The sequence below is a fragment of the Oncorhynchus masou genome, chromosome 2, assembly GCF_036934945.1.
Source record: "Oncorhynchus masou masou isolate Uvic2021 chromosome 2, UVic_Omas_1.1, whole genome shotgun sequence".
Classification (NCBI taxonomy): domain Eukaryota; kingdom Metazoa; phylum Chordata; class Actinopteri; order Salmoniformes; family Salmonidae; genus Oncorhynchus; species Oncorhynchus masou.
Genome location: NC_088213.1, coordinates 45,765,462 through 46,053,819, shown reverse-complemented (window position 1 = coordinate 46,053,819; position 288,358 = coordinate 45,765,462). Strand labels below are relative to the sequence as shown.

The following is a 288,358-nucleotide window of genomic DNA, read 5'->3' as shown; positions in this document are numbered from 1 at the left end:
TACCAAGGTTTTGCAGCACACACCTTTGACCTACTACAGTAGCTATGTTGGTCTATGCACTTACAACAATGTGTAGGCAGGTTTGTTAGTATTCAAACCTTCTCAACCAGCCTAATTCATACTCTGAGAGGAGTTGCTCCTACAATAATGTGATTTTTACTGCATACAAGGTCATGTATTGCATTCTTCCCACCCCACACTAAGACACTATCCCATTCCACAAACTTGTCAAGCTTTTTCTTAACTTCTTGAAACTCCCCATCCCGGATCCGGGATCGTGACTAAAGCCTCAGGCTCATTAGCATAACGCAACGTTAACGATTTCTGAAAATCGCAAATAAAATGAAAATAATGCGCCTACTCTCAAGCTTAGCCTTTTCTTAACAACACTGTCATCTCAGATTTTCAAAATATGCTTTTGAACCATAGCAATTCACTAATTTGTGTAAGAGTATGCTAAGCTAGCTTAGCATTTTGAGTAGCATTTAGCACGCAACATTTTCACAAAAACCAGATAACCAAATAAATAAAATCATTTAACTTTGAAGAGCTTCGAATGTTTTCAATGAGGAGACTCTCAGTTACATAGCAAATGTGCAGTTTTTCAAAAAAATATTATTTGTGTAGGACAAATCGCTCCGTTTTGTTCACGTTTGGCTATGAAAAAAACCTGTATACAGTTATAGCCTGAAGCTCATTAGCATAATGTAACGTTAACGATTTCTGAAAATCGCAAATAAAATGAAAATAATGCGCCTACTCTCAAGCTTAGCCTTTTCTTAACAACACTGTCATCTCAGATTTTCAAAATATGCTTTTGAACCATAGAAATGGACTAATTTGTGTAAGAGTATGCAAAGCTAGCAATGCATTTTGAGTAGCATGTAGCACGCAACATTTTCACAAAAACCAGATAAATAATAATAAATAATAAATAATAATAAAATAATTTACCTTTGAAGAGCTTCTGATGTTTTCAATGAGGAGACTCTCAGTTACATACCAAATGCGCAGTGTTTCCTGAAAGCGTCTGTGTGTAGGAGAAATCGTTCCGTTTTCCACATTGCGTCTGGCTACCGAAACGAACCGAAAATTCAGTCACATACAACGTAAAACTTTTTCCGGATTAACTACATAATATCGACCGAAACATGGCAAACGTTGTTTGGAATCAGTCCTCAAGTTGTTTTTTCACATATCTCTTCATTGACATGCAGTTCGTGGAAGCTTGCTTTCCTCTCTGTATCCCAAGGAAAAATACTGGCAGGTGACTTTTGCGCACCAATTTCGGCGCAGGACACCGGGCGGACACGTGGTAAATGTGGTCTCTTATGGTCAATCTTCCAATGATCTGCCTACAAATACGTCACAATGCTGCAGACACCTTGGGGAAACGACAGAAAGGGCATTCTCATGCCTCTCGCATTCACAGCCATATAAGGAGACAAGGGAAAACAGAGCCTCAAAAATCCTGTTCATTTCCTGGATGCCGTCTCATCTTGGTTTTGCCTGAAGCTCACGTTCTAGGGCACGCACAGAAAATATCTTTGTATTTCTGGACACGTCAGAGTGTTTTCTTTCGAATCGTAGCAATTATATGCATAGTCGAGCATCTTTTTGTGACAAAATATCTTGTTTAAAACGGGAACGTTTTTCATCCAAAAATGAAATTGCGCCCCTAGAGTTTCAACAGGTTAACTACATGAAAGCAAGCTTTGATTTTATACTTACAAGACTGTCAGGCTTGATTGAGTGAGCTGTTTTGTCTTGTAGTAATGTGCTGATGTCACGCCTTTTTTATGTCTCTATTTTGGTTTGGTCAGGGCGTGAGTTGGGGTGGGCATTCTATGTTTTGTGTTCTATGTTTTATATTTCTGTGTGTTTGGCCAGGTGTGGTTCTCAATCAGAGGCAGCTGTCTATCGTTGTCTCTGATTGAGAACCATACTTAGGTAGCCTTTTCCCACCTGTGGTTTGTGTGTAGTTGTTTTCTGTTTTTGTGTCTGCACCAGACAGAACTGTTTTGTTCGTTCGCTTTGTTGTTTTTTGTTATTCAGTGTTCAGTTCTATTAATAAATCATGAACACTTACCACGCTGCACCTCGTGGCCAGCAGGAGCAGGGATCCTGGACCCGGGAGAAGAGAGAATGGAGGACATCGTGGATGGGGAGATTGGAGATTGGAGGAGAGAGTAATGAGCGCGTCCTCCGGTCCGGAGCAGCCAGAGTCGCCATCCTGTCCGGAGCTGCCAGAGTCGCCCTCCTGTCCGGAGCTGCCAGAGTCGCCCTCCTGTCCGGAGCTGCCAGAGTCGCCCTCCTGTCCGGGGCTGCCAGAGTCGCCCTCCTGTCCGGAGCTGCCAGAGTCGCCCTCCTGTCCGGAGCTGCCAGAGTCGCCCTCCTGTCCGGGGCTGCCAGAGTCACCCTCCTGTCCGGGGCTGCCAGAGTCGCCCTCCTGTCCGGAGCTGCCAGAGTCGCCCTCCTGTCCGGGGCTGCCAGAGTCACCCTCCTGTCCGGGGCTGCCAGAGTCGCCCTCCTGTCCGGAGCTGCCAGAGTCGCCCTCCTGTCCGGAGCAGCCAGAGTCGCCCTCCTGTCCGGGGCTGCCAGAGTCGCCCTCCTGTCCGGGGCTGCCAGAGTCGCCCTCCTGTCCGGGGCTGCCGGAGTCGCCCTCCTGTCCGGGGCTGCCGGAGTCGCCCTCCTGTCCGGGGCTGCCGGAGTCGCCCTCCTGTCCGGGGCTGCCAGAGTCGCCCTCCTGTCCGGGGCTGCCAGAGTCGCCCTCCTGTCCCGGGGCTGCCAGAGTCGCCCTCCTGTCCGGGGCTGCCAGAGTCGCCCTCCTGTCCGGGGCTGCCAGAGTCGCCCTCCTGTCCGGGGCTGCCAGAGTCTCTGTTGCTAAGAACCTTAGTGATATCTGTTCTTCCGCACTTTATCTAACCTGACCTCTACCCCAAAGTGCTCACTCCTCCCCAACTCAAGGAGGTCATGGTTATTGATACCAGACTGTCTCTTCTCTTCCCAGAGTTTCCCTGATGGCTAACAATAACATATCCTGACATAATATAAAGTTATACATTACCCTCTCTCCCTCAGTGACATTGCGAGTTTCCAAGATGTCTCCCCTTCTCAATGCCTGCCAGATGTAATCACTTTCCTACACTCAGCACATTCCAAGCTTAGTTGCACACACTATATACCTTCCTCCTATAACCCTTAACCTCTGGTCTAGACCCTCTAAACCTTAGCACTCCATCAGTGACGTGAATAAGTATATTTTCAGAACCCAACATTATCTATAGGCTATGTTTCAACTTGTCAATTTCCAAATTATTGTCTAACAAGTTGTACTTTCTAACAACCGTTTGAATTGTGGTGTGTTCCGCCTCATCATTAATTCACATAGAAGTAGACAATTTCAGCATTGTGGACAATTTATGTTGGAGGCTTTATTGAGCTGGAAAAATGTATCTCTTTGAGGACAGCCCACACACTTCACCAATGTTTCCTCAGATCAAGTATGCAGACATTTGCGCAGTCTTGCACAATTTCCCACATTTTCTGTCTGGCGCTCGCATTACCTTCCTTGTTGTTTTCCTTACAAATAATACCTTTGTATATGTGTGCAAACAGACCAAACTTATTGCAAAACATGCAAATATAACTTGTCTGTGTATAGCCTGGGGTGGTTAATTTCTGTATTTTCAAATGAGGAGAGAAACTTATCCCACAAGTCAGAGTTATGCTTAAACTAAATCTTTATTCACTTATAAGGAGAGCATGTCACACCACACCCACAAGTGAGTGATGTGAGTGCGCTACAATAACGATGGCTGGTCAACAAATCACTCGTAGATGATTTGTTGAGAGCCCCGACACAAAGAATACAACACCTTTTTATAGCTAAGATACACCCCCTTAATGTTCATGACAAACAACAGATGTATGGAATGGGTCACAAGGTTTAGAATTCATATGAAAGATACACATAATTCACAGCAGACAGTAACTTCTGTAAAGGCTGTTCTCATTGTGTAGAAACCAGGGTCTTGCCCCCAAAACAAGGTTCCTCTCATAATTATCCGTACTGGAGCCTTCTCCACCCTGGTACCTCAGTACGGAAACACCAACTCATGCTATGGAATGCGGTCTTGTTAGGTTTATCACCCAAGGCATCGTAAATCTTCTGTCAGCATTAAGCCCCCAGGGCCCATTCTCAGTAGAACACACACAGATGAGAGCGTTCTAAGAACCCCCTATTCTGCTGCATAAAACAACCATTTGATGCAATTATAGTATTTGCACATAATCTTGCAATTTTGCTTTCACAAGCCGTATATAAAGACACCTGCTGGATTTGCCCAGGCAGAACTTCTGACAGACATTCACTATGGTGCATTAATTTTGTTGAAACCTCTTCAGTGCACAGACAAAGAAACAATGATTAATTTAAGATTGACTTTGAGTGTCCCTGTGTAAGAATTTCCACAACAGTGTGTTCCAATCAAAGTGTCTTATTTTCTATATATCTTGTTGTCGTTTCTACTGTAGCATACAGTATGTATGTATGTATGTATGTATGTATGTATGTATGTATGTATGTATGTATGTATGTATGTATGTATGTATGTGTATGTGTGTGTGTGTGTGTGTGTGTGTGTGTGTGTGTGTGTGTGTGTGTGTGTGTGTGTGTGTGTGTGTGTGTGTGTGTGTGTGTGTGTGTGTGTGTGTGTGTGTGTGTGTGTATGTATGTATGTATGTATGTATGTATGTATGTATGTATGGCGCATAATGTATTTACAGTTTTATTAACATGTTTTCAAGTACTGATGACGAATAATGTATTCTGATTATTGCATAGATTGTAATGGACACCTATGATGTGTGTAAAATACGTTTTTTTTTATTATAATGAGCTAAAGCTAAGCTATTTGTTGACATTATACAATGCATTCTGGGTGTCACGTAAACGTCTGTCAGACCAAAGACATTATAATGAGGGAATGGTTCACTCATCTTTCGGGTAAACTTCCAGAAGTGAATGATCATAGATGACACACCTCCTTCAACATGCATACAGCAAACAGACGAAACTCATCTTGTCTCCTCTTATTATCTTTGGTTGACGAGACATGGCGGTGCGCACCACCTACCCATCATTCAATTACTTTCTATTTCTAGAAAGTATTTTACTCAATTATTTTGATCAATGTTGAACTCACCCGTTATGTAATTATTTATAAATAGTAATTCTGTCAGCTGCCGAGAGTTATCTAAATATGAACGCTTGTGTTATGTCAATATTTCCTCAGTTAGCGCTAGAACAAATTTTCCAGTTTGGTTGATTGTGTATGCTGTTGCTACTTCTGTGAATGTCAGAACATTGCATCCCAAAATTAAACTTGTCACATTCAGGACATAACTTTGTAAGGACTGTTTTTGTGCAAAATGTTTCTGTGAAAATACAGTGTGGCTAGCTGAAATGCTGACTGTTGCTTCAATCGAAACTGGATGTTCTAAATAAGCGTTCTAATCAAACCGGTTTGAGAGTACGCTCCAGGGACCACTGTAGAATGATCACACCCATTTGTTGGTACATGTGAAAAGGTTAAGTGTCTATTGACGCACCTGTGCATCAATCTAAGTAACATAATAAAAAAATCCCCATCAAAATGTGTCAGTTTAAACTAGAGATATGTTTTTTTTTGCATGGGCCGTCTCAATCCACCACCTCCGCATATGTCAGCCCTCCCCATCTGCGGTGGAAGGTTGCCGAGCTACAGGGATGTTTGTCAGATCATGAGGCATCCCGAATATCGGCTCCTCATGAAAACATCTGTAGTGTTCTGAACCGTTTAAGACAAAAAATAATATGACCACACTGTGGAAAGATGAGACTCATGTTTTGCTCTCCACTTTTTGCTCTACGACCCCCGCAAGTATCACGGGACTCGTCTGAAGGTAACCCATACAAATGAATGGGAGTATGGAGGTAGTTTTGTTCCAACAAAACTAAGGGGTTAAAAATGTGTCCAAAAAAACACTAATATTTTCTGAGCTTTCTTATATCTCCTAGATATAGGACAGACACTTCAAAACCATATTCTTTTTTGCCATTAATGAATGTGTTATTCTATGTGTTTCTAACAGCTTAGACTTTTAGAGGTTAATAGCAGGACACTGTAAAGTCCACTGCAAAATTATCGGGCAGATTTGTCTTGGTAAAGGACGCATCACCAAATATTGACTTCTGAACTCTTCCATAGTTAAAAAAGTTGTATTGTGTTGTTTATATAGGGCGCGTTCTCAGAGCATGTGCAGACCAGCTGGTAAGTGTTTTCACAAACATTTTCAACCTCTCCTTATCTCAGTCTGTGATCCCAACATGTTTCAAGCAGACCACCATTGTCCCTGATCCCAAGGAGGTAACCTGCCCAAATGACTATTGTACCATAGCACTCACATCTGTAACCATGAAATGCTTGAAAGGCTGGTCATAGCACACATCAACACCATCACCCCAGACACCATAGACCCACTGCAATTTGTATACCACTCAACAGATCCACCGATAACACAATATCTAGTGCACTCCGCACTGCTGTCTCCCATTTGGACAAGAGGAATACCTATGTGAGAATGATGTTCATTGACTATAGCTCAGCATTCAACACCCTAGTCCTCTCCAAGCTCGGGACCCTGGGACTGAACACCTCCCTCTGCAACTGAATCCTGGACTGCCTAACGTGCCATCCCTAGGAGGTGAGGGTAGGCAACAACACATCCACCACACTGACCCTAAACACGGGGAACCCTCAGGTGTGTGTGCTTAGTCCCCTCCTGTACTCCCTATTAACCCATGACAGCATAGCCACGCACGACTCCAACACCATCATCAAGCTTGCTTACGACACAATGCTGGTAGGCCTGATCACAGATGATGATGAGACAGCCTACAGGGAGGTGGTCAGAAGGCCCGAAAAATGGTCAGACTCTGGCCAACCAAGCCTTGGTTCTCTCTGCTAACGCATGGGAAGCAGTACCGGAGTGCCAAGTCTGGGACCAAGAGGGTCCTGAAAAGCTTCTACTCTGAAGCCATAAGACTGCTAAATAGTTAATCAAATGGCTACCCCGACTATTTGCATTTGTCAGGATTTGGCCAGGGTTGTTCCGGGTTTTGGTCACTAGATGCCCCCATTGTGCTTTTTGACCTTATGTTTTTTCCCTTGTTCCCCATTATTATTTGCACCTGTGCCTCGTTTTCCCTGATTGTATTTAAACCCTTAGTTTCCCTCAGTTCTGTGCTCTGTGTTTGTATGTTAGCACCCAGCCCTAGTGTTCTGTGTATTCTTGTCGTTTCCGGTGGATGCTCTTGTGGAATTCTGTTTTTGTTTTGAGTATCTCTTGAGGCTTTTTTGTGCTATACCTACCACTTTTTGGATTTGCCATTTTGTATTGAAGGACTTCTCCTTTTTTACTTTATTAAATACACCGTCTTAAGTACTGCTGTGTCTGCCTCATCTTCTGGGTTCTGCTGACTATTCGTGGCTCAGTTGGTTAAGTGACTGTTTCTCACTCCGGAGACCCAGGTTCGTAACCGGGTCCTGACAGCATTAATCATTTTTTTTGCACTGACTCTATGCACACTCACTGGACTCTACCCATACACTCACACACCAACACAGACATACAGTACATTACCAAAAGTGTGTCGACACCTGCTTGTCGAACAGCTCATTCCAAAATCATGATAATTAATATGGCATTGGTCTCCTTTTTGCTGCTCTAACAGCCTCCACTCTTCTGGGAAGGCTTTCCACTAGATGTCTGAACATTGCTGCAGGGACTTGCTTCCATTCAGCTACAAGAGCATGAGGTCGGGCACTGATGTTGGGAATTTAGGCCTGGCTTGCAGTCAGCTTACCAATTAATCCCAAAGGTGTTCGATGGGGTTGAGGTCAGGACTCTGTGCAGGCCAGTCAAGTTCTTCCACACCCATCTCAACAAACAATTTCTGTATGGACCTCGCTTTCTGCACGCGGACATTGTCATGCTGAAACAGGACAGGGCCTTCCCCAAACTGTTACCATGAAGTTGGAGGCACAAAATCATCTAGAATGCCATTGTATGCTGGAGCGTTATGCTTTCCCTTCATTGGAACTAAGGGGCCTAGCCCGAACCATGAAGAACAGCCCCAGACCATTATTCCTCCTCCACCAAACTTAACAGTTGGCACTATGCATTGAGGCAGGTAGCATTCTCCTGGCATCTGCCAAACCCAGATTCGTCCATCGGCTTGACTGCTCCAGAGTCCAATGGTGGCAAGCTTTACACCACTCCAGCCAACGTTTGGCATTGTGCATGGTGATCTTAGGCATGTGTGCAGCTGCTCTGCCATTTCATGAAGCTATGATGGTGCCACGTTGAAAGTCACTGAGCTTTTCCGTAAGGCCATTATACTGTCAACAATTGTCTATGGAGATTGCATTGCTCTGTGCTCAAGTTTATACACCTGTCAGCAACGGGTCTGGCTGAAATAGCCGAATCCACTAATTTGTCCATATACTTTTGTATATATAGTGTACACACACACCTCTGTTTATTATCTATCCTGATTGACTAGTCACTTTACCCCTACCTACATGTACACATCTACCTCAACTACCTTGTACCCCTGCACATTGACTAGGTACTGGTACTCCCTGTATATATATTTACATTACATTTTAATAATTTAGCAGACACTTTTATTCAGAGAAACTTACAGGAGCAATTAGGGTTAAGTGCCTTGATCAAGGGCACATCGACAGATTTTGAAACTACTCGGCTCTGGGATTCAAACCAGCAACCTTTTGGTTACTGGTCCAACACTCCTAACTGCTAGGCTATCTGCTGTTAGTGTAATTATGTTACTAATTTTCTATTTTGATTTCTTACTTTTTAACTCTCTGTCATTGGGCAAGGGTTTGCAAGTAAGCATTTCACGTTAAAGTCTACAATTGTTGTATTTGGTACATGTGAAAAATAACATATGATTTGATTTTGAGAGTTTGAGAGCTGGTCTCTCCACTGTTCTCTCCTCCGCTGTAGCATGACGAGCGCAGAACCGGGTACACAGCACACTCCCTGTCCCTTGCCACTCAATGATGTTCAACAAACGATAGTCTCTAAATTAAGATAATCAGACACCGTGCATGCGTGTGCACAATGGTGTGTGTGTGTGTGTGTGTGTCAAAACTACACATGAAAGAGAACTGTCAAAAACATGCCTGGCAGTCTGTTCCTAGCAGTGGCATTGATTGGTCAATGCCAACAAGACCCGCCGTACCAAACCAGCCATACCAACAGCGTCTGTGCCGATCAAGCTGACTGCACTACTGCCTACCCCTGAAGCCAAGGCACTTGATTCATCATTCTCTCACTCCTTTCTCATTTTCTCCCCCCTCCCCCCGGGGGCTTATGGTGCCATCTGGACAATGACCACCGCCAGACACTTTCAGTCCTCTCTTTTGTCGGATACAGAGAAAACGATAAAAAGAACAATACAAAATGTACCTCTTCTGTGGCTGCCGTCATTGTCAACCTAAAAGTAGGTAGGTAGACACATTTATTTCCCCGGACCCCACCCCCACATACCCTGTATCTCACCACTGATAAGATAGAAAAGCCAGTATCTCAACCGTCACCCGCCTGCTCTGACAATCGAGCTGCGACAAAAGCAAGAGGTCACTGATAAACAAAATGTCACACGCCGTCTCCCGTTCTTGCCACCTGCAAAGTCTTCTAAGAAACATCTTCACAGCGAGCAAACCATCAATTTCTCGGGTTTGCCTCAGAAGTAACAAAGGGTGTCAAACCTGCCTATTGTGCATTTTAGAGGAAAATAACACTGGTAGATTTCTGAGTGTTGATACACACCACAGCCTCTGAATGGTTTCCCCACTGAGCTCTCATTCTGCGGGTTGTGATGAAGAGCAAAAGGGTGAGAGCTTCTCAAATGAGTATAATCATCACCCCTTATCTCCAAAATGGCTGTTTTGTTGTGTATAATTTCCCCTGGAGATCTATTATGTCAGGGAGAGCAGGGAGAGCATTCACACATATTACCTGAGGGATATTGAAAAATGTAAATATCCTCAATGAACACAATCCATTGTCAGAGTGGTAATAAGAAAACAGAGATAATTTGTTACCATTGTATTAATATGAGGCCTCAAGCAATAATTACCAAGTGTGGGGGATGTCGGATGTGTGTCAAATTGAAAATATACCATTTGTTAATGAGGAAGGCGCCTTCTGATTGCAGTCACACTTCAAGCTATTCCACATACGCGGTTTTGCTATAATTAGCTGAGCGACTCAATTAGTAAATTGCTAATGAATGATGCAGAAAGTTGTTAGTAAACAATCCCTGTCAACATACTTTAAAATTCAAATCTTAAGGAATATTAAATGAAGCTATTTAATTTAACCATCCTATCTTTGACAGAGTAACAATTGCAGAGTGAAACAGTGCAGAGTTGTGTGGGGATTCCTGAACTTGTACAGTGTCAGCCTGGCATTATTTTTACCATTCAGAGGATAAGAAAATACTAGTGATAGGGGAAAATCATTTTTTTTATAATTACATATTACAATATTATTTTTGGACGATATAGAGCTCGCCAGCTTGCAGTTCTAAAATAACAGAAATGAGTTACCTCTGGGTCATTTAGCCATTCCTATAGGGAAAATGAATTGGGAAAGTATAGGGTTTGTGATTAACACCGAAAATAAGGTCTGAGGTTAACACAGGCTTAGGAGATATTATACGTTTTGTTCTATGAGATAATAACAGTCAGTTAACATGGCCTTTATGAATTGTGAAGCCTAAATGTGCTTTGTGATATTTTTTATTATATCAATGCTTCAAAATACACAAAAAATTACATTAGCTGATGAAGATTATCTCATAGAACAAAACATAAGATCTTCTAAGCCTGTGCTTACCACAGAGCTGATTTTCGGCATTTATCAAAAAACCCTACAAAAATACCACTGTTCTGGCCCTTGTAGTTGGGTTTGAGTTATTTTAGGCTATAGTGTTGGTTGAGGTCAGGGGATTGTGGAGGCCAGGTCATCTGATGCAGCACTCCATCACTCTCCTTAGTCAAATAGCCCTTACACAGCCTGGAGGTGTGTTGGGTCATTGTCCTGTTGAATAACAAATGATAGTCCCACTAAGAAACTTTAAAAGTTCTTGAAATTTTCCGTATTGGCTGCCCTTAAAATAATGACGGACTGTCGATTCTCTTTGCTTATTTGAGCTGTTCTCGCCATAATATGGACTTGGTCTTTTACCAAATAGGGCTATCTTCTGTATACTGACCCGACCACAACACAACTGACTGGCTGAAACGCATTAAGAAGGAAAACATTTCCACAAATTAACTTTTAAGAAGGCACTCCTATTAGTTGAAATGCATTCCAGGTGACTACCTTATGAAGCTGGTTGAGAGAATGCCAAGCGTGCGTGTGCTAAGCTGTCATCAAGGCAAAGGTTGGCTACTTGAAGAATCTCAAATATAACATATATTCTATTTGTTTAACACTTTTTTGGTTATTATTCCATGTATTATTAAACATTATATTTTACAAATATATAAAAAAAAAAAATAACATTTACATAAGTATTCAGACCATTTACTCAGTATTTTGTTGAAGCACCTTTGGCAGCAACTACAGGCTCGAGCCTTTTTGGATATGATGCTACAGTGGTTGCTCCACTAAAAGCTTTGCGATTATGCTGCAGGACTTAGAGGTAATTTGTGGTTTAGTATGGTACCCTGTGTCACCAGTTCATTGCTCCAGACCAGCGCAAGGGGGAGTTAGAGCACTGATTATGCTTTTGGGTCCTACTATATCTCTAACTGACAATGAATGGGTGACCTAAACCTAAATAGAAACTGATAATTGTGCACGACTTACTAAAACTGTTGTTACAATAAGATTTTTATTAATTTATTTTGTTTTGGATTATTTTGCCCTTACTGTAGCCCACTCCCGACCAGTCACGTTGTACAGCATCCGAGTGGTGCAACGGTCTAAAACACTGTATAACAGTGCAAGCTGTGTTGCGACAAATGCTGGTTCAGTACCTGTGCTTGCCTCGACTAGGAAATGCATGAGATGACCGTAGGCTTTTGGTTTCTCTCCCTCTAAAAACAGAAATAAATAATTCTAAATAACAAACCGGCTTTATTTACAAATTAGTAACAATGTCTCACCCCATGTTCAAGAATGGCCTTTTTTCTCAATCATTTTACGTTATTTGAAAAACAAAATCTCCAAAATAATTTTTAAACAATGCGATTATTATGAATAATTCAGGATTATATAAAAGCCCCTTGGATATTCTCACAGATATATTTTTAACTCTGTTATTAGCAGGGCAATATATATATTGGTCATATTGGTCATGGCTCCCGAGTGGCACACAATGGAATTGCCTTGCAGATTTCCAGCTGTATCCATTGAAACTGCGCCACACTGGGTAGCACAGAGCAACACTTTAAGGGGCAATGCACTAATAATGGCGCTGACTACTGAAACGCTCCTGCTGTTCTTTGTGCCAGTCTGCACGTTCAAACTTAAACAATGTAACTAATAATGGGATCTTTATGCTTTCGTTAATAAAATAATTATAAAAATACTCTTTCAAAATGCTGATGTTTATTTAGTTATAGATCCATAACAAATTACTATATCACTGAATTACAGAAATATCCTCCAATCCTCTATATGTAATTATTGGAGGAGAGTCACGTCATATATTTCGATATAATGTAGGCCTACCGTAGGCGACATGAGTCTCACTAGTGTTGAGTAATGTGAAGTTAAAAACTTCTTATGGGCAGGTTTGGACGGTAGCGTCCCACCTGGCCAACATCCGGTGAAATGGCAGAGCACGAGATTCAAAATACTTTATTATAAATATTGAACTTTCATAAAATCACAAGTGTAAATACATCAAAATAAAGCTTAACTTCTTGTTAATCCAGCCGCTGTGTTAGATTTCAAAAAGGCTTTACCGCGAAAGCAAACCATGCGATTATCTGAGGACAGCGCCCCACATACAAACCAGGCAGGTGCGACACGAAATTCAGAAATAGAGACATAAAAATGCCTTACCTTTGATGATCTTCTTCTGTTAGCACTCCAAAAGGTCCCAGTTACATCACAAATGGTCCTTTTGTTCGATAATGTCATTCTTTATATCCATAACTCACTTCAGTCAATAATCCACCCAGTTTCCCTCCATCAAAATGCATACAAAATGAATCCCAAACGTTACTAATAATCTTTTCCAAACAAGTCAAACAACGTTTATAATCAAACCTTAGGTACCCTAATATGTAAATAAACATTCAAGTTCAAGACGGAGAATCGTTATTGTCTTTACCGGAGAAAAATACTAAAGAACACGCTCTCTTCCACGCGCTTGGAAACACTACAGCCACCTAGAAATACTACAATTTCTGGCTCATTTTTCCAAAAACCAGCCTCAAACTCTTTCTAACGACTGTTGACATCTAGTGGAAGCCCTAGGAACTGCAATCTGGGAGGACTTGGCCTAATAATAAAGGTGATAGCCATTGAAAATAGTGGTAGGCTGAATTTTTGGGGGGATGGTTTGTCCTCGGGGTTTCGCCTGCCATATCAGTTCTGTTATACTCACAGACATAGTTTTAACGGTTTTAGAAACCTTAGAGTGTTTTCTATCCAAATCTACCAATATTTGCACATCCTAGCTTCTGGGCCTGAGTAACAGGCAGTTTACTTTGGGCATGCTTTTCATCCAGACGTCAAAATACTGCCCGCTACCCAAGAGAGGTTAAAAGTGGTGTAGGTCTTATTTATTTAACCTTTTTGGGATAGGGGCATCATCTTCACTTTTGGATGAATAGCGTGCCCAGAGTGAACTGCCTCCTACTCTGTCCCAGATGGTAATATATGCATATTATTAGTAGTATTGGATAGAAAACACTCTGAAGTTTATAAAACTGTTTGACTGTTGTATGTGAGTATAACAGAACTCATATGGCAGGCAAAAACCTGAAAAAAATCCAACCAGGAAGTGGGAAATCTGAGGTTTGTAGTTTTTCAAAGCTTGGCCTACCGAATACACAGTGTCTATGGGGTCAAGTTGCACTTCCTACGGCTTCCACTAGATATCAACCATCTTTAGAAACTTGTTTCAGGCTTCTGCTATAAAGGAGGGGAAATGGGAGCTGAATGAGTCATGGGTCTGGCAGAGTGTATCAGGCTCGTGACGCGCGCTCCCGACAGAGTTAGCTCTCGTTCCAGTGCTTTTCTTCAGACAATGAAATTGATAATTCAATGAGATGTTTTATTTTGTCTGAATCTCTTTGGGTATTGGCTAGACTACCATTATACAATTAGGGTGTAGAAATGTTATGCTCTTAATGTAACCTTTATTCAACTAGGCAAGTCAGTCAATTAGTAACAAATTCTTATTTTACCAGGACAGCCTACACCTTCCCCCTGGCAGGGAATTGAACCCCAGTCTCCAATGTGCCCGCACACCACAGGGATTCTTTAGCTAAATAGCCCAGTACAGTATCCTACTCCTGACCATCACATTGTACAGGCCCATATTTTCCATTCCATCCTAACGGAAAATAGGAGGGTTTTTCGTTTTCTTGGAATAGAAACACCATAATATTAATCAAATTAATCCCAAACTCTAAAAGTATTTGGAAAGGTAGATACACATTATTTGTGACATTGTGGTTACAATAAAGAATGTAAACAAGATGCTGTGTTTTTATTTACAGTAATTGACGGACAGCTGGTGGCATTTTGAAAACAGGTTTTCAAATACTTCTAGCACGCTTAGCAGGACAATAGACTCTTTATAGCCCGGCTACTGTAGGTGTGAACATCCCCATACCTTCAATGTATTTGATGCTTAAGTAATCTGAAGTGTTACATTTCTAACTCAAAACAGCAGCATAGTATTTCCTCAAAATCTTTATGCTTTCGTTAATAAAATAACTCGAAAAGACATTCAAAATGCAGACTGTTATTTAAACTACATTTTAGTTGCACTTCCACCCAACTCCACGACCACGGGTAAAACCTTGCTGAGATCATCAATGTATTTGTTGCATTGTAGTATCGTCAATTTCTATAGCCAAAATGTCTTGATGGCCTTGAACAGTTCATCTTTGCTTGGCAGAGATACGGATGAATGTTTTCAGTTGATGCCAAACAGTTTGATCGGGTTTAAAATCAGGAGACCTACATGTAGAGATTTTTTTTTTAAATCATTTTTGGATTTACTGTATGTCTGCCATAGGTGTTGTAGGTATTTTATTTATTTATTTGTATTTAACCTTTATTTTACTACATCCCCGAAACACCTCTCTGACATAGGGTCCAGCATATCTCTTGATGCCAACATGTTTTCACCACTTATTTCTGTCAGGCCCTGACCTTAGTTCCTTTTTTATGTCTCTATTTTGGTTTGGTCAGGGTGTGAGTTGGGGTGGGTATTCTATGTTGTTTTTCTATGTTTTCTTTTCTATGTGTTTGGCCTGGTATGGTTCCCAATCAGAAGCAGCTGTCTATCGTTGTTTCTGATTGAGAACCATACTTAAGGGAGCCTTTTCCACCCTGGTGTTTGTGGGTAGTTGTTTCCTGTTTTGTGTTTCAGGACTGTTTCGATTTCCATTTCTTACATTCACGTTGTTATTTTGTATTTTCGTGTTCTGTTATAATAAACAATCATGGACACTTACCACGCTGCGTTTTGGTCCGATCCTTCCTAATACTCATCCGATGAAGACGAAGAACGTTACAATTTCCATTACTGATCAAAGCTTGTTTTCTCATGCTCTCGTCTCTCTGCAGTCAGACATATGGTGAGCAATTTGTTCGCAACCTCAAAATCCCAATAGATATAGAATCTTCACAACAGCAATACATATTGTATCGGCACCTAATCACCTTGATAATATCATATTCTAAGGTACCTGGCAATTCCCAGCCAATTCCCAGCCCAACTTCTACCTTATTCCCAGGATGCCAACAGACAAATTAAAGACAAAGAGGACAGTCATCCAAGGATACTTTGATTCTCTTATCCACCCACCCACAGACGGGAGATAGCAGTGTGGGAGGTTAGAGTACCCCCCTTCTTCCACCTCACCCGTTCCACCCTCATCCTGTTCCACTGAAACAAACTAGACTACCCAGATCAAACATTGATCGTCTTTGGATTGATATCTGTCGCCTTGGTCACCATGGACCCAGCAACCGTCTCCTACTGACAGGAAATTGGGAGGACTCACTGGGGCATGTAACCCTGCAAGCATATGAGTGTGTGTTTGTGTGTGTTAGATTGTGTGTGATTGAGATAAGTGATTGTGTGTGTGTGTGTAGCATTGTTTTGGCTTTTCCCCAGGGTGAGCAGAAACAGTAGCTAATTTGGAATAATTGGCTTCTTAAAGGCCCTCTGACATTATAATGGCTGCTTTCGGGGGTCTGGAGGAATTTCTGTAATTTTCCCCGTTCACATCATGGCAACAATAGATTTATGCTCCCAGCTCTCTGGGTTGGACACAAAGTTTTCCCCATTCCTCTGTGCCTGTGGTGAAATTGCCACTGCTTATATTGCCGTATGTGGAACACATACACGCGCACACACACACCCATATCAATACTCCAGCGAGACAAGAGGATATATGAATTATGAATCCATTCACAGAAAAAAACAGGAAAATGGTTCAATGTGCATTAAAGTGTAGTATGTTGTTTCCGCCAACAGTCATTTCGTATACAGGCTGTGTAGTATGTTAGCCTACTATAGTAGTGTGTGGTGGTTCTAGGACCACCGGAGTAAGGAAAATATGAAGAAAGTAGAGTTGATAGAAATACCATGTGCGTGGAAAATTCCACAGTAAAGAGACTAACACAGATTCTTCACTTGAAAATGTAAGCAAAATCCTATGATGCAAAGTTAAACAAACCATACAACTCTATGCACAAGGACTTGAACAATTTCCACAAAAAATCATACAAAAACACATTTACTTGAAGAACAGTGCAGATACAAAGTTTGAATGACGGTTTGTGCTGTTTGTGCCGTCATTTGGTTAACAAACGTTGCATCTGCACTGTTCTTCGTGCAAATGTGTATTTTGTAAAATATTCTGTGGAAATTGTTAAAAGTAGTCATTGTGCAGTGGTATTGTTTTTTAACTTTGCAATCCTTGGCGAGGTCATTGGCCTTGACTAAGGCATCTGATCCTCCCTTGGTGGTGGTCAAAGAACCATGGAGCACTAGGCTTCAGTAAAGAGATTGCACCGTCTGCCGCCATATAGCCCAATAAAATTCAATTACAGCAAGCCATGTTCCCCCAAGATTGACATTCAACTGATTTCTTATCTGATTCCTCATCCATTATTAGTCAGAGTTTTGTTTCAATGGGCACTAGAACGGGTTTTTGTATCGGAAGCCTCTCCAAATATCTCCATTTTGACATTTTTGCTTATAATATGCTGCCCAAAAAATCTATGTGTTAAGGATTTTACATCCCCTGCTTTATGGTAGATTGAGAGTTACGTGTCTAACAGAAGACAGATGGTGTTCTTTTATGGAAGCCACTCCAACATAATCCAGGTAGAGTCAGGCATTCCCCAGGGCAGCTGTCTAAGGCCCCTTACTTTTTAAAATATTTACTAATGACCTGGCACTGGTGTTGAGTAAAGACTGCGTGTCTATGTATGCTGATGACTGAACACTAAACACATCAGCTACCACAGCAATTGAAATCACTGCAACAGTAAACAAGAGCTGCAGTCAGTTTCAGAATGGGTGGAAAGAAATAAGTTAGTCCTAAATATTTCAAAACCGAAATTGTATTTGGGACAAATCATTCACCAAAACTCACTTAAATCTTGTAATTAATAAATGTTGAAATTGAGCAATTTGAGGACCCTAAACTGCTTGTAGTAACCCTGGATGTAATGTAATGTAAATATGTAATGGTAAAACATATTGATGCAACAGTAGCTAAGATGGGGAGAGGTCTGTCCATAATAAAGCGCTGTTCTGCCTTCTTAACAACGCTATCAACAAGGCAGGTCCTACAGGCCATAGTTTTGCTGCACCTGGACTACTGTTCAGTCGTGTGTTCAGGCTCCACAAAGATTACAATTGGCCCAGAACAAGGCAGCAAGGCTGGCCCTTAAATTTAAACAGAGAGCTAACATGAATAAGATGCATGTCAATCTCTCCTGGCTTGTAGAGGAGAGATTGACTTCATCACTACTTGCATTTGTGAGAAATATTGACATGTTGAATGCTGTCCGTTTAAACTACTAGCACACAGCTCAGACACCCATGCGTACCCCACAAGACATGCCAACAGAGATCTCTTCACAGTCCCCAAGTCCAGAACAGACTATGGGAGGCGCACAGTATTACATAGAGCCATGACTACATGAAACTCTATTCCACTTCAAGTAACTCATACATGCAGTAAAATCTGATTTAAAAAACAGATAAAAAATGCACTGTATAGAACAGTGGAGACTGTGAAGATGCACACAGCACACACACACACACACACACACAGGCACACACACAGACACAGACGACACAGACACAAATGTATGTGGACACCTCTTCAAATGAGTGGTTTAGGCTATTTCAACCAAACCAGTTGCTGACTGGTGAATAAAAATTGAGAACACAGCCATGTAAACTCCATAGATAAACATTGGCAGCAGAATGGCTTTATTGAAGAGGTCAGTGACTTTCAACGTGGCACCGTCATAGGATGCCACTTTTCCAACAAGTCAGTTCGTAAAATTTCTGCCCTGCTAGTGCTGGCCTGGTCAACTGTAAGTGCTGTTAATGTGAAGTGGAAACATTGAGGATTAACAACGGCTCAGCCACAAAGTGGTAGGCCACACAAGCTCACAGCACAGGACCGTCGAGTGCGTAGTGCATATAAATCGTCTGTCCTCGGTTGCAACACTCATTACCAAGTTCCAAACTGCCTCTGGAAGCAACATCAGCACAAGAACTGTTAGTCGGGAGCTTCATGAAATGGGTTTCCATGGCCGAGCAGCCGCACACATGCCTAAGATCATCATGCACAATGCCAAGCGTTGGCTGTAGTGGTGTAAATCACGCTGACATTGGACTCTGGAGCAGTGGAAATGCATTCTCTGGAGTGATGAATCACAATTCACCATCTGGCAGTCCATCGGAAAAATCTGGGTTTGGTGGATGCCAGGAGAAATCTTAACTGACTGAATGCATAGTGCCAACTGTAAAGTTTGTTGGAGGAGGATTAATGGTCCGGCCTATATTTCATGGTTTGTGCTAGGCCCCTTAGTTCCAGTGAAGGGCAATCATAACGCTACAGCATACAATGACATTCTAGACAATTCTGTGCTGCCAACTTTGTGGCAACAGTTTGAGGAAGGCCCGTTACTGTTGCAGCATGACAATGCCCCCATGCACAAAGTGAGGTCCATACATAAATGGTTTGTCGAGATCGGTGTGGAAGAACTTGACTGACCTGCACAGAGCCCTGACCTCAACCCCATCGAGCACCTTCCGGATGAATTGGATCGCCGACTGTAAGCCAGGTCTATTCGCCCAACATCAGTGCCCTGTCACATTCTTTCAAAATCGAACCCAGAAGCAGACCAGGACAAGGAGAGTAGGAAGAAGGTGAGAATTTATTTACAAGTGAATATGAATGGGTAGATATATCCAGGTGGCGTAGCGGGCAGCGGTGGTGAGTTGATGAGAGTAAATAGGTGGATCCAATGGGGTAGCGGAATTCTCCGACGACCAGGCGGGAATGGGGTAAATGATCCAGGTGAGTAACTGAAGACAGAACAAACGGATGTAAGTTTAAGGCAAGCAATACGTAAAAAACAACATAACAAATTCTATCTAACTTGAGGCTGACACTATGGCACGACATACTGTTCATGGCTAACGATCCAGGAGGGAATGGATGTCAGGTCAGAGCTTTTGAAGGGTGATGATCAGGACAGGTGTGCAGATTACTGATGGGATACAGGTGCGGTGAACATCGATCTCCCAACAAGCTAATTCGCCCGGCAACCAGACAGGGTGCATTCCAGGACACCGGAAACACACTCCAGGACAGAAACACAGGCAAACACAGACTCAGGAAGCGGGATTCGTGACAGTAACCCCCCTCCGACGAACGCCACCGGGCGGACTACCTGGAGCGCCAGGGTGGAGGCGGTAGAAGTCACGAAGCAGGTCGTCATCAAGGATCTGACGCCGAGGAATCCAACTCCTCTCCTCTGGACCATATCCTTCCCAATCCACGAGATATTGGAAACCTCGAACCCGCCGTCTGGAATCCATTATGCGGCGCACCGTGTAGGCAGGACCACCTCCGATCATCCGAGGAGGAGGAGGACGAGGAGGAGGGGGCAACAGAGGACTGAGGAGAACCGGCTTGAGGCAGGAGACATGAAAGGTGGGGTGTACTCGAAGTGTTGCCGGCAATTTGAGTCGGACCACAACAGGGTTAATGATTCTCTCCACCACAAATGGACCAATGAACTTTGGTGACAGTTTCCTCGACTCAGTCCGTAGAGGAAGATCCCGTGTAGCCAACCAAACCTTATCTCCGACGGTATAAGCGGGAGCAGGAATACGGCGACGATTCGCCTGGATCTGATACCGGTCAGAAACTCTAAGGAGGACCTTCCTGGCGCGATGCCAGGTCCGGTGGCAACGACGAATGTGGACCTGAACAGAAGGAACCGAAAGATCCCTCTCCTGAGAAGGAAACAAGGGAGGTTGTTATCCGTACAGGCATTGGAAGGGGGACATCCCAGTGGCAGATGAAGGAAGGGTATTATGGGCATACTCGACCCAGGGTAATTGAGATGACCAAGAGGTGGGATCAGAGGAGACAAGACAACGCAGCGTGGACTCCATCTTCTGGTTGGCTCTCTCCGCCTGACCATTAGATTGTGGGTGAAATCCAGAAGTGAGACTGACTGTAGCTCCAATGGCCAAACAGAAGGATCTCCAGACAGCAGAGGTAAACTGAGGACCACGGTCAGAAACAATGTCACTGGGCAATCCGTGGACCCTGAAAACCCCACTAACCAGGATCTCGGACGTCTCCGTGGCAGATGGAAGCTTGGAGAGAGGGACAAAATGAGCAAACTTGCTGAATCTGTCCACAATGGTCAGAATGACCGTGTTCCCAACAGAAGGGGGCAATCCCGTGACAAAATCCAGGGCCAGATGCGACCAAGGTCGCCGAGGAATAGGTAGGGGGTGAAGAAGCCCAGAGCTGGGCCGATTGGTACTTTTGTTCTGAGCACAAACAGGACATGCGGCAATAAACCTCCGGGTATCTTCTCCCATGGCAGGCCACCAAAATCATCTGCGCAGTAGCGCCATAGTCCGAGCAACGCCAGGGTGACAAGCTTTCTTGCTGGCGTGGGACCACTGAAGAACAGCAGAACGGACCGACTCAGGCACGAACAACCGACCGGGTGGACCGTTACCGGGGCCGGGCTGCGTCCGAAGGGCTGCCATCACATCCTCCTCAATCCTCCATGTAACACCTCCCACGACAAGGTTCTGGGGAAGAATCGTCTCAGTCTTGGCCCCACTCTCATCTGTCTTGGAGAACATCCGGGATAACATCCGGTCCGTTCTGCTGTTCTTCTTGCCGTTCTTCGACCCAGGTCGGAACGTCAGGGAAAAATTGAAGCGTCCAAAAAACAAAGCCCACCTGGCCTGACGGGAGTTGAGACGTTTAGCCGATTGCACGTAAGCCAGATTCTTGTGGTCAGTCCAGACCACAAACGGTTGCTCCCCTCCCTCCAACCAGTGACGCCACTCCTCCAAGGCAAGCTTCACAGCGAGAAGCTCCCGGTTACCCACATCGTAGTTCCTCTCAGCTGGTAACACAGGCAAACACAGACTCAGGAAGCGGGATTCGTGACATGCCCGACCTCAATAATGCTCTTGTGGCTGAATGGAAGCAAGTCCCTGCAGCAATGTTCCAACATCTAGTGGAAAGCCTTTCCAGAAGAGTGGAGGCTGTTATAACAGCACATGATTTTGGAATTCGATGTTTGACAAGCAGGCTTCCACATGCTTTTGGTCATGTAGTGAATGTGGTAGTAGAGTAGTGGTCTGAGGGTACACACTTAATGTGTTGTAATCGGTTGTGAAAACGTAATGTAATGTGTTTAATTGTATATAAGTGCTTTAATTCTTATGGAGCCCAGAAAAAGTAGCTGATGCCTTGGCAGCAGCTAATGGGGATCGATAATAAGAAATAAATATATATAAAAACCTCTTAACTTTCTCACTCTTGAACTGAAGTTGTTCTCCATGTCTTTTATCTCCCTTTGTTCATTCTCTCTCTCATACCTCTTCTTCACTATGCTGGGTCAAACTTTGCTGGCTGCTATCTCGTATCTTAACAGCCATCTGCAGCGACATTAAAGACGTACATGGGAGAACCATTCAATTAATAAATATTTAGTCCATCCGAAACATTCTTGTGAGAACAAAATTTATTTAGTCTTGCCCGCATTAAGTAGGACCTGTTCTTTTCACTATTTATTCAAATGCTATTGGTCAATCCGAGGATTAAAAAAATAAAAATCTACATGCAGATGATACTATTATTTATGCAATTGCCCCGACTGCTGACCTGGCTGTGACAAGGCTACAGACTGCAGTTGTGCAAGTAGCCCTTACCAATTTCAAACCGTACATAATACGGGCAAAACTAAATACATGTTGTTTTCAAGCTCTCGTAAGATTGTCTCAGATGGATTACGTCTTTACTCATTGGATGGTTCTATAATCAAATGAGTTCCTGCATATAAATACCTTGGTATTTGGATTGACGATGATTTACTGTTCAAAAAACATACAACTGAGTTTGTTAAGATTTAAAAGTGGGCTTTTTTTAGAGAAACAGGTCTAGTCCCTCTCTACTCAGCAGGAAGCAGATTGTGCAGTCAATCTTTCTACCGGTTCTTGATAAAGGGGATACTATTCAACAAAGTGCAGCTGCCTCTACTCTTAAACCCTTGGATGCCGTTTTTTTCTGTTAAGATTTAAAATTTCAATATAAGATTTAACTTGTCAGTTAACAAACTTGTTCATAGGTGGGGTTAACTCTGGAGAATCCTTTGGTGTCTAGAGAGTTAGGTAAATCAGCCTTTAATTTCCTTGCACCTTACATGTGGAATGATCTACAACACACTTAAAAAAATGTTATTGATGTGTATAATAACGTGTATTATGAAGGTAGTTTAATGTGTCAGGTACGTCCTGTGCGTGCTCCTCACACTCTCCCTGAAGTGCGTGTATCCAGTCAGGTACGTCCTGTGCCTGCTCCTCACACTCTCCCTGAAGTGCGTGTCTCCAGTCAGGTACGTCCTGTGCCTGCTCCTTGCACTTTCCCTCAAGTACACCTTTCTAGTCAGGTATGTCCTGTGTCTTCTCCCTGCACTTGTCCGGTGCCACCTATGCCGGCCCCATGCATCAGGCTTCCAGTGCGCCTCCCCATTCCAGAGCTTCAGGCGACGGTCCCCAGTCCAGAGCTTCCGGTGACGAGATCCAGTCCAGAGCTTCCGGCGAAGGTCCACATTCCGGAACCTCCTGAGAAGGTCCACGGTCCAGAACCTCCTGTGACGGTCCACGGTCCAGAACCTCCAGCTCCATGGCAGGAGCCTTCCCTTGCGCCGATGTCCAGACAAGGCACGGCGTCCAGTCCCGTGCCAAGGCAGGAGCCTCCAGCGAGGGTTACTAGTCCAGAGCCTCCAGCGAGGGTTCCTAGTCCGGAGCCTCCTGCGAGGGTTCCCAGTCTGGAGCCTCCAATGATGATCAAAGGTCCAGAGTCCCCAGCGATGATCCACGGTCCGGTTCCTCCAGCGATCGTGACACTGATTGCAGCATTACCACAAAAATGGAGGAGGCAAGTAGAAAAGAGAGAAGGTAGGGAACTTGTTTGCCTGCCATATATTAAAGATACAAATTGGCTGAAAGGAATTGGCATAAATGAAAATATAAACCAATTTCATCTGAGGACAAAAATGTTAACAGCTGAATCATACAAGTTGCAAAATAAATGGGAAGAGATTTTTGATTTACCGATTCCATGGCACATGGTTTATGAACTTGTACAAAAAAACAACACTTGATTCAGCACTTTGAGTCTTTCAATTAAAATGATTAAGTAAAATTCTTGCCACCAACAGAATGATATATACAGTATATCACAAAAGTGAGTACACACCTCACATTTTTGTAAATATTTGAGTATATCTTTTCATGTGACAACACTGAAGAAAGGACACTTTGCTACAATGTAAAGTAGTGAGTGTACAGCTTGTATAACAGTGTAAATTTGTTTTCCCCTCAAAATAACTCAACACACAGCCATTAATGTCTAAACCGCTGGCAACAAAAGTGAGTACACCCCTAAGTGAAAATGTCCAAATTGGGCCCAAAGTGTCAATATTTTGTGTGGCCACAATCATTTTCCAGCACTGCCTTAACCCTCTTGGGCATGGAGTTCACCAGAGCTTCACAGGTTACATTTTTGCATCTGAGCTCTTCGAGTGTGCGGCTCTCTTTAATTTTCAAGTTTTCTACTCCGCTAGCCAGCACCTCGCCTAAATAGGTGTGCATTTCTATTCTATATTATTTATATAAATGTGACCCGATTCGGGAAACGAGGCGCATGTCGCAAGTCTTGACTTCACAGGAGAGCCGTTTGGGAAAAATGGCTTCTCGAACATTGCTGCATTAATATCAAACTAGTATGCCATCTGTAAATACGAAGGAAATTGTTAAATTACAAGCCTAGTTGGTTTAGCCCCAGAAAAAGTGAGCAAACTTCCCACTACCATCTGCTGAGATAATGAGTGGGCTGGGCATGCCGAGAGATGAGTTTGGATTGGTCTGCGGTATAGCATCCTGTGTCTATAAAATGAGCTGCTCGTAATGCGTAGATAATCCTTTCAAAGCAGTTTTTTTGAAAGATATAATGTTAGCCATGGAGAACTGCAAATACGTGGCTACTGCCTTGAATTTATCAGGCGCTATCGACAAAGGTCAGTGAGAAAAAGTTACTTTCTGGAGGTCGATCGTGCTATGCTGGCTTGCTAACGTTAGTCTATGGATAATAATAAAGAATGGCTTGACACAACGGGCCAAACAAGCTGTGCAAACTAAATGGAAACGACACAGGTTGTCTTATTTAATAAAAGGTGTTGCATTCTGCCGTGAAGCTTTCATCCATGTATACAGGTAAGAAACTAACATTGAACCTATATGGATAGGTAGCTAAATTTATGACAATCGGTTTGTATTGCTAGTCAAAGCTTGCTGTTAGCTAGCCAGCTGGACGTCGATGGCTGGCTTGCTAAAGTTACTCTATGGATTGGGATTTTAGTTAATTTTTTTGCTAGCTAATGTTACATGTCTAAACAAAATACCAAGTTAAAGCTTGCTGTTAGCTAGCTAACGTTAGCGGAGGTTAGATGGCTGGCTTGCTAGCTAACATTAACTTACATGTATGAAGTGTGTGTAATGTCAGTATCTGGAATTTGTCTTACAGCATCAGTTGAATAAGCCTGACTCTCCTCCACCAGTCATACAAGGAGAAGGGTCTAATGCCTCTCATCAAAAAGAGAGCTGGCCCAAGCAAGCATTGGTTACACCTGAAGCATGAGGAGTTGTAGCGAGTGACGAACTTCATCAACAACGACGAAGAGAATAATGCTTTTGTATTACCAGGACAACACCCAGGACACAAACACTTTGGGGGAAAGCTGCAGCCATCCCATGTGACAAAAAAGGAATCGATGACAACACTTGGTATGTTGGGGTTACTTAGAAATGAGGACTTGTGAGGCGGCGTCTGTTTCTCAAAATAGACATTCTAATGTACTTGTCCTCCTGCTCTGTTGTGCACCGTGGCCTCCCACTCCTCTTTCTATTCTGGTTAAGGCCAGTTTGCGCTGTTCTGTGAAGGGAGTAGTACACATCGTTGTATGAGATCTTCAGTTTCTTGGCAATTCCTTGCATAGAATAGCCTTCATTTCTCAGAACAAGAATAGACTGACGAGTTTCAGAAGAAAGGTCTTTGTTTCTGTCCATTTTGAGCCTGGAATCGAACCCACAATTGCTGATGCACCAGATACTCAACTAGTCTAAAGAAGGCCAGTTTTATTGCTTCTTTAATCAGAACAGCAGTTTTTAGCTGTGCTAACATAATTACAAAAGGGTTTTCTAATGATCAATTCACCTTTTAAAATTATGAACTTGGATTAGCTAACACAACATGCCATTGGAACACAGGTGTGATAGTTGCTGATAAATTGGCCTCTGTACGCCTACATAGATTTTCCATTTAAAAAGTAGATCAGCCGTTTCCAGCTACAATATTCATTTACAACATTGACAATGTCTACACTGTATTTCTGATCAATTTGATGTTGTTTTAATGGACAGAAAATGTGATTTTCTTTCAAAAACAAGGACATTTCCAACTGACCCCAAACTTTAGAACGGTAGTGTATATGGGAGGCAGGCAAATCATTTTCAATGAGCCATATAAAAACAGACTGACAGGTGTGAGACAATTAATTGTAATTTATCTTAATGTTCTTTTGTTGTTTGCAGGTGCACTATCCTTCTGACCCTATGCAGCCAAGTCCCATCTACTTTTTAACGCCACGCAAGAGTGGCTTGTTTGGTGTCTGCTGTGAAGGAATACCACAAGTCAACTCCTTGATTGATGAAGACATGTCATCCAGCATAGGCAGCAGTGTAGTCATCAACTACATACACCATTTCTTCACCATCCCTGGAGTGATGGCTGCAGTGGCCAAACCAAGAGCAAGTTTGTGCTCTGGTATTGTGCCTGGCGGACCCATGCACAAGCACTTCCTGACCACAAGACACACCAAGTTTGCCCCTGACTGGTGCTTTCGGGCCTCATCAAGCAGCGCTTCAGAAAGACCAGAGTGAACACTGCCTGAGATTGGTGGTGTTGTGAAGGACAGCACTGTGACAGGGTCAACATCCCACAGCTGGTTAGACTGGTGGATGGTACGGTGCTGGTGGAAAGCTATGACTGGCAACAACACCTGACCCCGTAAGTCAGGCCGCTGTCATAGATCAAGCATACCAGCACTTCAGGTGAATCTAATTTTAATTGCATTGTATGAGGTTATTCTTCTTATTCAAACTTGAGAGGTGAATTGATGTTGTGCAAGGTTGTAATGTCTACAATTTTGTTATTGTTATTTCCTGTTTTACAGCTTCGATGCTCTGGAGCCTGGTGTTGTCGCCAAGAAGCATTTGGACTCAGTCGGGACCAGGTTTCAACTGCTGCACAATGCTGACATCCTTCCTCCCATAGATGGTCTGCCTGTACAAGCAACACCTGGACTGTACAAGCACTCCCTGATCTTTGAGAAGATCAGGGAGTTTTGCAACGAAGAGGCTATGGGCATCACATGCCCTGCACCAAAGTCAAGGGCAGGACAGAAACAGGCTCTCCGAATATAGATTCCCTTGATCATGCGTGGTTCGGACGGACCAGTCTTCAGCACTATCTGCAGTGCCTCGCTCCTAACACACATTGCTGCTACTATTTTTTTATTCATACTTTTACTTTTGATACATTTTAGCAATTCCATTTACTTTTGATAGTTAAGTATATTATTTATAACCAAATACTTTTAGACATTTACTCAAGTAGTATTTTACTGGGTGACTTACTTTAGTCATATTCTATTACGGTATTTTTTAAAACATCTGGACACTTTCTGTTTACCTTGAATTTTCCCCTTGTTGTAGGCTACTAGCACTTTTAGTCTAAATCTTTACTACACTATTCACTGTTTCGCACAGGACCTCATGTGAATCCTTAAAGAGATGGGTGGGGTTGGCTTAAGAGGGTGTGAACAATGCTGAATGGGTGTAGACAAAGGAGAACTCTTCCGTAGGTACCAAAACATTCAAAGGTCCTTTTCTCAAAGCAGAATTACTTTCCCATTGTTCCTCAAAAAATGCAGTGTATTAAATACCATTTCGTAGCTCTGAGTCTCTACATTTTACCGTTGTAAAAAAAACAAATTGAACATTTTGCTATAAGACAGAATCCAGGTGTTGAGTCACAAATGGTAAAGAGAACAGGTCCAGAGCGACTTAAAAGAACTATTAGGATTAAGTGACTTGCTCAAGGGCACAACACTCTTAACCGCAAGGCTATATGCTGCCACCTTCCATTCTAAACAAAGTCTCTCTCTCTCTCTCTCTCTCTCTCTCTCTCTCTCTCTCTCTCTCTCTCTCTCTCTCTCTCTCTCTCTCTCTCTCTCTCTCTCTCTCTCTCTCTCAACTAATTACCTCAGTCTGCTCTTCTTCTTCTTGTTAATTGTGGCTGTATTTTAGGAACATCGAGAGGGAGAAGGGAGGAAAGGAAACAGAGGACGACTATGTGATCCGTGTAGTTTTCATTCCTAAAAGTAAAGGAGCCTTTTCCCTTCACAGACCCATTTCCATGTTCAACTGTTTATTCTCTCAAGGGGTTTCTGTTATCTATTTCACAAGTAAATAAAATAGATCAAACTCAATGCTGCAAGGCCACTACAATTGTATTTTGGGATGTGTGTGTGTGTGTGTGTGTGTGTGTGTGTGTGTGTGTGTGTGTGTGTGTGTGTGTGTGTGTGTGTTGGGAATTATGAAGAGAGGGTGTTGTGAGGAGGAATGGGGAGGTTGGGATGAGGTGGACAAGAAGAGGGTGAGGGGTTGAGGGGGTAAAATGGCATACTGGGATACAAGGCAGCACAGATGGCAGCACCAACAGAAGGCCCAGCATTCATCTCGCTCTCTGTATTCTGAGCCAAAGGATTGTGCAACACAGACCACATCTAGGGAGATGGCATTGACTGGTTTGGGGGGATTGAAGCACAGAGTGGGGAAGGGGAGGGTGTATACAAATAGATGCTAAATGGATGCTACTTCACTGCTAGTGAAGTGGACTCAACACATTGCCAAGTCAAGGTTCAACCTCACAGCTCTTGAGTTGCTCATCCCAGACTTGGGTGTGCTCTTGGTAACTCTGGATAAGAACATAATCAGACACGAGAATACATGCTAGCTTAGGCAGACCAGTCACTTTTCTCAATGGGCAGGTCCCCGAGACCAGTATCTTGTTATTGTACTCATATCTTTGATATGGAACAATGCACACCAGCAGTTATGTCCAAAGACAGAGGCTTTGGCAAGAGAGAGAAATAACATTTGTAAGCAGCTATAACGCCAGTCCTATTCCACCTGGCCTTGCCTGGTATTATATCTCCAATCCACTGCAGCCGAGGAGGGAACCACACCACTGATTTCCAGCCAAAATTAAAGAGCACCCTTTTCTCAGGAGATACGAGTCACACAGACAGAGAGGGGGGGGGGGGGGTTAGCTTGAAAGAGGGAGGAGAAAGAAGAGAGATGACGGTAGAGGAGGAGAGATAAGAGAGAGACCGGTGGAAGAAGGGATGAGGAGGAGCGAAAGAGACACACCCACTGGCTGATCATAACCACACAAAGAGAAGGGAACGCATCTCTCTCTCTCACAATGGATTATAATGGAGAGTTAAATGAAGTGCAGGGCAGAGACTGCTCTCTGGGGGGGCTGGCTGTAGTTGAAGGTTGAATTAGCACTGGAGTAGTGCTAAGATTTTATTGTGTTAGTCTCTGAAAGGTTGAGACCGGTAGACTGCTACATGGTTATTATCCTGTTCGCTATCCAGAGGTATTGTGGTATTGTATTAGCTTTCCTCAGTGTCTATAGGGTGAGAAATGTTGATGTCATGGAGGAGACAAGGAGCTAGTGGGAAATTCCATTGTAACTGGAATTGACCATATCATTTCATAAATGTTTACTTAAAATGTATGCCAAAAAACAACATTGATTTCAAAGTTCAACAAACCATACAACTCCATGCACAAGGACTACTTGCTTCCACTAAACATTTGACAAAAACACATTTACTGGAAATCAAATCAAACGCAAAGTTTGTTGACAGAATTTCGGTACAATCTCCATCTGATTTTTGTGACCACATCGAACATCTCATTCCAAAATCATGAGCATTAATATGGAGTTAGGAGATTGCATGGCTGTGTGCTCAATATTATACACCGGTCACCAACGGGTGTGCTGAAATGGCCAAATCCACTAATTTGAAGATTCTACAGAAAGAAATGGGTGTCATATGACATGATGCCATCAGTTAGAAAAAACATCCATTTTGGTTATTGAACTACAGTAAGTGAAGTGAATTGCGGTAATAGAATTATCACGGGTCCCTGACCTGTACTACACAGAAATACAGAATTATAGATATGAATTTCATTCTCTTCATGGTGATATATCCAAAATAGGTACACAAAGGTAATATGCAATATCCTCATTTGCATATTTGGGTATTATTCTACACACTGGCTTTTATTATAAAAGAGCACCGGCACATTTGGTTGGTCCAGACCGCACAAAATCTGAACCAATCATAGATGTCTATGTTTCACAAGTTTGGATATCAAAGTACAGCGCAGTAGAGCTCGGTAGAGTCCAGTACAGCACAGAACAGTAGAGCATCATTCTGCCAGTCACATTCTGTTTAAGGTCCCCAAAGCACACACATCCCTGGGTCGCTCTTCTTTTCAGTTCGCTGTAGCTGTCAGCATAGGTTCGAGTCTGACCCACTGCCCTTTGACTCTACCTTGATGTCTTTCCAGCATTTTGCTAACTCTCAATAAAAGCCAAAAAAAATAATACAAAAAATGTGGGACTGCCACACACCTTTAAAAAATATAAGTGGATTTTTGGTAATGGAATTTCAAGGCACAAGGCAATGTTTCTTCAAATTACAGACAGTGTTGGGGAATAGTGAACTATATGAAGTTCAATTTGTAATTGAATTACATTTCAAATAAAATGTGTGTGTTGTCAGTGTACATGCTGTGTGTGTGTGCTGGCATATGTAGTGTGTTGGGATGTTAGTGTTAGAGTGTGCCAGAGAGTTAGTGCAAAAATTGGTCAATAGATTTGATTAGCTATTTAGCAGTCTTGTTTTGTATTTGTTACATTTCACAACTCTTTAAGTGTTTGCACTCAGGCCCCTACTCTACTACCACATATCTACAACACAATGTGCATCTTATCGTGTGTGTGTGTGTGTGTGTGTGTGTGTTTCAATCTGATTTTACTGCTTGCATGAGTTACTTAATGTGTAATAGAGTTCCATATAGTCATAGCTCTATGTATACTGAACAAAAATATAACTGCAACATGCAACAATTCTAAAGATGTACAGTTCATATTAGGAAATCAATCAATTAAAATAAAGACATTAGGGCCTAATCTATGGATTTCACATGACTGGGAATCCAATTTGTAAGTCGCTCTGGATAAGAGCGTCTGCTAAATGACTTAAATGTAAATGTAAATGTAATACAGACACGCATCTGTTGGTCACAGATACTGTTCAAAACAGTAGGTGCGTGGATCAGAAAACCAGTCAGTATCTGGTGTGACCACCATTTGCCTCATGCAGAGCGACACATCTCCTTCGCATAGAGTTGATCAGGCTGTTGATTGTGGCCTGTGGAATGTTGTCCCGCTCCTCTTCAATGGCTGCGCGAAGTTGCTGGATATTGGCCTGAACTTGAACACGCTTTCGTACACGTCAATCCAGAGCATCCCAAACGTGGTCAATGGATGACATGTCTGGTGAGTATGCAGGCCAGGGAAGAACTGAGACATTTTCAGCTTCCAGGAATTGTGTACAGATCCTTGCGATATGAGGCCGTGCATTATCATGCTGAAACATGAGGTGATGGTGGCGGATGAATGACATGACAATGGACTCAAGAACTCAGCACGGTATCTCTGTGTATTCAAATTGCCATCAATAAAATGTAATTGTGTTCGTTGTCCATAGCTTATGTCTGCCCATATCATAACCCCACCACCACCATGGGGCACTCTGTTCATAACATTGACATCAGCAAACCGCTCACCCACACAACGCCATACACGTGGTCTGCGGTTGTGAGGCTGGTTGGATGTACTGCCAAATTCTCTAAAATGATGCTGAGGTGGCTCATGGTAGAGAAATGAACATTAAATGCTCTGGCAACAGCTCTGGTGGACATCCCTGCAGTCAGCATGCCAATTGCACGCTCCCTCAAAACTGTGGCATAGTGTTAAGAGTGGGCTTTTATTGTCGTTGCCCCCCCCCCCCATCACAAGGTACACCTGTGTAAGGACTCATTGAGACTCAGAGTATTGGTAAACTATATTTTCAGAGTAGCTTCCCCCATACTGCTTACAAAAGGCAGAATGTTTTTACCCAAAACTAAATATGTGTTGATATTAGTTGGCAGAAATCTTTACTTCAACATTATTGTGAAGTAAAGACTGTGATTGACCTTTACTGAAGGATCCAGAATGGTCCTTTTATTGGATGCAACTTAGGGCCTGATATCTAGACCCTGTTTTCCTAACATTCCACTCCTTTGTACTCGGTGTCATGACAAACATGTAATGACAAGGAATGTAATGATAGCTCAGGCTGGTGCCCAGGCTATATACAAGATGTGATGATGATTGGGAAGAAATTAGTTGGGTCCAAATCCAGAGCCATTTAACGAGGGGCATTTCGTTGTGACGTTTGTGACAAATGAAAAGGAGGGGTGGAAAGAAGAGAAGACCTTGACAGTGCTGACAAAGCCAGCAGGTGCAGCCTGTGAAATTGACAGGAGGTAATAGAGCATGTTCTGTGTAAATGAGGAGGAGGCCCTCCCACATAGGTTTGTGTTAATTACAGACAGGTAAGAATCATCGATGAGCTTCTGTAATAATAGGCCAGTGACAGATCACATAAACTGATGTGAAAGAGAAGGGGAGAATGGGATGGGCACACACACACACACCTGCGGGGACACACACTCACAGAGGCAGAGTGCTCCCAAGTTCTCATGAGTGAGATTTGAAAGAGTGGAGAAATGAACATCAACAAATGGGGAGTGGCGCACGGCCATGCCTGTTTTATGCACGTTAGAAGAAGAGGCAAACATTTCAGCATAGCAATAGCAATAACTGCAAAAACCTCTGACATTATTGTGAGTTGCTTCATTAAACGTTAATGAGAAAGCAACCCTTGGGAGAAACAAAGGCACACATATCGACTAGAGGTCGACCGATTAATCGGAATGGCCGATTAATTAGGGCCAATTTCAAGTTTTCATAACAATCGGAAATCTGTATTTTTGGACGCCGATTTGCCGAAGAAAGAAAAAATGTATTTTTATTTTATATACCTTTATTTAACAAGGCAAGTCAGTTAAGAACACATTCTTATTTTCAATGATGGCCTAGGAATGGTGGGTTAACTGCCTCGTTCAGGGGCAGATGACAGATTTTCACATTGTCAGCTCGGGGGATCCAATCTTGCAACCTGACAGTTAACTAGTCCAACGCAATAACGACCTGCCTCTCTCTCATTGCACTCCACAAGGAGACTGCCTGTTACGTGAATGCAGTAAGCCAAGGTAAGTTTGTAGCTAGCATTAAACTTATCTTAACTCCCGAGATGAGGCTGGTGTAACCGAAGTGAAATGGCTAGCTAATAGCGTTTCTGTAAGGGTTTTCCTGTGGTGAAGTAGTTGAGGACCAAAACGCGGCATGGTTATATTGATTCATGTTTAATTAAAACAGATAAACATGAACACTACAAAACAACAAACGTGGAAAACCAAAAACAGCCCTATCTGGTGCAAAACACAGAGACAGGAACGATCACCCACAAACACACAGTGAAGCCCAGGCTACCTAAATATGGTTCCCAATCAGAGACAATGACTAACACCTGCCTCTGATTGAGAACCATATCAGGCCTAACATAAAAATGGACAAACCAGACACACAACATAGAATGCCCACCCAGCTCACGTCCTGACCAACACTAAAACAAGGAAAACACACACGAACGATGGTCAGAACGTGACAGTACCCCCCCCCCTCAAGGTGCAGACTCCGAACGCACAACCTAAACCTATAGGGGAGGGTCTGGGTGGGCATCTGTCCACGGTGGCGGCTCTGGCGCTGGACGTGGACCCCACTTCATAATTGTCTTAGTCCCCCCCCTTAGCGTCCCTTGAGTGGCGACCCTAGCCGCTAACCTCGGCCTAGGAACCCTAACAACGGGCCACACTGGACTGAGGGGCAGCTCCGGACTGAGGGGCAGCTCGGGACTGAGGAAGCTCAAGACTGAGAGGATGCTCAGGACTGAGAGGAAGCTCAGGACTGAGAGGAAGCTCAGTACTGAGAGGAAGCTCAGGACTGAGAGGAAGCTCAGGCAGGTTGATGAATCGAGCAGATTCTGGCTGGCTGGTGGTTCTGGCAGATCCTGGCTGGCTGGCGGTTCCGGCAGATCCTGGCTGACTGGCGGTTCCGGCAGATCCTGGCGGAATGGCGGATCCTGGTTGACTGGCGGATCCTGGCTGACTGGCGGATCTGGAAGATCCTGGCTGACTGGCGGATCCTGGCTGACTGGCAGATCCTGGCTGACTGGAAGTTCTGGCAGATCCTGGCTGAATGGCGGATCCTGGCTGACTGGCAGTTCTGGCGGATCCTGGCTGAATGGCGGATCCTGGCTGACTGGCGGATCTGGAAGATCCTGGCAGACTGGCAGTTCTGGCAGATCCTGGCTGAATGGCGGATCCTGGCTGAATGGTAGTTCTGTCAGATCCTGGCTGAATGGCGGATCCTGGCTGACGGGCGGATCCTGGCTGACTGGCGGATCTGGAAAATCCTGGCTGACTGGCGGATCCTGGCTGAATGGCAGATCCTGGCTGACTGGCGGATCCTGGCTGACTGGCAGATCCTGGCTGAATGGCGGATCTTGGCTGAATGGCGGATCCTGGCTGAATGGTAGTTCTGGCGGATCCTGGCTGAATGGCAGTTCTGGCTGAATGGCGGATCCTGGCTGACTGGCAGTTCTGGCGGATCCTGGCTGTATGGCAGATCCTGGCTGACTGGCGGATCTGGAAGATCCTGTGTGAATGGCGGATCCTGGCTGAATGGCAGATCCTGGCTGACTGGCGGATCCTGGCTGACTGGCAGATCCTGGCTGAATGGCGGATCCTGGCTGAATGGCGGATCCTGGCTGAATGATAGTTCTGGCGGATCCTGGCTGAATGGCGGATCCTGGCTGACTGGCAGTTCTGGCAGATCCTGGCTGAATGGCGGATCCTGGCTGACTGGCAGTTCTGGCGGATCCTGGCTGTATGGCAGATCCTGGCTGACTGGCGGATCTGGAAGATCCTGTGTGAATGGCGGATCCTGGCTGACTGGCGGATCCTGGCTGAATGGCAGATCCTGGCTGACTGGCGGATCCTGGCTGACTGGCAGATCCTGGCTGAATGGCGGATCCTGGCTGAATGGCGGATCCTGGCTGAATGGTAGTTCTGGCGGATCCTGGCTGAATGGCAGTTCTGGCAGATCCTGGCTGAATGGCGGATCCTGGCTGACTGGCAGTTCTGGCGGATCCTGGCTGTATGGCAGATCCTGGCTGACTGGTGGATCTGGAAGATCCTGTGTGAATGGTGGATCCTGGCTGAATGGCAGATCCTGGCTGACTGGCGGATCCTGGCTGACTGGCAGATCCTGGCTGAATGGCGGATCCTGGCTGAATGGCGGATCCTGGCTGAATGGTAGTTCTGGCGGATCCTGGCTGAATGGCGGATCCTGGCTGACTGGCATTTCTGGCAGATCCTGGCTGAATGGTGGATCCTGGCTGACTGGCAGTTCTGGCGGATCCTGGCTGTATGGCAGATCCTGGCTGACTGGCGGATCTGGAAGATCCTGTGTGAATGGCGGATCCTGGCTGAATGGCAGATCCTGGCTGACTGGCGGATCCTGGCTGACTGGCAGATCCTGGCTGAATGGCGGATCCTGGCTGAATGGCGGATCCTGGCTGAATGGTAGTTCTGGCGGATCCTGGCTGAATGGCAGTTCTGGCAGATCCTGGTTGAATGGCGGATCCTGGCTGACTGGCAGTTCTGGCGGATCCTGGCTGAATGGCAGATCCTGGCTGACTGGCGGATCTGGAAGATCCTGTGTGAATGGCGGCTCCTGGCTGAATGGCAGATCTGGAAGAGTCTGGTTGACTAGCAGATCTGGAAGAGTCTGGTTGACTGGCAGATCTGGAAGAGTCTGGCTGACTGGCAGATCTGGAAGAGTCTGGCTGACTGGCAGATCTGGAAGAGTCTGGCTGACTGGCAGATCTGGAAGAGTCTGGCTTACTGCCAGATCTGGAAGAGTCTGGTTGACTGGCAGATCTGGAAGAGTCTGGTTGACTGGCAGATCTGGAAGAGTCTTGCTGACTGGCAGATCTGGAAGAGTCTTGCTGACTGGCAGATCTGGAAGAGTATGGCTGACTGGCAGATCTGGAAGAGTCTGGCTGACTGGCAGATCTGGAAGAGTCTGGCTGACTGGCGGATCCTGGCAGACTGACAGCTCTGGCTGCTCCACGCTGACCTACAGCTCTGGCAGCGCCTTGCAGACTGGCAGCTCCTTGTAGACTGACAGCTCCTTGCAGACTGGCAGCTCCATGCAGACTGGCAGCTCCATGCAGACTGGCAGCTCTGGCTGCTCCAAGCAGACTGACAGCTCTGGCTGCTCCATGCAGACTGACAGCTCTGGCTGCTCCAAGCAGACTGGCAGCTCTGGCTGCTCCAAGCAGACTTACAGCTCTGGCTGCTCCAAGCAGACTGGCAGTTCTGGATGCTCCATGCAGACTGGCTGCTCTGGCTGCTCCATGCAGACTGGCAGCGCTGGGCAGACTGACGGCGCTGGGCAGACTGGCGGCGCTGGGCAGACTGGCGGCACTGGCGGCGCTGGGCAGACTGGCGGTGCTGGGCAGACTGGCGGCACTGACGGCGCTGGGCAGACTGGCGGCGCTGGGCAGACTGGTGGCACTGGGTAGACTGACGGCGCTGGCGGCGCTGGGCAGATGGGTAGCTCAGGCGGTGCTGGGCAGACGGGTAGCTCAGGCAGTGCTGAACAGAGAAGCTCTGGCGCCTCTGGACTGAGAGGCGGAAACTCTGGTAGCGCCGGACAGGCGGGAACACCTGTGTTGATGGAATGGAGAGACAGCCTGGTGCGGGGTGCCAGCACTGGTGGTACCGGGCTGGGGACACACACCTGAGGGTGAATGCCTTGCATACTACGCCAAAGCAACTCCTCTCTCTCTTCACACTCCCCCAATTCTATTAACACCTCCTCGAGTATCTCCTCATCTCCCATCCGTTCACTCTCCTCCATTCTGTCCAATAACTCCTCGACCCTCTCAGACTCAGCCCTCAGCTTCGCCGATAGCTCCGAATACATCCATGGCTCCTTACGGTTAACAGGGGGAGTTGGCTCAGGTCTGGCTCCTGCCTCTGCCACACTCTCCCTGTGCCCCCCCCAATACATTTTTGGGGGTACCTCTCGGGCTTCCAGCCGCTCTGCCGTGCTAGCTCCTCATAATGCCGCCTCTCTGCTTTCGCTGCCTCCAGCTCGGCTTTGGGGCGCAATATTCCCCTGGCTCTGCCCAGGGTCCTTTCCCGTCAAGGATCTCCTCCCAAGTCCATTCCTCCAAATAGTGCAGCCTCTCCCACTGCTGCTGCTGCTGCTGTTGCTCCTGCTGAGGGCTGAGTCTGAGAGGGTCGAGGAGTTATTGGACAGAATGGAAAATTTAACCCACATTTACAAGGGAAACATTCTAAAACACCAGGAAAACTTTGGAAAATAGTCGCCTAATGAGTAATGAGGAAAAATGTATCCGCTTTTTGAGTCCAGAGGGAGAATCAATTGCATGGAGAATTGAGCCATTAAAAAAACTTAAATGACTGAGCAAAAGCGGAAAATGGATGAGTGGACAGCAGCAGGCAGCTATGCAGCTTAATTGGTTTTCAATACTCTCGTTTAGTGTGTGTGTGTGTGTGTGCATGGATAAAATCACTGGGGAAGCCAAGCCCCCCTCCCCAAAAAGCCATATTGTGATAATTGTGTTTTTTGCTCTATAACCTGTTAGTACATATGCCTTGCGACCGTGATATATATTATAGGCCTAAAGACCGAGACAATATGAAGACACAGTGGCCTAAATAAATGCAACCACAGCTTTGTTTTATCACAAAACTGGATAAGTGTCTGTCCAGTGAAGTCCACAAAGCATATTGCATGTCCAGTAACAGACAATTACATGAATTACAGCATGGAAAAGCAAGTTAATGTTTCCGACATTTTCGGACCACTCAACAACTATTGATTGAGAACCACAGAGAGTTATCACAAGTCGCAAAGGAAACAGGAGCTGCCTCCACTATTCCAGCACCATTTCAACATCATCAAATAAATCACAGACGCTAAAGTTTAATACAGTCACAACTAAAAGATACCAAAAACAATTTAGTCCAATCAACGTAAGCTAAATATGATGTTGCTGTCCATGGTTCTGATTTCTGTGTGTGTGTGTGTTTGTGTTTGTGTTTGTGTTTGTGTTTGTGTGTGTGTGTGTGTGTGTGTGTGTGTGTGTGTGTGTGTGTGTGTGTGTGTGTGTGTGTGTGTGCTTGCATGCGTGCGCTTTCGTGCAAGTAGAAAAACATGTTGACTCACCCTACTTGTAGAGAAATGCCAATGCCATCCCCCTCTCTTTCATGTTGATGAAACGGTCTATCACTCTGTCATACAGTACACGCTATTATTTTTTGTTGTCCTAGGCTACCTGTCTAAAATGCTTTCTCGCTAGCTTAACTTACATTAATGGCCAATGATAGTTAGTTAACATTAACCTTCTGCATCTAGCTACAAATTGAACTTCCATCCACTCATGCCAGGGGCACAACAACGTATGAATTAATGGTTGGATTAGAATCACCATTATAATCATTGGCCTATATGGAGATTTAAATAAATCCACAATTCCAAATCCCTATCTCCATCCATGGCAAATTTAGGAAAAGGACACTTTTATTTAGCTAGTTAGCCACCAAAGGACAACAACACAATGAGATACCACAAATAATGTTTATTTTGTCTATGATGTATGCTCTCAATGGGATTTGATAGGAATGACACCAAAATCCAAGGTGGCTTCCCTTAACACTTTTTTTGTGTGAACCAGGACTATTCACAGTTGAGCTCGCTCCGTTTAGCTCAATGCCGATTGGCTAATTGTTATTATTATTTTTTATCAAGGGAGGCCAAATGCTCGCTGACCTCCCTTGCCTTCAAAGCAATAATGTCATACTCTTTGGACCAGACAGCATCGGATAGATGGCCTACACGTAGAGAGACAGAGGGTTTTCGCTCGCCTTGATCCTTTCTCCTGTGAGATACATTCAGCCTCTTGTGAATTTTAGGCCTATTATGAAACACAGAGAGACGAAAGATAAAATAATGTATTTTGATTGGCTTTCCTTGGGATCCATGAATACACGCCACTGTGTGTATGTATCACGGTCAAAGTTACAGGGAGATGAATGAATTGGTAATAGGATTTACGACTGAAAGTATGCTGCAAGTGCACCCTCTCTCAGAATCAACCTCTGCATAAACTGTGAAATCCCGTTACCTAATTAACTCGAACATTTAACATGCAAAAACTAAGCTACGTCAGGACGACAAAATGCCTATTGCCTACCCGTTAATTCTACATTAGCCAATCTCCATTATCCCAACCAGCCGGACCCGTTGGTGCCTGTTGGGCTTCTCCAAACCCGCGACGAATAACCGGAGAACACCTGTCCACTGCAACAAACAGCGCGTACTCGGAGTTCACCAAAAGTAAACAAACAAACGGGTCTTACCTTGAAGGTTTTACCCGTTTCTGTTTTTTTGGGGAAGAATGTTTTATTCCGTTTCGCCTCCACCGACAATCCTCAATCGTTTGGCGCTGCCAGCACTGGCGGTGAAACTTCCTCTCAAAGTCGGCGTTGCTCTGTGGACGTTGGCTTAAGTGGGGACAAAGAGGATGAAGGGACAGGGCTGTTTGAGCTGGTGCTCCCGGAGAGGAACTCCGAAGCGTGATGTAATTCAATAAGCGGCGACAGACACCCAGCGCTACTTTTTTTACGTACAGCTCTCGCGCGCTTGGCAAGCTGATGAGGAGAGGTAGGCACCTACAGCGAAAGAGAGCGAGACACAGGAGAGAGAGAGAGAGAGAGAGAGAGAGAGAGAGAGAGAGAGAGAGAGAGAGAGAGAGAGAGAGAGAGAGAGTGTGGGAGAGATCAATAAATAATTCCATAAAGTAACGTGATCCTGACAACCGGTATAATGTTCAAGTTGCCTGACGCGGTAACGGATACCTCCTATCAGGCATAGCTGTATTCTACATTAGCCACCTATACAACACAGTAGCGCCTGTTAACGACTGGTAGCTTTTCTTAAAGGCGTGCAGCATTTATGGTGATACGGCCTCTGCAGACGTAAGGGCATTCATACTTCTTGCGTTTCATGGAGCAGTGCAGAGCTGTTGTCATGGAAGAGAGTTTGTGTTTATAGAGGACCTCCCGTCCCCACCTACAATCAACCAATCATGTCAATGCAGAGCTATACTAAGCCCTCCGAATTGTTACATTTGAGAGGCAAACGGTGATGTGGTATGGAGTTCAATTTGGCCTCTGCTAGCCTCCGGAGACTACGCAATTGTGTTGGCAATTGCGTCACACATAAGTCGCCTCCGACCATATTTATCCAATCAAGCACAACTTGGCTCTTACTTGGTGACGTAGAGTGGACTAGATAACGTTGTCACATTACATTGGGACTAGCTGTAAGACTACCTATTCATATGTGCCAAACTGATGTCTAACTGATGTCATAGTGTATGCATTATGTCCAGTTGTGACCCGTCATTCAGGGCAGATGGGGCAGAGCTCCACATTTTTTGCAAATAATAGTAATAACAATATTTTTGTTTTGGGCTTTCCCGTTTTGCATGTCACATAGAAGTTTGCAAATGATGTAAAAAAAAATGTAATTGAGTTAATAAAGCAAACATGGTCTCTTTTTTTGTTTTCTTACGAAAGACAGCTGCAAAAGGCAAGTGTTTCCGCCTAGCTCAGTGCTTTCTGTGGTGGTGGGGCAAGCCAGCAGAAAATGTTGTGCCGTGATTGGCTCAGTGTTCTGTCACTTATGGGGACACTACTTCACTGCCAAGTCTAAGGTTAGAGCTAGAAAATTCAAACCCCTTGGGTGCTGCCATAGAGTTACATTAGAAGTGTCCATCCAAGAGGGCTCAAGGTCATTGGACACAGATAAAATGACGTCAAATCACATTAGAGAACATTATTCACATTATATCTACAGATATCATCATCATACTTTCAAAATCTTAGGTAGCAGTCATCATCATGAGTCAAGTCGACATTCTACTGGAAAATACTTTCTAATCCTTGTCATATGAAGAGGAATTATAGATAAAATGTACTGTGCTCATTGGGCCATTGGAGATAAACATTACACAACAAGTTGGAAATCGCAAATTGAATAATAAATGGTTTGGAAGGGATCAGTGGCTAACTGCAAACATTGCAAAGCAATCATTAGCCTGGTATTCAGTGTAGTGTCTGTGTGGTCTCAAGTCTCAGATTAAGGGTCTCTTTTCCTAGTTTATAAAATCATAAACATTAAAATCCAATCTTATTTGTCACATGCGCCAAAAACTACAGGTGTAGACCTTACAGCTTACTTACAAGCCCTTAACCAACTATGTTGTTTTAAGAAAATACCTAAAAATATAAAGTAAGAAAAAAGTAAGATAAGAAAATCAAATAATTAAGAGCAGCAGTGAATAACAATAGTGGGGCTATATACAGGGGGTACCAGTACAGAGTCAATGTGTCAATGTGCGGGGGCACCGGCTTCGAGGTAATTGAGATAATTATGTACAAGTTGCTATGCATAGATAAAGAGGCTATGCATAGATAATAATGGAGAGTAGTAGCAGTGTGTGTGTGTTTGTGTGTGTGTGGGGGGGGGGGGTGCAAATAGTCTGGGTAGCCATTTGATTAGCTGTTCAGGAGTCTTATGGCTTGGGAGTAGAAGCTGTTTAGATTTAGAAGCCTCTTGGACATAGACTTGGCGCTCCAGTACCGCTTGCTCTGTGGTAGCAGGGAGTACAGTCTCGGGTGGTTGTAGTCTTTGACAATTTTTAGGGCCTTCCTCTGACACTGTCTAGTATAGAGGTCCTGGATGGGAGGAAGCTTGGCCCTGGTGATGTACTGGGCCGTACGCACTACCCTCTGTAGTGCCTTGTGGTCGGAGGTGCTCTCGATGGTGCAGCTGTAAAATCGTGCCCTCTTCATGACTGTCTTGGTGTGCTTGGACCATGTTAGTTTGTTGGTGATGTGGATGCCAAGGAACTTGAAGCTCTCAACCTGCTCCACTACAGCCCCGTCAATGAGAATGGGGGCGTGCTTGGTCCTCTTTTTCCTGTAGTCCACACTCATCTCATTTGTCTTGATCACGTTGAGGGAGAGGTTGTCGTCCTTGCACCACACGGTCAGGTCTTTGACCTCCCTATAGGCTGTCTCATCGTTGTCAGTGATCAGGCCTACCACTGTTGTGTCATCAGCTAACTTAATGATAATGTCGGAGTTGTGCCTGACCGTGCAGTCATGAGTGAACAGTGAGTACAGGAGGGGACTGAACACGCACCACTGAGGGGCCTCTGTATTGAGGATCAGCGTGGCGGATGTGTTGTTACATACCCTTACCACCTGGGGCGGCCCGTCAGGAAGTCTAGGATCCAGTTGCAGATGGAGCTGTTTAGTACCAGGGTCCTAAGCTTAGTGATGAGTTTTGAGGGCACTATGGTGTTGAACGCTGAGCTGTAGTCAATGAATAGCATTCTCACATAGGTGTTCCTTTTGTCCAGGTGTGAAAGGGCAGTGTGGAGTGCAATAGAGATTGCATAAATTGTGGATCTGTTGGGGCGGTATGCAAATTGGAGTAGGTCTAGGGTTTGTGGGATAATGGTGTTGATGTGAGCCATGACCAGCCTTTCAAAGTACTTCATGGCTACAGACGTGAGTTCTACGGGTTGGTAGTCATTTAGGCAGGGTACCTTAGTGTTCTTGGTCACTGGGACTAAGGTCCAGGTGTGAAAGGGCATGTTGGTTTTACAGACTCAGACAGGGAGAGGTTGAAAGTGTCAGTGAAGACACTTGCCAGTTGGTCAGCTCATGCTTGGAGTATACGTCCTGGTAATTCGTCTGGTCCAGTGGGCTTGTGAATGTTGACCTGTTTAAAGGTCTTACTCACATTGGCTGCGGAGAGTGTGATCACACAGTCATCCAGAACAGCTAGTGCTCTCATGCATTTTTCAGTGTTACTTACCTTGAAGCAAGCATACAAGTTATTTAGCTCGTGTCACTGGGCAGCTCTTGGCTGTGCTTCCTTTTGTAGTCTGTAATAGTTTGCAAGCTCTGCCACATCCGACGAGCGTCGGAGCCGGTGTAGTACGATTAGATTTTAATCCTTTATTGACGCTTTGCCAGTTTGATGGTTCTTCGGAGGGCATAACGCAATTTCTTGTAAGCTTCCGTGTTAGAGTCCCGCTCCTTGAAAGTGGCAGCTCTACCCTTTAGCTCAGTGCGAATGTTGCCTGTAGTAATCCATGGCGTCTGGTTAGTCACTGTGGGGACGACGTCCTCGATGCACTTATTGATAAAGCCAGTGACTGATGTGGTGTACTCCACAATGCCATCAGAAGATTTCCATGAACATATTCCAGTCTGTGCTGGCAAAACAGTCCTGTAGTTTAGCATCTGCTTCATCTGACCACTTTTTTATAGACCGAGTCACTGGTGATTCCTGCTCTTAATTTTTGCTTGTATGCAGGATTCAGGAGGATAGAGTTATGGTCAGATTTGCCAAATGGAGGGTGAGTGAGAGCTTTGTACACATTGCTGTGTGTGGAGTAGAGGTGTTCTAGAATTTTACCTCTGGTTGCACATAACATATTGATAGAAATTTGGTAAATCTGATTTAATTTTCCCTGCATTAAAGTCACCGGCCACCGGGTGATTGTGGGGGCTAGGTCATCTGATACAGCACTACATCACTCTCCTTCTTGGTCAAATAGCCCTTACACAGTCAGGTTACCACGTGATTCCATATGTGTGATTTTATAGTTTTGAAGTCTTCACTATTATTCTACAATGTAGAAAATAGTTTTAAAAATAAAGTAAAACTCTTGAATGAGTAGGTGTGTCCAAACTTTTGACTGGCATTGTATATTGTAGGCTACCATTTCCAACGTGCAGTTTATGTTATTGGACACAGAGATCCTATGAAATGACAATATGTCATTCTATATGTAACTGGACATAAACTGTGGGATGCCCCTCTCCTATTACAGGTGGCGTGTCAAAGTGGTTTCTGGAGTGATGCTCCTACCGTATAGATATCGTCGTATAGATACAACTCTCTATAACAGAGAGTTTACGGGTCACTGTTACCATTTGGACAACAAGACGTATGTTTTTCTTCCTTTCAATGATGTGATCCCCCACCCCCCGTCACCCATTCCATGAAGAGTCAGGACGGACTTCTGCTAAATAAATGGCCTTCTTCATCATCTCCTGAGTGGCGCAGTGGTGAAAGTCTCTGCATCTCAGTGCTTGAGGCATTACTATAGACACCCTGGTTCGTATCCAGGCTGTATCACAACCGGCTGTGGGGCACACATTTTGCCCAGTGTCATCCGGATTTGGCTGGTGTAGGCTGTCATTGTAAATAAGAATTTGTTCTTAAACTGACTTGCCTAGTTAAATAAAGGTTAAATAAACATTCACCATGACAACCACTGAAATGGGATGTAAAATGTTGCATTGAAATCCAGCCATGCCAACCACCCTTCCCCCTTTGCACATACTCCACTTATCCAGCAGCCCAGGGGATGTCACCCATCATACAACCCAGTTTGAGTGAATGGGTCCTGGGATACAGGGAGCACCCCAACACCATGGTTTGTATAAGTTTGTTTACCCCAGAACAAACCTGTTATGTGCTTTCTATTCTGTTGTGTTTTCAGTGGGAAGCCCTTGCATAATTGACTGCTCTAGGAAATGCTTTGATAAGTTCACTAACTGGCATTGATGTGGAATCATTGTGCCACCACTCTGTTGGGGAGTTTCCTCTCCAATGTTCTCCTCTTCCTCTCCAATGTTATCATGGCTTCGCTGTATCAGAATAGGTCTGATCAATGGAAAAAATGTCACATTTTATTTGAGGTGGTTTAGTTACATTACAGTTGGGAAGAGATTTTGAGTGCCATTAAGAGTGGGGAAGAAGAGAGGAAGAGACTGAAAAACGGGAGACTCCAGAGGGTGCAGGGGGGAGTCTTTCTCACCATGACAACCAGGAGGAGGAATCTGAGTGCAATCATTGGTCGGATCAACCACTAAGATGCACTCATAACATACAGAGCACTACTTCACAAGTCAACATTCGACTATTATTCAAAGTTCTATCCAATGGTGTGCGAAGAGGAGTTAAAACACCAGTTACTGTAAATTACTTAGTAAGTTGCAACTTTGAGACATTGGAATAGAATGCCATTTTTACATGAAAAGTCTTATCCAGAGAAGATATGACAATTAGAGTAGCCTAAGGGTTACGACAAGCTTCACTTCATTGATCTACATGCATGCACGCGTCTAGGTGGAGTGGGATTTTTGGACCAGCAGACACCTTTTGGTAACATGATACCCTCGCTGGTCACACTTCCATACACAAGGGGGCGATAGCAACGCTTTTTATTTTGTATTTCCATTTAGTAAAAACAAAGAAGTGTCGCCTTCCCTTGCTAGTAGTAACCAGGCGGCAGTGTCCCGTCTGGAGCGTGAAGTCATGAGCTCTGCTGGTCGGTTACTGCGTAGCAACCTAGAGGTGCTAAAAGCCCTGATCGGCCCTAGGAAACCTATGTACATTGAACAAAAATACAAACGCATCATGTTTCATGAGCTGAAATAAAAGATCTCTGAAATGTCCCATACGCACAAAAAGCTTATTTCTCTCAAATGTTGAGCACAAATTTGTTTACATCCCTGTTGGTGAGCATTTCTCATTTACCAAGATAATCTATCCATCTGACAGGTGTGACATATCAAGAATCTGATTAAACAGCATGATCATTACACAGGTGCATCTTGTGCTGGGGACAATAAAAGGCCACTCTAAAATGTGCAGTTTTCTAACACAACACAGTACCACAGTTTTGAAGGAGCATTCAATTGGCATGCTGACTGTAGGAATGTCCACCAGAGCTGTTGCCCGAGAATTTAATGATAAGTTCTCTACCATAAGCCAACGTCATTTCAGAGAATTTGGTAGTTCGCCCAACAGGCCTTACAACCGCAGAACATGTGTAACCACACCAGCCCAGGACCTCCACATCAGGCTTCTTCACCTGCAGGATCGTCTGAGACCAGCCACCTGGACAGCTGATGAAACTGTGGCCTTGCACAATCAATTAATATCTGCACCACCTGTCAGAAACCTGTCATCTACGTGTTTGTCGTCCTCACCAGAGTCTGGACCTGACTGCTGTTCAGCATCGTAACCCACTTAATTGGGCAAATGCTCATGCAAGTGGCCCAGTTCCTGACAATATCCAGCAACTTCGCAGAGCCATGGAAGAGGAGTGGGACAACATTCCACAGGCCACAATCAACAGCCTGATCAACTCTATGCAAAGGAGATGTGTCACGCTTCATGAGGCAAATGGTGGTCACACCAGATACTGACTGGTTTTCTGATCCACCCTAAAAAAAGGTGTCTGTGACCAACAGATGCATATCTGTATTCCCATTCATGTGAAACCCATCGATTAGGATCTAATACATAAAAAAAAATCCTTATATGAACTGTAACTCAGTTAAATCTTTGAAATCGTTGCATGTTGAGTTCATATTTCTTTTCACTGTAAATTACAATTGCCAGTACAGCCAAACAAAAAATATTTAGGCGACCATTTTGGGCTCTAACTTTCGTTTATTATGATCAAGTTCCACCCCCACTGTGAATTATTTTAAAGTTTGCTACAAATCTATCTAATTCAATAGTGATTCATTCTGACTACTACATTTGTCCTCACACAGGATCATGTGCTGACACAGGCCAATATCGGACCGGCAGGCTACGAGGAGGCTCTCAGGCAAGATGAAAACTACTACATCGACCATAATCCAGGGCGGCAGGGTAGCCTAGTAGTTGGAGCTTTTGACTAGAAACTGGAAGGTTGCAAATTCAAATCCCCGAGCTGACAAGGTACAAATCTGTTGTTCAGGCAGTTAACCCACTGTTTCTAGGCTGTCATTGAAAATAATATTTTTTTCTTAACTGACTTGCCTATTTAAATAAAGGTAAAATAAAAAATCCTTTGCTAGTTACAGACACATTCACCATGATTCTTACCAAGTATTTTGTGCCATTCGGCCCGATTCAGCTGTATGGCACGCATCAAATTTAAATAATTCCGGCATCGGGTGTTTTCAAAATCAATATGTGGATGACGTCAGCGCTATCAATATTTATTAATTATTTATTTTAAAGTCTATGGTAGCAGCTAGCTGGCAGCCTGGCTAGCTGGTTTTAGCCTGGTCAAAAATACAGCACACTAGCTAGCCTTTTTAGCTTCCCAAATATCCATGTGACATAATCCGATTTTTTTTTAAATATACAGTGCCTTGCGAAAGTATTCGGCCCCCTTGAACTTTGCGACCTTTTGTCACATTTCAGGCTTCAAACATAAAGATATAAAACTGTATTTTTTTGTGAAGAATCAACAACAAGTGGGACACAATCATGAAGTAGAACGACATTTATTGGATATTTCAAACTTTTTTAACAAATCAAAAACTGAAAAATTGGGCGTGCTAAATTATTCAGCCCCTTCAGTGCAGCAAACTCTCTCCAGAAGTTCAGTGAGGATCTCTCAAATCTGGCTTTTATGGAAGAGTGGCAAGCAGAAAGCCATTTCTTAAAGATATCCATAAAAAGTGTTGTTTAAAGTTTGCCACAAGCCACCTGGGAGACACACCAAACATGTGGAAGAAGGTGCTCTGGTCAGATGAAACCAAAATTGAACTTTTTGGCAACAATGCAAAACGTTATGTTTGGCGTAAAAGCAACACAGCTCATCACCCTGAACACACCATACCCACTGTCAAACATGGTGGTGGCAGCATCATGGTTTGGGCCTGCTTTTCTTCAGCAGGGACAGGGAAGATGGTTAAAATTGATGGGAAGATGGATGGAGCCAAATACAGGACCATTCTGGAAGACAACCTGATGGAGTCTGCAAAAGACCTGAGACTGGGACGGAGATTTGTCTTCCAACAAGACAATGATCCAAAACATAAAGCAAAATCTACAATGGAATGGTTCAAAAATAAACATATCCAGATGTTAGAATGGCCAAGTCAAAGTCCAGACCTGAATCCAATCGAGAATCTGTGGAAAGAACTGAAAACTGCTGTTCACAAATGCTCTCCATCCAACCTCACTGAGCTCGAGCTGTTTTGCAAGGAGGAATGGGAAAAAATTTCAGTCTCTCAATGTGCAAAACTGATAGAGACATACACCAAGCGACTTACAGCTGTAATCACAGCAAAAGGTGGCGCTACAAAGTATTAACTTAAAGGGGCTGAATAATTTTGCACGCCCAATTTTTCAGTTTTTGATTTGTTAAAAAAGTTTGAAATATCCAATAAATGTCATTCCACTTCATGATTGTGTCCCACTTGTTGTTGATACAATACAGTTTTATATCTTTATGTTTGAAGCCTGAAATGTGGCAAAAGGTTGCAAAGTTCAAGGGGGCCGAATACTTTCGCAAGGCACTGTATGCCCTGGTTAATATTTTTACACTTGCCGGTGTAACCTAAATCATTATCTCAGTTGGATTGCTGCTTGAATATTCCTTCCCATATCAGCTAAAAATAAAACATCATCATGTTTTAGTCACTGAGAAAAAAGCACATAGCTTCAACAAGTCCTACCATTTCACAATAGCCTGTAATCACTGGTTAATACTTCTAAACAAAATAGCTTTTTGGGTGGATTCTTGGTTTACTGTTTGAACAATCCCTGAGAATTTTGTTATCAATGCAATTTATATAGATCATATCAAGGAACCAAGAGACCACATTGCCCACACGGCTGTGGAAGGAATGATATGGCATGTCTTTTCAGCTAGTAAAAAAGTATGTTGAATGCCAGAGCGTATTATAAGGAGCCTCCCCTTTTGTGACGAAAAACGACACCGCAAAACTGTGCTACACTCCGAAACTTGCGTCTCCATAGAGCTTGTACAGTAGTAAGCTTTAGGATCCCCACCCAGCATTGTTGTTCTCTAGCCAACTCCCTTTAAACTGCTGATAAAATGAGTTTGACTAGGCAGCTAAGAGCCACGTAAATAAACAATTAAAACTAGGAATGCAAGATGAAGTGCTGGACCACAGACACACCACACACACTAGTCACAAGGGACAAGAAATATCTTCAATCAGCATAGCCATTAGGAAAACGTAATGTTATGACTATATAGTGACGACATCAAAACCTATGAAATAACATATGGAGTCATGCAGTAACCAAAAAATGTTCCAGTTCACATACATAAAGAGAACATCACTGGTCATCCCTTCTGCCTCTTATCTGGCTGTAACGACATGCGCTGAGATTTGGGAAGCAAGTTCAGGGAGTGAGTGTTCTAACAAATAGACGGAACATAATACAAAACAAAACCAGAAACGGAAACAATGGCACCTTGGGAAGGAACCAAAGGCATTGACATATATAAGGAAGTGATGGAGTCCAGGTGAGTCTGACGACACGCAGGTGCACGTAAGGATGGTGACAGGTGTGCACCATAATGACCAGCCTGGTAACCTAGAGGTCGGAGAGGGAGCACACGTGACACTGGCAGACTCACTAAACACAAATGATTCACTTGTAAATTATTTCTTAGTGTGCCCTTGGCTATCCGTAAATGTAAAAAATATATAATAATTAATATAATGAATGTGAGATTATTTCTACTGTTACTTTCACTTTTGATACTTAAGTATATTATTTAAAACCAAATTCTTTTAGACTTTTACTCAAGTAGTATTTTACTGGTTGACTTTCACTTGTATTTGATTCATTTTCTACTAAGGTATCTTTACTTTTACTCAAGTATGACAATTGTATAGTTTTTCCTCTAGAATTTGACTTGTACTTAGCTTTAATTGAGTTCCTTATGCAAACAGGATGCATGGTTTGGAATAGGTGCCCTTATTTGCGATGCAATGGAAAACCTCCCTGGTCTTTGTGGTTGAATCAGTGTTTGAAAATCACTGCTCGACCTTACAGATAAATGTATGTGTGGGGTACAGAGATGATGTAGTCATTCAAAAATCATGATAAACACTATTATTGCACACAGAGTGAGTCCATGCAACTTATTATGTGACATGTGAAACACGTTTTTACTCTTGAACTAATTTAGGCTTGAAATAACTAAGGATTGAATACCAATTGACTTAAGTTTCAGCTTTTCATTTTTTATTAATCTGTAAAAATTACAAAAACATAATTCCAAATTGACATTATGGGATATTGTGTGTAAACCAGTGACACAAAATCTAAATGTAATCCATTTTACATTCAGGCTGTAACAGAACAAAATGTGGAATAAGTCAATACCTGAAGGCACTGCAATTCAGTTCGGCGTACCCCTCCACCACGATAGGCTGTACAGAGAATTCCTTCAGCATAAAAACGTTACAGGCAGGGTTGGGGTCAACCTCATTTCAATTAAACATTATAGCCAGGGTTGGGGTCAACCTAATTTCAATTAAATGTTATAGCCAGGGTTGGGGTCAACCTAATTTCAATTAAACGTTATAGTCAGGGTTGGGGTCAACCTCATTTCAATTAAACGTTATAGCCAGGGTTGGGGTCAACCTCATTTCAATTAAACGTTATAGCCAGGGTTGGGGTCAACCTCACTTCAATTCGGTCCTGAAATAAATTGAAGGCACACTCTTGAATTGCACAATCCTCATTTAAAAGGTTCAGCACTATGAAGTCATGAATTGGATATCGAGTTACCCATTACATTCTACATCTGTAATAAAGTATTGAATGAATTAGTTAAATACATTACAAATAAAACAGGAGTATGTCATGTGAAAGGCTTCAAATTCTTTATTTGGCATCAAGGTAAGGCATCAGAAAGTGGATATCTGAACTGCACTGAACAGTTTTGTGTTGCTGTATGTCAGTTTTTTCTTCTTCAGAATGGAGCAAGAGCGCCGCCCTGTGGTAGGATATGAGAAGTAATATTTTCATAATATTGAGAGAGAAACATAAATACGGTTGCTCCCTTTACTTATGAGACATCAAGCCTAAACCCAAACTGTAAAGACTGAATAGTTTGATGTTGAAAATAAGAAAAGGTTTTTGATAGTAAGATAGTCAACTTGGAGACGTCACTGAAAGAGAAAACAACTCTCTCTGATGAAGTTCTGCTTTCTAGGTTCCGGTCATTGTCCTTCTGATTTGTTGACAACAGGATCTAAAAAACACAGTATTTGAATGGGAAGTATAAGCTGTAAACAGTAGGTAATCCCGCTTACTTGAACATTAAAAACATACTGTACCTTTTGGGAAAAGCAACTCGGTCTGTCACGTGTGTTCGTTTCAGCAGTTGTTTTTCCTCCTGTACACTGTCCAACAGTTTTAATTAGTATTTTAATAGTGTATTGGCATGTAAACAACATAATTATGATTTGAAATAAGTGCAATAATATAATTACAATACAGTTGTGCATTGACAAACAGACAAATAACAATTACGTCAGAGCTTACATCTCAGTCTGAGTTTGTGAGGTCCTGCCAGTCTCTCCAGACGAAGTAGGCTATGCAACCTTTCTAGTTGCACCACTTGTTTATACATCACAGACAAGAGGAGATCCCAAGAAAGACAGAACTCTGCTGGCAAAAGAGAAATGTGCTGATGTCAATGAGATGAAATTGTTTACAACACATGAGTAACATGAGTAATTAGGACTAAATATTTTGTTTTCCTAGCAGAACTATATAGCTTGAGCTCAAAGGTAATCTGCCCTTGAAAACCAATTTAACTTTTTGATAACGGCCTATAGGCATCGATTTGAGACAGAAACATTTACTCTAGTTTCCAAATGGACTACACAGTGTAAATAGGATAATTTTGGTTATGAAGTTTCGTCCAAAAAGGAGTTTGGTAAGTGACTGCGACATGATTTACTGTACTTGAGGGTTCCGTTTGGATTACAATTATGTGAACAATTTTTGCCAATTAACACAATTAACACACCGAAAATCTCCACCCTGGCAGAACCCCCCCCCCCCCTTCAAGTGAACGCGCACGCACTCAATTCTTCATTGCTGCGACTTGCTTGCTCGTTAATATTTCTGCTTTTCACTCCGTTGTCAGTTTAGCCTGTATTTCACTGATCTTAGTAGCCGCATTTTTTATTTGTGTCCTTCGAGGAAGCTGTCAATGATCATGTTAGGCTGCGTTTCATATTTTTCTTATGGCGGGTTGATCGCGGGGAGGCACTAGTAATGTCTGCAGTTTTTGGTTGGGCTATTTGTTTCAAGTGTATTAGTCAATAAATACATCAAAATTCGTCATCTCGCCCATGTCTTATTCGACAAGTAGTTGTTCTGAAATGTTTATTGCTTTGCCTACATTTTACTCCCTCACATACATTGTACTTCCACACATTGTACTCCCACACATACATTGTTTAGTAATTTTGGTTGCCTATCCTGACATGAAGTTTGTTCTATAGAAAGTACTTGTGCCACAGAAAGTATTTGACTAGTGACACAATTAAGGAAATTAGAAGGGGGGGGGGGGGGATTTCGGCAAAGGCCATTTTTTTGTCTGACGAACCACCCCCCCTATTTTAGGACTGCAAGGCCTGGCACACTTCAGAATCATTTTGGTAGCTCATGTTGACCAGTAGTGTGTGCCACCTTCTAATTTTCGCTCACATATACTATACATGTATTTCAATTACCCATCAATTATCCATTGATGTCACTTGTAATCAAGAATGGTCCACCACCCAAAGGACATCCAGCCAACTTGATACAACTGTGGGAAGCATTAGAGTCAACATGGGCCAGCATCCCTGTGTAATGCTTTCGTAGAGTCCGTGCCCCAACAAATTGAAGCTGTTCTGAGGGCAAAAGGGGGAGCAACTCAATAATAGGAAGGTGTTCCTAATTCCTAATTTCCTCTTTCTGCAAGTGTTGGATTTTCACCCACAGCGGCCAATCCACCATTCATTCTGATCTTAACTCCTATCCGCCGATGTCCACAGATTGGGCATACACCTAATCTTTCCCAGTATAATGCCATTTTTTCTTTTTACAAGACATCCCTCCATTTTACTGTGATGTCTTATGAGGGTCCTGAACCTCCCAATTTGTTACACTTCTGCCTAAGTTGAGCTAAAAATAAATACTTTACCCAAGAGTAAAATGATATTTCCCAATGATTGATCGTGTTTTTTCAGATCCCCTAGCAATACAGTTTGCAGGTCCATCTGAACTCTGACATTATGACATAACAACCGTTCCTGGACCTGACTCCAAAAGGGAGCCACCGATGGACAGTAACGCTGTATTGATTCTGTTTCCTTGTGTATTATTTTATATACCGTAAAAATGTCAATTGAAACTAATGGATTGATGTGTCAATTGTTGTTTTATATATCAGTTTATTGTCCCGATGCCAAGGTGTTGGGACATCAAAGACCTGTTCCCAACTGACTTGAATTTTATAAGGCAATCTATCAAACCTTTTGACAAAGTGAAAATGATATATTTTTCCATTTCTACTAATCATTTGAAGCCATTTATGATTTTTAATGGTTGGCAGACAGACTAATTGATTCATTTCTTCTTAAAGTAATTGTCTCTTCCAATTTTAAGTCAGAATTTGAGTCTTTCTTGAGTTGGTTATAATTTTGTATTGCGCATACACCTCATACACTGTTATAATTTGCTTGTATGATTTTTCATTTAACTGCTATCCTTCATAAATGTTATACTCTCCTTGTACATTTTTTCCTTAGAGACACTTGTTTTTTCTCTATCAGTACATCGGAGATGATCCATATAAATTGCCTTTAATATTAGATTGGCCTTTTCTGGAGGACGAAATTTAAATTGTAGCCAATGACTTCATTTAAAAAGGAGGATCCATTGTCAATCAAACCAAAATGTAAGGTTTTAATCTGCAAAAAGGCAGAGCCCACTCTTCAACAGAATGGGCATGTCTTAGTAGCTTGCTAGAAAACCCGTTTGGATTTGGGTACAATTTCAGTACAATGGAGGCTTAACGAGAGAGGTTTAATTGCCTTAATATTTAATAGACTTAACTTTCCAAACTCATGTTTGTTATATAAATAATCTTGTTTTATCTTTATCTGGTTTGCCATTCCAAATGAAGTGAAATATTTTGTACTTGCATGATTTGAAAAAGGATTATCCTGGAATCAGTAGAACCATGAAAAAATATGGAAACTGTGAAATCACTTTTTTATCAGAGTAATTTACCCGTAAATGGATTGGTGTTTCGCTCGCCACGGTTTCTAGACTCCATTAAGCTACATTTTCTATCAAAGTTAATAAACTCAGCATAAAAAGAAATGCCCTTTCACGGTCAACTGCATTTATTTTCAGCAAACTTAACATGTGTAAATATTTGTATGAACATAACGAGATTCAACAACTGAGACATAAGTTCCACGGACATGCGACTAACAGAAATGGAATAATGTGTCCCTGAACAAAGGGGGGGGGGGGTCAAAATCAAAAGTAACAGTCAGTATCTGGTGTGGCCATCAGCTGCATTAAGTACTGCAGTGCATCTCCTCCTCATGGACTGCACCAGATTTGCCAGTTCTTGCTGTGAGATGTTACCCACTCTTCCACCAAGCCACCTGCAAGTTCCCGGACATTTCTGGGGGGATTGACCCTAGCCCTCACCCTCCGATCCAACAGGTCCCATATGTGCTCAATGGGATTGAGATCCGAGCTCTTTGCTGGCCATGACAGAACACTGACATTCCTGTCTTGCAGGAAATCACGCACAGAACGAGCAGTATGGCTGGTGGCACTGTCAGGGTCATTGTCAGGGTCATGTCAGGATGAGCCTGCAGGAAGGGTACCACTTGAGGGAGCAGGATGTCTTCCCTGTAACGCACAGCGTTGAGATTGCCTGTAATGACAAGCTCAGTCCGATGATGCTGTGACACACCGGCTCAGACCATGACGGACCCTCCACCTCCAAATCCATCCCACTCCATAGGACTGGCCTCGGTGTAACACTCATTCCTTCGACAAGAAATGCAAATCCGATCATCACCCCTGGTGAGACAAAACCGCGACTTGTCAGTGAAGAGCACTTTTTGCCAGTCCTGTCTGGTCCAGTGACAGTGGGTTTGTGCACATAGGCGGCGTTGTTGCCGGTGATGTCTGGTGAGGATCTGCCTCACAACAGGCCTACAAGCCCTCAGTTCAGCTTCTCTCAGCCTATTGCGGACAGTCTGAGCACTGATGGAGGGATTGTGCATCCCTGGTGTAACTCTGGCAGTTGCTGTTGTCATCCTGTACCTGTCCCGCAGGTGTGATGTTCGGATGTACCGATCCTGTGCAGGTTTTGTTACTCGTGGTCTGCCACTGCGGGGACGATCAGCTGTCCGTCCTGTCTCCCTGTAGCGCTGTCTTTAGGCGTCTCACAGTACGAACATGACAATTTATTGCCCTGGCCACATCTGCAGTCCTCATGCCTCCTTGCAGCATGCCTAAGGCACGTTCACGCAGATGAGCAGGGACCCTGGGCATCTTTCTTTTGGTGTTTTTTAGAGTCAGTAGAAAGGCGTAGTCAGTGTCCTAAGTTTTCTTGACTGTGACCTTAATTGCCTACCGTCTGTAAGCTGTTAGTGTCTTAACGACCGTTCCACAGGTGCATGTTCATTAATTGTTTATGGTTCATTGAACAAGCATGGGAACCAGTGTTTAAACCCTTTACATTGAAGATCTGTAAAGTTATCTTTAAAAAAATTTTTTTTACAAATGATCTTTTAAAGACAGGGTCCTGAATAAGTGACATTTCTTTTTTTGCTGAGTTTAGTGACATGATCAGTCAACTTTTCCAGGATATGTACACCAAGCACATCGACTCCACCATCCAACTATTTGATCTGAAGAGCTACCGTAACAACCCAGCTAAGTGATCAAGCAAAGTAGCTAGCATTTGAGGCTGTATTTTCTCTATTTTATAGGAACACAATAATGATAAAAGATCACCAGATAAGGAGGCAATGCTCAGACACCAGTCCTGTTTCAAAATAACCACCATTGATAATGTAATCAGTGCTGTGTGTGTTTGTGTCTTGTATGTTGAAACGAGGTGTCCCACATCAATGGTGCCGCAATAGACCTCGAGCTGGGTTAGTAATGTCAACCAGTTAGTGCCATGCTTGGACATCGTCCCTTGTGAATTAGCTGTGATTCATAATCTTTGATGGCACTGGCAACACCATACAGGAAGGTACACTATATAAACAGAAGTATGTGGACAACCATTCAAATAAGTGGATTTGGCTATTTCAGCCACACCCGTTGCTGACACGTGTATAAAATCGAGCACACAGCCATGCAATCTCCATAGACAAACATTGACAGGAGAATGGCCTTACTGAAGGGCTCAGTAACTTTCAACATGGCACTGTTATAGGATGTCACCTTTCCAACAAGTCAGTTTGTCAAATATCTGCCCTGCTTGAGCTTTCCTGGACAACTGTTATTATGAAGTGGAAACGTCTAGGAGAAATAACGGCTAAGCTGCAAAGTGGTAGGCCACACAAACTCACAGAACTGGCCCGCCGAGTGCTCAAGGGCGTAGCACGTAAAAATCGTCTGTCCTCAGTTGCAACACTACTACAGATTTCTAAACTGCCTCTGGAAGCAACATATTGCTTATATATTGCACATATTTCACACAGCCATATGGTCTCTCTCATTTAGTCCTAGGTGGCCTACTGGCGGGAACACTGGCATGTGCAAGCAAAGGCTTACTATACATAAAAGCATTGATAAAATCAAAACAGCCCTCATTACACACATCATGCTCTGATGGATCTTTGCCTAGTACTTGACCTTCAAGAGTTCCTCAGCCGACAGAATGAGCAGGAACTTCCTGATGTCCCACACACCAGGCCCTTCCTCCTGTTGTCGACATGGCAACCTCTATCCCTCACGCAGGTACTCCGTCCCAGATGTCTGATTCATAGCCTCCACTCTCGCTCTGATGTCCCTGGAACACCGCCTCAGCTTCTGCTTGACCCGAGTTGTCATAGATCACCTGATCAACCCAACCAACAGGTGGTGCCGATCCTGGACAAGCCCCCAGAAATATTTTACTTTGTACTTTTACTCAAGTATAACTATTTGGTACTTTTTCCATCACAGTACTTAAGTGCATTTAGACTTTTATTCAAGTAGTATTTTGCTGGGTGACAAACTTTTTTTTCTATTAAGGTATCTTTACTTTTACTCAAGTATGACAATTTTAGTTATTTTTCCACCACTAAGTGTTCATTAGTTATGAATGTTATTACATGCCAAAGTCAATATCGAACATCAAGCAGACAACACCACGGTGCTTTGGTGATGGAAGGGGGAAGTTACCCACATGACTTGATGATCAGTAAACAGCTGTGGACTTTTTTGGATAGTCACATCCCTAATGCCCTGTGTTGGTCAGGATATTAGGGATGTCCCCATAGGAGCACATTGTTTTCTAAGAGTTTAGGGGCTCATGAAATGTTGCACTGTGTCAATCAATTCATATACAGTAAAAACAATTTAAAAAATAAACACAGATACATTAAGTCATCTTTATTGCAAAGGGAGTACATCTGTAGAAAATGAATATTTCATAAAATATTTTAAAGTTATAGATACCTGTACATTAATACTAGAATGTTGCATTTAGTGTGTTTAAAAGTCAAGAAATCCTCTGGCTGTAGATTACAAACACACACTCAGCATGTCTTACTATACCTGTGAGGACTTTTTGAGAACTAACATTTGCTTCCCATTCAAAATCCAATTTTTCCAGAGTAAGGGGGTAGGGGGAAGACCCGTCTGCAGGATGAATTGCTGCAGGTTACTTCTTGTTCGACTTCTCCAGCACCTGACACCTCTCCTGGAGGGAAGTGAACAAGATGTCACGTTAGTTCCATGTCAAACGTCGCCAATTTCATGTAAAATCTGATTGTTAAAGGGCCGTACAGTTAAAAACAAGATTTTCCCCGTTGTTTAATGACATTTCCACACTATGAGGCTCGAAATGACACTGAGGATTATGATAATGTAGTAGGATCTCGTCTGATACTAGTCTGGTAATGAGGTTTGTAGCCATATGGGGGCGGAATAAAACAAAGATTCAGTGGAGGATGAGCATCCAAAAAACTCATAAGGGCCAGTTACCCAGACACAGATTAAGTCTAGTCCTAAATGACATTTTTTTTGTCCAGGACTAGGCTTAATCTGTCTGGGAAACCGTCCCATAATGAAACGTAGGGAAATGCAGCGGTTCTATTAACACAGGAAGCCAAAGGCAAGTTTCCAGCTCTGGGTAGACAACACAGGTGATTCTACAGGTGTCCTCTCAAGCTCAATAACTCCTCTTCATTGCTCACTTGCTATTACAGGATACAGTTAACCCCCAGGCTGCCAAGTTATACAATGTACTGCCTCTGGGTTTAAAGTGTCAGATATACAGAATAATCCCCAAACAAGTTCTAAAGAACATGACGCAACCATCTTTGAACACAGCTCTTTTATACTAAATATCCTAGGTTGCTTTCACTGGGTTTAGCTCCTGTGAGACGTTTAGCAGTGAGTTTGACTTTGTCAGTTATTCTGTGTCATTGAACACAATGAAGGGATTGTAGTCTGATTGCTACATATACTGTAAGAAAAAAAGGTGCTATCTAGAACCTACGGCAAAAGGGTTCTACCTGAAACCAAAAAAGGGTCTCTTATGGGGACAGCCGAAGTACCTTTTTGGACCCCTTTTTCTACGGGTGAACCCTATCCACGGTGGGTCTGTAAAGTCCGTCAATGCTGGAGTGGCCTGTACAACGCAAGATGAATTTGACCTTGATGGCCAGCTGACCCAGATAGACTAGAGACTCTAAGGGACAGTCATCAGCCACAAGCTGCCTCTCTGTTCCTCGTAGCTTCTGGATGAGAACATAGCGACCCGTCTGACCTGTAGAAAAGACACACCAAGATAGGAGTGAGATTGGAGGAAATTACAAAGGAAATTACATCAGTAAGAGACTGACCAATAACCTGTGCGAGGGCGATGACCACATCCTGACAGGGAGTCTCCAGTGATAAGCCGCACATCACCCTTACCACACCCTCCACCCACACCTTCAGCTCCATCTTGTCCTGTCAATCAAACTCAGAAGAACATGGCTGCTACACTATCCACCTGTGAGAGAGGAGGGTAAAAGATGTCAATATACTGAGTTCAAATAATAAACTATTTCATAGTACCAAATCAACCTATAATCCCTACTTCTAGGTGCAAATATCGGGTATTTCAATGGAGGAAATATGTTTGTTCCTGTATTCCCATGACTAGAGCTGAAGACTTCATCAGGAAACCTCACACTCTTCTCTCAAGGGAAGAATGTGACCGGCCAACTCTGCAATCCTACACCCTACAGTCCTGTACCTGTCATCTGTGTTGACGCCTGACCAGAGAAGGCAGTGAGGGGAGGAAGAGGTGTATTGTGTTACATTCTCATGGTGTCAATAGCCTGGTATTTCAATGTGGATCTGCATTTTGATAGGGAAAAATGGCTTCCTACGCCGTAAACCTAGAGACAGAACGTCATACCTCTGTGGAAGAAGAGGAGGATGAGATAGGAAGAAGAGGACACAGATACCAAGGCTAAGAATGTTAATCCTGGCACTTGTCATATCCCATCTGGACTTCTGCAACTCGCTGTTGGCTAGCCTCCCCGTTTGTACTGTACCATCAAACCCCTGCAATTTATGCTGCCGCCCGATTGGTGTTCAACCTTCCCATGTTCTCCCATGTCACCCCACTCCTCCGCACACTCCACTGGCTTCCTTTCGAAGCGCACATCCACTACAATACCATGGTACTTTCCTATGGAACAGCAAGAGGAACTGCCCCTCCCTACCTTCAGGTTATGCTCAAAACCTACATCCTAACCTCCCACTCCTACGGAAGGGCAGCTCCCGCTCAGTCCAGTCAAAGGTCTTCTCTGTCCTGGCACCCCAATGGTGAAACCAGCTTTCCCTCAGAGTCCCTGCCCATCTTCTGAAAACATATAAAACCCTACCTCTTAAATAATCCCACAGCACCCTTTCCTCACCCCCCACCCCCACACCCCCACCCCTTTACCAGCTCTGACTTTCACCATCATTACGCACACCTGCCTTCCCCCCCGTGACGCACATCAGCGATTGTTGGACTCACCTGGACTCTATCGCCTCTGTCATTACCTTCCCTATATATGTCTGGTTCCCCGCTCTGTAACCCTGCTTCTGACCTTGTTACCCGTGTGCTGACGCTGTTCCTGCCTGACACTGTTCCCGCCTGTTCGTCATTAAATGTTCAACTCTCCATACCTGCTTCTCATCTCCAGCGTCGGTCCTTAAAGCCTTGTGTCAATTGAGAACAGTTGACTAAATCAGGCACAACTTCTCAATTCTCTCCTCAGGGACCCCCAGCTGTTCCAGAGGTAACTCACTTGATTCAACTTGTCATTTAATATACTGTGGTTTTCAAACGGATCTACAGAAAAACTTTGAGATTTTATACAACCATTTTCCGTTAAGCTTCTAAAAAGAACCATGAAAATGGGTTCTAAATTGCCCCAGAATGGGTTGTAAACCATAGCAGAACCCTTTTTTTGTGCTATGTAGAACCTTTTTGAATGGTTCTTTATAGAACCTTAGGAAATGGCTATTTATAGCACCATACACCCGCACTTCAAAAAAGGGTTCTATATAGCACCGAAAAGGGATCCCCTATGGTGACAAGCCAAATAACCCCTATCTGGTACTATTTAGAAACATATATTTTTAGAATAGTCATCTTTACGTCTTTAAGTGTGCTTGTAACAGAAATCAGAGAGACAGAGAGAGAGAGAGCGCACGTGAGATTTGCAGGTATGCAGAGTTTCAGGTGATTCCAGCCCTACCTACCACCAGCTTTGGTAGAAATCACCACTTATATGGCGTTGTCCAATCCAGAGAGGTAGTTTGGTGTGACTATTACTATTACCCAAGAAAAAGTTCAGGTTGATTGTTACAAGACATATTAATGTTTGTTTGGCTATATGTATGTAAAGATCTCAAATTTAAATTTGAGAGTGCAAACGTTGTCAGATGCACAAAAAAAAAATATATATGTAAAGATATATATATATATATATATATATATATATATATATATATATATATATAAGTTGAATACCTGTACCCCAACCCCAAATGAAAGAGATTGGACTCTGAAATTAAAAATGGGAGAAGGCTAGTGCTCTCCCACTAATTGAGTGATACTGCAGAGGTGGTTGTCATAGGCTATTTTTTATTCTTCTTCTTTATTTATTCAGAGGAACCCTATTGAGACCATGGTCTTATTCACAAGGGGCCCCTGATCACAACGATACAAAGACCAATACAATGTCAAAGAAAACCTCAGAGTAATCTCAAGTTAACCAACCCTGTGAACGAATTTGGTCAGTCATGTTTTTAACACTTCAACAGCCAAGTTAGCTAAGTTTGTGTGTAGTAGAGTTTGTAAACAATAGTGAAGTGATCTAGGGTTATTTAATAAGGACCAGCCAACCTTTTTATACAGTAAGCAGTGATGAGTATTAAAACTGTCACCAGTGATAGAGCAAAGTGTGCTGTGGTAGACGGCATCCAAAGATTTAAGAGCTGTGGCTGCTGCATTCTGGTAAATTGTGTCACCATAGTCAAGAACTGTCAGGAAAGTTGACTATACAATCTGCTTCCTGCTGTTTAGGGAGAGGCAAGATCTATTTCTAAGCCCACGTTTTAAACGTTAAATCGATCCAAAGCCCAAATATTTATAGGCGGGAACCCGATCGACGGGAGAACCAGTCAATTAATAGCTATGTAAGTCCATCTGAAACATTTTTGTGAGAATTAGAGAATAGTTTATTTGCTGTTAGTCAGCACCTCCACACAAAATACTTTTTCTCGGTGTGTGGCAGCTCATGATTTTATTCTGAGAATTAGAGAACAACATATATTTAGCCTTGCCCACAATAAGTACAAGTATTAAACTAACCAGGGCATTATGTAAGGCAACAAAGTCAGATTGCAGCTCTAACAACACCTGGTCGACAGGTGGGGCAATGGCATACATAACAGTATCGTCTGCAAACAGATGAATATTAGATTAACCTGTTATTACAACAGAGTTTGAGGTTTACTCTTACTTTACCTGATGGTTTAGGCTTCCGTTTAGTTGGTTGCCCGACTCTTCACTTTGATAAGTCCAAGTGGAAAGGATTTCTGAGCATACAAAAAGTCAAAAAGCGGTACCTTGAAATATGGAATGAGTAGTTGTAGCCCAGTTTGGGGGAGAGCGCAGAAGAGTGAAACGGTGTTCTGGAATGCAGCTGAGTGAGTTGTAAGGCTACAGATGATACAATAACAGTAAGTGTATGTTTAGGTTGATTCAAAAAAGTAGATCAATTATGACTTTGGAATAATTTCTTATATTCCACCATCATATGTTAACTCTTGCAGGGCTGTTTTGCATTTGCATTTCACAAAGATATCCTATTAAGTTAGTATTTAATAGGATCAGCCATAAAAGCCATTAAAACAAAGAGCTGTCTTAACAAAGTGACAGGCTAGCATACAAAAGATAAAAACAACTGCAGATCATAATGTGATATTGGGCGTCGGTGCCTTTAAGTGACCACTAGTGGGCAGCCTCAAGGCTAAAACTGGGGGAAGTGTTTTCATTCTGACGCAGAAATTCCAGGCTTCGTTGTAGTGTATGATACGATCCACCAGAAACCCTGATGGTGATTAGCAACTCTTCAGGTGTCCCAAGCCAACTGACCCAAAGCAACCCCAGCACTCACAACAAACAAATAGAGGCAAAGACACAAAAACACACACACTCACACAGACAAAATGATCACACACTCAAAATAGAATGGACTCTCGTTGTAAGTTTAATATTAATATGGAATGGAATTATATTGAATGCAGTTGGACTTGAATGGTTTAAATTCTGGAATGAGCACATTTGAAACTAAAGAAAGGACAACTGTGTCACTCCTTCTATTGGACAGTTATTGAAATGGCTCTGAAACAGAATCAATCAATACCAATCAACTTGCATTAAGACATCAATTAGAAGACTGGCACATTGGAGAAAGACACAAGAGGGAGGAGATGGCTGAACAGAGGACTGTAATGTTGGAGAAGATGGCAGGGGAGATGTAGAAGAGGGAGGTGGAGATGGAGAAGAGGGAAGTGGACATTGGGAGAGGAGAAGAAGGAATGGGGAGATGTAGAAGAGGGAGTGGGGGTTGTCAAGAGAGGAGGAGATGAGAGGAACGGCAGCAGCTGAGCGAAACAGAAAGATCTCAAGAGGTCCTCTTTTCACTGGAAGCCATAAAAACAGAGAGATGTCTTAAAAAAGTGTCAGGCCAGCATAAAAATTAAAACAACTGCAGATCCTAATGTGATTGGGCATTAGTGCCTTTATTTGACCACGGGAGGGTGGCCTCTTATAGACTGACAAACATTGATAACAAATCAGGAATCATATGAAAGTTCAAGTAGAATTAAGAATTAGAATACTAATTTAATAGGATATCTATGTGAAAGTCATTGGAAGGAAGAGTGCAAGTTTATCTCAACCACTTTGGAAAACAACCCTGCTAAGAGTTGATATATTATGGAATATAAGAAATGATTCCAAAGTCAAAATGTATCAACCTTTAATAAAAATCTTTCTAAACATACACATACTTTTATTGTATAATCTGTAGCCTACAACTCACTCAGCTCTAACATGTAGCGAAATAGGAGACATTACATTTTCCAATGCTCTTATTGAACCAGGGAATTGAGTAAAAGCAAGAGACTTATACTGTAATTAACTGTCAGGATGGATGATAAATATACTGTGAGTGAATCTGCAGGCGCTGTCCAGCTGGCGCGCGCGCGCGTGTGTGTGTGTGTGCTTGTGAAAAGGAGGGGGTGGTGTCTAAATCAACAGCTTGCTTGCGCTGATAGTTAAAACCAGGTCTTATCCTGACTTGGGATAGACATGAATGGCTCACAGAAATATTCCACTGATTCAAATGCATGATTTAGGCTGTGTACATGTTTAGAATTACAAGCGTAGAACCCAAGCCAATAGATATCCACTCCCTAGTTGAAGCTACGCACTCCTGTTTCAACCTCCAAAACTCTTTACATCACCAAGTACATACATAAATGCTAAATAAATGCTATAGCCTCATGGATGGCAAAACGGACTCTCTTCATTGCAGACCAGCAGGTAACCTTGTGTTTGCCCTTGATGTTAGTGGGAATCAGTTTAGTTTCAATAGTCCGCCCCTCACCTAGAGTAGCAGGTATGGCTGAGAGCGACAGCACATAGGTTGACAGAGAGAAATTACCTGCCACTAAATAGCCCAATTCCAAATCCACCCTTATCCCATACTCTGTATCCCCTAGTCACATGTGTAGATCTGAAATGTGTGGCTACACTGATTGGTTTAAGCGTGGTGAAAATTACACCTAGCTTATTAGAGGACAAGGTGGATGGAGCTATTACCATATTGCAGAGAGAGAGAGAGAGAGAGAGAGAGAGAGAGAGAGCAATTAGAACCTAACAGCTCCCCTACCTGACAGCCTAGTAACCCCTCACCGAGATGGCGCCCCAGGCTACACCAATCACAACAGAGAATATGAGCTCAGTGGCCAATGGCGATTCCCCGCTGCCTTCTACCTGCCACGCCATTGGATGAAAAATACAAATCATCACCATAATTAGTCAAAATAGAAGGAAGTGACTCAGGTAGTCAGTTGTTCATTGGTTATATTCCATCCAAGCCTTCAGCTCAGTCAGATAGTTTACAGATACGGATAAAGAGAGTGGGGAAGGAAAACAAGATCTCACAGTTTTCCACATATTATGAATGAACATCTATTTGTGTACACATACATTCTGCGTTGTTACAGGGTTAATTCTGTGTGGTCACAGCGTTAAAACAGAAACAACTCAAAAGGTGAGCTTTAGGTATTATTTCCCAGTGGTTAAGGTTAGGGCTATGGTTTGGGAATTCTTCAAAGAAAATAATGAAAAACGATGCCCTATTACCATCAAGTATTCTCACGGTTTGCGGGCGCCCAGTGGTTTCAGCAGTGTGCTTTGGCTCCGAGTATCACAAGTTCAATTCCAGTGCCAGGCAGTTATTTTTATTTTATTTTGTGAGTGCCGAGGAAGGCGTATATTGACATTCTGGGGACCTTTTCAAACGTCCAGTATTGCAGTCTATTTCTAGTGATCAATCTGGAAGGACAGCTTGTCAAGCCCCCAATGGTTTTTAACAAAGAGCCATGGTTCAAGTGAGGGGATTTGATGGGATGCTGTGAAGGCTGGCGTGAGCTGTTTTGAAGGGTTTAGGTTTGTATTCCAGGTTTAAGCTCTAACAAAGGGTTTTCTAGTAGCTTTGCTGGAGGTTTTTCCCGTTTGCCTTAGGGAGTGAGGAAGGTGCTGTAGTGGATAGGGATATTTGATATGTGTATATACAGTATGTTACATATACCTCACAAACGACTCATAATAGGACAATGTAATTAGCCCATTAACTGAATGATCTGACTCCATAAGATGAATAGCAATATATGCAAGAACATTATAGCTGAGTTACAGTAATAGGCAATGAACAAATGTCTGAGAATGGAATTCTAAATACAAGTGTATTTCATGACTTTGTAAAATGAATGAATTCACATAGCAGGCTTAAAGTTACATTAAAGCTTAAGTTACAACACATTAACAAGCATTACAAGGCATTATTCCTAACATATACAGTATATCCTAAGGTTAACTTACAAGACAAAGCTTGAACAAAGCAATGCTTTAACTAGGCCAGAGGCCTAGAAGCCTGGGGAATGAGAATTGATCATACAAATTTCCTCCATGGATTGGAAACAGGACAAGAGAGAGAACAAAGGCATTTCATTCCATTTATAAAATATAAACGGCGTAACCTTCTCAACCCAAAACCAACCATCATTGACCAATCAAACGATACCAAGTTTACAGTGTAACCTTACCACCAAAATTGGGATCTTCATTTGCTTGCGGATGTCACTATTATGTATGCAATTGCTCCGGCTATTGATTTAGCATTGTCAAGGCTACAGTCTTATTTTGCAGCTATTCAGGAAGTCCTTACGAATTTGAAGCTTTTACTTAAAACAGGCTAAATTAAATACATGCTATTTTCAAGGTCTCGTAGAAACATCTCAGTTTGGGTGACATCTTCACTCCTTGAATGGTTCTGTAATTGAAGAGGTCCTTGCGTACAAATACCTTGGTATTTGGATAGACAATGATCTACCATTTAAGAAACTTGAGCTTGGTTAAGAAGCTTAAATATATATATAGAAATAAACGCTTGTTTTCCTCTGTTCTTGACTATTTGATACCCTCTACCGAAGTGCAACTGACTCTACTCTAAAATCCCTTGATTCTGTTTATCATAACGCCCTTCGTTTATTACATCTGACCGTTTTAATACTCATCACTGCATCCTTTACCAAAAGTTGTCTGGATCTCTTTAAAGACATGTAGATCACTCGATTACTCTCTTTTTGTTTATAAAGCCCTACTCCACACCACAAGCTTTCAACATACTTAATATCTTTGTTGAACTGTAGAATTTCAGGTTATAATACAAGGTCACGGGGTTAGTTAACAATGATGTCTCCCTTGGTAACCACAGAGTTCAAGAGATCTGCTTTTTCACATCAGGCACCTCATGTGTGGAATAGTCTCCAGATGGCACTTCATTGGGATGATTTTGTGTCCCTGGGTCAATTTAGGAAATTGGTTAATAATTTTTGAATTTGATGAATGCGTTTGTTTTATTTGATTGCAATGGCTAATGTGTATATTGTATGTATATTTTGGTGGATCTTGTGTATAAGGGGCGGCGGGTAGCCTAGTGGTTAGAGCATTGGACTAGCAACCGAGCTGACAAGGTACAAATCTGTCATTCTGCCCCTGAACAGGCAGTTAACCCACTGTTCCTAGGCCATCATTTAAATAAGAATTTGTTCTTAACTGACTTGCCTGGTTAAATAAAGGTACATTTTTAAAAAATGTGTCGGAGGAAACACCGTACATCTGGCGTCCGTGTCAGTGCGCAAGGCGCCCGGCCAGCCACAGGAGTCGCAAGTGCGCAATGGGACAAGGATATCCATGCCGGCCAAACCCTACCCTAACCCGGACAACGCTGGGCCAATTGTGCGCCGCCCCATGGGTCTCCTGGTCACAGCCGGCTATTACAGAGCCTGGTCTCAAACCCAGAATCTGTAATGAAACAGCTAGCACTGCAATGCAGTGCCTTAGCCAACCCCTGTGTCTTTATGAGACGCGGTGTGGGTGAACGGATGATCTCTGCATGTGTATTTCCTACCTTAAATCATGGAGGAGGGGGTGTTATGGTGTGGGGGTGCTTTGATCCTTGCTTCAGGGCCTGAGTTACAGGCAGGTAGATTTGGGTATGTCACTCTAGGCGAAAATGTAAAAACAGGGGCGGATCCTTAAGAGGTGTGCGTTGAGGTGTGCCTTGAATTCTAAACAAATCTCAGACAGCGTCAGCAGCAAAGCACCCCCACACCATAACACCCCCTCCTCCAAGCTTTACGGTAGGAAATACACATGCAGAGATCATCCGTTCACCCACACCGCGTCTCACAAAGACACGGGGGTTGGCTAAGGCACTGCATCGCAGTGCTGGATCTGCCCCTGTTTAGCCTAGATTGACATACCCATATCTAACTGCCTGTAACTCAGGCCCTGAAGCAAGGATATGCATATTCTTGGTACCATTTGAAAGGAAACATTTTGAAGTTTGTGGAAATGTAAAAGGAATGTAAGAGAATATAACACAATAGATCTGGTAAAAGATAATACAAAGAAAAAAAAACTGTTCTTTTGTATTTTTCTTTGTACCATCATCTTTGAAATGCAAGAGAAAGGCCATAATGTATTTTCTCAGCCCAGCTGCAAGTTAGATTTTGGCAACTAGATGGCAGCAGTGTATGTGCAAAGTGTTAGACTGATCCCATGAACCATTGTATTTCTGTTCAAAATGTTGTTTCAATACTGCCCAAATGTGCCTAATTTGTTTATTAATAACCTTTTATGTTCAAAACTGTGCACTTTCCTCAAACAATAGCATGGTATCATTCCACTGTAATAGCTACTATAAATTGGACAGTGTAGTTAGATTAACAAGAATTTAAGTTTTCTGCCAATATCAGACATGTCTATGCCCTCGGAAATGTTCTTGTTACTTCAACCTCATGCTAATCGCATTAGCCTACATTAGCTCAACCGTCCCGTGATGGGACACTGATCCCGAAGAAGTTCCTAGCATGGCTACCACAGCATTCTGCAGCAATATGCCATCCTATCTGATTTGGGCTTTGTGGGACTATCATTTGTTTTTCAACAGGACAATGACCAACACACCTCCAGGCTGTGTAAGTGCTATTTGACCAAGACGGAGAGTGATGGAGTGCTGCATCAGGTGACCTGGCCTCCACAATCACCCGACCCCAACCAAACTGAGATGGTTTGGGGTGAGTTGGACCGCAGAGTGAAGTAAAAGCAGCCAACAAGTGCTCAGCATATGTGGGAACTCCTTCACGACCGTTGGAAATGCATTCTGGTGAAGCTGGTTGAGAGAATGCCAAGAGTGTGCAAAGCTGTCATCAAGGCAAAGGGTGGCTATTTGAAGAATCTCAAATATAACACTTTTGGTTACTACATGGTTCCATATGTTATTTCATTGTTTTGATGTCTTCACTATTATTCTACAATGTAGAGAATAGTAAAAATAAAGAAAAACCCTTGAATGAGTAGGTGTTCTAAAACTTTTGACCGGTAGTGTATATATACTGTATGTATAAATATTACATATAAAATAAGTATTCAGGCACTTTACTCAGTACTTTGTTGAAGCACCTTTGGCAGCAACTATAGCCTCGAGTCTTCTTGGGTATGACAATACAAGCTTGGCACACCTGTATTTGGGAGTTTCTCCCATTCTTTTCTGCAGATCCTCTAAAGCTCTGTCAGGTTGGATGGGGAGCGTCGCTGCATAGATATTTTCAGGTCTCTCCAGAGATGTTCGATCGGGTTCAAGTCACGGGCTCTGGCACTCAAGAGACTTGTTCCGAAGCCACTCCTGCATTGTCTTGGCTGTGTGCTTATGGTTGTTGTATTGTGGGAAAGTGAACCTTTGCCCCAGTCTGAGGTCCTGAGGCTCTGGAGCAGGTTTTCATCAAGTATCTCTCTGTACTTTGCTTTGTTCAGCATGGGCCGCTGAAAAACATCCTCACAGCATGATGCTGCCTCCACCGTGCTTAACCGTAGGGACTGTGCCAGGTTGGTGTGACACTTGTCATTTAGGCCAAAATGTTCAATCTTGGTTTCATCAAAGCAGAGAATCTTGTTTCTCATGGTCTGAGAGTCATTTTGTGTGCGTTTTAGCAAACTCCAAGTGGGCTGTCATGTGCCCTTTACTGATGAGTGGCTTCCGTCTGGCCACTCTACCATAAAGGCCTGATTGGTGGAATGCGGCAGAGATTGTTGTCCTTCTAAATGGTGTCTTGTAAATTCTAATCAATAATGAGGAGAGACCCTGTCAATCACCAATCAGGATATTACTTTATTCAAAACGTATTAATAAGGGAGCATAGAGTATGTGCTCTGCAATGATGAGGCTGGTCAGCCCAACACTCTTGAGAGTTGTGCTGAGAGTGCTGACATACAAAGAATACAAAGATATTTTATAGCAACGATACCCCCTCCTTCTCTACATAACAAACAGCAGATATGTGGAATGGGTCAAAAGGTGCGACTTGATATTTGAGAAAGGAGTATCCCCCAGCCAGATAGCATTCTCTGTGAAGACTGTTCTTATTGTCTAGAAACCAAAGAGTTTGGCCCCTAAGACAAGGTTCCTCTCATCGTTATCCTTACATTACGCAAACACCAACTCATTCTATGAAACGCATGCTGTAGGTTTTATCACCCGCTCCAGATAGCCCTACCTCAAGTAAAACCTATGTCCTTCACCACACGCCTCCAGCTGTAGGGAGCTGGAGTAGAACCCATCCCTTTGAAAAACACAGCCTCAGTAGAACATAAATGTCTTACTAAATTGTTAACTATTAATATTACAAAGTAGGTAAAGATGTTAATTTCCCTCTCAGAAAAGTTCTCCCATCTCCACAGAGGAACTCTGGAGCTCTGTCAGAGTAACTATCAGGTTCTTGGTTACCCCCTGACCACGGCCCTACTCCCCCGACTGCTCAGTTTGGCCGGACAGTCAGCTCTAGGATGAGCCTTGGTGGTTCCAAACTTCTTCCATTTTAGCGCGATGGAGGCCACTTGTAACAGTTTTCCTCTTCCTCTTCTGAGGAGGAGTAGCAAGGATCGGACCAATATGCAGCGTGGTAAGTGTTCATCTTGGTTTTTAATAAGAATAATGAACACTGAACAAAACAATAAACGACAATGTGAAAAAACAAAAATGAAACATTTCCGTGTGGAACAAAACACTGACACGGAAAATAAGCACCCACAACTCAAAAGTGAAACCAGGCTACCTAAATATGGTTCTCAATCAGGGACAACGATTGACAGCTGCCTCTGATTGAGAACCATACCAGGCCAAACACAGAAATCCCAAAACATAGAAAAAGGAACATAGACAACCCACCCAACTCACGCCCTGACCATACTAAAACAAAGACATAACAACAGAACTAAGGTCAGAACGTGACACCACTGTGTTCAATGCTGTAGACATTTTTTTGTACCCTTCCCCAGATCTGTGCCTCGACACAATCCTGTCTTGGAGCTTTGAATTTTGCTCTGACATACACTGTCAACTGTGGGACCTTATTTTGACAGGTGTGTCTTTCCAAATCATGTCCAATCAATTGAATTTACCACAGGTGGACTCCAATCAAGTTCTAGAAACATCTCAAGAATGATCAACAGAGACAAGATGCACCTGAGCTCAATTTCGAGTCTCATAGCAAAGTGTCTATGTGAATAAGGTATTTATTTTTATTGTATTTTTAAAAATGTTAATTGCAAAAATGTCTAATAACCTGTTTTTGCTTTGTCATTATAAGGGTATTGTGTGTAGATTGCTGAGAATTGTTACAATTTCATCCATTTTAGAATAAAGCTGTAACGTAACAAAAATGCGGAGAAAGTCAAGGGGTCTGGAATACTTTCCGGATCCACTGTTGATAGCATCAGAGTTATCCGCAGTCAAAGAGTTTCAGATAGATACCAAGCATGGATGCTACAGCATTATTCTAATCAAAAATTCAATAGTCAGTCCTCTGAATACTGTAACAACTTATATAACTGTTACTTTTTGTAGTTCTGGTCTGATTTGCCTCCTATAATAATACAAATATATATATATATTTTTTTTTAATGTTCATTTATTTTTAATGTTCATTTATGGTTTTAGACTCTCAGAGGGGGAAGGGCTGACTAGTCCTTGGGCATTGTTCTTTGTGCTTTCCTTGTGTTCCTGGACCATTTGCCATGCAGATCCAGGTAACAGAGAAAACATCAATCAGGGCCGAGCCTACGGTGTGAGGCAGAAAGACGTGGAGAGACTGGACAAGGAATACAGACAGGTGTGTTTGCAATTCTGTGTTCTCTTTGACATGCCAATCATGGTTTAAGTACTCACGTGCACGCACATAGGCATGGAACCACACACTCTCTCGCTCTCTCGCTCACGCTCTCTCACACACACACACACACACACACACACACACACACACACACACACACACACACACACACACACACACACACACACACACACACACACACACACAGGAATCACCCCAACATACCCTGTAGAACACAGGGACACAGGTAACCAACCACCAGTCTCTTTTCAAAACAATCGTGTGAATAGTCTGAATTCTAATGCACATAGACAGAAGGGGGAAGGGAGGAGGTTGCATACAACCCACTGACAGACGCAGACAAAGAAGGGGAAAAGAACAGCAGAAGGAGAAGGGAAATCAGCCCAATGTCGTAATACGTGATTTGTAATTTTTGTCTGTTGTAAATGTAATTGCGGTCAGCTGGTCTGAGTATCTTTGCAATGCATCATTCTCCATTAGCACTGTGTAATTACCAATGCACTGCAGAAAGACTTACGACTACATTCTCTGCTTGACAGCTAACACTTTGTGCCTTAAACAGCTATTGTTTACATGACAGCCCACCAAGTGATAACAAGGAAACTTGCTATTCCCTTCTTGGCTTGCGTTCCCTCGTTCAGTCTCTTTTGGCCCATATTCATGAAGAATCTATGAGTAGGAGTGCTGATCTACAATCACGTACCACCCCCCCGTTTCGTTCATTATAATCTAAACGGCAACACTGATCCTAGGTCAGAACTCCTTTATTCAGGTTAGCTAGTCTCATTGAGAGATAAACTCTATTTTTTTTAAGAGACACCTGGTTACTGTACATAGTACTGTAAGTATATTTGATCTAAGCAGAAGTGAGAAACTCCAGTCCACTCCTAGTAGATGGTATTGTAGTCTCTCTCCAACAGTCTACCTTCTCAGCAGTAAATGATTAGACTTGGTTAGCCAGGTGAGTAGTGCATTTTCTGGCGGATCGATAACTTCCAACTCATCAATGAAGTGCTGTGGGGAGTAGAAAAGCAGAATCAGGTGGACCTAAGAGACCAGACTGTGTATTGTAGGTTTTCCCCAATCAGACAGAACCTCTGTATATGTGTTAGACTGTTAACTAGACAAGACTCGGCAGCAGCATACTCCTGTGTGTATCCCCTAGGCATCGGCATAGCCATATGTTACTGTTCTGAACACACACACAAATATGTGCACACGCACTTACTGTACACACTAGCAGACATGTACGTGTGAGAGCACAGACACACGCATCCACACCCACATACGTGTGAAAACACAGACACTCACGTGCATGCTCACGCACGCAAACACACACACACACATACACACATACACATGTGTGATCTGTGATGTGTGGATGTGTCTATGAGGAGGTTGGATGTGTGACATGCAGCTGTTATTGTTTTGGAGCAAAGCTTCTTGGGTTGACGGATACTGGTGAAACACACAGGATGACCTACACTCTTAAAAAAAGGTGCTATCTAGAACCTAAAAGGGTTCTTCGGCTGTCCCCATAGGAAAACCCTTTTTGGTTCCAGGTAGAACCCTTTTGGTTCCAACCATTTTGTTTTCCATGTACCAAAAGGGCTCTACCTTCTCCTGTGTTGTTGTGCTTAAGTAGCTCTTATATCTCACCTACCCTCCGTTTGTATGCACAGACACACACACACACACACACACACACACACACACACACACACACACACACACACACACACACACACACACACACACACACACACACACACACACACACACACACACACACACTTGTTAGGATGCTAATCTATTCCCCTGAGACCACCAGCTAAACAAAGACACCCACTGAACCCTGTAAACTGTACATATAAGTAAGCCTATGTAAACAACAATTGGATCAGCAGCACCACTGAAGGAATGAATACCTGATGTGCACTGCTTAGCACATGCTGTTATCATGATGCCCTTTCAAGGTCTGTTTGTGATTCAAATGAGTGGTTTGGTGAATGTGTTCTCTCATCACCATATAACAGATGTGTCTTCACCGTTCACTGTCAATAACAGATTTTCTTGAGCTGGCCCTTTTGAGGTTAAGACAAAACAATAAAACAATACTTACTGTGTCCGAGAGCAAAGTGTCACATTCTGACCTTAGTTCCTTTTTTATGTATTTTTGTTAGCTTGGTCAGGGCGTGAGTTGGGGTGGGTAGTCTATGTTCTTTTTTCTATGTTGTTATATTTCTATGTGTTTGGCCTAGTATGGTTGTCAATCAGAGGCAGGTGTCGTTCGTTGTCTCTGATTGAGAATCATACTTGGGTAGCCTGTTTTCCCCATTTTGGTTGTGAGTGTTTAATTTCTGTTTAGTGTCTGGTTCACCTGGCAGAACTGTTTTGTTTTATCTTCGTTGTTATTTTGTGTAGTGTTCAGTTTTTCAATTAAAATATGACGAACACTTACCACGCTGCATTTTGGTCCTCCTCTCCTTCCACCAACGAGAATCGTTACACAAAGAGAAACCGGACTTGATATCAACTCAAACACGGTTCCTTACAGTTTTTTTCCACATTGTTTAACTAGGCAAGTTAGTTAAGAACAAATTCTTATTTTGAATGACAGCCTAGGAACAGCAGGTTAACTGCCTTGTTCAGGGGCAGAATGACATGAGATTTACCATGTCAGCTCAGGGATTTTGATCATGCAACCTTTCTAGTTACTAGTCCAACGCTCTAACCACTAGGCTACCTGCCGCAGTACAGGAGAAGGTTGGTCGACCTTGTCTTGAAAATGTCTGGTTATTGTGTTTAATTGAATAAGGGTCTTTGAGTGCTTTGAGTTTCCCAACAGACTTAGGTAACTCTGAAAATCACGTTGTCCCTTTTTTAGGCTGGTAAGTGATGATATGTAACAACCTGCCTCGGGGAAACGAGTTGAAGGAGATGAAAGGAGAGAGACAGCCAGAAATAGAAAGAGCGTTACGAGAGAAAGACGGCCCGTCAACGAGAGAAAGATATCGAGGCAGAGCGAGAGAGAGAGAGAGAGAGAGAGACAGCTCAACAGTCTTGTTTACAGTTTAACAGGAGAGGCTGGGGGAAACTTTAAGAGCAGAGAGGGTTTTCCATTCTTTAATTTCCTTGTATTAACTTAATAGGCTGGTTCCTCGTAGGGATGGACACATGGGACGCATAACATTGTGACAATAGTATTATAACATGGTTGGATTATGTGGGTGTGTTTGTTTAAATGTTTTGATGTTTCCCAGGACCCCCAGGAAAACTGGGACGACTGTTGCTGAGTGGACTAGGTTGGTTAAAGTGGGTAAAGACGCACTATGTCTGTGTTTTACCGAACAGTGCAAACTGACACGGGCCCATAATCATAAAGCATCATGGAGTAGGAGTGCTGATGTAGGATCAGTTTAGCTTTTTAGATCATAACGAATGTGATTACATTGACAGGAGCCACCTAATCCTGGATCAGCATTGGGATGCTTTATGAATATGGGTCCAGAGAAAAAGAAATAGGTCAGCCAAAGAGGTGGTGCTCTGGTATTCCTATCAGAGAGGTGAGTGCTGATACCATGTTCTGTCCTTGTCCTAATAACTGCAATGTTAGCAGGTGTTTTGGTGGGGGAAATTCTCTCATTGGGGGAGCCTGGTTCACTTAACCCCTGTCTTGATTTGTGTTGAGTTGAGTTGTGTTGCGTTGCGTTGTTTTGAATCTTGTTGCGATGTGTTGTGCTGTTCCGTGTTGTGTTGTGCTTTGCTATGCTATGTTATGATGTGCTTTGTTGTGTGGTGCTGTGCTGTGCTGTGCTGTGATTTGTTGTGCAGTACTATGTTGTGTTGTGCTGTGCTGTTCTGTGATGTGCTGTGTTGTTGTAATGTGCTGTGTTGTACTGTGTTTTGTTATTTGTCGTGTAAAATTGTGGGGAGATATTTTCTCCATTAGGCCTATAGTTCTGGCTTGAAATATGTCACTGTAGCTTATGTTGGCCTGACAGCCACAATAGAGCTGACTAATGCAGAAATGGACTGCAGGCTAAGCCTCCACTAGCACTAGATGCCTCTAAATGTCAGAGGCTGGAACTGATGTATTTGCTCTCTTATACTGTGTGCATACCGTGACTCTAAACTGTCATTCATGTGTTCATGTCTCTGCTCTGATCAGTCACAAGATACATTTTTGCACACATTTTATTTACAGAGGGAATGGCCACAGAACTTTCTAGAGTAAACATGGAACTATCACCCAAACTCAAAGTGTTGTGTACTATCTAAAATGTGTCAGACCTCATTCTGTCGTAGGTAGTCACAGTGGTTTTTAAAGCAATATTCTATTTTTGACTGCAGTTGATAATTCATTAGATCTTGCTCAGTAAAAAAGTCTGTTGCTGCTCATGTGTACACTCTTCGAAAAAACACAAGATGCTATCTAGAACCTAAACGGGTTCTTCTGCTGTCCCCATAGAAGATCCTTTTGAAGAACCCTTTTTGGTTCCAGATAGAACCCTTTTGGTTCCATGTAGAACCTTACCACAGAGGGTTCGACATGGAAACAAAAAGGGTTCTACCTGAAACCAAAAAGGGTTATCCTATGGGGATAACTGAAGAACCCTTTTGGAATCCTTTTTTCTAAGACTGCAGAAATGACTAAAAGATGTCTGCGGGTGCTGTAGCCTGTGGGAGTTTGGCTCTGACGTGATGGCTGGAAGACTCACTGAATTGCCTCTGGTGCTAATGGCTTGTTCACACACTAATCATTAAGTGTGGGTGACGTGGGGTGGAATGACAGAGATGGAGGGTAGGGAGCGGAGGAAGAGATGGAGGGGAGGGGAGCGAGGAATTGATAGATGGAGAGAGAGAAAGAGTGAGGGAGAGAATGGGAGGAAGGGATCGAGGGACAGAGATGAAGGGATGGAGACAGATGCCCGGGAGAGGTCGTGGGACGGAGGGATGTAGAGAGGTGAAGGGATGGAGAGAGAGAGAGAGACGGAAGGATGGAGGGGAGAGGTCGAAAGATGGAGGGATGTCGAGAAATTAAGAGATGGGGAGAGAGATGAAGGGCTGGAGGGGAGAAGTCGAGGGAGAGATGTAGCGAGATGGAGATGGTGGGGAGTGGAGGAAGAAAGATGTAGGGAGAAAACGAGAGGGGAGGGAAGAAGGGGTGGTGGGAGAGGAAAGGAGAGCTTAATGTGTGGAGAGATGTAGGAGAGAGGGGGAGGTGAAGAGAGAGAGAGCGTGGGGGGGGGTCAAGCAGGGGGTCAGTGTGTTTTGCTAGAGTGTGACAGCTAGAGAAAAAACAAGCATGCTCTTTGCTGTCTACAGCAATTAGTCTCAGCTAACAGTGTTCCTCAGCACCTGTGATCTCTCACTGGTTGGACCATGCTCTGATAAAACTTTTTTGTCTCTCACTCAAATCAATACATCACCTTTATTTGGACTTCATAGCACTTTGTACAACATCATTTGTCACAATCTGTTTGACAAAAACATCAGGGCCTAAGCCTTCAAAAGAGCAGGTGTGGGTTCTGTGTAGACTACATGTATATACAGCCAACAGTACTGTGTAATTTAGTATCCACAATAAATGACATACATGTACACTCTTAGAAAAGGTGCTACCTAGAACCATAACTGGTTATTCAATAGTCCTCTAAGGAAATCTTCTGAAAATGTCCTATTTTTTGTTAATGGAACCCTTTCACCACTAAAATGTTCAGTATAGCTTGGTCTAATAGACTAGACGTAACATGGTTAAGAAAATCCGGGACACTCAAATTAGTATGTTATGTTACGCAACCCAAAGGTTGCGAGTTTGAATCTCATCACGGACGACTTGAGCTAATTAGCAACTTTTTAACTATAGCACTTAATACTTTTTAGCTACTTTTCAACTACTTAGCACATTAGTTAACCCTTCCCCTAACACTAACCTTAACCCTTTTAGCTAACCCTTCCCATAACACTAACCCTTTTAGCTAACCCCTCCCCTAACCCTGACCATGGCCCTTTAAACTAACTCCTAAACTTAACCCTAACCCCTAACATCTAGCCTAGCTAATGTTAGCCACCTAGCCACCTTGCAAGAATTCATAACATATGTTTTGCAACTTCTAGGCGATTCCACACCAGCGGGAGTGGAAAATATTTTTGGTATCTCAGATTGTTTTAGCGTTTCTTACGTAGAAGCTTAATTGGGGGGAATGATGTTATAAATGCTTTTTTTTCATTTGTATCACAAACCATTTTTAAGAAAATCATGATGAAAGTGGCAATTTCTTTGCCCTTTTTTAGACATACATACCTCCTGTAGATCTGTGAACCGTTCATGATTACAGACAATGTCTTGGTGTAATTATACTCCGAATAGTGTGCTCTTGTCACGCCTTGGTCTTAGTATTTTGTGTTTTAGTTAATTAGTTGGTCAGGCCAGGGTGTGACATGGGTTTATGTTATTGTGTTGTCGTATTTGGGGTTTTCGTAGGCATTGGGATTGTGGTTGATTAGGGGTGTGTTTAGCTTAGGTTTGGCTGCCTGAGGCGGTTCTCAATCAGAGTCAGGTGATTCTTGTTGTCTCTGATAGGGGACCGTATTTAGGTAGCCTGGGTTTCACTGTGTATTTCGTGGGTGATTGTTCCTGTCTCTGTGTAGTGTTCACCAGATAGGCTGTAATAGGTTTCACGTTCCGTTTGTTGTTTTTGTATTTATTAGTTATTTCATGAATCGTTCCGTTTTTTCTTCATTAAAGACATGAGTAACCACCACGCTGCATTTCGGTCCGACTCTCTTTCAACAAACGAAGAACGCCCTTACAGCTCTAAATAAAATATGGAGTATGTATTGATTCTGAAATAAAAATCTTCACATTAATTTATTTAACATAAATAAATGTGTATCTCAAAACAACTATTTTTGATTTTGTTCATTTTTAGACACATTCTTTGTAAAAAAATAAATATATACTCTATAAATACATAACATTTACAGAGTGGGCTCTCCGCTCATTCTGTAGGTATGGTACATTTTATGAGCACCACAAACATTGTGAATGGGAAACTCCCTCTCCTAGTGACATGCTGAATGTGCAATCCTATAGATGGGTTGTGATTGTTTAGTGACCTATAATGTACATTTCTATGTATAAAATGGGTCATGTCATTAAAAGTATCAGAGCACACTCTGATGTGTTTGAAGACTATATTGTTACAAACAATATCTCTACAAATAAGCTAAATAAATAAAGGTTGTTTGAGATATTAATTGTTTATTTATTTTACCTTCATATAACTAGGCAAGTCAGTTAAGAACAAATTCTTATTTTTAATGACAGCCTAGGAACAGTGGGTTAACTGCCTGTTCAGGGGCAGAACAACAGATTTGTACCGTGTCAGCTCGGGGGTTTGAACATGCAACCTCTAACACTCTAACCACTAGGCTACCCTGCCGCCAGGGCAGCCTAATACGTTTAATGTTGAATATATGAATGTGAAAATGTGTCTTTCAGAATCTAGAAATACTCCATATATGAGAAAACACTATAAGGAGTATAATAACACCAAAGTGTTGTCCGTATCATGCATGGTTCACAGATCATAGGGTCTTAAGATTGCCAATTTCATCATGATTTTCACCAAAAAATCGTCATACAAATATGTAAAGCATGTTAAACGTTCTTCCTTCCAATGAAGTCTATATGTGACAATTGCCAGAGCAATCTGTGGAGTGGAATTGCACTTCCAGTCAGGATTAAGGAATTCATACTAACAATGACCCCCATGGCGAAAGTGTTGCTTGGTGTTGTCCGACACAGTGAAAGTATGATGTTGCCTTCTACCTCAAGCTTTCAGTCCATTCAAGGTGTATTATGATTGTTGCTGATGATGGCTATATGTTCTAATACGGACAGTGTATGTATTGCCGAAAAGGGTGGATTTTTGCCTTCAATATCCATTGTCCTCCAAGTGTGGCTGAATATCCCCTATCCATCCTGTTGGCATGGACCCGTGTTGTGTCAAATCATGTATCCATCCATAAGGGATCATAACACGGGGGATCATGTCCTCTGTGTGGACATACTGCACCGTAACATACATTTAAGAGAAAGCACATGATGGATCCCTCTCATGGATACGGGTCGGGGGAGGGGTCACAAATAATTAACAGGAAGTGGTTTGAGTGAAAGCTCTCTTGTGAGGGTGCATCTGAGGCCCCTTCCTTTGTTAGCAACCGAGGTGGGGGAGGACTGGGAGAATTGGGGGGGGGGGGAGAGAGAGGGAGGGGGAAGCCCCATCTGTCACAGAGCTTGCTGGGTCAGTACTTTTGTTGTTCAAGAGTGATGGGATAGATAGATGTGTGTGTGTGTGTGTGTGTGTGTGTGTGTGTGTGTGTGTGAGGAGAGATGGTAGTCAACACCATGAAGTAGGGACCAACCTCTGGTTTAATCAAGCCCTCTGGTTTAATCAAGTGACCCAGTGTTATGCACACAAATGCATCAGGGCCTGCTCCACAAACATGTGCATGCATGCACACACAAGAGCACACCCCCCCACACACACACACACAAACATCTTGTGAAAATATGTATAATATATTTATTTATTTATTTATTTTTGCCATTATTTCCATAGGATCGCTTAAAAAAAAATTATTCACCAAACATTTCAACCCATCAGCGACATAAGAAAAAATGGAGAAGGCCCTGATGCAGAGGTATAGAGACCCTATAATGGTGCCGGAGGTGATGGCTGCTGTTTTATGGGCTCCTAACCTACACTGCTCGCATACATTGCTCGCATGATGTAGAGTACCTCATGATAAGCTGTAGACCGCAATACCAAGAGAGTTCTCATCTATATTATTCGTAGCCGTCTATTTAGCGCCACAAACCGATGCTGGAACTAAGATCGCACTCAACGTGCTGTATAAGGCCATAAGAAAACAAGATAATGCTCATCCAAAAGCAATAATTCTAGTGGCCAGGGACTTTAATGCAGGCAATCTTACATCCATTTTACTTAATTTCTACCAGCATGACACATGTGCAACCAGAGGAAAAAAGCTCTGGATCAACTTTACTCCACACCCCGAGAAGCATACAAAGCTCTCACTCGCCCTCCATTTGACAAAACTGATCATAATTCTATCCTCCTGATTCCTGCTTACAAGCCAAAAAACTAAAGCAGGAAGAACCATTGACTCGCTCAATACGGAATTGGTCAGATTGCGCAGATGCTACGCAACAGGACTGTTTTGCTAGCAGAGACTGGAATATGTTTTGGGATTCATCCAATGGCATTGAGGAGTATATAACTTCCGTCACCGGCTTCATCAATAAGTGCATCGACGACGTTTTCTCCACAGTGACCGCATATACATTTCCCAACCAGAAGCCATGGATTACAGGCAATATCCGCACGGAGCTAAAGGCTAGAGCTGCCGCTTTCAAGGAGCTTATAAGAAATCCTGCTATGCCCTCAAACAAACAGTCAAACAGGCAAAGCGTCAATACAGGACTTAGAATAAATCGTACTACACCGGCACTGACGCTCGTTGGATGTGGCAGGGTTTGAAAAATATTACGGACTACAAAGGGAAACCCAGCAGCGAGCTGCCCAGTGACGCGAGCCTTCTACATGAGCTTTTTATGCTCGCTTCGAGGCAAGCAACACTGAAGCATGCATGAGAGAACCAGCTGTTCCAGATGACTGTGTGCTCACGCTCTCCGTAGCCGATGTGAGCAAGACCTTTAAACAGGTCTACATTCACAAAGACGCGGGGACAGACGGACTACCAGGTCGTGTACTCAAAGCATGCATAGACCATCTGGCAAGTGTCTTCTCTGACATTTTCAAACTCTCCCTGGCCGAGTCTGTCAAAACTATGTTTCAAACAGACCACCATAGTCCCTGTGCCCAAGAAAGTGAAGGTAACCGGCCGAAATGATTACCGCCCCGTAGCACTCACTCACGTAGTCATGAAGTGCTTTGAAAGGCTGGTCCTGGCTCACATCAACACCATCATGCCGGAAGCACGAGACCCACTCCAATTCGTGTACCGCCACAACAGGTCCTCAGATGACCAAAATCTCAATCGCACTCCACACTGCCCTTTCACACCTGGACAAAAGGAACACCTATGTGAGAATTCTGTTCATTGTCTATAGCTCAGCGTTTAACACCATAGTGCCCACAAAGCTCATCACTAAGCTAAGGACCCTGGGACTAAACACCTCCCTACACAACTGGATCCTGGACTGGATCCAGGCCTCCCCCAGGTGGTAAGGGCAGGCAACAACACATCTGCCACGCTGATCCTCAACACCGGGGCCCTTCAGGGGTGTGTGTTTACTTAGTCCTCTCATGTTCTACCTGTTCACACACAACTGCATGGCCAAGCACGACTCCAACACCATCCTTAAGTTTGCTGATGACACAGGACTGATCACCGACAACGATGAGACAGCCTATAGGGAGGACGTCAGAGACCTGGCAGTGTGGTGCTAGGACACCAACCTCTCCCTCAACGTGAGCAAGACAAGGGAGCTGATTGTGGACTATAGGAAACGAAAGGCCAAACAGGCCCCCATTAACATCGACGGGGCTGAAGTGGGTCCCCGGACCGTACAGAGGGTAGTGCATAGGACCCAGTACATCACTGGGGCCAAGCTTTCTGACATCCAGGACCTATATACTTGGCATGTCAGAGCGAGGCCCAAAAATTGTCAGACTCCAGTCACCCAAGTCATGAACTGTTCGCTCTGCTACCGCAGGGCAAGCAGTACTGGAGTGCCAATTCTAGGACAAAGGGCTCCTTATCAACTTCTACCCCCAAGCCATAAGACTGCTGAACAATTAATCAAATGGCCACCTGGACTATTTAATTGAACCCCCCCCCCCCTGTTTTTACACTACTGCTACTTGCTGATATCATTTATGCATAGTCACTTTACAAATTACCTTGAGTAACCTGTAACCCCGCACATTGACTAGGTACTGGTATCCCATGTATATAGCCTCATTACTTGTATGTAATTTTCTTGTGTTACTTATTTATTTTATTTTAACTTTAGTTAATTTAGCAAACATTTTCTTAACTCTATTTCTTGAACTGCATTGTTGGTTAAGGGCTTGTAAGTAAGCATTTCACGGTAAGGTCTACTACACCTCAATATAAATATAAATACAATACAATCTGATTTGATGAGCGAGGGAAGATAGGAAGTGCCAGTGAAGGGATGAGAAGGTGGACCTAGGGAAGATGTTACTGGTGATTTAGGAGGAGGAGAGGTTGGGACATAGGGACACAACCTGTACAGATGCTCAGACTGACATCAAAGTACTAAAGCAGCTATGAAGTAGTCTCTCTGAGGAGCGAGGTAGGCTATGGTAGCTACAGTGTTGCTAATACACCAAATCAGAAAGCCACTTGTTTTATTGGGTAAAGGAGAGACAAGATTTTGGATAGGTTTTGTCACCAATTCTATTTGCTGGTCACTATTCTATTATATAGTTGGTTTGTCAATGTTAATCACTTTTGTGAATATTTACAAATATGCTTGGCAAATACTAGGAGGCTACTGCGCTGATTCCCCCGTAATGCTATTCTGTCACTTCGACCTGAATTAAATTAAGGGATTCCTTTATCTGGACCTGGTTACCGCGGTGGAAGGAGTTTAAACCGGGTGAAAAGTGATTGCATTCGTTTTGTGCAGCGTGCTGATTCCCCGCTTTCGCCCGATGACGTGCCGGGCCAACCAGCCCCTGCGTTGTGCGCGCTGTGCGCATGCGTATTCATACAGCTAAGACGTTGGCGTCAGTCAGCACTAAAACACTATCCTGTTAGATTGCCCCGTCAACGGGTTGTGCCAAATCTGTGTTCACCGCGTCTCGTTTCCTCTCCACAATACGAACACGGACGAAAAGAACACCATGTTATCCAGATTTAAAGACGCCACATTTCAGCAGTGAAAAGAGGAGGTAGAGACAGAGGGGAGTGAACTAACAAAATAGGTTAGAAAGGGACCCAGAGAAGAGAGAATCCCACCGACCATCTGCGTGAGGCGAGAGAGAGGAGGCCAACCGGAGAGCAGCAGCCGACTGCCCTGTGGAATAACCTACGGTTTCCGTTGATTTGAAACGATAATTTTGATTTGTATTTATTATTCTGTTAGACATATTACTAAATTCTAACAACATGTCATCTTCTGGCAAAGACAACAGCGCACACTATATGAACTATGTGGGACCTTATCGTTTGGAAAAGACCCTCGGAAAAGGACAGACAGGTTAGTCCTTGTCGCTTGTCTAAACGTGGATGATGTGAACGCACTGAGTTATGCTGACATGGGCTAGGAAACATGGGCTTCTCAGTAGGTTATTGTGGGTTTGGTGGGTTTTATTTAGGGTGCATCACTAACTTGCGGGCCGGTTACTTCTAGTTCCCACGAATTGCTTTTGACTCATTGCATCAATCGGGATTGGGACTGTGCACTTGAATGTCTTATGTGGATTGTCCTAAAATTCTACTTCACAATAAAAGATAATAAACTGGTCCGCCCTATAGCCTAGTCAGCTGGCTACAGTTGGGCTACATGTAGTCCACACGGCTTACGTGTGATTGTTGAAATATAATAATAATATCCCTTTAATCCTCATTGCCAGACAACGGGGAGATGGTATCGCAATGTTGTGTGTTGTGGGTTTGTTACATTGTAGCGTGTAGCTGTCTTCGAACATGCACACGTTTGTCGTTTACAATGTTGCATTGGGGAAGCTTGCGCTGATATCTGCCAAATGAGATAGGGCAAGCTACTGCACTGCACAAGGCTGCTGTACCAGCGGTGTGGTTTCACTGTCAGTCCCTGCAATGACAAGCACTAGCACCTATCCGTGCAATTTCTGCTGCAATTACAAATACTTTTAATCCCAAACTACACGCATGGGGTGAAATGTATTTTATAAAGGAAAGATGGACGTAGTCTAATGATTTCCTGGTACCCTATTTGTATCCGGCTAAAGCAGTTTTGATTAAAATAAATAGCCTATGCGGGAGGCATAGCATCCCCAAAACCACTAGGCAATGATGTGGGTACCACTGTCATAGGCTATAGGCTACTTTTTTGAAAGCCCCCCCCCCTCCCCCCATAATCTCTGATTCTCTTCTGGGCGCGCAATATCAAGTGCGCCTATAGAGTGGTCTCAATCAACTGATCCATAGCCTATTGGCTATAGGCTACAAAGTCCATGCTCAGAGAATCACAGAGCAAAGTTATATTTCTAAGATGGCTGCTGGGATGGTGTAAATAAAACAAGGCTGCATTACACACTGCAATGGATATTCTAACCCTGAGCTCTTGCTGATCCCCAAACATGTGTGTGCAGCCTAACCAATGCTGTACTGTGTAGGCCTACAGTGGCAGTTCATGAGGAGAGTAAAATCATCATTTCGAAAATAATGAGTCCAAAAAATGCATTATCTTGCGTGCGGACTAGTTTATAGTTTATGTACTCTTTAGATTGAGAAGGAAAGGTCGACGATGAGGAGGACCGTAGGTCAACTTTGATAGTCCATGTTGCATTTATCAGAGTTATTGACCTAACAATAAGCCAGATTCGAGTAATTTACCTTGTGGTGCTGAAATTTGAAGCAGCAGTCACGGCAAAATGAATTGAAAATGGACAGCTCATGGTGCTGAAAGTAGGCAAAATCGAGTAGGCATAATTCATTTAAACCATCTTCAATTATATTCGACTTTACTAACAACAAGAGAGCTTTGTATTTGAGCCTATTTCTTCCTATTCAAGAAATGAGAGGTAGGCCTTCCTGTTTCACATTCGAAATTAGGCTGTAGGCTGCTATATACATAGAAATCTCGGCCAATTTCTCCACCCAGCATGCGCTCTTTAAATAGCCTACCTCTGTGTCAGTGAAGGGCTGTTAAGTTAACCTGGACTCGAATTGCGGGGGTATGAATGTACATCATAGACCTACCTTTTATTAAAGTAAACGGTGAAAAGCGCAGGTCTACCCATTGTTAGTTTTAAGATTTAGAGGAAGAAAAAAACAATTTATATAAAGTGAACTTTAAGAGCCGCTTTGTTCCGCGATGCTTTATGCTAGAAACAAGCTGTAAAATACACCCTGGGAAGACACGACTCTGATGCATATGAGGATAACACTGTTTCATTTCGTTGACATTCCGAGGCTGAGCTACAACCTTCTACAGAAAGAAAGAAAAAATATAATTTTCTTGGAAAGTAATCTAATTTTGTCGCTATCTATTGATTAAGCTATTCACTCTCTGTACAATAGAATATGTTTAAACCCAGACAGCTTTTAAGGAAATACTTGTGACATTCTCTCGTTGAGTTAAGCCATGGAAGAAGGGTAGCAAGCGGTTAAATATAACATTTTCTGCGCAGTAGGCCTACATTTTGAAAGGGTCATGCTCAGATTCCTAATGACATCTCAGATTTAATTATTTGTAAACAGGGACAGTTTTGTATCAAACAAGACACACTGATTTGGCATTGGAGAAATATAATTAGATTTTTTATTTATTTTATTATTATTTATTTATTTTACCTTTATTTAACTAGGCAAGTCTGTTAAAAACAAATTCTTATTTTCAATGGCGGCTTAGAAACAGTGGGTTAACTGCCTGTTCAGGGACAGAACGACATATTTTGTACCTTGTCAGCTCGTGGGTTTGAACTTGCAACCTTCCGGTTACTAGTCCAACGCTCTAACCACCACATGAAATTTAAAAAAAAGGCTATGTTTTTTTTCTCAGACTTGCAAGTTAGATGATAGATTCATGCAATGTTTTTATTTAAAAGGAGATCTTTCCACCCCTACGATGGTCTGTAGACCCAAACCCAAACCTTCGGGCCTGCAGCCCGGTGCGCGATCAATAATTCCTGCGTTGTAATGCTTACAGGACAAATAACAATTTCTTAAACGACAAATCCAAGGCTCTGGTCTATTCAAATAGGGAGGTTAAACTGTAAGGATGTTCTCTGCTATCCACATTATGTTTTAATGATGCATTTGGGTATTGGGGAGGGTCACTTTCTTATTTTTCAAGCATTCAGGGAGGGTTTAGGTAAAATATATATTTTGCTTAGAGGTCAGAGTTTCTCCATTTAATCCTTATTATAAATAACGTTCACCCCCTTAATTATTTCCAATTTTGTCTTGGCCGATTAATGATGATTGAGGTTTTTATATGTACTTCTGGCTGGGATTCATATGCATCCTTTGCACTAGGAACCCTGTCATTTTCTGTTAATTCAGTAACTAGTTCAAATCTATGTCAACCACTTCCAGGGCTATATAAAGGTGAGGGTGACATGGCTTGCATGTGTTGAACTGCGTTTATCAATATAGAACTCACGCATTAGGGTGTACATACATACATACAGTAGCCTACTGTAATGCACAAACTGCAATTTTCACTCCAAAGTCACTGCTGTTTACAGTCCTATGGACGAGAGACAGGGACAGAGTCCTATATGACCATGCAGGTCAGCGAGGTCACACAGCAATGGGAACCTGTACTCTGGTCTTATTACCATATTTATGTGAAGGCTTTATTCCCTGGAATCCTTGTATCACGGCTCAGGAGACGACCCATGTGCAAACAGTTTAAAGTAACAAACGTTTATTACAAAATCAGGGGGCAGGCAAACGACAGGCAGGTAGAGGTCAGTAATCCAGAGCAGAGTCCGAAAGGTACAGAACGACAGGCGGGCTCAGGGTCAGAGCAGGCAGAGGTCAGTAAACCAGGGCAGCATCACAAGGTACAGAACGACAGGCAGGCTCAGGATCAGGGCAGGCAGAATGGTCAAAACTGGGAAAACAGGGATTCGAGAAAAAACAGGAGTAAAAGCACTATATGATATAGGTTTAATCCTAGGCACATGAAAGGAGGGATGTATACGGCGGGTACGGGCAACAGAAGACGAACAGCAGAGGGGCTAAGAATCTTGGAGATGGGGAAAGGGCCAATAAAACAGGGGCAAAGTTTGCGGGACTCCACCCGGAGGGGCAGATCTTAAGTGGGCAGCCATACCCTCTGCCCGAGACAATACCAGTGAGCCGGGTTCCGGTGGTCTTGAGAAGAGACAACCGGGCTCTCTTCCAGGTACGGCGACAGCAGCGGACGAACATCTGGGCCGAGGGTATGCCGACCTCTTGCTCCGGCAAGAGCGGGGGCTGAGCGGGGGCACACGAGTTGCTGGCTCCAAATGGTGGGATTGGCAGAGACAAGGCAGCGAAGAGTCATTTTCAGGTTTTGATTGGCTCGCTCTGACTGGCTGTTAGACTGAGGATGGAACCCAGAGGACAGGCTGGCCGACGACCCAATGAGTGTGAAGAATGTCTTCCAGAGCTGTGAAGAGACCATGTCCACCTGGTGTACATGGATCCACCGGTAGTCCATGGAGGTTAGCTCGGGGAGAGGAATGGGTTGCTTTGGAAAACAGGTCCACTACTGTCAGGATGACAGTGTTGCCATCAGATGAGGGGAGATCTGTGACAAAGTCCAGGGATATGTGAAACCAGAGAGGGTGAGGGACAGGAAGTGGTTGAAGGAGACCAGCTGGAGCTTGCCGAGGAGTCTTGTTCTGTTCACTGATCATGCAGATGGTGACGTCAGGGACCGTGGTAGGCCACTAAAAGGCCACCTATAGCATTGTCGCACAAAGGCCAGGGACCGATGGGAGCCAGGGTGGCACGCAAGCCTGGAGCAGTGGGCCCACTCCAGGATGGAGGGATGGATAACGTCAGGGGCAAACATCCAGTTATCTGGCCTCCCCCGAGGTTCGGGTGGGAATGCTGCATCTCACGCACCTGATTCTCTATTCCCCAGCTGAGTGCCATCGCCAGACACGAGGTGGATGGATGGTCTCAGGGTCCGAGGGTGCAGCCGTGGGGCTATAGCGGCGTGACAGTGCATCCACCTTGACATTCTTGGATCCCGGTCGGTAGGAGAGGGAGAAGTTAAACCGGGTGAAAAGCAGGGCCCACCTATCTTTCCTGTAATTCAGACGTTTGGCGGTGTGGAGATATTCCAGGTTCCTGTGGTCCATCCACACAATGAAAGGATGTTCTGCCCCCTCGAACCAGTGCCTCCACTCCTCCGGCTCCATCTTCACCGCGAGAAGCTCACAATTCCCCACATCGTAGTTCCTCGCTTTAAGACGATGGGCGAAGAAGGCACAGGGATGTAACTTGAGCTTTGAACTTGGGAGAGGTGAGAGCAGACAGGTGGGAAGCCAGGGTGCTATAACCCTGGATAAAGCAACGATAAAAGTTGTAAAATCCCAGGAAACATTACAGCTGCACTGTGGGGAGCATTGGTAAGACCAAATGGCATGACCAGATATTCATAGTGACCGCTGACTGTGTTGAAGGCAGTCTTCCACTCGTCCCCTTCCTGTATCCGCTCCAGGTGGTATGCGTTCTGCAGGTCCAGCTTGGAGATCATAGTTGCCCCCTTGAGCGTCTTGAAGACCGAGGCGTTGAGTGGTAGCGGGTAGCAGTTCTTAACCATGATGTCATTGAGGCCATGGTAGTTGATGCACCGGGGCAGGGTTTTGTCTGTGCCGGCGGGGGAGGCAGAAGGATGGATACACACTGCAGCTAGGGAGTCCTCGATGTAGGTCTCCATAGACTTGGTCTCCGGTCCTAACAGAGAGTACACTCGTCACCGGGGTGGTGTGTGGTGCCTGGGAGAAGGTTGATCCTGCTGTCATAGTGTCGGTGCGGAGGAAGCAAAGTGGACCGGGCCTTACTAAAAACCTCCTGGAGGTCCTTGTACTCTGCGGGAATGGCAGAGAGGTCCGTGGCAACTTCCCAGCCCACAGGAAGACGTCCTGGGGCAGGCAATCACAATGGCTGTGGCAGAAAGGGCTCCAGCCCATGATGGCACCAGCAGTCCAGCCAATGAGGGGATTGTGTCGCTGGAGCCAAGAGAATCCCAATATCACAGGAACCTGAAGAGACATAATAATTTGCTTGAATTGCATAGCCTCAATGTGGTTCCCCGACACTCGTAGGTTGATGGGAGTGGTATTGTGGGTGACCCTGCCTATAGAGCATCCGTCCAGCGCTCTAACGTCCATGTGAATGGAGAGGGGCTGAGTGGGGATGCCCAGCTCTAAAGACAGGGTATCATCCAAAAGACTCTCATCGGCCCCAGAGTCGATGAGTACCTGGAGAGATTTTGACTGGTTCCCCCCCAGCAGGATGGCATGGAGAGCAGAGGGGGACAGGAAAAGTTATCCATATGGCCCTCCAGAGTACTCCAGTAAGCCTGGTCTTTTAGTGGGGAAGAGGACACAAAATGACCATTAGTCCCACAAGACAGGCAACTCTTTGTGTGTAGCTTATGCAAACCTTTGGCTGGCGACAGGCTCGCTCTGCCTAGTTTCATCGGCTCGGGTAGAGGTGATTCTGCAAACTTCAAAGACTCTTGGGGGAACTCGGGTAGCCTCGGGTTCTCTTGGCACCAGAGACGTCGGGACTTCCGGGAAGCCTCGGAGGCAAGATCCGTTGGTAGTACTCGGGCTGCTAGCTCGTCCTTAACTTCTTCTGATAATCCGTACAGGAACATGTTGAACAGCGATTCCGGGATCAGGCACTATCAGCTGCCAATGTGCGTAAATCCACCGTATAGTCTGCCAAACTGCGGGAGTTTTGCCGAAGCAACTTTCGAGTAGCCTCTTTCCCAGACAATGGAGAATCGAAAACCTTTTTCACCTCCGCCACAAACTCCTCCAGACTGAAGCATACGGCCGACTGGTACGAAAGGTACAGAACGGCAGGCAGGCTCAGGGTCAGGGCTGACAGAGGTCAGTAAACCAGGGCAGTGTCACAAGGTACAGAACAAAAGGCAGGCTCAGGGTCAGGGCAGGCAGAATGGTCAAAACCGTGAAAACAAGAAAACAAGGACTAGAGAAAAAACAGGATTATGGGAAAAATGCTGGTAGGTTTGATGAGACAAGAAGATCTAGCAACAGACAAACAGAGAACACAGGTATAAATACACTGGGGATAATGGGGAAGATGGGCGATATCTGGAGGGGGGTGGAGACAAGCACAAAGATAGGTGAAACAGCTCAGGGTCTGACACCTTGGCTAGTATTAGCGTTGGCTCTTACACTGATTGCATTTGATTGGTCATGGAGAGCTGCTAGTGACATTACATCATTCAATTCTCATATGAACACATCCATTCGGGTCACTTTCTGTACCTGTGTCCTTGTATACCATAGGTGCTCATAGGTGCTTAGTGTGCCAGGTAGCCTAGCGGTTAGAGCATTGGGCCAGTAATCAAAAGGTTGCTGGTTTAAAATCTGAGCTGACAAGGTGAAAAATCTGTCAATATGCCCTTGAGCAAGGCACTTAACTGTAATTTGCTCCAGGGGCACCTTATTACTATGGCTGACCCAATCAAACAACACAAACTTCAACTATCCAGTTTATGTGACAATAAAACATATTTTATTTTATCCACTACAACCACCTCCACCCCCTCTCATCTAGTCCTTTCTCCCCACCACCCTGCTCTCTAGCCTGGGTAAGCGACATCCCGGCTTCCCTTAGCTGTCCAACATCTACAAACTCCGTTACCAACCCCACCCCTCTCAACCATTCTTTTCTCCCCACCACCCTGTTTTTTTGGTAAAAGGCATGCCACGTATGTGGAGCTTGTGTCATCTGTTTCCCCCTGTCCCCCCAGAGCTCCAGTGTCCACTCCAACTATGACTCCGCGTCCTGAAATGAATCTAAAGTGGAGCTGGGCTACAAGCAGAAACGCCGTTGAATGACTCTGTGTGTGTGTGTGTGTGTGTGTGTGTGTGTGTGTGTGTGTGTGTGTGTGTGTGTGTGTGTGTGTGTGTGTGTGTGTGACTGTGCACATGTCTTCACATGAGACATGACAGAGAGTTTGTGTGTATATATTTAAACCATTGACAATGTATGCTATTATTTTTTATTTTGTGTGCGCGTGCGCGTGTGTGTGTGAGCATGTGTGTGTGTTGTGCTGGCTCCAGCTTGACTGTGAGGCTGACTGAGGTTGTTGATGGCTGTTATTATGAATAGACTTCCCCTGTGCTGCGTCTGCAGAGAGGACAGAGAAGCCCATATGTCATCACACCAGGAGCTCAGGCAGGGGGAGAGACGTGCGTTTGTGCGTGCTTGTGTGTGTGTCTGTTTGTGTGCGTGTGCGTATCACCCCCAAGGGGCCAGGATTTAAAGAGGAAACCTTGTAGCCTAATTCCATTTTCTACCTCAAATGAGAAACCCACCACCTCTCCAAACCCTCCTATAAGATTACTATGATTGATATTGAGATCATCCAATAGGTGCCTATATCATTGTTCAACCTACACACAATGGTTTCTTATTAAAGCAAGGACTCAATCCAAGGTTGTAATGCATTCAAATATACATCAATGGCAAACAATAACTTCTTTGTTTATTTTGCTGCTCCTAAATTAGCAACATTGAGTGGTTATTATGAATGGCAGATTTTGGATGGGAATGTTGTGTCATTTTTCTACAGGTGCCAAACTTGGAGGCGTTTTGCCAAGAAGAGCTGTCTTGCTGTCTGTGTGTTTTCATCTGTAAGAGTTGGAGCCCCCTTTAACGCAGGCTTTCCAGCGTCATATTTGGTCCTCATCTGCTAAGTGTCCAGCAGTGTGTGTGTGTGTGTGTGTGTGTGTGTGTGTGTGTGTGTGTGTGTGTGTGTGTGTCGGGCAGCAGCAGTGGGGATGGTTGTCATGGTTTCATCTCTCCTCTGACAATGGCCATGCTTTCCATCCTGGGGATCACAGCAAGACTGCAGCCTCCAAGCTTTTTATATCCCCCTCTCCTCCCTCCCTTCCCCCTCTCTCCTTTTCTCCCACCCACCCTTACCCCCTCTTTCTTGCCTTTGCTTGCCATTGCTCCCCTCTCACACACTCTAACACTACCCCCTCTCTCTTCATCTCTTCTCTCACTCTCCTATGGCCCCTCTCTCTCTCTCTCTCTCTCTCTCTCTCCATTCTTGTCTCTTCCACACTCTAACACTACCCTTCTTCTCTTCTCTCCATGGCCTACTTCCAAACTCCCCTCCCCTTCCCTCTTTCCTCTCTAGCCTCTATAGTGTTTCTTTCAGAAGCTAAGTGATCTCTGGTGGATGTATTGGCCATCTCCAGTTGTGTTGTGGGACGTAACAATGAGGCATTGGCTTCTCCTGTATGTGAGGGCATCGTGAAGTGTCTATGGAGAGGTTGGATTGGGACTGAGCATATATTTATCACTTTCTGTGGATCACTCTGTGCTCATAAGACAGACTGCAATTTACCCATGGATGCTCCTAAAGACTAAAGAGACCCAGAGGAGAGAGGGAGGGGGAGAGAGGGGATCCTCTGCCCAGATGGCTGTGTTTGGGTTCCCTGAGATGCAGCTTCATTATCAGCTGGCTGCAGAGGTGTGTAATGTCCCCTGCTCTCGAGGTGTGTGTGTGTGTGTGTGTGTGTGTGTGTGTGTGTGTGTGTGTGTGTGTGTTTGTGTGTGTGTGTGTGTGTGGGCGCGTGCGCATTACGTAAGGGACTGTATCTCTGAATCGTACTACCTGTGTACTGTGCGGAACAATTATACCAAAAACTTCAACACAAGTTAATTGGTTGAAATTGGGAGCCCTCTTTTTGTACTGTGGTGATGGGTCAGTTTTATGCGATAATATTACGAGGATTTAACTGTTTTATGCAGAAATAGTGTGGTGATTGTTAAAACATGCAAGCCCTCACATAACATGCAGGGAATTGTGGATTTTGCAAAAAAATCTGCAATCGCGGAATCCTGGAGGGACTACCTTTTGGCAAGGACAGGGTTAATAATATAAATGATTGGTTTTGTACTTCTCTCTCAGTGAAGGGGGCTGGTTTCCACGGTAACCTGGGGAATGCTCTCCCTCTCCTTGTTGGTTGGATGGTTGGATATACTGTATATGTGCCGTAGGTTTGTCTCTCTCTCTCTCTCTCTGCGGCCCTTGCGTTTCTCTCAACTCTGCCTGAGGGGCTTGCCTGAGCTATGTGTCCCTGATTTAGCCCACTGCAGTGAAAGGTTTCACAGAATCTCCACCAACACGCACACACACACACACACACACACACACACACACACACACACACACACACACACACACACACACACACACACACACACACACACACACACACACACACACACACACACACACACACACACACACACACACACACACACCTCAGATAGGAAGGCAGGGTAGGTCCTATTTCTAATTCCAGTCTTTTTCATTGGATCATTCATTTTGGTTCAGGCTGATGATTAGATCTCACTAACCCAAGGAGATAATGCCAATTTATCAGCCATATTATCTTCTTCCTCCTATTCCTTTTCTATAAAACAGATTCAAAGATAAGACCCCACCCACCATCCTCTCCTATCTTTAACCTTTGGCTTCAAGAGGAGGGAGGCTGAGAGAGAGGGGAAAGAGACAGAGATGATCTTAGGAAAATCATGTGCTCTTCCATAACCTGAAGGGATTGATCATGAGCGTTGACTCTTGAGGGCATGGGTGGAGGGTGGAGAGAGAACATGAGTGTGTGTAGACTGGAGTCAATACAAAGACCTCTGTTAGTGTGACCAGGAGTTGGAACGTGGAACAGGACAACATCAAACCGTCTCTTTTAATATCATGCATTTCCTCTATTTGTGGTGAAATACGGTGTTCATAAACTCAGCAAAAAAAGAAATGTCCTCTCTCTGTCAACTCTGTTGACTTTCAGCAAACTTAACATGTGTAAATATTTGTATGGACATAAGATTCAACAACTAAAACATAAACTGAACAAGTTCCACAGACATGTGACTAACAGAAATGGAATAATGTGTCACTGAACAAAGGGGGGTCAAAATCAAAAGTAAAAGTCAGTATCTGGAGTGGCCACCAGCTGCATTAAGTACTGCAGTGCATCTCCTCCTCATGGACTGCACCAGAATTGCCAGTCCTTGCTGTGAGATGTTACCCCACTCTTCCGCCAAGGCACCTGCAAGTTCCCGGACATTTCCGGGGGGAATGGCCCTAGGCCTCACCCTCCAATCCAACAGGTTCCAGATGTGCTCAATGGGATTGAGATCCGGGCTCTTCGCTGGCCATGGCAGAACACTGACATTCTTGTCTTGCAGGAAATCACACACAGAACGAGCAGTATGGCTGGTGGCATTGTCATGCTGGAGGGTCATATCAGGATGAGCCTGCAGGAAGGATACCACATGAGGGAGGAGGATGTCTTCCCTGTAACGCACAGTGTTGAGATTGCCTGCAATGACATCAAGCTCAGTCCGATGATGCTGTGAGACACACCGCCCCAGACCATGATGGACCCCCCACCTCCAAATCGATTCCGCTCCAGAGTACAGGCCTCAGTGTAATGCTCATTCTTTCCACGGTAAATGCGAATCCGACCATCACCCCTGGTGAGACAAAACCGCGACTCTTCAGTGAAGAGCACTTTTTACCAGTCCCGTCTGGTCCAGCGACAGTGGGTTTGTGCCCATAGGCGAAATTGTTGCTGGTGATGTCTGGTGAGGACGTGCCTTACAACAGGCCTACAAGCCCTCAGTCCAGCCTCTCTCAGCCTATTGCGGACCGTCTGAGCTCTGATGGAGGGATTGTGCGTTCCTGGCATAACTCAGGAAATTGTTGTTGCCATCCTGAACCTTTCCCGCAGGTGAGATGATCTGATGTACCGATCCTGTGCAGGTGCTGTTACATGTGATCTGCCACTGCGAGGACGGCCAAATCTTCCCTGGCCACATCTTCAGTCCTCATCCCTCCTTGCAGCATGCCTAAGGCACGTTCACGCAGATGAGCAGGGACCCTGGGCATCTTTCTTTTGGTGTTTTTCAGAGTCAGTAGAAAGGCCTCTTTAGTGTCCTAAGTTTTCATAACTGTGACCTTAATTGTCTAACGTCTGTAAGCTTTTAGTGTCTTAACGACCGTTCGACAGGTGCATGTTCATTAATTGTTTATGGTTCGTTGAACAAGCATGGGAAACAGTGTTTAAACCCTTTACAATGAAGATCTGTGAAGTTATTTGAATTTTTACGAATTATCTTTGAAAGACAGGGTCCTGAAAAAGGGCCGTTTCCTTTTTTGCTGAATGCATTAGGACATCCTCAGGTCTCAGCAGGACTTGTGTCATTCTCATCAGGGCATGTCAGTCTCTGGTAGTGGTGAGGTCTCTGTGGTGAGAATTAGAATGACAGGGGGAAATATTTACCTTGCATTGTACTGTACAATGGATGGTTTGGAATGGCTTGTGAAAGCCGCAATCCTCTGGTAAGTTTATGGTTGCGTAATGGTAATGCGTAATGGTAATGAACCACATATGCCTTGGTTTATGATTAACATTCACAATTTGTGGTGTGTTTGTGTGTGTGCATGTGTGTATGTGTCATTCTCAGATTGTTATAGAGGTTGTTGTTAGATCCGCAAAAAAGTATGACGCAAGAAAAAACTTCTCTCAACACTTGAGAAATCTATGAAATCTTGCGAACGGAAACGAACAAAGGGTGTTTATCAACTCTCCAGCAAGACGGAGAGATGTTGTCAGTTTGATTCAATTACCCCCCCCTGTTGTGTGAAGGAGTGTGTTGCCTCTTACCCTCAACGGTGGTATTCTTCACTCTTTGTCCTGGATGGCTGTATTGTCTGCAGGCTTTCATAATCCAGCACTAACACTCCGGATTTATCTAACCATGAGCTTGATGTGTTTATTAGAAGTGTTAAGTAAGTGTGTTAGTGCTGGGACTATAGGTGTGCGCAAAAACTTTCCAGAAACCACCCATCAAACTCAGTGGGCAAAGGCTGTTTGATGGCTACTCTATCTTTACCAGGTACTTGCATTTGACCATATATACCTGCACTATATAGGAAATAAGCTATCATTTCAGATGTGTGCGTGTGTGTGTGTGTGTGTGTGTGCGTGCGCACGTGTGCTTCCCCGTATAGAACCTGACAGGATTTCTGTCTTTCTATTCTATCTTTACCAGGTACATTGCATTTGACCATATATACCTGCACTATATAGGAAATAAGCTATAATTTCAGATGTGTGCGTGTGTGTGTGTGTGTGTGTGTGTGTGTGTGCGCGCGCACGTGGACTTCTGTCAGCTCCCTGGAGATTCCACTCCTCTCTTCTCCTCCACACTTCTCCTCTCCTGTGTTTGAGGTTCATTACCTCTCCTGTCATTTATGTACGGGCATGTGTGCTGTATTTATCCTGGGTCGATTGTCTTTATTTCCTGCTAGTCAGAGGTTTAATCGACTCCGCAACACTGCAGAGCCGTGTGCACAGCCTATTAATGATGGTCCCAGTGTGTTGGACACGTGTGTGTGCATTCGTTTGCGTGTGAGTTTCTGTGTCTGTGGGCATTTGTTAGCATGTGTGAGCGTGACTGTGTGTGTGTGCACTTGTTAAACGTGTGAAACGTGTGTAGCCTACGTGTGTATGTGCATTCCGTTATGTGTGTGTGTGTGTGTGTGTGTGTTTTCTTTGTGTGTGCGCCTGCATAGGTCTGTGTGCATTCATTTACAGTACCCTCGTTCATTAATGACTTAGTATTCACAGTATGCTGTGTTGTCAATGACCTTCATAGGTTTCTGTAGGAGCCAGATGAACTTAAGAGGATCAGGTGTAGGTAACTGCAGCACAAGGCTCTGTCCATGTTAATCATTGACACTGCTTCTGTACGTGAAAAAGACTCTGCTCTGCCAATGAGTAATATGGAGAGGTACTCACCCTCTCTAGCAATTAAGGTCACTTGGTGGTTGTTGGTGTGAAACTACTGTACTGTAAAGGAAGTTTGTTTTTAGGTCGTTTTTAGCTAGCTACTATGCTACTCATAACCTGTTAGCATTGCAGTAGACTTTCATGTGTTAGCCGTAGCATCCCTAGCTGATGCTAGCTTCGTAGTCTCCCGATTTGGCAAACGTCTGCCTGACACAGGGTTATCAGGCGTTCTCCACTCTAATCCATTCCACCCTGTCAGGCCTGATAGCCCAGGCCATCCACCGTTAACACAGATAGCTAACAGCCAATAGCCCATCCACTGCTAACACAGATAGCCAACAGTACCTCCACGTCTAATACAGAAAGCCCATCTAGGGCTAATACAGCCACGTTTAACTTGGACCAATTGAAAGGCTCAATCAATAGCTGTTAATCAAATGGGTTATGGCTTCAGATAAGCTTCTTATGGCTCTGCAGACTCCTTCCCTCAGCCAAAAACATAATGAAATTGAGCACAAATCCTCCTAGGCCCTCCCTCTGCTCTCTTCTCTCTCTCTCTCTCTCTCTCTCTCTCTCTCTCTCTCTCTCTCTCTCTGTTCCCTCTCTGTTCCCTCTCTGTTCCCTCTCTCTGCTCCTTCACTCAAGCTCCTCTCCGTCCATTCTCTCTTCACTCCCTCCTGTCTCTATCTCTTCGTTTGGGTACTCATCCCATTCCAAAAGCAATCTGGACTTTTCCCCTGAGTCAGCACTTGTGCTGTCCAAGAGTAGAGTCAAGCGGGCGGGGAAATTATAATTTGAAGAGCTGCTTTACCTCTCTCACTCTCTCGTTCTCTCATACCACACACCCAAGTAAATTTCTTAGCGCTTTGGATTTTTTTGTCATCACCATCTCATATGTAGGCTACTAGCTACACGGCCTGATTCTTGCCTCCTCTTTTGAAAAGGGCATGATCATTTGTCCTCTACAGCAGCTTGGGCATCATGTCACATCAACCATAGCATTTAGCTAACACAAAAGGAGAGCTAGTATTTCCATAGAGCTCAATAGAGCTGGAAACAATTATTTTTATTTACATAATTGAATGGAAAGCTATCTATGCCATTTGAAATGGATAAGGGAAAAAAGTCACTTTTTTACATTAAGTATTGAATGGATAGCCAAGTTAGCCTCCACACAGGGCATAAGCCTTGCTAAGCCCAGAAGCATTAAGATGAAGTTGCCCATAGACACTGATCTAAGGTCAGTTTAGCATTAACCCCCAATGGTTACACTTAGCATTTCTGGGTGGGTAAGCTGATCTGTGCCGAAGGGTAAGTACTACCCAGTCAGAACTGTGAGCTCTCTTTGCTCTACCAGGACTCACACACTAAAGCTGAGTCGTCCACACAGACGGCCTGTGTTCTGTGCGCTGGAGCGACCCCTGCCTGCCTGCCTGCCTGCCTCGGCATAGGCGTCCTCCCAGATGGACCGTGTGCAGCTGCATGTGCGGAGACGGAGACCCGTGGCCCGAGCACAAACATCCAATCATGTGGCATACTCAGATTAGGGGGCGGGTGGCGAGTCGTGAGAATCACCATTATGCCCACTTTACTGGTAATGGTGATAGGTACCACTGCTACCAGGCAGATTCACTGGATGTGTGTGTGTGTATGTGTGTGTGTGTATGTTGATGTGTGTGTGTGCAATATGTCTCCATAACCGCACAAACCATGACCACACACAGAGTGTATCCTGTAGCACAGTGTTCCCAGGGAGTGTAGAAGTAGGAGAGCTGTAACCTGAAGTCTGTAGTGTGAGTGGAGCAATGGGCTGCAGTGCTGCATGCTGCATTACAGCAGTTGCTGCAGAGTCTCTGCGGGCACACACACACCAGCCAAACCACCCTCTGCATAGCAACAACATCACTTCATAGCAGTCTTACTATGTGTGTGTATGATACATTTGACACACTGTATCCTCTTTGCAGATTTCCTGTGATCTGGATGCATGGTATTATGCATCAGTGCCCCCCCCCCTGTGTATATCCCTGTTGCCTGTCTATATGCCTGTCTATATGGCCCAGAAACACAGCTAGGGCATTAGTCTCCTCGACACTCTACACCGTTTGTCATGTCACACAGGAAAAGGGGACTTGATTGCAATGCATTATTTGTGGGCCTATTCTTTGTGTTATCCCATGTAACCATGGTTACTACACTAAATGCAAGTGTGTGTGTGTTTGTGTACTTGCGTTCATACGTGTGTTTGTGTTTGTGCGTATGCCTGTGTGTGTGTGCGTGTGCGTGTGTGTGTGTGGGAAATGCAAAGACAATGGCAGCTTATCAACACTGGCTAGTGACAGAGGATATTAAAGAAGACTCCTCTTCAAAACACTACATCAGAATATATCCACATTGTGATTCCCTCTGCATATTATAGGCTAACTGAACCACCAGCACAGATAACCCAGCACATAAGCACTTTGTGCATACTGTGGATGTATTCTGCTTGCTACTACATACAGTACCAGTCAAAGGTTTGGACACCTACTCATTCAAGGATTTTTCATTATTTTTACAATTTTTACAACTATGAAATAACAAATATGGAATCATGTAGTAACCAAAAAAAGAGTTAAACAAATCCAAGTATATTTTAGATTCTTCAAGGTAGCCACCCTTTGCCTTGATGACAACTCTGCCTACTCTTGGCATTCTCTCAACCGGATTCACCTGGAATGCTTTTCCAACAGTCTTGAAGGAGTTCCCACATATGCTTAAACTTTATCCAGGTTATAGCTGGAATTTTGACCAACAACCTAGATTCAGTCCTATGTAGCAAAATTTGAAATAATGTTTTTTACATTGGATAAAAGTAGAGACTCAGAGCTAGAAAATGGTATATCTTACACTGCAGTTGAGGAACAATGGGAAAGTAATTCTGATTTGAAAGTTTATCCATTTTTGAAAAAAATTGCCCTTGAATGTTTTGGTACACCTACTGAAGACCTCTTCTTTGTCTACACCAATTCAGCATCGTTCACACCCTCCTAACCCTTAGCCCCAACCATCTCTTTAAGGATTCACATGTGAGGCCATGTACTAAACAGAGTGAGTAGTGTAGTAAACAACAAAATATTTCAAGACTAAAAGTGGTAAAAGTACGAGCCTACAATAAGGAAAAACTCCAGGGAAAAATACACTTTATCTAGTACTTGGCCTAATATCCTAATCTGACTTTGGTGCATGTCATGTTTTTCTTCACATTACCGTCTCTGCTAAACACATTATATCAAATCTATGTTTATTTGTCACATGCACAGCATACAGAAGGTGTAAACGGTACAGTGAAATGGTAACTTGCATATTTGCGTAGTAGCAATATCAAAAACAGAAAACAGAAAGTGTCTAGATAAAATGTTTTCCCAGACACACTTGTCTAAATTGATGGGTCATGATGAAATAAGCACTATAACCACCCCCCAGCCAAATCTAGCTAAGTGGATGGGTCATTATTGTCTAGACATGCACACATGTTCATGAAATACAATAGATGGCCATAATCACACCCAGGCAAACCTGGAGTCTTTTGTTAAGATATATAGACATGTAGCTATACAATGAACCAGCATAATCCCAACTCATACTACTACTACCAATACAAACAGATTGTCATAGCTGTAGTATGAATCTGCAGGCAGCTAAAGCTAACCAACTAGGTTCAATGTTAGCTAGCTAGCTAACATTAGGCTATAACTAGCAATGCAAACGGATTTCAGATTCAAATAATATTACTACACAGATCATACAAGTAATGTTAGCTAGCGAGCCAGCAAGCTAACGTCCGTTATCTAGCGAAGAGTACGCTTGCAATGAAAATGACTTTTTGACAAAATTACAAACGTATAATATCTGAAAATGTAGCTTGACTCTTACCCATATAGATTGATGAATGCTTCACGGCAGACTGCAACCATTTAACTCAGTTTTGTTTGTCGCTACATCTTGTTTGGCCAGCGTTGTGTCAAGTCATTCCAGTTCACACTGTTCATGGTGTGTGCAGAAAGTAACCCATCACAACTTTTTCTAACTCATCTTGTCGATATCATCAGCTAAAGTCAGGGCATCAATTTAGTTGAGAAAATCATTTTTTTAATGTTGTAGTTCTTGATGGCTAACGTTATATCTTTCTAAAAAGCTGCGGTAGATAGGATTATCAATTCATATTCTGAGCAGCTCACGTTATAGACAGAAGAATGCTACATGGAAGACCAATCCAAACTCATCTCCAGGCATGACCATTATCTCAACAAATCATGGCTAGCAGGAAGGTTCCTGACTTTTTCCGTAATTTAACAATCATATTCGTATTTACAGATGGAAAACAAGTCTGTTATTAAGGCACATTAAAGTTAAAGTTCCATTTCTGTCAGAAAACGCATTTTGATAAAAAAAATGACATTCAAATGCCTCTTCTGTGAAGTTGTGGCCTGCGACTTACGCATAGCTTCATGAAACGGGTCACAATTGGTCAAACTGCCACATCTGGATATTACAACAACAAAGAAGTTACTGCAAACAATGAAATTCATGATTTTGGCAATTAAGCTCTTTATCTTCTTCCCCAAAGTCATATGAACTAATGATTACCATGTATGTCTCTGCAGCCAGTACGAAAGAAGTTAGAGGTAGTTTTGCACGCCAATGCTAACTGGAGTTAGCACAATGACTGGACGCCTATGGTATCTACTAGCATGCTAGCAGTTACCATAGACTTCCAGTAATTGTGCTAATGCTAGTTAAAAATTGCACTAAAGCTAGTTAGAAACTTCCTTCAAACTGCACGCAGAGACATAAAAAGGGTATCCATGAGTTTGTCTGACTCTGGGGAAGGAGATAAAGTCATAAATCCTGAGGTATCCCTTTAAAGGTGGTAGCCAAATGTGGAAAGTAAACAACAAAGTGGTCAATTTCCGCAACAACGAAGAGCGTTGAAGTGCGAGGCTTAGCGTCTCTGCTGTTTTGGTGGCCTGGCTACCACCCTGTGAACAGCGTGAAGCGAACCCATTCATATGCGCAGATATTGTGTGTGACTGTGTGAGAGCTAAGTATTTAATCAGTTTCCTCCGTTCCAAAAATACTGAGTCTTAGGAGTCGAATCTTGACATGGAGTCGACACCGGGAGTCGATGTACAAGGAGTTGAGGAATCAGTTATTTTGGAATCGACTCTCCACCACTACGTCATCGTCTTTAACAGTTAGAAAAATGGCAGAGAAATGCAAGCGACAAGAGTGAAGTCCTCTATGGCAATACTTTGAGAAGTTAGATGAGAAGGAAATGCAAACTTTGCGAGGTGGAATTGCAAGGTGGATGCTTAAACATCTGAAAGGGATGCACTGTGAGACTCAAACCTTGCAGCTGCATTTTGAATTCACACAGTTAACGGAAAACGTATAATAAAATTGCCCTTTTAAACATTGATTTTTTTTTTCACATCCCCCCACATTCCCCCTTGGACAGCGTTCCACGAGTGATAGAACAGCAGAATATGTACTGCAATTTTTTTTTTTACACGAGGAGACTCCTTCATTTCTCGTCCGTTTCAACAACAAAAAATATATATAGCTGTGAGCAGCAATGAACAGCGTTCACAGGATGACAGAAAGGACACAAGATCAGTTGGATAACAACCATTTTTTTTGTACTACGCCCCTCGCGCCCCTCATAACCACAAACGACTTCAATGATGGCAGTCTCAGACTAAAGTATGTATGTAGAACAACAGAGCAGCGGAATCATTTAGTGTGAGTCATCAGGCTAACTGTGAAGTGGATTTACAGTGGTTTAAAATGGACAAGTAAAATCTGATTTGTCAATAACTCAGCCATCTTTTGACCAATCTCTTAGCTTTTCTCAAACTAAGTTAAGACAAGTACCTTGGGCCTACATTGTAATTTGGTGTTTTTAGCATATTTTGGTATATTAGTGTATGTTCAGAATATACAGTGCTTGTATAGTTTGGTCATCTTTGAATGCATCAATGTTATTTTCACAAACTCTTTAGGGAGTCCAAAGACCCCATTTTGGAGTGAATCTGACTTTTAGTCCTGGAGAACAAGATTTTTTAATGATTATTATAATCATTGGCGTTACATATTCAAAATAATTATTGTTAATAGTTTCCTTATATGTTGAGATATCAATGCCAACTTAACATTGTTCATCATGGTAATGTCTTTGATGACCCCAACAAGTTTCAAGGTGATAGACCATTGTGAAGTGGATTTACAAATGATTTCAATGGACACGTAAAATCGGATTTCCTGATTTGTCAATTACTCAGCCATCTCTTAGCCAATCTTTTATATTTTTTCTAAGTTAAGAGATGTTAAGAGGTGTCATTGTACGCTGATGATTTATGTTTTCATGTTTTTAAAACCAGAATTAGAATCTCTCCAATCTCTCATAGAGGATCTTGATACTTTTGTTATCCTCTCTGGATTAAAACCACATTTTGATAAGCTTTTACATTTTGGATCACTTAAAAATGCAAATTTTACATTACCGTGTAGTTTACCAATTAAATGGTCTGATGGAAATGTGGACATACTCTTTGAATGATGGGGCTTTTGCTATGTGACACTCACTAGGCCTCTCATCACTAGCCCAATTATTCATTGATGATGAGTTGCCTCTTTTGCTCAGCTACAGGATAATGTCAACCTCCCCCAATCCCACTTTATCCGCTATCTCCAGAATAGGAACTTTGTCAGAGCTAACACACCTGAATTTCCCCATAGGCCTGCGAAATACAACTACAGTGAGCATCTTTGAGCTGAACAAGTTTCCTTGCAACCAATATAATGTTATATATATGGTGGATACAATCTTCCCAGCTCTGCAGATTTTGCTGTGAGGAGTCATTAGATCATTTATTTTGGTATTGTCCATATGTAGCTCGTTTTTGGTCACAGGTACAGGAATGGCTGAAGGATTCTAACATTTGCTTAGAACTAACACTGCAGATAGCAATACTGGTGATTTGAAAAGGCATATTCATTCAATCAATAATATAATTATTATTTTAGCAAAAAATTGTATTTTTAATTTACAATCTGTAGAAGCTACGAGAATAGAAAGGTTCAGTAGTTTTGTGAAGCATCACAGCACAGTTGAAAAATATATGGCAAAATGGATGATGTTGAGAGATAGATGGAGCTGAAGGGTGGTACTAATAACATACAGGGTCTGTAAAATGTATATAGATTCATACATTTTGTGAAATAGCACAGTTACAAATAGAAATCGAACTGGATGGACATCAGAAATAGAGGAAGGACTAAAAACAAACAAAATATAACTATTGTAAAATAGATTGTGTCTGTAAAATATGTATAAGATGTACTGTATAAACTGAAGGTAGAAGCCTAAGTGTTTATTAGTTTACTCCAATTGGAGGAAGGGTGGTAGGGTTTGCAGGGAATAATAAAGGTATATTCTTAAAAAATATGTATGTCTATAGGTTTGTATATATGTGTATATGTATGCATACGTGTATGTATATGGATATATATATATTTACCCCCAAAATATATGGGGATTGGAAATGATGCAGACTATTACATTGATGGAAGCAACAATTTTTCCGGAATATTAAGCTGATCTACCCCTTAAATTATTATTATTATTTTTTAAGTTTAAGATCCTACCTACCGAAAGTGGTATTATTTGGATGTATGGTACATGAGAAGTAAAAAAACAAACATGCCGTATGGGTCCTTGAGACACCTACATATAACGTTTCAAGCCTCTCGGTAAAACGGGGTGGCAGATATGAGGGTTTAAGTGAGGCTGCTTATAACAGCAACTATAGGATATATTCTATTTGACAGAGACCCTCTCGACCGATGTTACCAATCTCTTCCCTTGCCAACATGTCTAAAAAGGTCAACAGTGCCATTCTTTTTGACCATTTTACTCCATGGCCTCTAGTTTCCGTGTGACAAATTAGAAAATAAGTTACCAATCTATGCTTGAGTTATTTGACCATGTCAAGAAAAAAATGTATCTAAGAATAACAATAGGTGTCGCTGTGAACCCCTAATAACAAAGGCGCTGGGGTGAACAGTGGTCCTGTTTCCCCAAATGCAGATTCAATTTTTTAAGGCAGTTTGGATTATTGCTTGGTCAATAAGTTAGCTGTGAATAGGTTACCCTTCCATCAGAAACGTACAGCTCCATACCTTAACTAGAAAAATTAAAATGTTCAATATCCTGTGAAATATTTATAGACTAAATGCATGAAGCCATCCTTCACTGTCATGCATGCTCATACACATGGAGGTACACACGCACACGCACGCACGCACTTACACACACACACACACACACACGCACGCACGCACTTACACACACACACACACACACACACACACACACACACACACACACACACACACACACACACACACACACACACACACACACACACACACACACACACACACACACACACACACACACACATACACACACACACACACACACACATACACACACACACACACACACACTCTGGTGTGGCAGGTAACAGACAGACAGGAGACGCTGGGAGTCTGATGCGGTTTGCCACCTTGCTCCTGGCATCTTGCCACGCTGGGCGCACGACGCAACGAGGGGCAACGCCAAGGTCACCCAACAGCAGGGTGCCAATGGCAGTGGCATGGACAGATGCCACTTGTACCGCACTCTGTGCTCTGTGTGTGTCTGTCTGTCTGTCTAGGCCTATGTCTGTGTGTGGTTGTGTGAGCTGGTTTGACACTTTTTGTCAAGGCATCTACTGTCATTGTTTTTCCGTGTGTGTAGACTTTGAATCCAGCAATGTGGACTTCACCAGTTACCAGTCTCTTCTCTTTGGTGACCATAGAAGTACAACATTACCATTAACTTTACGGTATCAGCTTAGAGAGAGAGATAGTGATGGATATATTAGAGGCCCCAGTCAAACTAGTGTAAGCCTGGTAGTGCTGGGGGAGTGTCATTACTGGCATTGTCACACGGGATCTAATTGGCCATGTCAGAGCGCCAATCAAGCTCTCATGAATAACCGGGACCAATTACAGATGATTACATGATCGCTGGGAATCTCCCCCAGTAGAGCTCGACAGCTTCTAGGCCTGAAACCCAGAAATGTGTTACCTCTGGTTCATTCACCATTCCTATGGATAAAAATGAAGGGGGAAAAAATAGGATTTTGGGATGAACACCGAAGATCAGGCTTCGGTGACTTTAGTTAACATGACCTTTATGAATTATGAAGCCTTCTTGTGCTTTTTAAAATTACATAAATGCTTCAAAATTCACAAAAAGTGACGCTATCTGATGGAGATGATCTCATAGAAAGAAATGTATAAGATCTCCTAAGCATGTGTTTACCACAAACCTTATTTTCAACGTTTATGCAAAACCCGTACAAAAACTCCTGTCATTTTCCCACAGGCTTTGTACAACAAATCATGGCAGACTTAGTGCCTACAACAAGACGCCATTACTATGCCCTCTCTCCATCAGGGCCTCCTTAAAACCCTCCCTTTCGTTTTGCTTAATTTTTTTTTCTCTCTCTGTCCTTTCTTTTCTTAATTTGTTCTCTCTCTTTTTCTTTCCTCTTTCTGTATGCCTCTATCTTGTTTTGTCTCTCGCTTTCCTCCTTCTCTGTCCATAATGGTGCCGGACGGGATGGCTGCCGTTTTCCGGACTCCTAACCAACTGCAATTTTATTTGTTTTTCGCATTGTTTGTGCATTATTATGTACATAAAGTTGCTGCTACCGTCTCTTATGACCGAAAAGAGATTCTGGACATAAGAACAGCGATTACTCACCTCGAACTGAATGAAAAAATGTCTTTAACCTCTTGAAACTCTGGGGGCGCTATTTCATTTTTGGATGAAAAACGTTCCCGTTTTAAACAAGATATTGTGTCACAAAAAGATGCTCGACTATGCATATAATTGATAGCTTTGGAAAGAAAACACTCTGAATTTTCCAGAACTGCAATGATATTGTCTGTGGGTGCCCTAGAACGGGAGCTACAGGCAAAACCAAGATGAAACGGCAACCAGGAAATCAGCAGGATTTTTGAGGCTCTGTTTTCCATTGTCTCCTTATATGGCTGTGAATGCGAGAGGAATGAGCCTGCCCTATCTATCATTTCCCCAAGGTGTCTGCAGCATTGTGACGTATTTGTAGGCATATCATTGGAAGATTGACCATAAGAGACTACATTTTCCAGGTGTCCGCCCGGTGTCCTCCGTCGAAATTGGTGCGTCATTTTCAGCTGCTGGTATTTTTCCATGCGATTCTGTGGGGAAAGCAGGCTTCCACGAACTGCATATCAATGAAGAGATATGTGAAAAAACACCTTGAGGATTGATTCTAAACAACGTTTGCCATGTTTCGGTTGATATTATGGAGTTAATTCGGAAAAAGTTTGACGTTTTGGTGACTGAATTTTCGGTTCGTTATGGTAGCCAAATGTGATGTACAAAACGGAGCGATTTCTCCTACACAAAGATTCTTTCAGGAAAAACTGAACATTTGCTATGTAACTGAGAGTCTCCTCATTGAAAACATCCGAAGCTCTTCAAAGGTAAATGATTTTATTTATTTGGTTATCTGGTTTTTGTGAAAATGTTGCGTGCTAAATGCTACGCAAAATGCTAAGCTAGCTTGCAATACTCTTACACAAATGATTGATTTGCTATGGTTCAAAAGCATATTTTGAAAATCTGAGATGACAGTGTTGTTAAGAAAAGGCTAAGCATGAGAGCAGGCGCATTATTTTCATTTTATTTGTGATTTTCAGAAATCGTTAACGTTGCGTTATGCTAATGAGCCTGAGGCTTTATTCACGATCCCGGATCTGGGATGGGGAGTATCAAGAGGTTTTAAGGAGTCCAACTAAATTATATACTGCTTTCTGGAGAACAGGCCTAAATCCCTGTCATTCACATGAATGTGAATGTCAAAGATACCGAGGGAGAAGGTTGGGATGCCTTGTTAGGATTCGTAGGCGAGGGAGTAAATCACCATTACCGTTGGTTCTACTGGACAATGTGCAATCACTGGAAAACAAAATCGATGATCTACGATCGAGACTTTTGTGCCAACGGGACATTAAAAACTGTAATATCTTATGTTTCACAAAATCGTGGCTGAAAGGCGACACGGATAATATAGAGCTGGCTGGTTTTTCTGTGTATCGCCAAGACAGAGTAGCTATGTCTGGTAAGATGTGGGGCGGGGGTGTGTGTCTATTTGTCAATAACTGCTGGTGCGCAATGTTTAATGTTGAAGACGTCTCAAGGTATTGCTTGCCTGAGGTAGAGTACCCCATGATAAGCTGTAGACACAGCCTATAGGGAGGAGGTCAAAGACCTGCCACTGTGGTGCCAGGCCAACAACCTCTCCCTCACTGTGAGCAAGACAAAGGAGATGATTGTAGACTACAGGAAAAGGAGGACCGACCAGGCACCCATTTACATCGATGGGGCTGTAGTGAAGAGGTTGAAGAGTTTCAAGTTCCTTGGAGTCCACATCACCAACAAAGCATCATGGTCCAAACACATGAAGACAGTCGTGAAGAGGGCACGACAACACCTTTTCCCCCTTAGGAGACTGAAACAATTTTGCATGGGTTCTCCCGGATTCTCAAAAAGTTCTGCAGCTCTACCATCGAGAGCATCCGGACCAGTTTCACCACTGCTTACTGCTACTCGCTGATATTATCTATGCATAGTCACTTTACAAATGACCTCGAGTAACCTGTAACCCCCGCACGTTGACTAGGAACCGGTATCCCCTGCATATAGCCTCGTTATTGTTATGTAATTTTCTTGTGTTACTTTTTTTAAACTTTATTTTCACTTTAGTTAATTTAGTAAACATTTTCTTAACTCTATTTCTTGAACTGCACTGTTGGTTAAGGGCATGTAAGTAAACATTTCATGGTAAGGTCTACACCTTTAATGTTTTTTGATTTCTATTTCTTTCTCTCCCTTTTACCGTCTTCCTTCATCCCTCTCTCTGTCCTCTTTTCCTCTCGTTTGCTCCCTTGCTCTTCAATAACTCTGTCCCCTTTTTCCACTTTCCCTTCTGTTGTCCCTGTGTCTCCATCCTTTCCCCTCTCTGCCATACCCCTCCCCCGTATCTCAGCTCCTGTTCACTGAGGCCCTCTCTCAATCTCTTCCCCCTCTCCCCATCCCTCTCCATTTTTCTGTAAGCCCCACCCTCCCCCAATCTCTCTCTCTCCAGGCTCCAGCTCTGCTTGCAGCTCTGCATTTGTCTGCCCAGCCTGTGTGTGTTGTTGGCAGGCAGCCAGAGCCGGAGCGGAGTGAAGCAGGCTTATGACTCACAGTGATGCCTGGCTGTATTTTTAGCTCGGTCTGCCCCCACCCCCCCCACCCCCCCCCTCTCTCTCTCTCTCTCTCTCTCTCTCTCTCTCTCTCTCTCTCTCTCTCTCTCTCTCTCTCTCTCTCTCTCTCTGTGGACCTCGTCCAATTCACCACCACCATTTTCTACATACATATAGGTGATATGATCAACATGCATGTACCTGCACACTGGTAGCTGTGGGGTGGGGGGCATAATGATGTGCGCGTGTTTTCATGTCGGCGTGTGTGCCCTGAGGACCAATACCATATCAAGGGGGTCATTCAAGGGAACTTGACTGCGGGAACAACTTGACCCCAGCCCAAGTATTATGTATGGAGTGGCCGTCAGGGCACGACTGACTGTGCCTGAGGATAGAGAGAATTAACGGAAAGAGAGAAGGGAGGATGTGTGGGTTGTTGGGTGAGGAGTGCTGGTGGAAATGTGTGTTTGAGGACAGCTCATTAGTCGGTGTGTGTGTTTGGAGGGGGAATCGACTGACTTCAGGGATATGTATAGTACGTGTTATCTAATAAAGAGACCAAAAATATATCAACCTGTCCTAATGTATTCATTTGCACTTGCTTAAATAAACCCTTATTATCCACTCTCCTACACAAGTCTACTGAACCTTACTTTTCAGTTTCAGTTGATCAACTAGCCTTTCAACTGATGTTACCCTAGAAACTCAGTGTAACAGAGTGGTCTGCCCGTACCAACTGCCTGGGGAACAGGCCATCGCAGGTGGGCTAACAGGTGTCAGGACCCCCCCCCCCCCCCTTATCACCTTATCTGAGACAACATTGTTCTTAAGTGAAAGTCATTCTGATAAGTTTTGTTTCCAATGTTTGTTTTGACTTGACAGGAATGTAGCTCATGTTATAGGTTTTTGCCAACTGGACCAGAATGATTTCCCATTGACTGATGACCCTCTCTCTCTCTCCCTCTCTCTCTATCTCTATCTCTGTTGTTTTGTCTAATCTGGGCTGATTCCTGACTGTGTACTGTCTCCATCCCCACCATACTGGATGGCTGGATAGCTGGATTAGACCAGATTAAGGACGAGCACAGATGGGATGGTGCTTTGACAAATTCCCCTCCCCCACCACACTGTGTGTGTGTATGTGTCCTGGTACAGAGTGCACCTCCTGGGTAGGCCTGATAGAACTGAGGCTCATTCATAAGCACCTGGTAGTGCAGTGCTGACATTTTCCACGTCATTGAACGTTTCACCGCCATTTTCATAACTGCAGCCCGCTAAAGGCTGCAGGGTCTGTTGTGGTCTGTGGCAGGTGTGGAGGATTTGAAGGAGCCTGGGAGTCAGTAGGTCTAGTAGTGAACAGGTAGCTGGTAGTGGGTGGTCGCTGTGCTTCAGCCTATCTGGATATTTGTGTGTCTCTGGTGTCTCTGTCAGTCTCTGTCTCGTCTTGATAGCTGATGGCGTCTCTTAACGTCTCCCAGTGTCTTGTGTGTCTCCTCTCGTCCGTCAGTGTCTAAAAGTTTGTAAATCACATCATAGTGCTGTGCAAAGCCTTGTCATGGCGCGATGGGCAGAACTTCACACACAAGTCTAACTGTTTTGGCATGCTTCTTAGTGAGCACTGCTCAGTATACAGTCCGTCTGCTCTCACAATGCTAATTTCAGCCCGGTTGGGGGTCATACAGTAGCTAGCTTCGACTGGATGTGCTACTAGAGTCAGTCAGTGAGTGTCCATCTGTCCTCTCAACAGCACCACTGAGCTCTTTGTCTCCCTGCCTCCCTGCCTCTCTGCTTGCCCTCTACTTCCTTCATTCAAACTAGCCACAATTAGTGAGCGCTCTAGCTCTCTCCAGTTAGGCCGATTGATGTTGCTCTATTCCTCAATAGGAGACCAGGTCTAATTACACTCATTGGGCTCCTCAACATGAAAGCTGAGAGGTGCTTAAGTTGCTTCTGTTTGCATTGATTTCCATAGAGAAATAAACTGAGAGAGTAAAGAGAGTGAGTGTTTGAAAAATGCTCAATGTCCTTGAGCAGGCTTGTTTTAGACCGGTTTCATTCTTCTTCTTTTTTTGTTCTTTCCTTCAGTCTTCCCCGGCCCTCCTCCCCTTCTTCTTCTAATTAATTGCATTATTATTCCAATTGAATTGTCTGCAATGGGACATCATAGTAGTCACTGTATGCTAGAGTAGAGTTCAGTAAAGAAAAGTATGGTTCAGTACTGTACAGTAAACAGTAATGTACTGAACTACAGTATACTCTACTTTACTGTTCTGAACTATACTTTACTGTGCTGTACCGAACTCGACTGTACTCTGCTGAGCACTACTGCGCTGTACTTTGGTGTCCAAACGTGTGAACGATACTGTAGGTGTCTATTATTGGTTCAAATTTCATCCGGTCAATGTAGAACCAAATGTTGAATTGTTTGGGGGAAGAGCTTATTAAAGTAATAGCAAGTGTGTAGAATAATACCCAGATATGCAAAGGAGGATTTTTCATATTTCTACTGTTGTGTACCTTATTTAGGATACATCACCATGAAGAGAATGACATTCCTATCCCCAATTATGCATTTCTGTGTAGTACAGATCAGGGACCCATGATGAAATTCCGTTACCGGTTGTAAGTCCATTTAATTTACTGTAGTTTAATAACCAAAATAGTTTTTTTTTCAAAGTCATTGTGTCATGACATACATGTAGCTGACAACCCATTCTTTCTGAACATCGTTGAATCTTAATTCGAAGCCGTTAACGGAAAACTTGGAAAACTGTTACCAAACCTTGTGTCACGCTCTGGCCATAGAGAGGCTTTTATTCTCTATTTTGGTTAGGCCAGGGTGTGACACGAGTGGGCATTCTATGTTCAGTTTCTATGTTTTGTATTTCTTAGTTGTTTGGCTCTCTGTGGTTCTCAATCAGAGGCAGCTGTCTATCGTTGTCTCTGATTGAGAACCATACTTAGGTAGCTTTTTCCCACATGGGTTTTGTGGGTAGTTGATTTCTGATTAGGGTTTTTTCACCTTTCAGGACTGTTTCGGTTATTCCCTTTGTTATTTTTGTATTTAGTGTTCAGTGTCAATAAACTAACATGAACACGTACCACGCTGTGCTTTGGTCCTCACCTTCTTCATACGACGACCGTTACAGAACTACCCACCACCAACGGACCAAGCAGCGTGGTAAAACGGAGGAATGGACATGGGAGGACATCCTGGACGGCAAGGGATCCTACACATGAGAGGAGATCCTGGCTGGAAGGGATCGCCTCCCATGGGAACAGGTGGAGGCAGCCAGGAGAGTGGAGGCAGCAGGAAAAGCGAACAAGCGATTTGAGGAAACACGGCTGGCAAGGAAGCCCGAGAGGCAGCCCCCCAAAAATGTTTTGGGTGGCACACGGGGAGTGTCGCAGAGTCAGGTTGGAGACCAGAGCCCACTCCCCGTGCTTACCGTGGCGAGCATGGGATTGGTCAGGCCCCGTGCTATGGGGTGATGTGCACTGTGTCTCGGCTGAGTATTCACAGGCCGGTATGCTCGGTGCCAGCGTCCCGCATTTGCCGGGTGGAAGCTGGCATCCAGCCAGAACGGGTGCACTCAAGACCGCCAGTGTGCCTCCAAGGCCCAGTGTATCCGGTGCCTCGGCCAAGGAAGAGGCCTCCTGGATGTCTCCCCAGCCCAGTGAGTCCTGTACCTGCTCCCAGAGCCAGGTCTCCTGTGCCATCTCCCCAGCCTGGTGAGTCCTGTACCTGCTCCCAGAGCCAGGTCTCCTGTGTGTCTCCCCAGCCCGGTGAGTCCTGTGCCTGCCGCCTGTCTGGAGCTGCCAGAGTCTCCCACCTGTTCGGAGCTGCCAGAGTCTCCCGCCTGTCTGTATCTGCCAGAGTCTCCCGCCTGTCCGGAGCTGCCAGAGTCTCCCGCCTGTCCGGAGCTGCCAGAGTCTCCCGCCTGTCCGGAGCTGCCAGAGTCTCCCGCCTGTCCGGAGCTGCCAGAGTCTCCCGCCTGTCCGGAGCTGCCAGAGCAGCCCTTCAGTCCAGAGGTGCCTTTCAGTCCAGATGTATTTTGTATTTAGTGTTCAGTGTCAATAAACTAAGATGCGCGTCGCTTTGGTCCTCATCTTCTTCATATGATGACCGTTACACCTTGCATATGCACCTTGCATATGCACAGTTCTTCAGGTAAATGTGTTTTTGTAAATAGTTCAGTGTAAATTGTTAAGTTATTAAATTGTCCTTGTGCACAGAATTGTATGGTTTGTTAAACTTTGAATTCAGTGGCTTTTGTTCAGATTTTTGTCTCATTGCAAATCTGTTTCTGTGGAATTGCCCTTGGTACAAAATGGTAAAAAGACGGGAAGCTTAGCCCACTGGACCTGTCAGCTGAAGTGGTAGACCTGAGACACCGGATGACAGAACAATACTTTCTGAAGTGAGGAAAAGGACAGAAGGGAAGGAAGGAAGGATGGATGGATGGGTGGTTTGGCCAACAGCTGTGGTTGAGAAATGAGAGCGTGTCGCTGACATCCCTCTTTCTCTCTCCAACATTGGTATTACTCTTGTTGAAAGATGGGCTCAATTCATCCTCAGTATGTGTGGCTCTTCCAGAAATATAGAGAGACTGTCAGAATCAATGATTTCACACAGGATGGGAAACATTAAGCACAGAAAAGCATTGGGAAGTGACTAACCATTGGGAAATGCAGTTACTCAGTCACGACTGCCCTGAGGTGGTGGTGGCTGGAAATGGAGCTTGAGAGTGTACCATGATGATGTATCACACAGCATCCAATGTTTGCTAGCTTTCATCCACCTTTTCTGGCTTGGTTTGAGAAATCCTACAGTACGATCCTATTCAATTACTGGCCCTTGAGGGCCGATGTCCTGTTGGTTCTCTCTTCTATCTGAAAGTCAATTGATCATTGATTGGCCAGAGGGTTCACTCACCTTGTGTCTCAGGTCTTAGTCACTCCCTTGTTACATGGAGAGAATGAAAATCAGAAGTTATCCGACTCTCGTAGGCCGTAAGTATAAGCCATGTCCAACACAAACTCAAGCTTGCTGTTGGCAGCTCTTGTTGCTGAGGAGGGAAACACTTCCGGTGACCATACATCAGTGTCTGTTTGTACGCAAGTGATGTTTACTGTTTACTGTTCTTGCTGCAACAATGTGTTTGACACAAAGAAGACACATCCGCCAGAAGGCATAGCAGCTCACACAGACAGATAACAGGATTTCTGTTTCCCTCATTCAGCTATGTTTGCTGTTTTACTGTGAATATTGACATAGTATGCTATTCAGTGGGATAATGAGCAAGAGTATATGGGTTGGGAAGCCTCAGAGTGGCAAAAGGCCTCATTTAAATTCGGACTATTTATATTTAGCAGAGTGGTAAGTCGGTGGTCGTAAGCTGATGTTGGCTGTCAAAGTCTTCTACCGATAGTCTTCTACCGATAGCAAAGATCCTACCTCAATTATGTCAAGGAAATTTGCTTTTGTCATTAACTAGCTTGTGTGTTTCTATTAGTAAATCTTTGGCATTGAAAGTCTTAACGGCAGCTAAGTGCTTTGTCTGGAAAGTTTCTACATGACTAATCAGCATTTTATGAACGAACAGCTTCTGTTCTCAGTCTTGAGCATGCAAATGTCTCATGTTAGATAAGGGGGAAGGAAGTCTTTTCCCATTTGTTGAGCGAGCTTCTACCCTTGTTAGGTGTTGTAAGATACTCTGTGCTCCCTATGGTTCTGTCAGCCTGTGATGAAGAAGTGATTTAAGAGCAGGCGCTAGAAGCAAAGCGACGTTAATCTGCCTGACAGAGTGGAGCGATAAAAGTTTCATTAGGCCATGGATCACTGAACACCGTCACAGAGTGGCCCAGAACAGCAGCCTGGGTACCACTGGTAACACTTTGTACTGTTTTTATTTATTTTTTAAACATGAGGCTATACCATGCTTATCAATGTAACTGCAGATTTCTTTGTGATTGTGTATAATATAGCTGTCATTCTGACAATAATTACCAAAGTCATGTTTACGGTGGGCTTATGTCATGCTTATGAAGGTCTACGGTAACTGAACTCTCCCTCAGACGCTGGAGGTTGTTTCCATGTCTTTTCATCCAGCCAATCAGATGATGCCTTTCTGGGCAAGGTGGCAGGATTGAAATATCCTCTTCAACGAAGGTCAGTGTTGCCCAATGCCAGCCGAACAGGAGACTGCTGACGGTGTAAGAGGAAGTACTTAAACAGGCAGTTAACCCCCAGCAGGGTTTTGGGATAGATGAGTTTACCCCTCTGGTGCCTACCCCGTCTCATACACTGTGAGGGGTACTTCTCGCCTCTCTCCCTGGTTAAAGTATTCACTGTTAGGGGAATTCTTCCCTAGTCTCACCTCTCTCTGAGTTCTCTACTGAAATAATGATAATCTGCTCTTATAAATGTATTCAGCGAAATATGTGAGCAAATCAGGGCATCCCAGTTGAAATAACCCCCCTTGGGCGATATCATAGACAAAGGCAGAAATATAATTTTTTTGATTTTATTGCAGATGTTTTGGCTCGAGCCGTTCTCAAAACAAGGATTTAAGGCAACTTGGCCTGCTCTACCCTCCAGCTACTCCATGTCCCCCAGGCCTTTATAGGGTTTTTCTATGGGGAGGGAACCTTTCTTGGCCTGCGATCAATACACGCACACACATGCCTACTTTCACTCACACATGCCCTCTCCCGTCTCACATAGAGGTCTATAGAGTTGCTCAGAAGGGTGGAACCGATAGAACAGTGACCCCTTAGTAACCTAGCATCTAGCCACCCTCCTCCCATCCCCCGGCACACTTTGGCCCCTTTCACACCCCCGTCAGCCCAGTGGAGGGGGCTGGGCTAGCCAGGCTCAGTGTATAGCGGTCAATAGCTCAGATTGATCCACTCCAGTGCAAGGTGGTCTCAGCACTGACAACAGCCACAGCAGGCGCTGCGAGTAATGTCACTGGCTGTGGATGAGGAGATGATTAACACTGCTTTACACTGGGTTAGTTAAAGGGGGAATCTAAACCCCCAAAATCAATGATTTAGATGGTTCAATAACCTTTTCTCATATTCCTCTTAGATTGAGGTCTTCAGGTTTATCCTATTTACAGCGGATGGTGTGGAATATGGAAATGGGAGATGAAAGATGATAGATACAAATGTTAAAATGTGATTTTAGGTTTTAACTCTCCCTTTAATGTAAGTCTGTCTTTCAAATGGTATTATGTTCAGATAAACAATATGAAGTAGATGCAATATGATATACAATGTGAGGTAGATATGACGTAGATGCAATATGATATACAATGTGAGGTAGATATGACGTAGATGCAATATGACGTAGTGGGTCAATGCGCAGAAAGTTAGACGCAGAAAGTTAACCGTGTCGTGGGTCAAAGCGCACTCGTGCCCACGTGCAGACACTGTGTGTGACCTGCGAGAGAGCGCGAACTCTTGCGTCTCGATGTCTGCGGTGCTGCTTGTGGCAGCGTTATTACATGGAATCTACCTTCCTGGAATGGTTTTTGAATGGAAGCTATGTGTTTCCTGTCACGCACCTGAGGAAAAGTCAGCACCAGCAATGCATCTGGTCTGATATGCCGTACTTACTTTCCCCATATGTAGGCCGATAAGTACTGGGTGGACATATTTGCAGTGAATCAAGGATACATTGTTTCCTCGGAGGTATCTTTATGCACTAGACATGAACCCTAGATACTGGCCCTGGGCCAGTGGGGATCTCTGGTCTGGGACAGTGTTTATTATTGTTCTAGTCTTAATCCCCCCCGCATACCAATGAGATTGGGTACGGAGTGTTTATAAAAACAAACGTTTTATTAACTCAGTACGTTTCAAAAGGCTGAGTTACGATTGTGGTATACAGTGAATCATATGAAATTTAGTCTCGAGAGAAAATTGTTTTTCTTACCTTTTTAAGTTCCGATTGTCCTCAAGACAACAGTACCCGCAAAATACCCATGAAATCCTATTCGTCTGCCTGGGGAAAATATCAAAGATAGTCTCAAATCTAGTGTCTGTGACCTATTCACACCGTAATTCCACATCATTCTTCATAAAGTTATTGTACATGGATGCAAGCCCAAACTTACACATGCAGACAGAAAAAGTGTACACGCACGCACGCACACATGCGCGCGCACACACACTCACACACACACACACACACACACACACACACACACACACACACACACACACACACACACACACACACACACACACACACACACACACACACACACACACACACACACACACACACACACACGAACATACACACAGAAAGGCTGCTTGTGTCTGACTGAAGCACTGTTTTTGATGTCTTACTAGAGACTGCTAGACCTGTATTGACTTGGGCCAACATAGGCAATAATCTAAATATGAACCCAAAAATGCAATCACTGAGGGTTAACTGTGCCATTTTTACACATAAAAAAAACCAAGCTTGTGTGAATAAGCCTATCCCGTCCCTTCAGACCAACTGTCGACAACTAGACAAACAAATCGAATCCAAAGTAATTTCTCCCCGCGATCGACAGCAGCCGAGCCGGCTTTCCTGGGATTACCCACCAGGACTGAAACGCCCATCTTGGGGGACACATTTGTGAAGTGCACAGCAGTGTGGATGGGAAGTGGGTTGGGGGGCAGGGAAAACAAGAACGCCGGGAAGGGGGAAGAGTGAAGTGGGGGGGGATTTGCTGTTTTTGTGAAGGGGATTTGCTATATGGTATCCTTGTGTGCAGAACGGATCGGAGTTGGATCAAGCCAAGACAAGCCTCCCACCCCCTCTCCTACTCTTTCACCTCATCTCACCCCCCCACCCCACTTACCCCCCTCATCCGTTACAGTGCAGTAGCTGTGGTATGTAGAGCAATGAGGGTTTAACCCCCTTCTATCGCAAGAACCCCCCCCCCACCTCCTACCCTCCCTAACCCTTCTGTCTGTGGATGAGTTCCTATTCTGTCATTTTTTTTTTGATCAGCAGCGCATTCCCCTTTGGGGAATCCCTTTGTGTCTGCTGTGAGCTGATAGCCGTATACTGTAAAGTATAATCTGGGGAAGGAGAAAAGTGTTGAATAATATATGAATACTAGCCCATAGTCCCAAATGAAAATATGTTTAGGTGGCATGATCTCATTTTAGAATTATGGGGTAAAAGTTGTAATGACAAACTCTGAACCATTGCATGTTAACAAATTACATTTTGTGAAATAGTGAAATCCATATTTTGTAGTGAGTGAAGAGCACAATATAACTACATTAGAATACCATTACAGTAGAGTGAAATTTTCTCCCCTACTTGTCTAACTCTGGCTCCAATTCCATCTCGTTAACATCAAGGTTTGGAGTTGAAGGCCTGTTGATGTGTGGTTGTCTGGTGTGTCGTCTAGCTGAGACTGATCCAGTCCAGTCATTAACATTCAGTAGTCTGGTCTGTAGCGTGGCAGGCCTGTACAGTCATTAGTGTTGCCTCAGGGAGGCCTTTGATACCAGCATGGAGCAATGCAGAGAGACGGGCCTGCCCCACAGAGAGACACACTCAGCTAGGGAAGAGAGAGCAGAGCGACTAACAACTCAGCTAGCGCATCAATCTATCCTTGTAAAGAGCCAGAAACCCATTCCAAAACTTCATATGTGGATGTGTGTGTGAATCTGTGTGCTATTCCATTCGGGTCATAATAGATTTAGCGTCAACAAGAAAACAAATACTGACACTCTCAATATGAACAAGCCCGGGGTTTCAGATTGCAGTTTGTCTCTTGCACTTGTGGCAATTATATTGAAATTGTGTGGGGGGGTAGGGAGGAGGAGGTGTGTGTGTGCGCGTGTACACACCTTTGCATGCGTGTGTGTCTGTGTATTGTGTGTGTGTGTGTGTGCTTATGTCTGTTTGTGAGTGTTGCTTGTTGTGTGTGTGTGTGTGTGTGTGTGTTAACGTGTGGGACTCATGTGTGACTGCCTGAAATGGGGATCTGTTCCACCTGAGTGATTTGATACATGCGTAGTGACATTGTATCCTTGGTGCTCAGTGTGTCGAGCGGCAGGGTTTGAGAAGAGGGACGTAGACCATGCGGAGAGCAGAAAGGTACTCTCCTGTACAGTTTTGATGGTCTTCACTATTATTCTACAAATAGTCCAAATCAAGAAAAACCCTGGAATGAGTAGGTGTGTCCAAACGTTTGACTGGTACTGTATATACAGTGGGGAGAACAAGTATGTGATACACTGACGATTTTGCAGGTTTTCCTACTTACAAAGTATATAGAGGTCTGTAATTTTTTTAATCATAGGTACACTTCAACTGTGAGAGACGGAATCTAAAACAATAATCCAGAAAATCACATTGTATGATTTTTAAGTAATTAATTAGCATTTTATTGCATGACATAAGTATTTGATCACCTACCAACCAGTAAGAATTCCGGCTCTCACAGACCTGTTAGTTTTTCTTTAAGAAGCCCTCCTGTTCTCCACTCATTACCTGTATTAACTGCACCTGTTTGAACTTGTTACCTGTATAAAAGACACCTGTCCACACACTCAATCAAACAGACTCCAACCTCTCCACAATGACCAAGACCAGAGAGCTGTGTAAGGACATCAGGGATAAAATTGTAGACCTGCACAAGGCTGGGGTGGGCTACAGGACAATAGGCAAGCAGCTTGGTGAGAAGGCAACAACTGTTGGCGCAATTATAAAAAAATGGAAGAAGTTCAAGATGACGGTCAATCATCCTCGGTCTGGGGTGTACCTATGATAAAATATTACAGACCTCTACATGCTTTGTAAGTAGGAAAACCTGCAAAATAAGCAGTGTATCAAATACTTGTTCTCCCCACTGTATTTAAAAAATGCTGCTAAATGAATATAGGGGAAACACCATCGGTGCATATGTGCATGTCTATGACTGTGTACTGCTACACTCAGGTTCTGAACATTATGGAAATGTCAAAAGACTAGCGCTATATAAAGTTATACCTGTGAGTTGAATAGGAAGAGCAGTACAGGCAGAGTGAAGGAGAGGTGAAGCTGTCCTTGGTGCTGAACAAGCAGGATGCAGACAGCAGAGCTGCAGTGTTCTGCTTGTGTGTGTGTGTGTGTGTGTGTGTGTGTGTGTGTGTGTGTGTGTGTGTGTGTGTGTGTGTGTGTGTGTGTGTGTGTGTGTGTGTGTGTGTGTGTGTGTGTGTGTGTGTGTGTGTGTGTGCGTGTGCGAGCGTGTGCGAGTGCATGCACGTGGACGTTTTATCCACTTACTACTTATCGAACCATTACATTACAAAGAACGCCACATTGACGTTAAAGAATGTATTTCAAGAGAGTGTGTGAGCTAAGGAAGGGATAAAAGTGATTGAAACAGCATGGCTGTGTACAGTTTCTCCGTCAGCCTTTGTACACATTGGTGTGAAATGTAACAACTCCCTCGCCCTGCAGACAATGCCTACATGCAACCATGGTTGAAAAGACACAGGTTGAATTTGCTTCAATTGTCACTATAGTAACACAATTTCATGCCTTTACGGTCTTGTTCTCGATGTGAAATGATTGGGTGTCGGTGTAAAATCCTTTAGTCCTCCCTTCAGAGGCGTTTTGCAATACCTCAAATCATTTGAGTCATATAAGCTATGGTTAACACTTACTTTTAGCCAGTTTAACTGACATAGACTGGTCCCCAGGAGACTGAGTAGAGAGCGTGTTCAATTCAAAGTTAAGAGCAAAGGCGAAGTGGAAATTCATTCCAATTTTACTGAACAAAGACCCTGAGGTGTGTGTATTTGTGTGTGATATGCCACTGATGCTAGCTGGGCTGTCAGAATGTGCTGGTCTCCCATGGTGCTGAGGCTCTTACTGTGTCCGCTAGATCCCACAGTCTATGATCTCTGCTGGGCTTGGGAGTATACGCCTCACACACACACACACACACACACACACACACACACACACACACACACACACACACACACACACACACACACACACACACACACACACACACACACACACACACACACACACACACACACACACACACACACACACACACACACACACACATATGCTTAAAGACATTGCTTGTACTTAACCAATCCAATCGCACATAAACATGCAGGCACACAGCACACAGATAAATTTACACACTCACTCACTCACTCACTCACTCACTTTTACTTACACTTATCCACTATTTGCCCTGTGGCTGCAATTTGTCTTTTGCCATGCCACTCCTTGGAGTTTATGTAGATTATTGCAGGAAAGTAGTTTAAGATGAATGCCGTCGAGCTGAGACCAATACAAGCACCATTAGCTCCCCATGATTGTAATGAAGGTTGTTTCAAAGCCAGAGCCAGTGGGATGGCAAGGGGAGAGGGATGGATGGATGGAGGGAGGGAGTGAAGGAGGGTTGGTCAGGGGGGGGGGGGGGTGCAGTGGATATAGGAGGCTGATGGAGAGGCTTTGAGGGCTGAGAAGGGGGGGACTGGGAAGTGTGTTACACTGTGGCGTTCCCCCTTCTCCTCTCTGTTGCTAAGCGGAACTGGGATGTGAGCAGAAGCATGCTAAGGTGTCATTGTACTAGAGCAGGGGATTGCTGTCGGGGTACACCAAATAAAAATGTGATTTTTTTCTTCTTCACATTTTCACAGTCCATTTATATTTTACAACGGGTCTATACATTTGGGTGAGGTTTTTTTTCCGCCTGAGTAGCCTCGTTTCACTACCAAAACGAAAATTAAACTATCTGGTGTTCAGCGAAAGGTAGCCTATTCAAATAATTAACATCCAATCACATTAACCGTTAACCTCTCACTGGAATTCCACTAACGGTCCGTATGTAGCCAAACGTAGCTGCTGCACTGACGGAGCAAAAGCCATGACAGGGAGACATAGTGGAGTGGTAAGCCACTTGCAAGCAGATGCTCCCGACGCCGCTTACTTACCGATATCTGAACAAGAGAGCCTCATCGAAATTGCAACAAGCGGTTCTGTGAAAATGTAATTTAATCGGAAGCCACTGACAGATTTCTGGATTTTGCTGCACTCAGAGTATCCTGCCTTGGCAATTTGCGCTGTTAAGACAATGATGCCCTTTGCAACCACGTACCTGTGTGAGAGTGGATTCTCGGGCCTCACGAGCATGAAAACTAAATACAGGCACAGACTGTTTGTGGAAAATGATTTAAGACTGACTCTCCGATACAACACAACATTGCAGAGTTATGTGCATCCTTTCAAGCACACTCTTATCATTAATGGGGCGGCAGGGTAGCCTCGTGGTTAGAGCGTTGGACTAGTAACTGGAAGGTTGCAAGTTCAAACCCCTGAGCTGACAAGGTACAAATCTGCCATTCTGCCCCTGAACATGCAGTTAACCCACTGTTCCTAGGCCATCATTGAAAATAAGAATTTGTTCTTAACTGACTTGCCTAGTTAAATAAAGGTAAAAGAAAATTTAAAAAAATTAAATTAACCTGTGGTGAGTTATTCAAAATTTTTCGATTGAACAAATACGTTTTTATATGTAAGATGGTTAAAATGATTGATTATTGTTATATTATCATTTGTGCCATGTTCCTATAAGAACTCTTTGTCACTTTCCATGAGCTGGGCTGTGACAAAAACTCACACTCATTCTTATGTTTAACAAATGTATTATACAATAAATGTATCAGATAGTGTGTGTGTGGCAGGCTTACAATGATGGCAAAAAAAAACATTTGAGAGTGTGCTGATCCTGCTGCTAGAGGGGGTACGAATCTGGAAGTTGAATGTTCGAAGGGGTACGGGACTACAAAAAGTTTGGGAACCACTGTACTAGAGAGAGGGGGAGAAAAGCTCTAGTTAATCTTCTGTGAATCACCCTGTGGAACTGCATCCCCCAGAACACCCTTCATCGTTCACTTGGGCACAGGTGGAGGACAGGTCAAGGCTGAGGCAGCAATCAACCAATCCCATTCAGACAGAACCATGTTCAGCCAATAACAATGATGCAAGGCAACGTCTAGCTCGTTACCGAGCTAGGGAGGAGAAAGGGCATATATGGAAATGCATGTATGTTAAATAGCACATGAAAAAGACAATCCTCCTTGATGTAAAATGACAGACCTTGATACCTAAATTCGTTCTGTGACGTGTTACTGTATGTGTGTGTGAAAGCTCCGATGCGTAAACCAAGTGACTTTGTCTCATTTTGCTTACAGGAATTTTATTCCACATCAGTGTGAAGGAAATAACCAGAAATCCCATGGCTTATTCTGATCTTCCCTGATTCTTACAGATACTTGTCTTCATTAGTTTGCAATAGTATCTAAACTGTCAGGCACATAAATGCATTGCGGCAAGCTCAACTGTAGAAATGTTTTACATGGTAGTTAAATGTCAGGCTCACAGCATAGAGAACGTAGGGTTGTCACAGACTCAGTGGTGAGATTACATTTGATTGAGACATTTAAGGGAACGGGGGAAAATAACTCACTGACCTTTTGGAGATGTATCCCCTTCAAAAATAGTTTTTTTTTTTCGGTACACAGTCACCCAAAATTGCTTATACGTTCAAGGGCACGCAAGTACACACACATTCGCTCAAGCACAGGCATGCAAGCGGGCGCGCGTGCACTCACACGCGCGCACACACACACACACAATACGCACCAAGCCGTAATGGAGAGATTGCTATCTTAATACCCTTCCTGCAAATACTATTTCATATATGAAATATGAAATCATCGTCGTCACCCCCCTCTCTCCCTCCTGCTGCGATATGCTGATTGGTGCCCCGGGGGACGGCAGAGGTGATGTAGCATTAGCCACATTGCTAGCTGGTTTCATACATTCACTATACATGCAGCAAGCGAAATTACACGTCAGTAGTGTTGAGCCTCAAGATAATCAGGCATTTAAGTGTACGGCGTTAGGCAATCACCTCTCCCCGATTCACTAGAGTTATATTCACTTTCCCCCCAGAATTACATTCACTAGAATTACAGGGCCAAAGACAAATGATTTGTGTTTATCAAAACCGTCTATCTCTGACCCACTCCGGCAAGGCATTAGTCAGTGTCGTCCCCTATTCAATTTTTATACCTATGCCAAAAGGATGTACGGCGGAAGAATGTCACTGGCATATGGTAATTACATAGTACTTGTCAATGAACTGGAGGTTATTGAAGCAAACGCATGCACACATGCATGAACAGAACACACACACACAAGCGTGTACATACACACACGCACACGCGCACACGCACACACACGCACACACCTCTAAAGGGCGTCTCTTGAGGCGTTCGCCACATAATTACCTTTCCTCTCCTGTTCTGCTGTGTTCTGCCGTAGCCTAGAATGATGTCATGGCTCCAGCCGTTCCTCTATTGTCTCCCTGGAGGGGAGAGACCTGCTGCTTTATTCTAATTGGCCCACCGTCAATGACATGCAGGTGTCACTCATGATGAGCAGAGTCAGGTTTCAAGAGAGCGCCATGTGTGTGGTGTGTGGGGATGTGTGTGCTGTGTGGGGATGTGTGTTGTTTCTATGGGTGAGTGTTCGTGGGGGGTGGTATGCTTGCGTGACTGTATGTGTGTCTGCCCATCTGTGTGCTTGCGCACTGGTGTTACGGAGGTAGAAGAGCTGAGCGAGCACTTTGTCCTCATTTCTCAGTGAGTAGAATCCCATGGTGCTCTTTAAGGCCCAGTTCCCCTCAGCAATGCAAACCCCAAATCCTCTCGAGTCTTGATAATGAGGAGGGAACTAGCACTCTGTACTTTCTCCCCCCCATTTCCACGCTAATCTTCTCTCCTTGCTTTTCGCTTCAAAACCCTCTTCTCTCCCCTTCCATTTTTTACTCAAATCCTTTCCTCCTCTCGCTTCATTCTCATCTCCTCTCTCCTCTTCTCTCTTCTCTCTTCTTCAGCCTGAGTGGGTTAATATGGCAGCTATTTGTGCTAGAGCTGATGATTCCGAAGGATCACTCCGACAGCCACTTTCCATTTACAAAGACCCCGAATTAAAGATGGACGCTATATACAGTCCTCTAGGTCTTGTTGTCTTCCTTCCTCTCCTCTCCGTCTTTCTCTCTCAGCCTCTCTCCTCTCTGTCTTTATGCTCTCCTCCTCTATCTTTTTAAAAATCTCTCTTTCTACTCTCCTCTGTCTCTCTCTCTCTCTCTGCCCTGTTCTACACTCGTTTTCTCCTCTCTGCCCCTTCTCTCTATCCCTTTCCCCTCTCTGTTTCATCTTCCTCTTCTCTCGTCCTCCTCTGGGAGCGGAGGGGAAATGAGAGGGGGATGTGGTAATTAAGTTGTATTCATTGGAGAGAAGTGTGACCCCCCCTCCTTCCTCACTCCCCTCCTTTCCTCCCTTCACGCTCTTTCTCATCCCTCTCTTTCAGCACGTTCTATTATTTAATGAAATAGCAATATTATTTAACAAAGAAACAATCCTCTCCCTTTATATAATACTGTGATACTGTAATACTGTAATACTGCTGTTTGAAAAGACTGCCTTAAATTCAGCCTGATTTGGTGGGATGGAGTTCTGGCCTGGTTGGTGATATCACCAGGCGGTAAATTAGTTAATAGTCAAATAAGAAAGGTATTTTTCAGTTTTCCCCACCACAACTCAGACCACTCGCATATAGCCATAGCAAAATTCTTGCTTGAGAAAATACTGTTTGCTAAGAAGCTATTTTTGTTTCCTTTTGACAATTTTAATTGAAAATAATCACAGTAAGGTATTTAATTGTTACCCAGAAATGATATGATATTTAGATAAAAATGTCAGCATAGCAATACAGTCACTTCCTCCTCTCCTCTTCTCTCCACTGTACATGTTATTTGGACTCATTCTATCAGTCTGTGGGATTAAACCAGCCCACCAGAACAACTGCAGCCTCAGCAGCCCCTCTCTCTCTCTCTCTCTCTCTCTCTCTCTCTCTCTCTCTCTCTCTCTCTCTCTCTCTCTCTCTCTCTCTCTCTCTCTCTCTCTCTCTCTCTCTCTCTCTCCCTCTCTCTCTCTCTCTCTCTCTCTCTCTCTCTCTCTCTCTCTCCTCTCTCTCTCTCTCTCTCTCTCTCTCTCTCTCTCTCATTTCTAATGACTTCTGATGAAGATTGCTCCACTTTTCTGTATCTAGTTTCAGCAGAAGCCTTCCTTTTCTCTGCCTTACAGTCCGTTCTCATAAGTCTTCAGCAGGTTCTCTTATCTTGATAACATTGATCAATTGTGATCAGATGGTACTGAACTACACAGGTTGTGTCTGTACTGTACTGGTCTGGTCTGGTATGTACTGGTCTGTACTGTACTGAACTTTATTGTACTGGCAGTGTGTACTCCAGAACATCATTTACACTAATGTATCTTTATGTCTCAAAGTTATCCACAGTGATACTGACAAATACCCGTACCATCACATTTCCTATATCTCTCACTCTCTCACCCTCACTTTGTGTCAGTATGTAGTTTAGTCTCTCATAATAGCCAGATCAAGAGTTGGTTAGGGCTTGCGAGAATTTCAGTTATACAGTTACTGTATACTGGCGCTGTGACTCCTCATCCCATTCGCTCTCTTTCTCTTGTTCTCTCTTTCACTCTCCCTGTGTGTCTCTCTCTCTTTTTTTCTCAGTTAGATCAGGTTATATCCAGTTAATCTGACACCTCTCCCCCTCCACATCTCATTCTCTCTCTGTTTCCTCCTTTCGGAGTGGAGACGCAATAGGATTATCATTGATCAGACATTCTCCGAGATGGCCATGGTAGAGAATGTACTGACCTATCATTCCCTCCCTCCCTCCCTCCCTCCCTCCCTCCCTCCCTCCCTCCCTCCCTCCCTCCCTCCCTCCCTCCCTCCCTCCCTCCCTCCCTCCCTCCCTCCCTCCTTGTCTGTCTCCTCATCTATCCTCTTCCCTTCTTTTCATCCACTTCTTTAGCTTTCTACTGTCTCTCTCTCTCTCTCTCACACACACACACACACACACACACACACACACACACACGCACACACACACACACTCTTCTCTCTCCCTCTCAATTTCCATCAAGCCTAGCCTATGTCTTTCTCTCTCTCTCTTTCTCTCTCCCCATCACCCTCTCTCTCCTCTCCTCCATGTCTTTATTACAGTGGCGAGGTGATATCATGTGACTGATGTTCAGAGTTCATTAGTCTCTGGCCTGTCTCCTTCTCGTTAAGTGACCCAGCACAATGTTACGTAAGACAGACCAATTAGCCTGCCTGCGTGCTCAGGCCTTGGTGACAATAGCTGGCGCAAAAGAATTAGAATGACTAGATAGGACCCTCCCATTGATAGATGCTGGCGCCGTAGAGTTAGAATGACTAGAATGGACACTCCAATTGACAGAGCTGGCGTCATAGAGTTAGAATGACTAGAACGGACACTCCCATTGACAGAGCTGGCGTCATAGAGCTGGAATGACTAGAACGGACACTCCCATTGACAGAGCTGGCGTCATAGAGTTAGAATGACTAGAACGGACACTCCCATTGACAGAGCTGGCGTCATAGAGTTAGAATGACTAGAACGGACACTCCCATTGACAGAGCTGGCGTCATAGAGTTGGAATGACTAGAACGGACACTCCCATTGACAGAGCTGGCGTCATAGAGTTAGAATGACTAGAACGGACACTCCCATTGACAGAGCTGGCGTTATAGAGTTAGAATGACTAGAACGGACACTCCCATTGACAGAGCTGGCGTCATAGAGTTGGAATGACTAGAACGGACACTCCCATTGACAGAGCTGGCGTCATAGAGTTAGAATGACTAGAACGGACACTCCCATTGACAGAGCTGTCGTCATAGAGTTAGAATGACCAGAACGGCAACGCAAATCCAATGCGTCATTCAACATGGTGGCTAAATTTGCTGCACCATTTGGAGGATTTAATCATCAGTGTTATGTGTCATTATCAGAATGTTATCTCTTTCTCTTTGTTCTTTATGTAGCAATGGAGATTTCCATTGTACCTATGTGTATTCTGCCCCAAAAACCATGGACACTTCCATGGATATTCTGGTAATTCTAAGTCTAGTGTGGCGCTGGAGTCTTGTTGACAGTGTATGGTTCTTGGTGACAGTGTTGTCTTTGTGTGTGGCTGTTGTCACGGAATGGACACCCCCACTCACATGCATGGCTCACATTCCTGAGACGAAAAGGAGAGGAGCCATGGCTGCGCCCACAGTCACTACTAATTACTGTATAAGATCACTGCTCACTTCTGCCATTACTCTGACCCTTTCATATTTCTTTACATAAGGGATAAATGCAGAGTGATATATGCATTATTCCACTCTCGCCTCCCCTCTCTCTCTCTCTCTCGCTCCATCTCTCACTTCTTCCATCAATGTGTAGCTGCATCAGGTCACCTCTGGCTGTGTGTGTATGGCTTTGTGCCCGTGTATGGCTGTGTGTGTGTGTGTGTGTGTGTGTGTGTGTGTGTGTGTGTGTGTGTGTGTGCGTGTGTGTGTGTGTGTGTGTATCGAGCACCCATGTGTGTGTGTGACCCAGATGCTGCCAGGCCCTGTTAGGTGGCACCAGGTGTTGCCCAGTTCTGCCACTGCAGGGACATTGCCGGGAGTGACACCATATGTCTGGCACCAACTGACCCTGTCACTACTGGCACTGACCTGCCTGCTAGTACACATCACTGACAAACTCTCACAGACCACTAAGTAACAGACTCTCTTACTAATACATCCACTCAGCCAGACAGCCACGCAGGCTGTGTCTGAAATGACTCCTATTCCCTATATTGTGCACTGCTTTTGACCAGGGCTTGTAGGTCTCTGGTCAAAAGGAGTGCATTATGTAGGGAATAGGATGCCATTTGAGACACATCCATAAACATCACTAAGACTAGGACACTCAGAGGCTTGGTATCTACAGTTGAAGTCGGGACGTTTACATACACTTAGGTTGGAGTCGTTAAAACTTGTTTTTCAATTTCTTGTTAACAAACTATAGTGTTGGCAAGTCGGCTAGGACATCTACTTTGTGCATTACACAAGTAAATTTTCCAACAATTGTTTACAGACAGATTATTTCACTTATAATTCCCTGTATCACAATTCCAGTGGGTCAGACGTTTACATACACTAAGCTGACTGTGCCTTTAAACAGCTTGGAAAATTCCTGAAAATTATATAATGGCTTAAGAAGCTTCTAATTCCCATAATTTGAGTCAATTGGAGGTATAGCTGTGAATGTATTTCAAGGCCTACCTTCAAACTCAGTGCCTCTTTGCTTGACATTATGGGAAAATACCTTGTGAAGATGCTGGAGGAACAGATACAAAAGTATCTATATCCACAGTGAAACGAGTCCTATATCGACATAACCTGAAAGGCCGCTCAACAAGTAAGAAGCCACCGCTCCAAAACCGCCATAAAAAAGCCAGACTACGGTTTGCAACTGCACATGGGGACGAAGATCATACTTTTTGGAGAAATGGCCTCTGGTTTGATAAGAAAAAGAAACCAGCCAAGGTGGCAGCATCATGATGTGGGGGTGTTTTGCTGCAGGAGGGACTGGTATACTTCACAAAATAGATGCCATCATGAGGTAGAAAAATTATTTGGATATATTGAAGCAACATCTCAAGACGTCAGTTAGGAATTAAGAGCTTGGTTGCTTCCAAATGGACAATGACCCCAAGCATACTCCCAAAGTTGTGGCAAAATGGCATAAGAACAACAAAGTCAAGGTATTTGAGAGGCCATCACAAAGCCCTGACCTATTTATTATTTGGATATATTGAAGCAACATCTCAAGACATCAGTCAGGAATTTAGAGCTTGGTTGCTTCCAAATGGACAATGACCCCAAGCATACTTCCAAAGTTGTGGCAAAATGGCATAAGAACAACAAAGTCAAGGTATTTGAGAGGCCATCACAAAGCCCTGACCTCAATCCTATAGAACATTTGTGGGCAGAACTGAAAAAGTGTGTGTGAGCAAGAAGGCCTACAAACCTGACTCGGTTACACCAGCTCTGTCAGGGGGAATGGGCCAAAATTCACCCAACTTATTGTAGGAAGCTTGTGGAAAGCTACCCGAAACATTTGACCCAAGTTAAACAATTTAAAGACAATGTTACCAAATACTAATTGAGTGTATGTAAACTTCTGACCCACTGGGAATGTGATGAATGAAATACAAGCTTAAATAAATCATTCTCTCTACTGTTATTCTGACATTTCACATTCTTAAAATAAAGTGGTGATCCTAACTGACCCAAGACAGATTTTTTACTAGGATTAAATGTCAGGAATTGTGAAACACTGAGTTTAAATGTATTTGGCTAAGGTGTATGTAAACTCCCAACTTCAACTCTACATCACTAACTAAGTAACTTACGCAGCGTTCACATACAAATCGAGTTGTTTGTGTAGAGCTTCCTATTGGTTGATTCCCAGTTCCCGAATCGCACGTGAACACGGCATAACTCACTCACTCACTCACTCACTCACTCTCACTCACTCACTCACTCACTCACTTGACTCGCTCACCCAGTACATCTGTGAGAAGTCCATGGCCTTGGAGTCTGGCTACGGGTGGTAGATCTTCAGTGTGTGTGCCAGGGTGTGTGTACGACGTGGGATTGCGGCTGGCCGTAAGCCTCTGGTACCAAAGGTTGCATGTTCCAATCAAGCTAGCTTGTTTTAAGCCTATTCCACACCTTAACCCCTTACCTTAACCATTCGGAGTTAATGCCTAACCTTAAGAATTTGGAGTTAATGGCTAATCTTAGCCTTGTGTGTGAAAAGAGAGGGGTTGTTGTGGAGAAAAAAAAGCTGGACGGAGAGAAATAGGGATGGAGAAATGTGAAAGAAAAGGATAGAGGTGGAAAGGCTTTGAATAAATAAAGCTGCAGTGCAGAAAAAGAAGGGAGAGGGGGAGTGCACTCTATCAATGGAAGGGAGAGTGGGAGTGTGAGAGGGGAGGGGAGAGTGTGAGAGAGCTAAAAATAGCTCAGTGTCTCCACAGCCCATCATTGAGACTTGTAAAGGAATCACCTCTGAAGCCTCAGGCACAGAGACACATGCTGCAGTGTGTGTGTGTGTGTGTGTGTGTTTGTCAGTTCAATTCAGTCAAGGACATGTGAAGCCTATGTGTCGAAGTCTGTGTGTGTGCTTGAGCATGTGTGAACAGTATGGTGTGTGCGCCTGCGTGTGTATGTAGTACTGTGTATGTGTGTGTGTGTGTGTGTGTGTGTGTGTGTGTGTGTGTGTGTGTGTGTGCGTGTGTGTGTGTGTGTGTGTGTGTGTGTGTGTGTGTGTGGCAATTTCCATGTCCCCAGGGGTGTTATCTGTGTGGGTTCAGAAGGTATAGCTAGCTACTCTCACATGAGATGATGAGGAGTCAAACACTTTAGACTGCTGTTTGATTCTCCTGTCACTCTTTCGAGGGAGGGAGGGAGGGAGGGAGGGAGAGGGAGGGAGGGGCCTTGCCATTGAGAAGGGTAGACACAGGAAACCTGGCTCCCTGTAGAGGAAACGCTGTGCAACCACTGCACAACAGCAGAACCTGAGACAGAGCTGCATTTCCTGACAAAATGTAGAAAATATAAAACGATTAGAGAGTGTCATTGCCACAAATTTTAAACCCTTATTCAAGGTTTCAACGTCCTCTCTGAGAATAGGCTACCCGTCCTGTTGGGGGAGGACGCAGAGAGCTGTGGGCTGGCAGCGCACTACATTGACCCTTGGTTATTGTTGTTACTGTAGTCCTGTATTCATGTTGACAATTTTGATACATTGTTACGTCATGCCAATAAAGCAAATTGAATTTTGAGAGAGAGATAAGGAGAGGAATTCTGAGAGAGAGAGAGAGAGAGAGAGAGAGAGAGAGAGAGATAGAGAGAGAGAGAGAGAGAGAGAGAGAGAGAGAGAGAGAGAGAGAGAGAGAGAGAGAGAGAGAGAGAGAGAGAGAGAGAGAGAGAGAGAGAGAGAGAGAGAGAGAGAGAGAGAGAGAGAGAGAGAGAGAGAGAGAGAGAGAGAGAGAGAGATGTATCTGATGAAACAATGTTCATTCTTCATAATAAACAGCCCTGCGGCTACAACTGCCAATGGATGCAATTTGTTTCTCCTGTTCAGGGGATCTTTCCCCTTTTGGTCTTCTTTTAAAATCGTGTAGATTAAAATGCCTCAGTCCCTCACCCTCTCATTCACTCCCTCGCTTCAGACTGAGAGTAGAGTAGAGACACGTTGTAAGCGGATCCTCTCTCTCAACGCATTTGGATTGAGCCACCGGGTGTCGTATCGATCTGCACTCCTTTGTTTGTGTGTGAGCCAGCTTGGTTTGAGCCACTGTGTGTCGGATCGATTATCTCTCTTTGGTTTTCGCACTGTGGCCAAGATGTTTGGGTTTAGAGCAAACGTGCTCTGTTTGTGTGTGTGTCTTTCTCTCTTTTTTTGCCCACCCTCTGTCTATGATGTATCAGATTTTCTCCATAAATACACTGACTTGATCCTCTCTCTCTCTCTCTCTCACACACTCTCTCACTCACGTATTATTTTTTATTGTGTCCAGATATGAATGTTGTTAATAAAAACTAGAATGTCTCTGTGTGTCTAGGAGAGACTGGAAGAAGAGACGAAGGAGGGTGGTGATATTCCACTCAGGGTTAAATGTTAAATGGCAGACACATCCTCATGTACAGTATGCCTGTGTCAGGGGGCTGTGGGGCTCCTAGCAGCTGTTTTTCCCAGCATGCCCCTGCCTCAGGGCCATGTGGGGTTGGCAGTGCTGGCGCTGACTGTGGATCCAAGCAGGTCTGTGTGTGTGTGTGTGTGTGTGTGTGTGTGTGTGTGTGTGTGTGTGTGTGTGTGTGTGTGTGTGTGTGTGTGTGTGTGTGTGTGTGTGTGTGTGTGTGTGTGTGTGTGTGTGCGTGCGTGTGCGTGCATGTGTGCCCGTGCGGGTGTCTGTGATGCTCTGGTGCCGCAGGGCCTGGGTTGTGGCAGAATACGCTGAGATGAGATGGCTAAGGGTTAACCTCAATATAGGCCTACAGGATTCCTCTAGTGCTCCCCCACTGTCTTCCCTGAGGCACAACAGCACAAGCACAACTCTGTGACCCAACAGCAACCCGACCCCATCTCCCTACTAACCATTGATATTACAGCTCCATCCCTCTACTCCTTAATCCCTCATTCTTATTCTGAAAGAAGCACACACGTACACACACACACACACACACGTACACACACACAAAATGTGCTGGAGGTCTACCTGCTGGATGTAATTATCTGGCATATGACGGTGTGTGTGTGTTTGTAGGAGAGACTGCCTCTGCTTCACCCATCCTCTCTGTTAGCCAATCAGACAGCAGCAGCCCTGTATTTGGGTCACACTAGCAGAATGCTCGCTTGGCAGAGCTAGTGTTCAGTGATGATCTACCGAAAAGAAACAAGAATCGAAATAGTACACACACTGAAGAACCCAAATCTGCACCTACAGTGTATATCCTATTTGTTTCATCCATCCTTTCTATATCCTAGGTTGAGTGTATGTCCATAGTGTGTGCGCACACTTCCGTTGTCTCTTTGATGTATTTGCGTGTGCATACCAGTGATGACATTCATTCACACAATCTATCCTGAGCACACTGAGTTTTTGCGTGTGTGTGTGTATGAAATGAGGAGTGATGGTTTGCGTGCTGTGTTTTTCATTTAGTTAGTGGGTGTGGCCTCTAACCGGTCTTCCCCTGTGCTGTAAGCTCCAATCATATAGTCACAGGTAGCTGTGCTGTGGCAAGTCTACCCCTTACTGTGCTTTAGTTCACCCTTCAGCATTCCATCCTCCTCTCTCTTTCTTTCTTTCTTTCTTTCTTTCTTTCTTTCTTTCTTTCTTTCTTTCTTTCTTTCTTTCTTTCTTTCTTTCTTTCTTTCTTTCTTTCTTTCTTTCTTTCTTTCTTTCTTTCATTCTTTCTCTCACCTGTTCTCTCTCTCTCTCTCTCTCTTTCTCTGTATCGGTGTCTCTGTCATTCAAATCATTTTTTTTATATAGCCCTTCTTACATTAGCTGATATCTCAAAGTGCTGTACAGAAACCCAGCCTAAAACCCCAAACAGCAAGCAATGCAGGTGTAGAAGCACAGTGCACACTCCCTAGAAAGGCCAAAACCTAGGAAGAAACCTAGAGAGGAACCAGGCTATGAGGGGTTGGCCAGTCCTCTTCTGGCTGTGCCGGGTGGAGATTATAACAGAACATGGCCAAGATATTCAAATGTTCATAAATGACCAGCAAGGCCAAATAATAATAATCACAGTAGTTGTCGAGGGTGCAGCAAGTCAGCACCTCAGGAGTAAATGTCAGTTGGCTTTTCATAGCCGATCATTAAGAGTATCTCTACCGCTCCTGCTGTCTCTAGAGAGTTGAAAACAGCAGGTCTGGGACAGGTAACACATCCGGTGAACAGGTCAGGGTAACATAGCCGCAGGCAGAACAGTTGAAACTGGAGCAGCAGCAAGGCCAGGTGGACTAGGGACAGCATGGAGTCATCATGCCAGGTAGTCCTGAGGCATGGTCCCAGGGCTCAGGTCCTCCGAGAGAGAGAAAGAAAGAGGGAAAGATAGAATTAGAGAGAGCATACTTAAATTCACACAGGACACCGTATAAGACAGGAGAAGTACTTCAGATTTTACAAACTGACCCTAGCCCCCCAACACATAAACTACTGCATCATAAATACTGGAGGCTGAGACAGGAGGGGTCTGGAGACACTGTGGCCCCATCCGATGATACCCCCGGACAGGGCCAAACAGGAAGGATATAAACTAGAGGTGGCCTCCAGCTGTTTGCTTAGAAATTCTAGGGACAATTAGGAGGCCTGTGTCTTGTGACCGTAGCGTACGTGTAGGTATGTACGGCAGCCAAATCGGAAAGATGGGTAGGAACAAGCCCATGTAATGCTTTGTAGGTTATCAGTAAAAACCTTGAAATCAGCCCTTGCCTTAACAGGAAGCCAGTGTAGGGAGGCTAGCACTGGAGTAATATGTAAAAAGTAATAATAGTAATAATTTTTGGGTTCTAGTCAGGATTCTAGCCGCCGTATATAGCACTATCTGAAGTTTATTTAGTGCTTTATCTGGGTAGCTGGAAAGTAAAGCATTGTATTAGTCGAACCTAGAATTAACAAAGGCATGGATGAATTTTTCTGCATCATTTTTGGACAGAAAGTTTCTGATTTTTGCAATGTTACGTAGATGGAAAAAAGCTGACCTTGAAACATTCTTGATATGTTTGTCAAAAGAGAGATCAGGGTCCAGAATAACACCCAAAGTCCTTCACAGTTTTATTTTAGACGACTGTACAACCATCAAGATTAATTGTCAGATTCAACAGAAGATCTCTTTGTTTCTTGGGTCCTAGAACAAGCATCTCTGTTTTGTCCGAGATTAAAAGCAGCCACTTCCTTATGTCTGAAACACAGACTTCTAGCGAGGGCAATTTTGGGGCTTCACCATGTTTCATTGAAATGTACAGCTGTGTGTCATCCACATAGCAGTGAAAGTTAACATTATGTTTTCAAATTACATCCCCAAGAGGTAAAATATATAGTGAAAACAATAGTTGTCCTAAAACGGAACCTGGAGGAACACCGACATTTACAGTTGATTTGTCAGAGGACAAACCATTCACAGACACAAACTGTTATCTTTCCGACAGATAAGATCTAAACCAGGCCAGAACTTGTCCGTGTAGACCAATTTGGGTTTCCAATCTCTCCAAAAGAATGTGGTGATCGATGGTATCAAAGCAGCACTAAGGTCTAGGAGCACGAGGACAGATACAGAGCCTCGGTCTGACGCCATTAAAAGGTAATTTACCATCTTCACAAGTGCAGTCTCAGTGCTATGATGGGGTGTAAAACCAGACTGAAGCATTTAGTATACATTGTTTGTCTTCAGGAAGGCAGTGAGTTGCTGCGCAACAGCTTTTTCAAAACATTTTGAGAGGAATGGAAGATTCGATATAGGCCGATAGTTTCAAGAGAGGCTTTATTACTGCCACTTTTAGTGAGTTTGGTACACAGAGCTGTTTATTATGTTCAACATAGGAGGGCCAAGCACAGGAAGCAGCTCTTTCAGTAGTTTAGTTGGAATAGGGTCCAGTATGCAGCTTGAAGGTTTAGAGGCCATGATCATTCTCTTCCCCCTCCCTGTCTAACTCTCTCTTTCCCCCTTTCTGGATGAAAAGGATGAAAAGTGAGGAGAAGAGAGAGAAAGGGAGATACTTACATGTATTGTTGTATGCTGTAGTGTTAGCATCAGGGGTCATTTAAATGTAATTGACTGTCAGTGTTCTGGAATGGAGGTAGGTTCTGATGAGAATCAACACAGTGTCACACTCACACACTGACAAGTAGCAGCTCTATTTTCATTCAACTGTATTCAAAACGTGTTTTTCAAACTCAACAGGAAGCTGAAGGGTTACATGGGAAAGCGGGTTTGCTTGAGAGACAGGTGATAGATCAAGGGGAAGTGAATAATGCAATGAACAAAACACAACATTGAGTTGCCGAAGATCAAATCAGTTATATGGAATTAAATGCACGTCTAAAGGAATTTAATAACAAAATACTTTGCAGACAAAATACTTTATGTCCTAAGTAACATAGGCCTAGCCTATATAGGTTTGTGTAGAATGGAACACATTGTGTAATCCAATCCATATCATATTGTGCTTGTAAAATAGACAGATGCATATTGTGTGTGGTTACAGGCCTATATTTGTGTCTGTGTATTTTTTGGGGCATTAAGAGCAGTCATGCCCTGCAGTCAAGGGGCGGCAGGGTAGCCTAGTGGTTAGAGTGTTGGACTAAGTAACCGAAAGGTTGCAAGTTCAAATCCCTGAGCTGACAAGGTTGTTCTGCCCCTGAACAGGCAGTTAACCCACTGTTCACTGTAAGTCGCTTGGGGTATGTCTCTAACAGTTTTGCACATCGAGAGACTGAAATTTTTTCCCATTCCTCCTTGCAAAACAGCTCGAGCTCAGTGAGGATGAGAGGAGAGCATTTGTGAACAGCAGTTTTCAGTTCTCTCCACAGATTCTCGATTGGATTCAGGTCTGGACTTTGACTTGGCCATTCTAACACCTGGATATGTTTATTTTTGAACCATTCCATTGTAGATTTTGCTTTATGTTTTGGATCATTGTCTTGTTGGAAGACAAATCTCCGTCCCAGTCTCAGGTCTTTTGCAGACTCCATCAGGTTTTCTTCCAGAATGGTCCTGTATTTGGCTCCATCCATCTTCCCATCAATTTTAACCATCTTCCCTGTCCCTGCTGAAGAAAAGCAGGCCCAAACCATGATGCTGCCACCACCATGTTTGACACTGGGTATGTTGTGTTCAGGGTGATGAGCTGTGTTGCTTTTACGCCAAACATAACGTTTTGCATTGTTGCCAAAAAGTTCAATTTTGGTTTCATCTGACCAGAGCACCTTCTTCCACGTGTTTGGTGTGTCTCCCAGGTGGCTTGTGGCAAACTTTAAACAACACTTTTTATGGATATCATTAAGAAATGGCTTTCTTCTTGCCACTCTTCCATAATGGCCAGATTTGTGCAATATACGACTGATTGTTGTCCTATGGACAGAGTCTCCCACCTCAGCTGTAGATCTATGCAGTTCATCCAGAGTGATCATGGGCCTCTTGGCTGCATCTCTGATCAGTCTTCTCCTTGTATGAGCTGAACGTTTAGAGGGACGGCCAGGTCTTGGTAGATTTGCAGTGGTCTGATACTCCTTCCATTTCAATATTATCGCTTGCACAGTGCTCCTTGGGATGTTTAAAGCTTGGGAAATCTTTTTGTATCCAAATCCGGCTTTAAACATCTTCACAACAGTATCTCGGACCTGCCTGGTGTGTTCCTTGTTCTTCATTATGCTCTCTGCGTTTTAACGGACCTCTGAGACTATCACAGTGCAGGTGCATTTATACGGAGACTTGATTACACACAGGTGGATTGTATTTATCATCATTAGTCATTTAGGTCAACATTGGATCATTCAGAGATCCTCACTGAACTTCTGGAGAGAGTTTGCTGCACTGAAAGTAAAGGGGCTGAATAATTTTGCACGCCCAATTTTTCAGTTTTTGATTTGTTAAAAAAGTTTGAAAAATCCAATAAATGTCGTTCCACTTCATGATAGTGTCCCACTTGTTGTTGATTCTTCACAAAAAAATACAGTTTTATGTCTTTATGTTTGAAGCCTGAAATGTGGCAAAAGGTTGCAAAGTTCAAGGGGGCCGAATACTTTCGCAAGGCACTGTATGCCACCCGTAACAAATAGTAGTGGATACTATGAGAGGTGAACACAGGTTGATGCAGATCTGGTAACCCTGAACACAGTCTGTGGCAGATCTGGTAATGCTGAGCACAGGCCGAGGCAGATCTGGCAACTCTGAACACATACTGAGGCATATCTGGCAACCCCAAACACAGTCTGTGGCAGATCTGGCAACCCTGAACACAGTCTGTGGCAGATCTGGAAACTCTGAACACCGTCTGTGGCAGATCTGGCAACCCTGAACACTTACACTGAGTTAGAACTGCCAACCTTGAGCACAGGTTGCGGCAGATCTGGAAACTCTGAACACATACTGAGACGGATCTGGCAACCCTGAACACGTACTGAGGCAGATCTGGCAACTCTATACACATACTAAGGAAAAACTGGCAACCCGGAACACATACTGAAGCAGATCTGGCAACCCTGAACACATACCGAGGTTGATCTAGCAGCACTAAACACATACTCAGGCTCATCTGACATTCCTGTACACATGCATAGGCAGATCTGGCATTCCTGGCTGTTTCCAATACAAATTCGGCTTGTTTTCGATCATGAATGGTTGACAGAGTAATGTAATACGTCTATGTAGACTCAGGTCTGCAGCCTCAGCACCTACTCAGTACTCACCTACTACTATATTGCATACCATGTTTCCAGGATAGACGCGTGTGTGTGTGTGGGTGGGTGAGTGGGAGAGACAGAGTGCGATAGATGAGAGCAGACAGGAGGGGTAATACCATTGAGCAGGATCAATGAGTTACAATGTAAATATTGTCGCCTGCCAGCCAATGGTTATATTTTGAACCTTTACACTAGCTAAAATATAAAACATAAAGCTTGTCAACATTTAATTTTGCCTGTAGGATGAATAGTTTAATGAATGAATGTCTGAAACAAGATTAAGAGTGGATAGGAATAGGAAGACAATGTACATTATGGGATGGCACCAAACACCAGCACACCTCCATTCTAGGGTTAGGCTCGGGAAGTTAGCGTGCTCTGTTAGCCATGCGTGTTGTATGCCTCTATCTTACCACGGGAATACTGAGGAAGTCTGACTCAGCTTAATTCAAAAGTAATTATGAAGGGGAAAAGGACCATCTCTATCTCTCTATCTCTATCTCACCGACCAAACTCCCAACTGCCCCGTAAGCAAAACCCCAAAAAGTAATGACACAGTAGATAGAGTGGGAAAGTGACATATCTCAATTTGTAAGTCGCTCTGGATAAGAGCGTCTGCTAAATGACTTAAATGTAAAATGTAAATCTCAAAAAGATATGACTAAGTGTCTGCTCCCCTTTATCACAATGGCAAAAGTGCTGAAAACATTGGCGTCATATTACAAGCAGTTGTGAAATGCATTATGCCACAAATTATAGTGACAAACATGGTCTCTTATGACACCAGCATGCCACTTTTTCGTGTCATCATAATGGGGCCCAAGGACACTCTCTCATCGTTTCATCATGTGACGGAGAACTCTTTCCGTATTTCTCTCCCTCATTCTCTCTCTCTCTCACCTGTCTTTTAGTGAATATGCTGTCTAGCTCAATGCTGTGTGTTGTGTGAAACCCCTGTCATTAAAAGGAACATATGGAGTTGCTTTATATTGTTAGACCCGCAGCAGTAAAACGTTATGAGAAGATTATTAAGGACATTATGAGTGTGTTATGAGCTGTTATAAGGCCTTGTAAGGCCTACATAATGCTGTCGTAATGATGACATGAGATGTACTAAGAAGTCCTATTTATGGCTAATGATCAGTGATGGGAGGAAAACTCAAACTGTTTATAGTCCCATAATGTAGACTATAATAAATAGGTGTGTGTGTGTGTGTGTGTGTGTGTGTGTGTGTGTGTGTGTGTGTGTGTGTGTGTGTGTGTGTGTGTGCGCGCGCGCGATTGCGTGTATGCGCTTCATGTGTGTGTGTGTGTGTGTGTGTGTGTGTGTGTGCGCGTGATTGCGTGTATGCGCTTCATCGTGTGTGTGTGTGTGTGTATCTGTTTATATATCCATGTCCATGCTGTAATCAAGCCTGAAGGGAACTCAGCATCTCATTATAGACTTTAGTGAGTATTAGCAGCAACAGCCCACAATAAAGCAGTAGTACAGTAAGTATGTTTCTGTGTATGTTGCTTTTGCTGTTGTCCATCCAGCCCTGGGCTTGTTAACCGTCTGCTCTGCTGGACTCTAACCATGTCCACAGCAGGATATAAACTCATTTACACATCACACCGCCATTCACATTCATCTGTGTTCAACTACACATGTTATCGCTGAGCTGGTCCGACCAATGAGAGCCTTTAAAAGCACACTGTTTTCTAGACTATGCTGGCTGGTCGAATGCAGTTACTGGGGCATTTCATTAGGCTTAGGTGGTATACCATATATAAACTCAGCAAAAAAAGAAATGTTTTCTTACTGCCAACTGTGTTTATTTTCAGCAAACTTAACATGTGTAAACATTTGTATGAACAAAAATTCAACAACTGAGAAATAAACTGAACTAGTTCCACAGACATGTGACTAACAGGAATGGAATAATGTGTCCCTGAACAAAGGGGGGTCAAAATCAAAAGTAACAGTCAGTATCTGGTGTGGCCACCAGCTGCATTAAGTACTGCAGTGCATCTCCTCCTCATGGACTGCACCAGATTTGCCACTTCTTGCTGTGAGATGTTACCCCACTCTTCCACCAAGGCACCTGCAAGCTTCCGTACATTTTTTGGGGGAATGGCACTAGCCCTCACCCTCCAATCCAACTGGTCCCAGACAGTTCTGTCTTGCAGGAAATCACACACAGAACAAGCAGTATGGCTGGTGGCATTGTCATGCTGGAGGGTCATGTCAGGATGAGCCTGCAGGAAGGGTACCACATGAGGGAGGAGGATGTCTTCCCTGTAATGCACAGCATTGAGATTGCCTGCAATGACAACAAGCTCAGTCCGATGATGCTGTGACATACCCTGATGGAGGGATTGTGCGTTCCTGGCATAACTCGGGCAGTTGTTGTTGCCATCCTGTACCTGTCCCGCAGGTGTGATGTTTGGATGTACCAATCCGTGCAGGTGTTGTTACATGTGGTCTGCCACTTCGAGGACGATCAACTGTTCATCCTGTCTCCTTGTAGTACTGTCTTAGGCGTATCACAGTACAGACATTGCAATTTATTTCCCTGTCCACATCTGCAGTCATCATGCCACCTTGCAGCATGCCTAAGGCACGTTCACACAGATTAGCAGGAACCCTGGGCATCTTTCTTTTGGTGTTTTCAGAGTTAGTAGAAAGTTTTTATAACTGTGACCTTAATTGCTTACCATCTGTGAACTGTTTGATTCTTAACGAACATTCCACAGGTGCATGTTCATTAATTGTTTATGGTTCATTGAACAAGCATGGGAAACAGTGTTTAAACCCTTTACAATGAAGATCTGTGAAGTTATTTGGATTTTTATGAATTATCTTTGAAAGACAGGGTCCTGAAAAAGGAAAGTTTCTTTTTTTGTTGAGTTTAACATATACAGGAGTATAGCCACGGGATTCAATACCGTCAATCAATGTTACCTCTAAGCTCGCTGGGACTGCCACACAGTAGAAATATCAGCCCACAGAGAGATGCACGAGATTGAACATCACTCGTTAACACTATCAACGTTTCCCTTTCCTTTGGCAATTGTGATCGAATCAATGCAATATTAGCCACTTTCAATGCCACGTACCCTTTCAGTGCAACATAATCCATTACATGTAATGGATTGCAAAAAAAAAACCAGTAACTGTAATCTGTTACATTACAAGCAAAAATATTGTACTCAGATTACAGAAACTTTTGAAAAACCAGATGATTACTTCTAGGATTACTTTTAAATTCAGAAAGGATGTTTGTGGAAAAAAATATTTGACATTAGTCTGTTTTCTTAATGACATTCAAATCAGCATTGAAAAAAGGCGCAAGTTTACGTTTGTTCCACCTGAGCGAGTCTGACCCCAAGTCAGAGAACACTATAATGACGTACCAAATGTGTTTGATGGATTGCTGGAAAAGAGCAGAGCAAAAATAGTCTTTTAATTTGAGTTATGTCTTCCAATGGTGCTACTGCTGTCGGCATCCAAAGATTATCCAACTTGAATAAGTGCTTGGAGGTAAGGATGACATCAGTGGTGTAGTCTACAGCGATACGGATATCACTTATTATTGATATCTACACAGCGCATTGATGTGAATCACAATGCCGCTCTCTCATTTAGCTATTTGCGCCTTACGGATTGTGGTTGTTGTGGATGACTGTTCACAAATCTAAATGTATATCTGAACCCAATAATGGTTGAATTCAAGAAGTTGAATCTGCCTATCAGTCATTGTTTTTTAAACCAGTGGACAGCCAGTGAGAAATGCGCTCTTGCAACAGCTGCATATATGCGGATGCCAGCCTCAATCTAATTCATGCAGATAAAAAAATACATCTATAGGCCTAACGGACACATGCTCAAACTTGCACACTTTTGATAGACTTAAAGGGGCAATCTGTAGTTGCTACATCCATTTTTGGACTTGAAAATTAAATATATAAATGTAAAGATACAATTTAATCGTATTACTATATGTAGTAGAAAGCGATGGGTTAAAAGAAGCCTACATATCCAACCCATACAGTACAATTTAACATCCATGTATGGCTAGTTATGTAAACTTTAACACTGATTTATCCTGCAATATCCTCAATTGGTAACATACATTTTTGTCTTCTTCTAATGCCTCTTAAGGGCAAAGAATCTAAAAGTAACTGAATGTAATCAGATTACGTTACCCGAGTTTGGGTAATCCAAAAGTTGCGTTACTGATTACAGTTTTGGACAAGTAACTAGTAACTGTAAAGGATTACATTTAGAAAGTCACCTACCCAACCCTGAACATAACTAACTGTGCAAGAGAACGCATCTGAGTAGGATTCTATTGCATTGACATGCAAGACGGAGCCCATACTCTACACAGACCGGTGCGGCATAACCAATCATAGCGTATATATATATATATTTTTTGTAACATTTATTTAACTAGGCAAGTCAGTTAAGACTTTCGGACTTTCGGTTATTGGCCAAACACTCTAACCACTTGGCCAGCTACTGCCCCTATATGCAAATAGACCATTGCCATATATGGATCTGTGCCATTTACTTTGAACTGGATGAGCGGTTGTGAGTAGATGCGCTTGTTTTGAGATCAAAGCAGGAGCTGCATGTAGCCACGTGTGAACATTTTGTTCATATCCTTTGCTAATTAGTGAGTTACTAACTCAGTTATAGATAATTTGTAGTCAGCAAAACGGGAGTTATTGCTTCCTACAAGAGCACAAAACGTGTACATTTCTATCTTTGAAAAGCGAGTCAGTTAAATAGGTTTTTTTTGTCTTTAAGGGGCAGTGTTGTATTTTGAGACGGTCTTGAATAAGCTAAGTAGCCAATAGGCAGAGGGTAGTATAATTTGTCTGATTCTCTGAAATAATGGTATGGGACTAATAATGCATTTAATTTGGAAAGAGTGTTCTTGCATCAAACACCAACATTTTCAGTCACCTTGTCTGAAGGACAAGTGGATAAACAGGTTAAAGGCCCTACATTGAACACCACACATTGGCTGCTACTGCAGGCTGAATGATAAAATCAAATCAAAAAGAAAATTATAAATGTTTGTCACATCCACCGAATACAACACCTTACAGTGAAATGCTTATTTACAAGCCCTTAATCAACAATGCTTTAAGAAGTTAAGAAAATAAAGTGTTAAGTAAAAAATATAAATTTGATTTGACTTGATTTGAAGAAGTTAAGAAAATAAGTTAAGAAAATTAAGTTAAGAAAATAAAGTGTTTAAGTAAAAAATATAAAACAAAATATAAAATAATAAACAGAGTGAAGCTGCAGCGTACAAGAGGGGTCTGGTAGCCCTCTGATTAGCTGTTCAGGAGTCCTTAGGCTTGGGGGTAGAAGCTGTTAAGGAGCCTTTTGGTCCAAGACTTGGCGCTTCGGTACCACATTGCCGTGCATTAGCAGAGAGAACAGTCTATGACCTGGGTGGCTGGAGTCGTTGACAATTTTTAGGATCTTCCTCTGACACCGCCTGGCATAGAGGTCCTGGATGGCAGGAAGTTTGGCCCCGGTAATGTACTGTGCTGTACGCACTACCATCTGTAGTGCCTTGCGATCAGAGGCCGAGCAGTTGCCATACAAGGCAGTGATGCAACCATGCTCTCGATGGTGCAGCTGTAGAACCTTTTGAGGATCTGAGGACTCATGCCAAATCTTTTCAGTCTCCTGAGGGGGAATAGGTTTTGTCGTGCCCTCTTTACGACTGTCTTAGTGTGTTTGGACCATGATAGTTTGTTGGTGATGTGGACAACAAGGAAAAAATACACATTTTAAAAATACACATTTTATTGGTCACATACACATATTTAGCAGATGTTATTGTGAGGTTAGTGAAATGCTTGTGTTTCTAGCTCCAAAAGTACAGTAATACCTAATAATTGACAACAAAACACAGAAATCTAAAAGTACAAGAATGGAATTAAGAAATATATAATTACAGAGCAAGCAATTTCGGAGTATAAAGAAAATGTATACAGTACCAGTCAAAAGTTTGAACAAATCTACTCATTCAAGGGTTTTTCTTTATTTGGAGTATTTTATATATATATATATATATTTTATACAATAATAGTGAAGACCATCAAAACTATAAATAACACATATGGAATCATGTAGTAACCAAAAAAGTGTTAAACAAATCAAATTTGCGCACTCTTGGCATTCTCTCAACCAGCTTTCCCTGGAATGCTTTTCTAACACTCTTGAAGGAGTTCCCACATATGCTAGGCACTTGTTGGCTGCTTTTCCTTCACTCTGCGGTCCAACTCCTCCCAAACCATTTCAATTGGGTTGAGGTCGGGTGATTGTGTAGGCCAGGTCATCTGATGCAGCACTCCACCACGCTCCTTCCTGGGCAAATAGGTTTTAAACAGCCTGAAGGTGTGTTGGGTCATTGTCCTGTTGAAAAACAAATTATAGTCCCACTAAACGCAAACCAAATGGGATGGTGTCATAGATCCCTCCGGGAACTTTCTGTGAGCTGACCAAGTCATTTGGTGTTACTCTAAAGTGGAAAGGTGGAATAAATGAGTCTGGAGTAGTTTTTCTTAATTGAACAAATTAAGAAATAGGGCTATTGTAACGGTATTGTAACGTCACCACCACGGGTCTGTCTGACGACGCAACTTCAGCAGCCACAACTGGCCTGTCCGACGTCGCCACAACCGATCCGTCTGAAGCCACTGCTACGGGTTCGTCTGATGACGATGCGGTCCTCATGAGAGTTAATTTCATCATAGCGCTTGATGGTTTTTGCGACTACACTAGAAGAAACTTTCAAAGTTCTTGAAATGTTCCTAATCGACTGACCTCCACATCTTAAAGTAACGATGGACTGTCATTTCTCTTTGCTTATTTGTGCTGTTCTTGCCATAATATGGACTTGGTATTTTACCAAATCGGGCTATTGTAACGGTTTTCTTCCGTCAAAGGAGAGGAGGACCAGAATTCAGCGTAGTTCATGTTTAACATGTTTAATAAAAGACGATAACGTGAACACTACACAAATACAAAATAACAAACGTGGAAAAACCCGAAACAGTCCTATTTGGTGCAGAGAACACAAAGACAGGAAACAACCACCCACAAACCCCAACACAAAACAAGCTACCTAAATATGGTTCCCAATCAGAGACAATGACTAACATCGGCCTATGATTGAGAACCATGTCAGGCCATACATAGAAACGGACAAACTAGACACACAACATAGAATGCCCACCCAGCTCACATCCTGACCAACACTAAAACAAGGAAAACACAAAAGAACTATGGTCAGAACGTGACAGCTATCTTCTGTATCTTACCCTGTCACAACACAACCAATTGTCTCAAATGCATTAAGAATGTAGCAAGATCAAGGGTGGGGCATTTCCACGTCACCAAGTTCAATAACAAAACAGGCACCAGTAGCACAAATAGAATGCAAAGGGAAATTTATTAGGGATTTTCATACACGGAAATGATTACATGATTCCATATGTGTTATTTCATAGTTTTGATGTATTCACTGTTATTCTACAATGTGGAAAATAGTACAAATAAAGAAAAACCCTTGAATGAGTAGGTGTGTCCAAACTTTTGACTGGTACTGTATATCTGTCTGTCTGTCTGTCTGTCTGTCTGTCTGTCTGTCTGTCTGTCTGTCTGTCTGTCTGTCTGTCTGTCTGTCTGTCTGTCTGTCTGTCTGTCTGTCTGTCTGTCTGTCTGTCTGTCTGTCTGTCTGTCTGTCTGTCTGTCTTATACAGCAATAGTTTAGTAGGATGGCCTTGACTAGAATACAGTAAGTACATATTAACTGAGTAAAACAGTATGTAGAGATTATTAAACTGACCAGTGTTCCATGTATATATGCATAGGGCAGCAGTCTCTAAGGTGCATGGTAGAGTAACCTGGTGGTAATCGGCTAATGATACAGTAGTGACTAAGTTCAGGGCAGGGTACTGGATGGATGCTAGCTTGTGATGGCTAATTAACAGAATAATGGCCTGTTTTTCAGTCTCTCAGTCCCAGCTTTGATGCACCTGTATTGACCTCGCCTTCTAGATGATAGCGGGGTGAACAGGCCGTGGCTTGATGTTCTTGATGAGCCTTCCAGCCTTCTTGTTACATCAGGTGCTGTAGATGTCCTGGAGGGCAGGCAGTGTGCCCCAGATGATGCTTTGTGCAGACTGCACTACCCTCCGGAGAGCTCTGCGGTTGCGGGCGGTGCAGTTGCCATACCAGGCGATAATACAGCCTGACAGGATGCTCTCAATGGTGCATCTGTAAGATTTTGTGATGGTCTTTGGGGCCAAGCCAAATTTCTTCAGCCTCCAGAGGTTGAAGAGGTGCTGTTGCGCCTTCTCCACCACACCATCTGTGTGGGTGGACCATTTCAGATTGTCAGTGATGTGTTCACCGAGGAACTTGAAGCTTTTCACCTTCTCCACTGCGATCCTGATGGGGGCAAGAAAGTCAACAGTGTTTTTTTTGCTTCAATAGACTGATCAGGGACATGCAACTATAGCTTTCTTCACAGAAAATACATTAGTGCACCACATTCAGCAGATTGCATTTTCATCAAATGACAACAGAAGTGCAACACTATTTGGCTGGCAGCAACACAAGTAAATGAGCTTATAATGAAAAAGCAAGGTCTTGTTTGCAAAAACGGCATTTGTCATAAAAAAGAATGTAGCCGGCTACATTTCCTAATGTTTTGCATGAAGTTAATATTTTATTTTACCGGAGAAAAGTAGGCTGGCTACACAGAGAAAAGTACCAAAGCAGCTTCACATCAGTCAGTCTGCCTGCTGATAGAATGCCCGTTTGTGAATTCTCATCTGACTGGAGAAGTGCAACTGAAGCACGAAATGAGTCTGATGCCGAGCAGAAATTACAATAATAAGCATTTTACGTCTGTGTTTCCAAACTGCAACAAGACATTTCTTATGCTTTTATATTATTTTCCTGCGTGAAAAAAAATGCAGAATTCTGCATTAACGTCAAACCTAAGTTTAACTTGCTATTTATTCTAATTGAGTGGCTGAATTTATATGGTGACGGGGCATCATATTGTGTTAGCTTCCTGCTGTGTTTGAAAAGTCAAAGCCCTTTGGATGAGTTATTTGTACAGCTGCCACTATCTTGATTTCCTTGTGTTTTTTTCCCCTCCCCATTCTCCGCCGTCTTCTCTTCTAGGAGCAGAGCAGGCAGGCCTGTTGCCTTAGTGACTCCAGGCTCCACACAGACACTGCGTGTAGCCTGCACATGCAGCTCCAAAGCCAGTACTATTCTTCTTCCAGACAAGCATGCGTCAAAACGTTGGCCGTTTGCACAATGTCTCTCGTTCACGTCCAAACAAAAATTACATTTGGTAGTTCCTTCCTATGTATGAGCTAGATTGCCCGTCTTTGCAATTAGTTTATTTTCATTTGCGTTGGTTAGCATATTTAACTAGCAGCTTCCATTGAAATTCGCTGTTACTTGTGCACGTTTTGTTACCTTTCTTGTCATAGATGCCCAATGGGCTTTTTTGGCGCCCCCTTGTGTGCTAAGCCGGTGATACTAAATATAACCCAGTATGAGAGAAGGACGGTATGACGATATGAAAAACTGGTTTCCGCCCAACCCTACTTCTAGTGCAGGAAAGGATGTACCTTCGAACAGCACCTCAACATATGCTTGTTTTTCTCTGTATTCATACGCATCTTTCTCTCTCTTTCTGTCTCATTATTTTTTCTTTCTTTCTTTCTCACTCTGCTCCACTCTCTATCTCGAACTCACTCTCTCCCGAGGCTCGACCTGCTTTCTTGGCCTTCCTCCTTTTCCTCTCCTCTCCCTTTCCCATGCAGAGATGAAGAGCGAGAGAGAAAAGTGAGTGAGAGAGAATGTGATTTTTATTAATTACCTCATTAATGAAGGATGGAGGCTTGCTATTGGCTGTGTATGAGAGGAGGAGTGGTTAAGGGTAGCCTATTGTGTGATCAGCCCCCATGAGGTATCGAGGGGGAGGGACATGTGGAAGGAAGAATATCCCAACCTTGACATAGATTACCTTCAACCTACACAGAATATAGGCCTACAATTGCATATCAACCTCTGGGTAGAAAATGTTCATCCTCTGGGTAGAAAAATCAGTTCATGCCACAGTTGTGATGAGTGGCAAAATAGGTTGTTGCGTTGAGCATCATGCAGCCTATAGACGGGCAGGTCGGTTTTGTTGCTAAACAACGTGTGCATAACTATGGTTCAGAATGTTGACAACATGTAAACTACGTTTCATCTCCAGTGTTTACTGAAAAACATAAATACATTTGCACTATGAGGACTTGTTGTCTCTCAACTACATTGTTACAGTTATTGGTTAGCTATATTAGCATTGACATGAAATCAGTCAAAACACCTCAAAACAAGACCATTTATGAAAAACAAGATGAAACCAGCAAAAATGAGTCTCTTACGATTCCCCACATGGCAGTTCGTTGTCATTGTTGGTAGTCATCTGGCCACCCAGAATCCCAACAACTCAGACTTCTGCCCCATTGAAGAGTGTACATAATTTCCGTGACGTTGTCAGCTAACCCATGGAACACTGTTCAAATACAAAGTGGTCTGAAAATGTGAACAGTGGATTATATGTAAGATCGGGAAGTAAGCCGATCCATTTATTTGAAGTACTATGCATTTTGTCAAACCGAGACAATTTGAAACATGGTTAAATAGCAAGAGAGAGAAAGAAAAAAAAGATCTGAATGATTGTCCTATGCTGGAATTGAAAGCTAATCATTGGACTCTATCTCTGTCTCTCTCCCTCCCCTTTCTGCATGCTCTCCTCTGATGAACATCTGCTGCTGATGATCTCTATTCAATGGTTCGACAACAGGTAAGAACGGATGCTGTCTAGTCATGCGACGTATATGTTTACTTACCAAAGATACGTTTTTTTAAGACTTTACTGCAATCCATTCTTGTGCCATACATTTTACGTGATCCCCAATCTGGTCTTTTTGGTGCCTCAGTGCGTGTCGGCGTGGAAGCTTTTGTTCTGGCCCAGCACTAACACACTTAATCAACCGCTCACCAGGCCCTTGATTGGTTGAATCAGATATTTCACAGCTGGGCTGAAACGAAAGTGGTGACTAGTGAATAGAATAGGATGTTTAATCCATGGTATGAAATCAATGTTCAAGGCCATTTGAGTCTATTCTGTCTCATTAACCTTCCGTAGTGAACAACATGACAATGAGAATGACTCCCCAGTGTATTTGAACGCGTGGTGTGTGTGTGTTGGGGGGGGGTGTTTGGTGCGTTTGCACGTGCGAGTGTGCATGTCATGGTGTCACTGGAAAACCCACACAGGCAGGTAATCAATATCACAATGCACCAGGCAGCCAAGAACCAAGGCGTGATTTCATTGGATGAGGGCAAAGGAGGTAGCCATCAAATGAGTGCATTGTGCCTTTTCAGAATTGCAACAAGTGTAGCTGTCGTTATCTTTTTGATTTAAATGAGTATATGGCAATAATATGTAGCATGGAGTACAGCTGTGAGGTCTCTGTGGTGTAAAAGTAGGTGGTTGTTGTGTGTACAATATGTGCATAATAAGATATGTGTCTGTCTGAGTGTGTGTATGTGCTTTTCTGTTCAAATGTGTCAAATGTGTGTGTTTCAAACGTCTCAGTTCTAAAGATGGCAGTCAGCTCATCAGCTGGACTGTGCTGACAGAGTGTGAGTGTGTCCATATGTAGATGGGAGTCCCTGGAGGACAGAGTGAAGTTTGTTTGTGTGGGAGAATATTGAAACACTACTGTCTTGTTGTGTCTCCAACATCTGTGTGAGTAAACGTGTGTGTATGTGTGTGAGAGTGTGTGGGTGTCTTAATAGTCCCTTTATGTCACTGCCATTGACTCCATCATTTGAAAGCCCCAAGACACACAGCCTTAGCAGTACTTGCTCTCTCTCTCTCTCTCTCTCTTTCTCTCTCTCTCTCTCTCTCTCTCTCTCTCTCTCTCTCTCTCTCTCTCTCGCTCTCGCTCTCTCTCACATACACATGGTTAGCTGATGTTAATGCTTGTGCTTCTAGTTCTGACAGTGCAGTAATATCTAACAAGTAATCTAACAATTCCCCAACAACTACCTAATACACACCAATCTAAAGGGGTGAATGAGAATATGTACATATAAGTATATTGATGAGCGATGGCCGAGCGGCATAGGCAAGGTGCAATAGATGGTATAAAAAACTGTATAGACAGTTGAAGTCAGAAGTTTACATACACTTAGGATGGAGTCACTGGCAAGTCAGTTAGGACATCTACTTTGTGCATGACACAAGTAATTTTTCCAACAATTGTTTACAGACAGATTATTTCACTTATAATTCACTGTATCACAATTCTACTGGGTCAGAAGTTTAAATACACTAAGTTGACTGTGCCTTTAAACAGCTTGGAAAATTCCAGAAAAGGATGTCATGGATTTAGAAGCTTCTGATAGGCAAATTGACATCATTTGAGTCAATTGGAGGTGTACCTGTGGATGAATTTCAAGGCCTACCTTCAAACTCAGTGCCTCTTTGCTTGACATCATGGGAAAATCAAAAGAAATCAGCCAAGACCTCAGAAAACAATTGTAGACCTCCACAAGTCTGGTTCATTCTTGGGAGCAATTTCCAAATGCCTGAAGGTACCACGTTCATCTGTACGAACAATAGTACGCAGGTATAAACACCACGGGACCACGCAGCCGTCATACAGCTCAGGAAGGAGAAGCGTTCTGTCTCCTAGAGATGAACAACAGCAAAGGACCTTGTGAAGATGCTGGAGGAAACAGGTACAGAAGTATCTATGTCCACAGTAAAACGAGTCCTATATCGACATAACCTGAAAGGCCACTCAGCGAGGAAGAAGCCACTGCTCCAAAACCGCTATAAAAAAGCCAGACTACGATTCGCAACTGCACATGGGGACAAAGATCGTACTTTTTGGAGAAATGGCCTCTGGTCTGATGAAACAAAAATATAATTGCTTGGCCATAATGACCATCGTTATGTTTGGAGGAAAAAGGGGGAAGCTTGAAAGCCGAAGAACACCATCTCAACTGTGAAGCATGGGGTGGCAGCATCATGTTGTGGAGGTGCTTTACTGCAGGAGGGACTGGTGCACTTCACAAAATAGATGGCGTCATGAGATAGGAAAATTATGTGGATATATTGAAGCAACATCTCAAGACATCAGTCAGGAAGTTAAAGCTTGGTCGCAAATGGGTCTTCCAAATGAACAATGACCCCACGCATACTTCCAAAGTTGTGTCAAAATGGCTCAAGGACAACAATGTCAAGGTATTGGAGTGGTCATCACAAAGCCCTGACCTCAATCCCATAGAAGATTTGTGTGCAGAACTGAAAATGTTTGTGCGAGCAAGGAATCCTACAAATCTGACTCAGTTACACCAGCTCTGTCAGGAGGAATTGGTCAAAATTCACCCAACTTATTGTGGGAAGCTTGTGGAAGTCTACCCGAAACGTATGACCCAGGTTAAACAATTTAAAGACAATGCTAACAAATACTAATTGAGTGTATGTAAACTTCTGACCCACTGGGAATTTGATGAAAGAAATAAAAGCTGAAATAAATCATTCTCTATACTATTATTCTGTCATTTCACATTCTTAAAATAAAGTGGTGATCTGAACTGACCTAAGGCAGGGAATCTTTGCTAGGATTAAATGTCAGGAATTGTGAAAAACTGAGTTTAAATGTATTTGGGTAAGGTGTATGTAAACTTCTGACTTCAACTGTACATGTGATTTGAGTAATGTGAGATTTGTAAACATGATTAAAGTGGCATTGTTTAAAGTGACTAGTGATCCATTTACTAAAGTGTCCAGTGATTGGGTCTCAATGGAGGCAGCAGCCTCTCTGAGTTAGTGATTGCTGTTTAGCAGTCTGATGGCCTTGAGATAGAAGCTGTTTTTCAATCTCTCGTCCCAGCTATGATGCACCTGTACTGACCTTGCCTTCTGGATGATAGTGGTGTAAACAGGCAGTGGCTCGGGTGGTTGTTGTCCTTGATCATTTTTGTTGGCCTTCAAGTGACATCGGGTGCTGTAGGTGTCCTGGCAGGCAGGTAGTTTACCCCCGGTGATAAGTTGGGCAGAGCGCACCACCCTCTGGAGTGCCTTGCAGTTCAGGGCGATGCAGTTGCTGTACCAAGCTGTGATACAGCCTGACAGGATGCTCTTGATTGTGCATCTGTAAACGTTTGTGAGGGTTTTAGGTGACACGCCAAATGTCTTCAGCCTCCTGAGGTTGAAGAGGCGCTATTGCACCTTCTTCACCACACTCTGTGTAGGTGGACCATTTCAGTTTGTCTCTGATGCCAAGGAACTTTAGACTTTCCACCTTCTGCACTGCTGTCCCTTCAATATGGATTGGGGGGTGCTCCCTCTGCGGTTTCCTGAAGTCCACGATCATCTCCTTTGGTTTTGTTGACGTTGAGTGAGAGGTTGTTTTCCTGACATCAGACTCCGAGTTCCCTCACCTCCTCCCTGTAGGTTGTCTCGTCGTTGTTGGTGATCAAGCCCACTGCTGTTGTGTTGTCTGCAAACTTGATTATTGAGTTGGAGGCGTGCATGGCCATGCAGTTTTGGGTGAACAGGGAGTACAGGAGAGGGCTGAGCACCCAACCTTGGTGAGGCCCCGGTGTTGAGGGTCAGCGAAGTGGAGTCGTTGTATCCTACCTTCATCGCCTGGAGGCGGCCCATCAGAAAGTCTAGGAACCAATTGCACAGGGTGGGGTTGAGACCCAGGGCCTCCAGCTTAATGATGAGCTTGGAGGGTACTATGGTGTTGAATGCTATGCTGTACTCAATGAACAGCATTCTTACATAGGTATTAATTTTGTCCAGATGGGATAGGGCAGTGTGCAGTATGATGGCGATCGTGTCAACTGTGGACCTGTTGGGGCAGTATGCAAATAGAAGTGGGTCTAGGGTGGCCAGTAAGGTGGAGGTGATATGATCCTTGACTAGCCTCTCAAAGCACTTCATGATGACAGAAGTGAGTGCTACGGGGTGGTAGTCATTTAGTTCAGTTATATTTTCCTTCTTGGGTACAGGAACAATGGTGGCCTTCTTGAAGCATGTGGAGACAACAGACTGGGATAGGGAGCGATTGAATATGTCCGGAAACACACCAGCCACCTGGTCTGTGCGTGCTCTGAGGATGCGGCTAGGGGTGGCGTCTGGGCCAGCAGCCTTGCGAGGGTTAACACGTTTAAATGTCTTTCTCACGTCGGCCACGGAGAAGGAGAGGGGGGGGCAGTCCTTGTTAGCATCCCGCGACACTGTATTATCCTCAAAGCGGGCGAAGAAGGTGTTTAGTTTGTCTGAAAGCGTGATGTCGGTGTGCGTGGCTGTTTTTATTTTTGTAGTCCGTGATTTCCTGTAGACCCTGCCACATACGTCTTGTGTCTGAGCCATAGAATTGCGACTCCACCTTGTACCTGTTTCTTTGATTGCCTTATGGAGGGAATAACTACACTGTTTATATTCAGCCATATTTACAGACTTCTTTCCATGGTTAAATGCGGTGGATCGCTCTTCCAGTGTTGCGCGAATGCCACCATCCATCCATGGTTTCTGGTTAGGGTAGGTTTTAATAGTCACAGTGGGTACAACATCTCCAATGCACTTCTTTATAAACTCATTCAATGAGTCAGCGTATAGGTCGATGTTGCTCTCTGAGGCTGACCGGAACATATTCCAGTCCGCGTGATTAGAACAATCTTGAAGTGTGGCATCCGATTGGTCAGACCAGCGTTGAATGGTTCTCATCACTGGTACATCCTGTTTGAGTTTCTGCCTATTAGACGGTACAAGCAAGATGGCGTCATGGTCGGATTTGCTGAAGAGAGGGTTGGGGAGGGCTTTGTATGCATCGTGGAAGTTAGAGTAGCAGTGGTCAAGAGTATTAACCCTATGCGTCGTGCAAACAATATGCTGATATAATTTAGGTTGCCTTGTTATCAAATTTGCTTTGTTAAAATCCCAAGCTACAAAAAATGCTGCCTCCGCATATGTGGCTTCCAGTTTACCCAGAGCCCAGTGAAGTTCCATGAGGGCCGTATTGGTGTTTGCTTGAGGGGGAACGTACACAGCTGTGACTATAACTGACAAGAATAATCTTGGTGGGTAAAATGGCTGGCATTTGATTGTAAGGGGTTATAGGTCGGGTGAGCGGAAGGACTTGAGTTCCTGTATGTTGTTATGATTGCACCATGAGTTGTTAATCATAAGGCATCACCCCCGCCCTTCCTTTTCCTAGAGAGGTGTTTATCTCTGTCTGCACGATGCATGGAGAAGCTCGGTGGCTGAAACGATTCCGACAACATATCCCGAGAGCCATGTTTTTTTGAAATGGAGAATGTTACAATCTCTGATGTCTCTCTGGAAGGCAACCCTCTACCTTGTTGTCAAGAGACTGGAAATTGGCGAGTAGTATACTCGGGAGCTGTGAGCGATGTGCCTGTCTACGGAGCCTGACCAGGAGGCCGCTCCGTCTGCCCCTTCTGCGGCACTGTTGTTTTGGGTCGGTTACTGGGATTAGATCTATTGTCCTGGGTGGTGGTCCGAACAGATCCGCTTCGGGAAAATATTCATAATAGTCATATTCCTGGTCGTAATGTTGGTAAGTTGACGTTGCTCTTATATACAATTGTTTTTCCCAGCTGTATATAATAACACTTAAGATTTCCTGGGGTAACAATGTAAGAAATAATACATAAAAACATAAAATACTGCATAGTTTCCTAAGAACTCGAAGCGAGGCGACCAGCTCTGTCAGCGCCATTTTGTTCTCTCTCTCTCTCTCTCTCTCTCTCTCTCTCTCTCTCTCTCTCTCTCTCTCTCTCTCTCTCTCTCTCTCTCTCTGTCTGTCTGTCTGTCTGTCTGTCTGTCTGTCTGTCTGTCTGTCTGTCTGTCTGTCTGTCTGTCTGTCTGTCTGTCTGTCTGTCTGTCTGTCTGTCTGTCTGTCTGTCTGTCTGTCTGTCTGTCTGTCTGTCTGTCTGTTTCTCTCTATCCAGAGTGTGTGTGCTCGGCACGTGTGTATGTGGATGTTTGTGCAGAAAGGCACTATAGGAGCTAATAGAAATACACTTCCATGGTCATTAGCATACAGCAGACCAGGAGTGCCAGAACAGTGCTGGAGTACCCAGAGGTATTTGTCAGTGATTATAGCATATGCATAAAGACAGACACCCTAGAAACCTTGTAATACTGGTCTTAATGTAGAACCTCACAGGGTCCCTTTCATATACAGTGCCTTCAGAAAGTATTCACACCCCTTGACTTTTTCCACATTTTGTTGTGTTACAGCCTGAATTTAAAGAGGATTTAATTGGAATTTTCTGTCACTGGCCTACACACAATACCTCATAATGTCAAAGTAGAATAATGTTTTTGAAATTGTAACTAATTAATTTAAAATAAAAAGCTGAAATGTCTTGACTCAATAAGTATTCAACCCCTTTGTTATGTTCAGGAGTAGAAATGTGTCACATAACAAGTCACATAATAAGTTGCATGGACTCACTCTGTTAAATATAATGATTTTAAAATGACTACCTCATCTCTGTACCCCACACATGCAATTATCTGTACGGTCCCTCATTCGAGTAGTGAATTTCATACACAGAATCAACCATAAAGATCAGGGAGGTTTTCCAATGCCTCACAAAGAAGGGCACCTATTTGTAGACTGGTAAAAAAAGGCATTGAATATCCCTTTGAGCATGGTGAAGTTATTAATTACAATTTGGATGGTGTATCAATACACCTAGTCACTACAAAGATACGGGCGTCCTTCCGAACTCAGTTGCCAGATAGGTCAGGGATTTCACCATGAGGCCAATAATGACTTTAAAACAGTTTAATGGCTGTGAGGATGGTAGTTATTCGACAATACTAAGCTAATTGAGTCTGTACAGAATAAAAAATATTCCAAAACATGCATCCTATTTGAAAAAAGGCACTGAAGTAAAACTTCACTTAACCCTTTGTATTCAGGACAAAATTTATGTTTGGGGCAAATCCAACACAACACATCACCGAGTACCACTCTTCATATTTTCAAGCATTGTGGTGGCTGCATCATGTTATGGGTATGCTTGTCATCGACAAGGACTAGGGAGTTTTTTTATGATAAAAATGAATGGAATAGAGCAAAGCACAGGCAAAATAGGAAAAACCTGGTTCAGTCTGCTTCCCAACAGACACAGGTCGAGAAATTCACAGTAACCTAAAGCACAAGGCCAAATATACACTTGAGTTGCTTACCAAAACGACATGGAATGTTCCTGAGTGGCCTAGTTACAGTTTATACTTGAATAGGTTTGAAAATCTATAGCGAGACTTGAAAATGGCTGCTTAGCAATCGACAATCAACTTGACAGAGAATGAAGAATTTTAAAAAGAATATTGGCAAATATTGGACAATCCAGGTGTATTTGTTTTTGGATTTATTATGGATTCCCATTAGCTGCTGCCAAGCTGCTGCTCTTCCAGGGTTCCAGCAAAATGAAGGCATTTTTAAAAACATTATAATATATTCACAACAGATTTCACAACACATTAAGTGTGTGTGCAAAGCTCTGAGAGACTTACCAAGAAAGACAACTATAATCGCTGCCAAAGGTGATTCTAACATGTGTTGACTCAGGGGGTTGACAAATATTATAATTTTTCTACCACTTTGACATTACAGAGTATTACAGAGTAAAAAATTACAATTAAATACATTTTAAACCCACTTTGTAACACAACAAAATTAGGAAAAAGTTATAGGTTACATTGGACCTGGGTGGTGAAAAGAGAAGTTTATACATGCCTAAGTATGCCTCCGCCATGTGTGTTTGTGTTTGTGTAACACCTTGTCTGTATAATGGGATGTAAATAGGCCAATATACAGTTTCAATCTGTGGAAGGACTAATGCATATTTCAGAGATTCAGAGGTGTCATCAATCAGCCTGTGACAGATGCTTCGCTTCTGGAGGACGCTCCATCACAACACACACACGCACGCACACACACACACACACACACACACACACACACACACACACACACACACACACACACACACACACACACACACACACACACACACACACACACACACACACACACACACACACACACACACACACACACACACACACACACACACACACACACACACACACACTCAGAGCACACACACACACACACACACACACACACACACACACACACACACACACACACACACACACACACACACACACAAACACAGACACATGCACGCACACACGCACTCAGTTGTCGTGACGTCCTATCCTCCTGACGTCTGAAATATTTGATCACGTTTGCGTGCTTGTTAGAACTTGCCTTATTTCTCCTAAAATTGAGTCAAAGTCAATGAGAAAGCTCCCAAACTGCGTTGATGTAAATCATCAACCCAAGTTCTGGAGGAGGCACGAAGGCGTTTTCTGTGCGGCTGCACATTACTGGGCTTGGCACTCTGTCGACTGCTGTTTAGAAATAGCAGCTTGAAGTGGTGCAGAAGAGTAGCCCCTCGACTGTGGACTCCACTACCGAGTATGTACTACAGAGTTTGTGAGTGTGTGTGGGTGGCTAACTGAACCTCTAGGCCATAGGCTTCCAACAACAATACGTGATTGAAAATAATCCCTTTTGCTAAAATACAGCAGAGCCTGTAAAGAGATGACTCATGGCATTGTGTCGTTAGAACTGATGTCTCTAGAGTTATGATAGCTCTAGTTAATACTCCGTTGACTCACTGTAACTGCATACGATTGCTTTGAACTTTAAACTCGCTATGAATGCCTTAATATAGTCAAAGTCATATCTTCATTGTCTGACTTTGTTAGTGGATATGAGAAAATATATATATGTGTATAAGTTTTATAAGTTTTTTAAAATTATAAAATAAAAACTGTCGTCCTGAGTTTAGCTCACAGGCAGTGATTTGTGTGATTTGATATGAAACAAACAATTGAACCCATGAATGTGTTTCAGTGTCAGTTTGAGTCAGGGGTTGGAACCAAAGTTATTTTCCAATCATTTAGTTATGAACAGAACCAACATTTTTGGGGGTTCTGTTCAACTGTTCCAACCTGCAAAGTGAAGTTCTGAACACGCTCAAACCGGTTTATATCGTGTAGCCTTTTTAACACTTGTCACGGTTTTCTGTAGGTGAAAGAGAGTCAGACCAAAATGCGGCGTGGCTATTACGATCCATGTTTAATGAAACAGAAATAAACACGAATCAAATACAAAACAAACAAACAAACGTAACAAGAAAACCGAAACAGCCTAATACTGGTGCAAACTAGCACACGACAGACATAAGGACAAAAGGACAATCACCCACAAAACCCAACACCAAACAGGCTACCTAAATATGGTTCCCAATCAGAGACAATGACTAACATCTGCCTCTGATTGAGAACCATATCAGGCCAAACACAGAAACAGACAAACTAGACACACAACATAGAATGCCCACTCAGATCACACCCTGACCAAACAAAACATATAAACATACAAAGCAAACTATGGTCAGGGTGTGACAACACTAGAACCGCTAAAGCAGTCATCTCGACTGATCATAATTGTTTTGTTTATATTGCTCTGCCATTATTTTAACTCATGCCCCCTTCTGTCCTGGAATTTTCCTAAATAAAGTCTATATAACACACTGCCATTGTTAGGATCTTAATATCTCAAACAGAACTGGAGTTATAACCAGTTTTAGGAGGACATGTCATTTGTTTGAATGGTTTTCCCTCGTTGTCCCCCCTTCTCCCAACAGAAGGGCCTGCTCCGCTCCTTCTCCCAACAGAATGGCCTGCTCCGCTCTTTCTCCCAACAGAAGGGCCTGCTCCGCTCTTTCTCCCAACAGAAGGGACTGCTCAGCTCCTTGTCCCAACAGAATGGCCTGCTCCGCTCTTTCTCCCAACAGAAGGGCCTGCTCCGCTCTTTCTCCCAACAGAATGGCCTGCTCCGCTCTTTCTCCCAACAGAAGGGCCTGCTCCGCTCTTTCTCCCAACAGAATGGCCTGCTCCGCTCTTTCTCCCAACAGAAGGGCCTGCTCCGCTCTTTCTCCCAACAGAAGGGCCTGCTCCGCTCTTTCTCCCAACAGAAGGGCCTGCTCCGCTCTTTCTCCCAACAGAAGGGCCTGCTCCGCTCTTTCTCCCAACAGAAGGGCCTGCTCCGCTCTTTCTCCCAACAGAAGGGCCTGCTCCGCTCTTTCTCCCAACAGAAGGGCCTGCTCCGCTCTTTCTCCCAACAGAAGGGATTGCTCCGCTCCTTCTCCCAATAGAAGCGCCTGCTCCGCTCTTTCTCCCAACAGAAGCGCCTGCTCCGCTCTTTCTCCCAACAGAAGGGCCATTCATGAAGAACAGGGTGGGCCATTCAATTTTATTGATCCATTCTAATTATAGGCCTAATTTTAAAATGGTATTTTATTTATTTTACCTTTATTTAACTAGGCAAGTCAGTTAAAAGAACAAATTATATTTTTCAATGACGGCCTAGGAACAGTGGGTTTTCTGCCTTGTTCAGGTACAGAATATTTACCCTATATATTTGCCCTATATCAGTTCACTGACTCAAAACAGTTTATACGTTTACTATGACCTACTTGGAGTAGGCAACACAGAGTGAGCATGGATAATTGTACATGCTGAATGGCTTTCAATCTCTGGGAAAATGGCCACATCACGCAGCAGGTGCGAGTGTTGGAGAATGTGGTGATGAGGCTTGTGGAACCTTACGTTGGCAAGGGGAGCAATGTCACCATAGACAATTTCTTCACATCACTGTCCTTGGCGAACAATTTGCCTGCAAAGAAAACAAGTCTGGCCGGCACCATGAACAAAGTGAGACGGGAGCTTCCTCCCTCTGCAAAATAAGGCACCCGCACAGCTGTTGTGGAGCAACAATGCTGAAGAATGACAAGACAACTGGACACAATCAAGAGAAATCCGAATACTATTACACACTACAACCAAACAAAGATATGTCAAGCATACAAAGTGTGTCAAGCAAGTGAACAAAATGTGGAAAAAGTCAAGGGGTCTGAATACTTTCCGTGGGCACTGTAGCTCGACATTAAATGACTTCACCAATCAGTGCGGATAGAGCAGATTGCTATGGACGGGCAAGCTATAGTTCTTTACATGTGCAATGGACAGACAAGTGTAGGGTGCGAGATACTTGAGACATTTTGCAGTTGGAGAGAGAGCTAGAGAAGGTGGAGGAGGAGGTTTCACTTGAAGTGCTGGGCATCTTGTTATGACATGCATTATCTGAATTTAGCTAGGCCCACAGAGTTTTATCTACAGAGGAGCGGCTTCTATGGAGAAACTTTGAATGTTTTTGAATTTCATAGCTCAGAGGCTTAATGTTGGACCAGAGCTAGCTAGCTAACAAGCTTGTGTGTGCAGAGCTGCACCAAAATTAAACTAATGTAGTTAATAAATCCAACGTGAGATGTGAAACGTCGAGAATCCTCAATTAACTAGCGTTCTCTTATTAGAATTCTCTCCCTAATTTCTGAATCATGCTTGTGAAGTCAATAGGCTACAGCAGCCTACACACACACACACATAGGTAGCCTACATGGGGCAGGTAGCCTACACGCACACACACTGGCAAAGATTTTCAACTGGCAGGCAGACATTGGAATACATTTCTGAGTGACAGAAATTAGGGTTCTGTTGTGTTTTTTTGTGGGACTTAAAAAATGTCCGGAACGTAAAGGAACATTATTTACTGGTTCCCATGCTTATAAAATAACGTTTTTCTTCCAGAACAGTATAGATCACTTTCGTTCCTGGTTCTGATTCTGTTCCTCTAAAAATGTTCTAATTTTCCGGTTTTCAGTTCTTCTCCCTGAACCGGTTCCAACCCCTGGTTTGAGTTGGTAATGAGATTTGTCAGATGGGTCATGCTGGTTATGTAGATGTGTTAGTGTTAAAGGTCAGGTGACAGGTCATGACCAGATCATACCACACCTTTTGACCTCCCTGACAGATGACCTCTCACCATTGATCAGTAGAGCATCATCACTCCAGGTAGTGATGTGTGTGTTTGTGTGTGAGTGCCTACAGTGTATGTATGTATATAGTAGTGCATGCACGTGTGTCTGCGTGAGTGTGTTTCTATGGGTTTACAAGTTTGCGTTCCTACAGTGTGTGTACACAGTGCATTTGGAAAGTATTCAGACCCCTTGATTTTTTTCCCACATTTTGTTACGTTACTGCCATATTCTAAAATGGATTCAAAAAAACATTCTCTCATCAATCTACACAAACTACCCCATAGTGAAAAAGCAAAAACAGTTTTTAAAGATTTTTTTTACAAATGTGTTAAAAATAAAAGCAGAAATACCTTATTTACAAAACTATTCAGACCCTTTGCTATGAGATTCGAAATTGGGCTCAGGGGCATCCTGTTTCCATTGATCATCCTTGAGATGTTTCTAAAACTTGACAGAGTCCATCTGTGCTAAATTCACTTGATTGGACATGATTTGGAAAGGCACACACCTGTCTATATAAGATCCCACAGTTCACAGTGCATGTCAGAGCAATTAACCAAGCCATGAGGTCAAAGGAATTGTCCGTAGAGTTCCAAGACAGGATTGTGTCGATGCACAGATCTGGGGAAGGGAACCAAAACATTTCTGCAGCATTAATGGTCCCCAAGAACACAGTGGCTGCCATCATTCTTAAATGGTTTGCAACCACTGAGAATCTTCCTAGAGCTGTCCGCAGGGCCAAACTGAGAGATCGGGGGAGAAGGGCCTTGGTCAGGGAGGTGACCAAGAACCCGAAGGTCACTCTGACAGAGCTCCAGAGTTCCTCTTACAGAAGGACAACCATCTCTGTAGCACTCCACCAATCAGGCCTTTATGGTAGAGTGGCTAGACAGAAGCCACTCCTCTTTAAAAGGCACATGACAGCCCACTTGGAGTTTGCCAAGAGGCACTTGGCAAACTCCAAGTTGCAGGTAGCCTAGTGGTTAGAGCATTGGACTCGTAACTGAAAGGTTGCAAGTTCGAATCCCCAAGCTGACAAGGTAAAAATCTGTCGTTCTGCCCTTGAACAGGCAGTTAACCCACTGTTCCTAGGCCGTCATTGAAAATAAGAATTTGTTCTGAACTGAACTGACTTGCCGAGTTAAATAAAGGTAAACCTAAAGCACTGTCAGACCATGAGAAACAATATTCTCTGGTCGGATGAAACCAAGATTGAACTCATAGGTCTGGATGCCAATTTTCATGTCTGTAGGAAACCTGGCACCATTCCTACAGTGAAGCATGGTGGTCGCAGCATCATGCTGTGGGGATGTTTCTTAGTGGCAGGGACTGGGAGACTGTTCAGGATTGGGGGAAAGATAAATGGAGCAAAGTACAGAGAGAGCCTTGATGAAAACCTGCTCCAGAGCACTCAGGACCACAGACTAGGGCGACTGTTCACCTTCCAACAGGACAACGACCCTAAGCACACAGTCAAGACAACTCAGGAATGGCTTTGGGACAAGACTCTGAATGTTCTTTAGTGTCCCAGCCAGAGCCCGGATCTAACATCTCTGGAGAGACCTGAAAATAGCTGTCTATCGACACTCCCTATCAAACCTGATAGAGCTTGAGAGGACCTGCAGAGAAGAATGGGAGAAACTCCCTAAATACAGGTGTACCAAGCTTGTAGCGTCATACCCAAGAAGACTCAAGGATGTAATCGCTGCCAAAGGTGCTTCAACAACGTACTGAGTAAAGGGTCTGAATACAAAATGTGAAATTTCAGTTTACTATTTTTAAAACATTTGCAAAATTGTCTAAAACCTGTTGCTTTCTCATCATGGGGTATTTTGTGTAGATTGATGAGGAAAAAAAGCTATTTAATCCATTTTAGAGTAAGGCTGTAATGTAGCAAAAATGTGGAAACAGTCAAGGGGTCTGAATGCCTTCCCAACACACTTTATGTGTAACATGTGTAACATTTGTACCGCTGTACGTGTGTGTGCGTGCATGTGTCTGCATGTGTAAAGTACGCAATACGCTTACAGAACCCCAGCAACCAGTCACCCTGTCCCACAGGAACTATTGAACACCTAACATACTTTGCCATGTCAGCAGTAGCCTAATTAACACGCTGGACATGTAGCATGGATGGGCCTCCTCAGCTTTCACCTGTTTACATATATCCCACTCCACATGTATGTGGGTTTAGTCTTGTTTTGAAGATAAAGCAGTGAGATAAATCTAGCAGATGAATCAGTTATTGAATACAAAGCCAGGCTCTATACCCAGCTCTGGGACTGGCCAGCGTTAGGGTTTGGCTGGTTGGACATCATTGAGAGTTTTGATGACATCGTTCTGGAGGGGCTTTGTTTTGTATTGATCTTAACAAGCAAAGGAGGGATGGGGGGAGGGATGGAGAGTCAGAGGGAAGGATAGAGGGAGGAGAAATCAATAGGGATGCGCTGCTGATTCATTTATGTTGGTCAGACGTGTGTGTATGTGTGTGTGTTCTAGTTTTAGTCTAGTCTTTGCGTAGTATCTGGGGAGTTGACTTAGTAGCTCATACTCTCACTGAAATACAGCTCAGTGTAAACTGTAAACTAAGTCATTTTCAGTACTGTGCACAATATTTTTCCTTATCCCCCTCTTATCTTCCCCTCACTCTCATCTTCTCATCCTGCCAACAACCAAATATAATTTCTCCTCACCTCAGATGTTACAACAGAGGTGGATTAAAAGACTGTTAATAATTTTACTGTCTATCCATATGCTTCACACATTCTACTTTAATTTGGATCCAATTATCAGTAGTATATACTGTTGTATACAGCTGAAGTCGGAAGTTTACATACACTTAGGTTGGAGTCATTAAAACTTGTTTTTCAACTACTCCATAAATTTCTTGTTAACAAACTAGAGTTTTGTCAAGTCGGTTAGGACATCTACTTTGTGCATGACACAGGTAATTTTTCCAACAATTGTTTACAGACAGATTATTTGACTTATAATTCACTGTTTCACAATTCCAGTGGGTCAGAAATGTACATACCCTAAGTTGACTGTGCCTTTAAACAGCTTGGAAAATTCCAGAAAATTCCGTCAAGACTTTAGAAGCCTCCGATAATTTACATCATTTGATTCAATTTAAGGTGTACCTGTGGATGTATTTCAAGGCCTACCTTCAAACTCAGTGCCTTTTTGCATGTCATTATGGGAAAATCAAAAGAAATCAGCCAAGACCTCAGAAAAACATTTGTAGACCTCCACAAGTCTGGTTCATTCTTGGGAGCAATTTCCAAATGCCTGAAGGTACCACGTTCATCTGTACGAACAATAGTACGCAGGTATAAACACCATGGGACCATGCAGCCGTCATACCGCTCAGTAAGGAGAAGCGTTCTGTCTCTTAGAGATGAACGTATTTTGGTGCGAAAGCTGCAAATCAATCCCAGAACAACAGCAAATAACCTTGTGAAACAGGTACAAAGGTATCTATATCCACAGTAAAACGAGTCCTATATTGTAAAACGTGTCCTATATCGACATAACCTGAAAGGCCGCACAGAGAGGAAGAAACCACTGCTCCAAAACCTCCATAAAAAAGCCAGACTACGGTTTGCAACTGCACATGGGGACAAAGATCATACTTTTTGGAGAAATGGCCTCTGGTCTGATGAAACAAAAATATAATTGTTTGGCCATAATGACCATCGTTATGTTTGGAGGAAAAAGGGGGACGCATGCAAACCAAAGAACACCATCCCAACCGTGAAGCACCGGGGTGGCAGCATCATGTTGTGGGGTGATTTTCTGCAGGAGGGACTGTTGCTCTTCACAAAATAGATGGCATCATGAGGCGTGAAAATTAGGTGGATATATTGAAGCAACATCTCAAGACATCAGTCAGGAAGTGAAAGCTTGGTCACAAATGGGTCTTCCAAATGGACAATGACCCCAAGCATACTTCCAAAGTTGTGTTAAAGTGGCTTTTAAGGACAACGTCAAGGTATTGGAGTGGCCATTTATTTTTCATTTATTTCACCTTTATATAGCCGCGTAGGCTAGTTGAGAATAAGTTCTGATTTACAACTGTGACCTGGCCAAGATGAAGCAAAGCAGTTCGACACATACAACAACACAGAGTTACACATGGAATAAACAAACACATACAGTCAATAATACAGTACAAAAGGTCTATACAGTGTGTGCAAATGATGTAGGATAAGGGAGGTAAGGCAATAAATAGGCCATGGTGGCGAAGTAATTACAATATAACAATTAAACACTGGAATGGAAGATGTGCAGATGATGAATGTTTAAGTAGAGATACTGGGGTGCAAAGGAGCAAGATCAGTAAATACATGCAGTATGGGGATGAGGTAGTTGGATGGGCTATTTACAGATGGGCTATGTACAGGTGCAGTGATCTGTGAGCTGCTCTGACAGCTGGTGCTTAAAGCTAGTGATGGAGATATGAGTCCCCAGCTTCAGTGATTTTTGCAGTTTGTTCAGGTCATTGGCAGCAGAGAACTGGAAGGAAAAACGGCCAAAGGAAGAATTGGCTTAGGGGGTGACCAGTGAGATATAACTGCTGGAGCGCGTGCTACGGGTGGGTGCTGCTACGGTGACCAGTGAGCTGAGATAAGGCGGGGCTTTACCTAGCAGAGACTTGTAGATGACCTGGAGCCAGTGGGTTTGGCGGCGAGTATGAAGCGATGGCCAGCCAACGAGAGCATACAGGTCGCAGTGGTGGTTGGTATATGGGGCTTTGGTGTCAAAATGGATGTCACTGTGATAGACTGCATCCAATTTATTTAGTAGTGTTGGAGTCTATTTTGTAAATGACATGGCCAAAGTCGAGGATCGGTAGGATGGTCAGTTTTACGAGGGTATGTTTGGCAACATGAGTGAAGGATGCTTTGTTATGAAATAGGTAGCCGAATCTAGATTTAATTTTGGATTGGAGATGCTTAATGTGAGTCTGGAAGGAGAATTTACAGTCTAACCAGACAACTAGGTATTTGTAGTTGTCCACATATTCTAAGTCAGAACCGTCCAGAGTTGTGATGCTGGACGGGCAGGCAGGTGCGGGCAGCTATCGGTTGAATAGAATGCATTTAGTTTTACTTGCATTTAAGAGCAGTTGGAGGACACGGAAGGAGAGTTGTATGCCATTGAAACTCTTCTGGAAGTTAGTTAACACAGAGTCCAAAGAAGGGCCAGAGGTATACAGAATGGTGTCGTCTGCGTAGAGGTGGATCAGAGAATCACCAGCAGCAAGAGCGAAATCATTGATGTATACAGAGAAGCCCTGACCTCAATCCTATAGAAAATATGTGGACAGAACTGAAAAAGTGTGTGCGAGCAAGGAAGTCTATAAACCTGACTCAGTTACACCAGCTCTGTCAGGAGGAATGTGACCAAATTTACCCATCTTATTGTGGGAAGCTTGTGGAAGGCTACCCAAAACGTTTGACCCAAGTTAAACAATTTAAAGGCAATGCTACCAAATACTAATTGAGTGTATGTAAACTTCTGACACACTGGGAATGTGATGAAAGAAATAAAAGCTAAAATAAATCATTCTCTCTGCTATTATTCTGACATTTCACATGATCTAAAATAAAGTGTTGATCCTAATTGAGCTCAGTCAGGGAATTTTCATTCTGATTAAATGTCAGGAATTGTGAAAAACTGAGTTTAAATATATTTGGCTAAGTATGTAAACTTCTGACTTCAACCGTATATTTGGCTTGTCACAATACAATATGTGCCTGGCTGATTCAATAAGATTTTCTCTCTCATTCTCTCTCTTTATAGCCCCCAGCTTCACTGAAACCACGTCATCTCTCTTTCATTCTCTAATTTCTGTCAGCATATTTCCCATATTTTCCTGTTCTTTCACTGATGACTCACACTTCTGTGTTTGCCTTTTGGTGCCGTCACTTGCACACACGCACGCGCACACACACACGCACCGCCAATCTATTCGAGGCAATTACATCAATATCAAATATTCATTACTTGGTGTAAAGTGGTTGCCGGGGTTTCTAACCCATGTTGGCCAGGCAATCGAGCAGCAGTCCCCGAGCTCCGCTGACAGCAAGATCAATGGCACATTGTGAATGTCGCCCAGGATGCCATTCCGGCTCTAACTGCCTAACATAAAAGAGCCCTGCGGCTGCCATCTTGGCTCAATGCCACTGGTGTTTACGGCCCCGGTTTCCCAGTTTCCTCGCACCTTTGGGGAAACCCATGGGGAAATCACCAGTCAAATGTAGGATATGTACTTCTCTGAAATATGTATGCCAGGTAATAAAAGCGGTGCATATGCAGTGTGGGTTGGTATTTAGATGCAGACCTTTTAGTAGGAAAGTGACACCCTATCCCCAGGGTCAGCTCTTTGAAAAAGATAGATGTCGCCATTGTGTGTGTGTGTGTGTGTGTGTGTCATAAAATAAAGCTATTGCTTTCTCTGCATTGATTCTTTCATGTTGCTGTTTATGTAGAAGTTGACATTTACTTTGAGATGCAAAATGGCGAGATGGGAGACGTTGGCCTCGCGTGGCTCTGGGGGGTTTCATACAGTGTTTTTTATGAGGAGCTTTGAGGGATGTTTTCTATTATGGAGTTGTGGGCTGACCGATGCTCTCTCTTTTCATCTGTATGTGTGTGTATTCTTTATCCGAGCAAGATGACCAGGGCTTTAGTGCACTCACTGACTCTCCTTACTCACTGACATTTACTCTGGTTCCCTTCAGTGGGACTTTGTTCGATACATGAGGCAAAGCTAACTGTTCTTGGAGTCAATGTGTGATGTTGCAGGGTTTTGTTTCAGCCCAGCACAAAAACACATGATATAACTGGTTCGAACAAGACAGGCCCACTCATTCGGCTATTGTGCGTTGGACCCTCTTTGCTTTGTGTGTGTGTGTGTGTGTGTGTGTGTGTGTCTGTGCGTTTTATTATGTGTTTGACTGTCTTCACTGTGTATATTTGTGCGTGTGTGTGTGTTTGACACACTATTTGCTAACGTGTGTGTTTCAGGCCTGGTGAAGCTGGGAATCCACTGTGTCACGTGTCAGAAAGTGGCCATCAAGATCGTCAACAGAGAGAAACTCAGCGAGTCTGTCCTCATGAAGGTAAGACCATGGGCTTGACACCAGATGTAGCAATGGAGAGCCATTATGGCCTTTGTTGTTGTTGTTGTTCGAAAAAGAGGGTAATATGACACGGCCTTCCTGTCACTGTAGTAGAGAGAGTAGAGTGTTGTCCTGCAGGGTCTGACAGTATGACAGGAGGTCTTCAAGGGATAGTGCTGTTATGTAAAACAGATGAATAGACATGCCTTCCTAACCTTCCATAGCTCTTTATCTTTGTGTCAGTGTGTGTGTGTGTGAGTTTTGGGGCCTATGAATGACGAAGTATGTTAGGCAACACTTCTGCATTTCCTCATTAGACCACTACCCATCAATGGCTAGACTAGACTTTGCTTCTCTGCAATTATAAGCCCTTATGGTAGAGTAAACCATTGGAGTGAGGAAAATGGAGCAGGACTTAATCTGATCTTGTATAATGACCTTTCATGGGATGCAGCATATTCTCTATCTCAGGACATCACACCAAAGCATCTCATTGGGATGTAATTGGATCGTGGGCAGATTTAATTTGAATGGGGTGCAGCGCATACATACAGCATACTGTATGTGCTCTCACACACACACACACACACACACACACACACACACACACACACACACACACACACACACACACACACACACACACACACACACACACACACACACACACACACACACACACACACACACACACACACACACACACACACACTTCAGTAGTGCCAACACTTCAATATCCTGAGAGTGAGATAGATGGTGTGCCAGTGCAGGAGGTTAGTGTGGTGCTTGGCACTATCACACTGCTTTGTCCTCCGCACAGAGAAAGGGTCACAGGCAGCCATGGGTGACAAATGTTGTTAATAAAAAACACCCTGGCTGGTGTGTATGCGTGTCTGTGGACTAAATATCATGACTCCATTGGGCCCACTAGGATGTAGTCGGGGAGATTTTCTGTTGACCAAGCACATGCTTTGCTTTGCCTCATTCCCGTGGTCACCCCTCAGTAGGGAAGTTAACCGTGTGTGTCTTTTGTCAGTCTGCACAGGAGTGTGTGCAGTATGCTATGCACATACATTTGTGCCCTATGCACTAACCAAGGCAGTGGAATAAGTAGAGTTTAGTAAGATATATGTGTGTGTATACAGTAATAAAAAATTCAACAAATAATTTGATCACATACACAGGGTGTAGCGAAATGCGTGTAAATATTTGTATGAACATAGCGAGATTCAACAACTGAGACATAAACTGAACAAGTTCCACAGACATGTGACTAACAGAAATTGAATAATGTATCCCTGAACAAAGGGGGGTCAAAATCAAAAGTAACAGTCAGAATCTGGTGTGGCCACCAGCTGCATTAAGTACTACAGTGCATCTCCTCCTCATGGACTGCACCAGATTTGCCAGTTCTTGCTGTGAGATGTTATCCCTCTCTTCCAGCAAGGCACCTACAACTCACCCTCCAATCCAAAAAGTCGCAGATGTGCTCAATGGGATTGAGATCCGGGCTCTTTGCTGGCCATGGCAGAACCCTGACATTCCTGTCTTGCAGGAAATCACGCACAGGACGAGCAGTATGGCTGGTGGCATTGTCATGCTGGAGGGTCATGTCAGGATGAGCCTGCAGGAAGGGTACCACATGATTGAGGAGGATGTCTTCCCTGTAGTGCACAGTGTTGAGATTGCCTGCAATGACGACAAGCTCAGTCCGATGATGCTGTGACATACCGCCCCTGACCATGACGGACTCACCAACTCCAAATCGATCCTGCTCCAGAGTACAAGCCTCAGTGTAATGCACACTCTTCGACGTTAAACGTGAATTTGACCATCACCCCTGGTGAGACAAAACCGTGGCTCGTCAGTGAAGAGCACTATTTGTCTGTCCTGTCTGGTCCAGCGACGGTGAGTTTGCGGCCATAGGGACGTTGTTTCCGATGATGTCTGGTGAGGACCTGCCTTACAACAGGCCTACAAGCCCACAGTCCAGCCTCTCTCAGCCTAGGACAGTCTGAGGGATTGTGCGTTCCTAGTGTATCTCGGGCAGTTGGTGTTGCCATCCTGTACCTGTCCCGCAGGTGTGATGTTCAGATGTACCGATCCTGTGCAGGTGTTGTCACACGTGTTCTGCCACTGCGAGGACGATCAGCTGTCCGTCCTGTCTCCCTGTAGCGCTGTCTTAGGCGTCTCACAGTACGGACATTGCATTTATTGCCCTGGCCACATCTGCAGTTCTCATGCCTCCTTCAGCATGCCTAAGGCACGTTCACGCAGATGAGCAGGGACCCTGGGCATCTTTCTTTTGGTGTTTTTCAGAGTCAGTAGAAAGGCCTGTTTAGTGTCCTAAGTTTTCATAACTGTTACTTTAATTGCCTACCGTCTGTAAGGTGTTAGTGTCTTAACGACCATTCCACAGGTGCATGTTCATTAATTGTTTGTGGTTCATTGAACAAGCATGGGCAAGAGTGTTTAAACCCTTTACAGTGAAGATCTGTGAAGTTATTTGGATTTTTACGAATTATCCTTTTTTTGCTGAGTTTACATATGAGATGAGTAAAGCAGTATGTAAACATTGTTAAAGTGACTGCTGTTCCATTATTCAAGTGGCCAGTGATTCCATGTCTATGTATGTTGGGCAGCAGCCTATAAGGTGTAGGGCTGAGTAACCGGGCGGTAGCCGGCTAGTGATGGCTATTTAACAATCTGATGGCATTGAGATAGAAGCTGTTTTTCTCTCTGTCCCAGTTTTGATTTACCTGTACTGACCTCCCCTTTTGGATGATAGCGGGGTGAACAGGCCGTGGCTCGGGTGATTGATTTCCTTGATGATCTGTTTGGCCTTCCTTTGACATCGGTTGCTGTAGGTGTCCTGGAGGGCAAGCAGTGTGCCCCCGGTAATGTGTTCGGCAGACTACACCACCCTCTGGAGAGCCCTGCGGTTGCGAGTGGTACAGTTTCCGTACCAGGCAGTGATACAGCCCTACAGGATGTTCTCAATTGTGCATCTGTAAAAGTTTGTGAGGGTCTTAGGGGCCAAGCCAAATTTCTTCAGCCTCCTGAATTTCTTCAGCCTCCAGCCTTCTTCAGCCTCCTCTTTACGCTTTCCACCTTCTCCACTGCTGCCCCGTTGATGTGGATACTTGTATACTGCTTCCTGAAGTCCACATCAGCTTCTTTGTTTTGTTGAGGGAGAGGTTATTTTCCTGGCACCACTCCGCCAGGGCCCTCACCTCCTCCCTCAAGGCTGTTTAGCCATTGTTGGTAATCAGGCCTATTACTGTTGTGTCGTCTGCAAACTTGGTGACTGAGTTGGAAGCGTGCGGCCACTGAGAACGAGAGCCCACAGTCCTATGGAGCGGGCCGCGTTGGTGGCAGTCTGTTATCCTCAAAGTGGGCAAAGAAGGTGTTTAGCTTGTCTGGGAGCAAGACGTCGGTGTCCACGACGTTGCTGGTTTTCCCTTTGTAATCCGTGATCGTCTGTAGACCCTGCCACATGTGTCTCATGTCTGAGCCGTTGAACTGTGACTCCACTTTGTCTCTATACTGACGTTTTGCCTGTTTGATTGCCTTACAGCGGGAATAACTGCACTGTTTGTATTTGACCATATTCCCAGTCTCCTTGCCTTGGTTAAATGCGTTGGTTGCCGCTTCCAGTTTTGCGTGAATGCTGCCATTTATCCACGTTAACTTTTGTACATCGCTCTGGTCCATACAATTGACCTCATTTTAGCACCCCAAAAACGTCATTCTTCCAGATCAACTGTAATATCAATACCATTGTAAAGCACAATTTCTCCCCTTTCCAGCAAAATTAATGACGAGACCTTCATGAAGCCCGTCCCTGAATGATTGAAGAAGGCAATGAGCGCTGTCAGGTCTTTTTTTTAAATGCCGTGTGGGGAAGCGAAACCTATTGCGTGATAGTAAAATGGGGAGATATGTCATGTGGGGAAACAACTTTTTCACCCGATCTGTCCAACTTATCACCTCCTAAAATGTAAATAAAACACTATAAAGAGTTTATATGATGTGTCATTACATACCTAATTGAATGTTTGTGTCAGATTTGAATCAGGTTTTTTATAGCTGTCTAAGTATTTTGTGTTTTTCTTCATTTATTTGGTCAGGCCAGGGTGTGGCATGGGTTTTTGATGTGGTGTGTTTTGTCTAGGGTTTTTTTCATAGGTATTGGGATTGTAGCTTAGTGGGGTGTTCGAGATAAGTCCATGGTTGTCTGAAGTGGTTCTCAATCAGAGGCAGGTGTTTACCGTTGTCTCTGATTGGGAACCATATTTAGGCAGCCATATTCTTTGAGTGTTTCGTGGGTGATTGTCCTTATGTCCTTAGTGTCCTTTTGTCTGTCGTGTATTAGTTTGCACTAGTATTAGGCTGTTTCGGTTTTCGTTACGTTCATTGTTTTTGTAGTGTTTGTATTTTGATTCGTGTTTCTTCAGTTCATTAAACATGGATCACAATCTACACACCGCATTTTGGTCCGACTCTCCTTCACACATAGAAAACCGTAACAATAGCGGCGCTAAAGTTATCTTCCAAAGTAAACAGCGGCTGCCGCGGCTTTTGAGGGTCATGACGGCATGCATTGATGGCGCAAAAAAAATGAATGCATTCAGTTGTACAACTGACCAGGTATCCCCCTTACCTTGTCCCTTTGTTTTTAAAATGCGAGAGAAATCAAATCAAATCAAGTTGTATTTGTCACATACACATGGTTAGCAGATGTTAATGCGAGTGTAGCGAAATGCTTGTGCTTCTAGTTCCGACAATGCAGTAATAACCAACAAGTAATCTAACTAACAATTCCTAAACTACTGTCTTATACACAGTGTAAGGGGATAAAGAATATGTATATAAGGATATATGAATGAGTGATGGTACAGAGCAGCATAGGCAAGATACAGTTGATGGTATCGAGTACAGTATATACATATGAGTATGTAAACAAAGTGGCATAGTTAAAGTGGCTAGTGATACATGTATTACATAAGGATGCAGTCGATGATATAGAGTACAGTATATACGTATGCATATGAGATGAATAATGTAGGGTAAGTAACATTATATAAGGTAGCATTGTTTAAAGTGGCTAGTGATATATTTACATAATTTCCCATCAATTCCCATTATTAAAGTGGCTGGAGTTGAGTCAGTGTCAGTGTGTTGGCAGCAGCCACTCAATGTTAGTGGTGGCTGTTTAACAGTCTGATGGCCTTGAGATAGAAGCTGTTTTTCAGTCTCTCGGTCCCAGCTTTAATGTACCTGTACTGACCTCGCCTTCTGGATGATAGCGGGGTGAACAGGCAGTGGCTCGGGTGGTTGATGTCCTTGATGATCTTTATGGCCTTCCTATAACATCGGGTGGTGTAGGTGTCCTGGAGGGCAGGTAGTTTGCCCCCGGTGATGCGGTGTGCAGACCTCACTACCCTCTGGAGAGCCTTACGGTTGAGGGCGGAGCAGTTGCCGTACCAGGCGGTGATACAGCCCGCCAGGATGCTCTCGATTGTGCATCTGTAGAAGTTTGTGAGTGCTTTTGGTGACAAGCCAAATTTCTTCAGCCTCCTGAGGTTGAAGAGGCGCTGCTGCGCCTTCTTCACGATGCTGTCTGTGTGAGTGGACCAATTCAGTTTGTCTGTGATGTGTATGCCGAGGAATTTAAAACTTGCTACTCTCTCCACTACTGTTCCATCGATGTGGATAGGGGGGTGTTCCCTCTGCTGTTTCCTGAAGTCCACAATCATCTCCTTAGTTTTGTTGACGTTGAGTGTGAGGTTATTTTCCTGACACCACACTCCGGCTACCCCTGGTGGAAAGAGGCTGTACGGCACAAAATGAGTTGCAAATGCGTGCCGTACGTTACGTAGTGACACGTCACTATGTAACGTACCGCGTCAGAGGGGTCCGTTTTTGAATCTTTTCTCGAATACTATTAGTCCATTACCATGTCAGTCAACGCTGAATCGAAACTTAGCTCACACCCCGGATTTTGATGCAACACTTTCGCTGCAGCCCCATTTGTTTTCATTGCAGCCTTGTCTGAATGCTGCGGTTGCGCAAATTTGTACGGAATGGGGTTAGTCACCGTTGTATGTAATAATATGTTAACTTACAAACACACTCTTGCCCTCTCATATGGTGTGTGTGTGTACTGTATGTGTGTGCAGTCAGTGCGTCAGCGGAGTCAGCCAAACGGGCCAATTCAGAGCTGCTGCCTCTCCTTTCTGCTGATGTTGTTTTTTTCAGCCTAATGAGAGAATGAGTGGGATGAAAAGAACGGGAGAAAAGAGGGGAGCATTACTCCACCCATCAGGCCTACTCAACACTTGTAACCCTCTCACTCTTAATTTCTATGGCCTTGGTTTAATAGATTTTTATTTTTTTAATTGAACCTTTATTTAACTAAGCAAATCAGTTTAGAACAAATTCTAATTTTACAATGACGCCCTACCCCGGCCAAACCCTCCCCTAACCCGGATGATGCTGGACCAATTGTGCGCCATCCATATGGTATTAGGGTGTGTGTGTGTGTGTCTGAAGTTAGTTCGAGTTGAATGACACATGGAGCATCTTCCTTTTTTGTCTCTGTTTTTTCCCTCATCCTATCAGGCTTTATATTTCAATTTTTTTCAAATCTTTCTTATCCATCTCTCTCTCTTTCTCTCTCTTTCTCTCTCTTTCTCTCTCTTTCTCTCGCTCCCTCTATTCACTCACTAGCTCTTTCTCGCTCTTGCTCTCTCTCTCGCTCTTGCTCTCTCTCTCGCTCTTGCTCTCTCTCTCGCACTTGCTCTCTCTCTCGCTCTTGCTCTCTCTCCCTCTACTCACTCACTCACTCACTCACTCACTCACTCACTATATTTCTCTCTTCTCTCTCTCTCTCGCTCATTCCCATTCTCAACATCTGAGGGGCTTGTTGTCATAGGAACAGTGATTGGCTTTGGAAAGGGAGGGGAGAAAATGACATGTCTTCCCAGCGTGAGTTATTGGCCGTCTGTCTTTCCCCCTGCACAATGCAGATCCACCAGACAACACACCACACACACGCACTCAGAGACAACAACATGTTTAAAACATATTCCCTTCCTCTGTTGTCTCACCTCAAAACTCATTCATACTTTGGCATTTTCAAAAGGTTTGATTTTCAACGCAAGTGTACTCCTGAATCCTGATGTGTTTCTTTGTTTAAAAGGCCATTGCAGCAGGTACACCACAATACGCATCTGTTCATTCATCCTTTCGGTTTGTTTGTATGTGTGTTTGTACGTGCGTGTATGTGTGTTTGTGTGTGTGTATTTCTAACCCGACTTTCATACTCCCCTGGTCTCTAACATTACATCACATGTACTTATTTTCTTTCATTCCCTTCATCAAAAATGAAAGACAAACCTATTTCCCGTCTACTGTCTCTCATGTTGGGATTAACTGTCTTCTCTCCATCCCTCCTTCCTCTTTGTTTGTCTCTCATCTCAATTCAATTCGAGGGCTTTATTGGCTTGGGAAACATATGTTAACATTTGCCAAAGCAAGTGAAGTAGATAATAAACAAACGTTAAATAAACAGTACAAATGAACGGTAAACATTACACTCACAAAAGTTCCAAGACAATTAAGACATTTCAAATGTCATATTATGTGTAAATAGTTGAAGGAAAATAAATCAACATAAATATGGGTTGTATTTACAATGGTGTTTGTCCTTCACTGGTTGCCCTTGTGGCAACAGGTCACAAATATTGCTGCTGTGATGGGACACTGGTATTTCACCCAGTAGAGATGGGAGTTTGTCAAAATTGTGTTTGTTTTCAAAATTCTTTGTGGATCTGTGTGATCTGAGGGAAATATGTGTCTCTAATATGGTCATACATTTGGCAGGAGGTTAGGAAGTACAGCTCAGTTTCCACCTCATTTTGTGGGCAGTGTGCACACAGCCTGTATTCTGTTGAGAGAAAGGTCTGCCCACGGTGGCCTTTCTCAATAGCAAGGCTATGCTCACTGAGTCTGTACATAGACAAAGCTTTCCTTATGTTTGGGTCAGTCACAGTGATCAGGTATTCTGTCGCTGTGTACTCTCTATTAAGGGCCAAATAGCATTCTGGTATGCTCTGTTTTTTTTTGTAAATTAATGTACATGTGTCAAGTAATTATCTTTTTGTTTTCTCATAATTTGGTTGGGTTTAATTGTTTTGCTGTCCTGGTGCTCTGTGGGGTCTGTTTGTGTTTGTGAAGAGAGCCCCAGGACCAGCTTGCTTCGGGGACTCTTCTCCAGTGTCATCTCTCGGTAGCTGATGGCTTTGTTATGGAAGATTTGGGAATCGCTTCCTTTTGTGGAATTGTGGAATTTAACGGCTCTTTTCTGGATTTTGATAATTAGCGGGTATCAGCCTAATTCTGCTCTGCATGCATTATTTGTTGTTTTACGTTGTACACAGGATATTTTTGCAGAATTCTGCAAGTAGAGTCTCAGTTTGGTGTTTGTCCCATTTTCTGAATGCTTGGTTCATGAGCAGACCCCAGACCTCACAACCATAAAGGGCAATGGTTTCTATAACTGATTCACCTATTTTTTTCCAGATCCTAATTGCTATGTCGAATTGTATGTTCCTTTTCATGGCATAGAAGGCCCTTCTTGCCTTGTCTCTCGGCTCGTTCACAGCTTTGTGGAAGTTACCTGTGGCGCTGATGTTTAGGCCGTGAGTATGTATAGTTTTTTTGTGTGTTCCAGGGCAACGGTGTCGAGATGGAATTTGTATATGTGGTCCTGTCAACTGGACCTTTTTTGGAACACCATTATTTTTGCCTTACTGAGATTCACTGTCAGGGCCCAGGTCTGACAGAACCTTTGCAGAAGATCTAGGTTCCCTCTCTGGCCTCTGTAGCAGCATTAGCATGGCATTTGCACGTGTGTGTGTGTGTGTGTGTGATCCTAGATTGAGGGTGTGTGTGTGTAACAGCTGAAGACAGTCTGAGCACCAGAGACTTGACATTTAGAGACCGGAGGAGATGAGATGTTGCAGAGACTGAGTTCACCACCTAACATCATCACCAGCACCCTTCTGAGATAATGATGTCATCCCTGGCATTTAGACTAAGAATATCGAGTGAGATTAGACTCATAATCATTGCAAATTATACAACATAATGTTCTATAAATTTACAATAATCTAATCTCACTCCATAGTAGAACTTCCTACTCTGCTCTATGAATATAGCAGTACTATACTGCAGCCAGGTCACACCAGATCCACTGCGGTATTAGACGGATTTTGATAGAGGAAGGGCTTAAACCGCGAGCTACGACTCAGAGGATTTCGGGTTCCATTTCCGTTTGAACCCTTTTCCAAACCTTCAACCTTACTTACTTTCACTTCACCCATAGATATTTATTCTTGCCCCCCTGGACAAATCTTGTTGTATAATGACGCTTCACTTCATCAGTGACACAAGCTGTGGGGTTAGAACATACACAGAGGTGTGGATGTCCATTGATGTTCAACACAGGTGTGGGCACAGGCACACGGACATGCACACACACCACACACTTACTGTACAGTGTCAATTGTATTTTGTGTGTGTGTGTGTGCGTGTGTGTGTGTGTGTGTGTGTGTGTGTGTGTGTGTGTGTGTGTGTGTGTGTGTGTGTGTGTGTGTGTGTGTGTGTGTGTGTGTGTGTGTGTGTGTGTGTGTGTGTGTGTGTGTGTGTGTTGTCCCTGGGCCCAGCAAGGGCTCTGGCATCCAGTCTTAAGTCCTCACATTTCTAAGCCAGCAAGATGGTGGAGACGGGAGGGAGGGAAAGGGAGACAGTCAAGGTGGTAGGGATGGACGGGGTGTGGAGAATGGAGGGATGGTGGCAGGGATGAGGAGAGGGGGGCTAGGGGCTGTTAGAGGACCACCTGGTGAGACCAGATAAATGTAGAAAATATGACATAATAGCAGAAAATTGGTTGTGTGAGACAGAGAGGGGGGATGTATGTGTTTATATATAATAGGAGAAGCCACTGGAGAGATTCTCTTGAGTCTGATGGCCTTGAGATAGAAACTGTTTTTTAGTCTCTCGGTCCCAGCTTTGATGCACTTATACTGACCTTGGCTTCTAGATGGTAGTGGGGTGAACAGGTCGTGGCTTGTGTGGTTTATGTCCTTGATGATCTTTTTGGCCTTCCTGTGACATCGGGTGCTGTAGGTGTCCTAGAGGGCAGCTGGTTTGCCCCAGGTAATGCTTTCGGCAGACCGCACCACCCTCTGGAGAGCCTTGCGGTTGTGGGCAGTGCAGTTGCCATATCAGGCGGTTTTACAGCCCGACAGGATGCTCTCAATTGTGCATCTGTAAAGGTTTGTGAGGGTTTTAGGTGACAAGCCAAATTTCTTCAGCCTCCTGAGTTTGAGGAGGCGCTGTTGCGTTCATTGACCATTTCAGTTTGTCCTTGATGTGTACGCCAAGGAACTTAAAATGTTCCACCTTCTCCACTGCTATCCCATCGATGTGGATAGGGGGGTGCTCCCTCTGCTGTTTCCTGATAATTTCCTTTGTTTTGTTGACATTGAGTGAGAGGTTGTTTTCCTGACACCACACTCCGAGTGCCCACACCTCCTCCTTGTAGGCTGTCTCGTCGTTGTTGGTAATCAAGCCCACTACTGTTGTGTTGTCTGCAAACTTGATGAGTTGGAGGTGTGCATGGCCATGCAGTCGTGGGTGACCAGGCAGTACAGGAGGTGGCTGAGCACACAACCTTGTGGATCCCCAGTGTTGAGGATCAGTGAAGTGGAGATGTTGTTTCCTAACTTCAGCACCTGGAGGCGGCCCGTCAGAAAGTCTAGGACCCATTTGCAAAGGGCAGAGTTCAGACCCAGGGCCTCAAGCTTAATGATGAGCTTGGAGGGTACTATGGTGTTGAATGCTGAGCTGTAGTCAATGAACAGCACTCTTACATAGCTATTCCTCTTGTCCAGATGGGATAGGGCAGTGTGCAGTGCGATGGCGATTGCATCATCTGTGGACCTATTGGGGCGGTATGCAAATTGAAGTGGGTATAGGGTGGCAGGTAAGGTGGAGGTGATATGATCCTGGACTAGTCTCTCAAAGCACTTCATGATGACAGAAGAGAGTGCTACGTGGCAATAGTCATTTAGTTCAGTTACCTTAGCTTTCTTGGGTACAGAAACAATGGTGGCCATCTTTAAGCATGTGGGAACAGCAGACTGGGATAGGGAGAGATTGAATATGTCAAATAACACACCTGCCAGCGGATCTGTGCTTGCTCTGAGGACGAGGCTAGGATGCCGTCTGGGCCGGCAGCCTTGCGAGAGTTAACAAGTTTAAATGTCTGTCTTACTCACTTCGGCCACAGAGAAGGGGAGGGAGCAGGCAAAAAAGGTGTTTAGTGTATTTGGAAGCAAGATGTTGGTTTCCGTGACGTGGCTGGTTTTCTTTTTGTAGTCCATGATCGTCTGTAGACCCTGCCACATATGTCTCATGTCTGAGCCGTTGAATTGCGACTCCACTTTGTCCCTGTACTGACATTTTGCTTGTTTGAATGCCTTTCGGAGGGTATAACTACACTGTTTGAATCGTCCATATTCCCTGTCACCTTTCCATGGTTAAATGCGGTAGTTCGCGCTTTCAGTTTTGCGCGAATGCTGCCATCGATCCACAGTTTCTGGTTAGGGTAGGTTTTAATAGTTACAGTGTGTACAACATCTCCAATGCACTTCCTTATAAACTCACTCACGAAATCAGCGTAAATCGATATTATTCTCTGAGGCTGCCCGGAACATTTCACAGTGAAAATAATTTTGAAGTGTGGATTCCGATTGGTCAGACGAGCGTTGAATAGTTCTCGTCACGGGTACATCCTGTTTGAGTTTTTGCCTATAGGACAATAGGACCCAAAATGGAGTTGTGGTCAGATTTGACAAAGGGAGGGCATCGCGGAAGTTAGAGTAGCAGTGATCTGGTGTATTGACCCCACCAGTGCTACAATTAATATGCTGATAGAATTTCGGTAGCCTTGTTCTCAAATTTGGTTTGTTAAAATCCCCAGCTACATTAAATGCAGCCTCTATGGTTTGCATAGAGTCCAGTAAAGTTCCTTGAGGGCCCTCGTTGTACCGGCTTGAGATGGGATATACACAGCTGTGACAATAACCAACGAGAATTCTCTTGGCAGATAATATGTTCGACATTTGATTGTGAGGAATTCTAGGTCAGGTGAACAAAAAGACTTGAGTTCCTGTATATTGTTTACAATTACACAATGAGTCGTTAATCATGACGCATACACCCCCGCCCTTCTTCTTCCCAGAGAGATGTTTATTTCTGTTGGCACGGCACATAACGATTCCCGGTGGCTGTACCAACTCCGACAACATATCCCTTCTGTGTAACAGAGAATGTCTACCTCTTCTGTGGCGACGTTGTTTTGGGTCGGCCTCTGGAATCAGATCCAAAGCCCTGGGTGGTGGTGTGAACAAAGGATCCGCTTCGGGAAAGTCGTCTTCCTGTTCGTAATGTTGGTAAATTGACTTCGCTCTGATATCCAATAGTTCTTTGCGGCTGTATTTAACTTCTCATGACTCTCAAACCCGCATGCGGGAGCGTAATCATAGCCTCAAACCAATTAGCATAACGCAGCGGACATAAATACCCCTAGAAAATGTTCCTATTCATGAAAATCACGAATGAAATATATTGAGACACAGCTTAGCCTTTTGTTAATCACACTGTCATCTCAGATTTTCAAAATATGCTTTACAGCCAACGTTAGACAAGCATTTGTGTAAGTTTATCATGGCATAATGCTATGGCTAGGCTCTGCTAGCAGGCAACTTTTTCACGAAAATAAAAAAAGCAATCAAATTAAATCATTTACCTTTGAAGAACTTCGGATGTTTTCACTTAGGAGACTCCCAGTTAGATAGCAAATGTTCCTTTTTTGCAAAAATATTATTTTTGTAGGCGAAATAGCTCCGTTTGTTCTTCACGTTTGGCTGAGAAATCGACTGGAAAATGCGGTCACTACAACGCCAAACTTTTTTCCAAATTAGCTCCATAATATCGACAGAAACATGGCAAACGTTGTTTAGAATCAATCGTCAAGGTGTTTTTCACATAACAATTCGATAAAATATCCACCGGGACAATTGGTTTCTAATTAGAAACGATTGGAAAAATGGCTACTTGTGTACTTTACGCAAGATTTTCTGCGGGAGCCATCATGTGACCACTTGCTAAATGTGGTCCCTTACGGCTATTCTTCAACATAAATGCGTAAAAAGACGTCACAATGCTGTAGACACCTTGGGGAATACGTAGAAAATGTAAGCTCATTCGTAGCTCATTCACATCCATATAAGGAGTCATTGGCATGAGGCAGTTTCAAAAAATGCGGCACTTCCTGATTGGATTTTTACCTGGGTTTTGCCTGTAACATCAGTTCTGTTGCACTCACAGACAACATCTTTGCAGTTTGGGAAACGTCAGAGTGTTTTCTATCCAAAGCTGTCAATTATATGCATAGTCGAGCATCTTGTCGTGACAAAATATCCCATTTAAAACGGGAATGTTTTTATCCAAAAATGAAAATCCTGCCCCCTAGTTATAAAAGGGTAATAACACTCAATATTTTCTGGGCTAACAATGTAAGAAACAATACATTTAAAAAAACAAAGTACTGCATAGCGAGGCAACCATCTCTGCCGGCGTCATCACTGCTCTCAACGAGTGGCTGATTTAGTTAATGGTGTCCATACTTGGTTAATTGTGTTGACACTACTGAGTGTATTTTGTGTGTGTGTGTGTGTGTGTGTGTGTGTTTGTGTTTGCGTACGTGTGTGACTGTTTATATGCATTTACAGCTTAGTGGGTCTGTATTGTGTGTGTGTGCGTGCATGCATACATGCGTGCGTGCATGCTTGTGCATGTGTTTATGTCTGAGCCCTTGAGAGAGATGGCGCTGGTGGAAGGGGTTACCGTGTGATGAGGCTAAAGGGAAAAAGGGGGATGAAATTAAAGACTACAGAGCCGTCTGTCCGCCACAGAAGAAAGCATCTGCCATTTCTTGATGAATCACAGCTGACCTTAATCTGCTTACCCTGACATCACCAAGACAGCACCATCACTTCCCCTCTCTTTCTTTCTCTCTCTCTCTTCCTCAATTCAATTCAATTCAAGGGCTTTATTGGAATGGGAAACATATGTTTACGTTGCCAAAGCAAATGAAATAGATAATAAACAAAAGTGAAATAAACAATTTTAAAAAATCACAATAAACACAAAGGTTCCAAAGGACTAGAGACATTTTAGATGTCATATTATAGCATTTAAAATGTCTCTATTCCTTCAGAACCCTCCCTCCCTCCCTCCCTCTCCCTATCTCTCTCTCTTGTGCTATCTCGCAATCTTTCTCTATCTCTATGAACGCCCTCCTCCCCTCCTTTTCTAATTTTTTCTCTCTATCTCTGTATGATTATGCTATAATGTATTCTGTGTGATGTAGTCATCATCATTGTGGCTGGGAACAGGGGAGACGCTCAGCTAGCCCGTCACCTCCAGAACTCTCATATGAGAATGAATGGCCTTCATATGCTCTCTCCGCAGCCCTGGCTAGTTATCATTTACACACCACGAGGAGACCTTGGAGTTACAGAGTGCAGACTAACTAACTATGAGTCTTTTTTATTTCATATACGGTATTTGCATAGAATCGCTTTGATTGGAAGCCAGATGGAAACATACCAGTCAAACCGTAATAAAGAATCCAACGCTTTCAACGAGGGATTCCTATCAGTGATTGTGTAACATGACACTATGTCGTGACAATCATATGGTGGTCTTCTATCTGAATGAGTGTTGCGTGACTGCATCAAATACCCACTATTCCCAATGTCTTCCTGGAACATCCTCCAGCCAACTCACATCACGCCAACACAGCATGACTCGGATTGCAGTCCTCAGCTCGTCGGCTCATTCAAAACTAAACACCCCATCCTCTCTCTCTCTACTCTTACAGTAGGCTGTCCTCTCAAAGTTCATTGGAGAAGGAGGTCCAGGGGAGGGACCTTGGATCCTCTCCTCCAATGTGCTTTGATACAAATTGAGGAAAAAAGGACTGGGGAAGCAAGGATTTGACAGTTTGTTATGTTTTCGGACTCAGCCCTTGTTATCACAGCAACAGATGGTATTTTGATTTCTGAGCGGATGTTCCAATTGACTTCCCTCTCCATGGCCCTCAGCTCCGTATCGCATTTCAATTAACGTGGGATTTGGAAGAGCTTCAAACGAGCGTCTCCCCAATCAATCCTGATAACTCATTAAGAATGCTCAAGCCCACGCAGAGCTAGGCCATTGATTTGTCAGGAGAGGCTGGATGGTGTGATTATTGGATGGGTCCGTGTGTGTGCGCGCCCTATGTGTGTTGTGTGTGTTTGCCCCTGAGTAACTTTCAGGGAGATGAATGTCGGTCAGTTTGGCCTTCCTCTGACATCTTTGTGTGAGCGAGAGAGTGGGTGTGAGTGAGTGTGTGTGTGTATTCCTCTGTCGTAGGATAGCCAATAGAATGATCTGGTCATTGACACTGTGTTGACCGAGGAGCAGCCTGTTTGATTCAATGATGTGTGTTGTTGAGGATCTGTGAAAGTGTTATTGACTCACCTTGAACCCACACACTCTTCAACATATGACCTTGGTCTTTGTCCATCACACTGTAGAAGACTTCTCTGAAGCGCAGAGCCATTGACACCACATCTCAATTATTCTGTAAATCAGGAGGAAGGCTTTCATCCATCTTTTCTCTCTTCCCACATAAGTAATTGATACTACATCGTTAGTAGTCCTCAGGGCCCACTAATGAACACATTACTGGTCCTCAGTGTAACTTTAATCTCTAGAGATCACTAGTTTTATTACAGGGCTGTCTGTAAATATCCTCTGACCACATACTTACACACACACACACGCGCGCGCGCGTACGCATGCACGCACACTCAAGCACACATGCACAAAGACACACAAACACACACACTGATACTGCAGCAGACACACAGCTGTTCAGGACCAGTCCCTCTGTGGAGATGGTGAATGGGTGGGTGAGCAGATCTTCGCTCAGGGGCTCTCACAGCACCATCAATCAATTGATGAAGACCTCTCTATACAGTTCTCTCAGTTATTGTGTGTGTATATATATATGTGTGTGTGTGTGTGTGTGTGTGTGCGCACATGCACATTTCATGCATAGGGAGTTGGTGGGCTGTGTTAGGGAGATTACAGACTTCCAGTGTAAGAATTTCCCATTGATCCCAGTGCTTAGAACACTGCTAGTGGTAGAGAGGAAGAGCCTACACATTACCAATCAATTAACATATGTGAGACACTGATTGCAGTGCATGTGTGTGCGTTTGCACGTGCGTGTGTGCGAGAGAGAGAGTTTTGTGTAGATCTGCATTGTGCCTACCGTTATGCAAAACTAGACACAGATATCTAATTGTTTAGATCCGTATGAGAGTGCATTGTGAATGGTTTTGCATATCTGTTTTTTTCTTAATGACTTTTTGTTGGTGACAATGAACATGTGTTAATCCCTCAGAGTTAATGCATAGAGACAGTAGCTAGATCCAGGAGATAAGTGAGATCATTGGTGGTAATGGAGGGGACTGTAAAAACAGCAGTGCTTTATTAACACATTACTATCAGGGATTTGACTAGTATCTTTGAGTGGGATCAAGTAGCCTATGCCGACCTGGCAGAATGATATCATGATGAGTTGCATCAATCCAGTGGGCATTTTGTTTTGAATGCTTTGCAATTGCATGAGTGCTACAGAAACATTGCTAACCAACGGTCTCTTGCTGGTTCCACCTGCATTAAAGAGTAACTACCCCCAAAACTAAATTTCTTACATTTTTTTCCAGACCTCAAAAGTGGTCTCCTGATATATATATATATATATATATATATATATATATATATATATATATATATATATATGTATATGTATAGCGAGTAATATACTTGGAAGTGGTGGATGGTGTGCCACATATACATATACATATACACACACATATATATATGTGTATATATGTATATATGTATATATATATATATGTATAAAATTATGACTCTCATGCTGTCTCTGATTCTTAGATGATTCTGTTTTCACTGAATACTAACAGTTTGTTCGACTAATGATAGAGAGAGAGAGGGGAAAGAGAGGGACAAGGGATTGAGGGAATAGGGAAAGAAAGAGGGAAGGATGCAGCGAGAGGGGAAGAGAGAACATCTGCACTCCTTCAGCTCCTCTAAAGAAATGGGTATGACGCATGACACACAAACACACACACACATACACACTCACACACACACACTCACACTCTCATACTCCTCACAGGGGGATGCCACTTGCGCCTTTGACGCGCTCTGTCTCGTTAGCACTGATTAGCCCAATCATGGACTACATTCATCCACAGCCAACTACACTACCCACATTTCCCTCTGGAATCCACAGGCCGTCTCAACCAATCAGAGCCTGAGATGCTGGGACTGGGACTAGGCCTACTATAGTCCACCAATCACATCTTATCAGCCTGAGTGGCACATTGTTTTATAACAACTGATTTTAATGGTGAGAGACATGGTACCGACAGACATGGAAGCTCTGCTCCTCTGTAACTTTAGTTTGCAGTATTTAGATTTTTTGTGTTATTTCTTACATTATTAGCCCAGAATGTTTTTTGTGTTATTACATACAGGCAGAAATAACTTTTGGATATCAGAAAGGCGGAAACTCACCAGCATTACGACCAGGAATACGACTTTCCCCAATTGGATCCTTTGTTCGTACCCCCCAGGGAAATTGAACTTATCCCAGAGGCTGCTCCAAGATGCCGCCGGCGGAGAAGAGGTATTCGTAGTGGACTTCTAGTCCGACTCGAGCGGCGTGCACACCATCCGCCGCTTCCAAGTATATTACTCGCTAATGTTCAGTCTCTGGACAATAAAGTAAGGTGAGGATCTCCTTCCAGAGAGACGTCATGGCTATCTCGAAATATACTGTCCCCGTCCATACAGCCATCTGGGTTCTCAGTACATTGCACAGACAGGCGTAAAGAACTCTCCGGTAAGAAGAAAGACAGTGGTGTATGTTTCATGATTAACTACTCATGGTGTGATTGTGATAACATACAGAAACGCAAGTTATTTTGTTCAACCGACCTAGAATACCTCAGTAAAATGTTGACCATATTATACCTCCCAGGAGAATTCTCTTCAGTTTTAGTCACAGCCGTGTATATTCCCCCTCAAGCCTATACCACGATAGCCCTGAAGGAACTACACTGGACTTTATGCAACTGGAAACAACATATCCTGAGGCTGCATTTATTGTAGCTGGGGATTTGAACAAAGCAAATTTGAGGAAAACGTTAACGAAGTTCTATCAATCGCAATTCAACGGCTCAGACACGAGACGTATGTGGCAGGGTCTACAGACAATCACGGATTATAAATAGAAAACCAACCATGTCGCGGACATTGCCCGTCCAAATATTTATATATTCTTAATTCCCATCCTTTGCTTTAGATGTGTGTGTATTGTTGTGAAATTGTTAGATATTATTTGTTAGATATTACTGCATTTTTAGAGCTAGAAACACAAACATTTCGCTACACCCGCAATAACATCTGCTAAACACGTGTATGTGTCCAATAAAATTTGATTTGATTTTTATTCGTAAGTATGAGTTCAATCAAAGTCGATTTCGTAGCGTCCTTTAAGTTTGGACGAGTAGGCTTTGTAATCAGCTGGGTCAAATTTAGATTAGTACAAAAATCCTTTAGACAGTCAACATCCTGTGTCAACACCTCTGGGGTAGTAACAATGGCAATTAAATTAGTGACGCCGTTCTTGGCGGAGGGTGGATGATAGATTCCTATAACTGGTATTGTTGAAGACTCAATTCAAATTGTTTAGGACTGGAGGTAGCCTTTAACAGAGACACAGAAAGACAATTATTTGTGTAAATAGCAACACTACCACCGTTGACTTTCCTATCAGCCCTAAACACATTGTAACCATCAATAGCAACCTCTGAGTCCAGGGTTTTATCAGTTAACCAGGTTTTAGATTAAAAAAATATGTATCACGGTCTGCCTTAGAGATCTTGACATGATCTATTTTAGGTTATAAACTACGAATGTACAGATGTAAAAATGTCAAACATTTTCTGCATTTAAAATCACAGAGTTTCAATGCGTCAGATTACTTTTGCGATTTCAGCACAACAGTAGACTCAAAGATTGGAATATACCTAGTAGGAAAAGAAAACAAAGTAGGAATTGTAAGGACCAACGCTGGAGCCGAGAAGCAGGTACGGGGAGTTGACATTTAATTAGAAATAGACAGAACAAGACAGGAGCAGCGTCAGCACACGGGTACACAAGGTCAAATGACAATTAATGCAGCAGCGTAGGAACAGAGATGGGGAACTGACAAATATAGAGGAGGTAATAAACAGGTGATTGAGTCCAGGTGAGGTCCAATAATATGCTGATGCGCGTGACGGGGAAAGGCAGGTGTGCGTACTGATGGTGGCAGGAGTGCGTAATGCTGGGGAGCCTGGCGCCTTTGCGCTCTAGGGAGGGAGAGTGGGAGCAGGCGTGACAGGAATACCAATTACATTTCTCCGGTTAGCACCATTAGACATGTCACCACTTTCAGATACGACATGTGGAACTCTCACAATGACCAAAGAGGAGATGGTAAAAACTGACTTACATGTAATGCTAATGTTGTCCTCACATCAATTTAGTTGACCAAGAACCTTTCCGATGTTTGATGATAATAGCCAGGAGCCATTTTCACCTAGGTGAATTCTGTCTTCCACAAAGTAGCCAGGCCTATTCCAGGAGTCAAAATTGTCGACGAAGGACATGCATTAACCACTGCTGAAGATACTAGAGATGGCTAACACAAATGGAATTGGGCCCGTGACGACAATTATATGTTCTGCTCATTGCTGAGCATTCTCCAAGAGCTGTAAGAAATGGTCTCTTAGCTTGACAGAACTCACACGCATAATATCATGAGACCCAATATGCAACACAACTGTTTTCAGAGCAGGAATCTGTTTCTTGATGGTGGGCATGACTTCTGATATATCCAATCCCTCAGCTCCAGCGAAACAAAGTGTACGGGTATTTCGGGCTTCTACCAATCTAACCACGGAGCTTCCCATAATAGTGGTTGATGGCTGTTTTCCATTTTGAGCCGGAGCCCTCAGCCCAACCCGAGCCCCACCAGGGGCTCCTCTAACTTACCCCCCACAAATGACAGGAATAGCAGAGCCCCCCATAGACCCCGGTGAAGCTCGTCCTAATATTTATACATTTCTTAATTCCATTCTTTTTCCTTTAGATTTGTGTGTATTGTTAGATTATACTGCACTGTTGGAACTAGGAACACAAGCATTTTGTTACATCTGCTAAATATGTGTATGTGACCAATAAGATTTGATTTGATCGGATATGAATGGTAGAAGCTTCTTACTGCACAATAAATCTTCTTGTGGGAGTTAGCCTTGGTACTGAACAGTGAAAATACATGATCATTTTCATCAGATGTTACACTATACTGTACACGCACCATGGTGTATGAAATATACCACGGCTGGTTTTATTCAAAGACACCATTATATATGACACACACACACACACATTCTCTCAGGAGCCTACAGGAGCAGCTGTGGACCTGACAAGTTGTCTCACCTAATTTCTCTAAGGTCTGTTGTGTGACCGCCTCTCCCCCATCGCCCCACTCCTCAACGCTTTATTACTACACATTAACACACCATATGTGGAATAATTGAACGTAATAAATTGCGTTGTCTGTCTCCATCTCTATGATAGGGTAGGGGGTGGGCGGGGGTTGTTTACCTTGTACATGGGTGATTGTGTCACTGATCCAAGGAGATGGCAGGGTGGATGATGGGGGAAGGGACGAGGGCTTATTTGATATGACAGCAAAGGAATAGGATGCATCTCCATGCTTCTCTCCCCTTCACTACTCCATTCCGCCCTTTCATGTGCTTATCTCCGGATCCGCATTCCCTTTGTTTTCCATAATTGACTTGACAGGAGTGTTCAGAACCATACCAACCCCGCATATAATTTGGACAATTACAGTTCACGTGTTTGTTTATTAGCAATTTCAAACCCACTGTGCTGGATTTATAAATTATATTTATAATTCTCTCACGTTTTAACCCCTAATCGTCCTCTATACTTCCATACAAGCCTTTTAAATTGATTTTGGAATTTTCATTTATGATCTGGGAACCGCCCTTCTCTAATGATAGCCAAGTTAATCTAGCCATTACAGCTGCAATTTGGATGATTTTTTTGTCATTGGTAGTAGTAAGTCAGTTGACCTTGAGTCTGTCTATGGGAAAAGTGGGGGGTTTGGCAGGGTGGGTTTCCCTCGGGAAATGGTCTGGATAATCAGTCCTGTTTACTGGAATCATTCAATCTGGCAACCCTGACCAAGAATAATCTCTCATTGTACTGATCATTATTAGTTTATTTATTTATTAGTCAGCGGCGGGTGAGTCAACTGTGTGTGTGTGTGTGTGTGTGTGTGTGTGTGTGTGTGTGTGTGTGTGTGTGTGTGTGTGTGTGTGTGTGTGTGTGTGTGTGTGTGTGTGTGTGTGTGTGTGTGTGTGTGAGATCCTAGATTGAGTGTGTGTGTGTAACAACTTGACATTTAGAGACCGGAGGAGATGAGATGTTGCAGAGATGGAGTTCACCACCTAACATCATCACCAGCACCCTTCTGAGATAATGACGTCATCCCTGGCATTTAGACTAAGAATATAGAGTGAGATTAGACTCATAATCATTGCAAATTATACAATTTAACTGTTCTATACATTTACAATAATCTAATCTCACTCCATAGAAGAACTTCCGACTCTGCTCTATGAATATAGCAGTACTATACTGCAGCCAGGTCACACCAGATACACTGCGGTATTAGACGTTTTTCCAGGTCCCCAGGACTTCGGGAAACCTTGTGCATGAAATGTCAATATCATCCACTAGGTGCAATGCGAGTGCTTGTTACCATCTAGTAGACACTCGTTAGGGCATTGTGGATTGGGATAGAGGAAGGGCTTAAACCGCGAGCTACGACTCAGAGGATTTCGGGTTACATTTCCGTTTGAACCCTTTTCCAAACCTTCAACCTTACTTACTTTCACTTCACCCATAGACATTTATTCTTGCCCCCCTGGACAAATCTTGTTGTATAATGACGCTTCACTTCATCAGTGACACAAGCTGTGGGGTTAGAACATACACAGAGGTGTGGATGTCCATTGATGTTCCACACAGGTAAGGGCACAGGCACACGGACATGCACACACACTTACTGTACAGTGTCAATTGTATTTTATGTCTGTGAGTGGGTGTGAGTCGGTGTGAGTGTGTGTGTGTGATTGGGTACACGTGCTGCGTGCATACTGGTGTGGCATGCATATTCATAGATGTGTGTCCAATGCGTATTTTCTATGCATATATGACTGCACATTTTTTGTGAACTTCTTCATGGTATGTAAATGCGTTCTTAATTAATGTTGATTCCCACAGGACATGAGAGAGTGTGTGAAAGTGTGAGCTTATGTGGCTTCAGGTGTACACTATCCTCGTCGCTGATGCTTGCACCTATCATTCAAATCCCTGCCGTAAACATAGCAATTTCGCTAGCACCTAGAGTTAGCATTCCGATTGTAAACTGATTTTTTTTGCTCTAACCACTAGGCTACACTGCCGCCCCAGTGTAAACGTTACTAGCACCTAGCATTAGCATACCTGTTGTAAAGGCCTTGATAGCATAGCACATCTGAGAGAGCCAGAGTGTGTGAAAGAGAGAAATAAGAGAATAAGAGAAAAGTTAGAGAGAGACAGACAGAGAAAGGGACAGGAGGAAATTGAAAAGGAAACGTTTTCATTTTGAATGCTGCTGTAAACAAGAAACTATCGCTCAGTCCCTCTCTCTCCTTCCCTCTGTCTATCACTCTCTCTCTGAATCTCTCTCTCCCTTCCTCCTTCCTTCATTCCCTGTCTGTGAGAGAAGGCAGAGAGAAGGAAGGCAAAAAGGGGGAAGCTGGCATGGCAGAGGGCTTGGTGGGGCCAGCCACTGGCCCAAAGCTTAAAGGGTTTCATTATTTATTTCCCTCTGCTCCAAGGCTCCAGCCCCGATCCCAGTGACTGAACCTTTGAAGATTGGGGGCTTTGATGGGAATATAATTACGTTTTTGTGGTTGCTTCTGTCCCCTGTGCCTCACTTTCCTAGTTCCTAACCCTCTTCCCTCGCCTCTCGTCTTGTCTGTCTTTCACCCCTCTACCCTTTCCCCCTTTCCCTGTGGGTGTGTCAGTGCCCCTTTGTTGGTATGTGGGTAAAGTTCTGGCACGCTGTCATTAGGAAAGGTAAAGTGGGTATGAAAACAGAGTACAGGATAGATCTGCTGCAAGATATCAGAGCAAGATAAACATACAACATGGGGAGGACAATGGCACACTCACATGAGGATTTCAGGACAATTGGGTACTTAAGAGAAATAGCACTTAAGGACTATATTGGGACACATCACCTTGCAGCAGCTCACAGCTGACCTAAGACAGTTAGGACCCATGGGCCATTACAAGGTATAAGTTATATATCAATAACAGTCACTAATTAATCATTACCTTACATCAATGATCAGTCTGCACAGTCATAACCTTCTTGGTTCTGCAAGAACCCCAGCTTTGAGCATTATTCAGTACTACACAAATTGATTTAATTATTTACTAGCTAACTAAATAATAACAACAAAGGTCCCTAGTAGACTGACAAGATATGATGGCTTATTAAATATAATAATATATCCCATTTAGCAGACGCTTTTGTCCAAAGCGACTTACAAGTCGGCTGGGGCCACTACTTTTACATATGGGTGGCCCCAGCAGGAATCGAACCCACGACGCTTGGCTTTGCAAGCGCCATGCTCTACCGACTGAGCCACATTACACAGAGATGGAGAAGGGGGTGGGAAAATAGACTGATAGAGGAAAAGGGACATTTATCATGGATAGATTTTAGGACTGTCCTCACATTAATCATATACCTTGCCCACGAACCGCCACTCATTTGGACTAAGAAAATAATGAATGTATTTACGTGTTGAATGCCGTTCGTTCGTCGTTTATCTCGGTCGGAACCAAGCCCTCTCGGAAAGTTGTTTCGGTTAGGCTTTCCTGTGGGCTACTTGTACATGCTCTAATTGTCAACCAGAGGTCACAATGTCCTTTTTATTTCCCCAATTTCGTGGAAACCAATTGGTAATAGTTACAGTCTTGTCTCATCGCTGCAACTCCTGTACGGACTCATGAGGTGAAGGTCGAGAGCCATGCGTCCTCCGAAACACAACCCAACCAAGCCAAACTGCTTCTTGACACAATGCACATCCAACACGGAAGCCAGCCACACTAATGTGTATGAGGAAACACTGTACACCTGGTCAGCGTGTACTGCGCCCATTTCCCACATTCCCCATGTAAGAATTATTGTTCCATTATCCACTTTTGGACATTAGAGTTTTGTTGGCAAAAGTCTTCTGGAGACAAAATTATTATTTTGGTTGATACTGAAGAGCCAAGAGAAAGTTCTCTCCTGCTTAATTTACGACCGGGTGTGAGGACTCAAAACCCCCGCTGTTCCCTCCTCCCCGCCTTTGCTGGTGGGAGAGGGTCTGGTGATTGTCAGCCATTGCCAAGCTGATCTGACCCATTGTGATCCTCACGTGAAGTCATGACAAAATATTACTGTGTGTGTATGTGTGCCACCAAATCTGCATAGAACCCAACTTTAGAATCATGCATGCACACCATGATTTCATGGGCTAATTGGCTCACTGGGTCAAGATGCCATGGGTCATGGTGCAATAGGCAGCAATGTTTAGTCCTGCCTGTGCATCCAGATGTTCCACAAACTCTCAAGCAACTCTCATACATTCTGATGCCAGGCTAGTATGACCTACTGGGTGTTGAACCCTGTGCCTCCAAACATGAAGACTTTCTTAGAACCATTGAGTTAAAACCCAACTCTGGCAGCTAACACAAGTCTCTGGAGCTCAGACAAGGTTAATAATCACACAATTGTGTAGTTCACTGAACCACCTCTGCTACACTAACGTATCAGATAACCTTTGTGTGTTCCAACATCATAGCCTAATAGTGCAGAAACAGCACTAATGATCAGCCAATGAGAAGTCCAGTCAATAGGACATTCGGTACAGAATTAACACAGGGTTATTTTGATTAGCTGGAGCAGGTATTCCCACTGATACCACTCCACTGGTTACTGATTAATGACGTTAATAACGCTTATTCAATTCAATACTGATGACTTTAGGTGTTCTTTATTGACATTTGTAGAGGGATTGGACGGCACCAGTTTTGCAATATGAAAATGAAATACCAGTTCTTTGCCAAACCCAGCTAAATATTATATAAATGTAGATGCAATCTCCACTGTACTGTAAATGCTAACCTGTGTAGATAATTGTGAATACATTGTGTTTATTGTCTGTATTTATGGTTTATGGTACCTGTGTCTTTGGCTAACAAGACAGACCCTTTAATAAAGCAATTAGAGTGAGATTTATTGAGAGAAACCGTGGCCAGCTGTCCAGCTTCACCCCTCATGTTTTCACTGATCTGGCATTTATACTGCTAGCATTCTGTAAATCCAGCTCAGCTTTCTGGACTGGAGGTGCTGTTGGTGGGGAGGGGGCACGGGGGAGGGGGGGGTATGTGTGCTGTATGTGTGTCTGTGTGCATGTGTATGTCTGTCCTCCTGAGGTTTGTACTTGGCATCTTGTTTGTAGATTTGGTCATACTGCAGCTACTGCAAGATGTTAACATATTCATCTAACTCATGTACTGTTTAGGTAATTTAATGGTTAGCAAATGTCGATCTACGTTTATAAGCATGAAGTGTACTACCCATTGAGTTGCCATTACCCCTGTAATGTGATATCTCAAAGTAGGAGTTGTAACATTGGTTTGAATCATGACGCTTTATTGACTTTGACAGTATCACACAAAATGGAGGCTGCCACACGACATTCATGATGATGTCAGTACGGGCTAACTGTTCATGGCACAAATGGTACACAAAGAGTAGCTGTTTTGTCTGGATGTTTGGAGGCAAAAAAAAATGCAGTTGACATTTTTATTATTGGTCACTAATGTGTCTTGTCATTATGTTTTTTCTTTTCTGTGACTATGTAGGCGTACTGTTTGTGAAAGAACATGACACAAATGTCTGTAGTAGCTGTACAGACCACACAGTATTTGTGAGTCACATGGTGTGTGGCCAAAATAACCCAATGTTCTATGCAAGGAACATATGTACTGTACCTTTCTATCACATCAATAAACCTACCTCAAGTTTAGCCCAAGGTCCATTGGAAAATGTTACCACATTATCAGATGGAGGCTCTGTACCTTTTTACCTTTTCCAGAGTGTGAAAACAGGTAGTTGAAATGTCCCCACCTATCTGCTGTGTCGTGGTGTATTATGATAGAGTAATATCAGATACCAGTGTGTGATTAATGAGTTAAATTTGCTGGTGTATGGTTGCGTTGTGGCAGGAGCAGGACCTTAACAAGTGGTAGGCATGTCGCTGTTCCCGCAGGCCCTGGCATGGACCCAAGCTGCCAGGCTAGACATGGGCTCTGGCACTGCCAGTCAGTCTCTTATTCCCACCACGTCTCGCTGTCTCGGTCTTTATTTTTCTCCTGTGTACTCTCCCTTTCCATTCCTCTATGTTCTCTCTTTGTGTCTGCACGTTCTCCTCTTCATTGTTCAGGCCCTAGCACCAAATGTTTTTTGTTGAGTGGGCTCCAATGTTAAAGATCTCATGGATAGTCAGTACTTACATTACATCCATCTAGGAGCTATGCAGTTTAAAAACATTTTTTTTTAGGGCCATTAAAGTATTCCATAAGGACTTTGAATCACACACTAATATTATTCATTTCTCCTAATTTTCTCTCTTTTTTCTCTTTCTGCAGGTGGAGCGAGAGATAGCCATTCTGAAGCTCATAGAGCACCCTCACGTTTTAAAGTTGCACGACGTCTACGAAAACAAGAAATATTTGTAAGTGTCCTTTCCAAAAACTATTTGGTTCACTGAAGCGCTGTAACAAATGTGCTTCCCTTAAACTGTTAAATTGCATATTTGGAGAAGCACCAATGCATAGCAACATGCTAGCAAACAAGCAAGGCAGGCTGAAAATCACTTGAGCAAACAAGAAAAATAAGCTGGAAATCACTTGAGAAATGTATTTTCCAGGGCCATTCTAACACAGGCATGTAATGTTTCATTGGGTCTCCCTCAGTTTTAGCTGCCTATTCAGAAGCCTGTGGGTTTAATGTAGATCCATATGTTATCCTATGTATTAATCTTTCCTGTGTCCCTGCTCCAATGGCTCTGCTTAATGTACTATTCAATAATTGTTAAAGTCGCCAGCGGCGACTGGTGTGGGAATTTGTTTCCCTAATATTCCGATGACACAGACGAATCGCCGACACGGACGCAAAGTGTTTGCCTCGGATACCTTTTCCCACTCACAAATCATGTGTGAATGTGTTCCTAATTTAACTAGCGTTGACAGGTCCCTTAATCTGCTAATAAATCAGGAAGTGTTGTGAGTGGGAGAGAGGGGGGTTGTGGGAATGTGGAGTATCCTGCTACAGTAGGGATACCACAGTGTGTCTTCAGTGCTTTCTCACAGATCTAGCACAGTAGCTACCGCAGAAAGTACCACAAGAGTTACCACATATACTCTCACAGTAGCAACCGCTGTAGATACAACTATAGAGGAGAAGAACTTCTATGGATCGAAGACCAATGCTCCAAATGTTAGAAATACATATTAACACTTGAGGGTGCACTAAAAGCAGTGGTTTCAGGATCAACATTAATTAATGATTGGGTGTGCCCCATTAAATAACTAAAATGTCAATATAATGTAAATGTGTAGTCAGCTTGTGCCAGCTTGAGGCTAGCTGTTCCTGGCCTTTCACTACAAGCAGTCCTCGATCTTGTAAACTAACTTTGTAATACCTATCCAGAGATACATCAAATTAAATTGTATTCGTCACATGCGCCGAACACAGTGAAATGCTTACTTACAAGCCTTTAACCAACAATGCCGTTTTAAGAAAAATAAGTGTTGAGTAAAAAATAGTTAAGTAAAAAATAACAAATAAATAGTTAAAGAGCAGCAGTAAAATAACAGTAGTGAGGCTGTATACAAGGGGTATAGTCAATGTGCAGGGCACAGGTTAGTCGAGCTGGTAAGAGGCCTTTTGGACCTAGACTTGGTGCTCCGGTATCGCTTGCCATGTGGTACTGTACAGAGAGAACAGTCTATGACTATTGTGGCTGGAGTCTTTGACAATTTTTAGGGCCTTCCTCTGACATCGCCTAGTATAGGTGTACTGGGCCATACGATCTACATCACTGCCTGGTATGGCAACTGCGGTCGGAGGCAGTCAGAATGCTCTCGATGTTGCAGCTGTAATAATTTTTGAGGATCTGAGGACCCATGCCAAGTCTTTTCAGTCTCCTGAGGGGGAATAGGCTTTGTCGTGCCCTCTTCACAATTGGTGTGTTTGGACCATGAGAGTTTGTTGGTGATGTGGACACCAAGAAACTTGAAGCTCTCAACCTTCTCCACTCCAGCCCCGTCGATGAGAATGGGGGCATGCTGGGTCCTCCTTTTCCTGTAGTCCACAATCATCTCCTTGGTCTTGATCACATTGAAGGAGAGGTTGTTATCCTGGCACCACACGGCCAGGTCTCTGACCTCCTCTCTACAGGCTGTCTCTTCGTTGTCAGTGATCAGGCCTACTGTTGTTGTGTCGTCGGCAAACGTAATGACGGTATTGGAGTCGTGCCTGGACACCTACTATAGAGATATGATGTAATATATATAATATAAGGCTCTAGTCTGTGTATCTAACGTGTGTGGTTCCCTCCCTCCCCAGGTATCTGGTGCTAGAGCACGTGTCAGGCGGTGAGCTGTTTGACTACCTGGTGAAGAAGGGAAGGTTAACGCCCAAGGAGGCCAGGAAGTTCTTCAGACAGATCATCTCAGCTCTGGATTTCTGCCACAGTCACTCCATATGGTGAGTCATTTAGCAATCAATCAATCAAAATCAATCAAATGCATCATTTTTACATCAGCAGTTATCACAAAGTGATTTGTACAGTATCCCTGCCTAGACCTGCTCCTGACACTGGACTATTGGAAAGCGGAAACATTAGCGTCTCATCAAAGGAAATTATAGTATAATGTGTATATTTTTATAGAGATTTCCTGGACAACATTCCTGGGAAATGCATAAATCCAGTCCTGTTAGACTGTCAGGTTTTCTTGTTTTCACCTCTGCTTGGTACTTGGGTAAATTATGTTTTTCTCTCTCTTTCCCTCTCCCTCTCCCTCACCCTTTCCCTCCCTCCCTCCCTCCCTCCCTCCCTCCCTCCCTCCCTCCCTCCCTCCCTCCCTCCCTCCCTCCCTCCCTCCCTCCCTCCCTCCCTCCCTCCTCCTCTCCACAGTCACAGAGATCTGAAGCCAGAGAACCTGTTGCTAGATGAGAAGAACAACATCAGGATAGCAGACTTTGGCATGGCGTCTCTGCAGGTCGGGGATAGTCTGCTGGAGACCAGCTGCGGGTGAGCCAACTGTGTGTGTGTGTGTGGGGGGGGGGCTGGGGGTGTGTGTGTGTGTGCGCGTGCGTAATGTATCATTCTTGTGCAATTTATAACTATAGGCTACATTGAGGTTTTTGTTTCATTATTTTAGGCGAAGGAAGGGGGCAAAAAAAGAGAAGGAAGGGGGCATTAAAGTAATGTTTGGGAAAGATTTGGTGAAATGGTAAAAGAGGATGAGATCAGTGTGTGATGATTGTTAAGAGTACACAAATTCGACGGTCACAAAACGGGGACTTCAAATAGACCTGTGGCACATCAAGGGAACTGTAGCCTGCTATTCAGATGAGTTAAATGGAAACTGAAATCTGGACATGACTACAGCTCTTTAACCTCTCACATAGCCTTGATATTAACTCCTGCAGAATTAGGGATTTCTTGCAGTAAAATGATAGGCTGCATCAAATTTAGGCAACATTTTGACACGTGAACAGGATTGGAGAAATACTGTACAGTGGTTCTTCCTTTAAAAGTTGCATCATACTGCAGCACACTTTGCGGGCTGCAGAATTCTATCACCATACCCAAACCGGGCACGTGCGTGAGCAAATTCATTTTGTCCCCGACACCAAACGCTATCACGACACGCAGTTTGAAATATCAAAAGAAACTCTGAACCAATTATATTTATTTGAGGACAGGTCGAAAAGCATTAAACATTTATGGAAATTTAGCTAGCTTGCTGTTGCTAACTAATTTGTCCTGGGATATAAACACTGAGTTGGTATTTTACCTGAAATGCACAAGGTCTTCTACTCCGACAATTAATCCACACATAAAATGGTCAACTGAATAATTTCTAGTCATCTCTAGTCATCTCTCCTCCTTCCAGGCTTTTTCTTCTTTGGATTTTTATTAACTTTCATAATAAAAGGTGTGTTACCATGACCGACCGACCGAAGTTCATCTTTCAATCACAAGCGTGGGTATAACCAATGAGCAGATGGCACGTGGGAATCTGCTTCTATAAGCCAATGAGGAGATAAGAGAGGCAGGACTTGCACCGCGTTCAGCATCACAAATAGAACGGACTTCTATTGTAACGCCTGGCAACGCAGATGCTTGTGCTATGATTGAATAACATGTACTGTATGTGTACATTTATTTTGCAGTGCTCGTGCACGCTACACGAGCGGTGTGGTCAGCATGTATGGCACGTTATTTAATTGTCAGCCACTGTTGCCATTAATGCTATTTAGTGGTAGTTTGACCACCAGAGGGCATCTTTGAGAAGCATTTGATAGTCTTAAATATTGACTGTACTAGAGAATTTGTAACCTTTTTTGTAAGAACATAGTTTATGGGATTGGTTTTAAGAAATGTAGCTAACTAATTTGAATAATATTATGGTGGTTCTATTCCAAGAAAAACCCTCAGAAAATATGGCGCCGTTCAACGTGACGGTCGGGAATAGGTTACAGTACTAAGAACATAACATTTCCACACCCTAATTGTAGTCTAACCAATATCTAAATGGAGATTCAGTGAAAATAAAAATCTCATTGATTTATCAGACCAGTCCCCATGCTTGTCTCAGAGCAGTGTGAAACGGTGCTGAAATAGTTGACCATACGTGGGCTATTGCTTCAAATCCTATTGCTTAATTACATTTAGAGGATTGGAGGATTATAAATGAATATTTAAGAGACATTCCTTAGGGCATTTCGTTAGGGCAAATCTGATCTGTGAGAATATCTAAAGAGGCTTTTATATAATACCAAATTAATTTATAATGATTACAATAATCGCTTTGTTTAAAAAAATAATGATATTTTGGAGATTATTTTGTTTTCAAATAACCTAAAGTGAGTGAGAAAGGCCATTCTTGAACAGGAGTGAGAGATACTATTTTGTAAATAAAGACAGTTTTATTTATTTCTGTTTTTAGAGAATCCAAAAGACCACCGCTGCCTCATGGGTCCTCGGTCGAGGCCGGCACGGGTATCAAAACAGCATCTGTAGCAACGCAGTTTTATTTTCTGCATCTTGGGAGGATGTCAATGCACAGTCAGATAGCACCTCTATAGACAATAGGCTGTCTTTATCAGCATTCTAAAAGCTGATATATTTCAAACATATGAAATATGCATCCATGCAGAACTCAAATTTGATCAGAAACATGTTGGGTCATTTTCACAACCATCTATTTTACAACTGGTCCAACTGATGTCAGTCATTTGGACATTTTGCATACAAAATCATTCCTTAAAAAAATGGTATTAAATTGTCTCCTCGGTCCCTAAATGTCTTTGCTCTGCGAAAGAAGCAGAGATAACAGAGAACGTTACCGATGTCAACTAGATTGAAGCATTCATTCTATTGACTTATGACCTTATTCTGGTGAGCAAGGGTTTCTTTAGTCTTTTAGGGCAACATATAATGGCAGAAGGGAAGTTGCATGTATACAACTATAGACGAGTTGACTAACAAATAGCCTACCAAAATGTCAGAAACATATCTAAATCAGGCAAACTAAATCCTGCACCCCATGTCAAAAAATATTTTTGTCGTTTCTGACTGTAGCCTACAACTTGACCCTCGCACCACTAGTGTTTGCGTGCGTGTCCTAAAGCCATGTGTGTATATAACAGCATGCTTGTGTTTGTTTGCACCTGTGTATGTGTGTCCGTGTGTGTGTGTGTGTGGTCAGTTAGATCTTCAGTCCAGATAACCAGGACCAGTATAGCCTACCCTGCATCTTTACAGATTAGCCAATGTAGCAATGCTAAATCTCTGTCCATCATCATCTGGAAGACTGACAGTGTGGCCCAGCACAATGTGACAGAGGAGATAAGAGCAGGAAAGGCTAACATTACAGGCTAACATGCTAACCCAGGTGAACTCTGCCGAGGGCTTAGCTTTTTGTCAACATTTCATACGCACAAACACAACTAGGCCATGACTCAACACAAATAAACAGCCAAAAAACAATAAAAAAAAAACATGTCTGCTTTGTTTTCTCAGGCAAAGTTGTGCATCTGACAAGCACGTTGGACACTGTGTGACTTTGTGTTCCAAGGTGTCCTTTTAAAGACACTGAATTCAGGCGATGGCCATGTCACGTCTCTGACCTTAAGGCCCAATTTGTGGTTGTATAATTATGCCTTTTTCCTTTCTTGTGCCCTGTTGTCACAGTGACTCATGCATGTGTTTTTGTAGGGTCACATGGGTCCAAATGCAAGGGTAGTTGCAAGGGTTGGAACTTTACTCTCAAATCACTGCACATACACAGGTAACTGCCAAAATACAGGAAACGCCAACAGTACTGTCTTAATGGGGCGTTGGGCCACCACCAGCCAGAACTTCAATGCACATTGGTATAGATGCTACAAGTGTCTAGGAACTCTATTGGAGGGATGTGACACCATTCTTCCACAAGAAATTCCATAATTCCATAATTTCATATTTTGTAGATGGTGGTGGAAAATGCTGTCTCAGGCACCGCTCCAGATTCTCCCATCAGCGTTCAATTGGGTTGAGATCTGGTGACTAATACAGCCATGGCAAATGGTTTACATCATTTTCATGTGCCCCATGTGCTCTACTCGTGCCCTACTTTTACTAAAGCACCTGCTTTCAATGGACAGATGGCGCAGTGGTCTAAGCAGAGAGCTCCTGCTCCATAGACCCTGGGTTCAATCTCAGCTCCGAGCATTCTTTTGTGGGTAGCAGGTAGCCCAACGGTTGGAGTGTTGGGCCATTAACCGAAATGTCGCTAGCTCGATTCCCGGGTGGACACATCGACAGTCTGCCGATGTGCCCTTGAGCAAGGCACATAGACTTATTTGCTCCAGGGTCGCTGCTGATAATAGCTGACCCTGGCCATCACCCCATTCTCCTGAAAAGTTTTACAAATCAGACCCTAGGCAACACAGTGACTAGGGTCTTGTTTCAATCATGGACTCTTTTGGCATACAGGAACTATATCACTGCCATATGCTACTGCTCTATCTGCTTCAGTTCCTCTATGCCAAAATAGTCCATCATTGAAACCAGACCCTAGTCACTGTGTTGCCTTAGTGTTGGGTCTTCAAGACGACCATCTGAGGTTGTCTCAGGGGGAGTTGGGATATGCAAAAAAAAAACATTTCTAATTAACACTTGTGCATGTGTAAGATAGGACAAATATAAGTACCCACTAAATTCTTATTAATTATTTATTATATACATTGTATCCCTCATTTTCTCAAGTGTTTCCATTGTTTTGGCAGTTACCGGTACAGTTTATAATTAGCTGAATATAGAAATAAAGATTGCATACCCTAAAAGGTGGCATGACGACAATGGAAACATCTAAACTTTTATCCTTGCTTCATAGACGTATAATATCACTCTCACAGAGTGATAGATCCTTCTCTCCTTTGCCCTCAGGCCAACGTTCGTAAACATATTATGAAATATTATCTTTATCAGATAAAATGACTGTACTTTACACGGACAAATTGAGGAATACTTCATTTAACGTACCTAATGTAAAAAACATTGAGCATTAAATATCGTTTAGAGACAACTAAGGACAAGTTGCTCTAAACAATGTGTTAAAAAAAGTGTTGGTTTATAATTATTTTGGGGTTTGCATGCTCTGACAGTGCTCTGTTTGACTAGGGCAAATTGACTGGTTTTGCATATATTACCATAATTCAATTTGACTGGCAATCAGGAAGCTTGTGTTTACAGAATGTACATGTGTGTGTGTCTCCTTGCGTGTGTGTTGCGTTGAGAAGAAGGCAGACACACGGAAACACTCTTGTCAGTGTGTCAAAGTAACTCTGTCTTTATATAATGAATAACACAGTACACAGAACACAAACGGACCAGATACTTAATACACACACTGCTTGCACGCGTAATAGAAATACAGGCGTATGTAATGTTAGATGGTAAGATTGATGAGAGGAAGGGAAGGACAAGGAGGGAGTGTACATCCAATGTTAAACACACAGCCATGTGTTGATACTGTAACAATCACACCGCTGTCGTACCTCTTCTAAAGGATGAGGTAATCTTCCTATTCATGAATGATCTTCCTACTAACTAAGAATGCAAAACGCAAATATACAGTGAAGTATGTTCAAAACACAGTTATTTAAGTCGCATGACAATTACATTATGACAAGGTGCATAGGTCTTGCATAGAATTCAGTACACTCAGTAGAGTGTCGGTTCATCTTTTACACAATGTATGCACATAATCAAAGCACAAAACAGTGACTGAGATGCATTTGGGCAGTCCAAAAATCTATTTAGTTCAGTAGCTGACTAAACAATGAACTTATCTGAACTTCTGAACTTATCATAGTGCATTTATATTTGTATTTATTAGGTCAGCAGCATTCTTCATGGAGTCCAAACACATTAAGTCACTTACATTATGCATAAAACAAAAGGCATCATATAACATTATTACACCACTACATATCTTCAATAGAACATGTATTATACCACCATACAACATTATTACAATGTACATGTGTGTAGAGTGCGTGTGCTAGCACATATGTGCATATGCGTGTGTCTGTACCTGTGTGTGTGTGTCTCTTCACAGTCCCCACTGTTCCATAAGATGTTTTTTCATCTGTTTAAGTGTGTGCTTCTGCTAATAGAGCTGATACAATAGGTGGTACAGTTGAAGTCGGAAGTTTACATACACCTAAGACATGCATTTAAACTCAGTTTTTCACAATTCCTGATATTTAATCCTAGTAACAATTCTCTGCCTTAGGTCAGTTAGGATCACCACTTTCTTTTAAGAATGTGAAATGTCAGAATAATAGTAGAGAGAATGATTTATTTCAGCTTTTATTTCTTTCATCACATTCCCAGTGGGTCAGATGTTTACATACACTCAATTATTATTTGGTAGCATTGCCTTTAAATTGTTTAACTTGGGTCAATCATTTCAGGTTGCCTTCCACAAGCTTCCCACAATATGTTGGGTGAATTTTGGCCCGTTCCTCCTGTCAGAGCTGGTGTTACTGAGTCAGGTTTGTAGGCCCACTTGCACATGCTTTTTCAGTTCTGCCCACAAATTTTCTATGGGATTGAGGTCAGGGCTTTGTGATGGCCACTCCAATACCTCGACTTTGTTGTCCTTAAGCTATTTTGCCACAACTTTGGAAGTATGCTTGGGGTCATTGTCCATTTGGAAGACCCATTTGCGACCAAGCTTTAACTTCCTGACTGATGTCTTGAGATGTTGCTTCAATATATCCACATAATTTTCATTCCTCATGACGTCATCTATTTTGTAAAGTGCACCAGTCCCTCCTGCAGCAAGCACCCCCACAACATGATGCTGCCACCCCTGTGCTTCACGGTTGGGATGTTGTTCTTCGGCTTGCAAGACTCCCCCTTTTTCCTCCAAACATAACGATGGTCATTATGGCCAAACAGTTCAATTTTTGCTTCATCAGACCAGAGGACATTTCTCCAAAGTACGATCTTTGTCCCCATGTGCAGCTGCAAACTGGCTTTTTTATGGTGGTTTTGGAGCAGTGGCTTCTTCCTTGCTGAGCGGCCTTTCAGGTTATGTTGATATATGGACTCATTTTACTGTGGATATAGATACTTTCGTACTTGTTTCCTCCAGCATCTTCACAAGGTCCTTTGGTGTTATTCTGGGATTTGCACCTTTCGCACCAAAGTACATTAATCTCTAGGAGACAGAATGTGTCTCCTTCCTGAGCAGAATGACGGCTGCGTGGTCCCATACTATTGTTTGTACAGATGAACGGGGTACCTTCAGGTGTTTGGAAATTGCTCCCAAGGATGAACTTGACTTGTGGAGGTGTACCATGTTTTTCTGAGGTCTTGGCTGATTTCTTTTGATTTTCCCATGATGTCAAGCAAAGAGGCACTGAGTTTGAAGGTATGCCTTGAAATACATCCACAGGTACATCTCCAATTGACTCAAATTATGTCAATTAGCCTATCAGAAGCTTCTAAAGCCACAACATAATTTTCTGGAATTTTCCAAGCTGTTTAAAGCCACAGTCAACTTGGTGTATGTGAACTTCAGACCCACTGGAATTGTGATAAAGTGAATTATAAGTGAAATAATCTGTCTGTAAACAATTGTTGGAATAGTTACTTGTGTCATGCATAAAGTAGATGTTCTAACTGACTTTCCAAAGTCATAGTTTGTTAACAAGAAATGTGTGGAGTGGTTGAAAAACAAGTTTTAATGACTCCAACCTAAGTATATTCCTTCCACCTATTTGGGACATTTGCAGCAGTCATGCAGTCCTCAAGTTAACTCTCCTTACGTTCAGAACAGTGTGCGTATGAGTATGCGTTTGTGACTTCATGTAATGTGTGTGCACGTGTTCTGGTAACTGTGTTTTATTGGATGTGTGTTTGTGTATGTAAAACACAGTGTGTGTGCATTGCCTTGTGTAAAGCTGTTGTGCGTATCTCTCTTGACAGATCTCCTCACTATGCCTGCCCAGAGGTCATAAGGGTAAGTGCACTCGCTCACCACCTCTCTCTCTCTCTCTCATTCTATTTCTCAGTGCTGTATTTCTCTTTTTCTCTCTATTTTCTGTCTCTTTTCTCTCCCTCGCTCTCTATTTCTCGGTGCTGTATTTCTCTTTTATTCTCTCTATTTTCTGTCTCTTTTCTGTCTCTTTTCTCTCTCTCTCTCTCTCTCTCTCTCTCTCTCTCTCTCTCTCTCTCTCTCTCTCTCTCTCTCTCTCTCTCTCTCTCTCTCTCTCTCTCTCTCTCTCTCCCTCCCATAATGGCATCACAGAACAGGCCCCTTTAGCCCATCTAACCATTCACTTTATAATGCTCTACTCTCAGCTCTGTGTACAATGAACTGTCTCTCAGCCCTTCACCCCTCAAGCTGTGGCAATGCCACACAGCCACGTGTTGTGTCATCACAAGTCGTCTGATATAAGCAGTGCAGCTGTGAATCAGGTGTATGCCGTGTGGATATGTGCCTGCATTGTCAAGTAAGGGTTTTGTTGGACGGTTGGACGGTGTCAAATCAAATCAAATGTTATTTGTCACATGCGCCGAATACAACAGTTGTGGTAGACCTTAGAGTGAAATGCTTACTTCCAAGAAAAATACATGTTAAGTGAAAAATAGATAAGTAAAAAATTACAAATAAAAGTAACAAATAATTCAAGAACAGCAGTAAAATAACAATAGTGAGGCTATATACAGGGGGTACCGGTACAGAGTCAATGCGTGGGGGCAAAGGTTAGTAGAGGTAATTGAGATAGTATGTACATGTAGGTAGAGTTAAAGTGACTATGTATACTGTAGACAATGGAAATAGTCTGGGTCGCCATTCAATTAGCTGTTCAGCAGTCTTATGGCTTGGGTGTACCAGCTGTTAAGTCTTTTGGACGGAGACTTGGTGCTCTGGTACCACTTGCCATGCAATAGCAGAGAGGACAGTCTATGACTAGGATGTCTTGAGTCTTTGACAATTTCTAGGGCCTTCCTCTGAAACCACCTGGTATAGAGGTCCTGGATGTCAGGATTGGCCCCAGGGATGTTCTGGGCTGTAAGCACTACCCTCTGTAGTGCCTTGCGGTCGGAGGCAGAGCAGTTGCCATACCAGGCAGTGATGCAACCGGTCAGGATGCTCTCGATGGTGCAGCTGTATAACTTTTTGAGGATTTGGCGACCCATGCCAAATCTTTTCAGTCCCCTGAGGAGGAATAGGCTGTGTCATGCCCTCTTCACGTCTGTCTTGGTGTGTTTGGACCATGATAGTTTGTTGCTGATGTGGACACCAAGGAAATTGAAGCTCTCAACCTGCTCCACTACAGCCCATCGATGAGAATGGAGGCGTGCTTGGTCCTCCTTTTCCTGTAGTCCACAATCATCTTCTTTGTCTTGATCATATTGAGGGAGAGGTTGTTGTCCTGGCACCACATGGCCAGGTCTCTGACCTCCTCCCTATAGGCTGTCTCATCGTTGTCGGTGATCAGGCCTACCACTGTTGTGTCATCAGCAAACTTGATGATGGTGTTGGAGTCGAGCCTGTCCGTGCAGTCTTGAGTGAACAGGGAGTACAGGATGGGACTGAGCATGCACCCCTGAGGGGCCCCCGTGTTGTGGATCAGCGTGGTGGATGTGTTGTTACCTACCGTTACCACCTGGGGGAAGCCCGTCAGGAAGTTCAGGATCCAGTTGCAGAGGGAGATTTTTAGTCCCAGCACTATTGTGTTGAACGCTGAGCTGTAGTCAATGAATAGCATTATCACATACATGTTCCTTTTGTCCAGGTGGGAAAGGGCAGTGTGGAGTGCAATAGAGATTGCATTTTCTGTGGATCTGTTGGGGCGGTACGCAAATTGGAGTGGGTCTATGGTTTATGGGATAATGGTGTTGATAATAATAAACCAGACTTTCAATGTACTTCATGGCTACAGATGTGAGTGCTACGGGTAGTCATTTAGGCAGTTTACCTTAGTGTCCTTGGGTACAGGGACTCTGCTGGTCTGCTTGAAACATGTTGGTATTACAGTCAGGGAGAGGTTGAAAATGGCAGTGAAGACACTTGCCAGTTGGTCAGCATATGCTCAGAGTACACGTCCCGTTAATCCGTCTGGCCCTGCTGCCTTGTGAATGTTTACCTGTTTAAAGGTTTCACCCACATCGGCTGCGGAGAGCGGGATCACACAGTCTTCCAGAACAGCTGAAGATCTCAACCATGTTTCAGTGTTACTTGCCTCAAAGCGAGCATAGAAGTAATTTAGCTTGTCTGGTAGGCTCGTATCACTGGGCAGCTCGCGGCTGTACTTCCCTTTGTAGTCTGTAATAATTTGCAAGCCCTGCCACATCCGACGACCATTGGAGCCGGTGTAGTACTATTCAATCTTGGTCCTGTATTCACGCTTTGCCTGTTCGTCGGAGGGCATAGCGGGATTTCTTATAAGCTTCCGAGTTAGAGTCCCACTCCTTGAAAGCGGCAGCTCTACCCTTTAGTTCAGTGCAGATGTTGTCTGTAATCCATGGCTTCTGGTTGGGGTCTTTACGTACAGTGACTGTAGGGACGACGTCATCAATGCACTTATTGATGAAGCCAGTGACTGATGTGGTTTACACCTCAATGGCATCGGAAGAATCCCGGAACATGTTCCAGTCTGTGATAGCAAAACAGTCCTGTAGCTTAGCATCTGCTTCATCTGACCACTTTTGTATTGACCGTGTCACTGGTCCTTCCTGCTTTAGTTTTTGCTTGAAAGCAGGAATCAGGAGGATAGAATTATGGTCAGATTTGCCAAATAGAGGGCGAGGGAGAGTTTTGTATGTGTCTCTGTGTGTGGAGTAAAGGTGGTCTCGAGTTTTTTTCCCTCTGGTTGCACATTTAACATGCTGGTAGAAATTAGGTACAACTGATTTAAGTTTCCCTACATTAAAATCCCCGGCCACTAGGAGCACCGCCTCTGAATGAGCATTTTCCTGTTTGCTTATGGCAGTATACAGCTCATTGAGTGCAGTCTTAGTGCCAGCATCGGTGTGTGGTGGTAGATAGACAGCTACGAAGAATATAGAAGAAAACTCTCTTGGTAAACAGTGGTCTACAGCTTATCATGAGACACTCTACCTCAGGTGAGCAACACCTTGAGACTTTCTTAGATTTCATGCAATAGCTGTTGTTTACAGATATACATAGACCGCACCACTTGTCTTACCCATACATACAACTAATAAAACTTGAAACTTGAAACAAAAACTGTGCTGTGTGCCATCTGTCATGCAGTTGGTTACTTACAGTGCCTTCAGAAAGTATTCACACTCCATGACTTTTTCCACATTTATCTGTAAGGTCCCTCAGTTGAGCAGGGAATTTCTAACACAGATTCAACCACAAAGACCAGGGAGGTTTTCCAATGCCTCACAAAGAAGGGCACCTATTGAATAAAAAAAGAAGCATACATTGAATATCCCTTTGAGCATGGTGAAATTATTAATTACGCTGATGGTGTATCAATACACCTAGTCACTTCAAAGATACAGGCGTCCTTCCTAATTCATTTGCCAGAGTGGAAGGAAACCGTTCGGGGATTTCACCATGCCAATGGTGACTTTAAATTAGTTAGAGTTTAATGGCTGTGATAGGAGAAAACTAAGGATGAATCAACTACATTGTAGTTACTCCACAATACTGACCTAATTGACAGAGTGAAAAGAAGGACGTTTGTACAGAATACAAATATTCCAAAACATTCATCCTATTTACAATAAGGCACTAAAGTAAAACAGCCAAACAGTATTTAAAAAAAACCTGTTATGTCCTTAATACAAAGCATTATGTTTGGGGCAAATCCAACACATCACTGAGTACCACTCTTCATATTTTCAAGCATGGTGGTGGCTGCATCATGTTATGGGTATGCTTGTCATCTGCAAGGACATGGAGTTTTTTTAGGATACAAAGAAACAGAATAGAGCTAAGCACAGCCAAAATCCTAGAGGAAACCCTGGTTCAGTCTGCTTTTCAGCAGACAATATGACACAATAATCTTAAACATAAGCCCAAATCTACACTGGAGTTGCTTACCAAGACGACATTGAATGTTCCTGAGTGGCCCAGCTGCAATTTTGACTTAAATCAGCTTGACAGTCTTTGAAAAGACTTGAAAATGGCTGTCTAGCAATGACCATCAAATAATTTGACAGAGCTTGAATCATTTCTTTAAGAATAACTATTGTACAATCCAGTGTGCAACTATTGTACAATCCAGCTGTGCAAAGCTCTTAGAGACTTACCCAGAAAGACTCACAGCTGAAATCGTTAACAAGGGTGCTTCTACAAAGTATTGACTCAGGGGTGTGATATATTTTTGTATTTAATTTTCAATACATTTACAAAAAGTTGTTGTCAGTTTGTCTTTATGGGTTATTACATGTAGATGTGTGAGAAAAAATATTTTTTAATACATTTTGATCAAGGCTGTAACAAAATTTGGAATATGTCAAGGGTTATTAATACTTTCTGAAGGCACTGTAAGCACTAACTCACCCAAGTGAGTTATTTAAAGGTTCATCTGAGGTTTTCAGTTCATAAAAATCATGTGGAATCTGTATCTCCCCTCCATAACAAAATGCATTATTGATTACTCTCTATTTTTGTCTATCGTTATCTCTCTGTCTCTGTCTCACTCTCCCTCACCCTTCCTCACCCCCTCTCTCTCTCTCTGTTTCTCTCTTTCTCAGGGGGAGAAGTACGACGGGAGGAAAGCAGACGTGTGGAGCTGTGGAGTCATCCTCTTTGCACTTTTAGTGGTGAGTGATTGACAGCTGCCCTGACCATGACCTTGACACATGCCGGCATCCTGCAATGGACCTTAACGCTCATCTTCCTTCTCTCCTTCTGACCCGCAGCAATAAACAAACAACAACAAAAATGACAAATACATGCTAGCAAGTTGATACATTTTTGTGGGCTTACGTAGCTTTTAAAGCGGAATGAGAATAGAGAGAATACATAGGAAGAAGTGCGATAAATTAATCTGTGAGTCCCTCAGGCATATGTTGAGTTATTGTTGTGGTTTGATGTGAGGTAAAGTCACACAGTGGACGTATTTGCCTGTGACACAATAAGTCTTCATGGGAAGCTGCACCTCAGTGACTGACTGGCTTTGGTCTATAGTGACTTTTAAATTCCCTGGGAAGGAATTCGAGGTAAGGGACAGGACAAGGTTTGGAGACCATAACTTAATAAATGTGGTAAAACAAACTTCTTGCCAATGGCCTGTGATTCCAGTTCTTGTCTGTATAGAATTTAAGTGAAAGAGGACATTAGATTATTGGATCAGGACTGAAACTTAAATCAGCATCCTTTCATCCCCATATGATTGGTTGATTCATCATGTTTCTGATTGGAGCAGGGGTTTCCTGGGCTGGCTTGACTGTCAGCTTTGTACTGACACACATATGCTCATTAATCAGAGTTTGTGTCACCAGCATTCACACACCACTCTGATTAGAGAGTGACAAAGTGGGGAGCTGAGAACAAAGGAAATTATAGGCTGTGTGTGTGTTTCTCAATGTTGTGTCAATATGGACATCTATTCTATCTCCCCGATGAAGGCATGTTGAGATGGGAAGAGACCCTATCAGTAATGCTATCATAAACTACTTCCATCCGTAGAAGTATGAATGCTCTGCCTGTTTCAAATGTCAGATAGACCTTCACTGATTGTCATGAGTAATGCTCATGTATTACTTTGGCTATTGTCTCTTGAAACCCAGTCATAGTAGAGATTTTGAAGAAGGCTGGCTAGATTAGGGCTATGCTTTGGCTAACATCAAAAAACAAGAATTGTGACTTTGCCAGATAGACCTACATTGACTGCCATGAGTAGAGTTATTCACTGTAGTCCCTTGGCTAACAACAATAATCTTGTTGTTGTCACGTGTGCGCCCTCTTCGGCCTCTAGGTCACCAGGCGCTTGTTATGGCGCACACCTATCACCATCGTTACGGACATTGCAAAATGACACTCACCTGGACTCCATATCCTCCTTGATTTACCTGCCCTCAGCAAAAAAATAAACGTCATCTCACTGTCAGCTGCGTTTATTTTCAGCAAACTTCACATGTAAATATTTGTATGTACATAACAAGATTCAACAACTGAGACGTAAACTGAACAAGTTCCACAGACATGTCACTAACAGAAATTGAATAATGTGTCCCTGAACAAAAGGAGGGGGTCAAAATCAAAAGTAACAGTCAGTATCTGGTGTGGCCACCAGCTGCATTAAGTACTGCAGTGCAACTCCTCCTCATCGAATTCACCCAATTTTCTACTTCTTGCTGTGAGATGTTACCCCAGTCTTTCATCAAGGCACCTGCAAGTTCCCGGACATTTCTGGGGGGAATGGCCCTATCCCTCCTCCGATCCAACAGGTCCCAGACATGCTAAATGGGATTAAGATCCGGGCTCTTCGCTGGCAATGGCAGAACACTGACATTCCTGTCTTGCAGGAAATCACACACAGAACGAGCAGTATGGATGGTGGCATTGTCATGCTGGAGGGTGATGTTTGGATGAGCCTGCAGGAAGGGTACCATGTGAGGGGGGAGGATGTCTTCTCTGTAACGCACAGCGCTGAGATTGCCTGCAATGACGACAAACTCAGTCCGATGATGCAGTGACACCACCCCAGACCATGACGGACCCTTCAGCTCCAAATCGATCCCGCTCCAGAGTACAGGCCTCGGTGTAATTCTCATTCCTTCGACGATAAACGCGAATCCGACCATCACCCCTGGTGAGACAAAACCGCGACTTGTCAGTGAAGAGCACTTTTTGACAGTCCTGTCTGGTCCAGCAATGGTGGGTTTTGCCCATAGGCGACATTGTTGCCGGTGATATCTGGTGAGGACCTACAAGGCCTACAAGGCCTCAGTCCAGCTTCTATCAGCCTATTGCGGACAGTCTGAGCACTGTTGGAGGGATTGTGTGTTCCTGGTGTAACTTGGGCAGTTGTTGTTGCCATCCTGTGTACTTGTCCCGCAGATGTGATTTTTGGATGTATCGATCCTGTGCAGGTGTTGTTACACGTGGTCTGCCACTGCGAGGACGATCAGCTGTCCCCCCTGTCTCCCTGTAGTGCTGTCTTAGGTGTCTCACAGTACGGACATTGCAATTTATTGCCCTGGCCACATCTGCAGCCCTGATTCCTCCTTGCAGCATGCCAAAGGCACGTTCACGCAGATGAGCAGGGACCCTGGGCATCTTTCTTTTGGTGTTTTTCAGTAGAAAGGCCCCTTTAGTGTCCTATGTTTTCATAACTGTGACCTTAATTGTCTACCGTCTGTATGCTGTTAGTGTCTTAACGACCATTCCACAGGTGCATGTTCATTAATTGTTTATGGTTCACTGAACAAGCATGGGAAACAGTGTTTAAACTCTTTACACTGAAGATCTGTGAAGTTATTTGGATTTTTACAAATTATCTTTGAAAGACAGGGTCCTGAAAAAGGGATGTTTCTTTTTTTGCTGAATATATGTCGCTCATTTTGGTTCCTCCACCAGGCGTCATTGTTTCAGTTTCATGTCTGTGCGTTTTTTGTGTTTCTTGATTTGTATTATGTTTTTATTTATTTATTAAAACACTCACTCCCTGAACTTGCTTCCTGACTCAGTGCACATTTTTACAGAATAACGCCTCACCAAAGGGAGTTTTTTTTGTGTTGGAGGGTCGGGTCCGGGAGTCAGAACCGTAGTACCTGGGAGTCCTCGGCCAGTATGTCGGATTCCCATGCCTCGGCGGGTTCGACGTGTTCCCCTGCCTTTGCTGGCTCGACGCGTTTCCATTCCTCAGCTGGCAGCTGGCTCGACAGGCTGCCATGCCTCAGCTGGTTCGACAGGCTGCCGTGCCTCAGCTGGCTCGACAGGCTGCCATTCGTCAGGTTTCTGCGCCTTTGCAGAGGTGACCGTCCGTCCTGATCCCTGGGATCGTCATCTTGGTCGTCGTCCTGCGGGCAAAAGCGCGCGTCGGGGAGGAGGTACTGTCACGTGTGCTCCCTCTCCAACCTCTAGGTCACCAGGCTGCTCGTTATGGGGCACACTTGTCACCATCGTTACACGCGTAAGCGCATAATGACACTCATCCGGACTCCATCACCTCCTTGATTATCTGCCCTATATATGTCACTCTTTTTGGTTCCTTCCCCAGGCTTCATTGTTTCAATTTCATGTCTGTGCGTTTTTTGTGTTTCTTGTTTTGGATGATGTATTTATTTATTTATTTAAATACTCACTACCCTGAACTTGCTTCCCGACTCTCAGCGCACATCGTTACAGTTGTGTCAGATGCATGCAGTACAGTCTCACCTGGCAGTCTAAGTTTTCTACTATGGCATGACTCTAGATTCCGACTTACTGAGTGACATCACATATGGCGTGTTTCCCAGACACATATTAAGCCTAGTCTTGGACAAGGAAACACTTTCAATTGGGAAATGGAAATCTCCGTTGAACATTCTTTTTCGTCCAGGATTAGGCTTTAAGTGGGTCCTGTAGACCAACCCTAAGAATATCTGTAGTGGAACTTGAGCATCATTCTGGTATTAATGCTCTTCTATGAGTTGTTCAGAGGACCACAGAGGAAATAAATGTATGAACTGTTTTTGTGTTATCCATGATGATTTGAATGCAGTGTATCCATTTGGCTGGCTGGATTTATGAATAGAATCTTATCATTCCAGGGTGCCCTGCCATTTGACGATGACAACCTGAGAAACCTGCTGGAGAAGGTGAAGTTGGGTGTTTTCCACATGCCCCACTTCATCCCCCCAGACTGTCAGAACCTTCTTCGGGGCATGATCGAGGTGGATGCCACTAAGAGACTCACGGTACATTCCTCTAAGATCAGCTCTAGGATCAGATGTATGTTCATAACCCCCTTATTTCAGGTAGACAATTCCCTTAGTATCTGATCAGTTTACACCCCTAAGAGGTGGGTTTGTCCCACCAAATCTACCACTAAGATCAGGCCTAGGATCAGGTCTATGTTCACAACATCCATGTGTCAGCTTAAAGATGCACTTAATACTACATTTGTTCACTTTCAGGTGAAATGTAAATTGGTTCTCAATCAATACAAGGGAAACTTCAAAAGGGACTAGCAGATATGTAACAAACAATTCCATCTCACTTTATTACCACAAAATATCGACTGCCACAGTGTAAACCTCTCACTCACAGTACTAGTAAAGCCAACTTCCCCTGATTTTGACTAAAGACACTCTGGGACAGTTTCTCATGCTCAGATTAAGACTATTCCTTGACTGAACATCACTTTTAATGGCGTTTCTACAGTTAGCATATTATTTTGTTCAGGAGTAGGCTTAATCAGATCCGGGAAACCTCCACTCTGGTTCTAGACTAAGGGGCAGGCAAAGTATGGCCCGCGCCCCGGATATAAGAAAAAAAATATATATATATATATTTTACACTTTTTTCTTCCCAATTTCGTGGAATCCTGGTAGTTATAGTTTTGTCCCGTCGCTGCAACTCCCGTACGGACTCAGGAGAGGCGAAGGTCAAGAGCACGACCCAGCCAAGCCGCACTGCTTCTTGGCACAATGCCCACTTAACCCGGAAGGCTGGGTTAGAGGAAACACTGTACGTACACCTGGCAACCGTGTCAGCATGCATGCGACGCGGCACACCACAGGAGTTGCTAGAGCGTGATGGGACAAGGACATTTCGGCCTGCCAAACTCTCTCCTAACCCAGACGACGCTGGGCCAATTGTGCGCCGCCTCATGGGTCTCCCAGTCACGGCCAGCTGTGACACAGCCTGGGATCAAACCCGAGTCTGTAGTGACGCCTCAAGCACTGCGATACAATGCCTTAGACCGCGGCCCCACTCGGAAGTCCCCTGCAAGTAGTTTTGAACAAGCAATTGGTCCCCCCAAAAAAATGCGTCCCTCCGGCGAATTTCAAAATCCCGATGTGGCCCTCGAGCCAAGAAGTTTGCCCACCTCTGCTCTAGACAGCAATCCCATTGGCTGTTTTGTTCAGCCATCTGAGACACAGACAGTCAGCACTTCAAACCCTCCCACAGCTACAGAGTGACTTCCTGCTGTAACGTCTGCTTCCAGCTCACACTTTCAAACACGTAGATCCCCTGAACGCAGCTCACTCTCCAGATCCCAATCACCTGAATTCTGATCACCTGTTCACACACCTGTATGTCATTATCACACACTATATGGTTCAGTTCTTTGCACCCCATCATTGTGAGGTGTTGTTTGTTTTGTGACACATGTCTATTCGGAGCGTTGGGTTTCCTGTAATGTCATCCTCCCGTGTATGATAGTTTTGGCCTGCCTCACTAACGACGCCATTTGCCTATTCCCTGCCTGTACTTTAGCCTATCGGAATTCCTGTTATCAACCTATTGCATGATCTCCCGGACGACGTTAATAGCCTTTTCCCTGCCTGTACTGTTGCCTTTTTGGACAACCCGTGTATCACCTTCTGCCTGCCCCTGGACTTGCCTTCTCCTGTGGTCCTTTTTGAAAAACAAAACCCATGCTGTGCCCTGTGCTTGAAACCAGCTCTCCGTCTCCCACCGTGTTCATTACACCTCCAACAGTTAACTAGATTACTCTCACTCACGTTGGAGTTTTCTGTCAAGGAGATGGTTATTTCCCAGTTGCCCAATGTTTTAAGTGTCCCTCACTAAGCTGGTTTTCTATCTGCTTAATCTACTCAAAAATTCTATTAATATTAATGCTATAATAATGTTTTTTGTTTATGTATTGAATTGGAAGCCCCATAGAAATAGAAATTAATATACACTACATGACCAGAAGTACGTGGACCCCTTGCATGTCAAACATCTCATTCCAAAATCATGGGCATTAATATGGAGTTGGTCCCCCCTTTTCTGCTACCGCAGCCTCCACTCTTCTTGGAAGGCTTTCCACTAGATGTTGCAACATTGCTGCGGGGACTTGCTTCCATTCGGCGACAAGAGTATTAGTGAGGTTGGGCACTGATGTCGGGCGATTAGGCCTGTCATGCTGTCGCCGTTCCAATTCCTCCCAAAGGTTTTCGATGGGGTTGAGGTTAGGGCTCTGTGCAGGCCAGTCAAGTTCTTCCACACCAATCTCGACAAACCATTTCTGTATGGACTTCGCTTTGTGCACAAGGGCGTTTTCATGCTGAAACAGGAAAGGGCCTTCCCCAAACTGTTGGCACAAAGTTGGAAGCACAGAATCATCTGGAATATAATTGTATGCTGTAGCGTTAAGAATTTCCTTCACTGGAACTAAGGGACCTAGCCCCAGACCATTATTCCTCCTCCACCAAACTTTACAGTTGGCACATTTGGGCAGGTAACCTTCCCCTGGCATCCCCCAAACCCAGATTTGTTTGTCGGACTGCCAGATGGTGAAGCGTGATTTATCACTCCAGAGAAAGCATTTCCACTTCTCCAGAGTCCAGTTTGAGCTGTATACCACCCCAACCAACGCTTGGCATTGTTCATGGGGATCGTAGGCTTGTGTGCGGCTGCTCGGCCATGGAAACCCATTTCATGAAGCTCCAGATGAACAGTTCTTATGCAGACGTTGCTTCCAGAGGCAGTTTGGAACTTGCAATCGAGGACAGAATATTTTTACGCGCTATGCGCTTCAGCACTCGGCTGTCCCATTCTGTGAGCTTGTGTGGCCTATCACCTTGCGGATGAGCTGTTGTTGCTCCTAGACATTTCCACTTTACAATAACAGCACTTATAGTTGACCGGGGCAGCTCTAGTAGGGCATAATGTTGACAATGACTTGTTGGAAAGGTGGCCTCCATTGACGGTGCCATGTTGAAAGTCACTGAGCTCTTCAGTAAGGTCATTCTACTGCCAATGTTTGTCTTTGGCGATTGCATGGCAGTGTGCTCTATTTTATACACCTGTCAGCAATGGGTGTGGCTGAAATACTGTCCAGATACTTTTGTACATATAGTGTTTTATATTTTTTGTCACTACAGTAGATAAAGATGGGGTTGTTGCTAGAAGCCTTAAGTGTGTTATAATGCATACAGTAAGAACGGATAAGGCATGTTTCTGTGTTCACTTGTCTGTCTGTCTGTCTGTCTGTCTGTCTGTCTGTCTGTCTTTCGCAGCACCTGTTCCACATGCTGTGTCATTAACACAATGTTTTTTCCTCTTCCTGTGTGTCTCTGCAGTTAGAGCAGATCCAGAAGCACAACTGGTACATGTGAGTAGAGCTCCTTTCTATGTGGGTGTGTGTGTGTTTGTGTGTGTGTGTGTGTGTGTACATGCTGGCTGTTTTGTGCATATAATGGATATATGCACTTTTACCTGTGAAATTAAATTAAATTGACAAGATGTAGCAAATATTCAAACAAAGGGTCAGTAGATAAAAGTATTGCACTTACATAGGTTAAATTAGTGAATGGTAATTAATGTAATCTGAAGTAAAACCTTTCACAGCCTTTATAGTAAGAGAATGTAGGTCCATTAGGACAGATGTGAGATGTTCTAGTAGTTGCCCTACACACCACCTGAACATAAAATACCATCATGGTCTTAGTTTTAAAGGAACTCTCTTCTCCTCCTAAATGGCTTGGCCTTAACAATGCAGGCTTAAGGATCTGCCCCTTTTTTTTTCAATTTTCTAACAAATCTAACTGCCTGTAGCTCAGGACCTGAAGCAAGGATATGCATATTCTTGCTACCATTTGAAAGGAAACACATTGAAGTTTGTGGAAATGTTGAATTAATGTAAGCGAATATAACACATCAGATCTGGTAAAAGATAATACAAAGACACATAATTTTTTTGTTGTTGTTTTTTTTGTACCATCATCTCGGTACAATGCAAGAGAAAGGCTATAATGTATTATTCCAGCCCAGGCACCATTTAGATTTTGGCCACTAGATGTCAGTAGTGTATGTGCAACGGTTTAGACTGATTCAAAATGTTGTATCAAGACTGCCCAAATGTGCCTAATTGGTTTACGAATACATTTTCAAGTTCATAATTGTGTAAAACAATAACATTGTATTATTTCACTGTGATAGCTACTGTAAATTGGACAGTGCAGTTAGATTAACAAGAATTTAAGCTTTCTGCCAATATCAGATATGTCTATGTTCTGGGAAATGTTCTTGTCACTTACAACCTCATGCTAATCACATTAGCCTATGTTTGCTCAACCGTCCCGCGGGGGACACACCGATCCTGTAGAGGATACCTCCTTTCAGAAATTGCTACATTGCTCATTGCTCATTGCTCATTGCTACATCATGTCAGTTCATCATTGCTACTAAAGGCACTGTCTGTCTCTGTAGAAAAGGACAACTTTAAATTGTAGTTTCTTAACCAGCTCATCTCGATAGGCAATACAGTGGAGTAGAACACTAACAACGGGAGATTTTCAATTTTACAATGTTAGCAATGACAAAAACACACTACAAAGCTATCAGAATTGTGAAACTACTTTACCCGTTAAGAAAGTTAATCCACCATACATGACGAAGATACGTTGAACAAAAATATAAATGCATCATGCAACAATTTCAAAGATTTTACTGAGTTACAGTTCATATAAAGGAAATCAGAAAATTAAAAATAAAAATCATTAGGCAATAACCTATGGATTTCCCATGACTGGGAATACAGATATGCCTATTTTGGTCACAGATACCTTAAAAAACGATATGGGTGTAGATCAGAAAACCAGTCAGTATCTGGTGTCACCACTATTTGCCTTATGCGGCGCAATCATCTTGGAGTGGATCAGGATATTGATTGTGGCCTGTGGAATGTTGTCCCACTCCTCTTCAATGGCTGTGCGAAGTTACTGGATATTGGTGGGAACTGGTCCATGCTGTCGTACACGTCGATTCAGAGCATCCCAAACATAATCAATGAGTGACATGTCTGGTGAGTGTGCAGGCCATGGAAGAACTGGTTACATTTTCAGCTTCCAAGAACTGTGTACAGATCCTTGCAACATGGGTACGTGCACTGAAACATGAGATGATGGCGGCGGATGAATGGCACGACAATGGGCCTCAGGATCTCATCACAGTATATCTGTGCATTAAAATTGCCATCGATAAAATGCAATTGCGTTCATTGTCCGTAGCTTATGCCTGGCCATACCAGAAATTCTGCAGTTGTGCAAATCCACAATTTTATCAGCTGTCCGGGTTGCTGGTCTCAGATGATCCCGCAGGTGAAGAAGCCAGATGTGGGGGTCCTGGGTTGGCATGGTTACACATGGTCGGTGGTTGTGAGGATGGTTGGACGTACTGCCAAATTCTCTAAAACGATGTTGGAGATATGTTATGGTAGAGATATGAACATTCAATTCTCTGGCAAGAGCTCTGGTGGACAGTCCTGCAGTCAGCATGCCAATTGCACACTCCCTCAAGACTTGAGACATCTGTGGCATTGTGTTGTGTGACAAAACTGCACATTTTAGAGTGGCCTTTTATCTTCCCCGGCAAAAAGTGGATCTGTGGCATGATCATGCTGTTTAATCAGCTTCTTGATAGGCCACACCTGTAAGGTGGATGAATTATCTTGACAAAGGAGAAATGATAACTAACAGGGATGTAAGCAAATTTGTTCAAAAGATTTTAGAGAAATAAGCTTTTCGTGTGTATGAAAAATGTCTGGGATCTTTTATTTCAGTTCTTGAAACATGGGACCAACACTTTACATGTTGCGTGTAGATTTTTGTTAGTCAACCTTTTATCTGTTCTTGATTATGGTGATGTTATTAGTGCAGCTGCTACTACTCACCCTCTAGTGACTCCCCATCCTGCATGCGGGAGTGGAATCATCGACTGACACTAATTAGAATAACGCAACGGACAGAAATATTCCTAGAAAATATTATTCATGAAAATCACAAATTAAATATATTGAGACACAGCTTAGCCTTTTGTTAATCACCCTAAATTGTTTACCTTTGATGAGCTTCGGATGTTTTCACTCACGAGACTCCCAGTTAGATCGCAAATGTTCCTTTTTTCCAAAAATATTATTTTTGTAGGCAAAATAGCTCCGTTTGTTCTTCACGTTTGGCTGAGAAATCGTCTGGAAATTGCAGTCACGAAAACGGCGAAAATTCCAAATTAGCTCCATAATATCGACAGAAACATGGCAAACGTTGTTTATAATCAATCCTCAAGGTATTTTTCAAATATCTATTTGATAATATATCCATCGGGGACAATTCGTTTTTCAGTAGGACCGATTGGAGTAATGGCTACCTCTGTATTTTACGCGAGAGTCACTCTGGGAGCCATCAGGTGACCACTTGCGCAATGTTGCCGCCTACGGGTATTCTTCAACATAAATGCGTAAAACTACGTCACAATGCTGTAGACACCTTCGGGAATACGGAGAAAGAGTAATCTGGTTGATAGCCCATTCACTGCTCAATAGGGATGCATTGGAACGCAGCGCTTTCAAAACATGAGGCACTTCCGGATTGGATTTTTCTCAGGCTTTCGCCTGCAACATCAGTTCTGTTATACTCACAGACAATATTTTTACAGTTTTGGAAACTTTAGAGTGTTTTCTATCCAAACTGTCAATTATATGCATATTCTAGCATCTTGTCCTGACAAAATATCCCGTTTACTATGGGAACGTTTTTTTTCCAAAAATGAAAATACTGCCCCCTAGTCATAAAAGGTTATTAAACCTTTGGATGCCATTGTACAATACCTAGGTCTCAATATGTCTTCCCTGGTGAAAAAAATATTTATATATAAAAAAAGAACATCTGTCAGTCATTCCTGTCATTCTTCCTATCTGTCAGAGCTGGGAAGAACGAGCCTGAGCCGGAGCAGCCTGTCCCTAGGAAGGTGGCCATCAGAACCCTGAGCACTGAAGAGATAGACCCGGACGTCCTGGAGAGCATGCACTCTCTGGGTTGCTTCAGAGACAAGGGCAAACTCACCAAAGACCTGCTCTCTGACGAGTGAGTAAAGAGGGATGGGAGGGAGGGAAAGGGTAAAGAGGGCGAAGGAGGGAGGACTGGAATGGTTAAAGAAGATGGAAGGGTTAAAGAAGTGCACTCTGTGCTGCTTCAGGGACAAAACACACCAAAGACTTGCTCTCTGTGGAGGGAGGGAGGGAGATAATGCCCTCACTGGGGTGTGTCAGAGATGAGAGCAAACTGATGAAAGACCTGCTCTCTGACAAGAGGGAAGGAGAAAGGGATGGAGAGATATGGAGGGAGAAATGGAAGTGTCAGCGAAGTCATCCACTCTGAGTTGCTTCAAGGACCTCTGACAGGATGACTTTACTGTCTTGTCTCTCCAGTGATAACCAGGAGAAGATGATCTACTTCCTGCTGCTGGACCGGAAGGAGAGGTACCCCAGTCAGGAGGACCAGAACCTCCCCCCGCGCAGTGAGATAGGTAGGCTTGTCCAAATCATCCCTACACAATCGGAGAAGTAGACTAGTCCAAACCTTCTATGCCTTGTTTGAATAAAAACCTGCAGTAGCTATACCATAACTCAGATAAGATGTTCTGTCACACGTGTAGTTGGTTTGTTGCTAACTAGTTCTCTTTCTTGCTTCACTTGCTTCTCCCCTGACCCCTAACATTTGACCCCTGACCCCTGTTCAGCTGACCCGCCCAGGAAGCGCGTGGACTCCCCCATGTTGAACCGCCATGGGAAGAGGAGGCCGGAGAGGAAGTCTATGGAGGTGCTGAGTGTCACAGAGGGGGGCTCTCCTGTACCCGTACGACGAGCCATCGACATGGCCACACATGGACAGAGGTATGGTGTGATGTACACACACATACAGTACATGGGACTCACTCACACGTATCATATTGACACACATACGCACATGCACAAGTACTTGCAACACATATCAGTGTAATCACACCCACACATAAACACACATAAACACATAAACACACATACACACTAATGCTCACATGAACACACACACACACCCTGGGCAGTCTCAGATACCTCCCGCTTTGGGCTAGTTCATACATGCATAAGCTATGAGTAGAATTACCGTCTTACCTCAATTGGCCATGAAATCCCTAGTTTGAAAGTGACTGTTTATCTTGAAGCTGTGCCGTGCCATTCTCCCTACATTGAGCTTTAGCCTCTCACATTTGAGTGGCAGCTAGCAAGAGGCCTGCCCAGCGTTGTCTAATGAGGCAGGCCCAACGGCTCAGTGGACACAGCAGAGAGGGAGAGAGCAATTACGTGGTGCACACATCAGCACATATGTGACGTAGTATGCAATTTTGAGGGCCACTTCTAGCTTGTGAGTGCCACTCTCACTGGCTAAAAACTATACAAAATGACCGGGGAATCTCTTTAACAAACAGACATGTGCATGCATGGCCACACACACACACACACACACCACAAACGCACACATACACACCATACAAACACGTACACAAACACGCACGCCGGATTGACCCACGTAGCAGTCGGGTGCCTACATATTATGGATTCCCTGTTGGATATCTCTTTCTATGAGTTCAATCTGCTGTGTGTGTACTTCCAGTAGAATCCCTCTCCTCACTCACTGAATTATTAACTGCTTGGCGTGTTATGACAGTCTGACACTGACAGAAAAGTTTACAACTTTCTGAGCGGGTGAGTCTTCCAACGAGGACAGAGGCTTACTCTTTCTTTTTTTTAATGAGCATACCCCCATATTAACATGACCGTTCAAAGTGTCTGAGCCCTTTGTTTCACCTCTTTTTACTTACTGATTAATATATTCATGTCACCTGTGAATCTTTGCTCATGTTTTCATTGTCATGCCGTGATCAAAAATTGTTCTTCCTCTGTGAAACTTTTCCTTTCAAGACTAATATTACTTCCTGTGCATTGGTCATTGTGAGCAATAGCCAGCTCTGTATTGCATACACAACTAACGTGAGGTTGCCAACTCGTGACCTATACAATATTCTGTACTTTTTAGGGAATGCTTCGAATCAGTCCCTTTATGTGACTGTCTTTCTGTCTGTCTCTTTACTTTCTTTCTGTCTGTCTGTAGTAAGTCTGTTTTCAGTAAAAGCTTGGATATCACAAACGCTAACTTCACCAAAGAAGAAAGGTATTTGTCACTTTTGTCTGTCTCTCTTTGCCACAGTTGAGTTTCAGAGGGGTTTTCCCATTCACATTCTCACCATGTTTAAGTCTATAAGCCTTTGAGAGGGTAGTCTAGTAAACTTCAATAAAAACTAAGCTCCCTTCTTGTCTGCATAAAATTCATTCCCAAAGAATCGAACCTCCTGCCGTTAGAATTCTTCGGGAAACTTTTACCAGAAGTTCACTTGACTGCCTGGCTATCTGATAATGAATTCACACAATAAAGCCCTTATTTTCATACTGTGGTAAACTAGGCCAATGTGATCAGGCCCAGACTGAACTGAGGGAGAGAGGAGATAGAGAGGAGATGGAGGGAGGGAGTCTTCTCTACACCCTCGGCTGCTTCCATGCACATCAAAAGCATCTTATCCTCCTCCTCCTTCTTTTGGCCCCCCTCTTCCCTTTGATGCTGTAGTGTCGGCGTCCCAGGGCAAATCCCAATTTTAGGTCAACTTCCTTGTTTCCCTGTTTTGCCTCCTTCCCCATTGTGTGTGTGTGTGTGTGTGTGTGTGTGTGTGTGTGTGTGTGTGTGTGTGTGTGTGTGTGTGTGTGTGTGTGTGTGTGTGTGTGTGTCTGAACACATGTTTGTGTACCTGTGTTCGCTCCCATGCATGTGTGAATTTGTTTGTCTTCTGCCCGTCTATTTGTGAGGTTACCACATCATGGTCAGTCAGGTCCAATCTTCCTTTCAAAGCCTATTCACGGATGACCTTGTGTCCAGGAACACAGTTTAGAGACGCTTCCCCGACCCCCCCCCCCTCCCCCACCCCACCGTACAGAGAGCGATTAGCATAAATTAATTGGTGGAAATGCGGATGGGGCGTTTTGCTGGAGCGAAGAAGAGAAGAACAAATAGGGATGGAAATAAGGCAGTCACATCCCTCTGAATAGTCTTTTATCTCCATTATCTAATTAGAGCGATACAGTGGTTAACACACACACATACACACCAAACACCAAACGTACACACAAACACGCATTGTATTTCATCGGCATCGAACAACAGATTTCTTTCAATTATGTGGTTGTAAGACTACCTGCTTTTGGCAAGGTGTGTATGATCGCACACGCAAGTACAATAATGTGTTGTAATTAAAAAGCGCCTCACCTTGCCCGCCATCAACATACAGCAGAATAAGGAATCAACAGCCATTACATTTCCAAAGTTTACACACGCAAAATAGGATTGACTGAAAGCATTATATGCAGGGGCGCTACTTTGGTTTTAGAAGTGGAGAGGACATAATTCTTATTATTATTCTTATTTTTTTTTTTTAATCCAGTCGGATAAACACTCCAATCAGCCTACCCGACAGCTCGGAAGCATCCGCATGGTCCTAAAGTACACCGTTGCCTCGTTTTGTATCACATTTCAATGATAAAACCATTTGCAATTTGACTCATATGCACTCAGTTATCAATATTTACTACATGTCCAAATACAGTATGGCAAGCTCATAGAGAGACCTCTGAGGGAAACTCCCCTGCATCTTAACTCTGTGGCTTGTAGTACGTCCCCCTTCATAAATCTTCTTCCGTTCTCCATTGTTACAGTTTCATGTAGTTTGTGGTGCAGTAACGTTACTTCATCTCCTATGTCCCTACTGTGACATCAATGTCTGTCTGTGTAGAACCCTGTCTGGGGGATTCCATTGCGGTTCGGTGAAAGGCAACTCAGCTCTTAGGTTCTTGTTCGCTCGCCTTACGTTTTGTATTACTGTCGCCACTTTGTAATCCAGATGGATGAAATCCTTCCCTGAGGTTGAAGCTTAGTGTGTGTGTGTGTGTGTGTGTGTGTGTGTGTGTGTGTGTGTGTGTGTGTGTGTGTGTGTGTGTGTGTGTGTGTGTGTGTGTGTGTGTGTGTGTGTGTGTGTGTGTGTGTGTGTGTGTGTGTGCGCGCATGCGAGTGCACGTGCGCGCACACTGCAGCATATTTAACCGTGATTTACTGTTTCAATGTTAGTTTCCAACAAAATAGCCAAATCGTCTATGGCAAATTAAATCCCCAAACCTTCGCTTTGCATCAGTGGCCCTATGTGATGTGAGGGAGGGAGGGGTTGACAACAGAGGATGGACAAGAGAAGGGGAATAAATAAAAGGAAAACATGAATGAAAAGTGAATTAATTGTAAATGAAGAATGAAAAGGCTCTTCTGGAGCTCTTCTTGAGTAGAATAGAGACACGACACTGATTTATTTTGAGGTGTGTGTGTGTGTGTGTGTAATCACGGCATAGCTGACATGTTTGAAGTATTTATCGATGACGACTTTAGACCCTGATGCTTTGCTTGTCTTGTTGTCATGTCGACAGACACGGTTGGCCATTACACCAACACACACCAAACCTTTCAACGGTCTGCCGTTTTAGTCGACAGCCACTGTGTGTCTGTGTTAGTCATATTGTACACACGAGCCATTTGAAGCTATGCACAAGGACAGCTCTGATGCCTCATCAAAGATAAAAGGCGAGGTAGAGGAAGAGGGAGGCAGAGATTGACAGACAGATAGAGAGAGAGAGAAAAAGAGAGATGGAGAGCGTGATGAGCCAGGAAGAGAGTGAATAGGAGTGAGAGAGAGCGTGACCACTGTGACTGATAGGAAACTGAGGAAAACAGACCATGTGGTGAGCATAACCTTGCTATTAAGAGGCCGCCATAGGCAGACCTGGCTCTCAAGAGAAGACAGGCTATGTGCCCACTCTCCACAAAATGAGGTGGGAACTGATCTGCACATCCTAACCTCCAGCCAAATGTGCGATGATATAAGAGAGACTTATTTCCCTCACATTACATGGACCCCAAAAATAGTGTGAAATACCAGCAGTGTGAGCTCATCGCAGCAAAATCTGTGGGCAACCAGAGGAAAACAAACACCAGAGTAAATGAAAGCTATATTTATCTGTTTATTTATTTTCCCTTGCCATTTGTACTTCTTCTATGTGCACATTCTAACAGCACTACACATACTTAATAATATAACATTTCAAACTTTTTTGTGTCTAATGTTAATAATCTGTGATTGTTTATTGTACATGCTTTCGGCAATATATACATTGCTTCTCATGCCAATAAATCCCCTTTGAATTGAATTGAAATGAGAGAGAGAGGGAGAGATTGAAAGACAGAGAGAAATGTGTTTAATAAAACACCTCAGGAATCCCGACCTGAACAGACTCCCTCCCCAGGGGTGAAATAACCCTGGCTACATCCACAGTTATCCATCCTTGTTTGAGTCAATCTCCTCTACTTACCCTGTATGATTCAATCTCCGCCAACCTTTATAGCTCAGGGCAAAGTTTTCAAAAAGTACAGATAAGCGGCATACAGTACAAAGTGCTACAGCCACCTACAACTGTGTTCACGGTAGTTACGTTAGTTTTAATGAACTCATCTGATCTCTTTCCTCTACTTCTCCCAGAAGCTTCTGCTAGAAAATGCCATTATGCACAGATCTAAGATCAGCTTACTCTCCCAAATTGCAACTTGAACCATTATGGGGTAAATCACAAAGCCAATCTTAGATCAGTGTGTAGGGGCAACTTCATCACACTCTTTTTGGAGCTTATATGCGTTTGTCCCCCGTGCTTTCTGTCCTCCCTTCAGCTTGGGGTGTGCCAGTGTGTGGTCATATTGTGGTGTTTTCCCGTTGCAGTGGCACATATCGCATTGTCAGAGGATGTCTTTAACCCTGTGTGCCTGCGTGTGTGTCTATAGGTCACGGTCTATCAGTGGAGCGTCCTCCGGTCTCTCCACTAGTCCTCTCAGCAGTCCCAGGGTAAGAGTTCGGTTGTTCCGCACCACCCGCTGGCCCACCGGGGCCCACACTGCACCGCACCAACTCACCTCACCGCTAGCTCTGCTGTGTTGTGGCTGTCGGCGGAATGCACACGCTGCTGTTCACTCACTACGGCCACTCATAAGGCTATTGAATAAGGCAGCTCACAGGGGAATCTGACATGAAGCCTGCATAATCTTGTCATAAGAATAGTGTAAAGCTACCAGTCTCTATACCCTATGACAGCTTATGACTAGGGCCATGTGTTTTGGACAATCATGGATTTTATCTTTATTTAAAGCTTTTTCTTTTTTTATGTCAGATGGTCCAGCACCATCCTCAGACAATTACTTTCATTTTTGGTGTAATTCTATTTCTGGAAAAGGCTTAAAATGACGGTTAAAATCTTCGTCACGTGTCATGATAGCCCAAAACACAGGGCATGACTTATGACACCTGACATAACGCTGATATGAGGATTTAGTGTCGTTCATGGGTTGTATCAGTTGTTACACTGTAATGTACGTGTGGTTATCATGACCTGTTCCGACTGTTGTTATATCATCGTTATGACAGAGCTATGTAGGCTGCATGTCATAGGGCTTCTTGTGATGTCTCATAAGGGCTTAAGTACTGACGAGGGAACCCATCGTTCTTGTTTTAAAGTTCTTAATTCCCCCAACAGCTCATCAGATTGCAAACACATCCATTATTTGAAATCCCAATACATGGGATTTTAGTGTTCAATGACCAGTACTATAAAATAGTAACATAATAACCCAGCACAGTCATCTTCGATTAGGGAATACATTAGAATGTGCTGCCATGTTATATAATGACTGTAAAAGTTTCGGCCACAAATCAACTAACCATCTCCTAGCTAGCATGCACATTTCCTCCATTTTTTTTTACTAAGGCCATGCATTTTTAAAGCCAGCCCTTAGCGAGGATACAAACATGCAGTCATCCCATATTCTGCCTCTTCTTGCGGAACTGTCAGTGTTATGAAGGATTCTGTAAAAGTTTCATAGTTGAGGATATTTCTTTCTGGCAAATATTTATGTCTGTCAGCAACCCCAGCAGGGGTTTGGTGCCTAAATGTTTTTTTTTTTATGATGAGTGATACTGTAAAGGACTTGGTTCTGATAGTGGTGATGCTGTGTTAGTCCTCCTAAATATTGTGCCGATTATGTAAGGCTACATATTATGTCACACATTGATGGGATCACTCTACTGAGGGATATAGGGATATGGGGATTAGGGTTTAGGAGTATAATTTGACTTTTAAACTTTAGAGCACCCAAATGCACCCACACAAACACATGCACACACACACACACACACAGAGAGAGACATACACGCTCATGCGTTATATTTAATGAGGATCACTTCACCAAGGCAGTCGTCGTAAACGCTTCATAATGCTGCCATATGAGTGACACAACAAAAAGCCGATAAACCTTGCATAAACTTTTAATACATGCCAGTTTTCATTAGCTGTCATAAACTTTCATGTCCTGTCATGATAGTTGCTATGTCATTCATACCACAGCATTGTGCATGCAGTATGGCTGCTTTCCAACAATGAAGTCTGGAAGCTAATGCAGTTAGCTTTGGGTGCTGTTTCAGTTGCCGGTTTGGGTTTGGCTTCATGAATGCTTGTAATGTTCTACACTTCTGTCCCCCCATGGTGCTGCTGCCTCCTGGTTGGCTGGTTGTGCTAATGGCATGTTCTTCTTGTCTTTCTTTCTGCACTCTCACCACTCTCCCTGCCTGTGTGTCATTCGCTCCACCTATCCTCTCCTCATGTCATTTCTTACGATATTGCTGTTTTTTTCCCTGGTGCCTTTTCATTGCAATCCACCTTTATTGGGTTGCGGTGTTTTCTATATATGTCCCCTGGCTTCTGGGCGTGGTCTCTCATTGGCTGCCTGCGCTGTCAATCTAACGGTGCATGTCCAATTGCAGCCGGTCCGGCGCTTCTTTATCCCGCCCCAGTCGCCGGACCTCTGTCAGTCGCCCAATTGTAGCCCCACCCATTCCCCAGAGTCCCGCCTTAACCATAACGGGGTAGGGGGGGGCAATCGCGTGCACCCACACCCGCTCCCCAACTCCTACACGCCAAAGATGGGGTCCCCCCTGATGCACCCCCGCACACAGACCCTCCCCGCCAAGCCCAAAGTGTCTGAGAAGCCCCTTCAGACCACCAGGTCCAACCCTCTTCCCAACTTGGCTGACTGCCCAACCACCCCCAAGTCGGAGCCCACCTCCCCCTCATCACCCCTGGGCAGTCCCCCCTGCGTCCCCAACAGCCCGCGGCCACGCCGCCACCCGCCCCTCACCGTGCCCCCCAAGCTCTCCATCCCCCTGTCCCCGATGCCACCCATGACCCCCCTTCGCCGGCACCGCCTCCACCCTGACCACAACGGTCACAAATCTGTCCCCACCATACAGGTGACTCCGCACCCCTCTCCGCTGGGGAGCCCCCTCCCCACCCCCAAGGGCACTCCGGTGCACACACCCAAGGATAGCCCGGCAGGCACCCCCAGCCCCACGCCGCCCCCCAGCCCCTCCATCGGCGGACTGCCCTGGAGGACACGTCTCAACTCTATCAAGAACAGCTTCCTGGGCTCGCCGCGCTTCCATCGCAGGAAAATGCAAGGTACTGGACAGGACTGGGATAGGAGACTTGGGGAGAGAGGGGAAAGGTGAGGGAATAAGGCAGGATTTACACACACATTAACAGTGGGTATAAGAATGGGACCCTTTGCTGGCTCACAGTTACATCCTTCTGGGCTGCGTAGATCATCCCCAGCGTAACGACGTGCTGGAACCACCTGGTCAAGGAGATTGGTCGCCATTAGTTTTAAAATCCTACCTGTACCCAGGTCATGCTGCACTGTTAGGAAAGCTATTTTATACTCTCCCATTCTTAGCACAGGGGAATATCTGCATTCATCCCAAGAGGGTTAACAGTAATGGTTCTGTTCTATACGTTGTGATATAATCGTACTAAACCACGGGGGAGGAGTTCTTTATGCTAGTCCGATGAACTTCTGTATGATTAGTCATGTACATTATAAATCAACGGCTATACCATTCCGATGAGAGGAGCAAAGATGAGAAGAAGAGTTGTTTGTGTTATAAGGAGCGTATAGTTTCAGACCTTTACAAGAGGCGTTATGTTGGTTCTCAAAGTGTGCAAGCTCATATGTAATCAGGGAAACTGTAGGGTGTATTTTTCTTGTCCAATGAGTGGTATAATGTTTTAATGCCTGTAGGTAAGTTGTCATGTAATATGTGTTGCACGGTGATAGATCATTGAAATCCTCCATTACTAAGGGAAGCCTAGCGGTTAGAGCGTTGGGACAGAATCCCAGAGCCGGCAAGGTGGAAAGCTGTTTTGAACTTGAGCAAGGCAAATAACCCCCGCAACAACTGCTTCCCGGTTGAATGCATTCAGCTGTGCAACTGACGAGGTATCCCTTTCCTTTCCCTAACTGGATTTATACAACGTGAATGGATATTGTCCTTCTTATCGAGAATATACATTGTAGATGATGGTATTACAATGGTAAAATAACATTAGTGCTCTTAGATGTCAATCAAGCAATGTTGCCCATTTGTTTGACCTTTTCACCTTTAAAGGTCCAATGCAGCCGTTTTTATCTCAATATCAAACCATTTTTGGTTATGAATTAAGTACATTGTTTTTAATTAAAATGGTCAAAAAGAAACCCAAATTGCTTCTCAGTAAAAGAGCGACTTCTAAAGTGCGAATGGACTGAGTGTGGAGCGGAGAACTGAAAATGAGCTGTTATTGGCATAGAGGTTTGGAACTCTCTGTCTTTTTGATCTATTATCAAATGTACCTCCTGTTGATGTTACCAGGCAGGCCAAAACTCCAACCCACAAAAACAGGCTGAAATTTCAGGTGGTCTTTTCAAACTCTTACACGAAAAGGGTCATCATCTTCACAATTTCACAGTATTATTCCAACCTCATAGTGTGGAAATGTATATCAAATACAGGGAAATAATGTTTTTGACTGCATTGGGCCTTTAACCTTTCAATTTTGACCTCTGTCTCTACCTCTCTCCACAGTCCCCACCCAGGAGGACATGTCCAGCCTCACGCCAGACTCTTCACCAGAGTGAGTGACCCGGGGAAACATAAATGCAGTGTTTGACAAACATTGAGGTCAAGAAAGAAAGTCGCACACTCTAGCTATGCTTCCAGACCCTGAAGAAGGTGCTGCGTACCGAAACGTTGTTTGCTATATCCACGAGGGCATAACTAGAGTGTGCCACTTTCTTTTTATTGTTTACTCTCCTTAGTCAACACCTCTACAGCACAGTTGTGGATGTGCGTCAGCCTATGCCTTTTACTAAACATTTAGAGGGCAAGCAACATAGGGCCCCGTAGGTGGTCTGTAGGCGTTCGTTCGGAGATCTAACACAAGTCTTTAGGAAAATATCTGTCTTTAGTCATATCCCGGTTTACCTATTTGCTAATGAGCTTGCCTACACCTAGCAACTTGTTTTGTTTTTTATTATATAAGCAAAAAATATTCCATTTTATTTGGAACGACAAGCCAGACAAAATTAAACAGACCTATTTATATAATGGATATGAATTCTGGGGGCAGAGATGATTAAATATTAAAGCATGAGACCTCTCACTAAAGGATCAGTCATATAAAATGTGTACTTAAATCCGATCGGGTTCTCTAGCAGATTAGTAAGAATGTCTCACCCAATGTTCAACCCCAATGCCTTTTTACCATTATTCAGATTACCACCTCTCACTTTCGGTTATTTGAAAATGAAATAATCTACAAAATATGACTATTTTTAAAACAAGCCATAGAAAGTTGGTTGCAATTTCAGTTTAATTCACCAGAAAAGACATAACAAATAATACAACAAATATTTGGTGAAATTCAAATATACCTATTTTATATCTTTGGAGAAAAACATTTAAAAAATGTATAATCTTTGTAAATGATATCATAAATAGGACTGGTGGAGTTATGTCACACATGCAGCGAACACAAATATGTGGAAATGTCTGCTCTTCTCAAAATTACAACCGACTAATTGCAGCATTACTGTAAAATGGAAAGGGGCGAAAGTAAGGAACTTGTGTCTGGCAGACCTGCATTAAAGACCACAATTGGTTAAAGAAATTTGTAATGAATGAAAAGTATACTTAATTTAGGGACCAAAAAGAGAACAGCTGTGCCATATAGATTGCAAAATAGTTTGCAAGATTTTGGATGTACCGATTCCATGGCACATGGTTTATCAACTGGCATACATGAACTGAATCCCCCAAAAACATTTCACTGCATTTCAGCCCTGCCACAAAAGGACCAGCTGACATCATCTCAGTGATTCTCTCGTTAACACAGGTGTGAGTGTTGACGAGGACAAGGCTGGAGTTCACTCTGTCATGCTGATTGAGTTCGAACAACAGACTGGAAGCTTCAAAAAGAGGGTGGTGCTTGGAATCATTGTTCTTCTTCTGTTGGTTACCTGTAAGAAAACACGTGCCGTCATCATTGCTTTGCACAAAAAGGGCTTCACAGGCAAGGATATTGCTGTCAGTAAGATTGCACCTAAATAAACCATTTATGAGATCATCAAGAACTTCAAGGAGAGCGGTTCAATTGTTGTGTAGAAGGCTTCAGGGCACCCAAGAAAGTCCAGTAAGTGCCAGGACTGTCTCCTAAAGTTGATTCAGGTGCAATCTTACTGATGGAGGATGGCCTGGTGTCAAAAAGGGCAGCAAAGAAGCCACTTCTCTCCAGGAAAAACATCAGGGACAGACTGATATTCTGCAAAAGGTACAGGGATTGGACTGCTGAGGACTGGGGTAAAGTAATTTTCTCTGATGAATCCCCTTGTCCGGAGAAGACAGGGTGAGAGCTACCATCAGTCCTGTGTCATGCCAACAGTAAAGCATCCTGAGACCATTCATGTGTGGGGTTGCTTCTCAGCCAAGGGAGTGGGCTCACTCACCATTTTGCCTAAAAACACAGCCATGAATGGTACCAACACATTCTCCGAGAGCAACTTCTCCCAACCGTCCATGCACAGTTTGGTGACGAACAATGCCATTTCCAGCATGATGGAGCACCTTGCCATAAGGTAAAAGTGATAACTAAGTGGCTCGGGGAACAAAATATCGATATTTTGGGTCCATGGCCAGGAAACTTCCCAGACCTTAATCCCATTGAGAACTTGTGGTCAATCCTCAAGAGGCGGGTGGACAAACAAAAACCCACAAATTCTGACAAACTCCAAGCATTGATTATGCAAGAATGGGCTGCTGTCAGCCAGGATGTGGCCCAGAAGTTAATTGACAACATGCCAGGGCGGATTGCAAAGGTCTTGAAAAATAAGGATCAACACTGCAAATATTGACTCTTTGCATCAACTTCATGTAATTGTCAATAAAAGCCTTTGACACTTATAAAATGCCTGTAATTATACTTCAGTATTCCATAGTAACATCTGACAAAAATATCTAAAGACACTGAGGCAGCAGACTTTGTCAAAATTCATATTTGTGTCATTCTCAAAACTTTTGGCCACGACTGTAAAAAACTACACTGGATTCAAAACTTTGAGTTTTTCAATTTAAATTATTACACAAAATTCTTACAACCAATAGACTGTTATATACAGTGCCTTTGGAAAGTATTCAGAACCCTTGACTGTTATGTTACACATTTACATACATATTCAGACCCTTTACACAGTACTTTGTTGAAACATATTTGTCTCAAGCTCTGTCAGGTTGGATGGGGAGCGTTGCTGGACAGCTATTTTCAGGTCTCTCCAGAGATGTCCCGAAGCCACTACTGCGTTGTCTTGGCTTGTGCTTAGGGTCGTTGTCCTGCTGGAAGGTGAACCTTTGACACAGTCTGAGGTCCTGAGCTTTCTGGAGCAGATTTTAATCAAGGATCTCTCTCTGTAATTTGCTCTGTTCATCTTTGCCTCGATCTTGACTAATCTCCCAGTTCCTACCCCTGAAAAACATCCCCACAACATGATGCTGCCACCAACGTGCTTCACCGTAGGGACGGTGCCAGGTTTCCTCCAGACTTTACACTTGGCAGTCATGCCAAAGATTTCAATATTGATTTCATCACACCAGAGAATCTTGTTTCTTATGGTCTGAGAGTCTTTCGGTGCATTTTGGCAAACTCCAAGCGGGCTGTCATGTGTCTTTTACTGAGGAGTGACTTCCGTCTGGCCACTCTACTATAAAGGTCTGATTGGTGGTGTGATGCAGTGATGGTTGTCCTTCTGGAAGTTTCTCCCATTTCCACAGAGGAACCCTGGAGCTCTGTCCAAAGCCCTTCTCCCCCAAGTGCTCAGTTTGGCCGGGCGGCCAGCTCTAGGAAGAGTCTTGGTGGTTAAAACTGCCTTTTGTTCTTGGGGACCTTCAATTTCTGCAGAAATATTTGGGTACCCTTCCCAGGTCTGTGCCTCGGCACAATCCTGTCTCAGTGCGCTATGGACAATTCCTTCGACCTCATGGCTTGGCACTGTCAACTGTGGGACCTTATATAGACTGGTGTGTGCCTTTCCAAATCATGTCCAATCTATTGAATTTACCACTGGTGGACTCCAATCAAGTTTTAGAAAAATGTCAAGGATGATCAATGGAAACAGGATGCACCTGAGCTCAATTTCGAGTCTCATAGCAAAAGGTCTGAATAATTATGTAAATACGGTATTTCTGTTTTGAATATTTAATACAGTTGCAAACATTTCTAAAAAACTGTTTTTACTTTGTCATTATGGGTTATTGCTGAGATTATTATATATTTAATCCATTTTAGAATAAGGCTGTAATGTAACAAAATGTGGAAAAAGTCAAGGGTTGTGAATACTTTCCGAAGGCACTGTATATGGGGGGGGGGGATACAACCATTTTTCTGTGAAGAGAGAGAATCATTAGATCATTTGTTTTGGTACTGTCCATATATAGCTTGTTTTGTATCATTTGTATAATTGACCTTAACTTTTATTTAACTAGGCAAAGTCAGTTAAGAACAAATTCTTATTTACAATGATGATCACCGGACAATGCTGGGCCAATTGTTAGAATAGAAAGGTTCAGAACTTGTGTGAAACATCACAGCACAGTTGAGAACATATATGGCAAATAGAAATCAAAACTGGATGGTGTTCAGAGATAGATGGGAGCGGTTGAGTGGAGCTGAAGGATGGGACTAAAAACAAACAAAAGATAACTAATGTAAAATATACTGTGTCAAATCAAATCAAATCAAATTGTATTTGTCACATACACATGGTTAGCAGATGTTAATGCGAGTGTAGCGAAATGCTTGTGCTTCTCATTCCGACAATGCAGTAATAACCAACAAGTATTCTAACTAACAATTCCAAAACTACTGTCTTATACACATGTGTAAGGGGATAAAGAATATGTACATAAAGATATATGAATGAGTGATGGTACAGAGCAGCATAGGCAAGATACAGTAGATGGTATTGAGTACAGTATATACATATGAGATGAGTATGTAAACAAAGTGGCATGGTTAAAGTGGCGAGTGATACATGTATTACATAAAGATACAGTAGATGATATAGAGTATAGTATATACGTATACATATGAGATGAATAATGTAGGGTATGTAAACATTATATTAGGTAGCATTATTTAAAGTGGCTAGTGATATATTTTACATAATTTCCCATCAATTCCCATTATTAAAGTGGCTGGAGTTGAGTCAGTGTGTTGGCAGCAGCCACTCAATGTTAGTGGTGGCTGTTTAACAGTCTGAAGGCCTTGAGATAGAAGCTGTTTTTCAGTCTCTCGGTCCCAGCTTTGATGCACCTGTACTGACCTCGCCTTCTGAATGATAGCGGAGTAAACAGGCAGTGGCTCAGGTGGTTGTTGTCCTTGATGATCTTTATGGACTTCCTGTAACATCGGGTGGTGTAGGTGTCCTGGAGGGCAGGTAGTTTGCCCCCGGTGATGCGTTGTGCAGACCTTACTACCCCCTGGAGAGCCTTACGGTTGTGGGTGGAGCAGTTGCCGTACCAGGCGGTGATACAGCCCGCCAGGATGCTCTCGATTGTGCATCTGTAGAAGTTTGTGAGTGCTTTTGGTGACAAGCCAAATTTCTTCAGCCTCCTGAGGTTGAAGAGGCGCTGCTGCACCTTCTTCACGATGCTGTCTGTGTGGGTGGACCAATTCAGTTTGTCTGTGATGTGTATAACGAGGAACTTAAAACTTACTACCCTCTCCACTACTGTTCCATCGATGTGGATAGGGGGGTGTTCCCTCTGCTGTTTCCTGAAGTCCACAATCATCTCCTTAGTTTTGTTGACGTTGAGTGTGAGGTTATTTTCCTGACACCACACTCCGAGGGCCCTCACCTCCTCCCTGTAGGCCGTCTCATCGTTGTTGGTAATCAAGCCTACCACTGTTGTGTCGTCCGCAAACTTGATGATTGAGTTGGAGGCGTGCGTGGCCACGCAGTCGTGGGTGAACAGGGAGTACAGGAGAGGGCTCAGAACGCACCCTTGTGGGGCCCCAGTGTTGAGGATCAGCGGGGTGGAGATGTTGTTGCCTACCCTCACCACCTGGGGGCGGCCCGTCAGGAAGTCCAGTACCCAGTTGCACAGGGTGGGGTCGAGACCCAGGGTCTCGAGCTTGATGACGAGCTTGGAGGGTACTATGGTGTTCAATGCCGAGCTGTAGTCGATGAACAGCATTCTCACATAGGTATTCCTCTTGTCCAGATGGGTTAGGGCAGTGTGCAGTGTGGTTGAGATTGCATCGTCTGTGGACCTATTTGGGCGGTAAGCAGATCGGAGTGGGTCTAGGGTGTCAGGTAGGGTGGAGGTGATATGGTCCTTGACTAGTCTCTCAAAGCACTTCATGATGACGGAAGTGAGTGCTACGGGGCGGTAGTCGTTTAGCTCAGTTACCTTAGCTTTCTTGGGAACAGGAACAATGGAGGCCCTCTTGAAGCATGTGGGAACAGCAGACTGGTATAGGGATTGATTGAATATGTCCGTAAACACACCAGCCAGCTGGTCTGCGCATGCTCTGAGGGATGCCGTCTGGGCCTGCAGCCTTGCGAGGGTTAACACGTTTAAATGTTTTACTCACCTCGGCTGCAGTGAAGGAGAGTCCGCATGTTTTCGTTGCAGGCCGTGTCAGGGGCACTGTATTGTCCTCAAAGCGGGCAAAATGTACATAGCATGTATAAGCTGGAAGTAGAAGTGTTTCTGTCCATTAGTTTACTCCAATTAGCGGAGGGGTGGTAGGGTTAGGGGAAAATAATAAAGGAAAATATGTACAAATTAATTATATATTTTATATATATATTTACAAAAAATATGTATGGTGGATTGAAAATGATACAGACAATTACATTGATGGAAGCCACAATCTATCTGCAATATTAAAGCTGATCTACCCCCTAAAAAATTAAAAATAAAATAAAAAAGGTATCAGGCAAGGTTTCTAGTGATTGTGGTTCACCGATGTTGGCCCGTTAAAAGCTAAAGTCTGGGGACATTAGTTCAGGGAGCTGCACATCTCAGGCAAGATGATTTGTCATTTGATTGTGGGTCACTGAACCACCTCTGTTACATACATGTGCACGAAAGTCAACTCATTCCACCTTCCTACCTCTCTGGTGTTTTCGCCACTGGGAGAGTGACTACGTAAGGTACAGACAGTTGAGGATTCTGCCCAAGAGGCCTGTGTGAACAATTCCCACAATTATGCAAATTGACCTCCTCCCAGTATTGCATCCCTCTCTCGTTCCTGTTGATTGGGCTATTTTTAGGGAATTGTTCCCCATTAATATTTTAGTGGTTTAGTTCCAGTTTGCTTCACAGAGAGCCACAGTTAGTCTGGTTGGATAGTTGGAGATGAGGCAGAAACGAGGAAGGGGCCTTGAGGTAGGTTAGTTGCAAAGGTAGTCAGGATGATGACATTGCTATTGGGGACCAATATGAGGCCATTTGGACAAGCAGAGGGAGGAAGAGGGCTTACAGAACATGCACAAGGGTTGAAGTTAGATGGTAGAGGGAGGTGGAAGCAGAATAGCCTGGTTTAGATATGAATGTGCTTTTACCAACTCCTCTGACTATAATTGTCATGGCATACATTATAGTCACCAAGCACATCTGGACCAGGCCTGGAGGGACAAAGTGATTTTAGAAACTTAAACCGTTTCTGTCCATTACCCTTAAAGATCAGACAAAGCATGGTAAATGTTGCATTATGCAAATGAGTGTGGCAGTACGTTAATTATTCCTCTTGATATGAGGCATTAGTATTCTCTCCAGCAGATACTAAATTAAGTGTGTGTGTGTGTGTGTGTGTGTGTGTGTGTGTGTCCTCATAAAACTATTTTTTTCTCCCTCCCTACAGGCTTGCCAAGAAGTCATGGTTTGGTAACTTCATCAACCTGGAGAAAGAGGAGCAGATCTTTGTGGTGATCAGAGACAAGCCTCTCAGCTCCATCAAAGCAGACATCGTTCACGCCTTCCTCTCTGTAAGGAGTCCTCACCACACCTCTTTACGCCTCACCACACCTCTTTACCCCTCACCACATCTCTTTACCCCTCACCACATCTCTTTACCCCTCACCACACCTCTTTACCCCTCACCACACCTCTTTACCCCTCACCACACCTCTTTACCCCTCACCCCACCTCTTTGCCCCTCATCACATCTCTTTACCCCTCACCACATCTCTTTACCCCTCACCACACCTCTTTACCCCTCACCACACCTCTTTACCACTCACCACACCTCTTTACCCCCACCACACCTCTTTACCCCTCACCACACCTCTTTACCCCTCACCACACCTCTTTACCCCTCAATGCTCCTCTTTACCCCTCACCACACCTCTTTACCCCTCATCACACCTCTTTACCCCTCACCACACCTCTTTACCCCTCATCACACCTCTTTACCCCTCACCACACCTCTTTACCCCTCACCACACCTCTTTCTCTCCCTCTCCATCTACTGTGTGTGTATATCTTCTTCTCTCTCTCTCCTCTCTCTCTCCTCTCTCTCTCTGTCCTTTGTCACCCCCCTACTTATTGCATGGAATTATATTTCAGAGTTCCTGGTCTTCAGACATTGAAATCATTATTAGAGCTAGCATGCAAAGTGAAAGGGAAAAGGGGGTACCTAGTCAACTGAAATGTGTCTTCCGCATTTAACCCAAACCCTCTGAATCAAGTGGCTATGTTCATTGGTTTGTCCTTGAGGCGAAGTGGACAAATTCACTGTAAAGCAACTGTGATTATTCTTTCGATTTAGAGCAACTTTTAGTCCGTGCTACTGCCCTCTGTTTCTTTTCCAGTAAAGGTCAGTGTCATTCTGTGATCAGTGAACAGCAGCCTGCTTCTTGTAGCCACCATCTGATTAGTGCACAGCGGTCTGGTTTCTGATGTTAAAGAGTGCCAAGTAAAAGGGCTTGATTGAGTCTTCTAAAGTTTTTCTTGGCCACACTGTGCATAGCTGTGTCATTATAATTGTAGAACACAGCGTCAAAACAGTCAAACGGATGGAAACTGACTTTGACACTAAACGCTCATGGCACAACCTTTATCCTACACTACAGTGGTTGGCTTGCATTAACCTTACACCTAGCCAATTGTCTAACCTTAACAGGTCTGCTTTATTTCCCAGCAGGTTTGTTTCAGTTCATTTTAAAAGGCACCTTAGTCCCCGTCGCCCAACACTGTGTTGTTTCCGCGTGTCCCTTGTCTCTTCAGCGCTGTCTATTGTAATTGCCTCAGAGTCTGATGGTTCCTAACAGCGCTGTGCTGTTAGTGTAACAGATCCCGTGTTGTCTCTTCCTGTCTTTGTCTCTCCTTGTCTCGCCTCTTCTCTGTATTTTAGTCATGTACATATCCTTTTTCTCACTCGTCACACATGTAAACGGTCTCTGTGTGCAAGCGGATTGTTTTCCCTCTCTTTATCCTGTGCGCTCTTTGTTTTCGCTCTCTCTCTCTCTCCCACCCTCCACCTCCCTCTCTCCCTCTGCTTCCCTACCTCCTGCTTCCCAACTTTGCTCCCTCTCTCTCCCTTTCTCCTCTCTCTCTCTCATATAGATCCCCAGTCTCAGCCACAGTGTGATCAGTCAGACTAGTTTCCGGGCGGAGTATAAGTCCACAGCCGGCCCTACAGTGTTTCAGAAGCCGGTCAAGTTCCAGGTGGACATCACCTACACAGAGAGCACCGCCGCCACCAAAGAGAGCGGCATCTATTCGGTCACCTTCACCCTGCTCTCAGGTAACGCGCACAGAAAGGCAGGCAGAGCAGGGAGGCACATGAGCGAACACGCACATATTAACATACACACACACACACACACGCACAAACACTGTATCCACACAGGCACTTCCTGGATATGTATACACATGCACAAACACACACGCATCCACGCTGATGCAAGCGCCATTACACAGAAGAAGCCAGGTGAGAAGAAGGACAGAGAAACAGAGACCTTTTCCCACCATGATCACACTGCACTTTTGTCCCTGCCGAGTGTCGAAGGGCAACCTCTGGCCAATGACACTGGAGAATCATTCTCTAGTCAAATATTCTGTCGTCCCTGCAGTATGTCTGCTTATTCCGATGTGGATAACTTATGTTAAATTGATGTTGAACAGACTCTTATTTAATTCCGCTGAATTCCATTTTGATTTACAGGACACGTGCTTGAATTAAAATTGAAGCTTCGTTGAGGGCTATTATTGTGAGGAAAATCGAATAGAAATTATGTCATTGTTTTCATGACGTTGACACTCTTTGCGTCCTACTGGTGTGGCATTGTGTTTCAACATCACAAGCTTGTTTTCTGTCTATTATTCTCGTTATTTTCAAGAGCAATTCTATTTTTCAGTCAATCAAGTCCTAAGTGTTTTTCTCTGTTTCTCTCAATTTCTCTCACTCCCTTCCTCTACCTTCTCTCTGCCTCCCTCGCTATCTCTCTCCTCATCCTCTCTCTCCCCCCCTCACTCTCTACCTCCCTCGTTTTTTCTCTCTGTCTCTCCCCCTCTCTCTCACCAGGTCCCAGCCGCCGTTTCAAGCGTGTGGTTGAGACCATTCAGGCTCAGCTGATGAGCTCACATGACCAGCCCGGGGTCCAGCAGATCTCTGGTAAGTAGAGACCCTCCCCTCGCCCCCCTACACCCCTCCACTACCCCCCCCCCCACCCTCCTCCCGGCATCCCCGTAGTTCACGGCAACGCCACAGTCACAGTGCGGCTCGACTCACACGCTTTGGCACAAGGCATCTCCACATGCATGGCCCACACCATGGCAGATGCACCCGGCACCAACAAAGCAACAACGTTGGTATCCTTCGAGACATCTCGAGGGGGCACACACTCTCCTGACTTTCTTGCATTCACACACCAGGGCCCAGTCATGACCTTCACAAACATCATTCATTTGACAATGTTTTCTGCTAACTTTTTTAAACTTTCCAACCAGCTCTAGGTTAAGAGGTTGTTTTGTTAAACTTAGGTCCAGTATAACCTTCCCATATAGAGAATATGGACCAAAATGGTGTAGCAGTTCAAAACGATCCTCCTCACATTAGCTCAGTACATGTATGTATTATATGGTTTTATATTCTGGGATGAAGAGGGGTTGAACAGGGAGGAATGGAAGAAAAGAAAGACAGAGTCACGTTCTGTTCTTCACTTGTCCTTGTTTTTTTTGTGTGTGCCTGTATTGTATAAATATGGGGGTTTCTTCACTTGATAACAGCACCCACTGCTGGTGAGACACGGCATTACATACATGACATAGTACATACTATAAAATATAATAAGGCTAGAGCCATCTTTTTTACTCCTGGGCCCACAGTATGAGAGTGTGCAGACTAATGTATGTGTCCTAGTCTAGTGCTTTAACACCTGACAAAAATAATCAAAACTTTGGTCATCATCAAAACTTTGGTGAAGTGTACACATTAAAGGGACATTTGTAAAATCTTCATATTCATCATCTCCAGCACCACCCCAACATCAACATACATGAAAATTACGTGTTTCTATGTTTTGTAGTAAAAACAAGGTAGAGGAAGATAAGTGTTTCCAATGGAATCATCTGTGTGCATTTTAACCATTTATGAGTATGCATTTTCTACTAATTGACTACTAATTGGTTGATGATGTCATGGGAAATACTTATCTTCCTCTAATCTTTTTTACTACAAAACATAGAAACACGCCATTGTCACATATGTTGGGGTGGTGCTGGAGACGGATTTTTTAAATGTATTTCCCTTTAATGCACGCACGCACACACACACACACACACGCACACGCACACGCACACACACACACACCCCCCTTCCCCAGGAACGAAGAACACTGGTTTGACCACTCTCTAATCCACACATTTAGCACACGTACCAGCTAGCAGTTTTAGCACTTTGAATGCTGGGACTCACCCTGTCACCGATGGGAACTGTTATCAGGTACTGTATGCAACACCCCCACCACTTTCTCCATCAATAACTCATCCCCACCACCTTTTCACTGTGGCTTTCACTCTTTTTCTTTTCTTTCCTTCTTTTTTCTTTCCTTCTTTCCTTCCTTCTCAGTTTGTCTTTGTCCCTATTTCTCTCTTTCTTCGCGGTTGTGGTCAAAAGTTTTACCTTATTCCAGGGAATTCCTTGAAATGCAATTAATGAATTGAAAAAACATTATTTCAAATATTGTTTGATTTCCAATTCATGAATTGACATTCAGTTGTTTTCCAGAATTAGTTGAGGTGGAATTGACCACAACCCTGTAGCCGTGTATGTTCTATCCCTTTTCTATCCATCTCTATCTCTTTCTTTCCCTATTTCCCTTTTTCACCTGTCAGTCCATCCCAGCCTGCTTTTGGTCATCATCCACAGCTTCAATCTAACTGCACTTGGCAGAGAATCACTCAAATAACTGAATGACTGGTCCGGCATGCTGAGTGGAATGCAAGGGTTACAACCAGAGCCATAGACAGTCTACAAAGAGTCTGGAAACTGATCATCTATGTCAGCTCCAAATATTACATGCATGTGATGGTCTTGGACTTTTTGATCATTCTAAAACTGAAACTGAGTGTGCCTGACTCTCTCTCTCTCTGTGTGTGTGTGTGTGTGGCTCTGGGGTGGATCAATTCACTGAATGCTAGAATATCACACACTGATGCTGAACAGTGTGTGTCACGTACACACTGAGAGCATGTGTTTCAGCCCCCCTCCCCCCAAAAAAACGAGTTGACCAACCGCACGCAACCTTTACTAATATTAAGTCAACCGCTAGAATAATATTTGAAACAGATCTGTGCAACCTGGTTGCACTCACTCCTTCAGTGTCCGAGACCAGAGGGGTCTGCATGCGGTGCCACGTTTTAAGAGTACTATTAGCTACTACAGATGACACTCATACTGTGTAAATTGTGACTTACTTCGTACGTGTGAATATTCCATGAGAGAAGGGAAGCCAGGTATGTGTGTGTTCAAATGTGTGTGTGTGTGTGTGTGCGTGCGTGCGTTTGCGCAAATACATTTTCTCGTCCTTTTGTACTTTGAGTGCCCCCCTCCCAAGTAGAATATTTCTTATCTCCCATTAGCTTTCACCCTACCCAGCTAATTAAGGATTGAGGAAGAGAAAGGGTTGCATACAGAGAGTCAGAGACCAAGCTAGAGACACAGACTGACAGATGTGTAGAGAGAGAGAAACAGAAAGTCTGAAGAGAAGCAATGGAAGCAGACCCCCCCCTTTTTTTGAAACGCATGGACTTTAAACATCCATGCAAAGTAAGAGTAAGACATTCCATTTGAAGAATTTGTTTCCAAAACGCAAAATATCTTACCATAACATGGGCTAGTGAAAAGAATAGACGTGATTTTGTTGAAAATATTGCAAGGTAATTTTATTTTAGAGAGACAAGTGGCAAAATGCTACATAACCACCCCAAACCACAGAACTCCAAAAGAAAATGTATCCCGATTGGGTTTTAAACAGTTATGTACGGAAAGTATTCAAACCGCTTGACTTTTTTCAATTTATTTTACATTACAGCCTTATTCTAAAATTGATTAAATTGTTTTTTCCTCATCAATCTACACACAATACCATATAATGACAAGGCAAAAACAGTTTATTTAATTTTTTATTTACAAATGAATTAAAAATAAACAAAAGTATTCAGACCCTCTATCAGTACTTTATTGAAGCACCTTTGGCAGTGATTACAGCCTTCCCATTGGGCACAGACGTCTATTCCACGGTGGTTCAACGTGATTTAATTGAAAGGATTTGGAACAACGTTGAATCAACTAGTGTGTGCCCAGTCGGTTGAGTCTTCTTGGGTATGACGCTACAAGCTTGGCACACCTGTATTTGGGTAGTTTCTCCCATTCTTCTCTGCAGATCCTCTCAAGATCTGTCAGGTTGGATGGGGAGAGTAGCTGGACAGCTATTTTCAGGTCTCTTCAGTGATGTTTGATTGGTTTCAAGTCCAGGCTCTGGCTGGGCCACTCAAGGACATTCAGAGACTTGTCCCGAAGCCACTCCTGTGTTGTATTGGCTGTGTAATTAGGGTCGTTGTCCTGTTGGAAGGTGAACCTTCGTCCCAGTTTGAAGTCCTGAGTGCTCTGGAGCAGGTATTCATCAATCTCTCTGTACTTTGCTCCATTCATCTTTCCCTTGATCCTGAACAGTCTCCCAGTCCCTGCCACTAAGAAACATCCCCACAGCATGATGCTGCGACCACCCTGCTTCACTGTAGGAATGGTGCCAGGTTTCCTCCAGATATGACGATTGGCCTTCAGACCTAAGAGTTCAATCTTGGTTTCATCAGACCAGAGAATATTGTTTCTCATGGTCTGAGAGTCCTTTAGGTGCCTCGTGGCAAACTCCAAGCGGGCTGTCATGTGCCTTTTAAAGAGGAGTGGCTTCTATCTAGCCACTCTACCATAAAGGCCTGATTGGTGGAGTGCTACAGAGATGGTTGTTCTTCTGGAAGATTATCCTTTCTCCACAGGTTCTTGGTCACCTCCTGGCCAAGGAACATCTCCCCCGATTGCTCAGTTTGGCTGGGCTGCCACCTCTAGGAAGAGTCTTGGTGGATCCAGACTTCTTCCATGTAAGAATGATGGAGGCCACTGTGTTTTTGGGGACCATCAATGCTGCAGAAATGTTTTGGTTCCCTTCCCAGATCTGTGCCTCGACCCAATCCTGTCTCTGAGCTCTCAGGGCAATTCCTCTGATCTTATGCCTTGGTTTTTGCTCTGACATGCACTGTGAACTGTGGGATCTTATATAGACAGGTGGGTGCCTTTCCAAATAATGTCCAGTTAAGTTAATTTACCACAGGTGGACTCCAATCAAGTTTTAGAAACATCTCAAGGATGATTAATGGAAACAGGATGCACCTGAGCTCAATTTCGAGTCTCATAGTAAAGGGTATTTCTGTTTTTTTTTTTTTTTTATACATTTGAAAAAATATCTAAAAACCTGTTTTCACTTTGTCATTATGGGGTATTGTGTGTATATTGATGAGAGAAACATTTATGTAATACATTTTAGAATAAGGCTGTAAAGTAACAAAATGTCGAAAAAGTGAAGGGGTCTGAATACTTGCTGAAAATACCGTACAGACTATAATGGGAATGATTTGAAAAATGTCTAACTTTAGCACCATCTGCAAAAACCATATAGAGCATTCCATCCACCTGGACAATGGATATTAGCGCATCTTGGGAAAAACTAGTGTTGGATATCGCATTTTGCAAAAAAAAAAAAAATGATTTTAAAGCACACCTGAAGTAAATGCTTTAAAAGTTTGATAACAGCCATAATTCATACTCAAAGAAAAGGACCCGTGTGCATACATTTCAGAAGAAAAAATGCCAAATGTATACAAATATTTATACGAATCTTCATTTGTATAAACCAGCTGACACTGTAGAGGTGTGTTAGAGAGTAACTGTGTACTCTGCTCCCAGATATCTCTCAGCGGTCAGACACTTTGACCAGCAAACCCTCCAAGCCACTGTTTCCCTAATGAAATACTCACACGATTGGCAAACAGTAAACTACTAGCCTGAGCCTCCCTCACTACACCCGATGACTCTTAACCTCACCATCAACACACTACGGTGTCACTAATGCACAGTTGTGTGTGTGTGTGTGTGTGTGTGTGTGTGTGTGTGTGTGTGTGTGTGTGTGTGTGTGTGTGTGTGTGTGTGTGTGTGTGTGTGTGTGTGTGTGTGTGTGTGTGTGTGTGTGTGTGTGTGTGTGTGTGTGTGAGAGAGAGATCCTTTGCATGGCACAGTGTGTGTTGGAATGCACACTAGTGTTGATGCAAATGTCCACTTCCCTTCCATTCCATGCGTAAAACACATTGTAGACCATCAATAACAAATGGTTATGTAGCACAAGAACAATGGTAAGTGATAGCAAGATGACATTGCGTAAGTATTTTGTGTTTGGTCCAAAAAAGACACCCACCTAATTAACTTCAAAAAGGACAGTTAGACTGGTAGATTTCAAGAAAGTTTGGAGTAAACCTGTATATGTTTGACTCTCAGTGGAACACTAAGGGCTGGCCTCCCAGAACCAGATTAAGCCTGTTATTGAATTAAAAAGCACTTCCAATTTAGGAACCCCATTGTGCATGCTTTTTAGTCCAGGACTAGGCTTAATCTGTGTCCAGGAAACCTCTTACTTGAAAGCAAAATAGATTGTGTGATGAGTGATGTTATTGTGATGATGGCATGTTGTTCACATTGTCTGTGTTTGTCTGGGAGCACTGTATGGACTCATTCTAAGGTATGCTTTTATTGTGGTGATTAGGAGAGTTACCAGGAGCTTGGAAGGCAAGACATTATGTTTTGTCGTACTCTGAAATGCTGCTCATCCCTTCCTCTCCTCCCCCTTTCTACAGGTCTGCTCTACCACTTCCTATTTCTACTAATCATATCCTAATCAAGACCTTGACTAGCTAAATCAGGAGGGTTAGAGCAGAGCCGGAACACAAATCTGCACTCAGTGACTCTCTAGGATGCAGATTGGACCACCCCTGCCCCAAACCTGGTCTTTTTAGCAATCACCCTTCCAGAGCTCAAGCTAGCCCTCCTATGTCACCACTCTCACCCAAACCAGGTAGAACAGAGACTTAAAAGCCCACTGGTTTTATGTGAACCCTACATTTCATTTTATTTTTAATGGATTACTGTTGTTTCCCAACCTTAGGTCTCATAACTTAGCACTTTGACACTGATGCGCCATCGCCTCAGCCTCGAGACAGTGTTAATGTACATACTAACAGTCTAACACATGTAATCAAATCCTCTTTTTTTTTTTTACCACCCACGTGGCTTTTATGAGTCTCCTTTCTACCTCCTGTAGCGTCGCCTTCAGTCCTTTCCTCATCACCACCCTCTCCTTCCCGTCACCCTCTCCTCCTTCCTCACGTTAAACCCCATTGCTCATTCGCTGTTTGTTCTCTCTCTCTCTTTTTTTCTTTTCTTCCCGTCTGTGTACCTAGGCAGCCCGTTGAGTAACTTCTTTGACGTAATTAAACAACTTTTTTCAGACGAGAAGAGCAGCCAGGCGTCGCACAACGCCCCTGGCACGCCCGGCACAGCTAGCCCCGCCCCCGCCAAGCATGCCCCCGGCAGCAGGCGAAATGAGTCATGTCCCCTGCCCACTCAGCCCCAGCCCACCCAACCCACTGACTCTAAATGCCCCCCGCCTCCGGGCAAAGACAAACAAACAAAGATGGCCGCCGTCAGCCGGACTGGGGAGCAACCTTAAGACCGGAGAGAAGTAGCTAGCTCTCTGTTGCATGACTAGATAATAACCACCTGTTATCAGGTCGTTCAAAACCCAATACAAAGCCCACAAGAGTGTGTGAGAGATGAGAAATGAAATGAGAGATGCTGCTGGTTTCTTTGCTTTAGTCAGTAGGCTTAGTGTGTTTGTGTCTCGAAAAAAATCTACTTTTGATTATCGCTGAGATGATAAACTTTTGTACTGTGTAATAATGGAATGACTACAATTTTAGTTTAGCAATCGACCATTGATCAGTATTTAACAATATTAAGTACCAGAGGTAGCCATGTTTCTTTTCTGTTCCTCTATCCTCTCGTCCCGTTCCCACGCCGTGGGGTGTGTGTGTCGGTGTGTGTGTGTGTGTCTCCTCTGCTCTGTGATGATGGCTTGACCTTGTCTCTACCACCAGGGATCATCACTAAAACCTATTAGAGAAACAAGATGGAGGGCAGTGTGTGTGTCCCAACCTGGGGCACTTTGTCAACAACGGGAGTAAGTGAGCCAGAGGCGGAGGACAAGAGAAAGACTTCACATACTTCACACTGCTGTCCCCCTCCTCCCCATGCACCCCTCCTGCTTTCCACCTGCACACACACACACACACACACACACACACACACACACACACACACACACACACACACACACACACACACACACACACACACACACACACACACACACACACACACACACTAAACATTAGAGTACTAGAGACTCTCTTATCATCGTGACAGACACCCAGAGACATATTAGCCGAAGAGTTGGAGAAAAGCCTTAAAAAGACAATGATGTTTGTCAAACCTATACTACATACATCCTCTCTCCTCCTTTCTCTCCTCCTTGCCTATCCTCCTATACTCACACACACACGCACACACACCTGGGGGATGTAAGGACTTGCACACAAAGACGAATGGAAGTAGAACCACTGGCTCCTATGAAAGTTGGAGAGAGGTGGCGCGACTCTTGGAAGTTGGATGGACGTTGGCTGAACGTTGGCTAAACGTTGGCTGGATTGTAATTCTTTTTAACGTAGTCCTTCTTTGTGAACTACAGGATTTTAACACTTTAGACTTCTTCAGACTCTGTGTTATTGCTGTAAATGAAATTAAATTGAGTTAATTAACTTTGGGTGGGCATTTGGGAGGGAGGGGTACACAAATGAATGATCTATTCTGTTGTACAGACTAACTATGTTCCCATATGTACAACGTTTGTGTAGTTGTGACATTATGTTTAGCTAAGAATTGTGTTAACTTATCACTATATTTTGTGTTTTCTACTTGTTTGACGTGTTTTATCGATGAAATGTTGTATTTTATTTTCGGTTCCCTTTTGAGGGATGAATCATTTCAGGGTTTTATTTTCTTCCATTTTGTTTTGCTCATGTTCCTTTGAAATATCTGCAGGATTCAGACAAAAGTGGACATAATTATTGTGTATATTTGTTTCCCCTATTGTATTTTTTGCCATGTTTGTTTTATTTTATTCTGGGTTATTTATATAAATGATGGAGAAAATGTACTAGATAATGTAAAAAAAATTGTCATGTTTAATTTATTGATCATTGAGAATTCACTAAATGTTTTTGTGAACATTCATTTTTTTTCCAGCTTGGATGAGAAAGCTTGTAATATATACATTTGGCAAATGATTTATGGTAATTTAAGAATGTAGATTAGTCTCTTTGAGAGGAACGAGCCCTCTGTTGATAATAATTGTGCATTCCTTCTCGTTGTGTGTGTACGACGACAAAGGCAACCCTCCAGCCACTTGCCTTGTAAATACAAAAAAAAATGCTAACAAACTTATTTAAAAAACCAAGGGGATTCCTACTCTTAGCTTTGACCTTGTATTGTCGTTTGCATGTCCAACATTTGTCTTTTCTTTGCATGTTGTTGTTGGAATTGTTCTGTCCCTTTTCCCTCTTTCCCCCTTCTTTCTTTCTTTCTTTCTTTCTTTCTTTCTTTCTTTCTTTCTTTCTTTCTTTCTTTCCAGTCTCTAAATTTGTTTCTCTTATTTTTATTTTCTCTCACCACTTCGGTTGTTTGTTCGTCTTTGAGTTCTTTCTCGCAACCTCCCTTCTCCTTCCTTATACTACTGTGCACATTTACCGTGCAATGCATCCTCTGCACACACACACAGTTACACACACACACAAACACACACACGCACACACAGTTACACACACAAACACACACACACACACACAACACACACACACACACCGTTTCTCTCAAAGAGAGACCTGATACTCTGGTCACGAACTCTGTCTGGGGTGGGAATTGGTATCAGAGAGATAAAAATAAAGCAATACCTATTATTGTTATTCTTTCTATTTTGTACTATTGGGTAGCCGGGCCACACAGGACGATGGACATACAGTAGAACACAACACCAGGAGCGCTGGTATTTAGCAGGAAACCACTGGCAATGTATCCCCTTGTGACATAACTGTGAACAACTTCAGTGCAAAAGGAAATAAATCTGTTGACTTTGGAATTGCGTGGTGGTGATGTCTGATTTTAGCCTACACACTTCCAAGGGTGCATGTTATTCTAAAAGGGGCTAATATAGAAATGCTGATGGCAATTATTGTGAGCAAAACGTTTAGCATACTGTATGTACAGTAGAGTAAAATATTCAAGAGTTCTGTTCTTCCTGTCCAATATCTATCTCCTCTAGTTCTATCAACACGAGAGAGGATGGACTCTAGTAAGTAACAGCAGCCTCTAAATGCTTCATTTCCTACCAACAGAGTCTCAGTACCTGCTATTATATTGGCGGTATATCCATAAATCTTAATCATATTCTAGATCAATTCCAGCCATAGTACGTTGCATCCATTTCCTCTCTTAAGCAATGGACATTTTCTAGATTTCATGTCAGTTGCGTGGAACAAGTCCCACACATCACTAGATGGCAGCAGTACTTCTCCAGTTATCCATTGATCCTCCGTTCCTGCTCGCTGGGCTACATGAGGAACTGATGGTGAGTTTGCGTTCAACAACTGCAAAACTCTTTATGCTTCAAGCGCTAACTTTTTGCAGCACCTTCAGTTGTCCTTTCACTGTTTGTGGCAAGAAGCTGCTAACTACCCTAGCTTCTCTAACCATCACACTGAAACTAAAGTAACTGTCTTAGCAGTACCTTGGGCATTCACAGGGGCAGAGAGAGCAGGTTTGAGGGCCAGTAGGTGGCAGCTTCACCTAAGCCCTGCCTCTTCTCTCCTTCATGACAGAGTACCATTACCAACCTGTGCTGGCGTCACTGGTGACATCACCGCACTGCGAGATACTACGCTACACTACACCGGTTATTTATCTCCAGGCCTGCTGGTATGTCTGTCCTTCTCCCCACATGGGGTCCATCTCAATATTTGAATGTGGCCTCCTCTCCTCATCCCCTTTCCTTCACCACAACATGACATTTAAGAACAGATATAGCTACTTGACTTTCACTTATGTACTTATTTCACATCAGTACAGTTGAAGGAAACAAAACAATGAAAGAACAAAGAAGCAAACTATGACTACTGAGATGCAGCCAGTGGCTTACTCTCTGCAGGGAGGGTAGAGCAAGAGCAGCCTGTGGACCAAAGTGTCCTCCAAATCCTCCAGGAGGAGAGAGGAGTGTCGGTCCTGACGTGGTCCACTCCGGGGCTCTGTCTTTGGAGGAAGCTGGTCCCGACGGGCCCCTTCCAGGAGCAGCCTGTGGAAGTCCTCTCTCTCCAGGAGCTGTTCCACGTGCTGCAGGAAGACACCTTCACTAAACCTCCTGAGCTCTGCCGCCCCGTGATCCTGTACAGAGAGAGAGAGCAGAATCTCACACTGCCTCTCTAGCACTTTCAGCTGGAAGAAACAGACCACTGGCGGCAGCTGCTGACAGAGGAGCAGTGCATACTTCCATCACATGTCCAAACATTCAATTACACTTCCCCAAAGTGCTTACATTTTATGAGTGACCTCCACTATGTTTTCTTTCCACTCCTCAATGACAAGTGATAGTGGGGGCCATTCCTAAAGCTTAACGACTGTGGTAAATGTTTGGATCAACAATGAATGAATGAAGTTCTATCAGTGTAAATGAGGATGCATTTTTTGCCTCCACAGCGTCAGCCTGTGACAGCCTCAGCCCTTCAGTCCCTCCACAGTACAGACAACTCATCATCCTCTGGAAGGTGCTGTATGTGATGTCAGTGATGTGGATGGTGCCGGTGTTCGACCCACAGAAACTCAGCAGAGACCGAAACCTGACAGAGACAAAAGAGACTTGATAACCAACTTGTGGCCTCAAAAGCTCAGGTTGCGCTGAAAACTCTAGAGCTCATACTTGATAATGAGCATTCTATTCATTCAGTCTCAGGCGGCCACCTCAGGTGTGAGGAGGGAAGTGCTAGCTCACCTCTTGGAGGCAGACATGAGGAGGACCCTGTGGGCATAGAAGGGACGGCCTTCCACGAACAACATTACGTCAGACATCTCTGGGTTGTTCAGGAAATGAGCATCTGGTGGAGGAAAGCAAGCGAACGAAGTGACGTTGACACCTCTTAGAGTCAGGAACATACATTGAAATGCATGTACACAACTAAGCATGATTTACACAGTTACACTTGCTAAAATGTAGTGAAAACTCGGACCCTAAAAATCTGAACAACTAATAAACAGACTGTAGTTTGTTCCATCTCTCTCGAGAGAGAGAGAGAGTACGCCGGTCTTCATACCTAGCTGCGTGGAGAGAGCGAGGTCCATCGGAGGAACAGAGGGAGTAGGAGCAGAGCCGGAGCAGCGAGAGAAGATGGCTGACAGTCTCTTGGTTATGGCATATTCCTAAAGGGACATAATCATGTTCAGAAAGAGTTGTGATTTTATGTAACAGACATTGCAAGTTTCCTACCCATTTTATAACAACTGATTTGAGAATTTCTTAGACGTTGGATCGATTTGTCTGATTCATACTCTGCTTTTGGTTTGAGGTTTCCCGGAACATCTACTCACTGAAACCTGTAGTCCACATGGTAAAACCCAAACAACACCGACTGAAGGAGAAATTGGACTGCAAGGTCCAAGTTATGGACTGCAAGTCATGGCTACCTTGCTGGTTGCAAGCATGTTAAACAAGAGAGGTAGGGCGGGCGAGACCAGCTCCTGGCAGTGGTCCCCGTGGCCTGATAGTGGTGAAGTCTCTGAGGAGAGAGAGCGTCACCTCATTCCTGGTTAGCTGCTGGGCTACATGGAGGGACTCCAGCCACACGTGGAGCTTCCAGGGGACACCTGAGGAACAAATAACGCCACAAATTAGGGTCCCAATAGATGATTTACCTTGGTCAGTCATTGAGAACAAAGTCTCGAACAACCTAAAGTGGATCAAATAATATTTCTGTGCTTTCAGAATGCATGATTCACAAGTCCTTCAGAAAACGATGATGATGACATATATAAAAGAAGTAGGCCTACCGACAATCCATACCCAGTGATCGTAGCTCCATGGTGACATCCAGGTAGCCTTGCACAGTGCTGTAGTAGGCAGCCTGCTGCTACTGGGGTAGACAGCAGGGCTACAAGGCTTGAGGCTGGGGGGAGGTAGTGAGCCAGCCTCCTCTTCCTTCTCCTGGAACCCCTCAGCCAGTATCTCCGGCAGAGAGAGAATGTCCTCCTTCCTCTGCTGGGGCTGAGTCAGAAGCCTCCTCAGGACGTTCCTGTCGGAGAGTAGCGGATGAGTATCCATTCATTCATTCAGTTCTGACTGAAGGAAATAGACAAGGAAAGAACAACACTTTAGACTATTGAGACATGGCCCAAGCCTGGACTAGTCAGACAGGTGCAACTACCTGTGTCCGTGTGCAGCGGCGAAGTTGAAGCAGTTCATGTCCTCGTAGAGCGGGGATGTCAGAGAGTTACAATCATGCACTCAGTGGGTCAGCCCCGTGGGCCAGCAGCAGGCTCACCATTTCATAGTTCCCAGCAGCAGAGGCCAGCTGTAGAGGAGTCTCAGCAGAGCTCTCCTGGCTGGAAGTAACAGCAGTGCCCTCCACATCTGCACCCATCTCCAACAGGAGCTATACAACACAGAAACCCAGAGGAATGGTTAGTACTACACTGCACAGACAAAAGCCCTTCCCACGGGCTACGCACAGTGGCACCATCAAGGCTGAGATGTATGCGTAAGAAACTGTGTTAGACCCTTTCCACTGGGCAGTGAGGACTCACCTGAGATACCACGAGGTGTCTATGCAGCACAGCGAAGGTGAGGGCCACCCAAACACGACGGTCTGGGTGGACCGAGGGCTGTCTGGGAAAACAGCAAGGAACCTGAGAGAAGAATGGAAAACATTAAATATCTATGTATAAAATGTATATACATTCAAAGCTTTGGTAAACATTGCCATCAAGTGAAATGATCACGGTGTAGTAGAGGCAGTTTCAGCACAAAGTCTTTACATTACATGATTAGGCGAAATTCCAGTAGCTTTTCAAAAATCCCTGGTTTTCCAAGAAACCCTCTTTCGGAGGATTCCGGATTTCCTGCTCAACCCACGACATGATATACTATCTATATCATGTTATGATAATATCTAGAGAGTAGTAGTGTTTACCGCCATTTCCAGGTTGGCTCCAGCCTCCACCAGTATCTGGACCAGAGACTCGTCTCCACGCGAACATGTGTACATCAGTGGTCATACCCTGTAGGTCAGAGAATACACATCTTACTCTGAACAGTTTTATTGACTCTCTACACTCTCGAACACCAGTAGGGCATACAGTATACGTCTTCAAACAGAAGACTGACAAGTATTGACAGGGAGGATAAATCCTCTGACTCTTTTACCTTCCCTGTCAAAACCTACCAGTCTTATGTCTGAATATGTATATGTCCTACCCCTCTCCCCAACTCACCCTACCTCTATCCCCACCATGTATCTCTTATTCCCTATCCCCAGTCCTATCTGGTCATCCATAGTGTTAATCCCTGATGGTCCCAGTAGCTGTGTTGCCGGACCAATCAGGTCCGCTCTGCCACAGGTCAGCATGCGGAAGCCAGGATCCACCCTGAAGCTTCTCTGTAGCAGCCTTAGAGTCCGCACGCCTAAATGAGCTGGAGCAACACTTAAGCCTGGGAGAGAGGGAGAGACAAGAGGATAAGGAGAGAGAGAGGCTACAATGAAAACTTCCAACATTCATAACTCTTCGATAATGGTGGCAGGCGTACTGTTATGTACTGGTTTCACAGTATGGTTCAGCATCTTTCTATTGCATGTTACAGTACGTTACAGATACGTTCACCGGCCAATTTATTAGGTACACCACCCCATTCACGAAAATAGATCGCTCCTACAGACAGTAAGTCACGTGGCCGTGGCTCGCTATATAAAGCAGGCAGCAGACAGGCATCGAGGCATTCAGTTACTGTTCGAATGACCATCCGAATGGGCAAAAGTGTGACCTAAGCGAATGGTGTGTAGAACAAAAACATCCCGTCAGTGTCAGTTCTGTGGGCGAAAACAGCTTGTTGACGAGAATGGCAAGAATTGTACAATCTGACAGGTGGGCCACAACAGTGACGCAGTACACCAGTGGTGTGCAGAACGGCATCTTGGAACTCACAACTCGTTGATCCTTGTCACGGATGGGCTACTGCAACAGAAGGGTTCCATTCCTATCAGCTAAATACAAGAAGAAGCGGCTCCAGTAGGCACGTGATCCCCAACACTGGACAATTGAGGAGTGGAAAAATTGCTGGGAACATGACAGCGACTTCAGTTTACTTGAGTGGCTTGGTCAGTCCCAATAGATACTTCAACCCAATAGAGCGTCTTTGTGATTTTATGGAATGGGCTGTTCACATCATGAATGAACCACCGTCCAATCTGCAGCAACTGTGTGATGCCATTGTGTCAGCATTGACCAACATCCCGTGGAATGTTTTCGACACCTTGTAGAATGTCCCAAAAATTCAGGCTGTTCTGGAGGCAAAGGGGGGTCCAACCCAGTACTAGATGGTTGTACCTAATAAACTGGCTGGTGAGTGTATGCCATTAAATATGCAACGCTCAGTGTGTTTCTACCTCAGCGGTCTGGGCTCACAGTCCAATCCTTGGAGGAGCTGTCTGGTGGTCTGTCTGACATCATCGCAGTCCACCAATAGGCTGTGGCGGTGCTCCGCGTGCACCACGGCAACTTGTATCTACTCCATCAGAGGGGGAAGGAGCATAAACAGTCTGTGGGGAGGAGCAAAGATTCAAGCAATGAAGTAATATAATTCATTCACTTTCCTCAATGACTCAAAATCCCATAACTCCTTCAAATCTGCCATAAAGGTCCAATTCCTCAGCCTTTTTTACAAAAACAACTACTTAATTTCCTGCAGTGGGCTAAAACAGGTTGACGTAGGGTGCTTTTTGTAGTCTTAATGTGTGTCCCATAACTTTTGAGAATTGAAAAAAGTGCACCTTTTTACTGTTAACAAAGGACTATAAATAGAACACTGGTTCCCTGATGTGACGTTTGTTTTTGAACATGTGGTCTCTTCACCTCCCTAGAGTACAGAGGCAGGTCGTTACGGCAAAGATCTGTATATAATGTCGAGATGCTCATGTCTCCGCTCTATCAATGGGAGTCGTTGTGCCAAATGCAGAAAAGCAGGCGACAAGCCCATACGGCTTATTTTGGACAGATTTTACGCGCTTCACCTCTCTGGTTATAGTTACTGAGATCACAGGGCTCAACAGAGACACAGAGCTGAGTCTAACTGGAAGCTAACAGGTTAATGGGGCATGTGATTATAATTGGTACCAGGTGGAGGGAAACAATATCTCTGTGTGCCTAAGCATACAAGAAGGCACATGCACACACACACACACACACACACACACACACACACACACACACACACACACACACACACACACACACACACACACACACACACACACACACACACACACACACACACACACACACACACACACACACACACACACAGCCCTTACCTCTCTCTGCTCAGGGCAATCCTGGGGGGCTCTAGATTTGCACTGCCTAGGGGTTCCACTCGATGTCAACCATCAATAGAAATTATAATGAGACTTCTATGATGTTGTGGGAGTGAATGATAGCAGAATCAGTCAGGTGTCTGGCAGTCAGCCATTTTCTGATCATGTTTATTCATCGTGGAAGTCACTTGCGTTCCTTGGCTCACGAAGACAAGAAGGAGGTTCTCCGGTTGGAACTTTATTGAAGCTATATGTTAAAAACATCCCAACGATTGGTTCTGTACTTAGTTTGAAATGTTTCTTCTACAGGTAATATCACTTTTTGAAGTTTTTGTCTGATATAACGCTGACCAGAATTAGCGTTTGGATATGTATACCAAACGCGCTAACAAAAGAAGGTATTTTGACATAAATAACGGACATTTTCGAACAAAACAAACATTTATTGTGGACCTGGGATTCCTGGAGTGCTTTCTGATGTAGATCATTAGAGGTAAGGGAATATTTATCATGTAATTTCTTGTTTATATTGACGCCATCTTTGCGGCTGTGATGTTTTTACTTCTGAGCGCCGTCTCTGATTATTACATGGGTTTCTTTTTCCGTAAAGTTTTTTTGAAATCTGACACAGCAGTTGCATTAAGGAGTATTTCTGTTGAATGATGTGGCTATGCAAAATCACTGAATGTTTTGGAACTAGTGAATGTAATGCGCCAATGCGCCAACTCCGATTTTCTGATATAAATATGAACTTTATCAAACAAGACATGCATGTATTGTGTAACATGAAGTCCTATGAGTGTCATCTGAGGAAGATTATCAAAGGTTAGTGATTAATTTTATCTCTATTTGTGCTTTTTCTCTCTCGTTGGCTGGTAAAGTTGGCTGTGTATTTCAGTGAGTTGTTGGTGACCTAACATAATTGTTTGTGGTGCTTTCCCCGTAAATCCTATTTGAAATCGGACACTGTGGTGGGATTAACAACAAGACTACCTTGAAAACTATATAAAATACATGTATGTTTGAGAAATTAATGTATGTTTGAGAAATATCACAGGTACATCGAATCAATTCTGTGTCTTATTATATCTCTATGCAGATGAAACTTTACGAACGGTTCAACGATCGAATTCTCAGATACAGGTCATCAGATGTCAAGTTTGGGAGGAGAGTTGGGTTTAGCTGGGCTCAATGGCACGGTCTTCCCTATAGACTCTTAAATAAGGAATGGTGGTCCTCAGCCGTAGCTATACCAGTCACTTACCACGCAACATATGTGGAAGGCATTAGAAGAGGTGCTTAAACCCAGCAACCAGAGGGCAGTGAGAGAATCTGCTCCTGTGAAAGAGATTGCAATCTTAAAATGACTACTTCCTTGTTTAATGACGCTAAGGCTCCCGAAGTAGCCACAGTGTCTGTCAAAGTATATGCAGGTTTAAGTTAATATCATACTGTATTTACAGTATGTACTGTATATCCATATGGGTAGATATACTAGACCATCTTAAATATCTAGTGATAGCAATAAGCACCACACTTATGTTATTTTTAATTTATTTTTATCTCTCTATGGTGAAACCAACTGTACGTTGTTCCATTTAATTTATTTGCTTGGTCTCCAAGAATGAACAAGGGTGTGCACTGTTTCGCTAGGTGCTACTCCCAAGATGACCAGAGAGAAAAGGAACCACACGGAATTTGTTTGGTTTGTGGAAACAGGGGAGTGTGTGTGTGAGTGTGTTTGGGGTGTGTGCGTGGCAGAGGGAGCAAGGGGGTCTATAACACCCTGTGGCTGACGTGAATATACCCTTATGTTTTGGAAGCACACGGTGGTCTGTTATGTAGCCTAATGTTTCAGTGAATATGACATCCCCGTCTGATTCTAATGAAGGGACCCTAGAGAAAGACCAAGGGTCAGATGTAAAAAAACAAACAGACATTGAACAGGGTTAACTTTATTATGCTAACGTCAGACCTGAGACCAGTGTTGTTATCTACATCAACACTGTCTGTCTGTCATCCTTTCTACAATGCTAGCTTTCACATAAATCGTGAAGCAGTGTTTCCCGACCAGTCCCTACTGGATTGTGGCTTAAAGTGTGAGGCCGGGATTTAATCCAATCACACTTTGTCGACAATGCGCCATATACAGGTAATTTCTGATTGAGCCGACATATGCAGCGTCACCTCGAGCACGGGAACATTGCCTTTTTTTATTTTCTTATTTTTTTCACATTTTTTTTAACCAGGTAGGCAAGTTGAGAACAAGTTCTCATTTACAATTGCGACCTGGCCAAGATAAAGCAAAACAGTTCGACATACACAACAACACAGAGTTACACATGGAGTAAAACAAATATACAGTCAATAATACAGTAGAAAAATAAGTCTATATACAATGTGAGCAAATGAGGTGAGATAAGGGAGGTAAAGGCAAAAAAAACTAGTTTTGTCTATTTGAGAGGCTTTAGCTTGGCTGGGGCGCTTTAAAATGTTACGGGAGCAACTGATTTACAGAAAGAGACGTCTAAGTAAGTTTACATTCTGACAAATGGACAGTTGGTTGGATTCAAAATTAGAATTTTGGGGGCCAGCTTTCAAAGTAAAGGGAAAGGGGGATACCTAGTCAGTTGTACAACTGAATGCTTTCAACTGAAATGTGTTTTCCGCATTTAACCCAACCCCTATGAATCAGAGAGGGGCGGGGGGGTGCCTTAATCGACATCCACGCCAAGGAACCAATGGTGGTGTTCAGTACTGCCATACTTAGGTGCCCTAGTTTTAATGAAGATGAACAACAGAAGAACAAGACAGACTGGGGATGTTGGAGTAGCTGGAGTAGCAGCTGGAATAGCAGCTGGTAGCCTCTTGAACCTCTGGGGGCAGTATTTAATTTTTGGATGAAAAACGTTCCCGTTTTAAACAAGATATTTTGTCACGAACAGATGCTCGACTATGCATATAATTGACAGCTTTGGAAAGAAAACACTCTGACGTTTCCAAAACTGCAAAGATATTATCTGTGAGTGCCACAGAACTGATGCTACAGGCGAAACCAAGATGAAATTTCAAACAGGTAATGCCCCAGATTTTGAATGCGCTGTGTTCCAATGTCTCCTTATATGGCTGTGAATACGCAAGGAATGAGCCTACACTTTCTATCGTTTCCCCAAGGTGTCTGCAGCATTGTGACATATTTGTAGGCATATCATTGGAAGATTGACCATAAGAGACTACATTTACCAGGTGTCCGCCTGGTGTCCTCCGTCAAAATTATTGCGTAATCTCCAGCTGCATGCACGTTTCCATTTGGTTCAGAAGAGAAAGGCAACTGCCACGAATGATTTACCATCGAATAGATATGTGAAAACACCTTGAGGATTGATTCTAAACAACGTTTGCCATGTTTCTGTCGATATTATAGAGTTAATTTGGAAAAAAGTTTGGCTTTGTAATGACTGAATTTTCGTTTTTTTTTCTTAGCCAAACGTGATGAACAAAACGGAGCGATTTCTCCTACACAAATAATATTTTTGGAAAAACTGAACATTTGCTATCTAACTGAGAGTCTCCTCATTGAAAACATCCGAAGTTCTTCAAAGGTAAATTATTTTATTTGAATGCTTTTCTTGTTTTTGTGAAAATGTTGCCTGCTGAATGCTAGGCTTAATGCTATGCTAGCTATCAATACTCTTACACAAATGCTTGTGTAGCTATGGTTGAAAAGCATATTTTGAAAATCTGAGATGACAGTGTTGTTAACAAAAGGCTAAGCATGTGAGCCAATATATTCACCACACACATTCTGTATTCTTCTGGCCCTTCCTTGGACACTGTGCTAACTAACCTCCAAAGCTTCAATGCCATACAACACTCCTTCCGTGGCCTCCAACTGCTCTTAAATGCTAGTAAAACCAAATGCATGCTTTTCAACCGTTCACTGTCCGCACCCGCCAGCCTGATTGGCAGCACCACCCTGGACGGTTCTGACCTAGAATATGTGGACAACTATAAATACCTAGGTGTCTGGCTAGACTGTAAACTCTCCTTCCAGACTCATATTAAATATCTCCAATCCAAAATCAGATCTAGAATCTCGTATTTCTATTTCACAACAAAGCCTCCTTCACTCCGCCAAACGTACCCTAGTAAAACTGACTATCCTACCGATCCTCGACTTCGGCGATGTCATCTACAAAATAGCTTCCAATACTCTACTCAGCAAACTGGATGCAGTCTATCACAGTGCCATCCATTTTCTTACCAAATCACCTTATACCACCCACCACTGAGACCTGTATGCTCTAGTTGACTGGCCCTCGCTACATATTCGTCGCCAGACCCACTGGCTCCAGGTCATCTATAAGTCTATGCTAGGTAAAGATCCGCCTTATCTCAGTTCACTGGTCACGATAACAACACCCACCCGTAGCACATGTTCCAGCAGGTACATCTCACTGATCATCCCCAAAGCCAACTCCTCATTTGGCCGCCTTTCCTTCCAGTTCTCTGCTGCCAGTGACTGGAACAAATTGCAAAAATCGCTGAAGTTGGAGACGTTTATTTCCCTCACCAACTTTAAACATCAACTATCTGAGCAGCTAACCGATCGCTGCAGCTATACATAGTCCATCTGTAAATAGCCCACCCAATTTACCTACCCCATCCCCATACTGTTTTTATTTTATTTACTTTTCTGCTCATTTGCACACCAGTATCTCTACTTGCTCATTTATCACACAAGTGTTAAAACCTGTTAAGGAGGCTGCGAATTTTCGCAGCTTTTTGTTAAAAATCGTGCAAAATTTCAACGTCCTGCTAGTCATGCCAGGAATATAGTATATGCATAGGATTAGTATGTGTGGATAGAAAACACTCTGAAGTTTATAAAACTGGTTAAATGATGTCTGTGACTATAACAGAACGTGTGTAGGAGGCAAAATCCCAAGGAAAACTGTTCACAAAAAACATGAAAAAAATATCAATCTGCCAGTCTCTGTATTGTCTATGGCAAGGGAAAATAGATAGCGTCCGGTTTACAGTTCCTATAGCTTTCCGCACGATGTCGCCAGTGTTGGGAATTGTGTTGAAGTTAATCCTTGGTCAAATTATTAATAGGCACTTCCTGTCGTTGAGTATACCAGAGGAAGTTATGAAAGGGAGAAAATGGACGATGATTTCAAGACTTGCTGCAATTGAATACAGATCGCCCCGTGATTAATTTGATCGTTTATTAACATTTACTAATACCTAAAGTTGGATTACAAAAGTAGTTTGAAGTGTTTTGTCAAAGTTTATAGGCAACTGTTTTAATTTTTAAAAATGACGTTGCGTTTTGAAACAGAGTTTTTTTCCTGGATTTGACGGTGTTCATAAATGGACATTTTGGGACCGATTTAATCGAAAAAAAGACCCAATCATATAGGAGTGCCAACAAAGAAGCTCATCAAAGGTAATGAATGTTCTATATTTTATTTCTGCGTTTTGTGTAGCGCCGGCTACGCTAATTATTTTGTTTATGTCCCCTTTGTGTATTTCGGGGGGTGCATGCTATCAGATAATAGCTTCTCATGCTTTCGCCGAAAAGCATTTTAAAAATCTGACATGTTGGCTAGATTCACAACGAGTGTAGCTTTAATTGAGTACCCTGCATGCGTGTTTTAATGAAAGTTTGAGTTGTATCGAGTACTATTAGTTGGCGCTCTGGAATTTCCGCTGATTTTGATCCCTGTACAGGGACCGCAGCCATAGGAGGTGAATAGTAATTATTCACTCCTATGGCCTATTTATTGCCTACCTCCTCATGCCTTTTACACACACTGTATATAGACTTTATTTTTTCTACTGTGTCATTGACTTTTTTATTGTGTTATTGGCTTGTTTATTGTTTACTCCATGTGTAACTCTGTGTTGTGTCGTGGAAATTTCCTCTATTACCAAATCATGAGAGAGCAAAACAAACACAAGTCAGAGTTATCATAAAGTCCATCTTTAATTATATGAGCTTCACCATAGCCCTGAGACTCTCAGATCAATTCAGTGTCTATCAATTAATTCTCTGAGAGTCCTTACATGTTGGCAACTGAGATCCATTATAGCAAAGACACACATGGCCAGACAGCATTGGCATTATCGTTCAGTTAGGTCTCCTAAACTAAGTTCTTATCTCGTTCTCGGTACCAATTAGGACCAAAAACATTACCTCATCCAATGGCATATATCAAATACACCCCCTCCTGGACAAGATCACAGAGAGATGTGACTGGCACACAGACATTGTGGAGCCACCGAACTGGTTCCCCATTAATCACCCCATCCCTTCACATGGTTTAGGAATAGTTTACAGACACATTCACAGATAAGACTAACCCGACCTCTCCCCTCTCTGGGCCCAAGTAATTTTCCCACATAAGCACGCTTATGAAAATGAATAAAACATATTATTTATAAATGTTACCTAAAGAATTCTGATTCTTCCACGACAGTTGTTGTCTGTGTCACACTGCTTTGATTTATCTAGGCCAGGTCGCAGTTGCAAATGAGAACTTGTTCTCAACTAGCCTACCTGGTTAAATAAAGGTGAAATAAATAAGAATAAACCTGTACATACAATATGTACACACAATTCTTTTTCAAAAAAGATATTTAAAAGATAAAAGGTATCAAAGGAACAGTTACTAAATCCCTCAATTTATTTCAGCATTAATGTAGTGTTTCAACTCGCACTAACGCTGTCAATGTCTGCCACCATGGTTCGACATCTGCACAAAAACACACGGGACCACAGACGGACTATATAAAATGCTTACTTGGAGGTGATGGTTGAGTGCACTGCTCGTTACCTGGACAGTAATGTAATCAGGGAAAATAATGAGGGGATCATATTGGCTTTAGTTTGTTTTATGAACTAAGATTAACTCTGGGAGAGAAAATACGAAGGAGACATGGGGTTAGAGGGTAAATGTTTAGTTACTATTCACCTCTCTCTGTCCTCTTGTATGAGCTCTCTATATTCCTCTCTCTCTCTATTTTCCCACCTTTAAAATTTGAATTGAACCTTTCATTGAAAACTTCAGGAAATGAGACAGATAATGCCGTGGTGCATGTGATCCCATCTTAACCATACCCCAAAATAAAATGTGATTTTCATCTGTAGGGTGCACTCTTAGAAAAAAATCTGCTATATAGAACATAAAAGAGTTCTACCTGGAACCAAAAATGGTTCTACCTAGATCCAAAAAAGGTTATCCTATGGGGACAGCCGAAGAACTCTTTCGGAAGCCTTTTATTTTACAAGAGTCTAGTAATGGAACGTTCAACCATGTATTGCCCTGACCAAAAGAGGTCCTTCTGCCCAGATGCTTGTCCTCCGAGACGATACCGGCTCCCCGGTATCGTCTCGGGCAGAAGGATGGCTGTCCACCCGGGATCTGCCCTGGGTGGAGTCTTGCAAACGGTCGGCCCTTTCCCCATCTCCAAGATCATTAGCCAAAGAACTCTTTTGGAATCCTTTTTTTCTAAGAGTGTAGTAACAGAGTAGTAATGGAACGTTCAACCATGTATTTCCCTGACCAAAAGGGTTTTTAACTAATCTCTTGCTTTCTCAATTGCAGCCCTACAAACCACAAAATAAGTCATCTGTGCAGTATATGACGCACACACCCACCCACAAATAGAAACACCCCTTACAGGGAGGTTTCCTAGAAACACAAATATAATACATACATGCGCACACACACACACGCGCTCCCTCGTTTTCTACACAATGGAAAAGACACCAAAAGCCAAAATACAAGCCAGGATAGCTCTGCTCTTTACAGGCATAGTATGCAAAGTTCCCTCCCCCAAGCCACGAGTCTTACTCAGCTATTTATATGAGTGTGGGTGAGGGCTGTGTATTATGTATTGATGTTGGATGACTAAGGATGTGTCCCAAATGGCCCCTTATTCATATTAGTATCAGGTATCAAGGTAAGACCGTGTCGAAGTAACAATGTTTATCACAACAACAGGGGCAAAAGTACACAACGACAGGCAGGCTCAGGGTCAGGTCAGGCAGAGGTCGGTAATCCAGAGGTAGGGCAAAGGTACAGGACGGCAGGCAGGCTCAGGGTCAGGCAGAGTAGTCAGGCAGGTGGGTACAGGATCAGGACAGGCAAGAGTCAAAAACCAGGAGGACGAGGAAAGTGAGACTGGGGTAAAGCAGGAGCTGACACAAAAACGCTGGTGGGCTTGACAAACAAGACGAACTGGCAACAGACAAACAGAGAACACAGGTATAAATACACAGGGACTAATGGGGAAGATGGACGACACCTGGAGGGGGGTGGAGACGATCACAAAAACAGGTGAAACCGATCAGGGTGTGACACATTATAGTGCAATACTTTTGACTAGGGCCCATAGGGCTCTGGTCAAATGTAGTACACTATATGGAGAATAGGGTGCCATTTGGGACAGACTTTGGAGAGCATGTCCACCCTCCGCCCCATACTAAGTGGATAAGACAGACAGACAGACAGACAGACAGACAGACAGACAGACAGACAGACAGACAGACAGACAGACAGACAGACAGACAGACAGACAGACAGACAGACAGACAGACAGACCATTACACAGTCATACCCCACCCATCTTCCCTCAAACCACGGTCCACACACTGGCAACCCCCAAAACTAATCATGTGTCATCAGTGACTCTACACACAGCCTCATACTCACCACCAGCCCACAGTCTGCTCTGAGAAATGTATGTATATATTTGTGTGTATTATGTATGTTAAGATAACTTTTCAAGTACAGTTGAAGTCGGAGGTTTATATCCCCTAAGCCAAATACATTTAAACTCAGTTTTTCACAATTCCTGACATTTAATCCTAGTAAAAAATCCCTGTCTTGGGTCAGTTAGGATCACCACTTAATTTTATGAATGTGAAATGTCAGAATATTAGTAGAAAGAATGATTTATTTCAGCTTTTATTTGGTAGCATTGCCTTTAAATTGTTTAACTTGGGTCAAATGTTTTGGCTAGCCTTAAACAAGCTTTCCACAATAAGTTGTGTGAATTTCTGGCCAATTCCTCCTGACAGAGCTGGTGTAACTGAGTCAGGTTTGTAGGCCTCCTTGCTCGCACACGCTTTTTCAGTTCTGCCACCTCTATGTGAACTGTACCAGCCCCTCCTGAGGCAAAGCACCACCACAACATGATGCTGCCACCCCCGTGTTTCACGCTTGTGATGGTGTTCTTCGGCTTGCAAGACTCCCCCTTTTTCCTCCAAACATAACGATGGTCATTATGGCCAAACAGTTCTATTTTTGCTTCATCAGACCAGAGGACAAAAGTACGATCTTTGTCCCCATGTGCAGCTGCAAACTGTAGACTGGCTTTTTTATGGTGGTTTTGGAGCAGTGGCTTCTTCCTTGCTGAGCGGCCTTTCAGGTTATGTTGATATATGGACTCATTTTACTGTGGATATAGATACTTTTGTACTTGTTTCCTCCAGCATCTTCACAAGGTCCTTTGGTGTTATTCTGGGATTTGCACCTTTCGCAACCAAAGTACATTCATCTCTAGGAGACAGAATGTGTCTCCTTCCTGAGCAGAATGACGGCTGCGTGGTCCCATACTATTGTGTGTACAGATGAACGTGGTACCTTTAGGCGTTTGGAAATTGCTCCCAAGGATGAGCCAGACTTGTGGAGGTCTACAATTTATTTTCTGAGGTCTTGACTGATTTCTTTTGATTTTCCCATGATGTCAAGCAAAGAGGCACTGAGTTTGAAGGTAGGCCTTGAAATACATCCACAGGAACATCTCCAATTAACTCAAATGATGTCAATTAGCCTATCAGAAGCTTCTAAATTCATGACATAAATTTCTGGAATTTTCCAAGCTGTTTAAAGGCACAGTCAGCTTTGTGTATGTTAACTTCTGACCCACTGAATTTGTGATGTAATGAATTATAAGTGAAATAATCTGTCTTAAACCATTTTTGGGAAAAATGACTTCCCAAAACTATAGTTTGTTATTAACAAAAAATGTATGGCGTGGTTGAAAAACAAGTTTTAATGACTCCAACCTAAGTGTACTTCCGACTTCAACTGTAGATAAAAGTTACAGTGTATCTATTAACAAAACTGGAGGCTTTCATTTGGATGAAAAAAATCCAATATTTAGGATGGGACTATTGGTAGCAAATGTAAATCACACCAAAAAAATTGTTTCGATTCACAATTATAAGCTTAAGCCTCGCCCAAAATAAACTGTCTGTAACTCCCAAGTGGGTCTCAATCCAACTGACTTAGTCTAGGTTAAAAAAAAATATACTTATCTTTGTTTGAAATAAATATTTTATTGGTTGTGGAAGCATAACGCAATACAATACAAAGATTAGTAATGTGTGCCGTCTGAACAAGTATTTGTTCATATAGTCCATTCATTCACAACAAGAGGCCAGCCTTTAGGGGGTACTAAGCACAAACCATACCTGTGTATGCTAACTCCACAAGGTTATGGGTTAAGCCATGCTTTCTTCTCTAATCATGTATGATTAAATTTTTTCCTTTACCTCCCGCCTCCTGTGTGTGTGTGTGTGTGTGTGTGTGTGTGTGTGTGTGTGTGTGTGTGTGTGTGTGTGTGTGTGTGTGTGTGTGTGTGTGTGTGTGTGTGTGTGTGTGTGTGTGTGTGTGAAGGCAACCTAAACAGTGATCTATGTGTCATGCCCTGGTCTAAGTATTTAGTATGTGTTTTTTCTTCATTTATTTGGTCAGGCCAGGGTGTGGCATGGGTTTTTGTATGTGGTATGTTTTGTCTTGGGGTTTTTTCATAGGTATTGGGATTGTAGCTTAGTGGGGTGTTCTAGATAAGTCTATGGCTGTCTGAAGTGGTTCTCAATCAGAGACAGGTGTTTATCGTTGTCTCTGATTGGGAACCATATTTAGGCAGCCATATTCTTTGAGTGTTTCGTGGGTGATTGTCCTTAGTGTCCTGATGTCTGTCGTGTATTAGTTTGCACCAGTATTAGGCTGTTTCGGTTTTCGTTACGTTCATTGTTTTTGTAGTGTTTGTATTTTGATTCGTGTTTCTTCAGTTTATTAAACATGGATCGCAATCTACACGCCACATTTTGGTCCGACTCTCCTTCACACATAGAAAACCGTAACAGAATCACCCACCACAACAGGACCAAGCGGCGTGTCAACAGGCAGGAGCAGCAGGAGAAGCAACAGCGGCAGGAGGAGCAACAAAATGAGGAATGGACATGGGAGGATGTTTTGGATGGCAAGGGTTGCTACACATGGGAGGAAATACTGGCTGGAAGAGATCGCCTCCCATGGGAACAGGTGGGGGCACTTAGGAGAGCAGAGGCAGCCGGAGAGAGGAGCCGGCAATATGAGGGAACACGGTTGGCAAGGAAGCCCGAGAGTCAGCCCCAAAACTTTCTTGGGGAAGGCTCACAGGGAGTATGGCGACGCTAGGTAAGAGACCTACGCCAACTTCCTGTGGTTACCGGGGGGCTGGAGAGACCGGGCAGGCACCATGTTATGCTGTGGTGCGCACGGTGTCCCCGGTGCGGTTGCATAGCCCGGTGCGGTATATTTCAGCCCGGGAATCGGCCGGGCTAGAGTGAGCGTCGAGCCAAATGCCATGAAGCCGGCTCTACGCATCTGGTCCCCAGTGCGTCTCCTTGGGCCGGCTTACATGGCACCAGGCTTGTGCAAGGTGTCCCAGGTTCGCCTGCATAGCCCAGTGCGGGCTATGCCAGACTCTTCCAGATCCGCCAGTCAGCCAGACTCTTCCAGATCCGCCAGTCAGCCAGACTCTTCCAGATCTGCCAGTCAGCCAGACTCTTCCAGATCTTCCAGATCCGCCAGTTTAAAAAAAAAATATATATATATATATATTTTTTTTTAATTTTACCTTTATTTAACCAGGCAAGTCAGTTAAGAACACATTCTTATTTTCAATGACGGCCTGGGAACAGTGGGTTAACTGCCTGTTCAGGGGCAGAATGACAGATTTGTACCTTGTCAGCTTGGGGGTTTGAACTCACAACCTTCCGGTTACTAGTCCAACGCTCTAACCACTAGGCTACCCTGCCACCCCAGCCAGCCAGCCAGTCAGACTCTTCTAGATCCGCCAGTCAGCCAGACTCTTCCAGATTCGCCAGTCAGCCAGACTCTTCCAGATCCGCCAGTCAGCCAGACTCTTCCAGATCCGCCAGTCAGCCAGTGTCTTCCAGATCCGCCAGTCAGCCAGAGTCTTCCAGATCCGCCAGTCAGCCAGAGTCTTCCAGATCCGCCAGTCAGCCAGAGTCTTCCAGATCCGCCAGTCAGCCAGAGTCTTCCAGATCCGCCAGTCAGCCAGACTCTTCCAGATCCGCCAGTCAGCCAGTCTTCCAGATCCGCCAGTCAGCCAGTGTCTTCCAGATCCGCCAGTCAGCCAGAGTCTTCCAGATCCGCCAGTCAGCCGCCAGTCAGAGTCTTCCAGATCCGCCAGTCAGCCAGAGTCTTCCAGATCCGCCAGTCAGCCAGAGTCTTCCAGATCCGCCAGTCAGCCAGAGTCTTCCAGATCCGCCAGTCAGCCAGAGTCTTCCAGATCCGCCAGTCAGCCAGACTCTTCCAGATCCGCCAGTCAGCCAGACTCTTCCAGAACCGCCAGCCAGCCAGGATCTGCCGGATCCAACTACCTGCCTGAGCTTCCTCTCAGTGCTGAGCTTCCCCTCAGTGCTTAGCTTCCCCTCAGTGCTTAGCTTCCCCTCAGTGCCGAGCTTCCCCTCAGTGCCGAGCTTCCCCTCAGTGCCGAGCTTCCCCTCAGTCTCGAGCTTCCCCTCAGTCCCGAGCTGCCCCTCAGTCCCGAGCTGCCCCTCAGTCCCGAGCTGCCCCTCAGTCCAGTGGGGTTCTGGGTGAGGACTACTAGGCCATAGTCGGCGGCGAGGGTGGACTATTTTAGGATGCGAGGAGGAGGGACTAAGACATTGATAGAGTGGGGTCCACGTCCCGCGCGGAGCCGCCACCATGGACAGACGCCCACCCGGACCCTTCCCTATTGTTTTGATGTGCGTCCGGGAGTCCGCACCTTAGGGGGTGTTCTGTCACGCCCTGGTCAAAGTATATTGTGTTTGTCTGCATTTATTTGGTCAGGCCAGGGAGTGACATGGTTTTTTTGTGGTGTGTTTTGTCTTGGGGGTGTCTAGCATAGTCTATGGCTGCCTGAGGCGGTTCTCAATCAGAGGCAGGTGATTATCGTTGTCTCTGATTGGGAACCATATTTAGGCAGCCATATTCTTTGAGTGTTTCGTGGGCGATTGTTCCTGTCTCTGTGTTTGTTGTCACCAGATAGGCTGTATAGGTTTTCACGTTCCGTTTGTTGTTTTTGTATTGTTCGTGTTTTTTAATCGTCATTAAACATGTATCAAAAATAGAACGCTGCATTTTGGTCCGCTTCTCCTTCACCAGACGAAAGCCGTTACAGTATGTGTAGAAGAAAAGCTGTAAAAAACAAACAGGATATGTGTCCTCCGAAGAGGGGGGGGGGGTAGTCGATGGGTTAATAAAACATTTAAAAAGATGATCTAACCAGATGTTTCTTCAGTTTAGGGATGAGTTTGGAAAGAATTTGATCGTGGTGCGCCTGGAAGCGCTGCAGTTTGGGAAACCCAGGAATAAAGAAACCTTAGAGGGAGAAGGAGAGGGAAAGTGTATGATTTGACTGCTTTATTAACTTGAGGCGCAGTCACCTTTCTGTGAAATACAACATGTCCTTTCTGTGGCAGGGCATAATGCCATGACTGTTTGGTCAGACTAAAACAGCAGTATGGATAGAGGGGAGACATTAGGGACCAATCCTACCCTGAGATACACATATGCAACCCAAACTTTACTGAGAACCCCTTTTGACACATGACTAACCAAAATGTACAGCACATTTCTCAAAATTCATTAGCTCAACGTGGTTAAGCAGTAGTGGTAAACAACAACAAAAAACTTGAATTCTTTAATATTTAAAAAGTGAGAGGGTAGAATAAGAGAAAAAGGCAAAGGAGAGAGTGAGAGAAAGTTAGAGTGGAATGGAAGGAACCTGTCGGAAATGGACACAGGGCTCAGGGGTCTGCATGTCCTGTCTTGGTGTTGACATCTGACATCTAGGGTCCTTAGGATCAGAGTCAGTACCAGAGCTGACAGAATTATCTGGGCCAAAACAAAGCTTCTCTCGCATGGAGAGGCCCAAGGACCAAACAGACCTGGACTGAATCCGCTATTAAATAACATCTCCATCTGTGTTCATCAAACTATAAAACAGATGACTTTCCAACAAGGCAGTTTTCCAGGCTTAAGTATCTGTTGCAATCTCTGAGTGAGACATCTGTGTGATTTACATTTCCTGACATCCAGAGGTTGAAGCACATGTCTTCAAATAAATGAATCACTAGAAGACTCTTAATCAACGTTTAATAGAGGCTCCTTGATTAACAGATCAACTGAAATTACAATACGTTACATTTACACACCAATCCTACCTAAAAAACACCATACATAGTGACTTCATATCCATTTGCCTTACAAAAGCACCGTAAGGATGTTTCAATTGCGTCACAGACACGAGTCAAAATGATGGGCTTGTAATCAATCATATAACAGTAGGGCTAAGACGAGCCTGCTGGCTTACGGGGTCAATGGGAACATTCGCCCGAGCTATTTAGGAGGGATATCACACCTGGCACAAATGATTGTCTCATTCTATTTTTCCTGCTGAGGGGTGCCCTATACCTGCACCCAGAGGGGAGTAATTCAAAGTCCAGGTACAGGGGGTGGCTTGGGTCTAAAAGGATTTTTTGAGGGCCCTGACCTTAAAGATCTCATCCAGGCCTGTCTGTTTGACTCCAAGTACTTTGCTTGCTGTGGTAATAATCCTTCTCAGCATGTTTCTCTGGCTGACAGTGGCATTGCCAAACCAACAAACAATACAAAAAGTTCAAATACTCGCAATAAAATATTTGTAAAACAGAGTCAGTATAGTACAGTCTACATTAAAAGAATCCAACTGTTATAGAAAGTACAGTCTCTGTTGGCTCTTTTTGTAGATCAGGTCTGTACATTTACTCCACTGAAGCTTATTGTCCAAGAGGACACCCAGGTATTTGTATTCCTCTACAATCTCTATATTCTGACCTCTGATAGATGTTGCAGAGGTCGGCGTTGTACGCTTCCTGAAGTCTATGCACATCTCTTTGGTCTTGTTGGTATTGAGGACCAAGTGTGATTCCTCACACCACTCTACAAAGTCATACATACAGGTGCATGGCAACTTCCTGGCTGCGGCGAGGTCGTCTGACCTCTGACCTCCTCGCATAGCGTCTAAATAACCCTGTGTCGTCTCTGTCTGTCTGGTTTGTATTAACAGTAAAGTTATAACACATCATTGAGACAAACTCCGAATGAGTCAACTAACTGTGTGCTGGTTTTTCACACATTGTCCTTGTTTTGGGCAAAAACATTTATATTTTTGACTCATCCGGGAAACCAGCTTGATAAAGTATAATATTGGACAACATCGTCCATATCCACGGACACACAGGGTCCAGACATCCTGAGCCCTATTCAACACAAACCATTGACCGGGTTTCCAGATTAGTCAAAAATGTATGCTTAATCCTGCCCAAAGCAGAAGCCGTGTGTGAATGTATAAATGGATGCGCTGCACTCTATAAGGCAATGAGGCATTATAATAACTAGGAAGTCGAAAACAGTTTTCCCCGGGCATTAGGAAAAAAAAAAACTTTTTCCCACGCCCAAAACAGAGACTGTGTGTGTGAAACACGAGCATTTGACTTTCTCTTCACGCTGTGGACTGAGGATGTAGCTTCCCAGTCAACACAAGCCAGGACCATACTCAAAGAGAGTAGTCAATACTATAAAGGGATAATCTCTACTCTGGAATGACAACGAGGCATACAAGATGATACATCTAGAGATGCTATGGTGCAAGAGGCAGTACGAGCCTGTTGCTACAGAGATCTGAGAGGCGGCGGAGGAGGAGAACGAAATATCAAGCTGTATGTTTGCGGATAGCGCAGAGAAAGAGAGTATGCTGAGAGCGGGATTCTCTTGTGAGAGGAAGCACCTTCTCTAGTTTGACAGTGAGAATCTACCATGTTGGATTTACTGTCACAAAGTTTATGGGTTAGGTACTGTCCTTTGGCATGGTCGTTTGATCATATTAAGTGTAGGTTGGGATGTATCTAAAATTGAGAGGGGGACTAGATAGACAGAAAGAGAGAATACTAGACATCCATCTTCCTCCATCCTCTCCTAGATCTGTTCATGACTGTAGTAACAGCACTTGCCAACCTACCAATGTCACAGTAACATTAAACTTGCGTTTCTCCCATAAAATAGCAATAATCAACACCTAATGTGTGTTTTAATTAACAGTTCTTTCAAGCTTTAGCACAGCCCAGAGAGCCATAAACCCATGCCCCAGTATGAGAGAAGAATGTAGTGTATGTAGTGTTTACAGTAGTGGTTCCCAACCATGGGTACTAGGACCCCTGGGGGTAGCTATCCAGGGTGTATCACATCTGGCCGTAATTGGGAGTCCCATAGGGCGGCACACAATTGGCCCAATGTCTTTCGGGTTTGGCCGGGGTAGGCCGACATTGTAAATAAGAATTTGTTCTTAACGGACTTGCCTAGTTATATAAAAAAAATATGAGAATATCAAATCAAATTTTATTTGTCACATACACATGGTTAGCAGATGTTAACAGTTCCATACCAATAAAACCATTTTTTAAAGAAAAAAAGACTAGCCTGCTGGCCTGACTGAGTCGATAGGAACCTTAGCCCGAGCTATTTAGGAGGGATATCACACCTGGCACAAATTATTGTCTAGTTCTGTTTTTCCTGCTGGAGGGGTGCCCCATACCTGCACCCAGAGGGGAGTAGTTCAAAGTCCGGGTACACGGGGTGGCTTGGGTCTAAAATTATTGTGAGCCTTGCGGAGGGCCTTGACCTTAAAGATCTCCTCCAGGCCTGTCTGTTTGACTCCAAGTACCTTGATTGCTGTGGTGATAATCCTTCTCAACATATTTCTCTGGCTGACAGTGGCATTGCCAAACCAACAAACAATACAAAAAGTTGAAATATAGTCTCAATAAAATATTTGTAAAACAGAGTCAGTATAGTACAGTCTAGACTAAAAGAACCCAACTGTTGTAGAAAGTACAGTCTCTGTTGGCTCTTTTTGTAGATCAGGTTTGTACATTTACTCCACTGAAGCTTATTGTCCAAGAGGACACCCAGGTATTTCTATTCCTCTACAATCTCTATATTCTGACCTCTACTAGATGCTGCAGAGGTAGGTGTTGTACACTTCCTGAAGTCTATGCACATCTCTTTGGTCTTGTTGGTATTGAGGACCAAGTGTGATTCCTCACACCACTCTACAAAGTCATCTAGGACCGGGCCATGATGTTCCTCATCATCATGCAACAGGCTGATCAAGGCAGTGTCATCAGCGAACTTAAACGAGGTGTCTGTCAGGATGGGAACTAATACAACTATTAGTGTACATGATGTACAGGAGTGGGGACAAAACACATCTCTGAGGAGAGCCTGTGATATATTGCATATGTCCAACACGCAGGGACCTATTTTGAGTCGCTAGCGAGCAAGCATTTTAGCCAGGTAGCCGAGAACAACAAACTAAAAGTGTGTACTGTATGACCGTTTCGGCATCATGAAAGAGAGGAAGATGTCCTTGGCGTCTCTCTACAAGTAGGGAGAGTCAACATGTTTTTTGTACTTACACACACACACAAATCAGTACCATGGACAGCAAAATGATATTTAGTTTACGTTGATTGGAATAAATAGTTTTTGGAATCTTTCAGACTAATAAGCATGGGTGGTTTAATGATGTTGAAATGTTGAAGATGAAATGGTCCTGGAATAGTGGAGGCAGCGCCTATTCTCTTTGCTACTTTTAGTAACTCCACAGTGTTCTAAATCAATAGTTGTTTAGTAGTTTGAAAATGATGGAAATGTTAACTTGATTGACCATGCTGTAGTTTATGTAACCAGTGGTGTAAAGTACTTTGGTAAAAATACTTTAAAGTACTCCTTAAGTAGATTATTGGGGTATCTGTACTTTACTATTTATATTTTTCACTACTTTTAATTCACTACATTCCTAAAGAAAATAATGTAATTTTTACTCCATACACAACTGTTTGTTACATGCAATATGCTCTCCCGTTTTGTGATGAAACAAAGGTGTGGTTGTCTTCTTATTGTCTCAGCCTTAGGCCTCTATATCACTGTGGCAATGCATATGAACTAACAGGTTATGGAGCCAAAAACTGAATTATCACAACACATACAGTTGAAGTCTGAAGTTTACATACACTTAGGTTGGAGTCATTAAAACTAGTTTTTCAACCACTCCACACATTCCTCGTTAACAGACCATACTTTTGGCAAGTCGGTTAGGACATCTAAGTCATTTTTCAAACAATTGTTTACAGACAGATTATTTCACTTATAATTCACTGTATCACAATTCCAGTGGGTCAGAAGTTTACTAAGCTGACTGTGCCTTTAAACAGCTTGGAAAATTCCAGAAAATTATGTAATGGCTTTAGAAGCTTCTGATAGGCTAATTGACATAATTTGAGTCAATTGGGGGTGTACTTGTGGGTGTATTTCAAGGCGTACCTTCAAACTCAGTATCTCTTCGCTTGACATCATGGGAAAATCAAAAGACATCAGCCAAGACCTCAGAAAATAAATTGTACAAACAATAGTGCACAAGTATAAACACCATGGGATCACGCAACTGTCATACCGCTCAGGAAGGAGACACGTTCTGTCTCCTAGAGATAAACGTACTTTGGTGAGTGAAGTGCAAATCAATCCCAGAACAACAGCAAAGGACCTTGTGCAGATACTGGAGGAAGCATGTACAAAAGTATCTCTATCCACAGTAAAACGAGTCCTATATCGACATAACCTGAAAGGCCGCTCAGTAAGGAAGAAGCCACTGCTCCAAAACCTCCATAAAAAAGCCGGTTTGCAGCTGCACATGGGTACAAATATTGTACTTTTTAGAGAAATGGCCTCTGGTCTGATGAAACAAAAATAGAACTGTTTGGCCATAGTGACCATCGTTATGTTGGAGGAAAAAGGGGGAGTCTTGCAAGCCGAAGAACACCATCCCAACCGTGAAGCACGGGGATGGCAGCATCATGTTGAGGGGATGCATGCTGCAGGATGGACTGGTGCATGTAACATAATAGATGTCATCATGAGGAAGGAAAATTAGGTGGATATATTGAAGCAACATCTCAAGACATCAGTCAGAATGTTAAAGCTTGGTCGCAAATGGGTCTTCCAAATGGACAATGACCCCAAGCATACATCCAAAGGTCTGCCAAAATGGCTTAAGGACAAAAAGTCAAGGTATTGGAGTGTCCATCACAAAGCCCTGACCTCAATCCTATAGAAAATGTGTGGGCAGAACTGAAAAAGTGTGTGCAAGCAAGGAGGCCTACAAACCTGACTCAGTTTACACCAGCTCTGTCAGGAGGAATGGGCCAAAATTGTATGCTGAAGATTCATGTTTTCTTTTAAAACAACAACTAGAATCTCTCCACGGCCTATAGAGGATTTAGATACTTTTGCTATCCTCTCTGGATTAAAACCTAATTACAATATAACGTATTGGATCACTAAAAAATGAAAATGTTACATTACCATGTAGTTTACCAATTAAATGGTCTGACGTATATGTGGACAAACTCGGTAAACAAATTCCAAAAGAAAGAAATTATCTCACTCAAATACATTTTTATAGAAAGTTAGCAAAAATAGATAAGATCTTGCTACCATGGAAAGGAAAATACCTGTCTATTTGTGGAAAAATCACCCTGATTTAACTCTAGTCATATCACAGTTGACCTATTTGCTTATTGTTTTGCCTACACTGAGTGACCTGCATTTTAAATTATATGAACAAAAAAATATTCCATTTTATTTGGAATAAAGCCAGACACAATTAAAAGGGCCTATTTGTATAACGAATATGAATTTGGAAATTATTAAATATTAAAGCAGCAAGAAATTCCCAAATATTGTTTTAGAAATATGTAACTTTCACACATTAACAAGTCCAATGCAGCAAATGAAAGATACACTTCTTGTTAATTGACCCATCGTGTCCGATTGAAAAAATGCTTTACAGCGAAAGCACAACATATTAGGTCATAGCCAAGTCAAAAAAACACACAGCCATTTTCCCAGCCAAAGATAGGAGTCACAAAAAGCAGAAATACTGTATAGATAAAATGAATCACTAACCTTTGATGATCTTCATCAGATGACACTCATAGGACATCAAGTTACACAATACATGTATGTTTTGTTTGATAATGTGCATATTTATATCCAAAAATCTCAGTTTACATTGGCACCTTACGTGCAGTAATGTTTTGATTCCAAAACATCCGGTGATTTTTGCCGAAATACTCATAATAAACATTGATAAAAGATACAAGTGTTATTCACAGAATTAAAGATACACTTCTCCTTAATGCAACCGCTGTGTCAGATTTCAAAAAAACTTTACGGAAAAAGCGTAATCGGAGAACGGCGCTCAGAGCCCAATCCAGTCAGAGAAATATATGCCATTTGGAGTCAAGAGAAGTTAGAAATAACACACCTTTGATGATCTTCATCAGAAGGCATTCCCAGGAAACCCAGTTCGACAATAAATGACTGATTTGTCCAATAAAATTCCCTAAAGTCCATCATTCATTAGCCACTTATTGTTAGTGTGTTTAGCCCAGTAATCCATCTTCATGAGGCGTGGGCACTTCATCCAGACAAAAACTCAAAAAGTTCAGTTTTACAGTCCTTTAGAAACATGTCAAACGATGTATGGAATCAATCGAAAGGATGTTTTTAAAATAAAACATCAATAATGTTCCAACAAGAGGGCCACCATTGTTCCTGTTCCCAAGAAAGCTAAGGTAACTGAGCTAAACGACTACCGCCCCGTAGCACTCACTTCCGTCATCATGAAGTGCTTTGAGAGACTAGTCAAGGACCATATCACCTCCACCCTACCTGACACCCTAGACCCACTCCAATTTGCTTACCGCTCAAATAGGTCCACAGACGATGCAATCTCAACCACACTGCACACTGCCCTAACCCATCTGGACAAGAGGAATACCTATGTGAAAATGCTGTTCATCGACTACAGCTCGGCATTCAACACCATAGTACCCTCCAAGCTCGTCATCAAGCTCGAGACCCTGGGTCTCGACCCCGCCCTGTGCAACTGGGTACTGGACATCCTGACGGGTCGCCCCCAGGTGGTGAGGGTAGGTAACAACATCTACTCCCCGCTGATCCTCAACACTGGGGCCCCACAAGGGTGCGTTCTGAGCCCTCTCCTGTACTCCCTGTTCACCCACGACTGCGTGGCCACGCACGCCTCCAACTCAATCATCAAGTTTGCGGACGACACAACAGTGGTAGGCTTGATTACCAACAACGACGAGACAGCCTACAGGGAGGAGGTGAGGGCCGTGGGAGTGTGGTGTCAGGAAAATAACCTCATACTCAACGTCAACAAAACTAAGGAGATGATTGTGGACTTCAGGAAACAGCAGAGGGAACACCCCCCTATCCACATCGATGGAACAGTAGTGGAGAGAGTAGCAAGTTTTAAGTTCCTCGGCATACACATCACAGACAAACTGAATTGGTCCACTCACACAGACAGCATCGTGAAGAAGGCGCAGCAGCGCCTCTTCAACCTCAGGAGGCTGAAGAAATTCGGCTTGTCACCAAAAGCACTCACAAACTTCTACAGATGCACAATCGAGAGCATCCTGGCGGGCTGTATCACCGCCTGGTACGGCAACTGCTCCGCCCTCAACCGTAAGGCTCTCCAGAGGGTAGTGAGGTCTGCACAACGCATCACCGGGGGCAAACTACCTGCCCTCCAGGACACCTACACCACCCGATGTTACAGGAAGGCCATAAAGATCATCAAGGACATCAACCACCCGAGCCACTGCCTGTTCACCCCGCTATCATCCAGAAGGCGAGGTCAGTACAGGTGCATCAAAGCTGGGACCGAGAGACTGAAAAACAGCTTCTATCTCAAGGCCATCAGACTGTTAAACAGCCACCACTAACATTGAGTGGCTGCTGCCAACACACTGACACTGACTCAACTCCAGCCACTTTAATAATGGGAATTGAATGGGAAATGATGTAAATATATCACTAGCCACTTTAAACAATGCTACCTTATATAATGTCACTTACCCTACATTATTCTTCTCATATGCATACGTATATACTGTACTCTATATCATCGAGGACTGCATCCTTATGTAATACATGTATCACTAGCCACTTTAAATATGCCACTTTGTTTACATACTCATCTCATATGTATATACTGTACTCGATACCATCTACTGTATCTTGCCTATGCTGCTCTGTACCATCACTCATTCATATATCCTTATGTACATATTCTTTATCCCCTTACACTGTGTATAAGACAGTAGTTTAGGAATTGTTAGTTAGATTACTTGTTGGTTATTACTGCATTGTCGGAACTAGAAGCACAAGCATTTCGCTACACTCGCATTAACATCTGCTAACCATGTGTATGTGACAAATACATTTGATTTGATTTGAACCGGGTAATTCCTTTGTCTTCAGAAAAGCACTGGAACGAGAGGTAACTCTGTCGGGCGCGCGCATCATGAGACTGAGGCTCTCTGCCAGACCACTGACTCAGAACTCTCATGAGCTCCTCCTTTATAGTAGAATCCTCAAACCAGTTTCTAAAGACGGTTGACATCTAGTGGAAGCCCTAGGAAGTGCAACCTCATCCATATCTCAATGTGTATTCGATAGGCCAAGCTTTGAAAAACTACAAACCTCAGATGTCTCACTTCCGGGTTGGATTTTTCTCAGGTTTTCGCCTGCCATATGAGTTCTGTTATACTCACAGACATCATTCAAACAGTGTTTTCTATTCAATACTAATAATAATATGCATATATTAGCATCTGGGACAGAGTAGGAGGCAGTTCACTCTGGGCACGCTATTCATCCAAAAGTGAAAATGCTGCCCCCTATCCCAAAAAGTTTAAGAAAGAAAGAAATTACACAAATTAACTTTTAAGAAGGCACCTCTGTTAATTGAAATGCATTCCAGGTGACTACCTCATGAAGCTGGTCGAGAGAATGCCAAGAGTAAAAGCTGTCATCAAGACAAAGGCTGGCTACTTGAAGAATCTCAAAAATAAAATATATTTTGATTTGTTTAACACCAGTTTGGTTACTACACGGTTCCATATGAGTTATTTCATAGTTTTGATGTCTTCAATATCATTCTAAAATGTATAAAATAGTTCAAATTAAAAAGACAACACTTGAATTAGTAGGTGTTCGAAAACATTTGACCGGTAGTGTATGTGTTAATAATCTTCTACTATAAAAAGAGGTTCCCAACCAGGGTTACTAGGACCCCTGGTGGTACTTAGCATATCACATGGGGTACTTGAGAAGACTCATGAGACCATAGGCCTACTGGTAAAATGCACATGAGGGGGAACTTCAGGGGTACTCCAGGCAGAGCAAAATTAATTGGTGGTACAGCAACTGAAAAAGTTTGGGAACCACTGTACTAAAACACTCCTGCATACCGTCACAAGTAGGTTGATTTGAAGATCATACTCAACACAGATGTAACATTTTGGTTCTTGACAAAGAGACAAAGAGGGAAACAATAACAATTTAGAAAACATGTGCTGTATTTGACAAATCATTATTGAACCGTCTCAGGGGATCATAGCATAGATTACACACTAATTATAACCACATGTGTTTGGCTTTGACTGTCAACACCTTACAAAATAAGGCATATCAATGTACAAACATGACTTTAGAACTCATACAAAACTTTTCTTCCTTAGCCTGTTTTTCTGTGGATAAATAGCAAAGTGCAAAACATTACCATTGAAATTGCTGTAGACCTATGCAGGTAAATAAATACTGGGCTTCTGCAGTGGAGAACTCAGTCCATTTATTTAACAACACTCTTATGATTGATGATTATAATATTTTGGCTTGTGATGAAACTTTGTATTCATTTAACCAACCAACGTGCCAGTGGACAAATTAAATGCTATACGCAAATTGTTCACAAGATGTCAGTAAAGTAAGAAAATGACTTGGTGCTCAAGTACAATCGACCACTAACCATTTTGAAAAATGTTAAGGGCTACTTCAACATCATAATTAGGCTATTTACTACTACAGCATCTCTATAGCCAGTATTTACAACTTCAGTGTGTTTCTTCTACAACACAACGAGTACAAATAACACATGCTCTTCTTACAAATACACATAATCTAAAGATCCAATATTCTGAAAATACATTTTGCTAGGTCAATGATAAGCCAAGAAAACACAAAACATGTTTTCATTTTAAGCTTAAACATAACAAAAATAGAAAATTAGATTTAAATATGAATTATTCTTGCTAAATGACAAATCACACATATCCCCAATTGCCTTCGCCTATGCTGTTTTTGTTGTTGTTGTGGATGACCAGTACAAAATCCACCTACAGCTAAAATATCAAGCATTTGGCCTCAAGTGACCTCAATTAATGGACTAAGAAATGCGTCCCCCTGCAGCCTTGTGAAGTACTGAACACCTGGTATACTAATGTCAGGCTGGGATTCAATCCTGTTGCAGATTTGGACAATGCACAATTTAAAGTTCATTTCAAATTGAGCCGACATATGCAGTATTTACCATGAATGTGGTCCCTGCGAAACCTGTATTGCTGACAAAGCGTGCTCAGATTGAATCCCGCCCTTACTGTTGTTGTTGTTTTACTCTTTATTATGAAGTACCTTGCACATATCGGACCAGTTCGTTTTGCATGGCCCGGTGCCCCGGGTGGATGGATATTTCCCTTAAGGACCAATGGAAAGTGTGCAAACTCTGCCCACCCGGGGCACCTGGCCATGCAAAACGAACTCGCCCAGTGTGTCAGGTTTCGTCATTTGAAAACATGAGCAATTGCTGTCCTTTCTGTTTTGTAATGACCTTTTCAATGACACTTCACTTCACTTTACATTTACAATACATCTCCTGTTACCAAGCCAGCATGATTCTAATTGCAGCACTGATGGTACAGATTAAATTAAGGCATTTGCTCTAGAAGCAAAGATACACTAAATGCCCAAAAGAATGTGGACACCCCTTCAACTTTGTGGATTTGGCTATTTCAGACCCGTTGCTGGCAGGTGTATACATTAGAGCACACATCCATGCAATCTCCATAGACAAACATTGGCAGTAGAATGGCCCGTATTGATGAGCTCAGATACTTTCAATGTGGCACCGTCATAGGATGCCACCTTTCCAACAAGTCAGTTCATCACATTTCTGCCCTACTAGAGCTGCCCCAGTCAACTGTAAGTGCTGTTATTGTGAAGTGGAAACATCTATGAACAACTACGTCTCAGTCGCGATGTGGTAGGCCACACAAGCTCACAGTGTCACGCCTTGGTCTATATTTATTATGTTATATTCATTTATTGAGTCAGGCCAGGGTGTGACATGGGTTTATTTGTAGTGTGTTTCGTCTTGGGGTTGTGTGGGGTGTATAGATTAGTCTATGGCTGCCTGAGGCGGTTCTCAATCAGAGTCAGGTGATTATCGTTATCTCTGATTGGGAACCATATTTAGGTAGCCTGGGTTTCACTGTGTGTTTGTGGGTGATTGTTCCTGTCTCTGTGTTTGTTGCACCAGTCAGGGCTGTTTCGGTTTTTCGACGTTTGTTGTTTTGTATTGTTCGTGTTTCGTCATAATTAAAGATGTATCGAACGAACCACGTTGCATTTTGGTCCGATCCTTATTCCACCTCTTCATCAGAGAAGGAGGTAGAAGAAAGCCGTTACAGAATCACCCACCACAAACGGACCAAGCAACGTGTCAACGGGCAGGAGCCACAGGAGAAGCAACAAAGGCAGCAACAGCCATCACAGGACTTCTGGAATTGGGAGGAGAAATTGTTCGGAGAAGGACCCTGGAATCAGCCTGGAGAATATCGCCGCCCCAAAGAAGAACTGGAGGCGGAGAGAGCTGAGAGGCGCCGGTATGAGGAGGCAGCGCGGCGACACGGATGGAAGCCCGAGAGTCAGCCCCAAAAATTTCTTGGCAGAGTCAGGAGTCAGACCTGAGCTCACTCTCCCTGTTTATCGTGAGGAGCCAAGGAGGAGACCAGAACCGGTGTTGGAGGTGAGCGAAGCAGAGACTGTGAAGGAGTTAATGGGGAAATTGGAGGAGAGAGAAATGAGGGAGTTGCTGTGTTGGTGCTTTTTGCATGGAATTCGCCCGACGGAACGTGTCAGGGATTTAATGGCACCTGGGTCAGCGCTCCATACTCGTCCTGAGGTGCGTGTTAGTCGGCTGGTGAAGTTGGTGCCAGCCTCACGCACCAGGCCTCCTGTGCACATCCCTAGCCTTGCACGTCCTGTGCCAACACTGCTCTCAAGATCTCCAGTGCGCCTTCACGGTCTAGCCAATCCTGTGCCACCTCCACACACCAGCCCTCCGGTGGCAGCTGCCCGCACCAGGCTTCCTGTGCGTGTCCTCGGCCCAGTACCACCAGTGCCAGCACCACGCATCAGGCCTACAGTGCTCCTCGCCTCTCCTGCGCTGCCGGAGCCTCCCGCCTGTTTAGCGCTGCCAGAGACTTCCGCCTCTACAGCATTGCTGGAGTCTCCTGCCCGTTTAGCGCAGCCAGAGCTGCCAGTCTGCATGGAGCAGCCAGAGCTGCCAGTCTGCATGGAGCAGCCAGAGCTGCCAGTCTGCATGGAGCAGCCAGAGCAGCCAGTCTGCATGGAGCAGCCAGAGCTGCCAGTCTGCATGGAGCAGCCAGAGCTGCCAGTCTGCATGGAGCAGCCAGAGCTGTCAGTCTGCTTGGAGCAGCCAGAGCTGCCAGTCTGCATGGAGCTGCCAGTCTGCAAGGAGTTGCCAGTCTGCAAGGAGTTGCCAGTCTGCAAGGAGCTGCCAGTCTGCAAGGAGCTGCCAGTCTGCAAGGAGCTGCCAGAGCTGTTATTCTGCATGGAGCAGCCAGAGCTGTCAGTCTGCAAGAAGCCGCCAGAGCTGTCAATCTGCATGGAGCAGCCAGAGCCGCCAGTCAGCATGAAGCAGCCAGAGCCGTCAGTCTGCCAGGATCCGCCAGTCAGCCAGACTCTTCCAGATCTGCCAGTCAGCCAGACTCTTCCAGATCTGCCAGTCAGCCAGACTCTTCCAGATCTGCCAGTCAGCCAGACTCTTCCAGATCTGCCAGTCAGCCAGACTCTTCCAGATCTGCTAGTCAGCCAGACTCTTCCAGATCTGCTAGTCAACCAGACTCTTCCAGAACTGCCAGTCAGCCAGACTCTTCCAGATCTGCTAGTCAACCAGACTCTTCCAGATCTGCTAGTCAACCAGACTCTTCCAGATCTGCTAGTCAACCAGACACTTCCAGATCCGCTAGTCAACCAGACTCTTCCAGATCTGCCAGTCAGCCAGGATCTGCCAGAACTGCCAGCCAGCCAGGACCTGCCGGATTCAACTGCCTGGCTGGGCTTCCTCTCAGTGCTGGGCTTCCTCTCAGTGCTGGGCTTCCTCTCAGTGCTTGGCTTCCTCTCAGTGCTGGGCTTCCTCTGTCCCGAGCTGCCCCTCTGTCCCGAGCTGCCTCTCTGTCCCGAGCTGCCCCTCTGTCCCGAGCTGCCCCTCTGTCCCGAGCTGGCCCTCTGTCCCGAGCTGCCCTTCTGTCTCGAGCTGCCCCTCTGTCCCGAGCTGCCCCTCAGTCCAGTGGGGTTCTGGGTGAGGACTACTAGGCCATGGTCGGCGGTGAGGGTGGACAATCCTAGGACGCGAGGAGGGGGGACCAAGACATTCATAGAGTGGGTTCCACGTCCCGAGCCGCCGCCATGGACAGGCGCCCACCCGGACCCTCCCTATTGTTTTGATGTGCGTCCGGGAGTCCGCACCTTAGGGGGGGGTTCTGTCACGCCCTGGTCTATATTTATTATATTATATTAATTTATTGAGTCAGGCCAGGGTGTGACATGGATTTATTTGTAGTGTGTTTCGTCTTGGGGTTGTGTGGGGTGTATAGATTAGTCTATGGCTGCCTAAGGCGGTTCTCAATCAGAGTCAGGTGATTATTGTTGTGTCTGATTGGGAACCATATTTAGGTAGCCTGGGTTTCACTGTGTATTTGTGGGTGATTGTTCCTGTCTCTGTGTTTGTTGCACCAGTCAGGGCTGTTTCGGTTTTTCGACATTTGTTGTTTTGTATTGTTCGTGTTTCGTCATAATTAAAGATGTATCGAACGAACCACGTTGCATTTTGGTCCGATCCTTATTCCACCTCTTCGTCAGAGAAGGAGGTAGAAGAAAGCCGTTACACACAGAACAGGACTGCCAAGTGCTGAAGTGTATAGCGCGTAAAAAATCTTCTGTCCTTGGTTGAAACACTCAATACCGA

At 43.6% G+C, this 288,358-nt stretch overlaps 1 protein-coding gene and 1 pseudogene across 3 annotated transcripts; one reads left to right on the top strand and one right to left on the bottom strand.

Moving 5' to 3' along the window:
• The first annotated feature begins 84,131 nt into the window (after positions 1–84,131).
• Positions 84,132–253,269, top strand: LOC135506000 (serine/threonine-protein kinase BRSK2). 3 transcript variants are annotated; one of them, XM_064925343.1, is made up of 21 exons: positions 84,132–84,561; positions 170,598–170,692; positions 197,810–197,895; positions 199,791–199,931; positions 200,362–200,478; positions 207,940–207,973; positions 212,695–212,763; positions 216,700–216,846; positions 220,186–220,217; positions 223,804–223,965; positions 224,310–224,407; positions 224,621–224,774; positions 229,837–229,897; positions 232,352–232,559; positions 234,002–234,050; positions 241,338–241,461; positions 243,041–243,221; positions 244,002–244,091; positions 244,278–244,284; positions 248,918–248,952; positions 250,484–253,269. In XM_064925343.1, the coding sequence occupies exons 1-21, from the start codon at positions 84,471–84,473 to the stop codon at positions 250,750–250,752; spliced, it is 2,250 nt and encodes a 749-aa protein (XP_064781415.1). In that variant the 5' UTR covers positions 84,132–84,470; the 3' UTR covers positions 250,753–253,269. The 3 variants fall into 3 exon arrangements, with proteins under 3 accessions (XP_064781415.1, XP_064781407.1, XP_064781401.1); XM_064925335.1 differs by lacking the exons at positions 244,278–244,284; positions 248,918–248,952 and having other exon boundaries at positions 251,180–253,269; XM_064925329.1 differs by lacking the exons at positions 244,278–244,284; positions 248,918–248,952 and having other exon boundaries at positions 231,866–232,559; positions 251,180–253,269.
• Positions 253,270–254,327: 1,058 nt separating this feature from the next.
• LOC135553088 (ankyrin repeat and BTB/POZ domain-containing protein 2-like) lies at positions 254,328–275,116 on the bottom strand (annotated as a pseudogene).
• Positions 275,117–288,358: the final 13,242 nt, after the last annotated feature.

Coding starts and splice junctions, on each gene's coding strand:
- LOC135506000 (XM_064925329.1), top strand. CDS start 84,471: ATGTCATCTTCTGGCAAAGACAACAGCGCACACTATATGAACTATGTG. Junction 224,775..229,836: donor ATGGCCACACATGGACAGAG/GTATGGTGTGAT, acceptor GTGTGTCTATAG/GTCACGGTCTATCAGTGGAG. Junction 232,560..234,001: donor CCATCGCAGGAAAATGCAAG/GTACTGGACAGG, acceptor CTCTCTCCACAG/TCCCCACCCAGGAGGACATG.